Source organism: Mixophyes fleayi, chromosome 9, assembly GCF_038048845.1.
Source record: "Mixophyes fleayi isolate aMixFle1 chromosome 9, aMixFle1.hap1, whole genome shotgun sequence".
NCBI lineage: Eukaryota > Metazoa > Chordata > Amphibia > Anura > Limnodynastidae > Mixophyes > Mixophyes fleayi.
In genome coordinates, this window is record NC_134410.1 from 103143926 (window position 1) to 103414738 (window position 270813).

General features: G+C 41.1%; 4 protein-coding genes and 1 long non-coding RNA gene across 12 annotated transcripts; 1 reads left to right on the forward strand and 4 right to left on the reverse strand.

Moving 5' to 3' along the window:
* Nucleotides 1-64511: 64511 nt before the first annotated feature.
* RABGAP1 (RAB GTPase activating protein 1) lies at nt 64512-177947 on the reverse strand. Of its 5 annotated transcripts, XM_075184739.1 has the most exons (27): nt 177863-177882; nt 177046-177173; nt 168580-168764; nt 166424-166655; nt 164810-165017; nt 164537-164711; nt 161797-161954; nt 160833-160943; nt 158332-158398; nt 157572-157674; nt 157192-157361; nt 153620-153794; nt 138444-138537; nt 134600-134750; nt 111952-112065; nt 105942-106016; nt 105545-105670; nt 100473-100616; nt 98722-98763; nt 97865-97993; nt 91528-91620; nt 89936-90046; nt 87606-87710; nt 84377-84460; nt 68979-69050; nt 68216-68416; nt 64512-66692 (listed from the first exon to the last, which is right to left on the reverse strand). In XM_075184739.1, exons 3-27 carry the CDS (start codon nt 168727-168729, stop codon nt 66570-66572), a joined length of 3213 nt encoding a protein of 1070 aa, XP_075040840.1. In that variant the 5' UTR covers nt 168730-168764; nt 177046-177173; nt 177863-177882; the 3' UTR covers nt 64512-66569. The 5 variants fall into 5 exon arrangements, with proteins under 5 accessions (XP_075040840.1, XP_075040839.1, XP_075040841.1 ...); XM_075184738.1 differs by lacking the exon at nt 177046-177173 and having other exon boundaries at nt 177863-177947; XM_075184740.1 differs by lacking the exons at nt 177046-177173; nt 177863-177882 and adding an exon at nt 170138-170158.
* Nucleotides 122227-125359, reverse strand: GPR21 (G protein-coupled receptor 21). Its single transcript, XM_075184744.1, has 2 exons — nt 125276-125359; nt 122227-124586 (listed from the first exon to the last, which is right to left on the reverse strand). Exon 2 carries the CDS (start codon nt 124292-124294, stop codon nt 123242-123244), a length of 1053 nt encoding a protein of 350 aa, XP_075040845.1. The 5' UTR covers nt 124295-124586; nt 125276-125359; the 3' UTR covers nt 122227-123241.
* Nucleotides 177948-189456: 11509 nt separating the features above from the next.
* Nucleotides 189457-192070, forward strand: LOC142101669 (uncharacterized). Its single transcript, XR_012679118.1, has 2 exons — nt 189457-190745; nt 191344-192070. It is a non-coding gene; the product is annotated as an uncharacterized LOC142101669 (long non-coding RNA).
* Nucleotides 192071-218691: 26621 nt separating this feature from the next.
* On the reverse strand, nt 218692-226474 carry ZBTB6 (zinc finger and BTB domain containing 6). 3 transcript variants are annotated; one of them, XM_075184745.1, is made up of 2 exons: nt 226375-226474; nt 218692-222506 (listed from the first exon to the last, which is right to left on the reverse strand). In XM_075184745.1, the coding sequence occupies exons 1-2, from the start codon at nt 226452-226454 to the stop codon at nt 221240-221242; spliced, it is 1347 nt and encodes a 448-aa protein (XP_075040846.1). In that variant the 5' UTR covers nt 226455-226474; the 3' UTR covers nt 218692-221239. The 3 variants fall into 3 exon arrangements, with proteins under 3 accessions (XP_075040846.1, XP_075040847.1, XP_075040848.1); XM_075184746.1 differs by lacking the exon at nt 226375-226474 and adding an exon at nt 226251-226368; XM_075184747.1 differs by lacking the exon at nt 226375-226474 and adding an exon at nt 226230-226368.
* Nucleotides 226475-255808: 29334 nt separating this feature from the next.
* ZBTB26 (zinc finger and BTB domain containing 26) lies at nt 255809-261021 on the reverse strand. 2 transcript variants are annotated; one of them, XM_075184748.1, is made up of 2 exons: nt 260939-261021; nt 255809-260030 (listed from the first exon to the last, which is right to left on the reverse strand). In XM_075184748.1, the coding sequence occupies exon 2, from the start codon at nt 259954-259956 to the stop codon at nt 258739-258741; it is 1218 nt and encodes a 405-aa protein (XP_075040849.1). In that variant the 5' UTR covers nt 259957-260030; nt 260939-261021; the 3' UTR covers nt 255809-258738. The 2 variants fall into 2 exon arrangements, with proteins under 2 accessions (XP_075040849.1, XP_075040850.1); XM_075184749.1 differs by having other exon boundaries at nt 260886-261021.
* Nucleotides 261022-270813: the final 9792 nt, after the last annotated feature.

The following is a 270813-nucleotide window of genomic DNA, read 5'->3' on the forward strand; positions in this document are numbered from 1 at the left end:
CAATAATCCCCTCTATCCTTTGCCTCTTGTATTAATTCCACTGGGTAGCTCCGTTCTTTAAATCGATCTGAGTAAATAGCCAATTGTTCTTCAAAGTCAGCGGAATTGCTGCAATTCCTTTTGATTCTATTAAACTGGGACAGTGGGATGTTGGTCTTCCACCTTCTCATGTGGCTACTCTTAAAATGGAGGTAACTATTTGTGTCTACTGATTTTATATAGTCCAAATACTCGATTTGCGTGTTGTTGAAGTTAGTGGTGAATTTCAAATTATATTCAATATTTTCAATGTACATCAGAAACTCCTGTTGTTGTGTAGTGCTGCCATTCCAAACGATTAAGATATCATCAATATACCTCTTGTACAGGACTATATAGCTTGTAAAAGGATTTAGTTCATAAATATATTTCTGTTCCCATATGCCCATGAGTAAGTTGGCAAAACTGGGTGCAAAAATTGTGCCCATGGCAGTCCCGCAGACTTGAAGAAAGAAACAATCAAGGAACATGAAATAATTATGAGTAAAAATGAAATGCATAAGGGCACATATAAAAGTTTTGTGCTTATCCGTAATTAAAGGGTTATAATCTAGAAATTGCTTACTAATGCCCTGATCATGTTTAATAGAAGTATAGAGTGACTGGACATCTATGATAAATGGGATGTGAGGGAGTCTATTCCTGCAATTATAGGTCTACCTGGGGGGTTAATTAAACTTTTATTAATTTTAGGTATAATTGGACTTGATACCAATAAGAATTGAAATTCATCCTTAGTGATAATGCTCTCATGTAGGCCCTTAGTTAGTAATTCCCGTAATGATGAAACATAATCTTGCATGGGATCTTTTTCCAGTGGCAAATAGATGAATGTATCATTTAGTAGTCTGTTGGCCTCATGAACATATTCGGTTTTATTAAGAATGACCACTCCACCACCCTTATCAGCTTGTTAAATAATAAAGTCATGATTCTTTCTTAATTTGGTAAGGGTTAGGTTTTCATTCTTAGTCAAGTTTTTTCTAGCCATAGATTTATAATCCAAGTGGCACACATCTTGTGTCACTAAGTCCTGGAAAATGTCTAAATGACTACTTTTAGTGGATATTTAGATATTGGTTTCAGACCTGATTTGGAAGTAGATTCCTAGTTATTAAGGATAGATAGATCTTTCCTCGCAAAGTGTCTTTCAAGGTTAATTTCCTTATATATTTATTAATGTCCACGTATAGTTAACATTTATTAGGTCTATTGGTAGGTGCAAAAGAAAGTCCCTTACTGAGTACCGAAATCTCAGATTGGGATAGTGCATGTGTGGATAAATTTAAGATACCTTGCTCTTTGAGATTACCGCAAATATCTACATGAATCTTTTCTTGTAGGATCTGTGCTTTATATTTTCCTTGAATTAATGTTTCCGATGTACGAGTTTTTCCCGGAATGAGGGGCCCGGAGATAAAAAAAAATCCTCATTATCACTAGTGTCAGATCTAGATAGGGCCGAGAATCGATTCTTAAGAGTGGGTTCAAAATGTACCTGTCTGCTAGGTAAGGGGCTAGGATCCACTTTTTGATTTCTTTGGGAGACCTTTTTCCACGAATAATTACTTGTGTGCCCTTTATTGTGCATCTCGGTAGATGTATAATTTCTATTCAAATGCGTTCTAGACCACCTTTTAACATTCTCTTGTTGATAATCTTTCTTATCCTTTAGGAATTTTCGCTTTTTTATTTTCATAACCTCAGTTTCAACTTTATCAAGTTTCTTTTATATATATATATATATATATATATATATATATATATATATATATATTTATTAACAAATAGAGGGGTTTGCAACAGGCCTCTAAGGGAGGAATATGGTATTTGGCTGATAGTCTGCAAGTAAAAGGCTGCAGACCAGGTTACATACAGGTGTAGCACTTCACCAAGGTTCAGTTACTTACAGGTCTGAGACATGTGTTACTGATTTGAAGTAAGAAATGTAGTTTAACTTAAAGTGCTTTGAGTTTGTCTTTCACAGAAACAGCAGAAGGCTGACAATGTGCCTACAATCAAGAGAGATTACAGAACATCTACAGGGTACTCATTTTAAAGGAAAAGGGGGGAGTGTCTCATGTATGAAAACCTGGGTTGTGCATTTGTGCGTTGCGACCGATGCTAGCTAGTGGCCGGTGACCAGAGAGGGAATCTGGTACTTGTAAGTGTTAGGTTACCTGGTGTCGTCCTGACAAAGAAGTGTTGCTGTGTTTATTGTGATGCAACAATGAAACCACTTAATTTTAAGCAAGAAGTTGTCCTGAGGGTGCCTGTGTCACAAGAAAGGAGCTCTTGCCACTATATAAAATACAGAACTATATAATCTAATTGCTCACTGTGCACTTGCATAATGAAAGTTAGAAGATGAAGCTTGAAAAAAATAATAAACTACAACAACGTACTGGTTTGTCATGATACATAAGCATTGATTTGGAACTTAACTTTGATTAAATGTGTGGAATACAAAACTGATATCATAGCCTTCCTGGTGTCACAGTGCTATTTTAGAACTGAATCCAGAGTGTGACATATTCTGTGAATTAAGTATCCCTGAGACAGGTTTTCCAGGAAATCAATAGTCATATACATAGCTACAACCTGGAACACTCCCAACAGTACAACCTTGGTGATAATCTGTAGCTCATGATTGGTCCTAACAGCTGATGTATTACCGCTGAGTGAACTAAAAAGATGCTATGAAATTGGCTACAAACTATAATCTACAGCTGCTCAAAATATGGCACATTCTGTTAAATCTGGCAAAACCTCAGCCAGTTCAGCTCCACAGATGTGTATATAATTTGGGATTTGTAGTTCTATAGCAGCTTAAAACCACTTGTTTTCAAATATCTGTGCAAGTCACAGATTGCTATTTATTTAAGAGTATGTAGCACAGGTAGTTATACAAATGAAAAAATAAATCCATTCACAGAACATCCAAACGCAGAAAGAGCTCTACCAAAACACGGTGATAATTATAGACAAGAGCTTTGTTAAAAAGTCTTATCTTTCTACGTAGGTTCTGTTCATGGTTTGTGATATTTTTGGGCTTAGTCATCTTTATGTCCTTTGGTTCCACTGACATGTTGCTGTTTTTCTGCCTTGTAAGATGTACAGCTGTTACTAGAGAACGGCTCTTCAAATTAAGAAGGATACTTAGGAAAATTGCAACGTGCCTTGGACGGAGTTATTTTCCTTTCCAGTCATGGTTATTTATCAAATCAGCTGCTCTGTGGTACTTTATAAATGAGGTTCATGCTATAATTTTACATCTACTACTTTGTGCTTGGATATACCATATGGGGTAGATGATTATATGGAAACTCTGTTCCCAATACCATCTCTGTGCTATCAAAACAGACGTGCCACTGTTTTTAAACAGTACAGATACTTGCAAGCTGTATAGGAGGTATCCCGTAAAAAGGATATTTATTACTTAGTGTTATGAAACTGTTCCACAAACTATGTCTTGCAATAATAGCCACGGAGTCAGGCATATGATGAAAAACATTGTACAGTTTATTGCAGAGAGCATAACAATTCAGGATGTAATAAACACAGACAGGGGGGGTAAAAGTATTAAGCTGAGAGTTTTCCGGCGGGTTTGAAAAACAAATCAGATTCTAGTTATCATTTTATTTAGTACATTCTACAAAGCTAGAATCTGATTGGTTGCTATAGGCAATATCTCCACTTTTCAAACCCGCCGGAAAAACTCTCAACTTGATAGATTTACACCCGGGTCAGAATATAATCAGACTTTTAGGAATAGCAAATAGCAAAAGAAATGTCAGGTCACCTCCAGGAGCAGTGGCGGATTGGGAACTCAAAGTGGCCCTGGAAAAAATTGTGGAAGTGGCCTCAAATCAACTGTAGGCAGGGCTAACACAAAAGGAGGCGGGATTAGTACAAAGCTGGCTATACCCCTAGAGGTCTGCCTAGCGCTGTAAAGCGCTATGCTACCCATTAAATACCACCCTTCCCCCAACATTACCACCCACAGGACAAACATGTCTAAATCGGGACAGTTGGGAGGAATGATTATTGGCTCACCCACATAATGACTGCCTCCTCTGTGCAGAGGTGATGGGTACCCTTTGACTAATACATTGAAAATAGGACAAAATGAGCAACTAATTTTATCTATAGCAAACCTGTAGCAGAAAATGTGATCACAATATACATATTCGTAATAACGGTGCAGACGAACTGCCAATATAGAAAAATACAGTTGGCAGACTGTCCTGCTCTCTCCTACCTGCTCTTGTTGCTTTCCCTACCTGTGGCTGTTGGTGTCTTTTGCTCAGTTGCTGCTTGTCTGGATCCTGGGGCCCTATTCGGGGAAAAAAATGGACACATGAAATCTAGAAAACTCCAACCAGCTCTGGCATTAAATCAATAGCACCCACATTTAATAAATAGGCCTCCCTCCAGCCCCAACATTAAAATAATAGTATTCACATTTGATAAATAGATCTATTAGCCTCCAACCAACATTAAATTAATAGTATTCCCATTTAATAAATAAACCTATTTCCCTACATCCAAACAAGCCCAGAAATAAATAACATTTAAGTTTAATGATTCATATTCACATTTAATTAATAGACTTCATTCTCCCCAAACTCAGAACCACTTTCAATTAATAGCCCTCAAACCACCCCATCTGAAATTAATATCCCCCCACTATTTAAATAAATTCCCCACCATCAACACACAAATAAAATGGCAACCAATTAGCCCCTACCTCACACCCACATTATATTACCATAAGCCCCCATGCCCTCACACCCATTACATTGACATAAAACCCCCTGCCCTCACACCCATTGCATTGACATGAAACCCCCTGCCCTCACACCCATTACATGGACATAAAATTCCCTGCCCTCCCACCCATTACATTGACATAAAAACCCCTGCCCTCACACACACACATACATACATACATACATACATACATAACAATGATATCAGCCTCCTGCCCTCACACACACACATACACACATACATACATAACAATGATATCAGCCTCCTGCCCTCACACACACACATACACACATACATACATACATACATACATACATACATACCAATGATAAAAGCCTCCTGCCCTCACACACACACACACACACACACACACACACATAACAATATTAGCCTCCTGCCCTCACACACACACATACATACATACATAACAATGATATCAGCCTCCTGCCCTCACACACACACATACATACATACATACATAACAATGATATAAGCCTCCTGCCCTCACACACACATACATAATATTGATAAAAGCCACCTGCCCTCACACACACATACATAACAATGATATAAGCCTCCTGCCCTCACATACACATACATACATACATACATACATAACAATGATATAAGCCTCCTGCCCTCACACACACACACACACACACACACATACATAACAATGATATCAGCCTCCTGCCCTCACACACACACATACATAACAATGATATCAGCCTCCAGCACTCACACACACACACACATACATACATAACAATGATATCAGCCTCCAGCCCTCACACACACACATACATACATAACAATGATATCAGCCTCCTGCCCTCACACACACACATACATACATACATACATACATACATACCAATGATAAAAGCCTCCTGCCCTCACACACACACACACATAACAATATCAGCCTCCTGCCCTCACACACACACATACATACATACATACATACATACATACATACATAACAATGATATCAGCCTCCTGCCCTCACACACACACATACATACATACATACATACATACATACATAACAATGATATAAGCCTCCTGCCCTCACACACACATACATAATATTGATAAAAGCCACCTGCCCTCACACACACATACATAACAATGATATAAGCCTCCTGCCCTCACATACACATACATACATACATACATACATACATAACAATGATATAAGCCTCCTGCCCTCACACACACACACACACACACACATACATAACAATGATATCAGCCTCCTGCCCTCACACACACACATACATAACAATGATATCAGCCTCCAGCACTCACACACACACACACATACATACATAACAATGATATCAGCCTCCAGCCCTCACACACACACATACATACATAACAATGATATCAGCCTCCTGCCCTCACACACACACACATACATAACAATGATAAAAGCCACCTGCCCTCACACACACATACATAACAATGATATAGGCCCCTTGCCCTCACATACACATACATACATACATTAATATAAGCCACTTGTCCTCACACTTTACACTGAATTAACCCCCTGCCTTCACACTTACCTTGTTGAAGCCGCGTTTCCTGCAGTGCACACATGGGACGGCACCTGTCACATGGTGCACGTCCCATGTGACATCTGGGATAGGACGAGGGGGAGGGAGGTAAGCAGGAAAAGATCCGCGGCCACTAGGTAGTCCGCCACCGGCACCCTGAGCATGTTTTTCCGATCACCCCTTCTCCGTCTGTGTTGGAGGGCGCTGCTGACATGCAGTTATCCCAGCAGTTCAGAGATTTAAACAAAAACAAAAAAATGTAATGCAAAAAAAAAAGATTACATCAGGAGGCAAATGAATGGCCTCATACCATCGGCCTCCGGGTAAAATTCCCTATATGGCCTATGGCCAATCTGCCCCTGTCCAGGAGAGATACAGGTGATTGAAATATGCTTACAAGGAAACAGGAACTGGCTAAGCATGGATATCCACAGACATTATCCCCCCTTACAGGAGCGGATTCCAGATGCTCCATAAAAAGTCTTTTAGGCTTTTCTCTTCTTCTGCTTTCTTTTCTTCTGGGACTTTCTGGAGACGTAATTGAGCCCTTCTCCAATGGAGTGCAGACAAAGTCCAATTCTTCGAAATGCACAAGAATTGTGAAGTTTATCCAATAAGTATCTAGAAGTATCAAGTTCAGTCTCAGAGTCTGAGTCCCAACCTAGAGTGGAACAGAACCTTTTATTTTTTGACATGATGGTGATACACCAATGAAGCCGGCAACCAAGGTTTGTATCTGTTGTGATTGATGCTGACGGGGAACTGGTTTTTCCTTATTGTTCTCTTTATTTTTAAGAGATATAGATTGAGCAATGGAAGCAAAGTGCATAGATGATTTGTGAATTAACTCAGGAACGGATACAATGGTTGCAATGGAAACAGGAGAACTCTGACCAGGAGATTTGACTGTAGATGGAGTGTATTTCTGATAAATGGCATTAATAAAGTCCATGGTATTATGAATAATGGGGTCATTGGAATTAAGTAATGAGAAGGCCCAAGTTTGTGGCTCCCCTTTGAAACACATGATTATTGATCCCACTTGATTAAATTGGTCAGGAAAGTAATCTGGAAATTCTTGGAACAGTTTGATACAAAGTTGAAGTACTGTAGTCAATTGTTTGAGGTCCCCGTCAAAGAATGAAGAAGGATCTGATTATTCAGAAGAGGTTTCTGTGCACTCTGACTCAATAGCAGACTCTGGGCGCACTGGCTCAAAAGCAGTCTCTGGAGAGTCCCTGATTTGTGCAGCAGTCTCTGGAGAGTCACTAGCTGGTACGGCAGAGCAGGAGTCTCTGGCTGGGATGGCAAGCTGAGCACACCTGACGGGAAGCCCGGACTGTGCACACCACTTAGACTGGACAGCACTGTGAGAAGCCTCAGAGCAGACAGCACTGTGAGAAGCCGCAGAGCAGACAGCACCAAGTGGTAACTCGGGCTGAACCGCATAGAGTGGCAACTCGGGCTGAACCGCATAGAGTGGCAATGTCCCTGGAACAGACTGGAGGGGCAGCACCCCCTCTGGAGCAAGCTGTAAGGGCAGCGCCGCCTCTGGAGCAGAGGCAGAGGCTGGCAGCATGAAACTGGAGGCAGAGGATGACACCTCAGAAATGGAGGCAGAGTATGGCACCACAGGACAAGGCAGCAACTGGAGCTGGTGCCACAGGACAAGGCAGCAACTGGAGCTGGCGCCACAGGACAAGGCAGCAACTGGAGCTGGCGCCACAGGACAAGGCAGCAACTGGAGCTGGTGGATTGGGCCCCATGCCTGGGAGCAGAACAGTTTGAAATGTAGAAAGGGAAGTGAAGTGCAAACAAATCCAGAATGAGGAGTAGAGTAAATAGAAGACAGTTCTGTAGGCTGTTGTGTTTTGTGGAATGGACACTCTTGTACATTCCGCAGAACACATACAAATGTACAAAACTTGCACAGTAAAGACATAATTTGTTAATCCTTCTACGTCGTCGATCCTCTTCAGTCAGATGGGGTTGTGGACTAACATGGAGTTTGTTACACAGTAGTTCTTAGTTAAATGCAAATTTGTAATGGCATTATGAAGAGGTGCTGTTTGCACGGATTCTTCAGCAGAAAAAGTTGGTTGAGGCAAATCAACAGTATTGAAATTGGAAAAAACAATCTGATATCTCCTGAGTGGGTCCAAAAGTAAAGCAAAAAATTGAGCCAGCTGAGAGCGTAACATAATTATGTCTGTTTGTAGACACTGTAGCAGATGCAGTTCAGTCATTTGTAAGGCAGACATGTTTGCTGGAAAAAATAAATTAGAACAATTGCAATGAGAGTTCCAGGAGAAAATCTGAAGTAGGATCTTTCACATGAGTCCAAGGCTTTTTTTTAGACTGGACATTCTGTTATGAAACTGTTCCACAAACTATGTCTTGCAATTATAGCCACAGATCCAGACATATGATGAAAAACATTGTACAGTTTATTGCAGATAAAATAACAATCCAGGATGCAATGAACACAGACCGGGTCAGAATATAATCACATTTTTTGGAAAAGCAGATAGCAGGAGAAATGCAACTGTCAGGTTACCTCCAGGAGAGATAGAGGTGATTGAAATATGCTTTACAAGGAAACAGGAACAGGCTAAGCATGGATATCCACAGACACAGAGAAAGCAGGCAGTGATTCAGAGTACAAACATAAACAGGCTCAGGAACATCAATGACCAGCAAAGGATACTGGAATAGGCGGGCATATATAAGACACAGTCAGGTGTGGATCATTAACTAGCTGTGCCAGTTAACCCTGGTAGTGAGAAAGGCAGAACAGCAGCACGTTTGGAGGATCATAGGTACTGCAGGGTAATATACACACAGAGACACAAGGCAGATCATGACATTTAGCTATAGTATTTCTTTGTGACTCCTTCCCACTTGGAGCTGTTTCCCAGAAGAAAAAAAGAGTATATGCAGGACCTTCAGAGACACAGGGGTAAATGTATCAAAGTGCGAGTTTGCCAGTGTGTTTAAATCGCAGAAAACCGCGAGTTTTGAAAAAAAACCTGAAATGTATCAAGCTGCGATTTTGACACTTGTGTTCAAAATCGCTGGTCATCTCTGGCGATTTTGTGCGATGTAAACACTCCCGAGTTTAGCTAACTCTCCTGTGTTTGGCAAACTCTCCTGTGTTGTAACAGTGAGTTGTAAACACATCACTGTTACACTGCCCCTGTCATGGCAGCTGTAAAAACTGTAAAGAATAGGTCAAAGTGAAAAAAAAAAAAGTGTGGGGTCCCCCCTCTATTCCAGCTTAACCCTAGTGCTGCCTGACTAGTGCTGGTCTCGTGAAAATCGGGGAAAAATTTTGCATGGGGTCCCCCCGATTTTCACTTTACCAGCACTAGGCAAACCAGCCAGGGTTGGCGGCACTATAGCAGTGGGACACACGGCAGGGGTCTCCCTGCCATAATGACTAACCAACCCTAGACTGTTCAGCGCTGGGCTGGATTCCCTAGGGAGTGGGGTCTGCCGAAAAAAATGAGCAGGCCCCCCCTAGAAAGAACCAGCCCAGTGCTGATAGCACTAGGGCTCTTCCTACTACCCCTGGGCTGTGGGTAGTACATACTTGTCAACTCTCCCGGAATGTCCGGGAGACTCCCGCATTAAGCTGTATTTACTGTATTACAGCTTATGCAAGTAGCGTAGCGCATGCGCAATGAGCTACGTTACTTGCGTAAGCTCTATTTACAGTATTAGGTGATTCCCCCACTAGCGTCGGAAAATCACATAATACAGTAGTTAGAGCTTGCGCAATGAACGTAATACCTAGTAGGAGGTGTTAGCGCTGGCTCCACAGTTTTTTTATTTTTCTTCAATCAAGATGAAAGTGTAATGGATCTTACAAATATGGGGCCCTCCTGGCCGAAGCAAAGAAGACTTTAATCAACAAGGGGCCCCTTCTGGGCGAAGAACAGAAGATATTGGACAAGCCATCACTTTTGGAAGTATAATTTTGCTGGGACTGGGGCAAGCATGGACTATTGGAAGATATAATTAATATGGGACTGGGGCAAGCAGACTTTGGAGAAGAAAGAAGACATCTTCAGTGAGTATTTGGGGTGTTTTTATTTTTATTAAATAGATGTGGTGAAAATGAGGGTGGTTAGTGTGTTTATTGTGGGTTTTTTATTTTGAATAAATATGTGTGGTGTTTACAAGGGTGGTGTTATTTATTTAACATTTTTTTTTGTGGAACTACAGGTCCCAGCAAGCCAGGGATGTCAGGGCATGTTGGCACTTGTGGTTCTCCAAGTGCCAACATGCCCTGGCTGCCGTGGGTATGCTGGCTTGTAGTTATACAAGCACCAGCATGGCCACACTGTTTTTGGCAACCTGTCTGGCTGGGACTTGTAGTTCCACCAAACAAAATGGCGTCTGTTTATTATTTTTACTCACTTTCGCCATTATTACCCTACTACCCACAGCCCAGGGGTAGTAGGAAGAGCCCTAGTGCTATCAGCACTGGGCTGGTTCTTTCTAGGGGGGGCCTGCTCATTTTTTTCGGCAGACCCCACTCCCTAGGGAATCCAGCCCAGCGCTGAACAGTCTAGGGTTGGTTAGTCATTATGGCAGGGAGACCCCTGCCGTGTGTCCCACTGCTATAGTGCCGCCAACCCTGGCTGGTTTGCCTAGTGCTGGTAAAGTGAAAATCGGGGGGACCCCATGCAAAATTTTTCCCCGATTTTCACGAGACCAGCACTAGTCAGGCAGCACTAGGGTTAAGCTGGAATAGCGGGGGGGACCTCACGCTTTTTTTTTTTTTTCAACTTTTATCTATTCTTTAACATTTTAACACTGTGTAACAGTGATGTGTTTGTATAACACGCTGCTATCAAGCAGCGTGTTGTATCTGGCGTGTTTTGAAGGAAACTCTCCTGAGTTTGCTTACTCGCAGCTTCATACATTGGAGACTTGGATAACTGCAGTGGCAAACAGTCGGGAGTTTGATCTCTGGCGATTTTGCAAATAGCGATTTTGACAGAGGCACAACTCTGGCGATTTTGCATGAAATCTCAGCTTCATACATCGGCGAGTTTCAACTCTCCCGAGAAAATCGCTGGAGTTGCAAAATCGCACTTTGATACATTTACCCCACAGACTCTGCTTTTTAGGGTTCAGAAGGTAAAGTCTAGAGACTAAGCTGAGTAACTGGCTGAGCTACTGATGAAAGTTTTTTTTAGAAATACTATTAAAGATTTGCTGAATAAATGCTGTTCTCTGCACTGAGTCTGCCCTTTCTGTTTTAGTCATCTCCCATAGCAGTGACTGAGTGCTTCCTGAGAAGGGATAAGCAGACTATATATAGATTTCGCAATCTTTTTGTTATAGCTAAGGCTGCAAACATATTAATAGAGACTCAATGTAATTTAATTTGAAGTTAGTTGAAGCAAATAACTACATGATGAAGCAACAAAGACTTTCAGCTGTAAGAAAGCAATCTCCAATAAGATAAGCACACGTCCACTATCAGTGTCAAACTGGGGTATGAATGGCCCACCAGGGGAATGCAATTGTAGGGGCCCATAAAATATTGTTTGTGCAGGATGGACATGGCCAGACAGAGTGGCGAGGCCCCTTCTTCCACTTCAACTGCTTTTTTCAAATCCCCCACAGCTGGCCTGAAGTCGATAAATAGTCATCACATCAGCCAGGCAGCAGAAGATTTGAAAACAGCGTCTCAAGTGGAATAAGCAGCACCGGCAAGATACAGTGGTGTCCACATTATTAACTAGTACCAAAAAAAACAAAAATCCTTTATTCATTTAAGTAAGTTAAAAAAAATATATACATGATACTTTATGTATTATCTATATTTTAAATATTTTGCACCAGAATCCTAAAGAATAAAAATAATATTTGTAATAATAGCAATAAATAAAAAGAATATACATGCACTGTAATGTTTGTGTTGTGGCTATGTGGCTACAAATAAATATTGTCTGATTGTCTGATTAATGTGGTTCCAAAGCACAAAGAGATTTGATAGCAAAAGATAGCAGGATAACAGGAAACCATGATGATGCATAAAAAGGTATAGCATTTTACAGGAAAGTATATATCCGAATACATTACACAAGCACTCTCTGGGTCCAGGTCCAGATTCAGTCTTGTAGTCTGCAGTCAAGGAAGAGAGAGATTTAATACTGGCCCAGGGACTTGCTTATATAGAGTTTGAGTTAACAAAAAATGGTAATGATGTCACAATGTACACAAAGATAAGGACTTTCTTCATTGGTCCAGGGGTCAAGTCAGTCCATTACAATGCAGATCATAGGTCAGTTCAAAGGATTCCTCTGATAAGATGGGGGCCAGCTCACTCCAACTACTGAACACATGATGTGCCTGAGGGAATTGATCTAATCCAGTTTAAAAAAACCTATAAGCATGTGCTGCCTACAGCATTATATCAATCTCATTTTATTCATAACTAGCGATCTCTAGGTGCGATTGCTACTCTGTTAACTCCGTATTCCTACTGGTGAAATGAGGAATGATATAATACCAAACAGCACACATTTCTTAGAACGTGAACCATAAATACCTGTAATGTAAATTTATCTTTGAATAAATGACCCTTAAGTTTTACTAATAAACTGATGTGAGTTGGAACTTTATTAAAGGTGTACTATTTACAAATGTAAGTGTAAATGTAAGTGTGTGTGTTGTTTTCCCGTGCGATTGCATTATTATCCCTGTCATGACGTAGCGTACTAATCGCAATCGCATGGAAAACTATTACAATTAATATTTGTTAATTTAGAATGACTTCATCCAATTATTTGACTTCCACAGCACCTACCCACGTCAAATTTAATGCAATCTCTTCTTTTTTTCCTTTTGCTCTCTCTTCTGTCTTCTCCCTTCTCATGTCTCCAGTGCAGCTATGAAAGTTGTGCAGGGAGAGCAGTGCAGTGTCTAATAGGGGAGAATGGTGGCAGGTGAGGTACAATAGCAGGGATGTATGGCAGGAAGGAGGAGCAATGTGTTGGTGGGGCCAGTGGCAACATGGGGTGAAAGGTAACAGGAAGATGGGAAGGGGATTTAGCAGATGGGAGACTAGTAGCAAGGAGGGGTGAGTGTGGCAGTTGGGGTGTTTGTGTTTGTTCAATTCAAGGTCCTTCAGATGCCCTTGCGGGAAGGGGGATTGAGGTCCCTGAATTCCGCCGCTATTACCTCTCCGCAAATTGCTCAATGTGTCCAGTGGTGCAGCTCTATTAACTCCAGATTCTGATCTAGTATTGAGGCAGGGGGTCTGGGAATGCTCTCGCAGTTTACTCTCCGGTGGCTCCCAAGGGCTCGTCGCCCAAAACGCTTCCTACTTCATCCGGTTAGCTCACACTCTTTGACCATTTGGACGCCTCTTCTCAAAATTACAGCCTTTCTCCTCACCCTTCACCTGTGATACCTTTATTTAACTCCTCAGATTTCTCTCCAGGCCTTAACTCTATTATAATTCAGCCATGGCACTCGAGGGGAATCAGATACCTCAACTACCTTACCTCTTTCATGATATTTCCACAATTTTCTGACATTCAAAATGTCTCTCTCATCGCTTTAAAAACAACTTTACCAATTTCTACAACTAATCCACTTCCATGACACAGTCAAAACCTGCCTTTCCTCCCGTCTGCCTACTAATTTTTAAACTCTTTGCCTACGTACCGTATTTCCCCATGTATAAGACGCACCTTTTTCCCAAAAATGTTGGGTCTAAAACCTGGGTGCGTCTTATACAGGGGTAGCGGGGATGCAGGAAGGGGGGGGGGGGGCGCAGCGTTACAATGGCAGTGGGGGGGGATCAAGGGGGAGCGGGGCAGCGTTACAGTGGGATCGAGGGGGATCGGGGCAGCGTTACAGTGGCAGCGGGGGGATCCAGGAGGAGGGGGACAGCGGTATGCATGCATCCAGGAGGAGGGGGACAGAGGCACAGTGGCAGCGGGGATCCAGGAGGAGGGGGACAGCGGTATGCATGCATCCAGGAGGAGGGGGACAGAGGTACAGTGGCAGCTGGGGGGAGGCGATTGCAGGGAGCGTGTGCTGCCCGGCTGCTCTGATCCCAATCAGAGCAGCCGGCCATTATACTTCCCCAGCCTTTTTTGACAGCTACCGTAATATATTTTTTTTCAGATTTCGGGGCCAACATTAAGGTGCGTCTTATACATGGGAGCGCCTTATACATGGGGAAATACGGTAAGTTATCTGCGAAGGGCCTCGTCTCTGCACTTTATCATGAACTTGCTCCATCTAACTCAGCCCACAGGGACCCCCATAAACTAGCCTTGGAATGTGACCTCGGCGAAACACTCTTGGATGATGAATGGTCTGAGATTCATGAGAATGCTGCCTCCAGTTCCTATCTGCTTTAGAATAAAAGAGAATGTATATAAAGTGCTGTTTCTCCAGCTGGATGTGCCCTGGAGCCTAAATTTTTTTTCCTTCCTCTGGGAGTCCCCTTGGCGACTCGTCATCAGAATAAGTTGGCTACACATATTCTCTCATCAATCACGGTGGACTGGTGGCAGCAGACTTCCCCTTCCCTCCAGGCCATAATCAATAGAGTCTGGCAGACTCAACGAATGGAATACGTGGCTAGCATTATCCATAACTCATTGAGATATTTTGCCAAGGTCTGGGAATTGTGGCTCTCTCTTTTTCAAGCTTGCTCTCCATTCACATGACTCAGATTGACTATCTGTCCCTTCCCCACCTCCCCCCCCCCCCCCCCTTTTAGCTTTTCTCTACTAATTTTTCGCTTATCCCCTCACGGAACTAGCCATCCCTTTTCTCTATTACTTCCTTTTCTTTCTTTCTCTTCCTATCTCCTCTTTCTTTCCTCTCAGTTTCCAGAGAAATTCTTGATCATTCCTTATTGCCATTTATATTTTTCTCCTGAAATGATCTATACTGAGGCTACGCTGGTCGTAGAAATTGTTCATTCAATATTTATGCTTGTTTCTATTTATTCTCAATGTCAGTTGTATTTGTTCACTTGTATAAATTTAACATTTATTTGGTCTCTCAAAAATTAGCCTGCCACAGCAATACATCTCAATGGTTCATTTTCTATTTTTACTTATTTTTGATTTTCTGATCTTTTTATTTTTGTTATTATCATTGTTTTATTCAATATTTTTGTACAAGATCTTGGCTGTTTATAATGATCAGTACTGTGCTCTTTCTTTAAATTATTGATGATCTGTACATTATTAAGAACAGCATTATAAACATATTGAGAGCACTCTACTTTTTCATTTACAAACCAACACCTGTCTCAGACACACATGTCTCATACAGCCTAATACCTGAGTCATACACACTAATACACATCTCATACACACATTTCTCATATACACTGACACACAATCTCTCTCATACACACTGACACATACATGTCTCATGCACACATTTCTCATACACACGGACACAATCTTTCTCACATACACTGACACACAATATCTCTAATACACACTGGCACACAATCTCTCTCATACACATTCATACCTGCAGTGCTTCCTCCATGGCAGGGGTCATGTCTGTACTGTGGCTGAGTGACTGAGCCAATCAGAGTACAGCAGACACAGTGAGGAGTTCCTGCATGAGCAGAAATCTCCTCTGCATTACAGAGCAACACAGGCTGCTCCTACACGTCTGCCTCTGTGGGGGCCCTGATGATTCTATCCAGCCCCACCCCTTAGGAAAAGGGAACAGGGCATTGGGTAGTGGGGTCCATCAGGATCTCCCAGGTGGGCCAGTCAGACACTGTCTACTATAATGCCCTCTGTGGCAGTATTTATGGATCATCCATTCTCTCCAGCCAGATGCCAGGCTATTTGGCCGCAGCAACTGACAGACAGAGTCCCTGGAGTAAACCATAAAAATTAGCTACGTTTCAGCCTCACCCGCCACCAGTACCATGGACGTGGTAAAGTATTTTCACATCAAGGCAAATATCTAAATAAAGAATGCATACATTTTTTAATACCTTCACCAACAGCGCTATAGTATAGGGAAACAATACAATACAAGTACAAATATCCACAAGACTTGTAGGGAAGGAGGGTGAAGGTAGAAGACCTATGGTCCTTTATCTCTTGCGGGCTGAACAAGGACCGAGGAGCTGCCTATCTCACTCTAGGACCCCCTACTAGCATGATCTCCAAAAAGTCTAGAAAAAGGCTCGCACAATGGTCTTCAACAGAGGTGCCTAGTCACTGCTGAGAAATTAGAATATAGAAGTCATTTAATATTGTGTGTTGCACCTGTAAGAATGCCTCAAATATAATGTATAAGTCTTAAGAAAAAAAAATGCAATGTTCCAGAAAATGTGTAGAACATGTTAAAAAGCAGATAAGAGAAGCGCTTATAAGAAATAGTTTATTTTAGATAACATTGTTTTGTAATTTACTTTGCAAGGCTAAAATCATAATGGTAGATTTACAGATCCAATTATTTTAGACATATGATGCCAGATGTTATATCTTTTTGCATGCTAGAAAATAGTTTCAGTGTGCTATAAGAATGTGTAATCTTGATTTCAATAAACAGAATAGTTACTTGAAACACCAAGGGAGGTTGTGTGTTTCCTTTTGTTCTCTGGACGATATTTGCATATATGTAGAAGGTATTCCTCTGTTTATGTAAGGGACTCACTTTCAATTCACTGGTAGCATACGTTGGATTTGACATTGCTTTGGAGGTTCCAACAAGATGGTCAGCATCCAGCGACCCACAGAACGACCGCCAGATCAGAAAACGACACATGTATAAATCCACCTGGTGAGTAGTTTTCTGCTCTGCCTCTGTGTCTTTCTGCAACCCTGTATGTCGCTGTGGCTCTACCAGAAAAGCCAATCAGAGGAAAACTTTAATATTCGTTTTGTTTAAGGTATGTTTTGCATATTATCTGTTGTTCTTTGAAAATTTGATGGTCAAAATTTAATGTCATTGCATTGGAATCCATAAGATACACAATTTGATAAGGAATTTGATTTTTGCATTTATTGTCATTTCAAGTCATAAGGTATTTTGACTAGATCATAAGGTATTTTGACAAGATCATAAGGTATTTTGACCAGCGGAGATAACAATAGTTCATAATTGGTATCACTAAAGTCATAAGATATTTTGACTAGGTCATGAGGTATTTTGACAAGAGTAAGGATTCTGATGTTCCAGGAACGCCTATGGACATAATGGAACATATCCATGGCAAGGAATATTGTGTAGGAATGGATGAATTGTTTAAGAAGTTTGGTTTGACCAAAGATGGTAGTTTTGATCCAATTAAGATACAACACAGGCCAAAGAGCATGTCAAAATATATTAATAAACATAACTTAAGAGAAAAATGTGAAACGTTGATGGTAAAATGTGTAATGCTGCCGGGGAAAGTGTGTCAAGAGCCATAGAAAAATTAAGGACCCAGACAGAAAGTTCAAATATTGTGCCTAGCATTTGTGTTGTGAATCGGTCATTAAAATGAGCTAAAAACAAGTTTTACTGAAGGGTTAGTCCTTAGTCACATGTATAAGAATAGTTTAATTGCTATAATTAATTATTGCTATAGTTTAATTGCTAAAGTATCTTGAGCGTTTGCATAAGGCAGACTTCTAACAAACTAACCTTCCCTGTAACAGGTATTTCTGGTGTTGAAATTTGAATTCACATAATCTGTGAAATGTAAGAGTGGGCAGGTGGGTTGTGTACTGCGGATGCATGTATACAGGAGAAAAATTACACATTGTGCTTATGTTTTTCTGTTTCTGCCTTACTATGTGTGAGTGAGATGTAAACATGAGTGAGGTGACATTAAATGTGTCACTTTTGTGTATATGAAGCTTTTTGTTAAATTGCTTAGAAATGCACTTCTTTGTCTAACATGGAGGCATGAAATTGGTCTCATAGGGCAGCATGGTGGCTAAGTGGTTAGCACTTCTGCCTTACAGCACTGGGGTCATGAGTTCAATTCCCGACCATGGCCTTATCTGTGTGGAGCTTGTATGTTCTCCCCGTGTTTGCGTGGGTTTCCTCCGGGTGCTCTGGTTTCCTCCCACACTCCAAAAACATACTGGTAGGTTAATTGGCTGCTAACAAATTGACCCTAGTCTGTGTGTCTGTCTCTATCTGTGTGTGTGTGTTAGGGAATTTAGACTGTAAGCTCTAATGGGGCAGGGACTGATGTGACTGAGTTCTCTGTACAGCGCTGTAGAATTAGTGGCGCTATATAAATAAATGGTAAATAAAAAAAATAAAAAAATGTATTATGTGTAAAGACCACCAGCTCCGAGTTAAAAATTTTAATTAATTTGCAGTTTTTAAATGTCCTCTGCCCTCTGCACCATACTGGCTAATTGTAAAGGCTGAATTTACCAATAGAGAAGCATTCAAGTGTTTTGAGACTCCTGAAAGAAGAACAAATGCAAATTGTGCTCATTCAGGACACTAATTGTAATAAAGTTACCCAGCAGTTTGAAACCTGAAATTTCCACTGTAGTTCTGTTCATGCAATCCAAATCAAAGATCTAAGAGTGTATCTATAGGTTATGCACAAGTATTTAATTTGATACTAACGAATGATCTTTTGGTCTCCATGCTACAAAAGTTGAATTTGAATGCTAGCTAACCAAATATATTTGTACACGCCACTCACATATTTGGCAAATGCTGCAGCCCAATATGAAATACTTCATATTTTTTCCGCTACTCAATTCATATAACTGGCAAGAATATATTTTTGTATCCCTTCATGTGGTCCAAAAATAGTAAATCAGCCTATATAGAACAAATAACTGTATCTGACCATGCCCCAGTACACATTACTTTATAACTGGAAGGAGATTCCCCAAACCTGGACACGGTGCTTGAAAAAAAACTTACTGTTTGAAATTTGAAGGCAAAGCTCATTTTGTCAAAAGTTTTGAGAAATACTCAAATATTATTTTTCACAACATCTTCTGCCTCAATTTTTATGATTGCAGTTTGCATATACTCCAGAATATCATGAAGAGTGATCAGATGATTTGCAATTCCTTTCAAAGTCCCTCTTTGCCATGATAATGAACTTTATACCCAAAACAACATTTCCACTTGATTTCAACCCTGTTGGGCCATAGTTACCTGCCTGTACTCACTTTTCCCCTCCCTCCCTCTCTTTCATGCTGTGCCTGAGCCCCCAGAGTTATAGTGCTTACTGTTACTTGTACTGTGCTGTTTCACCTTGTACTGTGCCATTGTTTGTCCTTGTACGGCGCTACGGATACTTTGTGGCGCCCTATAAATAAAAAATAATAATAATAATAATAATAATAACCCTGCCACAAAAGGACCAGCTGACATCAGGTCAGTAATTCTCTCTCGTTAACACAGGTGAGAGTGTTGATGAGGACAAGGCTGGAGATCACTCTATCATGCTGACTGAGAATAGCGGACTGGAAGCTTAAAAGAAGAATGGATATTTTTTTTATCATAGATAGAAAAATCAAATAAAGTAATCTGCAGGGAATAAGAAATAAATGCTAAACTGGTAATTTGATCAACTACAAGATCTCGGTATTCACAACTATATTTACATGACACAAGTGATAGGAGGGCAGGCTTTCCTCTTATGCACCAGAATTTCCTCTCCAGAGATGTACAATTCTGCCTTAATTTTGGTTGAGAGGGGTGCATAAGTGGATGAAGGATTGGGTGATTTAAGCGGAACCTATCACAAAGTATGTGCACTAAGCATATCAGACCTCCGTATGATTTGTCCTATTCTTATGGCATTCAAATAATGTACAATATGATATGCCTGCATCCTATCTGATACCATTCATTAGTGTATCATAGGTTCTAATTGTGATCTCGCTACCTTTTCTTTTGATGACAACAACAGCTGTGCAGATACGTCAGCCAATGATATCTGAGACCCGCAGATACCTTAATATTTGATCCTGGATATAGGAGTAATTGTATGAGCCAGGTATCAACCAGTGGGTACTCACTTTTATTATTTAATAGCACTCACGGACGGGTACACTTTCTTTAATTCACACTTGTTTTTGTGTAAATGTGGTTTTTCACTCTATGGGGGGTATTCAATTGTCGCCGGAAACGCCGAAAATCTCGCATTATTACGGTAATAGTGCGCGGAAAAAACGTTATTACGGTAATTTTCTCGCTGGATTTCAGCTAACTTCCAGCTAACTACTACCGTAATAACGGTAGTAGTTTTTACACGGCGGGATTTCCGAACAATTGAATACCCCCCTATATGTGGGTTAATGTTTTTTAATATTTCACCACCAATCATCCTGGCAGGATACAGAATATTTTAATTTATGTCAATAATAAAAGTTACGTTTTATTATTTAATGGATGAACCGGAGTGCACTTTGTCCCTTTGCTTTTGAACCTGTGTTTTCTTTTAGTTCCATTTGTTGGACTGAGCACCCCCTCTATAGAAAACAATAAATGAAAGATAATACCTATGATGATAAATTTTGAGGACAGACCAGTAACCCTAGTGCGGAATGACTCCTGCACTTCAAATCTACTTATATAGTAGCCAAATAAATTAGCTGGCAGTTCTCACATTCTATAAACTGTATACAGGCACTATTCCCCTTATTACACTCCAATAGCTGTGATAACGGCTGGGCCTCTTATTAATCTACAGTCCTTGTTATCTGAATAACTTAAATGGCTATTATCTCTCTAAGTTTAAGATTGTAATCTAGCTCCTGAAGTGAATGATGCTGGACCAGAAGCTCTACAATTGAAACAATCATAATTTCCATTTCTCTCTGCAAATATTAAGCATTGAGTCAACACTATTATTAAACATTGCTCTGTTTCTGATAAGTCAGTTATATACTGATATCTGCTGAACACAGCATGTATTTGACATTCAGACCCTGTATGTTCAGTGAATTGTTATCTTTTGTGTTACTGCTCCACTAATTTTGGGGGCTAAAATAGAGCATGTTGGCCTGAATATGACCATTGATGTCTAGCGGTTAGAATGGCAAGCTGAACATTAGTTACTATACAATTTAAATATAAGACCCCCGCTTTTTCAAGGCCTTGAAAAATCGGGTATCAGTGAAATGCAAGTCGGCGTTTCGTGGTATGCACCTAGCTCAATTTTAAATATCTACATTAATTCTTATATTTAAATTGTATATTAACTAATATTCAGCTTGCAATTCTATCCGCTAGACACCAGTGGTCATATGCAGGTAAGCATACATTCCTCTCCTTCACGCTTTCCTCATCTCCTGCACCTCTTTCTGTGCCAAGCAAAATATTAGACCCTACCCCTACTGAATTTACATCCTCTAAACTAATGAGGGCTCCTCCCACTGGACAGCCTACCAGCTGCCTGTCAATCATTTGTTGAAGATGAGATCTCATCACAGGGTGCTCTGCCCACTGGAGAGCCCACCAGCACTTCCTCAACTATTGCTTTAAGCTGTCTGTCTCTCCCTCTCCATCCTCTCTGTGTGTGAGAGGCTTTTCTTCTGTCTCCACCTCATTGTATGACAGTTTCACTGTCACAATCCGAAGGTCTTGGGAAGCCCGAAGTGTTTGCCCGGATTGACACTATCCCTGTTAAGGTGCGGAGTCTAACAAGAGGGAGGTTTTCACCAGAGCAAGGGAGCATGGACTTGGCGGCTCCCTTACCACAGGTGACGGTCCTCTCAGAGGGTAACAGGCAAAACCTGAGGGAGAGCCTGGAGAACGGAGAAACTTGGGAGCAGGAGGAGAAGTCCAGAAGCAAAGACTACTGATGAAATACTGAGGGCTTGGTAGCGCCCAGAATGCGGAGTACAGATAGATAAGAGTCTCTGCAACAGTGGCTGCTGGTGGAATCCTGTGGAGCTGGGTTAGCACCGATGAATCAGGAACACAAGTAGATATGATAGTCTACAGCAGTTGTTGCTGGTGGAATCCTGTGGAGCTCGGATAGCGCCATTGAATCAAGAATACAAATAGATAAGATGGTCTACGGCAGCTGTTGCTGGTGGAATCCTGTGGAGCTGGGTTAGCGCCACTGAATCAAGAACACAAATAGATAAGATGGTCTACAGCAGCTGTTACTGGTGGAATCCTGTGGAGCTGGGTTGGTGCCATTGAATCAGGAACACAAATAGATAAGATGGTCTACGGCAGCTGTTGCTGGTGGAATCCTGTGCAGCTGGATTGCGCCGTTGAATCAGGAACACAAGTAGATAAGCAGGGATACAGGAGCCAGTACTGGGACACGTCTAACCACGAGAAGAGACCTGAAGATCTCGTAGAGAAGCAGGTGCTTTAAATAAACAGAGCTGACAGGCAATTAACAAATCAAGAGAATGCAGGAAGTATTGAGCAGACCAGGTGTGTGCATGCTCAGTTCAACCCAGCAAGTGAATGCAGAACGAGGGAAACAGGTGAAAACAGGCCATAATGCAGGTTTAGCTGGTGCAATGTGTGACACTCACCCTCTATCTCCCCCTCAGTTTATGACAACCTCTCCCTCTGCACCCCTTCCGTCTGCATGTGACAGCCTCTCCCTCTGTCTACCCTGCAGTATGTGATCATCTCTCCCTCTGTCTCCCGATCTCTGCCCTCTGCATGTGGCAGCCTCTCCATCTGTCTCCCCCTCAGTGTGTGACAGTCTTTTCCTCTGTCTCCCACTCCCAGGGCAGGCAAGAGGAATTTTGGGCCCCAGTACAGCAACTTTTTGGGCCCCCTCCTCCATAGAGGAGTAGGGAAAGGTGTGCAGCGGCGGTGCTGGAGGGGGCGTGGCCACACTTTGGGGCGTGGTCAACATGGGGCGTGGCTGTGATGCTTTAAACATGATATATTATGCATTAAAACGGTCTTGCTCTTACCTACCTGTATTGCAGCTTTCACAATCTGGTAGTGGATTCTTGTATGGATCCTGGAATGTTGGGACCTGATTGGAAAATGTATACATGAAATATTGAAAAACAAGCAATAAGTGAACACAGTACATAACACAGATCATATAGTATATAATACATACATAATAAAACATTACAATATTTACACCACCCCCCAGCGCATTGCACCATCCCCCCTCAGACACATCACACCACCCCCCAAGACCAGCATAACTTCCTAATCTGTGCTCTTAATTAGTCACCTTCTTGTATGCATAGATAGATTACACTGACAGTAGTAAGCTATGCTACTGCTGCCTTTTTTTCTATCATTTATTTCTAAAATTAAATCTGCAGAGTATTTTAAAATCTTATATGGACTACCCACCTACATTTACAGTTTGCTAGAAAGTTATTCCAGAAATGCCTCGTTTTTAATTTAGTCTGTGCAAAGGGGTGAGTGGAGACCGTGTCAGCAGTAGTTCTATCACACTGCAAAATGGCTGCTTCCACTCTATGGGGGGAAATTAAATTGGCCGCGTTACTGCCGAAAGTAATGTGGCCTGCGCATTATTACCGTTACTATGGTAACAGTGTGCTCTATTGCTGTTAGTATGGTAATTGTTAACGCTGAATTTTTGCTCGCGGGTCAGGGAGGCACGACCAGAAATCCGGGTTACAATTACCGTATTAACCGTTATAGAGCACAGGCCGCGATACTTTCGGCAGTAATGCGGCCAATTGAATTCCCCCTATGTTTAGCATGAGGAATGGAAAGATGATTACCTTAGGTGCAATAATAAACATAATATTCTGTTGACATAATGTGTAGATGAAGGGGTCTTAAAAAAGTTGTACTTACATTTTGGAGCAATCTTCTTCATCTTTTCAGCTGCCTCCATTGGTCCTGATATCCATGCTCTCAGAACTCCTATGCAGCAAAAACATGAATGACAACCCAAAACAAGCTGAAGGGAAGTTCTCTCAGTGGAACTGCCTCAGCAGAGAAGCTCTAAATCTTGTCAGATTACCAAATCTCACGAGACTTAGAGCTCCTCAGACAGTGTGTGACATCACACTGAGGAGCACTTAGTCTCTAAAATTGGGAGCTGCTGACCGCTGTCAGCTTGCTCACTCCCTCCCCCCCCCCATTTGCGGTTGTGCGCACGTGTCACCCGCTGAGCAAAAACATTTTTTAAAGAAAAAAAAAAATTATTTAAAAAATAAATAAATCTGACTGCCAGTGGAGCTGGGGCTCCCCAGCAAGCCCGGGCCCCAGTAATTTGTACTCCCCCCCCCTCTAGGTGCCCCTGCCCACTCCCAACCCCTCTGCGTATGACAATCTTTCTATATTTCTCTCCCTCACTGTACGACAGCTTCTCCCTTAGTCTCCCCCTTCCCCCCATGTGACAACTGCCCCTTCATATCCCCCTCTGACTGTCCCCCACTCTGTTTCTTCCTCCTCTCTACAGGTGACAGCTTCCCTCCATTACTACTCTCACTACACTCACCTTGTAACGACTTTCCCCTCCATCTCAGCAAGTTACACGTGAGGCTGTGTTTCTACATGTGTGCACCATCCCGCATGTCAGCAGGAAGAGTCAGGGGTCCAGATGGAAGAAGGTAATTGTTGCAGGAATCTTACTATAATATGGAGGGGCTACTAATGTAATGATGTAAGGGTAGAGGATATTAATTCAATAAGGGGTAGGGTCCAATAATTTATTGGTGGGGCTATTCATTTAATGGTTGAATGATTGTGGTGGTGGGAGTTATTTAATGGTGGTGTCAGGGTGGTGCCTATTAATTTAATATAGGGTAATATGATTATTAATTTAATGCTGGGGTGGTTTGTGTGCTTCTAATTATATGTGGGGTCGATTTGGGGGTAGAAGCAGGTCTTCTTATGAAATGTGAATGTTAGTAATTTAATGTTGGGGCTGATTAGGCCTATTTCTAGTCAGTCCTTATTTTGGCTACGACTTTTGCTGGAGTGCCCACACTGTTCATCCTCCCACATTGGTGTTAACCAGCCCAGGATATAAGTTCAAAGTTTACTACAGTGACTACAATTTTATTGATTTATTTTCTTTTTTTAATATACATTAAAAAGCCAATTATCATCAAGTTGATGATGACTGGCGTACTTAATATGCATCCATATCATACTACGCTTAAAGTGTATATAGATGTACTTTAAATGTATTTGATGCTGCTGTTTTATAATGCACTATGCTGAACTGCACATATCTCAAGATACATGCAAATCAACATAACCACATAATAGCTCAATTTTTGCGGCACATTTATCTATAGGATTGGGGCCGCAAATTGCTCTCAACTCTACATTAGCCCCATGGTGTCTGTCATGGGGGAGTACTGGCACTGGAGTGGATTTGAAGGGAATGTCCCACCATTTGCCATAAAAGGCATTTTGTCCCAGTTTGTGGATATGACTGACTGCTTTTTCATGTAGCACACAAATATTTGATAGCTTATTTGTACACTGAAATTTAAAGTTGATATTTGTGTGCTACATGAAAAAACAGTCAGTATTTAACTTATGTGCAAAACAGAATACTAATTTGTGCCCCTCGCATTGTAACATGGTTTTGTCCAGGAGACTTAAATTAGAAGTTTCTCAAGTTAAGATCTTTAATGAATCAGGCTCGTTGTCTTTATCTAATATAATGAGCCCCCTCCCTAATCATAGTTGAAAGATTGTAAGGGCTTATTTTTTATGCAAGTTAAGATTATTTTTTACATTAAAGTCAAAATCTAATTCATATGGTTCTTTCTTCACTTTCTCATATAAAATATCAGTAAAGCTACTTTTAGACTACAGTAGAAAACATTTTGTAAGTGTAAGTTTCCTAATATATTTATTCAAATCTATAGATTCTGGGATGTATTCACTTTTTTGTTCTGTAGCAAAGGATACTCCTATCACTCACTAGACCAGACCACTCAGTCGTAGGTCTAGTACACTAACCTATTCAGGGGCGCTCTCCCCATTCGCCTCCTCGGCATTGAGCGACGCGCCCCCTCCATGGTGGCCGCCAGCTTGCGGACTCGCTTTTTAATACTTCTGCCTCCCAGCCACTGGCTTACCAATTATTACTCCCAAACTACTTAAGGCACCTCTGTCTCTTCAATGGTGCCAGATCTTCGAGTCCTTCTGCCTGTTCAGTTGTGGACCATTTTGGCTCCCAGTGCTGAAGACCATTTCAACTGCCTAGTTTCCAGCTCTCAAGCTTCCCAGCTTTATATTGACTCTGGACAACCTGTGCTACAGGCTCTCTCACTTGCCTAGTATCCAATTAATTTGCTTCCCATCTTTACCTGGACATCCGGACAGCCCGTGCCTGCAGTCCATCTCACCTACCCAGTATCCAGCCTTGCCAGCTGTCCTGACACTTCCAGTCTATCCTAACACTAGTACAACTAGTCTAACCTGGTGACCACTCAGAGAACTGCTAACTGTGGGGCATAAGCAGCAAAGTTCAAACCTAATTGCGGGGATCCCTGGTGAACACCTTCCTCTTGTTCTGTAACATTTATAATTACATATTAAAAATTTGAAAAACTCTGTGTGTCAATATGAGTATTTTCTACTAGAAATGTCTTCTTTTTGGAAACCTGGATCCCAGCCCATTCACTTCTCATTTGGAATTGATGCCTTTCAATGTATGCTGTATAATGCTGGGGGAAAAAATCTTTCAGACAACTTGCTTGATCTTCATATTGGGTACAAGACTGTTACCACTTAAATATATAATTGTCCACTATTAATATCTACATACTATACCATATGACATCTCTTTCTTGAGGTAACACAAGTGTATACTCGGTATCGGATGACCTCAATGAATTCAGAAATGCTCCCATTTTATCCCTATTTGGTACAATACTACTCACTGTTATTGTTTATTCGTAAATTAAGTGTACTTATCCACTACACCATTGGGCATCCATTATTATTTTATTAGGAATAACATTTGTACAATAGGAGTAAAACACTTGAAAAGCAATATAGTGCTAATTGTAAAAAAAAACAACACAATTTAAAATCATTTTCCACATATATGGGTGGACATGGTAAGAAGGAACTTTGTGATAGAAATCAGTAAATCACTCTGATAATTTAACTGATAATATCTCACTCCAACTCCTAGCATTAGGTGATATACTATTATACTATTAAAAGGGTATTTAACATTACTTCAAGCAGGTGATCATTTTCCAATTAATGTGCTTCCTGACACTCCAACTTCATTGTTTACTGGTTCAAGTTTTTGTTCTTTCATTCAGCGCAACCTTGCTATATCCCGCCTCTGAACTCTTGGATGCAGTCTGCTTCTTGCCATTTGTATCCACTCCAATGGTCGAAGTGAGGGTGTATACGGTGGTACACCATACCGCCACTTCTCCTCCTGCCTCCATTGTAAAACTATCAAATGCCATTCACTTACATTCCCATTACATTTTTCATACCGCTACTTCTAAATTTCCACTTCGACCACTGATCCACTCTATATATAATTAAAACCATAAACTTTGTTTGAAGAAAATACTGAAAAAGCTTTAAATTATAGACTTTTCAGGCCAACATTATGGGGACAAATATTTAAAAAGAGCTATAGAAAAGGATTGGCATCCCATTCTTATTATGAAGGCTGCAAAATTATTAGGGATTAATCCTTCTCAATAAAAATAATAATAAATTAATAAAATAAAACTGTGAACAGAGTTCATTGTATTACTACACTCAATAGCTAAATCTATGTTAAAATATTTGAAACAAATATTGGCCAATCCTGCTGAAAGATGGGGAGTAAGATACATAATGTGCAAAAAAAAAATGAGTCCCTAGTTTTATTAAAAGAAAGAAACTTAAGAATTTTTTTGTTAGGGATGTTACAAATATTGCATCCTGACCACTACCCCTAAACGCAGAGGTCAAGACTCAGGTACTGGAAAAGTAAAGGGAAGTACATTATATCTTTTCTATACACACAGCACTCTATCTACCTGGTGCAAAAACCACCGGCCATGTTTATTTAAATTTATGGTTCTGAGTGGCTGTCAATTTTTATAATAAAATATACTTTGTGCCAGACAAGTTATTTTGGGAAACAATGCACTATATACAGTACTTTATACATTAATAGGTCAACTACTGCGAATACAGAAATACATTAAATATTTCAAATAGTTAATAAATTAAATATTGTGATTAATAAATATATTGTGCAATAGATTCCAGTAACAAAGGTGTGATATCAAAACGAAAAGGCATTTGCTGGAAATAATAATAGGTTCTGCTCTCCCTGACCAAAGTACTTTGTATACAAAATTGTGCCTCTGAAGAAATACTGACTAACAGCAATACAATTATAGTAGCAGAATAGTACAGACTGTACACTATGTACAGTTATGGGCTAAATCCCCTACAAATTTCAGCTACTATTAGAAAGTCAAATGACCCCAATTTGTTTACTTTTTGACACCTAGTTCTTCACATTGTTCACCATACGATGCTTAGACAACGAAAAATGCAGTACCGTGTTTTACCCAAACCTTGCAAATAAACTACAGTTAATGGGAATACAATCTATTTTAACTGTGGATAAACAATGATACTTTACTGTGTGGATGACAATTATCAAAATAAGTAGAAACACTTCAAATAGGATATGTGATCAGTAAAAAACCCCTTTATAATGGGTGAGTTCAATATAATTGGATAACCGTGGTCACTGGCTAATATCCTACTTTTCCCATACTATACTTTCTATGTTAAAGTTTAAGAGGTACCTCTTACTAACACATGTGGGGTGTCCCCAAATCTCCCTCATCCTTTTCAACCCCCAACTTTAACTGGTTTAAATATAATATCCTCTGCTCCCACACATACACTGAAAAAATGATAACAGTTTCTATCTAATGGCCATGAAGTAACTTGCGAAGGTGCTCTTGTATCTTTAGGTAGTTTTGAGGTAGCATTGCTTAAGAATGAATTTTCCTTTGACACAAAATGGAGGAGCTGTATTTCCTGTACTCTTGATCTCTGATCTACTATCAACTGTGCTCTGAGATGAAGCTGTCTTAAATCTCACACTTTCTAGTGTTTTCCATTCAAACAAGAATTAAGGGTTGAACATACCTCTGCTCTGAATATAGTCTCACTGCTTGCCTTGCTAATATTGCATGTATTGTTATTCATAGGCCTTATAGTTTTTCCTTGTTCCTGTCACTTATGTACTTCAAAACAGGCAATTCAGGTTGTCTGTAGTATATCATGAACACTGGTGATGTAAATTGCCTCTATACAGTATGTCATGTACCTGCCAAAATAGCTATCTTCTACCTTCACCTCACTGATTCACTGCTGGGTGTATGAAAGTTGTTTATCTCTGACACTGTTGTGGCACCTGCAGGAAATGACGCACACATTGTTCTTACCGGATCACGGTCCATCCACCTACCATTCATACAGACTCCTCAGCATAGCTCTGCACACGCTGCTTCAGTCTAGGGGGGAAACCACAATGATTATTTGAGTGAAATTATACAGAGTGGAAGGAATGGGGTGTCCTAGGTGACGGCCAGAAGTAGAGACCCTGTATTCTACCCCTATTGCTCTATTGCCGACAACTCGGTTTGGCCTGGGCCTGAGCGCGGGACTACAGATAGTCTAGACAGGGAAGTATCCCGCCTAAATATCCTTCTCATCGATTCACTGATGAGGGCCCCACCAAAAGAAAAATGAAACCGAACGACACTCATCTGGTAGTCACTGTCTCCTCTTGATGGTCATCTGCAGCTCCCAGGATTGACGTCTAGGAAAAGGGTGACACACAACAGCCCACCCACAGAGCTATCTACTGGGCTAGTATGTACCACCCACTCTAGTGCTAGCTATAACAACAATACAACAGCAGCTTTCTGTTCATAACCATGTTCTACGTGACCAGTATGCTGCACAGCATTAACTCCTAGCACTAGGTGTAGAGTACTACCCTTTCAACAATCCCCATAGTTGTAATACACCAATACATAAAATAACAGACAAAAGGCTACAATATCAGGACACCATTAAAGGTAGGGTTTTGGTATCTGACTCCTGGATTCTGTAACGGGGAAGCACCTGAAAGGCCTACCTTTAATGGGGGCCTGACAATTGAGGGCAAGGGCACAATGGAGTAGTTCTTACTAGTCTAAAGACCCCCACAAAATGGCTGCCTGGGAATTAAATGGGCAAATGGGTTGAGACCGCGCATGTTCTCATAATCACCAGGCTACCACCCATTGATGTCCAGCCTATTGCCAAAGTTAACTGTGCCCACAGGCTAATCCTACATGCTGGTGCCACAGCCTTCTAACACTGAAACTAAGCTGCGCCCAAAAATAATGACTAAAGAGCCCTAGAAAAATACACTTAAGCACCCTGGGCCTTGTGCCCACTAATGCTGCATGGGTCTAGTGCCCGAATTTATGCCACAGGCCTTGTGTTTGACAAAGATGACAGTGGAGCAGTACATGGGAAGGAGGTGGCTGCCATGGGAAGGAGGTACGGCCATACTTACCTGCTCCGCACAGAAAACAGATTTTCTACTCTCCGTTTATGTTTTCTTCAGTCTCTCCAGCAGGCAGCAACTCTTTTCCTGTTTGGTGCTGTGCTTGCTTGGAGAGACCCTATTATCTTCAAGTTCCAGTATCTGTTCTCTTCTTTCTTTGTGCTCCTGCACCTTTTTCTTTTTTTCTTGATCATGCCGATCCTCGTATCCTCTTCTCTTGGCAGCGTGTACTGGTTTGACTCTTACTGTGATACCAAAGTAATACCAATATATATATACTTATCTTTCTAAGCTATAAAAGGAAATGGTCTCCGCTGCATCTTTTTCTCAAATCACTACTTTCAGCTATTCAGTCCATGGTATGTTTGTTTGTGGAGGATTCTCTGCTGTCCTCAGCTCGTCCTCACGCTTTTCCATAATTTCTTTTCTCACACACTGCCAATATGACCTCCTTCCACCAAGCCCCACTTTTTCATTTCTTCTTCTCAATGTCTCATCCTGAGCCTTCTACAGCTGCTGCACCCACACCTAATAGCAGCATTCCATATTTAGGGAACCAGACTGACAGCTGTCTAACTCTTCAGGGCTCTCCCTCCATGGTTCATGCGCAGTTGCACGGACAGCGTTGCTTTATACATAAATGTGTAGAGACAGTAATAAGACATTTTTTAATATGATCTGTTTCTATTCAAACCAAAACAGGTAAACATACCCTCAATACTTTTAAATAATGTACTATTAAAGGGGCAGTATATCTTAGAATGCAATTGCAGTCTTCAATATATTAGTCGGACAAAAAGACCACTCCACTAAACATTAGAGGAACATTTATGAAAATATAAGATTCAGCTTGTTTTTCATTGGGATTACACATATTTAGATTGAAATTACTGGATGTGGGGGTTACTGTAAAGAAATTATACCAAAAGGAGAGGAGGAAAGATGGATCTATAGATTAAAACTGCATACACCAAATGGGTTGAATATTCATCTCTTCTTTGAGATGCTTCTAATACATTTTGCAATTTTAGTTATTTTTCATAATATTTTTCTATTAAAAGAATATGCAGATATACACTGAATATACCATGGCTATGAAAAGTATTCAGATAATTTGTCATTTTTCATATTTAACTTTCTTAGACCATGGTATAATATCCTTTAGTTTCAATTACAACTGTGACTGTACATGGGTAAGTGTGCATACTGCAATGTGTACCCATTCTTCCATGTAATATTGATCAATTTTCATCAGGTCAGATGACAACCATTGGCAAACAGCAATTTTCAAATAATTACAGATTCTAGATGGGATTGAGGTCTGGGATTTCACAGGGTCTCTCAAGGACATTAGTGTTTCCTAAGTAACGCCAATGTGGATTTTGCTACATGCTTTGGCCCATTGACCTACTGGAATATAACTTTTGTCCCATGGCCTAGGTCCCTTGCATCAGCAGGTCTATTTAACTATCTTCCTTTGTTCATTTTGCCCTCTATTTTAACAAGTTTGTTAGAACTTGCTGCATGATCTTCACAATAGGCTTACAATTCGTAAGATAATGCACCGTGTTAGGTTTACACCAAACATATCACCAAGCATTGAGGTCAAAAAGTTTAATCTTGTTCGGCACATTTTAGATAAATTTACCATAGTGCCATATTCTCTTAATTTCTTTAAGATTGACTTGACAGCGCTCTGGGGAGATATTGAAAAATCTTTGAAATGTTCTTAAAATCTTCCACTGATTAGGGCTTTCAAATAATCTTCTCTTTGCGATGAATGTTCTTAGATCATCATGATGATGCTCTTGTTTGGAATTGCTCTACAGATATATTTCTTTTTAAATAAATTGAAAGATTCAAATTTTACATGTGGGTTTCAAGGTGTAACTTAGCAAAAATAGGTGGAATACGTTTTTATTTCATATGACATACAGAATATTTTGTATTCATTAGTATTTGGGAGCAGCAGTAGTTATTAAGTTTAAAATTATCCTTTTCATTAGAACAATGTTAACGTTATGTTTTGAAATGTTGTTTTGCAAAGTAGTCCCTCTTAAACATTTACTACTCTAAGGCTGGGTACACACTACAGGGTCTTCTGCTGATTACTGGGCCAATCAAACGATAGACGACCGATATCTCATTATTGTGTCCGCTCCAACAATGAACGATTATTGCTCCAAAGCACATTATAATGTTTGATTTGATTTTTAAACTGAACTGAAAATCTCATTCAACAATGGAACAATGTACCGGTAGTTTCAATTTTGCAATGTGTATGCACTCGCGATCTGAAGTGTCCATAGATCTCAATGGAGTGTGCAGAATCACGATATTTTCAGCAGATGGTTATGACAGATGAAGAGCACAGATCTGATGGTAAATCTTGTAAAACTTGTTTAGTGTGTACACATGAATCGACATGCCAATAGGGACATTTTTTTTTTCAGTCGTTGGCAACATTGTTAACAAAATCGCATTGGGAGAAATTTTCTCAAGTGTGTACCCAGGGGAGGGCTGGGAAATTTTAGACTGGATGGCAAGACTCAATTCAGCAGCCTATTAGGTACATTTTAAAGGAACAAAAATGCAGGTGACCCAGTCCAAGGTAGCCCACTATGGAACTAGCCCCCCTGCCCACTCGCCCGGGCCTGCCCCTGTGTATACCCAGCCCGATACTGCATATTTCCTTTTCTCTACTGTTTGTTGGTTTTGCATGCTCTTTTCTTTTAAACTGAATAAATCAGAAAGAAACTTTTAATGATGTTTACACCAAAGATCAAAAGATGTGATCTAACAGCTGTTACACAGGGTTATTACCAGCCCACTTTAAATATACAGATAATAGCAATAAATCACTCCTGTTCATGGGAGCATGGCATATATAATCTATAATCATAATCTATATTTTAATTTGAAACATTTTTTAAGCAATATCTTAACTTAATCTGAATTAAAATGTCAATTATTATTACAAAAGTAATATTCCAAATGTATATATAGAATAAATAGAAATGGGACAATGATAGCAAAACTGACCGAGCAGCCAGTAAAACCGTGCCCGAAAGTCCCTACACAGAACACAGCAAATAGGACAAAAAAATATGCTTCAAATAAAAAAAATACAAATGTAGCATAGGTAATATTTAGATGAGGAATCTTCAATAACTAAAATCTTAAGAATTAATGTTGTAAGTGGCTGACGAAATTAATTTGCAAAGAAAATTGCTTAGGTATTAAAAGTAACGTTACAAATGTAAAAAAAAAAAAAAAAATCGTAAACTAGCTACTTTTAAATGGACTGTATCCAAAACTGACCATGAATCACAGGTGTTGAAGGTTAAATTGACTTTTGCTATATAAACTCGGCTGTGCTATTATTCCATTAGAAGCTGTTCCATGCTCGTTGGTTATTTTTACAGCACAAGACACATTATCAATAGGACGTTCATAACCTCCATTCATAAAGTGGTAGCACAGAAGCAAATTATATCCGCTTGGTAATATATGAAGATATTTTGCGGCTATCCAGTGCTATGACCTTAGTAATGCACACTGTAATATTGGGATTTATAATCAAATGCCTGACGTGTTTCCTCACAAATGAGCGATTTCCACAGAAGCATAGGATTTCCAACTCACTGAGTTATTTAAAGTCCATTGTCCAATCTCTTTGCAGTCCATATAATTATCAATTAGTGCCTTCTGTGTGAAGCTTAAAAAAGTGACTCAATCTACAGTTTATTCGTTTAAAACAATACATATAAATCATTGAAGTGTTTATCATCATCACCATTATTTATATAGCGCCACTGATTCCGCAGCGCTGTACAGAGAACTCATATCAGTCCCTGCCCCATTGGGGCAAACAGTCTAAATTCCCTAACTAACGCAAACAAACTCCACACAGATAAGGCCATGGTCGGGAATTGAACTCAAGACCCCAGTGCTGTGAGGCAGAAGTGCTAACCACTTAGCCACTATGCTGCCTTATGTGTGTTTTATGTAAAAAAAAAAAAAAAATATTTGTTCACACTTATATTAAATCTGACTGCTGAATAGATATATTAGCAAATATATAGTTCAAGAAGGAATCGATAGCGCTATTATCCTACTGCTGCTATACACACCTAGAGAAATCACACAACTTCCCCAATATATAGCATAAGTAAATCAAAATAGGAGTGTTATAGCGCTGTGGTAGTGATCACATAGGAAAAAACAACAATCCCTCCGATAATACAAATGGTACAAATATTCATAAATGAAAAAGTATACTTAAATTTGGAGATGTGAAGATCTTTTCATTCAAAATTTTCCTCCAATATATGATGGTGTAACATAGAAATACAAAAAACACAACATAGTGTAATACAGTCACAAAAGTTGAAGTTGTGTGGTGAGTGTATAGCAGAAACTTCAATCCTTTCTTCTTATGTGGATCCACTCACCAGATAGAAGATGTAAATATACTTTAACTTAGAAGTGATAAATAGATATCATATAGTGTCTTCACCCAATCTCTTATGTGAGTGCACTTACAAGATGGAAGGAAACAACAGGCCTGGGTTCAAATTTCTTTAAGGACCTCCCATATGGAAACTCAGGATTCTCTCTCAGATAGGCATATCCCATGGGGTAAGAGATTGGGTGAAGACACTATATGATATCTATTTATCACTTCTAAGTTAAAGTATATTTACATCTTCTATCTGGTGAGTGGATCCACATAAGAAGAAAGGATTGAAGTTTCTGCTATACACTCACCACACAACTTCAACTTTTGTGACTGTATTACACTATGTTGTGTTTTTTGTATTTCTATGTTACACCATCATATATTGGAGGAAAATTTTGAATAAAAAGATCTTCACATCTTCAAATTTAAGTATACTTTTTCATTTATGAATATTTGTACCATTTGTATTATCGGAGGGATTGTTGTTTTTTCCTATGTGATCACTACCACAGCGCTATAACACTCCTATTTTGATTTACTGACTGCTGAATAGTTGATAAAGCAGCCAGTTCTTTCATCAGATAGTTGTGAATGTTTCTCATAGTGGTTCTGTTATTACTATTATTTTTAATACTGTTGCTGCTATTGTGAATTTGTAAGGCACCACAGTGTTCTGCCGCGCTGGGCAGAGTGGAAAACAAGAACATAGAAGGTAGACAAAGTAATTGCAGACATGAAAATAAAGGATAGGGAGGGACCTGCTCATGAAAGAACTTAAATTCTAATTCTATTATGATGACATATATCTTTAATTATCTTTAATTATTTTTTCATCATCTAAATGGATATTCAGCCATAAGCAAAACGCTGTTGACGCTGTTCAACTTCATTCAGAGTAAAGAGACTTCTATTAGATCTATATATCAACTCTCTAATTAAACAAATCTGTAATAAATTCGGGAGAATATATATAAATAAATGTAATTGAAGCGCTATAGATATTCTAAGGACGCACCTATGTGCAAATTAAAAATAATGTGCATAATAGGTAAAGGGACTTATAGAGAAGTCTGATAATATAAGATCACAAACATCCGTTCATCATATAAATATTACATGTAAACCAAAGAGCATATACTGTATATCCCTTAATAAAATACTCTGAAAACACATCTAAATAACTATAGCATGCAAAAATGTGCATCTGTATTAAACTATAAGTATAGAGAACCTATTTAATGGGCAGAAAGGCAATTTATAGTAATAAGTAATTTCTGAACCATCTGATGGTACAAGAGAAAGAAAAATAATTAAGTCAAAGAAAAACAATCTGTAGCTTATTTTAAAGATATTTTTATTTGTTCATTTTGTGCCTTGGATGTGCTTATTGGATTTGTATGTTGTTTTTACTGCATCTTTGCCTCTTAACCGGATTATTTTTACTTCTTAAATCTGTACCTAAATCTGCAATTTGAACAATTATCAATCATTATATTTAACTATGTTAAATCTTGTCATTTTCAAGCCTAACGACTGTAAAATGTTGCAATAAACTTAACTTGTGAAATTTCCATTTTTTTGGATTATTGTCTTGGTGATATAATTAGGTATTTAAATAGGTCGGAAATCTACCTGGGAAAAGGGTGGGGGTCGGTTAGATTTTTATAGACTATGCCTTTATGCCAGAAATGTGGAACATGGTAATGTATTGTAATATATTGTGTATCCAAAACATATTCTGATAAATCCAGCAATTGCTACTGCACTGCTTCACTGATTTATTCCTGAGTCACATATCCATACTTCATATGCCATTTCTCATAATAATCATTGCTAAATTATAATGTTGTTCATTATATGTGTTCTTTTGACTAATCCATGTGCAAAGGTTCATAACAACACTTTAGATGCATGATCTATGTTTCATTGAGAGGTGTGTTTTATTATACCTAGATCATGCATCTTACCATAATCTTCCTGTTTGTCACTAAAGTGTCTTGATGTCCTCTAGATGGAATAATGAGGTGATGCAGAGCTGAAGCTGAAGTCTGTACGTTTGCTGTAGGAGGGAGCTAGAATTAAAATGAATCACGAGAAGGGAGAGAACTAGGAAGGATGCAGAAAAATACATCAGTGTTAAGTGCAGTGCAAATATGTTTTATATGGGATAGATAAAATACAAAGATAAAGAATTGAAGAGGTAAGGATAGTGGCAATTAATTAGGGACAGTCAAGGTAGAGGTAGAGTACAGAGTTAGGTACAAAACAAAAAACTGAAAAGAGAAGGCGTGAGTGGTAGGGGAAATTAAAGATGTACTAGAATATAGTGTGGATACATTAAAGTGAAATGGAATAGAAAGGAAGAACAGGGTTGCTATAAATAAAACAGCAGAGGCATGTAAATAGAAATAAAAAAATAAAGCTCAAGAAAGGAATAGTAATAGTAGTATAAATAGTGAGAAGAACAAGTACATGTAGAAAGAATGGATATAAGTATTCAGTTAGGTGAAATAGGTAAGCTCAGTACACATCTGAAATGTTCTGTGCTAATGTGAACATTCTGATTATCTGATTGGCATCAGGTTGTTTAATCTCCAATCAATTCAAAACTGAAGACATAAGAGAGATTAAGACCGAATCCAATAAGGTGTTCTGACCCTTAAAATAACTATCAAACAGGACTTGAAAAACACAGTCTTAGTCAAAGAAACAGTCATAGTCATAGCACCAGAAACCCTGCAAATTTCATGTTCATTTCCTCACTTCCCTTTCTCCCTTGCCCTATGAAATGCCCATTTCCCTCTCTCTCATTCCCTATGGAATCTGTAATCAATTGCCCTCTATCAATGACCTGTTCATCTCCAACTCTCTTAACCTCCTCCTCTGACACTGCTTCCCCCGCTGTTTTCTCTTATGGAGGCTCTCCTTCACCTCCATTCATCAGATCTGGTGACTGTCCAGGTCGTGGTGTGGGCCTCCTCCTTTCCCCCCTATTGTACTCTCCATCTCCATGTTTCAGTCCTCTAAGTTCCACCTCCCAATGCTCTGATAACTATGCGGCTTGGCTCCCCCACTACCCCTCCTCCGATCTCCCCTGCATCATTCTGTGCAGCTTTAACATCCCCATTGATAACTCCTTTGACTGGACATCCATCACTTCTTGCCCTTTCTTCCTCCTTCAATCTTTCACGATGGACCTCCTACCCCACCCACTCTTTGTCAGCAATTTGAGCTCTCTCTCCCAACTCGGTGCTCTTTCTGACTTCTATACTCTGGCACTTTCTGACTTCCATCTTCTCATCTTCAACCTCTCCTCTTCTCCAGCACCCTGCCCTCAGCCAAACACTCCCTCACTAGATGTAATTTTAATACTCTAGATCCTGTTGTCTTCTACTCCTCACCTAACCAAACAATCCTTCTGCAAGTCTCTCATCTCCTCCCAGTCTTCCAACTCTTGCTAGCTCTTTGCCACCTTCAACTTTCTGCTCTGTCCTACCCCATCTCCCCTCCTCCCTCACTGCCACCCACTATGCCTCCTTTTTAACTCCAAAATTAAATCCATTAGACATGAAATCTACTCTTGCTGTCTCTCCTGCCCCCCCTACCACACCCCCTCCAGATCCAACATGAAATCCTATCATTGTACTGCTTAAACACTCCCCTGCCTTATTTAGTCTCTTTGTGTTCCTTTTCATGAACACGAAGTGTAGCTCACCCTCATTCTTCCTCCATACTTTGTGTCACACACTCACTCATTGTTTCATCCCTTTTAATCTGATTTCTAGTTGTCACCCCATTTGTCTACCCCTTCCCCTTTAGACTGTAAACTCCCACGAGCAGGGCCCTTTTCTTTCCTGTCCTCCCCCTGTTACCTTATTTTCTGCATGTCATCTATATTTTGCACCTCCTCCCTGTACTTATTTTGCAGTCTCTGTATCTGATACTGAGCGCAGGTTCAGCTTGCTTTGATTCATTCTCCCACCTCTCCTTCCTTTTCTAGTTATTGTGTTTTATGATACCCCTTGTACCTATTGCCTTGTATGGCTATTCATAGCTTGTGTTGTGAATTGTACTGTACTGCAGTGTGTTTATTATATTGTTCTGTAATGCTATGTATTGTTTTGATATATGCTCTCTCTATGGTGCTGTGGACCCTTTGTGGCTCCCTATAAATAAAGTATAATAATAATAATAATAATAATAATAAAGAACAGACTAATGCGAATTGTAAAAGAATTGAAAAAAAGAACCGCAGCAACAACAAAAAGTGAATGATATACACTGTTACTATGGTAACAGCATGTGTCATGTCCATAAGGCAGCTTCCAGTGTATCATATAATAATGCATCCAGAACAGGACTATAGTGGTGTAATTGCATTCTTTCAATTGGATTGACTGTCTATGCCTGCTATGACTGGGTCCCCCCTTAAATGAAACCATATTTTGCGGGACACTATTTATTGAATGCAGTCCAGCACCTGGATGGAATCAAAAGCTGGTGGACTAGTAGGGTCTGTGAGGGCTCAGAGGTGTTGGGCTGCTGCATTTCTAGTTACCAGTCTGTGGAAGGTAAAGTAACAGCCACAGATGCCCTCTTAGCAGCTCTAGAAGGGTTCTAATAGACCTGAATGCACACTGGGAGCAACCCAGCAGTTCTTATCCACAAAAAGCAATCAGAAAAGACTAAGCAAAGAGGTGCTGCAGAAAGTTACATATAGCCCAAGAAGCGTGAGTGCTTATAGTTTCTGGTGAAGGAGCCTTGTGAAGGTAGTTTACCCTCCAAACGGGGAGACCACATTGGGTTCAATTGACACTCATAGTCGGTAAGTGGTTGACTTGGCCAAGTGGTGCCAATAGGTGTGATGGAAAGTTGCTGAAAAGCAGGGAAATCCTAAAATATGTGGCGGAGTGGGGTGGCATAATAAGTCAATTCCAGGGTCATAACTAGGGCTGTGCAAGAGGGACAACCACCCAAGGTGCAAGGCTGAAAGGGACTCAATGAAAAATAATATTTTAGATTCATTTAATTATGGTTGATTACAGTTTAATTACAGGGCTATGGAGCATTACTTTTTCTTCTTGCCCGTGGCATTAAAATTTCTGTTTACGGCTCTTGTCCATCCGGTTTCACTTGCCCGATGCCTTCATTGATCTTCTCAACCGACAGGTGGCTTCTCCAGCAAACAATAGGCATTACTGCTGACTATCATGTCGTCTTTCGGTTCCACCTCAGTGACCCCAGGACTGCTATTGTCTGGACAGACTGGCAACAGTGAAATTAACTTAATGACTTTTTAGGTTAATATTTTAGCATAATAGCTTTATGACCAACATGTACAGCTTTATACCAGCATAAAATGGTTTCACAATGATCACAAAGCTCCATGGCCACACCATTCAGTCCATGCTCATTATATCTAGTCTGATACCCAGAAATCTTGTCTCCTACTCACTCCATATTGTCACACGGTGCTTATTCGGCTTTCATAAACAAAGACTAAGACACTCACCTGTGCCTCATTAGCAGACCAAAAACCCTTAGTCTTGATCTGCACATGTGCAGATTGAGTACCTGTCTGTTGTTGGCAAGATTCCTATTGGTTCCTGGTTCTGGCTCTAAACGGGTTACACTTCTCAAGCTGTACCTGCCTCTGTTGTATTGCTGTTCCACGGGCTGGATCACTTAAGCTACACTTATCTTCGTTGTGCCGCTACTACACGGGCCGTGCTGCTCAAGTTACATCTAACTCTACTGTGTTACCCCTTCACGGACTGCACCACTCAAGATCATCTACTCCGCATTTGCCTCGGTGGCTCAGTGGCATTACAGGTCGTATCATCTAAGCTGCTTGTTCTTATCTACTCCTGCTGGCTGAACTGTTCCTATCTCATCTACGCATATAATGGAATAACTGGGTATTCTACTCTGGCTGCATCTACTGTGATTACCTTGCTGGCTGGACTGTTACTTGTACCTCCTGTATCCTGCTGCCTTATTGTGGTCTCATATACCTGCTGCATTACCATCTCCACTTTGTTGCTGGACTGCTCATGCTATTGCTATATTTGAATACACTGATTATACCGCTATATTGTATTCACTCATACTACATTGCCGGTGGTACTGCTCACCCTGTTCCTATATTCCTTGTGCCAATTTACCAAGACTGTTCTGTGATCATCCAATCATCATTAAATCACTGATTGTACTTTTATCCTGCATCTGTTGTCTATTCGCTGTCTGGGTATAGAACTGACATTACCAGTGTGCCTACCTCACACCAGTTACTATCACTCCCCCAGGACTCTGCCCAACACCTCTGGTAGGGACAGCGACCTGTGGACAAACGCCGCTAAACCCAAGTCACCTTGCGGTGACCGCTGGTGAAAACCATTCGCCCGTTAGACTCCGTGCCCTGCTAGGGGAAACATCTGTTGGGTGGATCCAAGAGTCCAGAATACCAAACCGTGACACATATATTCCCATGCTCACTAAATATAAAACTTGAGCCCATCACATATGTGAAGATACCGGGTGTATCTGGCCCAATGCTACCCACTTCACGCTGGCTGGCCACCCACGGGTGCCTTCCTATGCCAGGGAAGTCTACCCAGCACCTTCTAGGATTCGTATGGTCACTCAGGCAAAATGCAGTTATAAACATACAACAGTATATTTATTGTCATACAAACAACACTAGAATCTTATGTACACACAGTAAATAAATGCCAGGCAGGTTTACCACATTATCTGTCCCTTACCCCAATAACTTAAGGAGATATAGTCACCTGCTGTCCAGACTTCACGACCCATGGATCCCTCTCAGCTGCATATATAGAGACTAGTTAGAAAACGATAATTCAAAACTAGATGCACCTTCATGAATGAAATCCCAGCATGAACACCCCCTTCCCCCTCTGGAGTTGTTCCTTATATCACAGGTCTAATTTCCACAGTCTTTCCCCTCCCTGGGCAAACCCCTGGGTCTATTCTTCTTAACCATTGGCCAGTGCAGGACTAGGGGGTTTGGACAGGGCAGTGAAGATGAGATGTCCTTTCACAGAAGCCCCCTGCTGGGATGCAGACAGAACGTCTGCACTAGTCCTAAGGAGAACAATTGATGCTTAATTGGCTTCCCCTACTTCCAAGGATAAATTAGCAGTGAGCCCCTCCTAAAATTAACCCCTTACACTACTTTGTGATGACACAGGGTCCCCAGCTGTTCCATGCTTCCTGTATTGGACGGAGGGGGGGGGGGAATTAATGCAGCTCCAGCCCTCTCACCTGTATCCTGGACACCACCTGATCTTTACCCATAACCCTCCTGGCTTCAGTTTAAGGACAATGAATAACATTACTTCAAGTCATCAATATATAATATACAATATACATATTTACATTGAATTACAATGTCCCCTTAATCACATGTAATTGGACAATGCAGTTGTAGTCTGGTGAGCTGGGGAAACAAAAGAAGGGCTATAAAAAGTATTTGCTATAATTCACATATCACACTCGTTTTGTCACAACATACAACAATGTGAGCATGGGGGGTGTTTTGTAGCTGTCAATGTAGCAGTTGCATGTCAGAAGTCTTTTAAATAATAAACCTCTGGAAGATCAACTAAAGCCAATTCCATAGTTTAGGACGGTCCCTGGAAGTTAGGGATAGAGAATGTACAAATGTTACATACAGCTATAACACTGATATTTGAATGTAGAATCAGGGCACAAGGAACTGATCTTTTATATTAAGCCATCAGTAACACAAATATTTCAGGAATAACTAGTCAATGCAACGTTTAAATAAAAGTGTAATATTACCATTAAAACACAGCTGTAAAAATTATTACCTTGCAGACTATCTATGAAAGGAATATTAATAATAACTATGGTTTGTATGCTATAATACACCCATTTCAATTAATGTCTCTTTATTGTATATTACTATACATTTTATAGTACAAAGCAAATCTTTTTAATGTACAGTAGCCACACATTTTTGTTTTATTCTAGCACTGATCTTTACTTTACCAGATTTTACAAAAGAAAAATCCTTGTCATGTCAGAATACCGCAGCTCTTTAATAATAGCACATCGAGGAGCATGTGAAATCAATGGGCTTCCTAATGCATCAATGTATTTTTAGACATACATTTAGAATGGGTTAGGGAAAACGTCAAATACAGCCAAGTTTAGAATTTGATGACTTGTTGAGCTTGCACCGATTTATAAAACTGGCTATTGAAAAGTCTCACAAAAATACTGTTTTCTGCTAGATGAAAGATTGCTTGTTTTTTTTTTTTTAACTCTATTTAGATATAATAATAAAAAAGAAAAGAGCAGAAGTGAAGCTTTGGGAGGTTCTAAGCGTGTGACTTTGAGACTGAAAGTAGCCGAACATAAATTATGGAGATATATAAATGGTTTTCGGGGTCTGTAACATGTTGAGCGACTAGTTTAATGAAATATATGGAGCTTATCATACTAAGTTATGTCGCTGAGACTAGTAAACCCTACCTATTGCAATATTGAAAAAAATAAAAGACAGAATTAGCCACAGCCTCAAAGTGCCCAAACTACGCTCCATCCAGTGCTCCTCTTGGGGTCCAAAATTTAGGACTGTCCTACTGAAAACATGACTACCTATAGTATGCGCATAGAATGATAAATTGTTGCTAGAGAAAAGTGCTAGCAAACTCGTATTGACAAGTGATCCTAAAAGAATAGACTTTTGTAATATCATTTGAATCAATCTAATCTGCCGGAGAACAGAGACAGTATGTGGTGGCCAGAGCCATTTTGCCTGGATTGAAGTGAGTATACCGTAGTAGAAAAAGGCAGCCAGGAAAGAACAGGGTAGTTATAGGATAGAGGAATAGTTTTATTGCGCATGGAAAGTTGAGTTGAGAGCATTTAGGTGTTGTTGTGTGCATGACGATTTGGGTGCAAGGGGGAGCATGAAGTAAAGTGAGGCTGAAGGAAAGGAGGTAGTGGTCTAAGAGCAGGAAGGCCAAGTTGGAGGAACTAGGGGTGGGACGTCTTCACACATGACCTTTGAAAATTACAAATGGAAACTTAATTACATGGAGGAAAAGTGCATCATGCATATGACTAACAACTAAATATCATTACCCAGCAGTCTATTTTTCTTCTGGAGTGGATTATTTGCATATTGTCCTTAAGAAGCATAGCTTATAAGTCTCCCTAATGTCTTTCATTGGTAAACAGGTGTGGGTTGTCATTGTCTGCCTACATGTATTTTATATGGATTCATGGCTTGAATTTGAGGGGCCAGAGGGTTAGAGCAACATTTTCTTTGCCCTTGGCTAAGATCAAGTGGAGATGTGCATGTACACCAGAGGCTTAAATGTACCATCCATAGGGATGAATTAGTACTTTGTCCTCTGTCGAAGAGGCTGATTGCTGTACGCTCAAGATGCTATACTCCCCCAGTGTATTCCTAGTTGGGAGTACCCTAATATGCATGTTAGTGAGGTTGTCACTGAGCACCGTGAATGGCACTAATGCACTCCGATTTTCAAACAACTTATTTTTTCTTCCTCGAGGAAAAGAGACCCGCCATAGGTTTGCTAGATCCATGCTCCCTCGGCACTTTACAATTTTATTGCAATTGCTCTGGTTGAAAATGCACACACTTTAAGTTTAAAAAACAAGATAAACCAGTGACAGAATGGACTTCCTATGCCACCCTGTCATTTGCTGGGCCTGCTTTGTTACCGTCCGCTTTCTTTATCCCATTTTAAATAGTTAACGGTACTAGCAATCATCCAGAAATATAGCTGGTATAAATATTTTACATAGACTGTAGAGCTCTTTTTATACAGTTTACATCTTTAAATCTCCCACCTAAAAATACTTCCATGGACCTGCCCCAAGATCTGCCAGAGCTGGGGCAACTTTTCCCAGGCTGCCCTGTCACCACCAGGCTCCTTCCCCAGCACATGGAATTGCTTTCTTCTGGGTTAACGATTGCTGCCAAATCACCCTTTGCTGGGCACCTGGGTTAGTACCCCTGACCTCTTACTTCAAATGAGGGTTGCTGTGGATGGCTCCCTCTTGCCTCTCACAGTGGACTAGTGCTGCAGGGTAGTGGGCCGAGTGCTGTCGCTAGATGCTGGATCCCAACCTCAGAACAGGCCTCATTAGAGTGGTCTAATCTCTAGGTCACAGGAATTACAGCAAGTAAATAGGTGTCAAAGCAGGATCTTTAAGCAGTGATGTTTATTGCTCAGAGAGGGTCCTTATAAGGACTGTTACACACTAGTTAAATAGTTAAAGGTACTAGTAATCATCCAAGATATAGCTGGTATAAATATTTTACATGGACTGTAGAGCTCTTTTTATACAGTTTAAATCTTTAAATCTCCCACCTAAAAATACTTCCAGGGACCTGCCCCAAGGTCTGCCAGAGCTGGGGCAACAGTCCCCAGGCTGCCGCTCCTGCAGTTCTTTGAGCTCCAGATTGGCACTTTGCATGCTGGGTACATGGAAATTAATCCAGGAGGTGTCAATTCAAGTCCCCTACAGCAGCCACGGAGCTGCTGCTGCCAGTGGGGTTCACAAACAGGGATCCTCTGGCTTCTGCTTCATCCAGGGGCTGCTCTTGGCTGCAGCACAGTTAAAACTATGCACTGGAGCACATTCCAAGATCACTGGACCCGACCACACTCGGGTATCCCTGAATCTGCAGGGGTCCAAAATGGAGATTGGATGCCCTCTCCAAATCCCCTAGCTCTTCAAATTTTGCTTTAGTGTAGGGGACTAAGCGCAGCATGCTCGGTGATGCCATGAGGCATACATGATAGCGTTACCATCCCCTCCCCATCACTTCAGAAACACATACTCAGTACAGGAATGGTCATATTAAAACCATTAGGTTGATCATGCTGCAGTCTGGAGTGCTGGGTCCCGGCAGGCACAGCGCTGCCAGTATTTAATTTTTATTTTTTAAATGGAGCGTTCCGTGGCTGTCTGGCATCGGGCCGTCCCTGCTCCAAAGGGGTCCACAGGACCCCAACTTTCCAGAAGCCAATGAGAGGACAACAAAGCTGCAAAAATAAGAAGAAAGAAGAGCAAGAACAGGTAAGAGACAATGGCACAATCTGCCTAAATTTGATTGTTGAAGAATACTCGTGAACATTCATATTCAGGACAATTCCTATACCACTATACACTGGGGTGGGGGTCGCTGCAGGTGTATTAGCCTAGGGCGGATAGAACTCTAAATCAGGCCCTGGGAACGGTGAATGTTATGAACTGAAGGGGTTAAATACCTCAGTTTATAGTTGTCAGTCTAACCTTTTATTTACTTGAAGATATAAATCACTAACTTTTTAGCCCTGGGTTCCACCTGTTTTGTCCTTGGTGAGATGATCTCTATATATTTCACCATCATCATTTATTTATATAGCGCTACCAATTCTGCAGCGCTGTACAGAGACTATTTATCATTTATATCAGTCCCTGCCCCATTGGCGCTTGGTCTAAACACACACACGCATGTTATTTCTGTCAGCAATTAACTAGCATATTTGTTGATTTACTAGTAAGTTAAATGTTTCATCTAACCATGATGTGTAGATCAATGCCTTATTTGGTGGCATATGTTAGAAGTGGATGTTTAATTTATAGGTACCACTGATCAATGTTCCTCAAACTGGAATGATATACTCCTTGTTATTAAGATGCAGTGTCTTCGTGGTGGGTGGCTTGCTCCTTGTAGGATATCTCAATGTAGCCTCTCTGGTTCTGATGTTTTTTTCCTTCCACAGTATTGTTAACCAGTGGTAAAAGTTCCCAAATAAAACCATTTTGATTCCATGATTTAAGGGGAAAAAAGTGAAAAATTCCAAAGGAAGTGAATAGTTTTTACATCCACTGTATAAATAGTCATTATTGGTACCGAGTATCATCTTCGGCCTCACAACTGGGCATTACTGCTACTTCCAGACAGATTGCTGTACATGATTACTGACAAATAAGGTTTTGCTATGCATTGGCCCCATTTTGTCTAAAACTGGTCCTGCATAAATGATCCCCCCTATCTGTTAGACATGTCTATATGGTATCTGCCCTCTCCATGTTGTCTTTTCCTGTGTGCCTTATACACGCATATGTCCCTTGTATGCTCCACCGTCTGCTAGCAAGTTCTCTTTAATGCAGCTCCATGTTTGCTCCCCATGTTTCTTGAGTGTTACCCCATTTCTGCCACCTATAAGCTTCTCTCCATCTGCTCCACATACCTTAGCGCCTCTGCACATTTGCTCCTACATTTTAATAGATTGTCTACCATGTTGCTTCCCATATTTGCACCAGCATCTTTTTCCTCCGCATGTCACTGTGCTTTAGTTTGCCAAATGTTATGCTTCTACACTCTTTCATGCTCCTTCATCACTACGTGCCTGCCCTATTCCATGTATTTTGCAGGAGCGTTAACTGCACTGACGTTTTTATCCTTCTTTTAAAGCAGCATTGAACGATTACTGAATATAAAAGTTGTTCAAGTGTCAACTCTCATGGGAGCACTGATATCATTGTCCAAACTGATAGTCGTGACTAAAAATAGTGGCAGACTTGCCATTCTTTTTAACAATGTACCATTTCATCCTTAAATGGGACAGACAAAAATGTTTGACACCTTTTAGAAGTAGTTAGAAATAATATGTGAACCAAGTGATTTTACTTCACTTTGGAACTGAACTCACCTGTGATGAGTGTCAGGTGCCTGCAATATAAAAAATCACTAATTAAATAAGCTTGAGAATTGTTTCAGGAGGTCAGACAGAAGACTGTAGCCAGGTACCGACAATCTCAAGGCTACATATGAATCCCCAGATATCTTGATGTTCTATTTCTACAGTTTGATCAAAGGCTTTAGATGAAGCGAGGGTCCCAAATAAAATATTAAATGTCAGGACCCCAGGTATATATTTAACTGATTAATAGAAAGGTACATGCCTTCCCCTCAGATAAAAACATTTGGTCAATTAGCCTAATGGGAGGTAATAAGGTTCAACAGACATCCTGTCATAAAGCTAACATAACACATACAGATCACAGCCATGCATTGCCCTGTTCCTGCATGCCATTGCCTACTTAGAGTAGATTTACTTTCAAAAGGTATTGTAAAAGCAAAGTACAGCCCTAGGGCAGAACCTTGTAGGAAAATGCAGAACATCAATGCGATCTATACAGGTATATAGAAAAATCAGCTTTAAAGAACATGCCTTCATATTTCATATTTTGGAAAATCAAGGTGCCACTCTGTACTCTATACTTCATAACCCTTGTGCGGTTTTTGCCAGAGACCAACTTTCCAGAGAAACCGTAGTGGTCACGTCTTTTGGATTGATATTGGATATTGTTGTAATTCCATCATATTTGGAATGTAAGTGTGCAGGAGATTATGACTGATATATTGCAGGGAGATTTATGCCTCTGGGATATGTCTGAGAAAAGGTCAAAACTTTTGGAATATTTTTGCGCAAACCATAGTTGACTCAGGGGATATTTCCTCCCCCACATTTGCATATACATTGCCCCTCTGAATGCCGTCCCATTTCAGTTTGCTTAAAAGCCTGTGTGTAAAGGGGCAGATTGTCCGCTCTTGGGGTTTCAATCTAACTGAAGTACTGTCCATCTCATTTGCCTGCCCCAGGCATACAAATTATCATACGCAAGTTTATTCTCTGTACTTTCATCCTATTTGTTTTCATAACTTATGTACTTACTCTTTGCTTGACAATTGTTATGTTTTTTTTATATCCACATGCCCTGTACTTTGTATATTAAATCTAAAATATAATAAGTTTTGTCCTTGATACTCTAATGAATCCATTAGCCATTTATGAAGGGTAGTTCTTGATCATGTAAACCCATTGAATGCTGGTGTGTGAATTGTTAATGCATTTGACTAACAAGCCTTGTGTGGACCAGTGTGGACATTTGTGAAAAAGAGTCTTGGGGGTATATTTACTAAGCTGCAGGTTTGAAAAAGTGGAGATCTTGCCAATAGCAACCAAACAGATCCTAGCTGTCATTTATTTAGTACATTCTACACAATGACAGCTAGAATCTCATTGATTGCTATAGGCAACTTCTATGCTTTTTCACACCCACAGTTTAGTAAATATATCCCTTGAGGGTTTAAGTGTTAACCCTTTGATTGCTTGTATGTGCATTGCTAACCTGTGTGCAACAAGGAGCATTGTGTCCATGAGGGACAGTAGATTGGGGTCATATTGCACTTATTCAATAGGTCAACAAAACTATCCACACAAAAGTAGATATCCCTGGGCGCTGATTTAAATAAAAAGAAAATGATCCTTATGATAATATCGCGAATCATATAAAATATGTAGCCACCACTCTATTGGCGGGGAGAAGAACTTATGCAGCTTCCTATAAAGATTGTTGTGTGATCAAGCTTATTGCAGAATAGATAACTAAAAAGTGGAAGCGCAAACAAAACCTCTCCCCGACAAATGTATATCACCAACAAAATATCCTAGCAAAACATTCATAATATAACCATAAATCATATTATGGGTAATTCTCAAAATAATGGAGAAACAAGTCGTTGTTGAATTAAGAGCTCAAATCCGAAAAGAGAGAAAACAGGTTTCTTATGACAGTCTCTGATTGTAGAACTCGATGGTGCACATTTAGATAAAATAATAATGAATATTTATTACCACGGTAATCAGTAGAATGTATATAAACTACTTTGATAACAATCCGATACAGATTAATTCTTTTTCTGAGCCATATAAAATTTCTTATCCCATGGACAAGCGGTAAATTACGATAATAATGGAACGAAGAGTCCCTCTTGAAGTATTTGTATAAACTGGCCGCCTGGAGTTAGCAGTCCACAAACCACCTTTTATTTTAGATTGTACTCACTGAAACAGCCGTCCAATTTCCCAACTTTGTTGGTGACGTATCATCCGATCTCACAGCAGTAGAAGACAGCGGCTTGTTATACTCCCCTCCCGGGAATAAAAGGCATATACTAAGACCCTTGATCAAATATCCGTAACGGTTGATTGTTCTTTATGAGACACAGCAATCAAGTCAAAACAAATAAGCAAGGAAGGCTTGTAACGCCAAATAAACAAACCCTGACGCGTTTCTCCAGTCACTTGTGGTTTCCTCTGAGATTTTTTTCCATTATTTTGAGAATTACCCATAATATGATTTATGATTATGTTATGTATAATTGTTCTTAATAAAAAATTTTAATAGGATATTTTGGTGGTATATAATAGTCGAGGAGAGGTTTTATTCAATAGGTGGTGGCAGAACTTGTGTGATAGGTGAAAGATTAAGCACTGGAATCGTGTGTAACTCCATACAGTAAACACCCAAATTCACAGATGCTAGGAACGCATTTCTGACACTTTGTTAAAAAATATTCTACTTTAGGTTGTCAATCACATTTCTTTTCATTTTGTGATTTAAAAGGATATACAGTATTAAATTTAGAATAAAAAACAAAACAAAGCATCTGTAATACAAACAGAGAAACAATGGTGGAGACTAAATAGTTTTAATTTTCATGAAATTCTGAGTTACTTGGAAAAAAGTTCAAAGCTGACAATAATTTTGGCCACAATCTGAAAAGCTGGCTATGAAGAGCTATTAAATTGACAGTCATCCTTGGTAAACATTTTTTACTATTGTATAAAAAGTGGCATTTTATTTTAATATGATATTATGTTATACTAAAATTGCTTTAAAAGTAAAAGCGGTGATGGCATCAAGACATCAGCAGGAATGTTAAAGTAATGTGCTTCACAAGCAGATAGTGGCTCAAAATCAGCAGTTGGTGTCCTGTATTTGCAGTTTAGTTAATATTCCCCCCCCCCCCCCCCTCTAGATAGATTACCGAGAAATCAATCTTTATTCTACTTAAAACCTTATTCAATAAACGTATAATGATGCTGATACACATACTCTGTCACATGAAAGCAAATATGAATAGCCTTATTTGTATCAATGCATTTTTGCTATCAAACAATGACAGCCAAAGCTAACGAGAGATTGTCTTATTTTAAAAGAGAAAAAGGCTCAAGATGTTTAAGCATAATTTTTACAGTTTATAAATACTTAGCAGTATGGCAGACTTTGAAGATGCAGTTTTGGAAACCAGATTGCAAAATTCATTTAATCATTTCTTCAAAAATGTTCCAAGTCGTTTTAGTTTGTAAACTGGTTTTACTTATATTGGAAAAGAGGTTTATGGGGCCATTTATCCACGGACATTACATTTTTTACTTTAACTAGCATTTTTACCACTAGTAAAAAGTATGTTAACCGGTATGGGGATGGTACCTATTGTTTACAATGACCCCATACCCAAATCTGCTTACATCTGCAAAAAACAACTTCTTTATGTATGTACTATCCAGTATTGTTTTATTACTGTTTGTTCCCACTTGTAAAGCGCTATGGAATTTAATGGCACTATATAAATAAAGACAATGATAATGAAGGCCAGGCCTGAATTATCTGTTCCTCAGTTTCCAGACTCCCAGGATCACTGCAACAGAGTTCCATGACTGTGACTGTGTTAAGATGACATAATAGGCAGTCTGCCACAACAGGCAAAGGCCAACATGGCCACTCCACAAATCTGACTAAAGAAAATGCAGGGGTTGGATAAGGTACGATGAACTGTAATCGTGTTTTATACTTTAAAGGAAGATTTTACAATGGCCTGTATGTGTGAAAATAGATCCGGAGTGAAAGGTTAAACTTGATGAGTTAATCTACCACTGCTACATCTCCTCTGCGCATTTACCCTGCTTTACCTGAACTAAATGCTATATTTGAAGCTGTCGGTCTAGACACCTAGCATGGAAGTGTCAAACCTCTGATAACTAGAGTTTGTTATTTTCCAGCTCAGATATGATGGGCAGATATATAGCTTTATAACCAAAGTACCAAAATGCTCACAGGCTAGTCGTGATGAGACATCTGTAGCCTGCATACCATACCAAAGAAAACACACCAAAAGAATACCATTCATAAGTTCTATGTGACTGGAGATAGTCTAATCCATGAAGTGAGGCCTTGGACATATATAAAGCTCAACATCCATTCTGTTAGAGGAGCCTAGGAATGAAGTATGACCCAGAATATTAAATTCATGTATGGTATGTATTTATACATAAACTCTTGACCTGTTCAGCACACGTAAACTTATGTCTCTTGGATGTTCTGGAGAAAATATATTACCATATTATAAAAAGTAATGGGTAGGGGGCGTGGCCTGTCAGCCATACTATGCAGACGTGGTATCTTTCAGCTCTCCTCTGATACACCGAAAATCAGCGATTACCAGTCTTACTTCCAAGGGGGTGATGTCCCCTCAAGAAATCTGGGGGGGGTCAAAGCATCTCCCTAGAGCTTCTTGGGCCTAGCGGAAAGGAGATCCCCGGCCTCGAGTGATTCACCGTTTGAGCCCACATTGCCGATTCCTGATTTACCCACAGCCCTCCCTATTTTGGCACCCATTGTCTTCACTTGATCACTGGCTACCTGATGCGCTGAAAATCAGTGGGTGTTATCTGGAGGACAGGTCTGTGCTGCCAAGCTGTGTGCACCTGCGCCCGCCTGAGACTCGCACTCACCATACCCGGCCTGCGGTCCTACTGTGGGTCCGGCTGCTGAGCCCTTCGAGTCTGCTCATCTGCATCCCATCGGCGGCACGGAAAACCGGAAGTTCCAGTCCGACGCTGCGGCCGCGCTTCCGGTTCGTGAGGTGTCTCCGGGACTGGGCTGAAAGTGTGCCTGCTGTAAACGCTGACCAGCGCCTATAATTGTTGCCTCCAAGTTGCAGCCCTACAGTGTGCCCAGGCAGTCTATACCACGCAGGCTGACTTCAAAGCAGAGCTCCTAGAGGTACAGATGCCAGCAGGGAGTGCACTAAAAAATAAGGTTTGCCAGCTCTCCTCTCTACACCCAGGGTATAAGCTGCCAAATAGTCTAAGCCACCTTATAGGATACCCTTCAGCCCCAGCTAGCTCACCTCTGCTACAACATCAAAGAAGAAGGGAGGCTCTTCTCTGTGGCCCCTGAGGGGTGTGGCCCGATGCAGGCCTATTATCACCTATCACTTTGCTGAGGGCTGGTCCCCTCTTGTGTGGAGAGTGTAGATTCAGACCAGCCCGGCCATCAGACCTACATTGCTAACCAAGTCTTGTATACAAGTTTCAAGCCTACAGGCAAGTTATATGTGAAGATGCAACAAATGTGACCGTGAAATGGATGACTCGCCCAGGATACTTTAAGCTCTCTATCATTTCTAAATATGACACTCCCTGATTAACCTCTTACTACGTTAACTACCGAAGATCTCGGCTCCATCTTTTAATCTATCTAAAGTATCTAGTCCCATCTATACGATATTTGGGACTTGACCTCGCTATGGCTCCTAAAAGGCATAAGTCCTCGAAGACACCTTCTGCCGTACAGTTCTTCAAACCTCAATCCTCACCTTCTGCAGGGGCGGTCCCTAAACACAAAATTCCAGAGGACCCGGGGTCCAGAGCAACTTTGCCAGATCCGATTCAGTCTACATCTTCCTCGGTTCTGTCCCAAATGGACCAAGATGCCCCAGTCACCATTAAATCTATGCAATTAATGTTTGACTAGTGTAAAACCGATGTACTATCTGAAATGCGCTCCTCGATTCGGAAAGTCAAGACGCAAGGGACGGAAGTGGATGGGAGAACTTCCCATATCAAAGACAAGATGGAGGAGTTTGCGGCGTCTCATAATGCACTCAATATGTCCCATGATCAATTGAAAAAGTATGTCTTTGGGATGGCTGATAAGTTGGCTGATGTGGAAGATCGCTCCCGGAGAAATAACCTAAAGCTGCGGGGTGTCCCGGAGTCTATCTCCATTTCAGAGCTTCCGGACTTTGCTAAAAGCTTGTTCAAGAAACTTCTTCCTGAAGCCTCTGATCAAGATTTACTACTGGATCGTATCCACAGGTTGCCGAAACCGAGAGTGGGACTGGAGTCGGCGCTGCGCGACACGCTTATGTGGGTCCACTTCTTTCATATCAAAGAAAGGATCCTACAACCAGCCAGACCACAGGCAGCAGAAGAGGTCTTGCAAAATCTGCAATTGTTCCTGGACTTCTCCCCAGCCACTGTAGCTAAATGCCGCTCGTTCCAACCGATTACTAAAGCGCTTTGTGAGCATCAAATCCAGTACCGCTGGGGTTTTCCAGTTAAACTTATTTTCCAGCGCGATAATTCTACTCATGTGATAGCCACAGTAGAAGATGGTATCCAACTCTTGCAATCCTGGGACATTCAAGCTTCAATGACAGCTTCTGCATCATCGTCTTGATCTTGGAAGGACTAGCCGAGTCTAGCTGGAGAAGGCCAGTTAATCTCTTGACTATTGCTACTACTTTTGCTTGAAGATCTACCTCATTCTGGAGTGATTCAGCTTTACATTGCGCCCTCTGGACTTTGCGGGGCCACCACCACCGCGAAGTTCGATCCTAACCTATATGACGATGTGAGACTCCTGCGGGAAGATGGATTGTAACCTCCGGTCGGTGAGCAGTCTCAGAGCTGACCGGGACTCTTTGAGTGTCTATATATAGAATTTCTTGCCAATATATTTTTTTCTCCCTTTATATTTAGATATCGTTATATAATAGGTTTGTTTAGACTGTATATCTTCTTGTAAAATATAAAGATTTTCTTTGTTTCTAGTAATGTTAACCTTAGAGGTGAGAACCTTTTGTTTTATGTGATTTTCTTTTTTTTTGTTCTTGTTCTTTGCCATACAATTGTGCCACTATTTTGGGTGGGTACACTTTCTAGGTCCATGTCCCCATAGTTACTGATTTTGCCGGATGTTTTCTCCCTCTGGCAACTACTTTAATCCCAGCATTGGGGTTATTTATGTTAGTTTTTGTGTCCTGTTCTCCTTCCATCCTCCCTATACCTTTCCTTTCCCCCTTAGTCCCCTACCCGCCACAGGCAAGTACTTTTTTCTAATCTCCAAGCTTAATGCCTTCACGAGATTCTCGAAGATCCATATTAAGTCAAAATGGTCAAGTTTTTATCACCAAATGTAAGGGGATTGAACTCTCCTGCTACAAGACGGTTAGCACTATCTTTTTTTCTATAAGCAAAAAGCCGATATTGTAGCAGTGCAAGAAATACATTTCTTGGCTAGAGCCCTCCCTACCTTTAAAGACCATAGATTTCTGATCTGTTACACCGCAAATGCTCCTTTTAAACGTTATGATGTGGTCCTTCTGTTAAGCTCCAAATACAACTTTATTCTTAATTCTAGTTTCGAGGATAAAAATGGGAGATATCTTATTGTGGTGGGATTGCTAGATGGTAAATTGGTCACGATCGTTTCACTATACACGCCCAACTCAAGACAAATTCCTTTCCTAAGAACCACGCTAAGAGATATTGAGAAACATAAACAGGGCATGTTCATTCTTATGGGAGATTTTAATATTGCATCTGACCCTAAATTAGATAGATGATCACAGCCATCTACCCGTAAAACAGGTAATACTACTGGCCCCTCGACTACCTTTGCTAGATTGCTCGCAGAGTTTGGACTTTACGATGTCTGGAGTACCCACACCCTGTTGGAGCGAGATTATACGTACTACTCTGCGGTGCATAACGGATTCTAGAATTTACCTGATTCGGTCGGATAAATGGTCTCTACAGAATACCAGGTCAATTAAGATCCTGCCAATATCGTGGTCTGATCATGCCCCGGTAGTCTGGACTTGGCGATACCCTCAACAAGTAATTCCCCCTGGTTCTTGGCGAATGGCTCCTTACCTTCTGACATCACTCGAGGCAAAGCCCGTCCTTAAAGAAACGCTTGATATGTTCATTGCCACCAACTCACCGGGCGACACCTCCGTCTTTAATTTCTGGTGCACGCTAAAAGCTGTACTGCGCGGCACACCCATTCAGACTGGAGCCAGGCTTAAGTGGGCAACCAGATGAAGCTGGAGGCGGAGTTTTCCTCCCTTGTGTCTTTAAATAAAACTAATCCCTCAGAAGATCTTAAAGCCCGTCTATCTCAAATAAAGGATCAATTACAAAAAATATTAGTTCTCCGTACTCAACAAGCTTTGAGTAGACTTCGCCGGAAATACTACGTATCAGGGAATAGAGCAGGAAGGTTGCTTGCTAGAAAGTTGAGAGGCTAGAGCAGGGGTAGGGAACCTGTGGCTCTCCAGGTGTTGTGAAACTACAAATCCCAGCATGCCTTGCCACCTCTCTGCTGGTTATCTACTGGCAAAGCATGCTGGGACTTGTAGTTTCACAACACCTGGAGAGCCGTAGGTTCCCTACCCCTGGGCTAGAGGGTCCAAAATCGTATTAAATTTCTAGTGGATGAATCAGGTGTCTAACCCACGGGAAATGGCCAATAAATTACTACTCTAAACTATATAATCTCTGCGACTGTGATTTCTCTCCCCAACCACGATTGAGAAGTTTTTAAGTGAATTAGAAATTACCATCTCTGGACTCTGACTCTTTAACCTCCCTGAATGTCCCATTGTCACAGTCTGCGATTGCGCATGTTATCAAATCCCTACCTAAAGTCAAAGCTCCGGGACCTGATGGGTACATTAATAATTTTTATGCTACATTTCAGACTGAACTTACCCCACTCCTAGAACAGTTATTTAATGCAGGCACTTGCCAGGGGAATTTCCCTTCGGAGATGCTAGAATCCCGTATTGTCACGATACCCAAGCCGGGCAAGGACCCAACCAAATGCCAGAACTATAGACCAATTGCCCTTCCTAATACAGATATAAAAATATACGCCAAATTGATTGCTAATAGGTTTAGACCCCTTATAACCCGTCCTTGATACATCAGAATCAGGTAGGCTTCGTCCTCAGACGACAAGCATCTGACAATACACGTAGAACGATCAGTATTTTAGAGCAGGCCAACAAATACCACCATCATAATCATTTATTTATATAGCGCCACTAATTCCGCAGCGCTGTACAGAGAACTCACTCACATCAGTCCCTGCCCCATTGGGGCTTACAGTCTAAATTCCCTAACATACAGACACCATGAACTGTTAATTATGTCATTAGACGCGGAAAAAGCCTTCGATAGGCTTCATTAGGGCTATATGGCGGGAGTCCTTGCCCGGTTTGGTTTTAGCTGTGAAATCCTTAAATCTAGATTAACTTTGTATAAAGGCCCCTCCGCAACAGTATATAGTAATGGCTTCACATCAGCTAAATTTACACTCTCCAATGGTACCAGACAGGGCGGCCCCCTTTCGCCCCTCATTTTTCTCTTGGCTATCGAACCCTTGGTCGAGCAAATTAGGCAACATCCTTAAATTCCAGGTATCACTTTGGCTGCTACCACCCACAAATTATGTCTTTTTGCGGATGACATCTTACTGTACGTGACTAGTCCGGAGACCTCACTACCACCCTTACATGATTTGCTACAAAAATTTGGAAGGGTTTCATACTACAAATTGAACACAACTAAAACTGACGCTCTCCCTATTAATATAGCAGAACCCCTGCTGGTGCGTCTCAAGACGGCCTTTCCATACTCTTGGAGGTCCCTATCCATGTCCTATCTAGGAATTATGATCACTCCTCATCTAGACTCCTTGCTGGAGGATAACTATACACCACTATTGATACAATTAAATGCTTTAGAAAAATCGTGGCAACACCATGAGGACTCCTGGCTAGGCAGGCTAGCCACGTTTAAAATGTCCCTCCTACCCAAAATGATGTATTTATTTAGGACTCTGCCCTTTAAGTTGCCCAGATTCTATATGGATAAACTACATAGCCTACTTACCTCCTATGTATGGAATGGGAAACCTCCTAAACTCGCTCATACAATTATGACACGTCTAAAAAAGGCTGGGGGCTTGGTCTTGTCAGATTTGATTAAATACCAAGAAGCAGCCATCTTAACTCAGCTTTGAGACTGGTCTCTTCTAGGTTCCCATATATCTTGAGTTGACCTGGAGAGGTCTTAATTATCCATTCCCATTGGCTGATCTTCTCTGGATTACCAAGCCCTGGAGGCCCCCTCAGGCTACCATTCCACATCTTACGAGTGATGCTCTTACAATTTGGGACAAATTCCTAAAGACTTCTAATTTTTTCATCCTCCCTACATCTAACCTCTCCCTCCTTGCTTTATCAAAACTTATAATCTAAATCTGTCCCTGTGGTATTCAAGGGGCATCACTAACCTCAAAATGCTCTATTCTGACTCAGCATTAGTGCCCTTCTCCGATTTGAGGGAAAAATTCCACATTCCTAACTAAGATTTCTACAAGTACTTCCAGGTTAGGCATTGGTTACATTCCTTACACGCACGGGGCTCCTCCTTACAACACCCTCCAGGTCTCTTTTTTCTCAACTGGAGTTAACAGAGTGGCTATCACCTTCTGGTACACCCACCTCAACACAAGTCATCAATCGGTAAAGACCTCCTCTCAGCTAGCCTGGGAGAGGGATCTTGGCTGGGAATTTGAGCCGGATCAGTGGGATAGTATCTACCAAAATGCCCATCGGATATTGAGGTGTTTGAACCACTCGGAGATGCTCTATAAGCTGCTTTACAGACTCTATATGACCCCTGATAGGTTGCACAAGATATGGCCAGCCCAGTTTAGGAGAAATAGGGGACACCTTCCATGTTTTTTGGAGTTGCCCCGTGGTCAGAGTTCTTTGGGCAGAGGTGTATGCCTTAATATCTAAGGTCATTCGAACTCCGATTCCTAATACTCCGGAAGTAGCACTCCTACATTTGTTTCCTCCACAAGCTTTACTAGAAGATCGGTATGTTATAGGTCACATCTTTATAGCTACCCGTGCGGTGATAGCCCAAGCGTGGAAATCGACTACGTTACCCTCCATAGCCAAGATAATTTCTAAGGTTTAGTTAAGTTGTGACATGGAAACAATGGGAGTACCTTACTCCTCTTCTGACTCTTCCCCTCACATCAAATGGTTTGAATGGAACCAATGTCTCCAAGACTTTGGTCCCGTCAGTCTCTGTGAGGCCCCCACTGAACCAGTCACAGTAATATCCAGAGGTTGCTCTCTATGATGTAACACAAATGATATGTAATTCTTTAAGAGGTTGGGATTTGTATTGTTTGATGCTTTTGATACGTACTGCCTCCCTTTCTTCCCCTCCATTTTATAATGTATGTTTTTCTGTACACTGTAACCAAAAGGAAAAACTTTAATAAAACTATTATTGCAAAAAAAACCATGGGTAATAAATGTACTTTGAATAAGAGTCATACTTCCTACCCCTGGCATATACAGACCACTTTTTCCATCAGGTCACAAGGATGGAGGGTGAGGGAAAATAATTACATTAAAATGATATGTAATACTTTAATACATTGTCATTTGCATTGGGAGTCGAAGTGGAATCGAAGATGTGTCCATTCTCACAGACAAACAGAATTAAATGGAAGAGTATGGAGAATTTTCAGTTATGGTTTTGCATAATATTGCTGTATGTCACTTTGCATAAATTAAGCAATGTGACCAATTTGCTATAATAAGTTTCATTTAATAACGTTCTGTCTCTGTGTTCTAACAAATGCATGTTTTAGGTAGCATAGCTATTCAAACGCTACATAACCGAAAGGCCAGTGATTGTTTGGGTAAATAAAATTCTGGCTGATTTAAGTTTTGAGATAAGGCTGGGCTTCTTATAAGAGTGTCTGTGCTTGAAACAAACCTTGGTGGTGGCAGTTTGGAATGAATAGTGATCGTGTGATATAAAAACAGAGGTGGGTATTTCATAATTTTTTGACAAACCAGGTGGTTGTGTTGTGATGAACCCTATGTTAGACACGTCACACAGGCTCAGGTGAGCGCTGTTTGTGACATCTACTACACTGTAAACTGGCGTAGCATTTCAATTGTGGTTTTGTGCTCATCATAAGATGAGTAAGAGGATATGGCATACAAATCTATGTTAATGATCGTGTATAAACAGCAATTGAACGCCTCACTTTTCAAGCTACAAAAGTGCACGGTGTTCATAATAGTTGAATCTCTTAGGTTGTGGAAAATCTGTTACACAAGAACACTAATGTTGCATGTCTTACATAACACATCAATTCTGGTTTGAGACCATATAAACCAAATGAATGTGATTTCCCACTGGGCAGTAGATGATCTTGTTTACTTATTTAAGACCCTACCATTACCCCTTGACAGTTATGTTGAACTTTGTCTTGTATGTTATACAAATTAACATTTCTCACTATGGTATTTAAGGGATATACAGCAATTTCAAGGAAACATCTCTGCTATCTTAAGGATGATAACTTGGTTGCACACAAAGATAAATCCAGATGGACATTATTTTCAAAAACACTTTGATAACTTATGGCCAAGGTTTGTTTTGTGTAGAATCCCATTTAAGTGGGTGGTGAGGTGTTTTAGGAGCATATAATAAAGCCTAAAGTGAAGTGCTCTAGAAATTATAGTTCTGTGTCAATATATACAAGCCTGACCGCCAACTGACCTAAATTTACATAGATAGTTTTCAAAAATCTATTCATGACTGCTTTTGTCACAATGCTTCACTTTTTTTTTTCATCATTATTATTATTGGCCACTTGTTTTGTTGTGTATGTTGTATGCAATTACAAGGTCTGCAGTATAGAGACCCGTTGTGTTTATCACGTATTCACTATATTATAATCAAGGAAATTATGCTGCCCTGTCATGTGAATAACAGAGCAGAACCAAACATTATTGGCTCAACCACTATTAACTAATTAAATAATTAACTAAACTAATTAAGCTACAGCTAAAAATCTTGCAGCATGTATTGAACATACAACAACATTTGTTGTATGATACTAAACTATTTTTTTTTAAAAAACTACTACAAAATTAAATAAGGTTTTATTTTTACACATCCTTTTTGCACACTGGTTAGGAGTCGCACCTGCCTCTTCCTCATTGCAAATTTTCTCAGTTTATTTAGACAATGCTTATGGATGGACATTTTCAAATCACAAGTTTTCAGTGGCGCTGTGGTCAGAACATTAACTGGGTCACTCAAGGACATTTAGCTCTTTATGTGGAGTGTCACATTGCTTTGGCTCTGTGCTCGGGATCCCTGTTGAAAGACGATTTTTCTCCCAAGCCTTCTTTCCTGCATTTAATTTCACTTACTATTTCTGCCCTTCCTTTATAATACAATTTCTAGTGACCACTGATGAAAAACATTCAAACAAATTAGAGCCACATCTGCCACCATACTGGCTACAAGGATACATTATTTTGGGATATGACCGATACTAGGTTGTGCTTTGAATTTTGGGCAAATCATTAGTTTATCTGTCTTATTGGACTACAACTGTTACCAAATCTTAGCTGGATCAATGTTTGTGCTGGCTGGCAGACATTGCTCTTTTTAAACAATGGCTTCTTCCTTGCCCCCCTCCTAGCCACGGAATGCTAAAGGGTTGCTTACTGTGTATTGACCTCTCAGTGGTTTCTCTCACAAGTCATCTTGTTTGTATATGGGGATTTCTGGTACGACCTCTCATTGGCAGTCTAGGTGGTGTGCTGCAACTTCCATTTCTTAGCCATTGAGCCAAATGTGCTCACTGGAAGATACTTATGATATTTAATCTCCATGAATCATTTTAGCAAAACACTACAGATCATGAGGAGGTGTGGGGGGAGGGTAGATTCCTATTTTTGCAATGCCATGTAAGTGTCCCTATAGATCAGGGGTAGGCAACCTGCGGCTCTCCAGGTGTTGTGAAACTACAAGTCCCAGCATGCTTTGCCAGTAGATAACCAGCAGATAGGTGGCAAGGCCTGCTGGGATTTGTAGTTTCACAACACCTGGAGAGCCGCAGGTTGCCTATCCCTGCTATAGATGATACACAACTGTTGGTGATTTGATGTGGCAGAACAAAGCTTGGTTATATGGCGTGTCCCAAATTCAGTAAAATATCACATGTGTATAATTATTCACCCTAGTTCAAGATAGTATGGACACCCATAACACGCCCTCAGTAATGCAACACTATTAGGTCCTACAAAACATAATCCTAATAAACAGTTGCATTGCAAAGGGGTGTGTTATCAATATAAATTAACGTGTTTATATAACATGCATGTATAAAAAAAAAAAAGTTGCACACTTCACTGACTGCTTCTGGAGATAAAAGCGGCAGGGGGGGGGGGGGGGGTCATCACTGCAATTTTTTCGTGGACACGTTTAGGCCTTGTACATACAGATGCTTTTCTGACACCCATGGTACATTATGCAGATATGGACTCTATTCTGGATACAAGGTAACACCAAGCAGCACTGCTTTATGTCCAGTGTTCACGCTGGATTCCTCAGTTCTTAGAATGTATTTGAAGTTTACGTAAAAAACCTCTGTGTGAGTCAGTGTTATAGAAACACTAAAAGCACATATTCCTCATTGAGATACGTCATCATCAGAACAGCAACTACTCATCACAGGCTGATACAATAAAAAAAACATAACAAGGTACCCACTTATGTATCAAAATATATGAACAGGTCTTTTTACAAGGAGTTTTAAAACTTAAAATTTTTTTTGCATTTCATTGATACTTCTGAACAAAATCCTGCCTTTCCCAATAATTAAAACCATAGTGTGGCCTAGTGGTTAGCACTTCTGCCTCACAGCACTGGGGTCATGAGTTCGATTCCCGACCATGGCCTTATCTGTGAGGAGTTTGTATGTTCTCCCTGTGTTTGCGTGGATTTCCTCCGGGTACTCCGGTTTCTTCCCACAGTCCAAAAACATACTGGTAGGTTAATTGGCTGCTATCTAAATTGACCCTAGTCTCTCCCTCTCTGTCTGTCCCCCTCTCTGTCTGTCTGTCCCCCTCTCTGTCTGTCTGTCCCCCTCTCTGTCTGTCTGTGTGTGAGTGTGTGTCTATATTAGGGAATTTAGACTGTAAGCTCCAATGGGGCAGGGACTGATGTGAATGAGTTCTATGTACAGCGCTGCGGAATTAGTGGCGCTATATAAATAAATGATGATGATGATGATGATAGTGTAACATCTAGTGCACCCTCAATTGATCTATTCTCCAGGCCTCGGAATTACAGTGAATTTATGTTGAATGTTGTGACGCGGTTGACTAGGCAATCCTTGGAATTGTAGACAGTGTTCAGTCAGGTGTGTTACAACAATTGACATAATGACCTTGTTAATTTGCAAAATTCTAGAGGCGCTGCAACATCGATTACGTATCAATCCAGGGTGCATAGGGATGAGGAGAGGATGCTTATAACTCCTGAACTACTTTGGTCCCACAGAACGACTCTCTGCTTTTACTAGATAGATGGAGGGAGTCCAAATCTAGCAAAGAAATTGGCGTTCTCCTTTATTTATAAACCAAGGCGCGTGTGTGGCTGTAATCCCCCAAGCTAGAATAGCACATGCAGAGAAATGACTGCCATTGTAGTGGGCTACAGAGCCAATCTTATAGTAAGCTGAACTCAAATGCTGCAATTTGGCAAACTGGCCTGATATTACAGTATGTAAACTCCCAAACACAGCATGATGACTTATAAAGATCAGGCATGTTGGTACGTGCACTTAGATCAGGCCTGTCCAACCTGCTGCCCTCCAGGTGTTGTGAAACTACAAGCCCCAGCATGCTTTGCCGGTAGACAACCAGTTGATAGCTGGAAGGGCATGATGGGACTTGTAGTTTCACAACACCTGGAGGGCCACAGGTTGGACAGGCCTGACTTAGATGTTAACCACTATTAGTGCTGTTTGATACATGACTACACATGCAGACTAACGCGCACCAGTGGTCTCTGAAGCAGTCCAGCTACTCGGCCTGACAGCAGAATCTCATTATTTGGCTATCCACGTGTATGGCCTGTACGCATGATCCTGTCACTCTGCTTTCTGCCCGAGCAGCAGGATGGCTGCGATATGAGATTCATTAGTAAATATATACACCACCAAGATTCACTGCAAGTTTCCTTCTAACAGTCATTTGTGTGGGTAACTTTTTCTGTGCCAGACTTTTCCACATAGCAATACAATGTAATCACGTCTTTAATGCCCTGAAACAATGAGGCAGAGCATTCAGTTGTCCAATTTAATAGTACTTTATATAGTTTAGTTCATCGGGTATACACACTGCACCTACACCAGCACTATTCGCACACTTCTGAATTAAGTACAGTCATTTTTCTTATGTTTAAAATAAGACAATTGTAGCAGGTATGGGGTGGAAATCTTTAGCAGTTCATGTTATGTTTTAGATATATAACTTTTACAGTAGCTAGCGTTGGTACAGAAACTAAGAAAAAAGTAGATATACAAAATAAACCAAACTTTTTATATACTGTATATGTACACAAACCAGTGCCTTAGTGTAACCTGCTTTTATCTCAAACAACTTTATCACTGATGCAACAAACGGCAGCAAAACGCAAACAAGTATAAATTAAAATAAACAAAGGAAAAAAAAAAAAAGAGAAAAGTACAGGATGCAAAACCTGCCATTCTACATCTGACTTCTACACAATATTTTAAACTCCAAAGGAATGACACGTGCTTTGTGTTTAGCACCTACAGTGCAGATCCCATACTGCTGTTGACTAGCCCTAGTAGTGGCAGCAATTTAATAATGCCTTTCTATAAGCAGGAGAAACATTAGATCAGTATTCCCAAAACTGCTGGAGATGGAACAAAGCCGTCCGTTCAGGATGTTGCATTTCTCTGCAGAGGATGACATCCAAGGTCCTCTATATTTAGAGGCCCCTGACTTTGGAAGTCATTTGAGGCATCCAATAAATTGCTGTCCAATGCACCACAGGCAGCCAAGGAGTTAATAAGATTAACCAGTTTTATGCAAATTCTATATCAGCAGTTGCGAGGCGTGAAATGGACAAACTTACACCTCCAGATAGACAGACAAGTACTTTAAAAAAAGGGTAGTCAGAGAGAAGAGGACAAAGCTTCATTCAGAACTGTAACATACAGGCAATCTCAGGACATTTCTACTGCTTCTCAATGACCGCTTCAGAATCTGTAGGATATCAAAGACGGAGGGTGAGGAACACAGATAAACTCCAAGCTAAACAGTGTAGACAAGTGCATTGTGCCTGCAAATTGGCATCTGTCGCTATAGAAAGGACAACATACCAAGATGGTGTATGATGTAGAGTATATAGATAACAGTCGCCTGCTCCAGACATGAGGTTGGCATGATAGGCCCCTTTTTTCTTGTGAATATAGATCTGGAACCTCAACATTACATCTTTCTTTTGTAAAAATAAAAAACAATCCTACTTGGTATGCATGTGAAGGATGAAGTTATAAGTTCGTACCTTCATTTTGTTCTCTTTTAAAGTTGCATGTACCAGCAAACAATTGGGATGCCACTGGGTCTCATGTTATGGCAATATAATGCTGTATCTCTCTAGCAGAAAGGTCCAACTTGCATATGCTATGCTACCCTTCTATTAACCCATTCATAATTAAAGGAGATGTAATACAATGTTTGTAAATGCATTTCAGGTCCCTTAGGCAATAACTGTTAAAACATAACCTCAAGATGTAAAAAGCATGTGCAGCAATATTCTGAAACCTAACAAACGTTGATATTAACGGTTAAGTAGCTGATGAACTAGCAGTCAAGTAAAGACACATCGAGAATGATTGCTGACCACGAGTCATCATCCTAATGATTCCACGGCTTATCGTTCCTTGCGTAAGCTCATTCACTTAATGAAATCTAAAATTATCTTGCATATACAGAAGCCTAATAATTGCCCCTGATTTTGTTGATATTTTAAAAATGATTTGCTGTCATTGATCATTTAAAAAGGGCAAAATGGAACCCATAGTGTGTTGGGTGAATCATGGAAGGCTGCAGTACTACCACTTAGCCAACAGCCTCTCTTCACCCTCCTCATTTCAGTTAGTGTCAGGATCCATAATACATGGGCTGCAGAAGTGTTAGTAGGCGCCAGAGCTGACTAATCTTACATGTGATTGACAAGCACTGACCTACTACCATTCTGTCTTGCTGCACTCCTGATCCTCTTACATACAGGCAAACCAAAATATCTGGCCAAGGAAAGGCAACAGAAGGTATCATGTTTTCAGAAAGACTTAATTTTAAGAGGAGATGGGGGTGTTAAGAGGTCTCTTTCCCTTGCACTCCAGTGGCTGTTTTTATTGAGCTGATGGTCCTGTTGAACCAGGTCTTCTTTGCTGCTTGCACTTCATTTAGGGCAAGACCAAGATGGTGCTCCAGATCCTGCAATAGAACCACATGAAAAAGCACAATTAGAACTCACAAGAATGACCCCCTCGCATAATAAGGGATGCATATAAAACAAGGTTAAGTTTGCCTGTAAATATCACAGCCAATTTCAGAACAAACACTGACAGCACAAAAAAAGTTGAAAAACACTGTTTAAGTCGTACTGTGTATTTCCATCGCAACTCTTGAAAAAGAAAAAAAAAAAAATAAAATGGCACTGAAATGTTGCCCTTCCTTGTAATGTCAACAGCTAAAGCCAAATCTCACATTTTTAGGATACATTCTGAGAGAGGACAAAACACTTGTAACACACAGTAAGTCCGTACTGCAACAGGATTTGTGAATTCATACACAGGAGCTTGGCTAATCGGAGACCTGTACAGAACATTTGTTATTATGGAAACTAGTCCGCTGCCTCTCAGACAAGCTCAGGTTTACTCCATCTCCAGGATAATGTAAGAGAGAAGATAACATATCCCCCCCCCCCCCCACCAAACAATGGTTGATTTGTTGGCTGGCTTATATTAAATCTACTAAAAGAAAAACTGCATGTTTTATTGGTAAATATGTATATCCGTAAGATGTGGCTTACAAGATCCCACAATGACAGGACTCCTGTGGAGTAATGAAGTGTGGTTTTGGTAGCTCTATGTAACATACATTGTTATGCAGCCTTGGGACTGTTTGGCTCACACCCCCCAATTATGATTATTTATTTTATTTTTTTTAAAGATGTTATATGTGGTATAAAACATGGAATCCCTGCAACATTGCAATGGTCTTCATATAAATTTGTGAAATTTATGACCTGTGATGTTGACACCATTTTACTTTTCCACACAATTTAGGGCTCGTTTTAATCTAACTGCTGTGAACATACCTTTCTGTCGCCACTGCTCAAAAAGTACATTAAAAAAGATAGGGTGAATGGTTTCTAATGGGCTCGTTCCACCATTGAATTCGAAAAGTTTTTAGAACCCAGCAAGACCTATTTTTCATGCGTTCGCAATAGATTGTGTTGATAAGTGTGTACTGTATAAAAAGTGCACGAAAAATGCTTCAAACACATCTCTAAAATGCATCTGAAGTGCATAGATCTGAATATATTTCTCATAGTAAACACGATGAAACCACAATGTTATCAAGTTACTAATGTTGCATTATCCTTGCCAGAGGGTCAGCGTTTGGGGAAATGGAAAATAAAGTGGCCACAAGATTATTTCAAACTCAGAGAACACACACACATTATACATTCCATGTGCTGCATAGTAAACACAACATACTTAACTCACATAATAGGGATAATACTGGTGATTTGTTAGAGTAGAAAAACACAGGGGTCCAAGTGAAACTCAGTAGTACAATAATAATAATAAAAAGTTGTCTCAGTTTCAAACACCTGTTTCTATGTCTGATAAGCAGAAAATTACCAGCTTAAAAATAGGAATCATCTCTTAGATGAGATGCACTAATGTGTACAAACTCTTACTGTTCATCTCCCTTCATTGGTCGTTTACCTGTATTTTACACTCCGCCTCTACAAGCTGAAGTTTGGTCTGAGCCAATTCTAGCTCCATTTCCCTTAGCTGGTTCTTCAGACTCTCCTTCTCCTCATCGGTGTCCTCCTCAGCGGAGTTCTCCTTGATGGCACTGACCAACCTCACTCTTCCCTCTGTGTTGAAGAACTCTCTGCAGCGCTCACACCCATCAACCTTTTGCTACGTAATGAAATATACAGAGATCTATGAGAATCCTAACCATAACTTGCCCTGTATATGTTTTTCTAGCATTCATACCTCTACAAAATAGAATCTAGAGATAGAATGCACATATTTAACTAGTGAGCCACGGCATTTATGTTGTAAGCATGTATTATCTAAAAAAGGAGTGAGACACGAAATACAATAGGTAGATCAATCAGTCTGGGTTGGACTTCAGTGTTCCACAAGCACACAGGGCGACATTTTAAATATTTCTGTGCGGAGATGAGAGTTAAACTGTATATTTTTTGGGGGGTGGCATGTTCAAACAGGAAAAAGTCATTTGAAGTAGCACTATCTTCCCATTTCTTTCAAACAACAACATGTTATTCCTATCTGAAAACACTAGATCTCCAAGAACTAAAGGACTGGACACAGCTGAACGAGATCTTCTTAAAAGACCAGCTTTGACAAGTGTTCTCAGGATCCCACTTTGATGTGTCGACAATATTCAGACCTCAGCTGTCAACATGTGAAGGTCACATTGAATTCCTGTGGCTCAATAAGGCTGTGAACTTACCCGGATTTTCTCAATTTCTGCTTTGTTTGAAGACTGCTGTTTTTCTAGTCGATCACTCAGCTGGGAACATATCTACAAATGAACACAGGCTTGGTGTGTAATGCAGATCAAAGTCATGTACATTTATGCTCAATATACAGTTGCAGCTTGGGAAATTGACAAATTCAGTTAATAAATAAAGAATTATAATGAAAGCAAGATTAAGTGCTAGGTCAGTTGCGGATCCAGGGGGGGGGGGGCGATAGGGGCGATCGCCCCCCCCTAGCAGACACTTGCTGCCGACGGCTGCACAGTATGTGCAGGTCCATCCAGCCGTGACAGGCAGGGACAGTGTGCTGCCCGGCTGCTCTGATTACACAATCAGAGCAGCCAGGCAGCACACTGTCCCTGCCTGTCACGACTGGACGGACCTGCACATAGTGTGCAGCCGTCGGCAGCCTAAGATTTTAGAAAGGGGCGGGGCCTAAATCGCCCTCCCCCCCCCTAAATCGCCCCGGGTACAGTACTTTTCTAGAACCGCCCCTGTGCTAGGTGCTGTAAAGTTGCTCTCTCACCTACACTGTGGAGGCATCTATTTTCTGGGCAGAAAAAACAAGTATCAATTTGCTAGGAATCTGTGACATCACTAAAGGAACTTCCAGACTATCATCATCACCATTTATTTATATAGCGCCACTGATTGCGCAGCCTAATATTACAGACTAATATTCAAAGCCTGACTTGTACTCATTTTTATTATCGTAGATTTGTAAGGCACCACAGTGCTCCGCAGCGCCGTACAGTAGGAAAAACAGGACATACATAAAACAGGGACATACAAGGCAGACAAAATAAATACAGACATGAAAACAAAGGGTATGAATGACCCTGCTCATCAGAAAGATTACGTTCTAAGTGGAAGAGGGCACAGCTGAAAACAAGAGGAGCAAATGTGGTTCAGAGTGGAGACTGGGACAGTTGTGCGGGTGCATTAGTGTGAATAGTGTTAGAGCAGGCCTGTCCAACCTGCGGCCCTCCAGATGTTGTGAAACTACAAGTCCCAGCATGCCCTTCCACCTATCAACAAGATGTCTACTGGCAAAGCATGCTGGGGCTTGTAGTTTCACAACACCTGGAGGGCCGCAGGTTGGACAGGCCTGTGTTAGAGGATAAAGTCACCTCTAAAAAAAAGAGCATCTAAAGATTTGAAGGCTGTGGAAAAGTCTGACTGAGTGTGGTAGGGAATTCCATAATTGGGGAGCAGCACGGGAGAAGTCTTGTAGGCAGGAGTGAGAGGTGGTTACCAGAGACGAGACAAGGCAAAGGCCATAGGCAGATCTAAGTGGGCGGGAGGAAAAGTATTTTGATATGTGATTTGAGATATAAACAGGGGTAGTGTTGTTGATGGCTTTGTAGGTAAGGATGAGTAATTTGAATTTGATTCTGGAGGACACAGGGAGCCAGTGTACGAATTTGCAAAGTGGTGTAGCAGATGTGGAGCAGTAAGAGAGGAAGACGAGTCTTGCAGCAGCATTTTGGATGTATTGAATTGTTGATATACGAGTGTCAGGAATGCCATATAGCAGGAGGTTGCAATAATCAAGACGGGAGATAATGAGAAAATGGATAAGAGTTTTAGTAGCATATGGAGTAAGAAAAGGGCGCATTCTGGCAATGTTTTTAAGGTGGAGTCGACAAGACTGGGAGAGAGTCTGGATGTGAGGAATAAAGCAGAGAACGAAGTCAAGTGTGACACCAAGGCAGCGGGCTTAGGAGACTGAGAAAATTATGGTGTTATTGATAGTGAGGGAGATTTGAGGTCAGGTGGTGATTTTGGCAGAAGGGAAGATAATAAGCTCTGTTTTGGACAAGTCGAGCTTTAGGTAGCGTTGGCACACCCATGTGGAGATAGCAGAAAGACAGTTGGTTACACGAGATAGTACAGAAGTCGAGAGGTCAGGGGAAGATATATAGATTTGGGCGTCATCAGCATAGGTGTGGTATTGGAGGGCAAATGAGCGCCCCAAGAGAAGAGGTGTACAATGAAAAAAGTAAAGGGCCAAGTGTTGAGGGACCCCAACAGATAGTGGGAGTGGAGGAGAAGATTTACCAGAGGTTGAATAACTAAAGGAGCAGTTCGATAGGTAGAAAGGGAAGCAGGAAAGAACGGTGTAGCAGAGAGAATGAGTATGGAGAAATTACCCTTAGATTTTGAAGTAAGCAAATCATTGGTCACTTTTGTGAGAGCCGTTTCAGTGGAATGTTGGGGGTGGAAGCCTGATTGCAGAGAGAGTCAAGAATCAAATGAGACGAGAGAAAGTGAGACAAGCGTTTGAACACTAATCGCTCAAGAAGTATGGAGGCAAAGGGAAGGAGAGAAACGGTGGTAGTTGGGAGAGAAAGAGGCTGGATCGAGAGATGGTTTCTTTAGAATATGTGAGATAAGTGCACGTTTAAAGGAGGATGGAAATGTGCCAGTGGAGAGAGACAGGTTGAAGTGGTGAATTAGAGGTGGGCATGCAGTGGAGGAGAAGGAGCAGAGTAGTTGGAAGGTAATAGGGTCGAGTGCACAGGTTGTAGGGTGAGATGATAAGATGATTGCAGAGGACTTCGTCTTCAGTTACTGGAGAGAATGTATTAAGGGTGGATTGGGGAGTGTAGATGCAGTGGGTGGCGTGAGTGAAATTTGGCATGAGGAAATATCTCATCCAATGGTGTAAATTTTGGCTTTGAAATAGGTGGCAAAATCATGGGCAGTGAGGGAGGAGAAGGAGGTCCAGGTGGGCCGAGAAGTGAGTTAAAGGTGGCAAAAAAGCAAAATGGGTTAGAAGACTGGGTGGATATTAGAGATTTGAAGAATGTTTGTTATACAATTGAAAGGGCAGCGCTGTAAGATGATAGGATGAATTTATAGTGGAGGAAATCGGGATATGAACGAGATTTCCTCCAGTGACGCTCTGCAGTGTGGGAGCACGTTTGCAGGTAGCGGGTCTGTTTGTTGTGCCATGGCTGGGGTTTGGATCGTGGGAGACTATATGTAGCAGCTGGAGCTGCAATTGTCTAAGGCTGAAGTGAGTGTTTTGTTATAGAAAGAGGCAGCCTGTTTAGGACAGGACAATGCAGTTATTGGAGAATATAGTTGTTTTAGTTAAAAGGAAATGTAGATTGGGTTAAGACAGTGGTTCCCAAACTTTTGCAGTTCGCGGCTCCCTTAGAGTCTCCATAATTGTTTTTTAAGACACCCCTCCAAAATAATTACCGAGCAGTCCTGTTTTATAAGTAGTTGGGTCAAAAAAACGCAATAAGTATTTAGGTCAGGACAGAAATACTTATTTAGTTGCATGCAAAAATAATATACATAAATCCAAGAGAAAACAATGTTTATATATTTTTTTCAATAAAATAAATAAGTTTATTTAACACAATGGTAGCACCAAACAGAAATAAACATATTTAAATAATAACTTGCAACAAATAACGCCACAGTCTGGCACAGACAACATACAGGGTATAAAACACCTCACCAGTATCCTAATCACTCTCAGGGACTGCTGTCTATCCATCCAAGCTTCTCCCCCTCACTCCTTTGAGGTTACCAACAAGACAGTGGTCCTGAGTCACTGTCACTCCGCTTATGGCGGAGACACAGCTCTTCAAGACCTGTCATTTTATACAGAACAAGATGGAATCTATCAACTGTCTACAAGAGGTGAGTCGCATACACTGGCTGATGTGGCGTAATATGATTTGGTACACTTTTGTCTGGTATTCTATTAATTGGAGACACTTGTGTGGCATAATATGAACTGGGGGCAGTACTGCGTGGCATAATATGAACTGGGGGCAGTACTACGTGGCATAATATGAACTGGGGGCAGTACTACGTGGCATAATATGAACTGGGGGCAGTACTACGTGGCATAATATGAACTGGGGGCAGTACTACGTGGCATAATATGAACTGGGGGCAGTACTACGTGGCATAATATGAACTGGGGGCAGTACTACGTGGCATAATATGAACTGGGGGCAGTACTACGTGGCATAATATGAACTGGGGGCAGTACTACGTGGCATAATATGAACTGGGGGCAATACTACGTGGCATAATATGAACTGGGGCAATACTACGTGGCATAATTATTATTATCGTTTATTTGCAAGGCGCCACAAGGTTTCCGCAGCGCCGTACACCGTACGAACAGTAGACTATACAGGGTAAAACAGTACAGAACAATAAACGCAAAGTACCAGTTCTCCAGAAACTCCAGGCAGGCAAATACAGTAGAGATGGAGCGGAAGAACAGGTATGGAGACAGAAAGGAAGGGGGGGTCCTGCTCATACAAGCTTACATCCTAAGGGAGGGTAAACAAATCAGGCACAGAAGGGAGCCAGTGAAGCAAAGGGGGGAGAAAAAAGGGGCCAGGGGAGAAACAGAGGAGATGAGAGGCTAAGTGGATGGTTGGTAGGCCTTGAGGAACAGGTGAGTTTTAAGTGCCCGCTTGAAGGAGCACAGATTGGGTGAGAGACGGATGGAGCGAGGGAGGTCGTTCCAGTGAAGGGGGGCAGCGCGGGAGAAGTCTTGGATTCTGGAGTGGGAAGAGGTGATCAGAGTGGAGGAGAGGCGGCGATCATTGGCCGAGCGCAGGGAGCGGGCGGGAGTGTGAATGGAGAGGAGGTTAGAGATGTAAGGGGCAGTAGACTGGGAGAGAGCCTTGTAGGTGGTGGTAAGGAGTTTGAAGGGGAAGGGGAAGGGGAGCCAGTGTAAGGCAAGACAGAGAGGGGAGGCAGAGGAGGAGCGGCGTGAGAGGAAGATGAGTCTCGCAGCTGCTTTGAGTATAGAGCGTAGGGGGGAGAGGTGGGAGCAGGGGAGGCCAGTAAGGAGGAGGTTGCAGTAGTCGAGGCGGGAGATGATGAGAGCATGGATGATAGTTTTGGTGGCATCTTGAGAGAGGAAGGGACGGATGCGGGCAATGTTACGGAGTTGGAAGCGACAGGCTTGGGCAAGGGATTGAATGTGGGGGGCAAAGAGAGAGGAGTCGAGAGTGACTCCCAGGCAGCGGAGTTGGGTGACAGAGGAGATAGTGGAGTTGTTAACAACGATAGAGAGGTTATGGTGGGAAGAGTGTCTGGGTGGGGGAAAGACAATGAGTTCAGTTTTGGAGATGTTAATTTTAAGAAAGCGTGAGGACATCCAGGAGGAGATGGCTGAGAGGCAGTCAGTTACACGAGAGAGGAGGGAGGAGGAAAGGTCAGAAGAGATGTAGAGTTGAATATCATCAGCATAAAGGTGATACTGAAGACCGAACGAGGAGATGAGAGCTCCAAGGGAGGAAGTATAGAGCGAAAAGAGTAGAGGGCCAAGAACAGAGCCCTGAGGGACTCCAACAGGGAGAGGGGAGGGGGTGGAGGAAGAACCAGACGTGGATACAGAGAAGTAGCGGTTGGCAAGGTATGAGGTGAACCAGGCATGGACAGAGCCAGAGAGGCCAAGAGAGAGAAGAGTTTGCAGCAGGAGGGGGTGGTCGACGGTGTCGAAGGCCGCGGAGAGGTCAAGGAGGATTAGAATGGAGTAGTGACCCTTGGATTTGGCTAATAATATGAACTGGGGCAATACTACGTGGCATAATATGAACTGGGGCAATACTACGTGGCATAATATGAACTGGGGCAATACTACGTGGCATAATATGAACTGGGGCAATACTACGTGGCATAATATGAACTGGGACAATACTACGTGGCATAATATGAACTGGGACAATACTACGTGGCATAATATGAACTGGGGCAATACTACGTGGCATAATATGAACTGGGGCAATACTATGGCATAATAATATAACTGGGGGCACTATTGTGTGGCTTAATATAAACTGGCGGCACTATTGCGTGGCTTAACATTAACGTTTATTTGTTCCCATTACTGTTAATATCATATTAGCGTGATAAAATAAGATATAAATATATCAATATATATCTATATCTCATCATCAGTTATTTATATAATATATAAGTATAATATATCTATATCTACACACACACACACACATATATACATACACAACTGGTACACCTGGGCTTGAAAAGATTTAAAGATTTTTGCCGGCGCACTGATAACGGTTGCCTACCCCTATTCTAGACTATTCATTTCGTTCTATTAAATTGGATGTGTACAAAGGCCTGTGTAGACAACAAGTCAAGTACATTCAATTTCACTCCCTCTACAACTATTTGGTATAAAAAAAATGGCTTTCCTGGAGTATTGAGCTAAATTTAACAACATACATCCAAGTGTAAACTATTGCTAACACATGCTTTAACAATGGATCTTGCACACTAAAGTCTTACAACCATTTCAAATCAGCAGGTAAAAAGTACTTGTTTAACATTGTGTAGAAGCATTGTAATTCATACGAATAATGCAGATTTTCAACACCTGCTAAGATCACAATTGCATGCAGTATAAACATCCACAGCACAAATTCAATTTTGACAGGTCTAACAAAAACACCCACTGTTCAGCCTATTTTCTATAATGTGTGTGCCACCCCAACTTTTCAGCAGTTACCAGCTTTATGTGCAAAAAGGTCAAAACAGTTGGCTGCAATTATTTAAAAATACATAAAGTGTCAATTACTTGAAGTAGCTAGAGTTTCTGTTTGCAAATATGGTTCTTTCTATTCATTCAAAATACAGGGAACTATGAATCCCAGTGAAATAGAACTCATATCTATGTTTCACTGATAAACTGTCTTAAATGTCATTTAATTATCAGTGGACAATCTATACAGGACTTGAAGTAGTTAGGTGCTGAATGTGGGACTCTGAAATCAATCTTAAAATGTATGCTGTGATATGGCCACCACATTCTGAGCATTCCACAGATAAGTATGTAAATCACTGTGGGACATGTTAGTGTTTATGTAGACACAGACCAGCTCCGGTTTATGCCACTTTAAATTCATGTGCTCAGTGGAACTCAACAGTATGAGCTGTACTTTAATAAGCATCAAGCAGAATGCTCTGCTCACATATTGATAGATGGAGCAAACTTTTTTCATTTTCTAATATACAAAACCTGGTCTTTTTCTCTCCTGATCAGTCACTAACTTAATTTGACTGAACTGTAATTGTGTTTATTTCCAGGTGGCCTAGTTCAAAGTAACTGTTGACATGTTACAAAGTAAAGAGGTAAAATAATAACGGCTTTGACTGACCACTATTGATGTACAGTTGACTAAATGTACAGCAATTTACACAGAATGTGATCCAGCTATACAGGTTTCACCTGAGCATTTATTTCTAGCTTAGTGGATTCAGGAGCACATAAAAATAACTGCTCCCTAGGTGCATTATTATTAGTCAACAACTTACACTGGCAGAACTGAATTTCTTTACATGAGATGCTTCCTTTGTGTACATACTAACAGATTGCACTTTCACGAGAGGATACAAAATCATTGATGGCTCTCTATTTCTACAGACAATTCATCTGTAATTGAAGAAACTTTTATCCAGATAGAGCAGAAACATGTATGATTTAGTAGGCTATATGAACTATATTTTGTTAATTCATAGCTCAAATAATAGTAAATCTAGGCTTATTTCCACCGCTAGATTTTGTAGTATGATCAAACACCTATCAAAGGCTATCTGTATTGTTCAATTTGTAGCTTTACAAAATAGACAGGATTATCATTATTTCCCTGGTTTGCCATATAATAGAATGAGACATGGCTGCACAGTTAGTAAAGTGCTCATTTCATAGGAAAGGAGAGCTTGCCTGTTATGTACAAACTCACCAAATGAAAAAGCAGAGTAAAATGCAAAGCAACTGTGTGACATTAGCCTTAGTATTAAAGGGACTGTCCACAATTTCCCTAATCTCAGACTAATTTAATGGCTGGAATCGCTGCAATGGGATTCTGTCATTTTAGAGGTGCAGCAGTGACCACTCTTTATATGTACTGAGGACCTCTGCTGGTGACTTGGTATAATGCTGCAACAATAGATTCTATGCAGTGTGTAATGAAAGAGGCTCCTCATTAGACAAGGTCCTGGAAATCAGGAGCTAGTTAATGTTTTCCCCATACATCGATTACCATCTCACCACCGGCACTGTCACAATATTACTCCCAGAAGTCAGTACAAATGTGTTTTTGATAAGACTGAAAAATGATAAGTCCTTCATCTTCAACATTTTCTAAATTCTAGATGCATTGATTCAGAGCAAAGCAAACATCATCATCTATTTATAAAGCACTATTAATTCCACAGCACTGTACAGAGAACTCACTCACATCAGTCCCTGCCCCACAAGGAGATTAGTCTAAATTCCCTAACATACACATAGACAGACTGCATGAGGCAATTTAATAGCAGCCAATTAACCTACTAGTATGGTTTTATTTATTTTTTTTGAGTGTGGGAGGAAACCGGAGCACCCAGAGGAAACCCACACAAACTGCTGTGAGGCATTAGTGCTAACCAGTAAGTCACCATGCTGCACACTGAGGTGGTTCACAATTAAGCTACACAGGGAACAAAAACATGGCACCATAATAACAAATGGATTAATTCCCTAGATGAATAGCCCCTTCATATTTATGAAGTAAATTTACAAAACATAGCTACACCAATAGAATTCCTTAAGGAAGGTATATAAACCACTTAAAAATGCATTAAATGAATCTGTAACTGTCCCTCCCCTTGATTACTCTAAAGTGAAAATAGTATTTTTGTACTTACTGTAAAATCTCTCTCGGAACACAAGCTGGAAAACACTGCTCACCTTGGGATATAGAGGGCACTAAAAAAACAAAAACTTGTCTTACCTGCTCCCCTCCCTTCTATGAAGGCTTAGTTCTAAGCACCGCACGATCGTCATGGAAAATCAGAAGAGGAGCCCGAGATGACAAGGGTGCCAACTCCGAAACCAGTCTGGCTGAAGGAATGGGCAGCAAAAAGGTCACTTTTCCTGAGTGAAGTTTAGAAGAAACAGACTCCAAAAGGTTGAAAGGGCAACATTTGAAGTGCAGAAAGGACCAAGTTTATGTCCCACGGAGCCACTGCTGGAACAAAAGGCGGTTGTACATGAAGTACACCCTGTAGAAACGTCTGCACCTCCTGTAACCGAGTGATATGTTTCTGAAAATACATAGACAACGCAGCTACCTGGACCTTAAGGGACGACAACCTCAATCCCTTGTCTAGACCATCTTGCAGAAAAGCCAACACCCTGGCTAAACGAAAGGATTTAGTAGGCACTTTGATCTTCTCACACCAACATATAAATGGTTTCCGAATGCGGGATAAATGCTGGATGATGACCATTTTCTCGCCTGGATAATTGTTTTAGCCACACTCTCCGAAACCCTTCCTTTCATAGAATCAAGGATTCAACCTCCAAGCCGTCAAAGCCAATCGATCTAGGTCCTGATGAAAGAAAGGACCTTGAACGAGAAGATCCTTACTGAGGGTCAGACGCCAAGGACGATCCACTGACATGACTTGAAGATCTGAGTACCATGCTTTGCTCGGCCAATCTGGTGCCAGTAGAATCACTGGAACCCTTTCGCTTCTCACTTTCTGCAAGATCCACAGCAGCATCGGAGGTGAAGGGTAAAGGTACACCAACTTGAAGTTCCAGTGTACCGTAACAGAGTCCACTAAGAATGCCTGAGGGTCTCTTTACCTGGCACAATACCTTTCTACCTTGTGGTTGTGCCGCAAGCCTATTGTCTATTTCTGGCCATCCCCGTCGGAGGACTATTTGAGAAAACACCTCCGGATGGAGCGACCATTCGCCTGGGTGAAGGACATGCCGACTTAAGTAGTTGGCCTTCCAATTCTCCACCCCGGAATGAACACCGCTGAAATTGCAGGAACCTTTTGTTCCGCCCATTTCATGATCTTTGACACTTCCTTTTTGGGAAGAGGACTCCTTGTTCCTCTTTGATGATTTATGTAAGCTACCACCATAGCATTGTCTGACTTTATTCGGATCGGCCGACGCGCCAGGAAGGACTGTGCCTGAACTAGAGAACTGAATACTGCCCATAGTTCCAGAACATTTATGGGCAACCGTGCTTCCTCTGGCGTCCAAGTCCCTTGCAATCTGAGGTGAAGAGTGACTGTACCCCACCCCAACAAGCTGGCATTCGTCATTACCACGGTCCAGTCCCACACCGAGAAAGGATGCCCCTGGGTTAGAATGTCCCTCTTCAGCCATCAGAGAAGAGACAGGTGTGTTGTCTGTGACAACCGAAAGACCTGCCTTTCTAAGCGGGGATCAGACCTTGATCACTTTGCCAGAATCTCCTGTCGGAACTTGCGCGAATGGAAACGAGCAAACTGCAGAGGAAACCATGCAACCCAGTAGCTTCATACACTGAAGTACTGAGACGCGATTTGGAGATAAAAGATCTTTCACCTGATGCCAGATCTTCCGCAATTTGTCTGAAGGGAGAAAAACCCTCTAACAATTTGTGTCGAACAATAATCCCAGGAACACCATACGTTGGGTTGGAATCCAACTTGATTTTTTGTAGTTGATCACCCATCCATGTTTCTGCAGAATGTCCCTGGTCAGCTGCAGATGTGACTAAATCTGAGGTCCGCCTTGATCAGCAGGTCGTCTAGGTAAGGTAAAATAGTAACCCCCTGTAAACGCAGCTGAGCTGCCATTATAGCCATCACCTTTGTGAACATTCGCGGTGCAGTGCCAAACAGATTGGGAGAGCCCTGAACTGAAAATGCTCCAGACCCACTGCAAACCGCAAGAGACTTTGATGACCTGTCCATATCGAACTGTGTAGGTAAGCATCCTTGATATCCAAGGATGCTAAGTACTCGCCTTTCTTCATGGAATTTATCACAGATCTGTCTGATGGACTCGAAAGCTGGGTGTGTCTGTAAGCAGGTGTTGAGGTCCCTCAGGTTTCAAATTGTCCTAAAGGACTGATCCGGTTTTTGCACCAGAAAAAGGTGAAAGTAAAAGCCTTGACCTCTCAGCCCCAACGGAACTGGAAAAATCACCCCGGCATCCCAAAGTGACTGTACTGGCCCCTGCATAGCCCGTCTTTTCTCTGACTCCTTGGGAAAAGGTGTAGTCATGAAACTTTGTGGAGATGCCCCCACTAGGTCCAAGGTCCATGTATTCCCTGGACACTATAACTTTCACCCAGGCGTCTTTGGTGGACCTGAGCCACCGCTCCTAAAAGAACAGTAAGCACGCTCCCACCAATGGAGCCACCGGTGGAAGATGCAGGATGTTATGCAGCTTGCTTTTCTGCTGGCCTAGGGGCAGGGCGACGTCCTGTCTGCCTCCTTGCCCCCTCCCCTTGTAACCGGGGCTTGGCTTCTGAAAGAACCACATCTAGAGCAACCAACAAACCGAAAGGAGCGAAAACACCTCCCTTTTCTTTTGGCGTAGCTACCAGAAGAGGAGCACTTTCTCTTCCATGGCCTAAATGATGAATTTGTCCAAAGGAGAACCAAAGAAGTCCGCTCCGTCATATAGGACAGATTCCAAAGCTCTCTTGGAATCAGTATCTGCCTCCCAAGACCTTAACGACAATGTGCGCCTAGCTGCCACTGCTAAAGAAGAGATTTTTGATAACCCCTGATCCGCATCACCTAAAAACTCCGCAGCATCTTTAATATGCTTTGCCAAAGGAGCCAACTCAGTTCTAACCATGCCAGACTGAATTCCTGCATGAAGGGTATTGGTATTTTTCAACAGCTTTAAAGACCCAAGCAGCCAACACCCGGAGCAGGGACACCCCAGACACTAAATAAATCGATTTCAAAATCGCTTCACACTTTTTGTCAGTACTGTCTAAGTGACTCTGCATTTGGCAACGGAAAAACATCAGTCTTCGCCAAGTGTGCAATAGGAGCATCGATACTGGGATGAGTCTCCCATGATCCTACCTCCGAATTTGGAAAGGGGTAGAAAAGTTTGTATCGTCTGGCAATCTGAAATTTATTATCAGGCTTAAATCTGGCTGTGTCTGGTCTTGTTCTTTTCTTTGCCCTTTTAAACATGGAGGTATGTGATACAGATTGTTCCAAATACGATATGTTAATAACCTGTCGCACTGCCAGGATAAGGTCCTCAATGCCCTGTCTATTGGACATATTCTCCTCACCTGTGGGCAGGTCCTCAGTCAGAATCCTATAGAACATCACCATCTACCAATTCGGATGGATCCGTGTCAGACTCTAATAACTCCTGGGCAATAGGCAGACCCAAGCGTTTACGCCGTCCACCTGCCATACTCGAATGTAACAATTTTTCAAGAGAATTAGAGACACTGTTCAACCTCTGCACAGACCATTTCAAAAAACCCATCCAAATAGGCTGCTGGGAGACCCCTGGACCACCCTGCAGCAACTGAGACGCCTGTCAAGAAGGAATGGCATCTGAGGACTGCGTACCCAGAGAAGAGAAAAAGGTATCAGTACCTACTGTCCCCAGGCGTGGGTCGTCTCTCCTTAATTCGGCAACAGACCGTGCCAGCTCCTTGGCCCAGGCTGGTACCACGATGCCCGCCGCACCAGCAGACGAGTGCTCGACCAGGTCTTCGGCCTCGCATTCCGTGCACAGGACCCCCCCTGGTCTGACCAGTCACCAGGCAACTTGGACTCACACCTAGTACAGGTGTAGTACATTACAGAGACAGCCTTAGATTTGGCCCTGGTCCCTCTCTCTGACATTTTGTAAAACAGGAAGGTAAATGAGAGACACACTGTAGAACTATCTTATAACAAATAAGAACGATACAGCAAACTGTAACACTATAGAAATACCCAATAATACAGTGCTTCAGCTAAGACTAGAACCAGAAGTGTTCTTTAATGTACCCCCACAGGATGCACAGCAGATAGAAAACACTGAAAAAGATATAAGAAACAGCAAAGCCACTCTATATCTACTGGTTCTCAATCCCCAGAAATGTGTCTGCTCTGAGTGTCCTGCAGACAGGTTGAGAAATGGCTGATAAGCTGTCCAGAGCCCTGGAAACAAACAGGTGAGTTAATTATTAACTAACCACACCCACATAACGCTTTGCTGGCCTGCACAAAATCAGCAAAAAACACATTTGTAATTGCAGAAAAAAAAAAATCACACATCAGACCCTGGTGGGGACTGAGCTCCAACAACAGCACCCCACCAGCATAATATGCCTCACTACCTATCTGCACCACAACTTATCCTCCAAATGCCAGCTGACAGGCTGGGCAACTGGACTGCAAGCAGTTCCACCTTCACAGCAGTCACAGGCGACCGGAGAATGCTGCCGCGGCTCCCGGGGCAGCCTACATCACCTCCCTGGAAGCGGCTGGGTCCTGGACACTTCCTGGGAGCTCTATATAAATCAGGGGTGCAGCACCAAAGCACCTCAGGCACTCTCCCTGAAGTAGCCGCGGCATTCACCCGGTGATCACCCCAGAGAAATCCTAGCTATCTTTAAAAAAAACACAAAAAACTCTAAAGACTAGACTAAAAGTGCCCTACTCTGTAGACACTAAGACAAAAACTGAGCTCTTCCTGTGAAATGGGCATAGAGGGGAGTGGAGCAGGCTAGAAAAGTTTTTTTAGTGCCATTACTCCCACAGCGCCCTCTATACCCCAGGGTGATCAGTGTCCCCCAACTGGTATCAAAGAGAAAACCTAGTTTTTGCAAGACTGGTGAAACCCTATTTCTTCCAATCACAATGGATATCCCTTTGCTGTCTGAACAAACTTAGAAAGCTCTTTAATATGCATAAATATATTGAAAATTAAGAGAAGTTTAATTAGACAACCTGTAAAAGGTGGCCACACAACCAATCCGGCTGCTCAAAAGTGAGAGTCAAAACAGAATCATCGTTGAATTTGGCTAGGCATATGGTTGGCTAAATTAGACGAGATCTGGCTGTCTGTTTATTGAAATGAGTGGCCTTATGACTTCTGGCTTTATGGCGGCCTGTCAGCAGAGGGATTCGCGTACAGGATTTTAGCAGTTATATTCCACCATATCATTATCTGGAACTGCATTCGTTTTGAGGAAAGAAGCTGTATTGGCAGTTTAAAAATCATGTCTTATGTATTTCTAACAAAATGTGGACTTTGTGTATTTAACTTTTCGTATTTCATGTATAGCTTACATTTAATACATCTGTGCTTTCAAAATAAAGACCAGAAGGGACCTATGGATTTTTCTTGTTCAAAAACCTAGCATCTGTGTGCTATTTCCATTAATGGAACCCAGTAAGATATATAGCTAAGGGGTTAGCACTTCTGCCTCACAACGCTGGGGTCATGAGTTCAATTCGCGACCATGGCCTTATCTGTGTGGAGTTTGTAAGTTCTCCCTGTGTTTGCGTGGGTTTCCTCCGGGTGCACCGGTTTCAGCCCACACTAAAAAAATATACTGGTAGGTTAATTGGCTGCTATCAATATTGACGTGTGTGTGTGTGTGTGTGTGTGTGTGTGTGTGTGTGTGTGTGTGTGTGTGTGTGTGTGTGTGTGTGTGTTAGGGAATTTAGACTAAGCTCCAATGGGGCAGGGACTGATGTGAATGAGTTCTCTGTACAGCGCTGCAGAATCAGTGGCGCTATTTAAATAAATGGTGATGATGATGATGTATATAAAATATATGTTTTGCTTCCCTACTCTTAGACATTAAAAGGGAATTATTTAGCTAAAAGCCTGAAAATGAACAGTGGATGAACCCAGGGAACCTCAGGAATAACACTGATATCGCTCTTATTTTATTTGTTTCAAACTATACTCCATCTGCCGTTTCTTTTCTACTCCTGCCTGTACAGTTTAATATTTCTATAAGTTGGTCAAAAATATTTGTTCTTAAACAAATCATATTCGCTCTCGCAAAACATTTTATTATCTGAAAGCCTGTATTTTACAAATCATGAATAAAAAAAAATAATCCTACTTAGGGGTAAAATCTTATGACCTGGGCTTGAGAATACATCATACCATAAAATACACTAATTCATAATTTCATAAGCTAATGCACAAACCTCAGACATTTGAATTTAAAGTGCTTAACATGGTTAAAGACACTGCAAAGCGCCGAAACACAAACTAACATATCATCATCACCATTTATTTATAACATATAACACTTTTGTGATACCAATGGGAGAAACCTATTGATGTAGGTATAAATAGGAGACCCAATGAGGAAGAATTTAGAAGGAAAGGTGAACAGGGTTTTATTTTTTTTTTAAGCCAAATGTTAAAAAAACGAAGAAAAGCAAGGGAGATGTACAGGACAGTAGTAAGCAAATATATTCTCCATTCTAAAAGCTTGATTTACATACATGTTAGTCCATCCAAATGCATTGCAAGTTGCAAATAACTGATAAAACAGAAGCAAGCAGAGAGCATGAGAGACAGGTGTACCTGTTTGTAATCTCCAATGATAGAGTTGTTTTTCTTTATTTCAGACTCCGCTTTATCAAGTTCTCTGCGGCACATTTCCTTCAGCTGCAGAAAGATACAATAGAGAAACATAACGAAAGTTGTTTTTCTAAAATCGATCTGACCCCAATAATTCTGGCCACACATGCTACAATTATCACAGCGTGTGTGGCCACACAAATACTGTGATAAAGGTCTTCTTTAAATGGATAGGATCATTGTGTGTCATGCTGGTAAAAAAAACACACTCCATCAACCTGTGTGGAGGGGGTAAATGCACTAAAAGGCCGAGTGACATCTGAACAGATCCTGTGGTGGACAAATTAAACGTTGAACCCATCACATAGTTCTTGGGCACTATCGCTGCTTGTGTGGCCAACGTAAGCCGGAACAATATTATATGTCTTCAGCCATTCAATTTACATAATCTATAGGACTGTACAGTGGATTATAGAAATTGCCTTTTCCCTTAATTTCGGAGGGTTATGAATGTAAATATACTAGCAACAATATTTTTGCTTTGTTTCTAGGGACTAGAAATGAGTCCCCAGTTTATTACTTTTAATTTGAGTACTTGATTATTAGGATGTTTCACAAGATGTCAGAAAAGTCCTAATTTTTTTTTTATTTTTTTTTTACAGCAATTCTTTCAACTAACTGGAACAAACTTACCAGGCTCCAGTTAGAGCTAATACAAACTTCTCTTTTTGAGCTAATAATCTGGGTGTTCTCAGACCTGGCAACTCCTCTTCAATCATGTGATTACCAGTGGGGTTTAAGTTTCCGAAGCACCATATCCTGTATACACAGAAGAGTGACCTACTGAACGCTGTGCAAAAATTAATCAAGCAATTAGTTGACTGGATTCCAACCTGGCTCCAGGTGCGCAGATGCGCTATAAAAACACAGCACACAGGTTTAAAGCCCGGTAAAGTGCTGTGACGTTTGCAGATGCCACCCAATTTGTTTTCAATGAATAATGGCTATGTTGTTTGTAAACGGACGTTGGTCAAGTGTTAATGGGTTAAACAAAGAATTCTGGAGGGCATTAATCTGATGCAAAAAAAAATGCTATATTTATAGTAATAATATTACTGGTTTTTTATTAAAGTCATAAATGTCTCAACAGGGTAGAGCTGCAGCAATGTCTAGCTTTCCTTCCTCATCCGTAGATTGCACTATAGGGAGCCGTTTTACCACTAATTAGCTTCCAGCGTTGTAAATAGCACAGATAGTTTGTAGCAGACCACTTGAGTGAAATGCAGCCAAGTGATACTGATTGCTGCGCATAGCTCTTGTAGGTGCAGAGTGGACCTGCACAAAGACAAATTAGAGCGGAAAAGCATGTACTTACCTTTTGGAACACTAACCAATATGAAAAAAAACCTGAAAGTTATTCTAACCCTATGTATTTTATGTTCCTTTATCTCGTGAAAATAATAAGTGATGGCTGTATAAATTATTTTTGTTGAAGGAATTTTTAGAATCCAACTGTAACGGAAGAAATGTATTATTATTTCTGTCTAAGACATACCCAAATATTACCCAATCCTTCTAATAACTTTCTACAATATCATTAGATTTAATCTGTTGGGCGAGCTATTGCTGATAACCTATGTTTAATAAGTAGCCATAAGAAGAGAGAGAGGTTATTCCTTTGCTGTGCACTCTGAAAATTCATTATTAAAACATACCTTAGCGAGGCTTCCGAACTGTGCCAATAAATTTACAAAAAGAACTGCTAATATAACAACTACTGAGTAAACATCTAGCCCTATATAAATGTAATGAATAACCAAGGGTTTCTCAAACCCAGTCCGCAGTTAGCCCTAACAGTGCAGGCTTCCAGGTCACAAGTGAAATAATTAGCATCACCTATGGATCTTTTAAAACCTGTCGGTCAGTAATGAATATAAAAGAGTAAAAATATGAAGGTGCACAGAAACCACTACAGTTTATCCTTCAAATGTATTTTAAATGATTTTATATTATCTATACACTCCCTGCTTCCCAATGAGTGGAACTGCCTGGGGGAAAAAAAAAAGAAAAAAGTGCATATTAAATGTTTAAATATAAAAGTTTGAGTGTCACCCAAAAAAAAAAAAAACCACTCATATATAAATAACTCCCTAATACATTCTCATGGTTGTTTATAACAAAATCGTTTATTTATACAAGAGGGGGTCAAATTAATTCAGCCGCGTTAATTTAGAAACGCGGCCTGCGCACTATTACCGTTAGTACGGTAATTTTAATGCTGATTTTTGCTTGCAGCCCCTCGGGGGCCGCGAGCAAAAATCCGGGTTAAAATGACTGTATTAAAGTTAAAAGCATTAGCGCTGCGTTATTCCTAGAATAATGTGGCCAACTTGAATCAGCCGGTTAATATGTTGGTGGTTTTTTTTTTGGTTTTTTTTTAAATCAGATACTTTTTATTGAGTTTTTAGTCACACAACAAAAAAGTGACCATACAAAAAAACATTTAAACATACACCACAGTTAACTTAGCTGATGTATCTGAGAAGCACTTCTATTTCCATACATAGCTATACTAGAAACAAGTTAAATACAATAGTTGCATCGTTCTATATTTGAGCATTAATCTCATCCCAGTCATTAGGAACAGGACATTAGTGAAGCACAATTTATAGCCTATACCATTTAAGACATTATCTCTACCTAAATATACAATTCACGGAGTGATAATATGTTAGTGTTTTAATAAGACGGTTATAAACAACCATGAGAGTTCTTGACAGATGGGTATTTTTTGGGTGCAACTCGTACTTTATATTAAATCTTAATTATTTTTTAGATATACACCCTGCGCTTTCCAATAAATACACCTGTGCTCCAGCGAGGAGATATGGAAAACATGCACCGTTAGGTCTCCCCAAAGATTGGATTTGGGAAACCCTGGTGTAACTAAAAGCTTGAAGGTGTGTTCTAATAACAAGGGACATGTGTTACATTATTGGGGGCGTGGAAAGGTCCAGAAAGATGGCAGGTGAAGAGGTGCAGACGCAACACTGTTTGCGCGTAGCATAACTAAAACTATGTCTAACCTATTCTCCTATGAAAGACTTAAGCACAGATGGTTTAAGTTCACATGTTTTGAGTCCCTTTAACGAAAATGTGCCCTTTATTTGTATGCTGTGTATTGGCTCGAGTGAGTGTCATTAAAAAAATAAAACAGAAAAAAAAAACCTACCTGTCCAGATTCTTCTGCCAGACGTCTCTTCTCCTCCTCTGCGTCGATCAGTTTTTGTTTAGTCATCAGTAACTCCTTGTTCAGAGCATCAGCCTTCTCTTCTGCCTGAAAAAACAGGGCCCAGTCTCACCCAGGATCTGTATCTGTGGTTTAAATCACTGACTGGAAGCATACAGTTGTGACTATAGCATTCTCCAATAAGGCCACTTCTTACTTATTAGTGTATAATTTATATCCAGTATATAAATAGCCTCTACTAAATGCTGAATATTCATACCCTACAGGCAACAAATGCTATGTCTCAAATCAAAGTTATCACTCAAGTTGACTTAAAGCTCACTGGGTAAGACATGCAAGTACAAACAATTAAAAACTTTCATGTTAAACCCATCTGAGCATGCACCCAACAGTACTGAATAGCCGATTGGGTCAAATCTGACAAAGCTCTGAAAACAGTGGAGCTCTGATCTCTTCCTCTTACTGAAGTTCTCTCAGTAAACGGTCACCATCAACTTCTAACTGAAGTCCAAGTCATTGGGCAAAGCTACAGAAGCTATGAAATAGTTGCTGGAGGATTTCTGAGGCTACATGCACACAATGTTGTTGGGTAGCTGGTACAATACTGTGGTAATAAGTATCAACAAGTATCTAGGGATCCATATGGCTTGTTCAGTGTACAAACGAATGTATCCAGTTTTGAGAGTTTTGGTGAATAAGCTAAGTAACTGGATCTCCACACGTGTGGTTAGCTTGTGTGTGTATGTATAGGTGTATAATATATACTTTGACAAAGCTGGATTTTGTTAAAGAGTAAAGGAAAAATGTTAATGTATGCTTTGCTTTCAAAAGGTACATATTATACACCCAGCACTGCCCGACATGTTTTTGAAAAACATCCTCACGGACTAGTAAAGTTAATTAGCAGACAGACCAATATCCAGCATCGCTTCTTCAGTTTCTTTGTGTGACAGTCCATTGTATTCACTTTCAGTTGCTATAGAAACTTAGGTCGTTGGTACTTGTTAACAACAGGTATCAGCAGCAGTGGAATCTGCTTTCAGTCATATATAAAAAGCAACGGTGTTTAATCTAGCAATTGTATAATGAAAAGCGACAACTTTGTACTCAGATACATACTAAAATGTTCAAAGTAGAAATTCTAGATCAGATGCGGCCGCCTTAACTACAATTGTGCCTGCTCTAGGGGCAAGTTCCGAGTGTCTGATAGACACAGGCAATAAATCATGGATCTTATGAATATATCATGGGCATTTCTTATGTCAAAGTGGTAAACAAGGGTTTGAGGAGTCTTTTACTCAGTTAAAGTTCATTTTAAAATCACTAAACCTCACTATTTTGCTATAATAGGGAACCTGGTCCATTTGTACTGGGAGCACTCCAGACCCTGAGGGGTCTGAAAAAAAAATGATTCCTATGGAGATTAATGTATAATGGATTGAGATATTTTAAAATTGCCATGTGAATCACCAAAAATAGCTACATAAATAACTGTTAAACGTTGTTAGATTGCCTCCAAAGTGTTTCTATTCTCTAACTTTACCCCTAATAACAGAGTATTTGGGTCCTATTCCTTGCTTTAGGCAAATCGCATTTAGGGAGTGGATTCATTTGTCTACTTTTACTGATAAAAATAAACTAGATTTTTTAAAATAATGACAGTGACTTATTTACTGTGACATTAGGCTATAGACCAGCAAGTCTGCCATCACTTTTCAATTACAACAAAAATTTCAATAATGCATTAACATTCAATTTCAACAAGGGTGCTATGGGCCTAAATGTGCATGCCTGCCCTGTGTCCGCATGGTTTGCTCTCATAAGCCAACAACATATTGGCAGGATAATAATGGGATTTTGATTAAATTAGATTGTAAACTAGACTGGAAGAGGACAGGGACTTGTGTGTGTAAGTAAAGGCCTCAGATTGTACAGATATGCAGAATATGTTGACCCATATAAAGAATATTAATAAATCAAATTCATAAGAATGAAGACCTGAAGGTTCAGCTTTACTAAATTAACATAAAATTAAAGGGTAAAATGAAAACCCCTCCTCTCCAGCTTTAATCTTCATGCTCATAATATTGTTCTATTATCTCAAGAACAAATAGGTTAAAGGACAAAAGGTTAATGGATTATACAGCTATTAACAATATTAAGTAATGCTAATACCAAAAGAGACTGATCTCACATCACACAATGTACATAACTGTCAGCCAGACATTCGGATTTGCAAGAGCATTGTCTATGTTGCTTGTAAACAATACATATGTTATATAGCTGCTGTGATGGCAGATATATCCCCTTACATTATCCAGGTCCTTGCGCAGGGCAATCTTGCTGGTAACTAATTCATGAGCCAGATCATCATTTTCTTGCTCCAGCCTCATGTTTGCTTCCTGTAGCCTCTTGTTTTCTCGCTAAAAAAAGAACAGATTTTACATTTGACAGCTGACCAGGGAATCCAGTGGATGTAACCGTTCATTTTTTATGGCTTGAATAATTCCATCAGGGCATGTTTGAGGATTTCTCAAACATGGGATAATTACTGACCCAACCAAATAGATCAACTCCTGTCTATGTTTAAAAAAATCCTCAACACATGTTGAGGGTACTTGATTACCGTAGTTTAAAAAATCCTGCTTTAGGACAACTAATCTAGGTTCTATCAAACTTTCTGACACAGAGTCCATCTGAATTTCCACACTACTGGAAACCTGACTGATAAGGATACACATACTTACAGTAAGATCAGTACTTTAAATTGAATTTAAAGCATAACTTTCTAGACAAAAATGAGAAAATCAGCTAACCCACTTATCACAATCTAATTATGGGGCACATTCAATTGTCGCGGGTTTCCGCAGCGTTAAAACTACTACCAGCTGGATTTCAGCTCACTGCTCAGGGAGCTGCAAGCTGAAATCCAGCGAGAAAATTACCGTAATAACGTTTTTTCCACGCACTATTACCGTAATAAGATAAGATTTTCTGCGTTTCCGCCGCCAATTGAATATGCCCCTATATGTGAGTTTAAAAAAAATAAATAAAAAATCTAATGTTGCTTGAAGGAAACATATTGTAACACATGAAAAGCCTTTTCCACTTGCCAATTTTGAAATGTCCTGCAATATATTCCTCTGCCACCAGATGGCGCATTGACAGAATCACACTAAGCACGTAAGATGACAAAATATCTGAAAAGTGTGCAGTGCGTGTGTACTGGGCTGTGTGACTAAAATGACTATGTTAGTTCCCTGGCTTAGATAATTAAAATCAGCAGCATCTGGTAGCTATTCAGAGATAATCGGCATCCCCTTCCAGAGAATACATATGTGAAGGAAAAGTGGAGAACTGCAAGTGATAGAGAGTTACATCCCCTAACACCACAGAAACTGTACAATTTGAAAATAAAATACTGGCAGCATGCTCCTGTCCACAATTCCTCAAACAGCCTGGGATGTTTTTCACTATAACCGCACAGACCACTGTGTGATAAATGTATAGCAGGGGTCTTCCTCCTGCTATATAGAAACCCAGCTAGAAACTAGCTGATCACAACAGTGTGCCCCCAGCTCCCAGAAGCTACCAGTCTCCCTGGGCTGCGAGAGCCGTGGTATTTATCAAGATTGGGACCCATAGAGTGGTAAATCTGCTACTCCAGTGGTCCCAATATAGTGGACAGGGGCCCCTAGAACCTCTGGCCATTATTCCAAGAGTCTAGACGCCAAACCAGGCTGCTTGTGATTGGCTGGCGTTGAAGGGGAATCACAGATTTAAATCTTTTGGGCAGCGTTCACTGTATGCAGGGCTATAACACATATCCTTTATATAAAGTACAACTACATGGTATCACAGAATCCGCCAGGACACTTCTCTATGGTCTTACAATATCACTCACCTCAAATCTTTCCAGAGGGTCTTCCTGCTGCGCCTGCTGCTCCCTCATCATGTGATATTCTCGCTCGTATTTCTTTAGTTTTTTCTGGCTTATCTGAAATGTAAAATATTCTCAAGGATAAGGAATAGCAACCAAGCAGCTGGAACACAATCATCATCATCATCTATTTATATAGCGCCACTAATTCCGCAACACAATATTATAGGTTGCTTTTATTACAAACATGAAAAGGTCCACAAAAAAAAAAAGTTTATTACAATAATAAAGATCATTAAAAGAGAAAAGTAACTTGTGTTTGCCTTTTGTGGTTGCATCCTAGCCACATAACGCCGATTCTTTTGGCTGCTATAATGAATACACTACACCTTACATGGCCTACTTGGACATAGGGGCTGTGCTCCCTGAGTACCTTCACGTCATCTAGAGGAAAAGCCTGTGTTTGCTGCAATACGGCCTGTATGCTTTGCTCCCCTTTTGGTCTCTGATAATCCTGCTCCAGGCTAACCTCAAAGTCTATGCGTGGCTGTTGTGGGACATTCCCTATGGGCTTCCAAGGGCTCTAGGCATTGGGTGTTATTTGACTTTACATGGAGACCTAACCTTTCACCAACTGAATTTCAGGTTTCAGCACCTTAACACTAAGTTTCTCTGCTACCTGAAGATTTGCCATGCCATTAATTCTCCATCGCTGGTTTTGAAGTGACTTATCACAATTATGTAGTGTAAAATAAAGAAAATAATCAGACTCGTTAGCCTCAATTTGCCTTGAAACTTTAATAGCTTTGTGCGACATTTGTCCATATGCAAGTATGAAGCCTTGTACATTCTCATAATACCATGCACAAGAATCAGAAGCTACAGGGAATCTACATACCCAATTATTAATACTCCCTCTTTACAGTAACCCCCTTGTAGAGGACCACTGTTGCTTACCATTTAGATAAGAGTAAATGTATTACATCCAAATATAACCTTTATAATGCACCCCTGCAATAACACCTTTTTGTGTTTTATGATGGCAATATAAAGATATAGAACTGTAGTCAAAAACAAAAAGATAAATAAATAAGAAGTACTTTTGTGATTGACACTGCAGCTTCGTAGGCTGTACAGTGGATCATTCTTCAATTGTGCAGACCATTACAAAACAAAGAATAGGAAATGTCAAAGAAAACATGTTTCTAAAATAAAATCACTAAATTATACATTGTTAATAAAGGACAATGGATTCTCTATTTTTTTAATGTTTAGAAATGTAACATGAAGGTACAAAGCATTAACTAGCCTTCACCTGGCTTTTACTACAGCTTAAACTGAAACTAACTGCCCTCACTAAAGTAACAAAGGACTTGTTTTCGGCTAAGTCCACTGGTCACTTCTCCATTCTCGTACTCGTCGACCTCTCTGCTGCTTTTGACACCGTCGATCATTCTCTTCTCACCACCCTTCACTCCCTAGGTCTTCGCAAAACAGCTCTCTCCTGCTTTGCCTCCTACCTCTCTGGCTGCTCTTTGAATATGTCTGCTTCCGGCTCTCCTTCCCCGCCCCTTCCCTTTTCTATTGTAGTCCCTCAAGGCTCTGTCCTTGGCCCTCTGCTCTTCTCTCTCTACACCACCTCTCTTGGTGAACTCATGCAATCATTTGGCCTCCAAATCAGCAGCTCTATGCTGAAGACACGCAAATCTATCTTTCCTCCCCTGCTCTCTCGCGCTGTCCTAATCCAGGTATTTAACTGTCTCTCTGCTCTAACTACCTGGATGTGACAGTGCTTCCTGAAACTCAACATATCAAAATCCGAGCTCATCATCTTTTCTCCTGCCAATGTTGGTATCCCTCCCAATATCTCCCTCTTGAATGAAAACATAACTCTCTCTCCTGATACCCAAGCCCTCTGCCTTAGAGTCACCCTTGACTAAACCCTCAGCTTTACCCCTCATATCCAGTCCCTCACCAAATCCTGCCACTCATCATTTCTCGTCTCCACTATTGCAACCTCCTTCTCAATGGTCTCCCTTGCTCTCACACTTCTGATCTTCAAACCATACATAATTGTGCAGCTACGCTCACCTTCTTCTCCCACCGCACCTCTTCCGCATAAATCCCTTCATTGTCTTCCTGTCCTTTTCGGAATTCGGTTCAAGCTCCTTACCCTCACTTATAAAGCCCTTACCAACACTTCTCCCCCTTACATCTCTGACCCTGTCTTGAGGTACATACCTACCCGACCAATCCACCCCGCCTCTGACCTCCACCTCAATTCACCTCCTCCCATGCTTGCCTGCAAGACTTCTGACGTGCTGCCCCTAATCTTTGGAACTCCCTACCCTGTCTCGCTCGACCCAACCTTCAGTCCTTCAAACGCTCACTCAAAACTCACCAAGCTCACCTATCCTACCACCTCCTAACCATTCTCTTCATCACCTCCTCTTCCTTGTCTGCAATCTAAATTTTTCTCCCAGTTGGTCCTACTGTCTCTCACCACCACTCCCTTTAGAATGTAAGCCCTCACGGGCAGGGTCCTCTCTACCTTATGTCCCATATCTATCTACTGTCCCTTGTATATCCTGTCACGTCTTTTGCTATGGGGACTGTGCGAGTCCCCATAGCACTACTCTCACTCACCTGAGCTACTGACATGTATTACCTCATCTATTTGTTACTTGCTCTGTATGCAACGCTACGGAATGTGTGGCGCCTTATAAATAAATAATAATAATGTAAAGCATGATGGCGCATTTCCTTGTTCCTCAAATAGTAAACACATATTCAACATTTTTTAGAAAGATTACAGCCTACAACCTTGTTACAGAGCATGTCTGTTAACAAGCAGAGAGGCAAGATAGAGAACCTCTGCTTTTCTAACCTGAGGAGGGGGGACCAAACAATGGACGAAAATGATAGCAGGTTTTTGACAGAGCAACGTGCCAGAATAACCTTCCCCTTTTTTTCTGACTGGATACCACCACGACCAGCCAATAAGGAGTTGGCTGTAATTTTAGCCATAGCTATCTTAACCCTCCTCTGCTTTGGCTTAGTTAAAATATTACACTAAGGTACAAATGGAGTACTGAGGATAGCTGCACCTCTCAAATGGCAAGGGTCCTAGTAAATATACTAATCTGGGGCAAAGAATAGAATGTATGAAAAACCCTTTATTGTCCAACAATGGCTTTAATGGTGTTTAAGTGGGAACGGCCATGGGTCTCTCACGGTGAGGGTTTCTGAAGTCCCTTCCTTAATAAACAAGACAATGAGCCCGATTCATAAAGGCAGGCATCTGCCAAGTTTGAGAGTATCATGCCTAGAATAGTCAGAAACGTTTGTGAAAGCAGCTCTGTTTCGTGCGCCTGCGAGCGCAAAGGACACTTGCTACAGCGTATAATTTAGGGGAGTGGACCAAGCGGGGAAGCAGCGTTTGCCGTAGTCAATGTACAATGGGGGCGTGTCAAACTCGAGCATGCAGCCACGTCCGAATCAAGCCCTACTCACGTCACAGTTACTTTTATGTTGTATCTTTTACACCAGCTGTAGAGCTAGTCCAAGTCCTAATCAGTAGTGATGACAGTCTTGTATTCATGCTAGAACATATATTTGCAATCACGGGCAATAGTATGTATTTTATGTTCTGTAGACCTTAACAGCAATCTAATAAAGGTATTTCAACAGCGCACTTATCTTGACATCTGTGCCTTGCTGAATTCGTGAGTACGCAAAGCCTAAGTACGTGCGTATAACACTGAACGCGGGTTGCGCTCAGAATACGTGCCTTGATGAATCAGGCCCAATATGTACAAATAAACAACATTAGAGGAAGGCAATGTGTATGTAGTCATTTGCAAAACTACTCAAAATAAATGACAGAATTGTTTTGTTGCTTATTGCATGGAAAGATAAGTATGAACTGAGAACTGCTAGCAGTATATTCTGACAAAGTAACAGCCATGTATGGTATTGGACCAGAGCATGAACCAGAGATCACATATAACCCACAATCATGTCTTTTCTGGGATTACAAACAAGCTCCTTTCTACAAAGTACACTGCAAATAAATGAGAAAAATTAATTATAACAAAATAATATTAAGTGCCAAGTTAAAAACTCTTCCTCCTACAACAAAAGGTCAGTGCAGTAAAATGCTGCCAACATGTCTACAACACAAAACTTCTTCAAATGTGTGTCCCTGTTCACAGTTAGAGCATAATCTGTGTTAGCAACTGATCAGTGCAGTATTTCCTTAAAGAGCTACAGAGGAATTAAGTAAAAGAACGTGCTACAAGATATGGCCTAGTGTGGTGAAGGAATCCTGGATTGCTTACATGGAACAAGACGGTGCTGCTATACATTTCCAAGCTAACCCAAGAATCAGTGAAACATTCTGATAACTGATCAAGGCACCAAAATAAAACAGATAGGAGACATTATGCAGCCATCTGCAGTATACTTACAAACGTGAATCAGCAAAGAGGAGCAGCCACTGAATGCAGCTTTCCTCAGGCATACGGAGAGAACAGACAGGATATCCTTGGTTGAAAACAAAACCTCTTGCATTATTAACCACTTTCCAGAATAGCATGGCTCACTAACAGCCAGCATGGATCACAGAGCTAAGCAAAGAAATTACGGATAGGCAGCATGGAGCAGAGAGCTGGCGTATTACTGTGCCTGATGTACACCGCTCTCTATACAGTCTCTGATAGTGTGCCCACATATAGGACAGTCCAACATGGATTGCTTTCTGTAATACAATTGTAATAAACGTTGCACATAAATCAGCCTGACCAAAACTATGATGGGGTACTATGTATTCATCCCTTCTTTAAAAAATACAACACTATTATGGAAACTACGTTAAATTTTTAGTGTTCAAAGTTTACTTCATGTAGCTACAGGTCAATTCATTATACTATATCCAGAAACCACCTTTAGAATTCTCTTACTACAGACGGACAGGCAATAATTTCACTTTGTGGAGAAGTCCGGAGTTACAATGGGTCTGATTCATCTTCGGACATAACCTGAATGCAACTTGCATTTAAAAAGACTGCACATAACTTGTACGGACGCACGCCTATATTCAAATACAAGCAGATCTCAAGATACGCTTCCATTTGAATCTGGATATAATTACACTCTGGCTATAAGTCACTTACTGTATGTAGAGAGACAGAACACAGTGCATCAGAACGCATTCAAAAGAATATTCTATAAAATAAGTTAACAACTCAATAATATAATTATATTAAAAAAAATTGTGTTAAAAAAAAAACAAAAACACAAAAAAACCACATTACACTAAATACATAAATCAGAAAGTTCTTAATGTGTACATACAATGTATTTTTTTTAGATTTTCTTACTTGCAAACACCATTTTCTGTGCTATCTAGTGACATGCATACGTGTAGTCATCACTTACAATCTGTAGCTGGTGCAAATGATACGGCTAAAAATGACGTACTTAAGAGATGCCCTGAACTTGAAACTGCCACATCTGCGTTAGCACACCCTCGGTACGTCCTTACTGTACACTGCCTATGTTAGTACGCCTCTCTTCCCTTCTCCAGAGATTTCGCCACTAGGGATACCTGAACTAGACGATGAGTAATGTTGCAGCAACAAAAACACAAGAATGTTTTAGCCACATTTGTTATTACTCAACTACAGCAATACAATGTATCCCATGGGAGGTTAAATAAAGCACTAAGCTTGCCGAGTTTATTCTAAAATTATAACAGGTTTACTTTTATAGTAAGAAATGAAAGTAAGAAGAAATATAAAGAAATGGGGGCTGTGAATACAGATTAAGACCGAACCACCAGGGTTGCTCTTTACTGTAAAAGACATTATAATACTCCAGGTTTCGAGCCGTGTATTCACACTGTGCTATGATTCTTACAAAGAACCACCCCTGATGTAATAATGAGAACATGCATTGATCTGGAACACTAGAACTGGCCAAGAAAATGTATTATTGAGAATAACAGATGGACTTGAAGTCTGTGGTTGTGCACAACAAGGGGCTTCTAACATGAACAGATTTGTGCAGTCAGAAAAGTCTGAATACCTCCTACAGGTACTCAGGAGATTACACTAAGTAGACACTTGTGGTGCACACTAAGCAGACAGAACCAGAACAGAGATGGATTGAAGTAAATGCACTAATTTGAATAACGGGCACAGAATCAGATGCAAGAACTCCAAGCTGAGAGCGTAGTCAGTCATGTTAGCAATTATTCTCCCATGTGGAATTCATGATCCAAAGTGTGCTTCCTAATCCATTAATCAGATTGTGAAAGAAGAGGAGTCAAATAAAAAGAACTATTGATCATGATCGTTACCTTTAGGCTGCAAGCCAGTTCCATCAACTTCTTAGCATTGTCCTCGGAACGATAGCGCTTTGGAAGCTGAACGCGGAAGAACTTTAGAGCGCCCTCAAAGTCTGTAAGAAGGAGGTCATCCTTTGAGGTCTGGGGGAAAAATAGTACCGATTTAGTGTTATAGCTGTGTGTGCGTGCACATCAGGGACTGTGCATAATGCTACAGTAAAGAACATTACAATGAGTCACATGGTTCTGCAACAATGATTCGTAGTAACAAATGTGAAATGCAGAATTTAAAACAAAAGACATTTGTAAAAATGTCTGGTATAGTAATAAAATATCAAAGAATAGCATTGAAAGGGTGAGGGCTGTTCTTTATACTGCATCCCAGTGGCCCCACTCCATACAACCTTCTCACTAGTTCAGATACCAGAAAGGGTAATGTGCATAGCATAGTGTGAGCTAGGTGAGCAGACGCTCAGATGGTTGACCAGCCAAGCATGTTGAAGCCCTGAACAATGGAAGGTGAGGCAGGGTTAAGTGTTTTATTGCGTTCTTTCAATTGACAAGTCTGCAAATTTTCCCCAACCACCGTACAAAGACTTGGATATATGACCGGGTCATGGTATACCTGTGCTTTAAGAACACAGAGAGGTCCGAGATTCAATCAGGATACAACTAAACAGACATTTCAAGGCATATTTAAGAACACAGTACAAATAGTCCAAAATGTGCTATATTCCATAACAGCCAACAAATTGCTGTGTTAAGTGTAAATTATACTATACCAAACAAAGCTAGTAATTAACTGCAACCAATCCGACAACAGATAACGAATCTGGCATTTATAATAAAAACAGAGAAACAGCACTTACTTTTAATAATCCCAGTGCAACATTAAAAATGACACTTATTCCCTGTAAAAAAAAAACCAGAATATAATTTAAATGAAATATACAAACATAGCAGAGAATGTACATTGAAACATAAGATTGTGCTTAACTGTAACAATGTATGTTGACGTTCGAGGAAATCAATGTTTACATTATAGCAAGACATTGTAATCATGATGCTTTTTGTTACATTATATACGCATATATTCACTTGAGAGCAGTGGTGACCATGATCTGGATAGCTATGAAATAAAATATACCATTAAACTCTGCTAAATGTAATCCTGCCTATAAAAGGAGAGTATTTCAAGTGTTTACAAGTTTCTTACTTAGACAAACAAGTACAGGAATAATGAAGGGCTCTGCATAGGAATCACTGAAGGTGTCTGCGGTCCTCAAACTATGTTTACCTGTCTGCACTGTAATAAATATGAGGAATGGACCCCCCATAAGTACCTAATCGTGTTTGACTATGCTGGATTTATCGATGGTAGTGGAACTATTTGGGTGTTAAAGCAAAACAGGACCCTCTTTAATGAATCATGTCCATATGTAGCCTTATAATATTTTTCCAAAAAAAATACATGTATCAAAACATCTGCAATTCCTAGAGAAAACAAAAATAGATTTAGTAAAAAAAAAAAAGAAATAAATAGCAGTTCTTGTGAAAGTAAGGAACTTACAATATATATAAGGGCAATAAAATCTTTTGATACAGAACTATTGTTTCTGTGAAGGGTTATTACAGGTTTCCCCAGAAGAGGGCGATGCAGGACCACAAGTTACCAGTACAGATTCAGCCTTGCTCACTGCACTTCCCGTTTATGATTTTGTCTTTGAACTCTGCATTCGTAATTACAATATGCACTTGTTACCAGACTGAAGTGTTCTATATACCAGATCAGTGTTTTTCAGGGACATGTTTTCCAGCTGTCCTCACTGAATCAAAAGTGAAATAATTAGTACTACCTGTGGATCTTTTAAAATGTGTTGGCCAGGAGTGAATACATGGAAAGCATATCCTACTAGCAGTCCTGAGGATTGGATTTGAGAAACACTTATCTAGTATATAGGACACTTCCAGTCTGGAGATGATTATTACAGTTCTCAGAGGTTTATCCTATCATTAAGCAAATGGCAGAGTGATTGCCATAGGAAGAAATCTGCTATTAATATCTTATTTACAAAGCACATACAGTGAACACAAGGCAAAGAAGAAACCACCCGAACAAGCTAACAGTCTAATAGTTGTGGGAAACACTTGATACATAAGGTAGCAGAACTGCTGTTGATGGGGCTACATATTCATGGACCCACACATTGCACTATTTTGCACCACGCTAAAGGCCTACTATGCATTAGCCACCACATTGGAGGTCTGCGATATAATTGCCACCACAATGGACTACACTTTTAATACTAATCAGCAAGAATGGACTCTGGTTGGTATGTTAGCTAACATAATTGTTTCATAATGGACTTTGCTTTGTAACTAGTCAATAAAGTTGGCTCAGGTTTGTATAATTGCCACCAGATAAAATCTTACTTTGTAAGCTAGTCACAAGAGGGCTCTGTGCTGCAGTTACTGGACTGCTGGCCAGGGTCCTGTTTACCAGATCACTGTTAGTAGCCAAGTTCAAGTATGGGATTGTTGCGATTATTTTTCTTAACTCCACCACTTGTCAGTTCCAGTAGCAGTTTGTCTGAAAGGTTTTATTGTGCAATGTACCTACCTCACACAGGAGCAAGTCGATGATGTGGAAGACCATGTACAGGGGGAACTTGGCAGTGAAGAGTGTCAGAAACCATTGGGAAGCATACATGTGAGCTTCAAGACTGATCTCCAGAAAGTGAGTGTACAGGTCAGCGATATACTCCTGACAGAAAGAAAAACAGATAAAGGGTTTCCTTGAACAATGGTTCGCTCAGCAAGTTAGCGTCTCGTACACTAAGCACACTAAATACCAACTCTCAAAGTATATAGTCTTCCTCTTCTACTAACATTCATAACGTATTTGACCTGTAGGTTGTTTAAATGTCCATAGGCTGAGGCATTTGGTTTGTCTAAATTGTCAATTTCTTAAACTGGTCACATATGGGCAGAGCCAGATTGGACGAGATCTAGGTGCTCAGAGCTCAGAATGAGTGACAGGATGAATTCCAGTTTCATTGGGTCCTGTCAGTAGTCAGACGTGGACCACACACACAGGCCGAATGTGAAATTCCAAATGTATTTTCCAGAATGCCTGAAAACAATCCATCAATTTTGATCAGATTATTGTGCTTGTTTCGTGGCCAAACACATATCTACGTATTTCAGCTTTCCTGAAAACAGCTGCTAACACTACACGGTAAATACAGTGGGATACACTCATTTTAACAACATTATGACATTAATGTTTTACTTGACTAATTGCTCAGAAGATTCCATTATAACCAGTGTTACAAGAATGTAAGATTTTTGAAGGGCGTACTCAACATTTGCACGTTTTCATTTGGGAGGCTTTATACAATGAGATGAAAACAAATGTTTTCATATTATTGGGAGAAAGTTGCCTCTAAAAATAGCCAAGCAAACAGGAATGTCTGCGGGTGAATGAACAAACTGATAAGCAGACAAGGAAACACCCAATCCTGCAATGCACCAGCTGTGCCTGATATGGGCATATTATTGGAAGCACAAGCTGCCAAGCAAATTATAGGTGATTATTGCAGCAGAGTAAATGGAGATTAGAAACTGTAGCAAGTATGTAAGGAGTAACAGAGATAGCAGACATTCAATGCATTCATTCACCTGCAGGGAGGACAGATGATAACCAAAATATGGAGGAATACTTTATTTTTTATTTGTTTATTCTCCTTCTGATTTTAAGAAAACACATAATGGATATTTTAATCATGCATTACAAAAGGTGCATAAAATCTAAGGGAGTATGGAAATTATGGTTATAAAACATACATCCCAAACCATTAGTGTGGTGCATGTAGTGCCATGTTGTAGTGTTAATATATGTTCTACTCACTGTATTTTATTTCCAAATGGATGAAATTATGACTCTCCTTTTTTGTACAAAGCCAATAAATTCACAGGCAGCCGTGACAGACAAAGAATGACTCGCACCTCAGTATTATTATTAATATTAGTAACACAGTGACTTCTTGCAGAATGGAAGTTACTCAAAATTCTAAAAATATATCTTGCAACATCTACAGAAGTATATGTAAAAATTTACATATAATGAAACCTTTTAGTACAAGCTATTTATTGATCCCCTCGATCAATCTTTTCTGACTCCGTAAAGTGTCCTTTTGCCCTTTCTACAAGCTTTCAGACATGAAGTCTGGTAAACCGATAACAAAAATGCTCCCTGCAGAATCGCAGTCAAATGTATTTTCAGATCTTATAAGCCTCTAAAACCAATATATAGGGCTGGAAACAGGCAGAGGCAGGACAGACGCCTACCTTCAGCACAAGGGAGTCCAGCTGAGAGGGCCATAGTTGCCCAGTCTTCAACACTCATTCTTTCAATGTATCTTCCGACTTTATTTGTCTTCTTATTTATTACCCAGCAATTATATGACAGCTGAACTCAGTTCTACCTCAGTATCCTGCTTAAATTGTTTCTTTATTTACCCAATGTTCAGCACATAATGCACATCTATGTGTTCAACACAAGCTGCAAAGATCTATATCTACTGAAATCTTGGTGATAGTACTAGTGTGCCCTTTATGCTAACAGAGAATAAGCAGAAGACTTCAACACCTTTAGAGATCCATCTCAGCTTCATTATCTTCATGAGATGCATCATGTGTAAGGACACAAGTGGGTAGTGCTGGAAACATTAGGGGCTAACCTATCCAATGTTCTATGGTGGTCAATGAATAAAAATGTACCTAATATATTGGTTGGTGTTAATGTGGATGTAAATGGTGCCCAAGGGTTGGGGAGTGCGGGATTTGAGTGGTGAGGCATAGCTTGGCATCTTGACTTCTGGTGCCCCGGGAACTTGTTCCCCCCACCTGTTAAACATACAGATGTTCTTACCAGGGGGTGTCTAACCACACCTTATTCAAAGAGGATTACATGAGTGGCACACTACAGTACACGGTTATAATTTAGATGAGCATCAGTGTGGACCAGAGAAAGGCACCCATCTGTATAGAATGTTAGTAATAACTTTTTTGCAATACAAGGCAATTTGTATTTTAGATTTAGTGTACTAACATGTCAAACATTTCATTTTCATCTAGCAGTTTTCGTGTGATACGTTTTAGCTTAGGGCTACATTTATCAAGGCAAGTATGGAGGAAAGAGCAGTGCATTCGCACGCTTACCTTGCCTCCGTACTGCGCAAAGCGCTGCGGGTGTGGAGAAGTAGTTGGGGCAGAGTGCAGGCAGGCTCGCTTGCTTATGATATTAATGCGTTGAAATCTTTGTCACCCCTGCTCCATTTTTAAGCTGAGTAGATATGTTATATGTAAAACAAAATATTACAGATCGCGCCACTGCGCCAACAATTAGTACATAGAACCCATAGACTAAGCAATCTTAGCATGTATATCAGTGATGGGCAATATGGTACACTTTAACGTGCTGTCCTCTAAGTTTCAAAAGCACTGCACATTACCACTAATCTCATATATTCCGCTCACCCATGCCCACATATGCCCTCTCGTACATCCCACTGCCTTCCTGTTTCACATGACGCTGGAATTATATGAAAATGCTCAGTACTGCACCTTTAATCGATAGTTTCTCAGGATTGCAATATTTTAATTCGAACGTCTTTTTATTGAAATTTTTCACTTTGGACGGATTTATATTAAATATGTTACTTAATTACATTACAATTTGATATAAGCTATAATAAATGTGCTAAACTGTACATATCAATTTGAAATTTTATTATTTCACAAGAAGACTGAATGAATAGAATACATTAATCGTGAGAGCCAATGTAGTATATTAACTGTCCACTATACCTCTCCAAAATTTCACTGAATAACTTTTAAGATTAAATGGGACCTCATTTTTTTTATTTGCTTAATTGTGAATAGCACAAGGCTGAATACGCAATATATACAATCATGTTATCTCTATATGCAGGAAATTAAATAATTCAAGAGTTGTATCTGCCACCTCGTTTTGTTTGTTGTCATATTTTCAGTCTCTGTATGGCCATGACCCCAATGACTACATATCTGGCCCAAATGATTTCACACATAATCCTTGCCCATAAGACCATGGGGTATATTTACTAATCTGCGGGTTTGAAAAAGTGGTGATGTTGCCTATAGCAACCAATCAGATTCTAGTTTTCAGTTATTTAGTACATTCTACAAAATGACAGCTAGAATCTAACTGGTTGCTATAGGCAACATCTCCACTTTTTCAAACCCGCCGTTTAGTACATTTACCCCCATATCTCCAAATTAATGTATTTTGAGATGTTCACCACACCTAAATGAGATTGACATCAGAGCTCTGGAACAATGAAGAGATTATGTGTAAGAAAACACAATTAATGGCACCTCTGCTTATATAAATTCTGCAAGCAGCTGAACGCCATAATAGAAACCTTATTGATTCCTATAACAATATTTTTAGACATTTATCGCCTAATGTTAACATTAGACAAATACATAATAAAAATATAGTGAGAGTCTTTTTAAATGCTGCCAGGAAGAATCAGCTTCCCAAAACTAGCGACATCAATTCTTCCCTCAAGCTGGGGATGCATCTGGTCAGTGATTAGGATAAATTAACTCTACTGGCAGCGTGGGCTTCTATGAAGTCACACTGTATCCAACACAAAGCTGCTTCCCTGTTACCAAGCGTTATGCAAATTGAAGATCTAGTGAATTACAGAATGAAACAATTTGGACCAGTTATATAATCCAAGTCCGGTGTGCACCAAAAAACAAGTAATCACCAGAATATAGTTGTATTGCAAATATTTTCATTGCCATCGCGTTCCTGAAACTTTAATCTCAGGATCTGAGTGCTGTTAATTACATAGGCCTTCCAGTCTTATGTTTCAGCACTTTACCATCTAGGAAAGTAGTTATGTTTCTGTATAGAGTAAACAAATTGTGAGGTCTTGTTACTCTTCATTGCCTTTGATTTTAAACACATAGAGGAATCTCATCTTGACCTTATGCTGTCTCTGTTGTCCTCAATGTTAATAAAAAAAAGTTTGTTGTATGCAGATTAATTACAAGGAACAAGCTGATCAGTTTTACAAGCAAATGGACAATCATACAAACACAAACATAAACACAAGCCCCTAAATATAAATAAAATATATTAGAACAGTGATCGGCAATAGACTTTCATCTGCGCCCCCCAGGCCTGTTTGTTATAGCTTGTAACAGTTTTTTTTTAAATCCATGCTATGTTATTAGACAGATGTCTCTTTTAATGATTGTCATATTCTAGTGTAAAAACCAGAGTGTTTGCATATACATTAATCTAATATTTGTCACAAAGTACAAAACAGACATTTGTTCAAGTGTTTTTTCTTTAAACAGTCTACCCACGATACCTGTCACATACATTACAGTATAGGAAAAATGCATTCAGATGGTGAGAATACTACCAGAGGAACCAATCGGATTGCTTTTGAGTAGATGTAAAGACCTGTTTACATGTGTCATAACATTTTGCTACCAGTAGCACTTGTTTTGTACATTATAGTTTGTGACTTTTACTGTATGCTTTAAACTAAATGTAAAAGTTTGGGGGGCTTCTCTCCCGTCAAATTATGACGCTTCGCCTAGTTACCCGTGTACTTCTTTTCTAACCTGCATTAGGCGCTCCAGCTGATAAAACTTGCAGTGCAGATCTTCAAAGTTCTGTTTGAAAAGTTCTCTGAGTCCATAATCGAACATGATTTTGACCAGGACGCTGAAAGCTTGTTCTTCAGGCATCTGTGGGAGCAGGCAAAAGTCAAGCTTCCTGTATAAAACGTAGCGGATCTCTTCTATGTAAACATTACTGCTATTCCCCAGACATGTTTTTACGAAACATCCCAGACAGAGAAGATCCCAAAAGGTCATGCCAGGTCAACTATCAGTATAATACACAATACCACCATAACTGCATATTCACACACCATCGTATTAATCTATCACACCCAGCATACGGCATGATTTACAGAGACATACAGGAAAATTCAGCATAGATGAGAAATAAACTTACATGTAACAAGAGAACAGCAGCAAGAAAGGACTGTCCTTGGCAATACCCAATCTCTTCATCATATACAGAATAGGCCTAAGAAAAGATGACAGAAGACAGATGGTCATAACTTCCTAAAAGTTTTAAACTTCACAGCCTGCAGTGGTATTCCTTCAAAAACACTACTTATACTTGGCAGATTTCCTATTACTTGTCATATAAACTTCTGATTTACACTGTGTATCAGACGATAAAAATAAAATGTACATAAAAAAAGTGTAATCCACACAGTGAAAACATTTCTAGATTTGGTAAATGCAGAAACACCATACTGTGTATTCCAATAATGTTCAATTCTTTGCAGGTGTGTTTTGTCAAAGGGACACAGTTACATGATTTACCTTCAGATCTGTGCTCTTCAGCTGTCATAACCATCTGCTAAAAGATGGTGACTCTGTAAACTCTATAGATATCTGCCTACACTGCTGGTTGTGAGTGCATACACACTGCTGAATTTGCGCAACATCATTCCATGGTCTATAGATATTTTTAGTCCGGTCATACTTTGGTACGATAAAACATGATCGTGTGAGTATACACACTAATGCAAATATTGGACCCAACAGTCGATTAGCACTGCTGCCTCACCTCGTTTGGGTCATGGGTTCGATTCCAACCATGCCCTATCTGTGTGGCGTTTGTATGTTCTTACTGTGGTTGTGTGGGTTTCCTCCCACACTCCAAAAACACACAGGTAGGTTAATTGGCTTTTGACAAAATTGGAGCCTAGTGCACCTATGTGTGTGTGTGTTTCTATGCTTGTAGGGACATGTTTACACAACAATACTGTGAGGACCTTAGTTGTAGTGGGGACAAAAAAAAAAAAAATATGAGGTCCCCCACAAAGCTTCCCAAGGCTAATGAATGCAGGGGACGTTGCAGATTTGCTTGGCAAAAAAATCTGCCACGTCCTCATGATTCACTTTTGTCTGATCAAAAGTGTGGGTGTGTCCGATGTGAAGGAGAGTGTGTGTGTGTGTGTGTGTGTGTGTGTGTGTGTGTGCACAGCACCGCTAGAGGCATGTAAGCAGGTACGTGCAGCGTTCCCACGCTTTTTACACTCAACGGAGTGTAAAGACAGTGGCATCCGTCTGCTGCTGCAAGTGGATTGGGGAAACTGGAGCGTGACAGAGTCCACTGGAGACTCTGATTATAGCCTGGAGAGCAGTGGAGATGAGGATGCCCCATTGCCCACTAGTGGAGCAAAGAGCAGGTACCCAGAGATGTGTTCTAAGCATGACTATTCTCAACCTGCTGGCAGCTGTGTTTTAAGCACAGAGAGTCTGAAAAACCGCACAGTGTCTGTCCAAGTGCTCTCCAGAAACAGTGATGGCTCCAGGGCGCAAAACAAAAAGCAATACTGCTTGTACTGTGAGAAGTCCCTCTTAGAAATAGCCCGGCATATGGAGCATGTTCACTGCAATGAGACTGAAGTAGCCTGCCCCATGAAATTCCCCAAGCACTCGAAAGAAAGATGCAAGCAATTGGCACATCTTCGCAATAGGGACAACATTGCACACAACGCGGCATTCTGGTCCCATGCAAACTTCCAGACAAAGAGATAGATGCCGAAGGCTTCACGCACTGTGCAGCCTGCCAAGGCTTGTTTGCAAGAAAATTACTGTGGCGACACATGAAGAGATATAAGCGAAACCGAAGAAGCAACAAGCCCACACCTGACAAAAACAGAGTCCAGTGACTGTGTGCCTTTGCTCAGCCCGTTCCATCTGACATCAGTGGTGGCTTTTGGAAGCTATTGAACAACATGACCCTGGATAAAAAAATTACTCGCAGTAAAAAGTGATCATCAATCATGCAGATGGGGAAGAATCTATTTAGCAGGGTTGGGTCAGATGTTGGCAAACACGAGTACATGCATCAGAAGGTTAGATAAATGGGCAGGCTACTACTACAGGCCAGAAGAGCCACCCATTTGGAGAGAATGGAAGACTAACATCCCATCAAACTTTCTGTACGTAGTAGATGCTGTGAAGAGAGTAGCTGACTATGACAAGGAAACCAGTACCCTTAAGACGCCCTCACTGGCATTGAAGCAAGGCTTGCAAAAGATGTGGAGTGCTGAGCCATGATGGAGAGCTTCATTGCTGCGGTTGAAAATGCATGCAACTTCAGGAAAATCTATGAGGCAAGATGGAAAAAGTTTATCTCATCAGCTGCTTTGAAAACTCTTAAGGAGTAGAAGTGGGACATGTCTCAGCTCTTACCATTCACGGAAGATGTGAAAAAGACGTACTTGCACCTCGATGAGAAACAGCAAGTCTACCGCAGTGGTCTATCCACCGAACCTATGCTTAACAGCTGAGCACTGCTTGCATAAGTCACCTTGACACAGGTGATCTTGTGCAATCGAAGAAAAGGGGAAGTTTCCAAGATGCTGACGACTACCTTCTCCTCAAGAGATACCTCGGATCTCCACGAATGTGTGGTCCTAGCGCTTTCAGAGTTTGAGAGGAAGCACTTGTCACACTTCAGATGCTCCGATTGCATTCACCCGATTACCTAAGAGAGTGGGAACAAACATCCTACACTGCCTTTCACGAAGCTTCGAAAGCATGTTGCCACTCTCTCAAAAGGTCCTCAACCTAAATGACACAGAACTGGATCAGGGGGTGGACCTGGGTATGACATCAGGATGCATGTCAGTATTACTGCCTCCCAGAAGGTACCCTCCAACTCGCCAAGATCGGCAAATTGCAAATGGCTCTCGGGATTGGCAGACTGGCTGAATTTAAAGGTAAGAATTTGGACAAGATGCACATTGAGCTGGACAGCAAGTTGGAAATCTTGTGTCTAATGTATGGCTTTTGACTTGTCTATTTCTTTTCAGAACCTGTCCAGCTACAGAACGACAGGTCGGATGATGAACAAGTCCCTGTGACAGAGGGACAAGTGGTCAGGCGTTCAGTCGATACTTAAATGTCAGAAGAGAGGCAACGTAGGGACCCGGCAACAGTGGACACCAGTGCCCGGCCAAGGGTTCCACAGATCGGTTAGACAAAACTACTTTGCCTTCTCTGTATTCCGATGAGTCATAATGGACCGCTCTCCTTTCTTTCAAGTTGTAAGGAAGAAAAACCTGGGACAGAGAGGAGATCCAAGATATGAAGAAGCACATCATCATGTTTATCCAAACATGCCGGGTGCCCGGAAAGAGTGACTGCGTCACATGCCTCAGGGCTGAACAATCAGCACTGAAAGATCAGAACTGGTCAGGGATAAAAATTCTACATAAAAAAACGCATAACAGCTTTAAAAGGAGATCAAAGTTATTGAAACAATACGCAGTGGTTGACCAGAAATGTAACCTCCAGGACTATGTGTCTGTGTATGTCCTCAGATGATCAAACTAAATGAAACTGTCCCCACCATGCAGTCCACGTCAGTACTTTGAGGAAAGTCAAACTGTAAATCTCAAGTGGTAACAAACAGGTCCTCACAATGCAATAAAAAAAAAAAAAAGTTTGTGCGTTTGTACGTATGTGTGTGTGTGGAGGGGGGGGGGGGGGGGGTTAGGAAATTTAGAATGTAAGCTAGAATAGGACAGGGTCCGATATGTGAATTATATAGTAAACTAATTCACATATATTTTTGATCATTTACACAGTTTCATAAATAGAATGGTGGATTAAAAGAAGTGCAAACACTTGTTTTTGTACTCTCTTTGCAAAGCACTGTAAAAGTTTTGTCTCATCAGCAGCAGCTATTTATTGGGTAAAAGGACCAATAGAAAAAAAAAAAAGGCCTGTGTTCAGCTATTTCGCTCCAAAGTAAGATCCCAAGGTGAAGCTAGCGTGTTTTGTCCTATTTGCAGCTTTAACAAACCACCTAAACAATGGGTTTCCCAATAAAGGAATATCCCAGAAAATGCCCCAAGGCTGTGAGGTGGACCTGCAAACCCGAGGTTCTGTGCTTTCTTGTGAGAGTGAGAACCCTTACAGGAGAACCTAGGACGGAACGTAAAGAAACTTTGATTTGATTGGTGACTTTATTTCTGCTAAAGAAAAGGGTGTCCGAGTAGAAAAATTCCTAGAGATTAACAGGTCTCTTTTGGTCTCCAAACTGTGAGCTTGAGGAAAGTCCTGATTGGAACGCAGAATATGACGTTGTCTGAGAAGATATTTGGGAGACGGAATGGTGGCTTGAATTGACAGCAGACAGGGATCTGCACAAGAGTGTGCTAAATGGGAGCTATCAGAATCATGGTGATCTGCTAAAGTCTACATTTTTATGAGCAGAAGGGAACACATATGCTAGGCAGATATTCTATGTTTGTGCCAGTTTCGATTGCAATTGCTTTCCATTTACGCACTCCTTTTTGCATTTTCTGCTTTTGCCATTAAATTGATTTGTGGCACTCCCATCTTTGGTATATTTGATTAAATGTTTTTTGATTGAGCTCTCAATTGTTACAGACGATATCTTCATGGTTTACAATGTCTGCCAGGGTAATTCTGCAACTTGGAATATATTTTGCTAAAAGGTTTCTTTGACCCATTTGAAAATGTCTAAAGAGCGTTTAGAAGATGTCCACTTCTGATAGCTTGGCTGCTTAGGTACAACCAGTGACCACACTGATGCACTGCATCATGTATGTTACTTGGTTTTACTGTTAAAGGGACCTAGTTTTCGAAAATGACTGGGTGCTGCTGGATGCATGCTAGCTGCCCCTTCCCTCGGTCTGATCCCGCCTCCGGGGCACTCAGTTGTGCTGTCTGGGAGCAGTTGTCAGGAACTGGCTGCTGGAAAAAGGGACTGGGTTCTGTATCTCTAACAGGACAGGGACGGCGAGATGGAATCCAGTGGGAACTGTAGTGGTGGGGCCAGGTACTAGTGAAGTGAGACATGAAGCTCTCTGTTCCTGCACAGACACCCCTTCTCCAATACACAGACACCCCCTTCTCCAATACAGACACCTCTCCTCCCTCTTCCTACCCCGCTCGAAGACACCCCTGCTCCCTCTTCCTCCCCCTGCTCTAATACAGACACCCCCTTCACCCTTCCCCTGCTTCAATACAAGGACACCCCTTTTCCCTCCATCTGCTCTAATACACAGATACCCCATCTTCCTGTTCCAAAGCAGACATCCAGGTGCATATTTTAGCCTATATTAATAGCTAATATATATTATAATATAGTAATATTAAGGAATAAAATAAAAAAATATTATATAAAAGGACCCCGAAATAGTGAAGTAGGACCCCAAATATTTTAAATGATAGGTCCCTGGGAAACACAAAATTATGAAGTCCGTGTAATCACTAACAGCAAAGCTGTAGAATTATCCGAGTACACCTCAACTATTTTTTTGCCATTACTGAAGAAAATGCAATTAGGGTTGCTGGTTAAGGACATATCACTTCAGACCAACACCCTTGATGATATGAAATATTGATATGAAATGAGGTGTGCGCCCCACCCTCTTCAGCTCACATCTGTGTTAAGGATTACCTGCTCTGGAAGATCCAGTAGTCGTTCTACCTCCAATTTTTTTCTCTATTCACCAACAGAGAGAGGGGTTGACTGATTTTGGGCTACAAAATATTGCAGAAATGCGCTATGACACTTGGGTCACGATAATGTTACTGTATATGAAGCTTCCCAGCAGCAGGCCAGAGTGAGAGATGTGGTTTATCTACCAGATACCCTGTGCCGAGTGACTGGACAATGCTACAGACTTACATTTACAGAGGGGAATGAGGCAGGGAAGAAATAACTGCTACTACTGTCCCTAATGCTATCTATAGTGAGTATATAATGCTAGGACTTTGGATCCAGGACATACGGTAAGCCCAAGAGTTCCCCATCATGAATCTCTAAACAGTATGTAGGGCATTGTGACGGGTTACTGTGTTTTGATTAGGTTTATGGTGTGTACTACCATGGACGAAGGGTAAATACAAGTCAATCAAAGCTCAAATTACATTTCAGTGGTGAATAATGACTGAAGTACCTTGCAGATTTTGTAAAGGGAGTCCTGTCCGTCTCCACCAGTGTCTTTAAAGTAGTCATGAGCCGGAAACGTTCTGTTGATGTCACGCGTGATGGCGCTGTCCTGCGGAGATTCCTGGAGAAACAAGAGCACATCACTTTGAGACTTCAACTGGGTTGTAAGGCCAAAGTTTATTGGTCAGGTTTGTGACGGCTGCAGAGGGAGGCAAACATTTTATATTTGGATTCACAACATGTAGCCATGGTTAGCCTCTCAGTTTTCCAAAGCGTAGTACTTTTTAAGGCATGTCTTTAGCAACCTATTTGAACTAGACGAATCCATATGTAGTAAAGTATTCAAAACATAATAAAAGTGTTCCATAACCTTAAGGTATAGATAAACTGCTCTGCGTACAATCTCAAGGGGAAGGAGGGTAGAAACCTGCAAAGAAAGATGATGTTTTATATTATCTTTAGCTGTTAATGCGTAAATGTAATTTTACTTGAAAGTTGTAGAGGTGATACTGTCTGTTACAAGATGCATATTTTACTGATTCAGCACTAAACTTGTGTCATGAGACAGTAGTAATCATCAGCACCACCGTTATTACCATGGTGACAGCTAGCAATGTTTTCCACATACACAACTCTTGCTGTTACGCTGCCTCTAGAAGGATCAAAAAAAGAAAATGTAGTTGGAAAGCACAGATGTGTCTTCTCCCTAGAAAGTCATAATGAAATGGTTCGTTTTCATTATTTTATCCACTTTAAAATCAACAATATATAAAAAAAAACACCTCTAAAATAGGGAGAAACAGGTAGTAAATACATATGGGGGACACTTAATAGGATGTCATTTGTATTTATCATTCTATTACCAAACCTGTAGATAAGTGGTTTAAAATGTAAACCGTAAAATATTATTTTAACTGCAAAGTATTTATACACATCTAAAAGCACAATTGCTATTTGGTCTAACTTGGGAAGCCATTTTTAGTCGTGTATGCTAAGCTTTATGATTTAGCTGGTTAGGCAATGGGATAATATCCTGCTTTTTTTGTAAAGCAACACTATTATATTATTGCCAGTTACAGGTAAGAAATTACCAAATTATTTTGATAAAAGATATGACTCATGTTATGATATCTTCCGTTTAGAAATCAAATAAAGCAAGTCAGTGTTAATACACTTAAGGGTTAAGCGTTGTGCAGCTCTATAGACAGAGCTTAGTTAGAGATCCTATATGCTGGCTGCTCATTGTAGAAGTATTCTTTATAGTAACCAAAGAATATTTAACACAATATCTTCAGTGAGTGCTATAATGATGGCAACAGCAATTGATCTTCACTGGTAGAATTTGGATGTCAGCAACAGTCTGGAGGTCCAATCATTTGGTTTTGTCTAGTAATTTGGTTTAGTTCAGTTTGTGCCCACCTGACCACTGTATCCAACATCCAGACTAAACAATTTGCTCTTGAGAGCAGTCTGTGTTTGCATTCAATTTAGGAAATAATGTGCAATTTCACAGAAGAGTCACCAGGGCTTACCCTGTCTAAAGAGTGACCCTGATGGGTGCATGTAAGACCTAGATCAAAGGATCATGCTGACCTCTCCTGTCTGCAGCAGTGGATCCGGTGTTAGATTGGTGGCACATGACATGTCAGTTACAAGCGGTTCCGGTTTGCGCTGAATCTATTTGTGCTGGAAATAAGGGACGCATGTTTAAGCCTACCGTGGAAAAATACAATCTAACTTTTGTTCCATGACTAACAAGCGCAGCACATGAGAAGTGCTTATTAACCACTAACAGTTGACGGTAAACGTATGGCATCGCACCAAGGGCAAGACAGTAACGGTGGGCAGGATCTCAAAGTTTATTTTTTTCCCCTCTTTCCCCAAGTATACTTAAAATAAGAATTGTAAAAATATTTGTTCCCATGTGCAAAAACAAAAAAAATACATAATATATTTTTTTTTTAAATAAAAAAAATATTAAGTTTGCCTGCTCAGCTGAAAGGAAATTAAAAAAATAAAATAAATCATCATACCAGGGTATATCAAGCACCAAACTGGCCCAGTGATAAATGACTGAAATAAAAAGTTTTGTTTTTTTTGTATGACCATCTGATTACATTTTGTTACTTTATGTTGCTATATGTGCTCATTCTTTAGCCTCAGGCTTGTTGTATTGCAAAAAATAAGGATTCCTGCAGCCTGTAAATGGCAATATGCTGAAAAGTGAGAAGGATCAAATAACACCACTTCTAATTAAATCAATATTAAAGTTTAATTATACTGTAAAACTATTTTAAATAATCAAAATTACATTTTAAAGTCAAAAACTGTTCGTTTTGCACACACTTTGAGGCCATGTCAGTGTATTACTCTGAAAACTAAGATCTACAATATAACTACAGTATATAAAAATAAAAGCATTAGATACACAAGTGTCTTATTGTTTCATTAAAGAGTATGAACACTGAAAACAGAAAAATTAAATGTATCTTGTGTTTGAAACCCACATAAATTGTGTGAATTTCTGCAGTATTAAAAAGTTGTTAGATATTAAATTGACAAGACTGTGTAATTTGTTACGGAATAAAGATTAATCTGCACAGAATGCTCTTTATACATATATATGAAGTAATGATTGTTCCATCGCCTCATACGCACCATACAGTGTTACAAATCCAAGGCACAATCACTGCCAAAAGTCTCACATGAGGTTCTTTCAATTGGATTCTATCTTGAGGAAGCGATAACAACACAGAAATGATTTAAACAAAGACCATGTTTTTATAAGCTTGGCCCACAGTTTGACTGTGCCATGGGCATCAGCTAACCTCCTCCTATTTTTATACCTTTCTGTGAGAACTGGCTCCCTGGGCAATTTCTCAAGCTTAAAGGGTAGTGGGAACTGTAGGAAACCCTTCAGAGCACACACCCTGTGTAAACGCAGACTCAGAATGACAGGAAGATAGGGAGAGCAACAAACAGATCTTAAAGGAACCATGAGAAATAGTCTCCTCAATAACACACTGTGTTTCCCATAGCAAAAAACAAAACGTACGCTGAACGGAGTTTGAAAATAAATATCACAAAAGGTCCTAGTACCAAGACCCCCCCATAAACAAAAGGCACAGAAATTAAATATTCTGTTTCACAAGTACATATTAACCCTCTCATGCATAGCGCTAACCGGCACTTTGTGGGAGCTGGCTTATTATTAATGTTTTTCCTCCCATAAACAAAGACCCTGCAGAAATATACTGAATTCCAGTTCACCAATAGCAATATCTCATCACTACTGCTTAGTGGGACATTACTGGAAAAAGTATTACTACAACTATACATGCTTTGAATGCACTGAAAGCAACGATAATCGTATATCCAAGATATGCTTCATTAAAAACAGCCAACTTACATTTCAAGGTTTGACAAGCCACTATTTGCTCTGTAAACTCTTGCTTGACACTGAATGAATGCATACAGTGGTCTTAGAGATCAGAAACTTGTGATAATGGGAGACTAGCCCATAAATCAAAATGGAGCATAGTACCTAGTCACCTTTTTTAGCTATACACTCATGCATGGTCAAAGCATGTAAAGCCAAGCAAGGTTACAATAATTTCATAACACACCTAGGGCTAGATTTACTAAACTGCGGGTTTGCAAAAGTGGAATAGCAACCAATCAGATTCTAGCTGTCATTTTATAGAATGCCCTAAATAAATGACAGCTAGAGTCTGATTGGTTGCTACAGGCAACATCTCCACTTCTCCAAACACGCAGTTTAGTAAATATACCCCCTATTACTAGTTATTTCCAAGGATCATCCCACAGCTGCAAGCTTGGTGCACTCCAGAACAGTCCCCCGAGTTTCTCCAGATAGTCACATAGTAAGTCTCCTGTGCCACATTGTACAGGGTGAGTTCAGACCAGAGTGACTAGCAGCTGAACTGCATGAGTGATAAAGTGTAGATTTAGAAGGAATAATAATAATAATGTACAATATTGTTGCCTTTGCAACATATAGTATGCTTTTCTACAGGTTTCTATATCATGGACTGCAATCACACGAATGAATGGAAAATGTGCGTTAACAGATGGAAATAATCTGTACCCTCCTATGTATGGGAATGTTGACATATATTTGTTATTATACCGGCCACACAAGCTAAGAGTTTTTTGATAGTTTGGTCATTCTGGTCTGAGATTGTAGGGTGTGACACTGTACAATAAAAAAAAACAAAAAAACACACAACTGATCTGGCCAAGCAGGCTGGAAAAAACTAATCAGCTGATGAATCTCATCAGCATATGTTTGAGGTGAACTAGCCCCACTGCAGGACAGCACTGCAATCCAAATAGGCATTTATTTTAGGCTCATTTGCCCTTTTATTGAGATACACATTATACACTACAAAAGTGATCTTAATCTGTAGCATATCCTGTAAACTCTACAATGGTGTGTGCTATGTCATCTCTTCTGTATTCGAGTTTTCTATGAGAAATAACATGTTTCCTACTATAAATTATTAAGGGTATTAGAGATCCATGACCTATATAAAAGCATTGGTACCTTCAAACGGTTTCAGAACTCTACTATGTATTCTTAAAATCTATAGTAGAGTGTATTATTCCATATATTTTCATACAAATATATGCATAACCAAGATTAATACCCAGAAAGTGTGCTGTATGTTGTGGCCCTAGATAGCATTAAAGGTTTGTTTTAGCAGAATTCTACTACTGATCAAATCAACTCAATTGCTTTACAACAACATGACGTATCATGATGTTAGCATTATAATCCGCCAAAAGAATTCTAGACCGTTACTAATATAAGTAACTGTTCATATATTATTCCCTAAAGGAGAACAATACAAAACACTTGGACATCCTTAATGCTAATACAATGTGTAAGTCTGGTAAACACCACCCAAATTAATGCTGTCACTCCATTCAGTAGCCCTACCCCTTCGGTCTGGCACAAAACAAAAATAAAACTGCCTAGTGCATTAGAGCTTTGTCCAAAATAGTTACACTTCCAGGTTTTGTCCTCAATTCAGACAATTCTATTTATCGTCTCATCTCCATATGTAACAAACGGACAATTAACTTACACACCGATTGTTATGAATTCCTATAGAATTCTATTTTTTTTTTTAAGCACAAGTCTCGTTGGAAGTGGTCAGTGTCTCCAGTCAGAAGCAACGTGCTGGTATACAGAACAGATGTGTTTATCCATACAGTGTTATAGTTTATTTCTAAAAATAAAAGTCCCCTGTGAAACTGGCTTCCTCAGACATTTCTTCCCTTTTAAGGCTGATGTTGCCCCACAGGCAAGTTTCTGGAGTGTTCTTTGGCAATAGTATAAAAATCACGTATAAAAAAAGCAGATAAAAACAGTGTGGTCAACATTTTCACTGCATTATGGAATGTTAATTAGATATGAAAATAGTTAGCATTCTGGGGAAAGACATTGCTCCTGACCTATCATTTCTACAAAGGACATATAACCCAGAAGGTTACCAGTTTTGTCTTCATGATGAGCACATTTTGACTTCAGTCTAATTTATTAAGGACGCGGAATGATGTACGAACATTTTTTGAAGCGTGTTATCGGTTAAGAAAATAAATCTCATTTCTAATGACTCACTCAGTATAATAAAAGCTAAACTTTCATTGGGTGATATAGTCTTTTGCAACACAGAAATATATCCTAACCCTAAACATTTATGTGCACACCTAACACTGGCAACGCCTCTGACGACATCACGACACCCTTCAATGACAGCAGATCCATTAGATTAATACACTGGGTACACTCTACAATCCACACCATAAACTATTCCTTTTCGCTTTACATGCAAATTAGTCTAAACCTTAACTAACCTATATGTATATAAAGTTTTAAACAATCATAAAAAAATTTCAAGCTAGCATCTCTTTCAATTAAGCTTTGTGTACAGTGACTTCAGCTTTTCACAACTTCTACAACTTATTTTTGTTACTTAGCATTAGGAAGCTTTAACAAGTTAACAACAACTAAAAAACTAAAAAGGTAAACCGACCATTACTGATACTACCTTCAGCACCATCTATAACCCCCTACAGCGCATCTGTTCAGCACAAAAACAACACATACAAATTTGCTTAGGCAACACAACAATCATCAGGCAAAAATGTGTGAAACCACAGACAGGTTAAAGTATTTACATGCCTAGTATGTATAGTACTCTCCATAAGACAGGCTATCTATTATAGTTAAAATAGATCACAAGCCTTTTGTACTGTTCTAGAGGATGGCACGGTATGCTGGGATTTGTAGTTTAACAAAAGCACAAAACGGCTCTCTTGATACAAATGCAATCAAAGCAGAAAGCAAAGCTGTATCAAAATCCAGTGCAAGAAAAATAAAAAATGATGATATGGCTACAGCCTAGCGTGCAAACTTCTCAAGCTCATGGCTTCCGGACAGACCAGAATAGTTTTTTCCTCTCCCGACAGCGGTCATCATACTCTGGACTTAAAAGTTTTGAGTTGAGTAACAATCAATGTTAAACATTTTCTTCATTGTAAATTAAAAACAAATTTCATGTATGAGCTTATATCGTATAAAGACATGTTTAAAGGAACGACTTTATTCTGACTCTTGAATGAAGCCCTTAGCAGAACATATGGAAAGTGCATATGCGCTTTGATTTGGTGTTCAGGCGTTTAACAGAACTGTTCAATTCCAAGAAGATCGGCTGAATGCATGAAAAGAACTTGTGTCCAGATCAGTTACCAGAGATCAGACAGCACTTGTCACACTATGATCCATGGAAGGAGTCATTTTCATGTAAACACATGCTGTTGCAAAGCACGCATCTGCATGTAAAATAAGACCCATCCTATTCTGTGTCTCCATACTCATTTGAGCTCATATTTGCGTCTCTGAGTTTGAGTTGCTGCTTTTTTTTTTTTTTTTGGACACTGCTGCTACATGTCAGTGCATTAAAAGTACATCACTACACTTGAATTTATTCATTTCTATGGGACCGCATTGTGTACATACCCACTAGAATTCAACAAGAGCATTTACGCTAGTTTTTTTTTTTTTGCTCTTTTTTCCACCCCACATTAAGGTCAATTGCACATTCATTTCAATGGTTCATTGATATGAATGGGCCACTGACACAAATGGACCTCTACAGCCAATTACTAATGTCCCCCCTCACACACCAATATAGATTCAACTAACCTCTAATAATGTGTGATCAAAGAAAGGAGTCCCTTGGACTCACCTCACATCACATCACCAACCAGGCTAGAGTGGGAAATAGTTATGATTGGCTGAGCAGCTGAAACTCCTGGGCAATTTCAGTGCAAAGTCATTATATGGTAGGACTCCAAGAGAGCAGATTGCGGAATCTCTAATCATTTTTTTCTTTACTTTTTTTTTGCTTGAGGGGGTTCACATGGATTGCAACCAAATAAGACTTCCGTGTGCACTACAATTTAAGTAATCAATTCCACCATTCTTCTTTCTTTAAATAACAATTACCTTTATAAAGCATGCATCCGATAATGATTTGTAAGAGGATAGCTAAGAAAAATTATTAGCTTTAAAATCTCTCTGGAGGGTGAGAGAGGGACCATTATGGCTGCCAGACACAGACAGACTTAAAATCTCTCTGTATGTCATGGGATGGCAGGGGAGAGAATGAGGATGTCACAGTGGAGACAGAGCCCAGATGGGCGTTCCAAACTCTCACTGCATCATGTGTCACGTGACTGTGGTTGGCATGGTAGAATTATCATTAATAGCAGTCGGGAAAAGGGAAATTGTAAATGTCAAAAAAAAATCATGAGTAGCTTTAAGAGGACTTACTGTATATCACAATTTTCTGAGTGTTATTCTGCTACGTTTTCTATACATACATAATTACTAACTTGTTCTGTGTTACTTGTCAGTGCACTTGTGCAATTCACACTTCTATTTGTACCACGACTTATTATGCTTAATTGGTACTCAAGTATTTGCTTAGGATAGGTAATGCTCAAAGAGATTTTAAAATATCTGATACCAAACCAATATCTGGTAGTGATGTACATAAGATTATAAATGAAGTGACACATTCCTGACATGGTATGGGGATATTTACAAAATAATCTTCTGAAAGGTACAATGTATATTTTCAAATTTGATCAAAAGGTACTTTAAGATCAAGGTACCATTGGAAAAAAAAAAAAACCATCGTTTTCTTTGGTTGTGCAGCCTGGGTTGGACAATAGTGAAGACCATGCAGAGTCTGCTCTGACTAACATTTCTCTGGTTAAAAAAAAACAATAAACAAAGAAAGTGAAAAAAGGAGGTAAAACATGCTGAAATAAACAAAAACTGAACCCATAAATAGCTTCAGGACCAATAACGGTGACTAACTCCATATAAAGTCCAAAGAAGTTGTTGTACAGCATGAAAAAAAACCAAAACAAAACAGTACTTGATTGACTTTATGTATAGCACCCATATATCAATATGCTATTTAAGGAAACCTTATTCACCAAAAAAACAAAAAGAATATAAAATTAGAATGAGTAGCACAGGGAATTAAAAAGCTATTCCCAGTATAACAATGCTTCATAAAATAACTGAACTGGTTACTGATATATAAATCATCTCTGGTCATTAAAGAGTTAAAGTGAAGTACAACTAATTTTGGACACAACCTTATTGCGCTGTTTTCATGAGAAAAACGGAGGGTCTCCATTCCTAGGTAGTGAACCGTGCCAAAGTTATTACATACTTTATTCCACTTATGCATTGCGTTATTGATGTGCATGCAAGAGAGTCTCATGGGCAAAATAAATATCATCATGTCTGTATAAAATACAGTTCTCAGACAACCACCGCAATAAATTGAGGAGAAACAGAAAGTTTGACAGGGTGTTTCCCATTCACAGAGTGTCAAACCTTTTACCAACCGTTCATTTACACATCTATTCAAAACGTATAAACTGTAGTTATTGTACACATGCCTACGGTAACACTGCTTGGGGGCAAAATAAAAATTGGTTTCTGTTAATTCTTATTTTTTTTTGTTTTAAACCAGTGTGCAATGACTGCCCTACAGCGAAAACTGGAGGACGGAATGTTTTTCAGGATTGCAACAGTATTAAGGGTGCACAATTATAATTTAGAGTGTACTCATTCACAGTGGACAATGGGTAGGTACGAACTGGTGTTTTAAATTCACCAGCAGTGAACGATGCTGCGTTCAGCTTAGGTTAAAATGTCTTGAATGCTCGTGAAAACAGTGTGCACTTACATTACTCATGAAACGCTGAACAAATGCTGGACAGACCAGAATTTGGTGCATACAGGATTCATCAAGCATTTGTTCAAACTAAAGTGAGCACTGTTATAAGACGGAATTCAATTCCCTGCATTGTTCTTTACACAATTACCGTTCGTACGGTAATTTCACCGCAGATTTCTGCTCGCAACTCATGGAACTGCGAGCAAAAATCAGCGTTGAAATTGGCGTACTTACCGCAGTAATGGTAATAAGGCGCAGCAACTACCATACTAACAGTAATAGTATGCACCTCGCCTTGTTCTTTAGAACAATGCGGGGAATTGAATTCACCCCTTAGAGTCTATAAAAGTGAACAAATGTGCATTATTCTTCCATGCACTCAAAATTATGCTCATGACTACTTACCTTAAAGCAGTACACATGCTAAACAAAGCCATGACTGTATTATGAATATGGCCTTTAAAGAGACTGAACCCCTATGTGTCTGTTTGTTTTTTAAATTAACATACAAAACCCTCCCTTACCTCTGGCTAACAGACTGACAAATGTCCATTGCCCCAACAGATCCGCAACACCTAAATGGATGGCCATAAAAGCAGGTGCCCCACTAGTGCCCGGAGGACACAAACTTACTAGTACTGATCCACCATCATTCCACTACTCAGGCAATCGAGAGTATGACCAAAAAATATATAGTGCAGAACAAATGTTTTAATTTTGGCATTTCTTACATATAAACTCCTTTTTAAAAGTGATATTCTGAGGAGATGGATAGATGTCAAACATCTTTATGCACTTTTAGGATTACATGGGAAAAAGAAGCAAGTTTGTAACAGTAGATCTTTCCACAATAACCTAAAGACTTTTAGGACACTGGCTTTCGATAAGAAACATTGCAAACTCTGGTCCTAACAATGAGGGCTGGACGTACAGCTGACATTTTGCTCTGGATTGTTGCAAAAACAAAAAAATGCAATGAAAGCTTCAGAGAATATTTCTATGTTTTCATTTGAATAATGTACAGATTTCAATCCAAACAGAACATTCACTTAGCATGGGACATCACAACTTTAACAGGTTGTCTGCCAGAAGAGCTTGCAAGGCAAATATTTCATATGAAGCTTAATTGTAGGCTTAGGCAGCTTGTGATCACCCAGCATTTGCTGTACTGCAACTCCCACCATGCTGTGTAAGGCAATAGTCTGGGAAGGGAGGGCAACGGCTGAGGAGTCACAGGTTGTGTCAGCCTCTTTTAGAAAACATTACATTTCACTGCCCTAATATACAACTATTACAAAGACTAAGCAAAATATCCTTAAATAACAAAAATTCCAGTGGTCAACAGTTTTTTTTAAATATTTTCAATAATATATATTTCTTCCACTTAGAAAAATATTGCATTAAATTCAGTTGGAACTATACATGTAACAAAATAAACGGACAGGATAGGTCTCACAGATGAACTTCTAAAGACGATAGGGATAGTTGTTTGTGTAAAGAGCATCCATGGCTCTAACAAGTTTAATTTCATGTTACAGAAAGCATAATCCATTATGCGAACAGATATTTCCAGCTTGAGTGGAAATCCAAATATTTGGCTCCTTAAGTGACATTGTTTAGAGACATTAGAAAAAGAGTACACAGACCACACGCAGGTAACGTTTTAGCTCGCAGGAGACATATCCAAAAGCAGCAATATATCTCAGTTGCAGTTTCTGGGGCACTAAACCAGATTATTATTAGATCCCTCGAGTACGATGTTATGGGATACTCTGATACAGTGGAAGCATGTCCGATAACCACAAACTACAACAGCCACAAGCTCCAGTAACATAATTATACAACATTTTGCAGCTACACGTTAGGTCCACAATGGAACTGAAGCATTAGATATATTCTTGTATCACAGATGCTGCTCCAATGCTCCTTTAATAGAGCAATCCCAAATTTGTAGCAAAGTTGTTCATTTTATCCAGTCTCTTTGGATCACATGGATTTCAATATTTAGGGGTTGCAGTCATCTGTGGGTCTCTTATGGGCTGTGCCTGGTACATCATGACTTTCCCTTTGTCTGGAACAAGAAGCACAAACGGCACCGGAAAGGCGCTTTAAACCCTTCTGAAAAACACTGTTGGACATGCTGTAGATGACACAGTTGCAGAAACTGTTGCTGATGGCTAACCAGGTTGTGAGAAACGAAGCAGTCTGGTTTGAGTAGACTTTGGAACTCTCCAGGAGGAAGTAGATAATATAGGGCAACCAAAGAATGTAGAACACACTGGTAATGCGAAAGAGAACAGTTGCATAGCGCTTCTCTGGACTAGGTTGTCCCTGGGCAGGCTCACTGTCCGTGGAGCTGAATCGCACGCGCCTTTCATTGATCTCCTTGGTGTGCTGCTGGCAGATGCGGAAAATGTTGAAGTATGTGAAACAAACAGTGGTAGCCGCTGGGGCATAGAGCATTACTACAATAAAAGAAGTGAAGTAGGGACTGGTATGCCATGAATCTGCACATGACCGAAAGACATCTCCATGGTATCCTGGCTTTCCCCAGCCTAAAAACGAAGGTAAGAATATAGCACATGAATATATCCAGAGCAACAGGATGCAGAAGCGTAGACGGCATGCCGTGACTAAAGTATTATATGTGAGCGGTTTGGTTATTGCTATGTATCGGTCGATGCTGATACAGGCCAATGACGTCATGGAAACGCTCTTCAGAACAGACACTACATAGCCAAACATCTTGCACACAATGTGCTCTGGAAGTAGGACAGTGTGGTGCAACAAAGAGAAAGAAGGTACCAAGCAGCTAACTCCAACTAGAAGGTCAGCATAGGCCATTGTCTGAATAAAGTAACTAGTGGTATGGTGGTTGAGCAGGGGAGCACAATGGAAGACAAAAATAACTATCAAATTTCCCGAGATGATTAAAACAGTCAGAAAGATGATGATTCCCACTTCTAGGAGGCAAACTGATATGGCATCATGAGATCCCATGCCCAAAAGACAGAATAGACTGCTGCTGCTGTTAATTCCGTCAAAGGAAGAGTTCATTTTAGATCTGCAAAGATACCAGAATCATGCCTGCATCTCTAGCGTCCTCCTTCAAACCCAGGGTTTCTCTTGCTATAACTCCAGCTGTGCTGTGTCTGCAATGTGGACTTCAGTAAACAACAACGTGGTGCCAATCTCCTGCCATGTTCGAAAAAGAGGAGAAAAGGCTCTGGAAAGGAGCTTAGGACAAAAAGGTGCTGTCATCAGGAAGCTGGGGTCATGTGGGTTCTCTGTCCTCTATCCGAGGCAATCCCACTCCATCATTACACTTCCGTACTAGACATCAGAGCAGCTGAGAGGAGAGAATGTGACAACGTTTGTACAGTATCCATCCGATAACTGCATCCTTACACTTTTACAGTTGCTGCATCCCTGTGCTTCCACAGTTAAACCTCAAACTCCGTAACTAATAGCCCTACCAAATAGCTCATAAATACAAAATCGGTGACCTTTCATGTTACAATTTAGACAATGCAGCCACACACAATCTACCAAAAGCATTAGCAGCCCAAATTCACATTTAGTGCAGTTCTGCAGTGTCTTTGTTGCTAACAGAAGCTCTGCTACAAATAGCTTTGTGTAAGGCGAACAGACAGTCAGTTAACTGAAAACATGCAGTCTGCGTTCTCCCGGTGACATCTAACAGCCCTGCACACTCCATCTGCAGCTCTGCGCTGTTATCTACTGCAGTCCTGTTCTAGGACACAGAAGAAAGGGCACCTGATCCTATATGCACATGCCACCAGTAATAACAATGCATTATAACTCAGAACATCGCACAGACAGCAATCCCATCTAATATCCATCTATGCTGCATTCATTTGCATTCATTGCGATCGTAATTAGCTTACACCACCTGCAAACCAGTCTGTTAAATTTAAATTAGTCAATTGTAATACTACCACCTTCTAATCACTTTTATACTGCAATAAAATAAAAATAAAATAAAGAGACTTCAAATGGTCTCTAAGATTAATTTACCCGAGTATATACTTGAGTCACAGGGTCTGTAGGAGTCCCGCAGAAGGACTGCAGCTCACTTTGCTGCAGAATGGAGAAAATGCCTTTGTGAGTATGGTCCTCTGCAAACCCTCCTCTCCTCCTCCCTCTCCTGCACTGCCAAGATCAGCAAGGATCCCAGACTGCACTACAGCACCCAGACACAGGGACTGTAGGCTCAGAGTAAAGCACATTCAGTGTGTTTTCAGTGCACATCTTCAATATTGCAACCAAAGATGAAGAAAGAAATCAGAGCACCGTAATCTAACAAGACATGTTCTACTTCAAGCCTAACATCAGCTTTAAAGGGTCAGAACACACAAATAATGGCTGCAGGAGCCCAAGTAAATATGATATCTATAACAATCTGGGATGCTTTTAACTGTGGCCACAATGTTTTCAAACTTAAAAACAAGACATACAATTTGAACACATAAGACGGACAAGTGATTTGTAAGAAGCTACATAAATTATTTTATATATTAATTGCAGTGAAGCAATATAATTTAATTTCCTAATATGATTTACAACAAACATTAAAATGCTATTAATATTTTTACCAGGCCAAAAATACTCAGATTGCTGCTATTTTTGTAACTAATTTCCATACATCAAACCAGAAGTTCTTATGCTAGGCTCGAAGCCACAACACTCCATGAACCTGCACCACACTGTTCCTAAAGATTTAAATTAATAATGACATGTCTAGTATAGAGAGCAGAACATTATTACAAGTAAAAGCAACAGACTGCCTTTTAGGAGACAGATGTAGCATGAAGTCGCAATGTTTTTTCTAAACGACTTTTGAAGTGACCAAGTGCTACAGAGTCTATAAAACTCTGCTGTTCTCATTGTTCTCTTTAATATTTGCTGAAGACTGTATAGGTCATGTTTTAATGTATACCTGTAATGCGGCAGTGAAAACCTGCACATTACTAACAACCAGCACACATAAATTGGTATTGTATTACAAAACATCAGTGGTAATTTACGCTTACCTCTGTCCATTTCTGCACTTCCCTCTATCTCAGGCTGGATCAGTTTTATGTAGAATGCAAAAGGGCTATTAGCGGCTAGAGACAAATAATGCAAACTGATAGCCGGGAGGTCTATTCATGTCATTCAATTACACTACACACTTGGTGCTAACAGGCGATCCAACAGCAGCCTGATAACAGATTGGTGTGACGTGCCTTGTACTAACACTGCTTCACATGCTTTAGCAGCGGAAACAACTTGCAGAATCTCCCCATATACTGACTATACAATAAGAATGGAAATGCAGAGGTAGCAAACCATGATGACCCAGCAGTTATGTCTCCCATAAAGTTAATAATAGTTATACAATTTCCTTCCTGAAGTGTTGTGGGAAAATCTATGCGATCTGCCAGCGAGACTGTACATAAAGCCTTATGTTGTATTTACAGTGATGGTTCATGGTCTCTGTGTGTGCATGTTAGGGGATTTAGACTGTAAGCTCCAATGGGGCAGGGACTGATGTGAGCGAGTTCTCTGTACAGCTCTGCGGAATTAGTGGCACTAAATAGATGATGATGACTTAAGTGGATGATGGACCACTTCAAATGTTTGCCAAAAACCAGCAATACTGAAAATGTACAGTAAAGAAGAAAAACAAAACAAATGAAGTTTATGAAATATCTTTTCTGGTCACTTTAAATTTGACCCATCATTCTCACATGAAGTCCTTTTGTTTATTCAGCACAGCATACATGTATTTTTCCCCAATATGGACAGTGCTTAAGAACAGAATGGGAAGAAAAGTGTAATTACATCTGCATTCCTCTCCCAAAATCATAGCATCAAGATCTAGCATTGTTTTTAAGCTGCCAAAGTGCTTAGTCAATTTCTCTTCTAGCTCATGTATCGGACCACACAGAATGATCTTTTAATGATTTAAATATGTCACCCACTTGATTCAGTTTCAGAAACCAAGTTTGTTTCATTGTTTTTATGCTTCTCTCCTGAAATTTAATAAATCACTCAGATGTTTGCTTCTGTGGGAATACAGATATGGGTCTGCACTGTATAGTATCCAAAAGAATAGACACACACAAAATGGCACAATACATTGAAACATCAATGTTTAAAATTATTAATCACTTCATCATGGCCCCCAATGGATTTTAATGTTGATCTAAATGTGAAATCTGAACAAATGTTATAATAAAAAGGGAAAAGGGGAGTCAAAAGAAAGTTACAATAATAAAAAGAACATATACTTAAGAGAAGAGTGAAATGAAAAGAAAAATAATTAAATGGAGTAAAGAAGACAATTTATAGCTATATAATTTGTACTATGCGATACTTTAAAATAATTGACAAGTGAAATCTTAAAACCATTGTACTTTACTGAAAGACATGTCATTTAAACAGATAAAAAAAACGGTTCACACACTATGTCAAACTATTAAAATATATTAAATTGTATATTCTCTTGTTAACAATCCAAGGTCTAGCAATTGTTTTTGGTTTTTAATTTAGGTCCAAATTACAGTATCTCCAATGGTCTGCATAAAACAAATGCACAATAGTTTCACTGTCAAATACATGGAATGGGAAAGGCACGGCTTAAAAAATTGGTTTGCAAGAGGGAAAGTAAAATGTTCCCACAGACTTTGCAGTCAACTACTGCAATTATATTAGGAGTTTTCTCCTCGTTTTTATCTTTCACTGCAGATATAGGACATGGTTTCCCTATACATTTGTAACAGGTTTGTGCTGATCTTTAACACTATAAAAACAGTTTATCTATATATAAAAATTGTCAATTATCTGTGTGGAGTTTGTATGTTCTCCCCGTATTTGCGTGGGTTTCCTCCGGGTGCTCCGGTTTCCTCTCACACTCCAAAAACATACTAGTAGGTTAAATGGCTGCTATTAAATTGCCCATAGTGTGTGTGTGTGTGTGTGTCATAATCATCATCTATTTATATAGCGCCACTGATTAGGCAGCGCTGTACAGAGAACTCATTCATATCAGTCCCTGCCCTATTGGAGCTTACAGTCTAAATTTCCTAATATAGCCACACACACACACACACACACAGACAGAGAGGCAGACAGACAGAGAGGCAGACAGACAGACAGGGAGAGACTAGGGTCAATTTTTTGATAGCAGCCAATTAACATACCAGTATATTTTTGGAGTGTGGGAGGAAACCGGAGCACCCGGAGGAAACGCACGCAAACACGGGGAGAACATACAAACTCCACACAGATAAGGCCATGGTTGGGAATTGAACTCATGACCCCAGTGCTGTGAGGCAGAAGTGCTAACCACTAGGCCACTGCGCTGTGTGTGTGTGTGTGTGTGTGTGTGTGTGTGTGTGTGTGTGTGTGTGTGTGTGTGTGTGTGTGTGTGTGTGTGTTAGGGAATTTAGATTGTAAGCTCCAATGGGGCAGGGACTGATGTGAATGAGTTCTCTGTACAGCGCTGCAGAATTAGTAGTGCTATATAGATGATGATGATCCAATGATAAAAATGGATAGAGAAAAAAGAGTAAGAGAAAAGTGTGACATTGTACAAGAACACAGTGAAGGAATAACGGCTTCACCAAAACCCAGCCCAGGTCAACTGACAAAACGTCATTACTTTATAGTATTATATAGATGGTACAGGCAGGGGACACTTGTTGTAGGACTGGCTGTAGCATGGAACGCACAGTGCTGGGGATCTGGGGAAGTCTAGACAAGCACATTTTCATGAGAATCCTGGCATTAATCATCCAGGACCTTATGTCTAATGTTCTTCCACAGCAGGTGGCATGCTCTTTACTGTTGGCCTCTGAACTTCATCCACTCTGGAAGCTCAGGCACATCTAGTCCCCAATGCCTTAGCCGACTCAAGTGGGCTATGTGGAGCCAACTACACATGCTCAGATGCCAAGAAATTAGAAATCTAAACACATGAAAACGGAAATATGGAAGGCTTTAACAGGCCACACCATGCCCCAAGCTGGTAGACCAAGTATCATAGCCCGAATAGAACATATACTGGATGAAAAGAAAATAGCCTGCTTACGGGAAAGGGTAATAGGTTTTTAAACATGGATAATTAATGAAATACCAAAACTGTTCATATATAGAACAATGTACCCTGTCTTTCTACTGTAGCTGTATTACAAAGTAAAGTTTAAGTATTTAAAAGTGTATTTATTCCCTCCCACCAAATAATATAGAACTTTTTTTTATATTTTATAAATCTAGGACATAAAGAACAAGTATATACGATACATATTGGTTCAAATAATGCAAACAAATATGGAGTGTTTTTTGGTGTATTTGGTTATGGAGTAATGAGTGTCCAAAGAAACAAACAGTGGTGTTTGAAGATAAATGAGTAGGGATGAGGAATGAGGCATGGCTGGTGAGGGGAGGGTGTGTACTGTAGGCCTTCACAGACAACTCTTTGAAATCTTGCTATGTAGGCCTGATTTTGAGGTGTTGGAACAGTGGTGATTTTCTGGCCTGAAAAGGATCAACCAATTTACTGCCAGGGATGACTGTGTTAAATTGCCCCACTCCTTGTCTGAGCTTGTATCTTGATGGGCTCCAACTCTCTTTTGTTTGCACTCAGCAAGAAATTTGTACAAGTCACTGCATTTCACAAATAATAATATAGGTGTGCACCACATAATCATACTTGTATAATCATGTGGGCCCCTGCGAGCTGGTATATAATCATGTGGGCCCCTGCGAGCTGGTATATAATCATGTGGGCACCCATGTTGGCTGCTGTACATTTGTGTGTACACCTCTGATAAATGGAAAGGTCACACTTTTCCTCTGGAGATTTGGGGAGGTGGGTTCCACACGGCTGCCTTATCTGAGGCTCAACTAAGTTACTATGGCTCTCTATGTGGTGGATTGTAATAACCATTATGATCAGATTACGTATGAATGACAAGCAAACAGAAATGTCAAACTGGCTTTATCAGCAGAGATCATATTAATATGATGTAGGAAATAAACATTTCTATCACCACATCTTTTAGTAGTTTTTGTAATCGATGTTGCAACTCTAGAAAGGCCTAAAAAGTATATCACTAGAATAAATATCTTAACCATTAACCTTACTTTCGATAATTAAAAAAACAGCCCCAAAACCACCTCGACATCCCCATCGCTCAGCACAAAATGTCCCTCACTTGCTCTAAAATTCCACCAAGTTCCATAAAATGAGCCCACAAGCACTCAAACCCCCACTTGCCCTCAGATCTCACCTGCACTTTCTTATAAAACAGAGGGCGAGAATGAACGCGAGCCGTACGTCTAACTTTCAAAACTTGGTGGAAAAAGTGGACATCTAGAAGCCACATTAAATTGTCAAAGCACTTCTCTTACATTAAAATATCTATTAGTATGTAATTATTACAGACTGATGTCTATTTCTTTTATTAAATGTATTTTTATTACTGAGATTAAGGGCAATAAGCTGTAGGTTCAAGGGCTACACATGTGACCCTTGAAGTATATTAGGTTGCCCATTAGTGGCGTACACTGATAACATATGTTTCTGTATTTTCCTGTGAAGCTTTGCTGTGCAGACACAGAGCTATACAATTCCAACCCAGTTTTCTTTTACATATTTCTTATTAAGCATGTACGTGAGGATAGAAATGACTGCTCATTAACCCTGCTAGTAACCCATGTTAGAAGATGAGCTGCATTAAAGGGTATCATCACATAAAAGTATTCCCAATACCTGCATCATAAGAGTTTGAAGGTATCATAGAAACAGCAGTTGGGTAGCCCAGCAGTGTACAGCTGATTCAATGCAAGGATACCCCTCAGTGGCCTCTGAACAGTCCAGAGTCAGGATAAAAGGATAAATAAGTCTGAAATCACAAATAAGCGTGTATCCAACACGTTTTGCCCAAAGGGACTTCCTCAGAGATGTGGGATTAGAATGAGAGGTATAAGTCATTAAGTAGGATCTCTGGGCATGATGGTGAAGTGTCAATGGATGCTGCACAGCTGTATCATCATCATTAGTTATTTATATAGAGCCACTATTTCCGCAGCGCTGTACAGAGAACTCATTCACATCAGTCCCTGCCCCATTGGAGCTTACAGTCTAAATTCCCTAACACAGACAGTCACACACACGTCAATTTTGATAGCAGCCAATTAACCTACCAGTATGTTTTTGGAGTGTGGGAGGAAACCGGAGCACCCGGAGGAAACCCACGCAAACACAGGGAGAACATACAAGCTCCACACAGATAAGGCCATGGTCGGGAATTGAACGGATCACCCCAGCGCCGTGAGGCAGAAGTGCTAAGCACTGAGCCACCGTGCTGCCAAGCACACATACACAAAAAAATTCAACATTATAGCCGGGTTGAAATTAAATAACCATGTGATCAGACACTACAAGCGGAGACAAACAGAGAGGGACAATACACAGCCCCAAAACAATTGAGACAGATTAAAAAAAGTAATCAAAGTAACCATGTTTATTGTTCTTAAGTATTAGCTTGCTGATGAGAAAATCCTTGTCCCCTAAGTGATCACTTACAAAAGGAAAGTGGCACATGCTTATGTCTATAGAGAAGGTGCGAAATATCATTTAGGACACATTTTCATGCAAGTCATCCAATATCATGTACCTACTTGTATGTATAATGCCCCATTGCAAGACCTTCTATGGAAGAAACTGGTCAAATATTGCACCAGATTTACTGTAAATAATCGCAAAACATGTTCCCATGGCTGCCCATTTCTGCAGTAGGACAACAGAGTACTTTAGGGTCACTGTATAAATGGGAATGTCAAAAACGGGTCAAGAGCAAGGAGTGGTAATCTAAAATGTATGTAGAAAGTCAATACCCTTCACTGAAGTCCAAATAGAGGTTTTATGTGAAATTGTGGTGTAATCTTTATATACAGTAGTCTGGCAATGTGTTCCACCACTAAACATCAGATCAAAGGACATTAACTTTTTAAGAGAAACAAGCATCATCAATTTCTCTTCATGGCACACTACTAAGACGGTCAGTCATTTTCTTTATCAATTTTAATATGTGTTAAATAGATACCATTCAACAAACAGGTATTGTGGACAATTATGTACATACATGTCAAATTAAGCAGGGTCATATAGTATAGAAATAAATGTTGATGATGTCTTGGCTGCTATAACAGGAAGATGCTTGTGCGGATATTGGAGCCTCCTCTAATGTTTGCATAGCCTTTTGTTTGCTTTAAACCCATCACTAATTGCATGTTTGAATGAGTAAACGCATAAAACTGGTTGTGTATATTCTCAGTAAAGGAAGAACGGCAAACTCTTGCCTGGTAATTACAAACACGATAGCATTTAATCATATCTCTACAGTTTATAGACAAAGCTATAAATAAATACATTGGTGTGATAATAAACATGCCATCGAGAGGAAACTCTCTTGGAACTTAAAGACCACAATCATTGACTACAATTTAATTTAAAGAAAAACATAATGAAATATATTTATGGTACTGGTCTAAAGTGTTTTTCTCCAATCCATAGGGATAAATGGCATTGAACGGTATACAACTGCTATAGACTTCAGGTGAAAGTCGTGCTATGAAGCTGAAACCAAGTCATTTTCTTCCAGATTTGTTTTCGATCATATATTAAACATATTCCACATAACTTTTTTTTGCAAATATAATAAGATAAAATAGACCAACACAGAATTCAGTATTGGTAATTTCATATACAATATAATTAAATAAATATATACAAACCCAAATTATAGTTTAAAAAACAAAAACAAACAAACAGTAAAACAAAACCACTGCAAGTGTCGCAAACAAAATATTAGTTCAAAATCATACTGGTACGTTAATTGGTTTCTCACAAAATATAGCCTAGTGTGTGTGAATGCGCATGTGGGGTAGGGATTGGTGTGCATGTTTATATATTCTCTGTACAGCTCTGCTTAATATGATTGGTGCTATATAAACGATAAGAATTAGGCCAGTTTTCTACAGCAACTGCCTCCCTCTTTAGTACAATGAAAACAAAAGCATTGAAAAACAGAAACAGCATAGCTGAGGAGGAGGAGGCACTGACTTGTAAGTTTTCCTCATAATTGTACACAGCATTAAACATTATTCTATGGTACAGAAATCTTGTATTCACGTGTTAAAGTATGATTGTGATATGTATAATTTTCAGATTTTTACTCCTGTTCCCAAAGGCTTCCCAAAATGAAACTTATACCAAAGAGATTGTATTTAACTGCATAATATAATTTATGACAAAAAAAATTAAAACACTTTATTTTTTTTAGATATTCAAGGCCAAAAAGTCAGATCATGTGACGCTGAAATGTAGAACTCAATATTTAAATATAAAACAAATTTTTATGAAAACGAAGGACCCTTAGCTTCAAAACAAGATCAACATGAAAGTTCTACCTCAATTAGAAGCAAAGTTATGATTTGTTTTAGTAAACTTGGCAAGCATAAATTTTACATTTTTTTTAAATATTTGCAAGTTTATGTCATCTACCATGCAACTAAATTTCACGAAAATCTGAGATGGTCGGGTTGGAGGCTTTGATGATTTGGCATGGAATGACCCCATATCTTTATTAAAAGGTATCAGTGGCGCTATATAAATAAATGGTGATGATGATGATGAAAACTTACACCAACAAAAGATAAAAGGGTTACCAATATATTTTAAAATGCAATGCTCAAAATTCTACTATTACATTCAGAACTCCATTTACTTCAATATAATCAATTTGCTTATCAAAATTAATGAATTACATTCCAAATTTGCTTAAACACATTTAAGCTACTAAAAAATACAATATAATTGGTATACTCATACCTTTAATAATAATTAAAAAAAAAAAAATCAGTGTTCTACTTCAAGGTGAGAGTTCAGTTACAAATAACAAATCTAAATTATTATTTACTGTATGCAAAGTCTTTAATTGCTTTTTGATTCACAAAAATAAAAAAAACACAAACCTCTTCCGGAAACCTTGCAGGACACAATAGCTTTCAGCTACAATAACTAACAGACTTAGGAGTAAATTTATCAAGCTGCAGGTTTGAAAAAGTGGAGATGCTGCCTATAGCAACCAATCACATTCTAACTGTCAATTTGTAGAATGTACTAAATAAATGACAGCATCTGATTGGTTGCTATAGGCAACATCTCCACCTTTTCAAACCCGTAGCTTGATAAATTTACCCTGTAGGGTGCATTTAGGGAAGGACTAAACAGAGAGTTAAATATTTTGAGCACAGCTATTCGTATTTAATATAAAAGATTTGACTTACTTTCGTGATGAGCAGTCTGTATTTCTCCACCAGCTGGTCACTGTTGTCCCATCCTGCAAGCAGCTGCCACACCTCTCCCCTTAGTGCCTCTGGAACACCACTCCTCACCAGTGTGGAGAGCTGCTTCGGACGCACTTTCAGATTCAAGTGCCTGAGAATAGTAACATTATATCAGAAAAAGTAAAAAACAGCCTTATTTTATTTTTGAAAAACATATCACTACCCCTATAAAACCATGATTGGAAGATAAAAGGGTATGCCTTCTTTGTTTTACTTGTCATTATAAAGTCCTTTTACTATCAGATTGGGGAGATTCAATGCATTGTAAACCATGCGTTTCACAGGGCCCAACTTACCCTGAATCGTACTAAACTGATTTAACAGGTAACTATGCAATAAGCTTGTATAGGAGATCTCATCCAGATTGGTACAGTGCATTAGGAAATCATTACAGTCCTCCAATCAAGTCAAGGCTGTCAAATACACTTTCCCAATACTATGGGTGGGGCTCTACGTGAGCTCCGGGTGAATGCGGCCTATGCAGATTGTTCAATGGGATGGATCCACAGTGTTCTGACAGTGAAGGAGAATGAGGACGGTAGTAGTTAAAAGGGTAGAGGGGTAAAAACTTCAAAAACACACTGTCATGAAAATGAACCTGTATAATTTGATTTTTTTTTCCTTAACTGCAGTTTGTGGGAATTTATGGTAGCAAATTAAGGAAACCATCAAAAATCACTAACAAAAGTGGGCAATTGCAAGCTTTACATTGAACTAAATGTATCAGTGGCTGATAACCTCAGACTGGACCTCCCCTGCACTCCCTAGTGATGTCACTGGGTTTCTCAGGTCTGTACATTTTCTATGTTCAGAAAACAGTGCTCTACCTGAATGCTGTGCCTACTGAAGGACAGGAACCAAATCAATTACAGTCATTTCACTCGAACCATTGGCCGTAACTGAAAGGTCAGATATAAGGATAGCACATGCACATGGGGCCCAGAGATATGTGCCCGTTGTAAATATTATCGTACAGTAGTTACATTTAGTGTAAGTAATATCTGTACCCCAAATGTCTGGATCTGTGAACAATTTTGATATACAGAAAAGATGGAGGAAACTGCACAGATTCCCACCATACTGCAATTAGCTACATATTGGGTAACATCAGAATTGCCTACACATGTATATACAGGAGTTGGCTGAGTGGATATCTTCATCTACGTTCATCTATGTCCCTAGCTTCCAAGAATGAATTCAATGGGTTCTCTGAGCATAGTCAGAAGTCTCAATTAGGAAACATGCCGGCCCTTATAATACAAGATCTAAATTATACATGTTCTTGATGACTATGTCCTTTCAAGTTCCTTTTCTTTTCTTTTTTTTTTAAATCTATCTGTAAAAGTTTGAGAGAAATTATAACACATATATACACACACACACACACACACACACACACACACACACATTCTAGTAGAGTTTATAGCATTTATAGCATTTACAGGTCCTGGAATCTTCAGTGGGCCAGCCATATAGAGTCATCACTGTCTGCCATGTCACAAATCAGACGTCATGGGGTTTGAACGGAGGAACACAAATTGCTTTTCACTCTACTTTGTTCAAAGCAGACGACGTTGGCAAATTGACTCGCTTAGCCTGTGAGAGGGCGTGAAAATATTTTTTTTTTCTTAAAAGCATTTGATTTAATTAATTGTGCATTAATTAAAAATGTCTTAATCTATTCTTCAATCAGTTAATAAATGTATGCCTCAGCTTATTAGTAAAGATAAAACCTGTAGTGATTAAAATGTTTTCTGGGTGAAACAATTATTAGCAGATGTAGTTAATAGATGTAGTCTCATGCATATTTGACTATTAGTGGAAATTTAAAATAAGAACGTGTAATTTTACGAAGAGTCAAAATCCAGAAGCACAACAGCATACTAAATTACTTGTAATGTTAGAAAAGGCATAAACTAGCGAGCAAATTCTTCGCTCCATCAATCCTTAATCTCATTTCCTCCAATGTTGCAAACTTATTATTTTTTGCTCCAACTCTCTCCTTTATCACATCCATGCCATAATGGTATACGTACTTTTATCTTGTTTCCTTAGCAGAATTGTTTGGCTTAATTATGCTTAGGATATTTTATGCACACTTGACCCTTCCTTTCCATTGTCCCACAATCTTGAGTTGAGCAATGAGCTTTAGCTTTCTTTGGTGGGGAAGAGTGGGGGGTTACAGAGAAAATGATAATCAAATTCACAGTAATCTCCCCAGAAAATTCTGCTAGCCGGGTGGCATTAAGAAGAAGCCGGGTGGGGGCAGTCGTAATCCTTTGCAATAATATTGAAACATTTTTGAGGTTATTGCTCACACCTGCCAGGACCGGTCAGACTGGTGATCAGTGGTCTAATACACACTGATGGCTGTAGTATTCACATAGTGCCTGTTCTAATAGGAGAAACAATGGTTTATTCTATTATAATAGGAGTCTGCTAGGATCCAAGAGCCAGGTCGCAAGTAAAGTCGGCTGGGTGGAGCACCTTGGAAATAGAGGCTGAGGAGAAAATTCTGAAATTCAGCAGAACCATGGTGTGCCTTTGGGGAGGGGGTAACAGCCCTAAAACAGTCACCAATGAACAAAGTTGGTGGTACATTACAATGTTTTTAGAACAGATCATTAAACTATTTTTTTGTGTGGGAACAAACAAGTGAGAACAACCAAAGCATAAGAAAATGGATTACTTAAGTTGAGAATTTTAGTTGGCTGTTGTCAGAAAATGGTTTGTAATTGATTCAATGTGATCATTTAAAATATGCCTGTTCCAAATTGTGTAGGGTGATCAATCATTCACCCGGAAATGATCAGACTATTCAAAACGGTGTGCTTAAATTGGCCACTGGCCATATTGTTTGGTGATCAAATTGTTGAGCCAGAAAACAAAAACACACAGTGGCGAGTTGTTCGCTTTGGAAAATGTGGAGTAAGGTTTCCAAGTCAAAACTTTATAATAACTCAGATCTTTCTCATTTGAAAAATAGAATGTGAAAAAAAAAAAGTTTCAGGGTTAGGGTGCTTCCTAAATCCAAAATAAATAATACAAGATCATTCCCTCAAATAAAGCACTTATGGAAAACCCTAATAGTAAGTAACATTATTTTCAAGAATAAAGAAATGTTCAGGACAACTGCACACAGTATTAAAAACATTCTTTTTTTTGGGACAGCATATGTTCAGAAATTGTGATGAACTATATTATATGCAGGCCACAGGACTGAGTTTCCCATGCATAAATCTGACAACCACATATTTGGATCTGCTGACATATTTAGGACAAGCTTTATCTCTACATCTAATTTTAACATATACTTACTTAATTCGGTATGAACAGTGTGTCATTTTGTACACAGACAAATTGTAGACATTTAGATTTTTTATTTATCGGCATCTGTGATCTGTATCTATTGGTATATACCCTTTAGTCTCTGTACATTGTATTAGAATATAAGAAATTGCTAAGAATCCATGCTATGTGCAGTGACTGTAGTTAAGATTCTTATTACAACTATTTGTATATACCATTGTCTGTGAGCTTAGAGTGCTATTGTTTTTTCTGTTTTGGTGAGAAATGCTCATGACGGGAAGTACTACCTACAGCCGTTTAACTCACACTATATCCAGCGCCATTACAGGGCTAATGTTGTGCTTATTTTGTCTCAACATCCACAGGTGTCTGGACACTGTAATTATGCAGTTTGTGAACAAAATACATTTTGCTAAAAGATACGGATATCGGTCATGCCCTATTGATCCTATAAGAGAATGGTTTCTTCTTTTACCATTTTGATAAGAGATCTCCCCAAGTTTCCAGGATTTTCTCTGCGCATTCTTTGGATACATCCCCAGATCCGCTCAAAAGAGGTTCGTCGTTATCTAGAAAACACAAACAATTTCTCATAAATGATCTAATGATAACACCCAAGATAACAAAAATATCCAAAATCCAGTATAAACATAAATCGGAGAGGTATTTAAAATAAATAATAATATGTTTGTATAGCATACTGTATAGAAATGAAAATATCTGCTCACATTTGGCTAATAAAAGATGTAGGAGGTCAATAATTAGTTAAGCATATTGCTTTGCCTTGCTTACTTCCTTTTGTACTTTTCAGCTATGTCTATTTATCATCATGCAAACCCATCTTTTTCCATTGGCCATGGATTTGACACAAAGCGGATACAAATGTATATAATGCCAAACACAGTAATCCGTGTACTCGCATTCAGTTGGTAGTGCAAGGATGCCGCCCAAAGAATAAACAGAGGAGGGGGGCTATAAACGGTGTTTTCACTACTCTGTGATAAAGATAGGCTGCAACTCATCAAAATGTATGATTGTGTGTATGAGCACTACTATTACTATACACACACTAAGATAGATAAATATTTGTACACACATCCTCAAAATAAATACATCTTCTGTGGTGCAGCCCAATGACCCCGTTTGTATACATTAGTACATAATAAAGATAGACCATGGATTAACCTGTTTAATTGAAATAAAGGATTACTTGGGTATGGGAAGCCCCCTCTCTCTCTGTATTATACACAATAATTACATATTATATATATATATATATATATATATATATATATATATATATATATATATATATATATATATATCTCTTTCATATCTATATACACACACACACACACACACACACACACACACATTGTGCCCATGTTTATCATTGCAAATTTACTGATGCCAATCTAAAGGAAGGAAATCCCATGCTAATTAAGCCTTTTCGTCTGTGAGTGACCAATACTTTTTGTAGCCTGACAACACAAGCAGGTGGTCGCTGCCTTTTATCCTGTCTTGTTAAATAGATAGACAAACTACATGAATGATGCAACCATTAAGTCATTTCTTGGATTTAATAAAATTCACATCAACTACTACTGCTTGCTGTTTCCCCGAGACCAACAGATAAGAGCTTACACTCTAATCCGTTGCCCGGCTGTCCTGTGTTGAACCCAGCGTCTCTCTGTGAACACTCTGCCCGCTACCCAGCAGTCCCGATCCAGGTTGGGTATTAAATTTCAGCTTACTAAAAAACGACAGCACTCACCACGACTCGAGAATCCTGATGCTGACATGCAGACATTGTCGACTGTTTGAAAAACTGAAGTGCAACCATTTAGACGCATGAAGATCCCGGCTCCCAGAGTGACATCATTTTCCACGGCGACCGTGTGATTGCGGCTGTTAAAGGGGCAATGCAAGGACGCACGTGCTGTGCAATGTCCATGACTTAGTAAAAAGCATTGCACAACACGCGCGTCCTTACATTGCCCCTTTAACAGCCGCAATCACACTGTCACCGTGGAAACAGGGAGCCGGGATCTTCATGCGTTGAAATGGTTGCACTTCAGTTTTTCAAACAGTTGTCATGTCTGCCATCAGAGTTTCGGGATCCTCGAGCCGTGGTAAGTACTGTCGTTTTTTTAGTAAGCCCCGATTATGTGTACAACCGCCTAATCCAAAGTAAGTGGTCACGAGGTACCAGCCAACCCACAGCAAAGAGGCGCTGCATCCGCTATACCAGCTACCCACAAGTAAGCAGTTCTAGGCACCGTTGAAGGAGACTAGTGAAGGCAGTCGAATTATCCTATAACTATTGCGCAATTCGCATTCACAAGTCGGCGAGTGTCTGGTGGCAGGCGACACCAGTAGGAGTGGTCAGTAATGGTCTGTTACTGATGGTGAGAAAGCAATCCAGATAAACTGTGAAACATCCTTTCATTCATCCTTCCCCAACAGACCGGGTGGCAAAGTAGGCCAAACCAGTGACACACATATATTATAATCTTTTGAATTTCTGAAATGGGGTAGGGCAGGCAATGAATGAATAACGGACTTGTAGTACACAAGGTAATGGGAACTCTCTAGCCTAGTGATGAGCAATATAATTTGTTTCAATGGTCTAACAAGGAGTCTGCACATTACTTTTGTGGAGAAGCCTTAGATCCCATTATGAAATCAAAGAGCCATCATGTAGTTCTCACACTGCCAGTAATACTATGGCTAAATAAAAAAAAAAAAGACCTGCTACACACACCTGTGTTAATGCACTGTGTTCACTTGATGACATCTGAATCAATAGGAATGGACCAACAAGGGAAAATTACACTGGTCACTAGGGCTGCGCGTGACAATTAAGCTGATCGTTATACACCACCGTGGTAGATTTGTGCATCTGAACAAGAGGTGTGCAACCTTAGAGCTCACAGATCCATTTCTTTAAAAATATACAAGTTCACTGAGATCTCTCCGCATAGTGAGAACAAGGCGCACAACCATAAATTATATTGATATTTACTGAGAGTGTCTTACAATTCTCTGCTAGAACTCAATAAGGGATGAAAAACAAATTAAACTTAGCAGGAGAGGTCATCTGAGGAAGGGACTTTTTTCAATAACAAAGCCAACATGTGATATAGCCTGAGAACACAAGACAGAATCTAGCATGTCAACTAGAGAATGGGCTTCCGGTAAAGGGAATTCGTTAACAATCAGTATGCAATTGTGCCCCAAAGATACAACATCCACATTGGACAAGATCCCAGTTTATCTCAGTGTATCAGTTCGCAAGATGTAAAAACTTTCCCCTGAGAAATCTAAATGCCCCCAGTACAGAATGTGTGGTGGCGAAACCCATTTCACTATTGTCTTATGCTTATTTTTTATGGGTTTTATTTTTATCCTCTATGATTAACTTTAATGTATCTAAAAAACCAGGAGGTACACATACATGCAATGTTCAATTTTTCTTTTCCCTTCAAGCAAATCTAAACTAATCAAAATTATGCATTAACATGCATAAAACAGTTGTAGATTCCGTAAGTATTTACAGTTTGATATGGTTTTCTACATGTTTTGGTTTTTTTTTTAATCTATTTCAAATATTTCACACCACATAATATACATCTACATAGCGTTTACTCAGATGTCCAGAGAAAGTTAGAAAGGTGAGATGAAAAGGGTGAGAGGTGCCACAATAAAGTGGGGTAAAGAATAAAAAAAATTGCATGGCACAAGGTTTAAAAGAAACATATAAAAAGTCTAACTCCCTAGTCACAGACGGTCACACATCAATTTAACAACTCTCTTTGGTGAGCCAAGATGTCCAAAATGAGTGGGAGGTCTTCATGTGAATGTTGAATTGTACAACTTATCTTTTCCATGGATACAGTCCAGTAAATTTTCCCTTTAATTTCCACCATTGTAAGTATTCTGATTTTTCAAAATACAACAGCAAGTTGCAAAGAAAAATATGAGACCAATTTGAATTCCATGGTGGACATTTCAGGCTTCCTATGCAATAAAGCTGTTTGTGAATACAGCCGTCTACTCCAGAAAAAAACGATAGCATCCAAAACACATTTGCATCAATTATGTTAAAACCACCACATAGGTTAAGTGTTGCCTACATTTTAGCATCCATTAAAAACACACTGGGAAAGTGTGTCTGGTCAGACCATTTTGGAGTGATAACCAATCTAACAATATCTTATAGCAGTTGTCATTGTCTGTAATGCAAACTGAATATGAGGCTTAGAAATATTTAAAAAAAAAAAAATGTTATCCCAACCTGCCGTGGTCAGTTCAGGACTCTTCATCAACAATTAGTTATATAGTGCTAGCAAATTCCAACTGTGCATAGGGCTGACTTATTTTTTTTGAAGGTAGATGTGGGCAGTAACAAATAGCTTTATCTCCCAATGTATCTTAGAAGAACAAAAACAGTAAGTGTGGGGGGGAGGGGGAATAGAGGGTATTCCTTGGTGGCAATTAAAGAGCATCCTGATGTCCCAAAACCACTTAAAAGTGAGTGAAAAATGCATACTAATAACCTACCGCCCACAGGACTCAGTTGCCTGCATACAAGATATATGCAGTGCAAAAGGCATGCGTTTACAGGTCTCAAAATAAGAATTATGAAGGATTGTCTTACACCTTTGGAAATGAACTTGAGGAAGCGGCTTGACTCCTCCTAAATAGGTTTTTCACCTCCTGCTAGGAGACACTCCCCCTAGAGTAATATATGTGCAGTTATCTCCACTGGGATTCCTACTTCATTAACAGTACTGATGGATGGAAAGTAGGAGTAAGTATGACCTTTTGGTGCTGAAGACTAAATGGGAAGTCAAAACTGTCAGGATTGGAGACGGTGTACATAACATGACACCTGATTGGACATAAGAGGTGCCATATTCAATACTCATCTCTCATCTCCTATGAGCTTGAATGCCTCGGTGTCCAAGCATAGACTTATCATGTTAGGATGAAACTGTATAAGCATTTATAATGGCCCCTGAATGCATATAGGAAAAACTGAAATCTTCCTGTGTCCAAGAATAAGCTGATTTTTGCACTTACTGTAAAATCCCTCTTAAAAGCTGTAGGGGGACACAAAAGTTAATTAGGTTTTACCACTAGGAGGCAGAACACTGGAAACATTCTGTCGATTCCTCCTCCTCCCTGTAACCAGTGTTGCTCTGCTTCTCCTTACTTTACAATGAAATCATCAAGACAAGAAAGGCAGAGCAGAACACAGTATTCTTGGATGGTGTTGTCTGTGTCCCCACTACAGCCTTTAATATCAAATACAAAAGTCCCCTTTTCTCTTTCAGCAACCTGGGAAAACAGACTGTGGGATGTCTCAGGGCCACACTCAACGAAGGGAGAGAAACATTTAAGAATAAAAAACGGTTGGAAGACTTTCATGCCAAAGGCAGCAATGTCCACTTTGGAAAAATTATGCATCAAGAGTGCTTTATGAGGTACAATAGGGAAGACCACTCTGTACCCACCACAGGACAGGCCAGCTGGATTGTGTCCTGACACAGTGGGAGGAGGACACATTCCTTCCTCCTAAAAGGTCAGTGTCTGAACGACAGAACTCCATGACATCCGCAGTCAACGCACCATATCAAAGAAAGTGCAGAGCTGCTTCCTTTGAGTTGAGACTCCCACAACATCATCATCATCCTTTATTTATATAGCGCCAACATATTCCGTAGCGCTTTACAATTGGGGACAAACATAGTAAACTAATAAACAAACTGGGTAAAACAGACAAAAAGGTGAGAAGGCCCTGCTCGCAAGCTTACAATCTATGGGACAATGGGAGTTTGACACATGAGGTTAAGTCTACATTTGCAGTTACTTTCTTTTTTGCCTGGATTTGTAATCTTGTTTCTGAGCTTTTTTTGTATTTTTACTTTTCCTTTTTATTTTTAATATGACTATCACATGATAATTTTTACATATAGTCATTATACATATTCATGTTGTATTCCTCAGTGATTCAACATCAGCGCCTATAGGAAGTACCAATTTATATACCTATTTCTATGTGTGATGTAATGGTGACATCCCTGTTTCACTTCTGAGGCTGCTTTTGCAGGAGCGCTCTACCTTAGTTTTGTTGTATATTGAATACTATAAGCTTGTCTGAAGAGGTGAGTTTTCAGGGAACGCTTTAAAGCTTGTAGACCACAGGAGAGTCTTATTGTGCGAGGGAGAGAGTTCCATAGAGTGGGTGCAGCCCGGAAAAAGTCCTGTAATCGGGAATGGGAGGATGTAATGAGGGTGGATGAGAGACGTAGATCTTGTGCAGAGCGGAGTTGCCGAGTTGGGAGATATTTTGTGACAAGAGAGGAGATGTATTTTGGTGCATCTTTGTTGATGGCCTTGTAGGTTAGTAAGAGTATTTTATATTGAATTCGGTAGAAAACAGGCAACCAGTGTAGAGACATACAGAGTGATTCAACAGAGGAATAACGATTTGCAAGGAAAATCAATCTAGCCGCTGCGTGCAAAATAGATTGTTGGGGTTTGACTCTGTTTTTGGGAAGGCCAGTAAGGAGGGAATTGCAATAGTCAATGCGGGAGATAAGTGCATGAATTAAGGTTTTTGCAGTGTCTTGTGTGAGATATGTGCGAATTCTGGAAATGTTTTTTTAGATGTATGTAACATGATTTAGATATAGAGTCAATGTGGGGAACAAAGGATAGGTGTGAGTCAAGGATTACACCTAGGCAGCGAGCTTGTGGGGTGGGATTTATGGTCATGTTATCAACAGAGATAGAAAGGTCAGGTATGCTCTTGTTGGTGGGTGGGATTATTATTAACTCTGTTTTAGAAAGATTTAAGTTTGAGTGGGCGAGAGCACATCTAGGATGATATGGCAGAAAGACAGTCAGCTACATGGGACAACACAGATGTCGAGATATCAAGAGAGGATAGAAAAATTTGGGTATCATCCGCATAGAGATGATCCTAAAATCCAAAGGAACTTATTAGATTTCCAAGAGAAGCGGTATAGATAGAGAACAGCAGAGGACCTAGCACTGAGCCTTGTGGTACTGATAAAGGAAGCGGAGCAGAGGTGGCCCCAGAGAAATGAACAGTGAAAGAGCGATTAGAAAGGTAGGATGAGAACCAGAATAGAACAGTGTCTTGAAGCCCTAGGGATTGCAGCGTTTCTATGAAAAGAGAGTGGTCAACAGTGTCAAATGCAGCCGACAGAAGAATTAGGAGAGAGTAATGGTGTGTAGTTTTAGCAGTGATCAGATCATTGACAACCTTAGTCAACGCAGTCTCTGTGGAGTGTTGAGAACGAAAGCCTGACTGAAGAGGATCCAACAGGTTGTTTGCAGAAAGAAAGCGTGTGAGGCGAGTGTAGGCAAGTCTCTCTAGAAGCTTGGAGGGGCACGGCAGCTGAGAGATGGGACGGTAATTTGAGAAAAAATTTGGGTCGGAATCTTGTTTTTTTTAGATTAGGAGTAATCACTGCATGCATGTATAGTGACGGGAAGATGTCAGTAGAGAGCGAGAGATTACAGATTTTAGTTAGATGTGAGATGAGCACAGGAGACAGGGTTCTACCAATTTGCGAGGGAATAGGATCAAGAGGACAAGAGGTAGAGTAGAAGTATAAGAAGAGAGTAGAAATTTCCTCTTCATTTGTGGGGTCAAACGAAGAGAGGGTGTCAGAGGTTGGTGGGAAGGAATTGAGCCAATTGCTTGTCGAGGAAGAGGATACCAATTCTAGTCTGATCTTATCAATCTTAATCTTGTCCTTGAAATAGGAAGCAAGATCCTGAGGGTTTGGGGTTGGAGGATTGAGAAGAGCTTTAAATGTCTTAAAAAGGCGTTTGGGGTTAGAAGCCTGAGCATAGATAAGAGATTGGAAGTATGTTTGTTTTGCAGTGTCCAGGGCATTTCGATAGGAGCGGTAGATAAAAGTATATGTGAAGAAGTCATTAGAGGTGCGAGTTTTACGCCAGTGACATTCTGCTTTACAGGAAAGTATTTGAAGATTTCGCGTTGCTGTAGTGTGCCACGGCTGACATCGAAGTAACAAAAAAATAGTTGTAAGGACCAAACGTTTGCCTTCTTTTGTTGAAAAACTAGGTAAAGAATTTATGAGAATGAGCTGTCAGCTGAGAGACCTGTCTAGCCGAGACAGTGACAGCCTGTCGGGTGAGAAAGCACAAAACACAAGGGGATCAAATGGAGTGCAGTGCAAGACCTGCAAAACCAGGTTCAGGGAAATGAAGAAAAAAAAAAGGAAGGCAGCCAAATGTTGGGGTTTTTTGTTTTTTTTTTTTGCACAAAGAAAGGTAGCACTGTACCAATTTAGGAGATTAAAAGCTATAGAGACCAATAAAGAGGGATATAGTGTTCATTAATAACATAACCCCACACATTTGTTAATTTAGCAAAAGCTGCTGCAGAATAGGCCAGTGTATCCCAGTGATAGCAGCACAAAGGACATCATTTAGAGCGCTCCTGTCACCATATGTGGACTGACATTTTAGCTATTTATTGAGTAGTACATTGTGCAAAATCCATGCATGAAAAGTTATCTTTATATTGCACTATGCTCTTTTCAGAGTCTGCTTCCTCCATATAGACAGCACATTATGCAGCTTAGTGTAGAAGCAAAGCATATGGAGCATTGTATTAAAAGCAATTTCAAGGGTGATGAGGACAAGTATGGACACCTTTAATATTGCTTTGTTGGAAAGCATAGGATTTTCACTCAAATGCAAGCAAGGAAAAGCGGATATTCATCTGTGCCACTGCCACCTGGGAGAGAGTAAAATATTACACTCATTATGCCAACAGTCAGACTCAGTTTCCGAGATGAAGCAGCACAGGGTACTATGCTCTCTCCCAGGCTGCTTCCTCCTTAGGGAGCCCAGCACACTATGCTGCTTGAGAAGGGAAACCGAGTTAAATATATGAGCATAGTAAGATCACGGTCCTACAAGCCGGCTGTCAAAATAAAAAAAAAAATATTTCTAAAACATACATACTCACTATACATTAATTACTACGCCAACAGGTTCTTTTTCAAGTTTGAACACAGAGAGGTCAGTCATAATGTAGCGATGAACTATATATTAGAGATGAGCGCACTCGGATTTCCTGAATCCGAGCCCACCCGAACGTTTCCGATCCGAGTCGGATCCGAGACAGATCTGGGTATTAGCGCCAAATGAAAACCTGAAACCGAGGCTCGGAGCCATAATCCCGCTGTCGGATCTCGCGATACTCGGATCCTATAAATTCCGCGCTAGTCGCCGCCATCTTCACTCGGGCATTGATCAGGGTAGAGGGAGGGTGTGTTAGGTGGTCCCCTGTTCTGGTAGATCTCGTGCTGTGCTGTTTAGTTCTGTGCTGTGTTCTGCAGTATCAGTCCAGTGGTGCTGTGCTCTGTCAATTTTGAGTTCAGTGGTGCTGCTGGGTCCTGTGCTGTGTCCTGTGTTCTGTGCTTCTAAGGGCATAGTTCTTTATTTCCCCATTATTCCCAAGTGTTTAAAAAATGAAAAAAAACTTCTAAAAAAAAATAATTACAAAAAAAATGAATTACAACAAAATTAGCAAAACCAATCCTGCAGCATAAGCCCATTGGTACTGCAATATTACCAAGTTCACACATTCTGCAGTATCTTGTGCTACATATAATGGAGACCAAAAATTTGGAGGATAAAGTAGGGAAAGATAAAGACCCAATTCCTCCTAATGCTGAAGCTGCTGCCACTAGTCATGACAGACGATGAAATCCCATCGTCGTCGTCTTCCAAGCCCGATGCCCAATCTCCTAGTACAGGGCATGTAAAATCCAAAAAGCCCAAGTTAAGTAAAAGTAGCAAAAAGAGAAACTTAAAATAATCTGCGGAGAAACGTAAAGTTGCCAATATGCCATTTACGACACGGAGTGGCAAGAAACGGCTTAGGCCCTGGCCCGTGTTCATGACTAGTGGTTCAGCTTCACCCAAGGATCTTAGCCCTCCTCCTCCCCCCCCCCCTACAAAAAATTGAAGAGAGTTATGCTGTCAGCAACAAAACAGCAAACAATTCTGCCTTCTAAAGAGAAATTATCACAAATCCCCAAGGCGAGTCCAAGGGTGTTGGTGGTTGTCAAGCCTGACCTTCCCCATCACTGTATGGGAAGAGGTGGCTCGGGAGGAGGCTATTGATGATGTAGCTGGCGCTGTGGAGGAACTTGATGATAAGGATGGTGATGTGGTTATTGAAAATGAGGCACCAGGGGGGGAAACAGCTGATGTCCATGGGATAAAAAAGCCCATCGTCATGCCTGGTCAGAAGACCAAAAAATGCACCTCTTCGGTCTGGAGTTATTTTTATCCAAATCCAGACAACCAATGTATGGCCATATGTAGCTTATGTAAAGCTCAAATAAGCAGGGGTAAGGATCTTGCCCACCTAGGGACATCCTCCCTTATACGTCACCTGAATAACCTTCATAGTTCAGTGGTTAGTTCAGGAACTGGGGCTAGGACCGTCATCGGTACAGGGACACCTAAATCCCGTGGTCCAGTTGAATACACACCAGCAACACCCTCCTCGTCAACTTCCTCCACGATCTCCATCAGATTCAGTCCTGCAGCCCAAGTCAGCAGCCAGACTGAGTCCTCTCCAATACGGGATTCATCCGAGGAATCCTGCAGCGGTACGCCTACTACTGCCACTGCTGCTGTTGCTGCTGTTAGTCGGTCATCTTCCCAGAGGGGAAGTCGTAAGACCGCTAAGTCTTTCACAAAACAATTGACCGTCCAACAGTCGTTTGCCATGACCACAAAATACGATAGTAGTCACCCTATTGCAAAGCGTATAACTGCGGCTGTAACTGCTATGTTGGTGTTAGACGTGCGCCCGGTGTCCGCCATCAGTGGAGTGGGATTTAGAGGGTTGATGGAGGTATTGTGTCCCCGGTACCAAATCCCGTCGAGATTCCACTTCACTAGGCAGGCGATACCAAAGATGTACAGAGAAGTACGATCAAGTGTCCTCAGTGCTCTAAAAAATGCGGTTGTACCCACTGTCCACTTAACCACGGACATGTGGACAAGTGGTTCTGGGCAAACGAAGGAGTATATGACTGTGACAGCCCACTGGGTAGATGCATCCCCTTCCGCAGCAACAGCAACAGCTACATCAGTAGTAGCATCTACAAAATGGCTGTTCGTGCAAAGGCAGGTAACATTGTGTATTACAAGCTTTAATAAGAGGCACAACGCTGACAACATATTAGAGAAACTAAGGGAAATTATCTCCCAGTGGCTTACCCCACTTAGACTCTCATGGGGATTTCTGGTGTCAGACAATGCCAGTAACATTGTGCGGGCATTAAATATGGGCAATTTCCAGCACGTCCCATGTTTTGCCCACACCATTAATTTGGTGGTGCAGCATTACCTCAAGAGTGACAGGGGTGTGCAGGAGATGCTTGCGGTGGCGCGCAAAATTGCTGGACACTTTCGACATTCAGCCAGTGCCTACCGCAGACTAGAGGCACATCAAAAAAACCATGAACCTGCCCTGCCATCACCTCAAACAAGAGGTTGTGACGCGCTGGAACTCCACCCTCTATATGCTGCAAAGGATGGAGGAGCAGCAAAAGGCCATTCAGGCCTACACAGCCACCTACGACATAGGCAAAGGAGTGGGGATGCGCCCGAGTCAAGCGCAGTGGAGACTGATTTCCGTGTTGTGCAAGGTTCTCCAGCCGTTTGAACTTGCCACATGAGAAGTCAGTTCCGACACTGCCAGCTTGAGTCAGGTCATTCCCCTAATCAGGCTGTTGCAGAAGCAGCTGGAGAAAGTGAGGGAGGAGCTGGTAAACCATTGCGATTACACCAAGCATGTAGCTCTTGTGGATGTAGCCCTTCGTACGCTTTGCCAGGATCCAAGGGTGGTCACTCTTTTAAAGTCAGAGGAATACATTCTGGCCACGTGCTCGATCCTCGGTTTAAAGCGTATGTTGTGTCTCTGTTTCCGGCGGACACAAGTCTACAGCGGTGCAAAGACCTGCCGGTCAGGAGATTGTCCTCTGAAGAGAACCGTGACATGCCAACAGCTCCACCCTCATTTTCTTCCACATCTATGGCTGCGAGGAAAAAGCTCAGCTTTCCTAAGAGAGCCGCTGGCGGGGATGCTGATAACATCTGGTCCGGACTGAAGGACCTGCCAACCATTGCAGACATGTCTACTGTCGCTGCATTGGATGCTGTCACAATTGAAAAAATGGTGGAGGATTATTTTGCTGACACCATCCAAATAGACATGTCAGACAGTCCATATTGTTACTGGCAGGAAAAAAAGGCAGTTTGGAAGCCCCTGTACAAACTGGCTCTATTTTACCTGAGTTGTCCCCCCTCCAGTGTGTACTCGGAAAGAGTTTTTAGTGCAGCGGGGAACCTGGTCAGTGAGCGGCGAAGGAGGTTGCTTCCTCACAATGTTGAAAAAATGATGTTTATAAAAATGAATAATCAATTCCTCAATGAAGTACAGCACTGCCCTCCAGATAGTACAGAGGGACCTGTGGTTGTGGAGTCCAGCGGGGACGAATTGATAATGTGTGAGGAGGAGGAAGTACACACTGTAGGGGAAGAGGAATCAGAGGTTGAGGATGAGGACGACATCTTTCCTCAGTAGAGCCTGTTTAGTTTGTACAGGGAGAGATGAATTGTTTTATTGGTGTGGGGGCCCAAACAAACCAATCATTTCAGCCACAGTTGTTTGGTAGGCCCTGTCGCTGAAATGATTGGTTTGTTAAAGTGTGCATGTCCTATTTCAACAACATAAGGGTGGGTGGGAGGGCCCAAGGACAATTCCATCTTGCAACTCTTTTTTTGGCATTATGTGACCATTCAACAGTCGTTTGCCATGTTCAAAAAGTAAAACAAAATGTCAACAAATTCCAAAAATTAAACCAAAAGTAAAATGCCCTGTCATTATTTAAAACAAGAGGTATTGACGTGCTATAATTACTGTAGTGTTATATGTTATAAACACTACACTTGGAAGTTGGAGGAGGTATTGTGGCCCCGGTACCAAATTTAGTACCTGGGCCACTACACTATGCAGTCCATAAACTTTTTTGGTGGAATTCAGACCAGTTCAGGGTTTTTAAATTATATTGTGGTGACCATTCCTCTACGCAGTCCAGATACATTTTTTGGTGCGATTAAGACCAGTTCAGGGTTTTTTAATTATATTGTAGGGACCATTCCTCTACGCAGTCCAGATACATTTTTTGGTGCGATTAAGACCAGCTCAGGGTTTTTAAATTATATTGTGGTGACCATTCCTCTACGCAGTCCAGATACATTTTTTGGTGCGATTAAGACCAGTTCAGGGTTTTTTAATTATATTGTAGGGACCACTCCTCTACGCAGTCCAGATACATTTTTTGGTGCGATTAAGACCAGTTCAGGGTTTTTAAATTATATTGTGGTGACCACTCCTCTACGCAGTCCAGATACATTTTTTGGTGCGGTTAAGACCAGTTCAGGGTTTTTAAATTATATTGTGGTGACCACTCCTTTACGCAGTCCAGGTACATTTTTTGGTGCGATTCAGACCAGTTGATGGTTTTCTTATTATATTGTGGTGACCACTCCTCTACGCAGTCCAGATACATTTTTTGGTGCCATTAAGACCAGTTCAGGGTTTTTAAATTATATTGTGGTGACCACTCCTCTACGCAGTCCAGGTACATTTTTTGGTGCGATTCAGACCAGTTGATGGTTTTCTTATTATATTGTGTGGACCACTCCTCTACGCAGTCCAGAAAGATACCTCGTTGCAACGTTTTGGACTAATAATATTGTGAGGTGTTCAGAATACACTGTAAATTAGTGGAAATGATTGTTATTGAATGCTATTGAGATTAATAATAGCGTAGGAGTGAAAATAAGCCCAAAAACTTGATTTTTGAACTTTTTATGCTTTTTTCAAAAAAAATCCGAATCCAAAACCTTAAATCCGAACCAAAACCTTTTGGAAGGTGTTTTGCGAAACAAATCCGAATCCAAAACACGAGACACCAAAAGTCGCCGGTGCACATCCCTATATATATATATTGAATTCAAGGGACCAGGGAAGATGTGCAGACATAAAACTGATTTACCAAAAAAAAAAAGACAGCAGCCAGTACTCAGTTTTTAGGCAAATTAGTCAACTGATTATTTATCCAGCCCTGGATTGCTTCATTTGTGCTGCAACAATTGACTAGCTGTTTATGTCAACTTGAATAGTCTTGGACAGCTGATTTAGGAACAAAGAAACTGCACACAGCCCAAAAAATATTTCTAAAGCTTCAAAACCCAGGTTGTAAACTCTCTAATATCACAATGTTAATGTTGGTGGCCAGATTTGATGAGGTATGGAAGCTTGGCACACAGGATGAGCTGCTGGATCTTTCCCAGATTCACTGGGGTTCGTTAGTGCAGTTAAAAGATGACCACACACCAGGGCGAGATTTACCGCTAGGCAACCTAGGCACCTGCCTAGGGCCTAGCGGCTCTCGGGGGGCACAGCTGGGGGGGGGGGGGGGGGGGGGGGGGGGACAGGAGCAATTTTTAAAATTTCGGCCCCTCCCCCGTCGTGAGGGGGGGTGGAGGTGCCGCGAGTCGTCGGAGGGGGTCGGGTGCCGCAAATCGGGGGAGGGGGGGGGCGGGTGCCGCGAATCGGGTCCCGGCACCCTCTTCTCCTCTCAGTGTCTCAGTGATTGAGAGAGAGGAGAAGAGGCTGCCGGGACCCGACGAGCGATCACGTGACTCTTATTTATTTATTTTTTTAAATCTGTTTGAACTGACCGAGGAGGAGCAGCGCGCCGGAGAAGAAAGGCAATAGAAAGGTAAGTAAAACAACGGAGGGACAGAGGTGGTGATGGTGAAGGGGCACAGAGGTGGTGATGGTGAAGGGGCACAGAGGTGGTTATGGTGAAGGGCACAGAGGTGGTTATGGTGCTGGGCACAGAGGGGGTGCTGGTGATGGGCACAGAGGTGATGGTGAAAGGGCACATGTGATATTGTGAAGGGGCAAAAGTGACAATGAAGGGGCACAGTGTGATGATAGAGGGACAAAAGTGACAAGAGCACATACTTGGATTTATGCGTATTATTTTTGCAAACAATTTAAGTAAGTATTTCTGCCCTGACTTCAATATTTATTAAGTTGTTTTGACCCAACTACTTAAAAAAACGGGACTGCTTGGTAATTATTTAGGGGTGCCTTTATCTGCAGCAGGGTGGCCTTGCTCCTTTCACATGTTAGGTACGCCCCTAAAGATGCAAGCCACGCCCTCACCTCCTTTGGCGGCGCGGCGGCACATGCTTTCATATCTACGTAACTATAGGGGTATATGGTAGGCTGCAAAAATATAGTGCTATAGATTGTTTCAGGGAGGGGGCCCAAAAACAGTATCCTGCCTAGGGCCCTATGAGGTCTAAATCTGGCTCTGCCACACACAGACCCATACTGGCATGATTTGGGGTCACACATTCTGTTATATTGGCCCTATTACCAGTAAGTGGATTGCTTTACAAATATTTTCTCCTTTCACCCATACACATAACAATCAAATGAATACACAATGTGTTTGGAAGTCACTATCATACCTTCTTCTTCATCATCCTCTGGAGGTGAGGGCATGTTGGATCCATGTGGACCACACTGCGAAAGACGGAGTGATGGACTGGCTGTAGTTTTCCTCCTCTCTCTCTCAGATTCACTTTCTAAGCAGATGACCTCATAAAACGTGTCACAGCTGCTCTTCCGCTCTTTCTTTTCACTCTGCAAGAGACCATTAAAGTGGTTTGTTTTTATTACAGCAAAAATCATTCCACATTTCATATGTAATTGTGTGGGAATTTATTGAATGGGAAATTATGTCTCTGATGTGCTGGAGAAAAGATATGGCAGTTATAAGGATTTCTGGCTATTTCTGAATATTTTATGACTCACACCCAGGTGCCACGTTCCCCCTTAGTATATACACTGCCCTTCTGAGTGACTTCAAAAGGAAGGAGGAGAACTGATTGCTTAAAGCCCCCAATGAGGGCAGAGCATCTTTGCCATATTCCTATAGGCCGATCTGAGTTGAGGAATAGGTCCATGTTTCTGTATTCTTCCACCGCAGATAGGAAGTTGTGTACATTTTTTGGGGGGTTATTTGCACTCTTTTGCATAATTTTAGATTAGTGTGTGTGATTTTGTATTTAATTTTTATACATTAAGCATTGTATTTTTTTATATTAAACCTCATTTAATGAGATTATGTGTTCTTAACAAATTAATTTGCTAATTAAGCTTGCTACGAAACTGAAATACAGGGTATTGTTAGGTTCATGATCACTCTGGTTGCTTATAAGTTTTTATTGTAGTTTGAGTTAGGGCATGGAGGGACCAAGGCTTCAGCTCTTGAAACAAACCTGGTTGAAGAATATTGGAATTAATAATAAGAATGTGCTATTAAGAAGGTATTTTAATCATTTCTAGAGAGTACTAGGTGGGTTTGCTGTGATTTGCAAAAACATCACAGGTTCAGTGGTTGCTGTTTTGATACAATCTATGAGAGCAAATAAAGCTAGAAGCCACTTTATACAAGCTAGATAAACGGCTCTACATGCTGTATTTCGTTTTAACCGTGAAGCAATATTTTATAGCAGAGATACAAATAGCCCATCCATTTGAAGTAGGCTTTATGTAGAAATGTTTACGGTGGATGGTATTTTGTTTATTTCACCTTTATGTCTAACTTAATGATCATCTTAGAAATATTGTGCAGAAGGAGTACAGTAGAATCTTTGCATACATATGGCAGAAAGCTCTCTTATATTCCTCAAAAAAGCAATTACTGCTTAAATTACTTAGTGAATAAGTTTTGGTATAGTTTCTTACCTTTTGCCAGAATTAAATATCCTCTTTTCCCAATTTTATGCTCCACGGATTTCAAAGGAAATGAGCAACACCACCAAATATTACTGTGTACAAATGCCAAGATATATTTATATATCTTGGTGTTCACATATCAATCATGTCCTGCACATCAAATGAATCTCACCATGACAAAGCAATCTGATTATTTATGGTAAATGGCATTTTTATTAGATTAACTGGAAAATGACTATAGGACCTATTTATTAATAGATCCCCATTGAAGTGTATAAGCCGATATTTGTATTGCAGAGGAACTAAAAGCCCAAAAATACATATACCTAATAGTTTTATTCTAATAAAATATTTTGTTAATGATTTTCATCTGTTATTGACATCCAGAGTACATTATTGCTGTGATTTTAAAAAACACTAGACAAGACTAAGGGGTACATCTACTAAACTGCAGGTTTGAAAAAAGTGGAGATGTTGCCCATAGCAACAAATCAGAATCTAGCCGTCGTTTGTAGAATATATTAAATAAATGATAACTAGAATCTAATTGGTTCCTATAGGCAACATCTCCACTTTTTCAAACCCGTAGTTTGGTAAATATACCCCCTAGAGTATGTTCTGTCATTTCTATATGGCTGAGAGCAAAATATTGTTCTCTTATAAGCCATACTTTGGCTAAAACAGTCTGGCTGCAGTGTTATTCTAAGTGATTTTAAAGGACATCTGTTGTGCATAGGAAATAACTTCACCCACAATCTCAATTTTATCAGAAATGTTAAATTCTTATAAGCTCCTGAAACTTTTAAATATTACTGAATTAATATACAAATTTACCTTATATAAATAAGCTGTCAAAAACATTAAGCATTATGCATAGTGTCCTTTAACATATGAAATTTGGAGACGAGAAAAAAACCAATAAGGAACAGTAAGGGTATTAATACAAAAAAAAACAGGAAAGCCTCCTATTTAAAAGTAAGTATTGTTAATGCAAGGGAAGAGGCTGCAGCATAGTGTAAGAAACCATTGCAGAATAGTCTCACACAGTTAAAGACTAAAATCCAAGATGAAAATTTGCAGATGTAATTGGGTGTATCCACCAGGCACTTTGTAGCATTTGGCCAATCAATGCCTGGGGAATATTCTTCTTTTTTTATTGTGCAATGGTTTTCCTTCACCCTCCTGAGCACTGGGCTATAAGCGAATTGGAGCAGCTTACCCTTTTGTTCTTTGAGTACAGGTTTTTGGGTGTGCTTTCCTGGAGTCTGCATTGTGTGATCCTAGTGAGTTTTGCTCTCCATTGTTTAAAGTATGTATGCAAATATGTATGCAAACCAATGTGACTGCTCTCACAGGGAGTCTGTTGCTATAAATATTATCCTGCACGTTTGTTTTTATTTGTATGGAGAGTAAAGGTTTGGTTGTTTTTTAATTGGATTGCACTAATTGTGGCACTGACTTTAACCCTGTTCTTCTCTCTCTCACTATCTTCAATAAGCTGACCCATATGACAAAATTAATCTAACTATGCAGCTACTAATGTGAGGATTGAAGATAACAGAGAAGGCAAATTCTTATACTGCATTGGATGTGCATTATATATAGAGTGCCTGAATCTAAGAGAATCTACTACTACTGCGCTATATGGACACCGCCTTTGTTTTTCCTGGTTTTCATAGCCTATGTATATTTAGAAACATTCTAAGTTCTCTGTTTTGGACCAGTGTGGCCCTGCAGATCTAATTCTAGTTAGCTGTACAATGATTTGACTCAATACAGTGAACAATGGGCTATAAGTGAATTTTATGGGCCACACGGTGGCTTAGTGGTTACCAATTCTGCCTCACGGCACTGGGGTCACGAGTTTGATTCCAGTGCATGGCCTTATCTGTGTGGAGTTTGTATGTTCTCCCAATGTTTGTGTGGGTTTCCTCTGGGTGCTCCGGTTTCCTCCAACACTCCAAAAACATGCTAGTAGGTTAATTGGCTGCTATCAAAAATTGATGTGTGTGTGTGTATGAATTTAGACTGTAAGCTCCTATGGGGCAAGGACTGAAGTGAGCGAGTTCTCTGTACAGCGCTGTGGAATTAGTGGTGCTATATAAATAGCTGATGATGAACCACAATTTTTTCAAACTAACTGCATGATCAACAACCAGCCAAGAGGCATGCCAAGCAACTTTATATATACACACAAATATTTGACTACATATATTTTTCTAATTAGAAAAATAACTTGAAAAATAAACAAACAAACAAACCGACCAAGGTTTTCCACAATTACTGAGGGTTATAATACCTGTTTTAGTTTGAGGAAGAAGTTTTCTGTAGAACTTCTCTTGCTAAAAGGCCAGTAGAGACGTTCACTTGCAGAGCAGACTCGCACCTTGGTTTCTAAGAGGAATCGCACAGGCTCCTGCACCTCTGTAATTACCAGATCTACCGCTGTGGTCATAAAAAGAACCTTGTCTGTGGGGAGGGACAAATAGAAAGCTAGTAAAATGACCAAATTATATAATAAAACAAAAACAAAACACTTGATAAAATGAAAAAAAAAAAAAAAAAACAGGAAGAAAGAGGAAGCAAGCAGAGATGTCAGCTACAGAAGAGATGAGCTATTCAGTTTTATTTAGGATTATGTTTTACTGCTTACATTTTTATTTATTAGTAATTATTTACCTTTTGGAGTTTCTTCATTCACAGCCTGAAAATGTGGAGATTTTGTGTTCCAGCTTCCAGTAATGATATAAGATTTACCATCTGAGCTTTTACCCATGGACTCCTGAAGAAAACATATGTTAGGACAATGGACAGCAAGTTATCTGGGAATAAACAGCTACATCTAGAAAATACATATCCCCTATTACAGCAACACCACGTGGGTTGCACATATAAAAGGAAATGATCACGAATGCAGCTGCCACTTGTAACACAGCTTGCAAATGTGCAGAAACATTAATAGCAAATACCAACCCTGCCAATGTATTAATATGACAGGGGCCTATCACAAGCTCCAAGTCATGACTTTGCCCATTGAGGAGACAAGGGATACACAAGCAGGAATGCCCTGAGGACTGAGCGTTTCCATCTGATTTCCAGAATAAAATGACAGTAATAGCCACATGTGCAAATGAAGTAGTAATGATGACACTATTCTCTAAAAGGCTTATCCTGTAAAGGAAGATTTACACCTGTGAACTACATTTTTTTAAAAAATCACTTACACAAAGCAAAGAGATATTTCTTCTACCCATAGAAAAGATAATAAGTGCAGACAACAACTATCTTTTTGTTTTATATAAATATAGGGCATTTTAATTGTTGTGCAGCTGGTACCATGTATCATATGAGATTAACCGAGCACTGGCTTACTTCTTTTCGAATATGAAACAAATTTGGCTTTTTTTTTTTTTTTACTGAAAAGGTTAGTGATCCTTACCAGTTCCAACAGATGCATGTCACTGTTCTGTACATCTCTACCCGGACTGAGGAGAAGCCCAAAACACCTGCAACAAGCAGATATAAAGATCAGGGAACAAGCAGTGAAACAGCATGCAGCAAATTCACCATTTTTGTTAGATTCGTTAACTAAAGCTACATATATTTAATCTCGAAACAATACCATTTACCAAGTGACTGGAGATATTAATAAAATGCCTAGTGGCGTGTGTGGGGGAAAAAAAAAACCAAGCTGCAGCGCCACCTGCTGGGCAGAGTTATACACTGACCTATATATTTCTTGAAGGAGAAGTGACAGTTGGGAGTGGTTGGTGGTTGCCAGGGATGACAGTGGGGAGTTTTTAACACCTTAAATAGCTTGATGAAGGATGTGGCGATGAAGATGAAGGATCAGGTGATGGAGAAAAATGATGAGGTGGTGACATGTGGACAAAACCACGTTAAAAAAGGGGCGCTTGCGTCGCAAAGTAACGCTCTTCCCCTGAGGAGGCCTGGGCTAGGCCCAAATGCATGACAAGAACCTTTTTAACACCTTAAGTAGCTTGATTTGACTAGAATGCATGAGTATCATGCACGGGTTAACTTGTATTAATATAAGTAAGCTGCACACTATCATTAGCTCATAATAATCAAAGCTGATAATCATACTTTGCTGGTTCTAACAGTAAAGAAAACCCCTCTCAATCAAGCCATCACATATTATAAATTAAGCCTGTTTTGATATGCTTAAGATATAGCTAAATAATAAAAGGTAAGTTATTGGCAATAATTATCGTTTACTTATTCTGCAGCTCTGTACAATTTGGGAGTCCTGTAGAAGATACCATGAACACAATACAGAAACATAAATACACAAGAGGAGAGGACAACATGGTCACCATGCTGGAAAAAAATATAAGGATCAATATTAAACATTTTTTCTTGTAAATAATATAAGAATCTGCATAAGTGAAAGTTTTCGCCAAATGTTTTTTTCTCTTTCTCTTTATTTAATAACCATCTGCAAATGACATTAGCATAACCATATACGTTGAATGTGTATCAATGTGCAGTGCAAAAGTGGTTGTATAATCGAACATGTTAAAAAGAGTTGAAAACTGTGACAAAGGTTATGGAGCTAAAAAAAAATAAACAAATAAGTTGAAAGCATTAAAGGACACTACAGGAAATTATTATGCTTATTTTGCTACTATTAAATCTAATGCAAACAAACAAACTGATCTAACAGTAAACTATGACAAGAGTTACTAATGCAATCTATGTCAGCATGGTCACATAGTAATGCCTTGCCTGGTATAATCTAGCTATCCTAGCTACCAGGAGTAAACCCATAGTGACATCACTGGGATTTCCTTTGACATAACGGAAGCTCTAGTGCTTTCTTAATGTACAAGAGTATTTTGTTTTAAACACTGTTTGTACACACCTTAGGATCAGGAACTGAACTAAACTGTTCCCTGGCACTGACCACAAGAGGAAATGGGGGAACTTAGACAGGAACTTGATGATATTTAATGACATCTGTTATATGGTACTACCAAATATGACATTTTAAGCTAATTTTGAGGACAACAAAACGTTGTGATAATTGTGTTAAAGGACAACAAAATCCCAGAAAGCAATTTTCTTATATGAAGCATAAAAGGTAAAATGCATTGTTCAGCCTTATTCTGAAATTCCACAGCAACTTTGATAAACATATAAAAAAAAAAAAGTTAAGGACAATAGAGCAATTCCTTCCACTTCAATACAGGCGGTTGAAACAACCTCGAAGACTCGATTCTGACACAGGACACAAAAATGAAAATGCACATTTTTGGCCACTCCAAGGTGCCTGCAATTTACACAGAGCAGGTTTAGAGTATAAGGCAACAAGCCCGTCAATCCCACACTGTGGCTTCAGAGTGACGCAACATAAAAAAGCACCTCCTTCGTAACAGCTATTTCAGGTAGAATAATTAGCTCAGTAAAACAGAGTCTTTGACATCTTTTAAATGTTAAGTACAGAGTGTAGGTATTGCTGTTTAAATAAATAGAAATATATTCTTACTACTTTTATTAGCCAAGTGTCATTATTGGTTATCAGTCATAATAAATGCTAACACTAATCAAATATTGGTTGGTACACGCTTTATATGGCACTTTATATTACAAAATAAATCGTGTGCTACACTAATTCACCAAGAAATTGGGTGTCTACATACTGCCTTCCATCTCCCTGTCATATCTTAAGTCTTGAAGGATAAGAAATGGTGGAGATGTTTTTGCAGATAGAGACGGGTATATTTACACACGTTCCAAACTCCAATTTTCAAATAAACCAAACAGGGTATGTTTCCTAGCCATGGTCACAGGTGTATACATATGACTCACTGTATGGTAAAGAGGATAGAGTCTGAGCGTTAAAAAAAACAAGAACACATTTTTCTATGTAAATAAAATGGTGCTTGAAGCATGCTTCTTATGGTAATAAAAAAATACCTCTCAATAGTAAGTTCTTTGTTCGACGTCTGCTGAACATAAATAACAATCTTCTTGTCCACGCCTTGGCGTAACCTAAAACACTGCTTGTCCTTATCTTTAGAAACGGCACTGAAGGGAGATATTAAAATGAATAAAAGCAATTAAGACTGTAGAGTAAAAGAAAGGAGCAAAAAAAACAGAGGCTATTTGGATTTATTTTAATGTACATAGAATATACAAACAAAAGTTGCTGGAGTGGACAAAACAGAAGGATTATACGTAAGAAGCATCACACAGATAAAAAGTTAAAGCACTCCGTAGACAAGCTACATGAACTGTGGAGTAATTTTAAATGAGCCAAAAAGCAGCAACGTTTACCAGAAAGTGGTTAAAAGAACCATGAGCTGGTTTTCAATCAGAAGTAGTATATCTTCTTAAACTCTAATAATTATCAAGTGCTGTTATTGTGGTCAAATAGAACCAAAGGCACAACTGTAACTCTAACATGGGCTCTGAACAGTAAATTTTTAAAAGCAGCCATGATCAATATGATTGTCATTTCACAGAGTCCTGCCCCGTGCATGAGAAGTACAACAAAAGTCTGTTTATTTCTGACACGTTTTATGTACATACATGCGAGTGTAGCCTTAGGGGTATATTTGCTAAACTGCAGGTTTGAAAAACTGGAGATGTTGCCTATAGCAACCAGATTCCAGTTAACATTTATTTTGTACGTTCTACAAAATGACAGGTAGAATCTGATTGGTCGCTATAGGCAACAACTCCACTTTTTCAAACCTGCAGTTTGTAAATTTACCCTTTTGAGTAATAAAGTGTGGCAACCTTTAGTTTGTTGTAGTGCTGTTTGAGTATGTGTTTTCTCTATTAGGGACCTTTGTGGAACTACATGTTCTTGAGGGCCCTGGCTGCCACACAATTACATCACTTTGCTTAAATAGCTAAATGCTTATCAAGCACCAACCTGAAATAGCCCTTCCCATCATCCTCCTTTATTTCCAGTGACACCGAAAAAGTAAAAATGTCACTATCAGGGGTTTGTGGTGGGATGGAAGCAGTGAGAGGTGTCTGTTTGAATGACCGTCGAAAAGCTGTTGCAAAACTGTACAATATCCGACTCACCTAATGAACAGGAAGGATACAAGGATAATTGTCAGCTCATAACATACTGTTTATACAAAAAGTATATGTATGCAGAGACCAAACAGATCATAAGTAAAACAAGAGTGAGAAAGAAATAAATATAGATAGTTTGGAAAAGACACGCATCTAATAAATACAGAGCTGTGAAAGATGCCCATTCACACCAAAATTAGCATCAGAGAATAGCGTAGGATGTTTAGAGACTTTGGGCTAGATTTACTAAGCAGCGGGTTTGAAAAAGTGGGGATGTTGCCTATAGCAACCAATCAGATTCTAGCTTTCATTTATTTATTACCTTCTACAAAATGACAGCTAGAATCTGATTAGTTGCCATAGGCAACATCCCCACTTTTTCAAACCCGCAGCTTAGTAAATCTAGCCTTTTATGAAAAGTTTCAAAACTTCCTGGACTTCAATAGATGCATAAACAATCTTTTAAATCAATATTTTTATTGTTTTTGCCTTTAAACGTTTTCTGTTTGAGGTATAATCGGTGATTTCTGAGTGGATATCTCAGCCAAAACTGAAATATGAGGGGCACATGTATGCAGACCCATCAGCATCATTTACATATGAGACACTACAAATTTCACAGTACAATGCAAATGCAGGACATAATACAAAATAACAATAAAAAAAAAAAATTGTAGTTTGGGGGAAGAGTCTGATTAAACGGGCAAGGAGCACCAAAGCTGGGGGAGCAGTGTGGGCGAAGGTCAGTGGTAGAACGGAGTGGGCATGTAGTAGAGTATGCAGCGAGGCACAGCGGGAGAGGACAATTAGTCACAATTTTGCATTTAGGACAGCATTGGGGGACAGAACAGCAGGGTGGACAAACGTTTGACAGGCAGACCAGCGGGGAGGAGATTGCAATAATCAAGGCAGGAGATAACAAGAGCATGGAAGATGGTCCGAGACAGAATTGCGCGAGGGACTGGATGAAGGGAGTGAAGTTGAGGGCAGTGTCAATGATGAAGGAAGCGTGCATGGGTAAATTAGGAGTGGGTCACATTATCATCTTTGGGAGAAACAGGAGAAGGACATGTAACAATGGGCATTCACACAATGACAAACTCAGTTTTGGATAAGTTGAGCCTGAGATAGAGTTCAACTATCCACGCAGAGATGGCAGAGAGGCAGTGTAACATGCGGGAGAGGAGAGAAAGAGAGAGGTCAAACAATGGCCCAAGAACAGACCCCGATATAGGAAGAGGAGGGGAGCAAGCGCCCGAGGAAAAGACACAGAAGGAGCGATCAGCAAGGTAGGAGGCAAACTAGGAAAGGACAGTACCCTGAAAGCCAAGGGTATTAAGGGTGTCCAGGAAGAAGAGGGGGCCAACTGTGTTGAAAACATGTGAACCATGTGATCTGGTAGCTTCTAGTTTACACATGTAGAAGAAAAAAATAGCATAATGAGGAAAATTTGGAGTTACATTTGCCTCAACACCACTGAAGTGACAAGAGAGTCATATTTGCTGGATGAAAACTTCATTATGTTTAAGATCATTGATAAGGCAGTGAATCTGAATGAAAGTCCAAAAATGAGTACTATGGAAGTCAGGGTCAAAATTAGGGAAGATGTTTGGTTATCCCAGTAAGCACTTATAGATCAGTAATCAAGACAAATTCAACCATACAAATTACACCTTAAAAAAAAGGGGGGGGGGGGCTACTCTACAGGGTTTAGTGACTAAGAGTGTAGTAAAGGAGCGTCAGTCATCTATATCAAGAACTCTGCATAACACTGAACAAATCAGTATATTTCATTTATTGTTTTATTTACACTGTCAAATAACACATTGTGTTTTTGAGTTTGCTATAAGAAATGCTAAATGGAAAAAGATTAAGTGTCATTAGTAATTCAGCATCAAAACACTAAAAGGTCTGAATAATTCAGTAAGATGCTGCACATAACAGGGTACTGACACCTCCGTACAAAGATATATAGTCACTACGAACAATGGGTTATATACATTAAATTAGAACACCACATGGTAGAGGGATATGAAAATATAACACCAGGACTAAAAACAATATTATTTGTATTGCCAATTTGAGTAGTTGTTTTTTTTATTTCCTACATATGTCACTGTTTTCAGCCATCAGCTCTGATTAAGTCAAACTATACATCAGATATACAACTTTGTCAAACTCCAGGCAGACAGTGGCCAAGAACATAGAAAAAAAAAACAGAAAAGGAAAAGCATTATTGTTGCAGCTACAAATCTGACAACAAATCTTCTATGTTTAGCTAGCTACATAATATAGCATTGACGTCTACTGAAGAGATGTTGACTTACATCAGAAAGGTTTAAGACAAAGCAACAAAAACATGTTTTGCAAATTATTACATAATATTGCATGTGTTCCTGTGCATCTTGCCACAAGCAGTTGCCCATGTACCCATATCCTCAAAGGAACACACACATGGAAAAATGGAAGGCAGAAAACAAGACACAATGCTAGTATTGTTGCAGATGGACAAAAATTAACAGCCCATGTTTTTCTCACAGATGTAAAAAGCATACAAACAAAGAACTACTACATTATACACATCTTACCGCCTCCTGGATCTCACAGCGGAAGACGTGTATCCTGAAGATCTCAGCATTATAATGACTCTCCGTAAATGCAAAGCAGTCGCTTTCTGTAGTCCCATCGTGTCCTCTGACACAGAACAGAATCTTGTATATTGGATATTTAGCTATCTCAGAGTTTGTTTGTGGATCGAGAAGTCTGTTGAAATTCAAATACAGAAATATAAACAAAATCCTGCACACCGTCTTATTTCAACCTAGGTTTATTCCAAGTACAAAGAAAAACATAAGCCCTACCTGACAGTTCCTTCAGATACATTTGGTACAGAAAGTGTCACATCTAACGAATTCTGACACTGTCCCCGCAGAATAGAGATCATTCTGAGAGCTTCTACTTCACTACGAGGAGCATTTACAGAGGCACAGCCCAGGTAAGTGAGCTTACTGAACACAACACTGTCTTCATCAGGAACAGGTGAGTAGAGGTCAGACCCATCTCCACACTCTAAGAATGAAAGACATACAATAGGTCAGTTATACTCTATAAAATGAACCCACCACATTTATAATTGGGGGTTGCTTATATTTTATTGTTCAACAAATGACAAGTAACACATATAACCCACAAGTATATAGAAAATGGCAAAATGCTTTCTTGGCTTCACCATATATATTAACTTTGAACAAATAGTTTCACTGGGGCAGAACTTTATAAACATATTCTGTTTTCAAAATAACCAATCTTTCCTTAGAACATCCCTTTAAATGATGCAACATATAGTACAGCCAAGTGAATACATACTGGGGCATATTCTCTTGTAAGACGTTATTAAGAGGACAGAGATGGTAAAAAGATAGGAGAGTCAGGATTTTTTATTTTTCCCAGGAAAAGGGATCAACCAAAATTTTGAGATAACAACACTTCTAGATAAAGATATAGCATCTTCCAGCTCCTTCTGAAGTTGCTGTTCACTTAATGTCCAACAATCTACAGATAAACAATTGCTAATTAACACATAGAGCATAAGCTCTCACGAGCAGGGCCCTCGCTCCTTGTGTTCTCCCTCTAATATTCCATCACCCTCTGTACCTATTGGCCTGCTTCCCTAACACTGTTTTCTTAAACTCAGGCTTACTTCGCGCTGACTACCATCACTCACTGTCCTGCAAATAATTTGATCTGCATTAACGGTTTATCTGTACATTTATTTATTCAGTATGTCTGGTCTTTGTACTTTGCTCTTCATGTATCATGTAACGTGTAATGGATCGCTGCTTTCTATATATGTCATTTACGGCACTGCGGACCGTTTGTAGCACCTTATAAAGAAAAGATAATTTTAGATACAGCTATAACAAACTTTGAACCAAGGATGCACCAGGAAGTGTATGGGCCAATATGAGAAATTAAAGAAAATTCTCCTCAAACATCCTTTTCCCTGTACAAAAAAGCCTACAATTACCAGGAAGAGAGGGGGCATACTGCCCTAATAAATACCTCACAATGACCCTAGAGCTGCTATATCCATTCCTTAGCAGGCGAGGCATTGTCCAAGGGGTGTGTGTGATTAGATGCTGCCACCATTACGGAGTACATAATAAAGTTTAAGGAAGGGGAAAAGGAGTATTGGGAAAGCATACAAGAGTGCAGGTGAGGCAGCATTCAGTATCCAAGATAAATTATTGGAAGTAGCTCTTTAAGGCTTTATTCAGACCATAAAATGCAAGACACTTCAGGCCTATTTCTTAGGGGGGTGGGAGAGTCTTCAATTTCAAAAAAATATATTACATAAATAAACAACAGCATAAAAATTAAATAAATTTGCTATAAAGCATTTTTGCATACTTATGTTAACTAATTATTTACGCAAGTTAGTTTGTGTCAAAGAGCACTAAATGCACCCTTATTACCGTGCAGCACTGGTTTCACTGGCAGACTCATTTCTTGCTTCTGCATCCCTACAGATGATGGGTTGATGCTTGAAGATGCAGAGGAGGTTTCATTGGAGGACTCGTCCAGATCATCCTCAAGATGGATTTTTTCCACCTCCTCTGCAGGTTGGTCCCGATCTTCAGCTGGTGTGTCCATTAAAACATCTTCCAGCTCCTTCTGAAGTTGCTGCTCACTCCCATTTCCAACAATCTACAGATAAACAATTGTATATTATTACAACAGTACACTCAGGAGGGAACTAGATGTCATTACAACAGATGATTCCTGTGTCACAAGACACCACTGAACTAAAAATACCAAGTTAAGCATAGGGTGGTGAAAAACAGGCAGAATTCAGGGGTCAGTCGGTCAACTGTAGGTGGAAACGGGATAATTTAAGGAGCCAGAGAAACTGTGCATCTATTGATCTCTATTGAAAGGCTTGGCAACCTGGCTCTATTTATCCAGAATTACAGTGTCAGCCTGTGCCCCCATCACACAGGGACAGTCAGTGCCCCCATCATCTATAGTGCCAGCAATGCTGATGGCGGCACAGGGTATGTGACTACACCGCCTTTCTGGTACATCTTCCATTCCCAGTGATTGCAACTCACATGCACAACATTATAACACTATGTTGTTATTGTGTCCAGAACAGCACCAAGCCCTGCTTATCTTGGTTTCCAATGTATGGATCTAAAAAGCACACTGCATCTGAGTTGTAATCGCCATGAACCTGGAGAGACGACTCAATCAGCTTCCAATGCAGAGGAGAGAAAGGGTTCCGATCACCAGGACACATTTCAGCTGCCATGTATATGCCGATTTCGGTCTTTATTCCCCCTGCTATATAAGGAGGGATTCCTGTAAAGTAAATTTAGCATTATTTGCCGCAAATGCAAGCAAATGGTGCAAGCAGCATCAGAAAAACGTTGCCACAACACAAACTCCCCCAACCAAAGAACAAATGCTAGTGTGTATGTGGTCATTGAAACAAATGCGCTCCATTCCAATACCTGCTATTAAACAATCTATATTACCAGTGGGTATGGGTACATGCAAGGGATATTCTCTAGTACACTTATAACTGGCTGATAGGTTGAATGCGGTGTCTTAAGGAGGTTTAAAATATGACCATGCAGAATATGAAATATGGCATGCATACCAAAGCCATTTCTCCATAGAACAGAAATTAATTTTACACAAATTAATCAAACAATTACATACATATTTGTGAATGTCATAACATCTCCCACATAAAGCAACTTTTCCGTTAGTCATACATCTGAAAAAATTACATGTACACATAGATGTCATCAGTAAAAATTAGATTGCCTAACGTGCTGTTAAGCAGCAAAGCAGTTGCCAGACACGACATGCGGTATAACCAGCTCATACTAGTAGAATACTGACACACGGTAACCTTACAGCAAGATAAACAAGGCAGATCTGCTGCTTGACCCCAAACAATATCTAAGGACTGATATTTCTCTACAATACTGTATATCTCCCAATCCAAACCATATTCTGATGATTATGTAGTGTCACAGATCAATGTGGTTGGCTAGGAAAGGCCTGTCTGGCATTCCCCAATTTAATCCTTTTAATGATTTTGGTTGTTTTTTTAATTACATGGTCTGCCAGATTTAATATAGAGTAAGCAACCACAAAATAATCAAAATTTCTCCTTATACTAACCTAACAAACATAGGCAAAAAAGCACAACTATTAACGAATGTCTCACAGCCTACTCATCATCTCTGGTATTAATCAGATCTACTGCCCAAGCTTTTTCTTGTCTGAAGTCTATACCTGCAACTAATCACAGCTCAAAAGCAAGAAAACATGTCTAACGTTAGAACAAGGCATAAGCAAGTGCAGACTTGAAGCAGAAAATCCAGGAACAGGCTCAGCAAGAGCAAACACACAAACAGAACAAGTGCAAGCAACATCAACTTTGTTCAAGTTACACAATACACGAACACGAAACAGAGGAGCTTTTCTTTGCCTTGTGGAATAGACACTGCACACTCAATATGGCCAGAAAATTGCTAAAGAAAACATATATGACACCACAACACAAAAAAACAATATAAATTTACCATAGGACACAGATTGTGTCTTATTTTTATACCTTAAGCCCGGTCTTCTCATCATCACTGCCATTATTCGCAGAATGCATTTCATCGCCTTGCTTGTAAACCAGCACAAAGTCCTCGCTGTTCAGAGTGGACACTGAATCAGAGGACACGCTGATCTTCCCCACAGAAGCCTTGTCATCCATGTTTCATGAAGGAAGATCCACTCATGAACGACTCTCTGGAAAGATACACATCTTATGTGTGATATGCATGCCAATACATACGTGGTGGCAAAAGATAGCAGGCAGCTACTTGGAAATACATTGAATTCTGTCTAAACCACATATAACAAACACAAAATAAAGTGTCACATTAAGATTCATTAGGGTGTGTTTGTAACCGACAGTGTAGGGAAACAAGAATACATGTCTTAACAAAGATAAGTCTGGTAATGACAGAACCCTTTCCAGAAACAGAACAGAGAAAACAGCAAAGTGTTTAATGACAAGACATTGATCTTGTTAAAAAATTCTGGCACATATAAATAAAGAATATAGCACAAAACATTAGCTAATAAACTGACCCAAATGAATGATAAATCCTATCACACTGACCAATGCAATATTAACCAATAAAGCTAAAAACATACCAACAATATTCAGAAACAATGCTTTACATACATAAAAAGGTACAATTTACATATAAAACAGACAAGAAGCTCCCTTTTTTTAATCCAATTGTTTCATGTGCAACAATCGCTTTTAGACAACCATAAAATTTGTAAAACCTCAGAGCAGTCAAAAAATACAATTTGCTCAGAAAAATAAAACTTTGTTTAAAACACACACAAAAAAGAATAATATATGCCCGAGACACTATGGAGGCACCAATTAGTGACAGCGGTACAATCACAGCCAACATTATCTGCTATTTGCACCTGCCCCTGGCCACACCCAAATATTATGGCTCTCTCAGACATATAGGTGATATAGGTGTTTGCAGTTGCGCAGGCACTCCCTTACAGACTACATTAGAACGCCACCGTCTGCCTCTCCAGGTACAGGCTTGTGCAGAATTACGAAAATCTGCATAAGCGTATATAACAGTCTTATCCATAAGGCAGGTTACCCACTGGAATTGAATTTGCATTAAAAAAAAAAAAAAATGGCACAGTACAGTATGGGTTCCTATTGGTGCCGTATGCCCTCCTTTGCCTTCACATAATGTGCTGTGGAGTGTGTGTGTGTGTGTGTGTCACATAGCCATACTGATCTTCCCTCCAAAGAGATTTTATAAAGGAGATGGTCATTTTTCTTAGCAGCACTTATAGAAATCATTATCAGAAGCATGTTTAAAAATTTTTAGAGGTGACGTTAAATAGAGAGAGACACTTCTTAAATTGGCTTGTAAAGTAGGATGAAATGCGATCACTATAAAATGTTTTTCTCTGGATGTCTCCCTTGACACACAAAAAATATTTGCACAATTTCAGGAGATGAACAAGCTCCTTGGAATAAAGTCTGTCAAATATGCTGGGATATTTACAGATCAATTGAAAATAAGCTACTAGCACAATGCCTATTACTTTGATTATCTGCAAACTGTCATTACCTGGTTAGAAACACTACCAGCTAATGCCCAGGGGACTTCCCGACTGATCCAGTGTCTACCAAGAACAACAGAAACCGTAAGCAGAGCACTTATCTACAAGCCAGCAAACCATTTATACTAGCCCTACATTGTAGTCCTTCTACCTCAACTTTGTTGGGTTTGTTATAGGAATACTTAAAACTTTTTCTGTCTTCTGATATTTGTTTATGGTTGTAGGATGAAAGTAGGATGGACAAGGTGCTTTGGGGACAGTTTGTTTATTGCCATCGGCTACATTCTCATATGGTTGATCAGATTGCTGGTAAGACAAGGAGATGTTCCCCTAAAGTTATTGCCTTGTCAACAGGGCCGCCATCAGAAATCGTGGGGCCCAGTACAATGAAGCAAGCAGGCAGACAGGCATATATATATATTAGGGGAGAGGGAGGGAAAGAAACACTTCAGACCTTAAATCCCGCAGTGGAACGCATATGCGTTTCACCAACAGGAAGTTCAGCATTTGGAACTTCCTGTTGGTGGATGCGTTCCACTGCGGAAGTTAAGGCTGGCGTCTTCGCTGCTGTCTTCATTCTGGCTGTCACTGTGACAGCCAGGCTGAAAATAGCGGGGCCCTTGGTAAGAGTGTGCCGCTGGGCCCCCTGGTGAGCCCGGGCTCGGTACTGGCGGCCCTGCTTGTCAAACCGGTATTCCCTTTGACATCAATCACAAATATGGCAGAAAGTGAAATAAGTTTTAGAGCCTATAGTCCTACTTTAACAATACTCTTGTGGAACGTAAAAGGTCTAATTGATGGTCAGAACTCGCTTGATTTCAATGCCTTAAAATCCACTCTCCTGACACAGTGGGCCTGATTCAGTAAGGAAAGGATAGCAAAAAAAAAAAAAGTAACTTTTTACCTTGGCAAAACCATGTTGCATTGATAAACCAGGGATATTAGCAGGGTGGCAGTGTGAAAGTGGTATAATTGGCACACTTTGCATTGTAACATGGTTTGTTCAGGAGAAAACCTACTCCTTTTTTGCCTTACTTTCCTTAATGAATCAGGGCCAGTATGTCTACAAGAAACACACATGGCAGGGGCATAACTTAAAACAATCGAGTCCTGGGTGGCAAATGCATTTTATTCTTTTTTCTCAAATGATCTGATGCAACCAAATGCTCTGATTCTGTTGGAATATCTATGGTGGTTCAGGGGAGATTCGGTTTTGTGAAAACCTTTATTAAGTCTGTAAAAATGTTATATATAAATCAGCTTAAAGCTACAGGTTTTTTTGGCCAGTAGAAATTCCTCCTTCCCTTGTCCCGTTAGCCATTGCTCTTGTACACTTTGTCTCTATTATAACTAAAGATTACATAATGATTCCCTCCCTGAAAATACTGCATTACATGCTGACGATACCCTCCTTTTCTTGAATGATCACTACACCTATCCTATAAAAATATTGAACGTAATTGATAAATTTGGGATTGTGGTTTAAGTATCAACTGGAATAAGTCCTAAACTCTCCAAAACGAGCCACAGGGCTGTATTAACCTCATAATAATTAATGCCATTTCTCCCACAAATACTTTATATTATGTATATTCACCAGTTTATGTACCCAGTCTAATTATTAAAAACATCTATTTTATATGGAAGCAAAAAGGGTCAAGCTTGGCTCTCTCCACTCCTCAGCGTCCATTTGGGGAGGGCGGTATGGTTATCCCGGACTTATTTAAGTATTATATAGTGGCATACCTGCAATACTTTGCTTTCCTGGTGGAAAGTAGACATGTCAAATTCAGCATTCATGTTAGATAATGCCTGTTGTAACATTTACAGGGATATTAAACAAACCATATTTAAAGCCTTGACCTTTTATATGCACACAATACCAAGGACTGGCTCCATGTTCCCAGATTTACCCCCTATGAAACAAATACTTTTTATCCATGTAGGGAGTAGAACAGTTAATTAAAATTAAATTTTCACTCTTGGGAGATATTTAAGAGGATAAAATACTCCTCTCTTTTCATGGTCTTCAACAGCACAGATATACCCCATAACTGGTTTTATAAAAATTTACATTAGTGACACGTAGTATGTGCCCAATGATATAGCTATGCTTCCTGCTGGAATCATTACTATGTATGAAGTCTCAACTAGAAATTGCTAGAATACATCTTATGTTATACACATATAAGAGATGTAGCCTCATACTTTAGTAGCCGCCTGGGAAGAGCACACGAGTGACACATCAGAGGGGAGTGCTGAAGTTACCACGGGTGCTCTTGATCATTGCCCGAGACAGATTTACACAAACTCTTCTTTTACACGGGGCATTATTTTTGTCATCACAATATGAATGAAAGACTTCCCGGTATGTCCTAAATGTAAAAATCATAAGTAAATCATCTCATGTTGTCTTGTTGCATAATTATCAGCTGGAATAAAGCGATTGCTTAGTTGGACGATTTGCTATAAATAACCCTTTTTTTTTTTTTTAACCATGTCTATGTATATTGGGAATACCGACTCCTTTTACTAAGTCAGAAAACATTTTGTGTATTGCTTGTCTATAGATGGCTCCCAAATCACGTAGTTTATCAGGATGGTGGTACATGATAAACATGTGTTGCCAGTCAAAACTTTGCACAAAAAGTATCACTTTGGACACAAAATTGAGAGCGATTTTCATGGCAAACTAAATAGGCAACTGTTGGTCGGAAGATTAGCGCACACGCAGGCCAGCAGCACTCATCTTCCAACTGCATTTACCAATGTACTTAAATAAAGATCCTATCAAATTCAAACACTGTGCAGGCCATGAAAAATAAATATGTACAGTATTTTATTGTATTATAAACAAAAAAAAATGTATGAGAGGTGCAAAATAATCTGAACATGCACAAGGATTAGACATATTCTACATATCAAGAGCTTGCCAAAGAACTGGAGATCACCAAGGTTTTCACACACAATTTAAACCTCCACGTGACCAGCATAAATGAATCATCATAAGGATTTCTGATCCAAACTCTGGTAAACTCATGGTTACCAAACTACAGTGTAGATATCCAAGGTACATGAGTACACCAAATCTGTTTAACCATAACTACTTATCACTGTATATCCATGGCTGGTATTGATATTTGCCAATTGGCCAGGCATCAAAGCAGGTCTGGTCACAAACAACCCCTCTACCTGATACTAGTCAGTACAAAAGTGAGAGGATGATAATTAGACAAGTTGGTAAATGTGGGCAGAAGATAACCAATACTGGCCTGTGTGTGAGATCCTGGAAGAGATCTAGTAGCCCCAATAAAAAACAGTCAAATTAGACTCTGATATGGTTACTCGGGACAAGCTGCAGGACCATACTGTAAGTGGCTAGCTTTAAATCAGACAGAAGGACAAATGGAGAAGGTGTATGCGATATCAAGATGTTTTTTTTTTAATCGTAATATTATGTGCATTTTTCCTCCTATTACAGACAAAAATAAACAGATCTCAAAAAATGTGCTGCCGCCTTGAACATGAATAGAGTATAACTTTATTACAATATGGGTGTGTCTGACAGAAACTGGATTAGATAACAAGGCTACATACAATGTCACTCATTCTTGTCAAGACTTAATGTTAATATTTGTTCAACTTTTTCCTTAGGTTGAACTTTAAAAGCGTAAGTATTCTTATATTTTATAAGGTAACGCTGCTATGTGGTGACCTTTCAATAGTTAATAAAGCACCAATAGAAAATGCAAAAATGCTAGATGAGCAGCAGCGCACGGAGGATTGTCGGGGGAGAGGTTTCCCCCCCGCCGACCCAAAAAAAGTAAATAAAAAAAAAAACCGAGAGAGAGCTGCTGCAGCAGCTCCGTTTCGCCAGCGCTGTCCTATACAGCAGCCGCGGCGCTGTCTAAGAAGCGTCTGCGGCGGTGCTGTATACAATACAGCACCGCCGCGGACGCTTCTTTGACAGCGCCGCGGCTGCTGTATAGGACAGTGCAGCTATAGTGGCCACTTAGTTAGCGCAGGGGGGGGTTTCTAGAGACTCAGAAACCCCCCCTGCGTGCGCCACTGATGAGTGGGAGTGGGTTGTAGGTGTAACTACATGCATTAATTGCAGGTGATGTATGCAATATCTATCTGATGTTAGCCTACTGGATCTATTGTACGACAATTAGAGAAAAACAATTCAATTCTCATATGTATCTAATATTAGAAGAGCTGGAACAACATTATGTGCCAAAGTTGTATACCAGGAGCCATAACTATTCTTAATAGTCTACATTACATACCTCTGGCACTTTGCAGACATTCATTTATGAAACACTAAATAGTACTGTAGGTAAGGATTTTGAAAGACTTCAACAAACATGAGGAATCAGTCAAATACAACGTCAACTGAAAATGGAGCATTATGCTAAAGTAATGTTTGCCTCATTTGTGAATTAAAACAAAAATCCCATTAAAAAAAAAATAGTGTGTTTTCTTTAACATAAATCACTGTGGCAGGCTATAAGAAGTGTTTCAATATTTTAATACCATTTTCCATGTTGTATTTTTCTTCAGGCTGCTATTAATGATTTAGGATTAAGGACTACCATGGCAACCACAGGCAGGCGACACATGATATACCAAGCAGAGGCTTTTGAACGTCCATCTGAGCACTGTCTACACTGACATCCTCTGTCTTCCCCCTCTCCCCTCCTTTACCATCATATGACATGCTGAAACCTGCGAGGCTGCGTCTGTGCCTGGCAGACTGGCTCCATCTGTGCCTGGCAGACATTTTTTGTTTGCCAACAGGAGTGCTTTTGAAGATTAGATAATGATTAGTAGGAGGAAAGCTAACAAAAAATGTTATACATTCTTAAAATATACTTAACTTGCTATTTAAAAAAAAAAATGAATCCTCTATGTGGGAAATTACAACAGTTTTTCTATAATATAACCACCACAGAAAGGGGTGTCTAACACCCAATATACAATGAATGGAACCAGGGCCGTCTTTCCCATTGGGCACAATGGGCAGATGCCCGGGGGCCCTGCAGCCCAGGGGGGCCCGTTGGAGGCAGCACAAAAAAAAAAAAAAAAAGACAATACTAACCTTGCGGTCAGCTGGCGATCCGGCTCCCTCCCTGGTCTCCTCCTCCGTGCGGCGCTCGCAGTGCATGTCGGGCACATCACGCCCGCCCGACATCCACTGCGGAGCGCGATGGAGGAGGAGACCAGGGAGGGAGCCGGATCACCAGCTGACCGCAAGGTAAGTATTGTCTTTTTTTTTTTTTGTGCTGCAGGGCCTATATATAGATATATATATATATATATATATATATATATATATATATATATATATATATATATATATATATATAGGCCCCGGTGTACTGCTTTGCCCAGGGGCCCCAAATGTTGCTAAGAGGGCCCTGAATGGAACACTATTCAATACAAACCGTATACAAGCAATCTTAAATCCCTGAGGAAGCCTGCAAACTATGAAACGTGTTGGAAAAGATGGAACAACAAAACAAGTGGGAGACCTGCACTTCCTATTGTAAGTGGATTGGCATTCAAAGGGGAGGGTGGGTTGGAGAAAGGTACCAATATCCTAAAGGTCTATAAAAATGGATACCCCGGCCCACTTAAAAGTAATAAAAGCTCTCTGGTAAAGCTAAAGCAGAAACCAGGTGTGTGTGTAATGAAAAGAAAGGTGTACTGAAAACGAAACAAAAAATCTAAGTATAACAATAAAAGAGTGATCACCCAAATTAAAATAAAAACAAAGCCACAAACTGATTTCAATAATATCTAGACGTTGGATGAGCACAAATAACAACAATGCTGGAGCTATATGGTCCATGCACTCTTTGCTTTACCAGAGAGCTTTTATTACTTTAAGTGCGCCGGGGAATCCATTTTTTGTTGGATAAAAGATGTTCACTACCTAACCATCTCACAACATATCAGATTTGTACAATGCAAACATCGTGCCTGCACGGAAGCCCGGTAATATGACCATTACAGAGCCTTAGCACACAGCAACCACTTCGGGAAACCATGAAGTGATCTCTCCTAAACCATGCATAAAGAAAACTCTGCACTACAGAAATACATCTGCTTGTTAAGGATTTTGGTAATTTATACAAGGACAAAGAGTAGAACCACATCGAGAAGCATAAGTACTTACACTATGGCAACATTATAGAGCATTGAGACATAACAAATTTTATTGGGCATATTCAATCATCTTTGCGGTCCACAATTACACGCGGCTGTGCGTGTAAAGTGACAATACTGTACAGCAACATCGCAAATTTCCTTTCACAGCCCTATGATGTGCGCATGGAAATCTGCGGTGTTGCAGTTACAGGACTTGTGCAGCCACGTGTAATCAAGGACCGCAAAGCTAACTGAAAAAGTCCCTATGTGTGCTGTTCAAATTAAATGTGGACACAATACAAACCACTGACAAGTGGATGAAAAAAAGACTGCAAACTGTTTATAATTATCATTTAAAAGACCTGTTATTGACTCTTTTTTGTTGGATGTTGTTATTATACATGCATATTTCTTTAAGAAAATTTAAGTTTTTACATGAACACTATATCCAGTTGCATATAATAGGTAATTTAAGCGGCACTGAAGGTATTGTCCAACAGAAGAACCACTGATTCTCTGTGCTTTGACGTAATTTTTTTAAAACACAAAATTTATTCGAGACCAAACTCAATGGGTTAAAAATTGCCATTTAAAAAAATAAATAACGGCAAAGCGTCAAGAATCGGCGGTGAAGAACCACCGGTTAGTAAACATAGCCCTAAATATTTAATCTAAACTGCTTAATACAGAAAAGTAATTTTAAGCATATAAAGTTTACATTTAGAAATGCATTTTGAAAGCATTACGACAAGTGGAGATTTACCTCTGCTCGGCTTGCACAATATAGTAAGATCTCTGCTACTTGTTTACTTTGTCAAACTAGGAAGTATTTCGGCAGAGGAGATTCACATTTTGTGAAACTAAGCAGAAACCAGGTTCATATCTACAATTCTAAACAAAGAAGTGTTCTGTTATGTTAATGTTGCTAGTTTATTAAACAAGTTACCTGTATTTTATAAACAAAATAATAAGTATGGAATACTTTATAATACAAGCATTTGAAATACATATATTTTTATATAAAACAAGGTGCAAATAGACACAGTGCAAACAATTTGACATTCGTTTTCATTATTCCAACTTACAATATACAGTGCTGAATGCTCACTAAAACCTCTGTATATAGATTTGAATAAAGCATATGCTCTACTTGCACAAAGAGATCCATTGCCTCTTAGTACATGCCAATAATCTAGTAATAAATACTTGAAATCAGCAGGAATCACCAGCCTGACAACCTCATACTTATGGGACATAAACAGACTGTGCTCTCTCTAGAACCCATGTCTATGTAATGAGGCACTGGCTGTGTGTGGGCTGGATGTGACATCTGCATGAATAGCACACACTTCATGTGACGTAATGACCGGACAGCAGGACAGAGAAGCGGCCGTCTATCAGAGGACCGACGCTCTGCTCGCTGACAACCCTGCAGCAACTATGAGAGACCGGGCCGTGTTCTTCATCAGCCCACAATCAACAGATCCCGCGACACTGCACAACAAACCCTCGCTCTTCCTTCCGTTCCCTCGGTACCGGTCTACCCCTCCCTCCTCTCCGGTGTTACCCAGGTTCCTCACCTCCCGGATCCAGGCCATGAACGGATCCGCGCCGGATGTGACGACAGGCGTTACAGTCACGTGACGGGACCGTGCCATGGTCTGTAAACATCCGCTGCAGATGGGAGAAACTTTATTGAAAACAACGAAAAATAACAAATTGCTATTATTATTAGCATTTATGACAGCACTCTCTGGATAGTGCGCAGAGAGGTGTCTGTTGGTTGTCTGTTAGTGAATTACCTCGGCCGTGTAGCGGTTGACTAAGGATCTTGGGAGATGTAGTTCTGTAGTTACAGCCTCAGGTGCTATTACTATACTGGACAATATTTGAATAAGATTTCCATGGATCACTTGCTGCTCAGCAGCTGTAACTCTAAGTGAATTGCAACGTGCTGAATCCAGATAGAAGAGCTCTTCATCCTCTAGATGACACTGCAGCATAATGTGATGAGAGAATACATCTATAAATCGTTTATTTCAATATATAATAAGTTCTACAACAAATTGGATTTATTTTTTACTCAAGTTACCATCTGTCTTTCTTCCTAGTAGTGTGGTGGTGGTGGTGGGTCCTCTGCCTTGGACCCTCTGCTGTTTGCACAGTACAGTTTCTCCCCTAAAATGGTTGTTGCAGCCGTCCATTAAAGGAGCATAGTCAAGACTTGCATACTAATATTGGATAAAAATTTGTCACAGAGTAATTTATGTAGGAAAAGCGATGCACAAGGTTATCATGTTTACCACATCAATAAACGGGGTCATGTTGTGCCTACCATGTACGCACAACAACCATGTCCTTGGCACACACATCCCCTGAACTTGTCTTTGGAACACTACCCATAGAGGCCCAATAATTAAAGCTGGAGCTAAGCATGCGACTGTCTTAAGGGTAATTAAGTCCCTGTGGAAATTGGTAAAAACCAAACCAGTATTATTAAATACCAAACAAGTGAAAATGCATAAACCATAACTCCAATGCAAATCACAGTTAAAACAAAGCACAACCCTTTATGTTGCTTGAATTTTTTTTACTCATATATATGTATATTTCTTTTATTAGTTGGAAAGAATGAGTTCACAAATCCTTTTAGTGGGTTGTAAGTGGTAATAGGACCAGGGAAGACAAAAATTACAGTGAGGAAGCATTTTTTGTAAGTTTGAGGTTAAATGTATTCTGTGTTTCACACATGCAGTTTTGTCATGGTTTGGTGGGCTGGGAAAGAGGCTCGAGGGAAATAAAGATCATTTTAAGTATTTTCTTATATTTTCCTATTTTTAAAAAATCTTTTTACTGGATCATTATAATAATCTAAACAAGAATATACAGAAACAATGGAATCAGTAATAATCAATACAAGAAAAGACAATAGCAAACGCAACTACATTAGAAAACACAACTAGAACAAATAAAACCTTACAGAGACGATGAGGAGCTAGGAAGAAGTGAGAACCAAGCTTGTGAGAGTTGATATTCAATAGGGGTAGAGAAGTAAAAGGAGATGATAGAGGTGAAGCAAAGCGAGAGGAAGAGGTAGGGGGACTGAGAGTAGGGAGTTGCTTAGAATGGGGCAGGGTAGCAAATGGAGGTAATAGGGGTGGAAGTAAAGGAGTGGAAAGGGTAGGTGGAGCAAGAGAAGGGAATTTTATTAGGATGGGGCTGGGTATGCAAGGATGGGTTTTAACAAGCAGTTGAAAAATTCAAGTTTGGGGACGAGATTGGTCAGGTGGAACAGGGATTTCCAAAGGTGGGGAGCAGAGTGCTGAAGGCGGGAGTGTGACATGATAGGAGAGGGGGTGAAGTGAAGATCATTGACAGAAAGTTGTGGGCGAGTAGGGGACAAGGTCGGAGTTGTAGAAGGGGAGGGTTTAAAGAGGACATTATAGGTAAGAGTAAGCAACTTGGAATTGTATTCTAATGGAAATCGGGAGCCAATGAAGGACTTTCCAGAGAGGCACAGCAGGATAGGAATGTCGGGAGAGGAAGATTAGTCACAATGCTGCATTCAGGGCAGATTGCAGGGGGACAGATGTGTGACAGGCAAACCAGAGAGGAAGTTGCAATAATCAAGGCAGGAGATGACAAGCATGGATGATGGTCTTAGTGGCATCAAGGAAATTAAAAGGGCAAATCTTGGCAATGCTGCAAATATGGAGCCGTCAGGATTGCACAAGGCCCTGGATATGGGGAGTAAAACTGAGGGTAGAGTCAATCATGATCTCTAGACAGCGCACATTGAGAATAGGGCAGAGGGCAGCACCATCAACCTTAATGGAGATAGGAGGAGAGGATGTGGCACTGGGTGTTGGAAAGACAACAAGCTCAGTTTTGGATATGCTGAGCTTGATGAAGCATCCACCCATCCAAATGGAGATGGTAGACTGGCAGTCGGACACATGGTAGAGAGATCAAGGAAGAAACGTTAGATTAAAGTGCTGTCATCATAGAGATGATGTTGGAGTCTGAATGTGTGGATGAATTGACCAAGAGCGGAGGTGGAAAGAGAGCAACGTAATGGGCCAAGGGACCCCAATATATAGAGGGAGAGGAGGTGAGCAAGCACCAGAGGAAAAGACACTGAAGGAACTATCACAGATGTAAATGAGGAAAGTACACTACCGTAAAGGCCAAGGGAGTGAAGAATGTCAAGGAGAAGAGGATAGTCAACTGTGTGGAAAGTGGCAAAGACGTCAAGGACCACGAGCAGGGAGAAGTTGCCCAAGAGTAGATCAGTAGATCATTAGTCTCCTTGCTGAGGGCAGTCGTGGTGGAGTGGAGAGGGAAGAAGACTGTAAGGGTTCAAGGAGAGAGTGAACGATGAGAAAGTGTGTTATAACAGTTGTAGACTTGTATAAGGAAATGCACCTGTCCTTGAACATTTTTAGAATCAAGGACCTTTTGAATCACGAATTTTTGTGGCCCACTGGAACCTCTCCCAGGCACACTTGAAGACTGGGCTTGACCAGGATGAAGCACTGGCTTCAATAGAGAACAATGAAAGGTGTTTGGAATTCTTAACGAGCCTGGAATTTTTAACCTAAATGCGACGGAGTTCACCTGCTTGATGATAAGAAACGGCCCGATGAACTTAGGGCCCAATTTCTTGCAAGGTTGTCTGAGCCTGATATTTTTTGTAGACAGCCAGACTTTCTGGCCAACCTTAAGGGAGCAGGGGGTACGGTGTCGGTCCGATTTTTTTTTTGCAATAAGTGAGGCTTGTTTTAAAGATGAATGTACTTTCTTCCAGACAACTCTGAGATCCCTGGCAGTGGAACGGATCTCCTGGATACCAACGGACTGGAGTGAATACAAAGAGTTAGATCTGGGGTGGAAACCATAATTGCAAAAGAACGGAGAGGTTTTCGTGGATGAGTGACAGGAGTTGTTACAGGCAAATTCTGCCCAGGGCAACAAGGAGGACCAGTTGTCATGGAACTCTGATATGTAGCATCGCAAGAACTTCTCCAAGGACTGGTTAACCCTTTCAGTCTGCCCATTTGACTGAGGGTGGTATGCAGATGATAAACTGACCTTGATTCCCAGGAGGGTACAGAATGATCTCCAGAACTGCGCTATGAACTGGGAACCCCGATCGGAGACGATGTCTGTAGGGAGTCCATGGAGGCGGAAAATGTGTTGAATGAACAAAACTGCCAAATCTCGAGCAGTAGGCAGCCTAGTGAGTGGAATGAAATGTGCCATCTTGCTGAACCGGTCTACCACGACCCAAATGGTATTGTGTCCCGCAGAGGGTGGCAGATCGACTATAAAGTCCATGGACAGATGGGTCCAGGGTTTACCAGGGGCGGCCAACGGAACTAACTGACCTACCGGGCGAGTCCTGGGAACTTTGTTCCTGGCACAAACTTCACAGGACCGGACGTGACTCTTGACGTCAGCAGACAGAGACGGCCACCATACAGTACGGGAAAGGATTTCCAGTGTTTTGTAGACTCCAGGATGCCCAGCAGTCCGACTGTTGTGTGCCTCAGCAAGGACTGTCTTCCTTAGATGAACTGGGACAAACAAACATCCTGCCGGAGTGTTATCAGGAGCCAACCTCTGGAACCTTTGTAAGGTACAGCTCAAATCTTGAGTTAATCCGGCATGAATCATAGACACAGGAACAATAGGCTCTGAGCAGGTGACCGGAGCATGATGTGCCAGGAAACTTCTAGACAGGGCGTCCGCTTGAATATTTTTGGAACCAGGACGATAGGTGATAATAAAGTTGAAGCGAGTGAAGAACAGCGACCACCGAGCCTGTCGGGGGTTCAGACGTTTGGCTATATACTGTAAGTTCTTATGATCCGTTATAACGGAGATCTGGTGTGCAGCGCCTTCCAACCAGTGTCGCCATTCCTCAAAGGCCCATTTAATTGCCAGCAATTCTCGGTTTCCCACGTCATAGTTGGTTTCCGCTGATGAGAACTGACGGGAAAAAAAGGCACATGGATGTAAGCGGTGGGTCTGGGGGTCCTTTTGTGACAAGACAGCCCCAGCACCGACGTCAGAAGCATCTACCTCAAGAACAAACGGTACCCTAGGATCCGGATGTCTGAGAACCTGAGCAGACACAAAAGCTTTCTTCAGGGTTTTGAATGCATTTATTGCCTGTTGTGACCAAACAGTTGGATCACCTCCTTTGCGGGTCAAGGTGACAATAGGAGCCACGATATCAGCAAAGCCGCCAATAAACCTCCTGTAGTAATTGGCGAATCCCAGGAATCTCTGGACCGCCTTGAGGTTATTCGGTTGAATCCAATCCAGAATTGCTTGGACCTTGGTTGGGTCCATGGAGAAACCTTCTGAGGAGATTAGATAACCGAGGAAGGATACCTTCTGGACCTCGAACTCGCATTTCTCGAGTTTCGCGTAGAGGTGATGTTCCCGTAATTTCTGTAGGATTTGTCTGACATGACCCTGGTGCGCAGACAACGATTTTGAATATATGAGGATGTCATCAAGGTAAACAACAACAAAGTGTCCCAGGAACTCACGTAACACCTCATTAATCAAATCCTGAAATATGGCAGGAGCATTACTCAGGCCAAACGGCATGACCAGGTATTCGTAATGGCCCGAGAGCGTGTTGAACGCCGTCTTCCACTCATCACCTGCTCTAATACGTATGAGATTATAGGCTCCACGAAGATCAATTTTTGTGAAGACAGTGGCTCCTCTTAATTGATCAAAAAGAACGGAGATGAGGGGAAGGGGGTAGGTGTTCTTAACCGTAATAAGGTTCAGCCCTCGATAGTCGATACAGGGTCTGAGTCCACCGTCCTTCTTGGGTACAAAGAAACACCCTGCTCCTACTGGGGACTTGGATGGCCTGATGAAGCCCTTCTCCAAGTTTTCGTCAATATACTCCTGCATGGATTTGGTCTCTGGACCGGAGAGAGGATACAAGCGTCCCTTGGGTAATTTAGAGCCCGGAATGAGCTCAATGGCACAGTCGAAATTGCGGTGCGGTGGTAGTGTGTCAGCAGCCTTTTTGGAGAAAACATCCCAGTAGTCATGATACTGAGAAGGGAGCTGCTCCGGAATAGACTGAATAATACGTAGAGGTAGTGTCAAGCAAGACTGTGTACAATGGGGGCTCCACTGGACAATTTCTCCTTTTGCCCAATCCATGACGGGGTTATGGCAGGATAGCCAAGGGTGGCCCAGAATTAAAGGAACCGATGGACATTCGATAAGACATAAGACTATGGATTCCGAATGGAGAGCGCCAACGTTCAACTGTAGTGGTGGGGTCTCCCAAGTAATCTTGCCTCCTGGCAACGGACTACCATCTAAGCCACATACCGTAATGGCAGATTGGAGTTTAATCCGCGGAATCCCAGCAGAGCGGGCAAACTCGATGTCAAGGAAGTTGCCAGCAGCTCCACTGTCAATGAAGTCTGATAGTTTCGTAGAACGAGCACTGAACGTGAGCTGTGCAGGGACCAATAGTGCATTTTTCTGGGAGACAATTTGTAGACCTAAGTGAACTCTCCCCTCGTTCCTTAGGCATGCTCGTTTCCCGACTTGTTTGGGCAAGAACGGGAGAAGTGGCCTCTTGCGCCACAATATAAACATAAGCCTTGTGACCGTCTCCTGTCTCTCTCCTCAGAGGAAAGACGGTATGCTCCCAATTGCATTGGTTCCTCACCATCCTGGGAGATAGGAACGAAGGCGGATGGAGGTGATGACGTTTCCTTTTCAGTTTTCCGCTCTTTATATCTCCTGTCAATTTTAATGGAGAGGTGCATCAGATCCTCCAGAGAGCTAGGAGACGGGTATTGCACTAGCGAATCTTTAATCTGTTCAGATAGGCCGACACGGAACTGACTACGTAAGGCAGGGTCGTTCCATCCACTGTCAGGTGACCATCTACGGAATTCCGCGCAGTATTCTTCTGCCGACCGTCTGCCTTGTTTCAAGGACCGTAGGTGAGCTTCCGCGGAGGCCACTCGATCCGGGTCATCGTACAGTAAACCCAATGCCTCAAAGAAGGAGTCTACGGACTGCATGGCCGGACTGGTCTGTGGCAAAGAAAACGCCCAAGACTGGGGGTCAACCTGTAGAAGGGAAATAATAATCCCAACTCGTTGCTGCTCTGAACCGGAGGAGCGGGGTCTCATCCGAAAATAGAGCTTGCAGCTCTCCCTGAAGTTCCGAAACAAGGTTCTATTTCCGGAGAACCGATCCGGTAAATTCATTTTGGGCTCACAGATGGGATCTGGAGGAGATTGTGAAGCTTTTGTGGCTTCTTCTTGAACAGACATACGCTCAGCCAATCCCTGCATCATCTGATACAAAGACTCAACATGGCCTGCTAGGGTTTGTGCCGGAGACGGTGTGGATCCACTTGCATCCATCCTAATCTTGTCTCCGTGAGTGGGCCGGTTATAATGTTAGGAACCCCTCCAGCCGGCACAACACAACCCGGAGTCTACTCTGCCAGTCAGGTGTTCACTGGAGCCCCTGATGGTGGGGACAGACTGGGCTGCAGACTGACAGAGGGTCGTGAAGTGTGTACCGGCTGGGGAGAACCCAGGCAAGAAGAGTCAGGTCCACGCAGAGGTCAAAGGCCGGCAGCAGGTAACAGTAATGATGAACAAGCTGAGGTCAGAGGTCACAGGCAAAGTAGCAGAACGGGTAAACAAGCCAAGGATCAGGGTCACAGGAAACACAAGCGAAGTCCAATACGAAGCCAAGGGTCATACACGGGAAGTCAAACGTAGATACAGGATACAGGAACTGGAACAAGCAGGTCAGCAGACTGGAGCACAGACGCTATAACCGGCAATGAGGCAGCAGACCTCATTGCCTTAAATACCCAGCTGAACCAATCACAGGTTGAACACACTCCTGCAGGTTAATAGAGCAGTCACTAATAGAGCCAATCAGGGCTTGCCCCTGGCCTGCACAGTTGCAGGCTAATGCCTGTAATTGCCTCCTATGATCTGCCCCTATTAATTAGCCCACAGGCTGTAGAATCGCTGCGCCCGGCTTCCTCCTATTGCCGGGACGCAGCTCTGAAGCGTCTGCTGGTTGCCCCGGCAACGGCCGGGTTATGGCCGGAAATGACGTCCCGGTCGCCATGGCGACGGCCGGGACGCGGGTGAGTGAGTTGCGGCGGCTGGGCACTGCCGCGGCTCGTAACACAAGGTGACAGAAATTGGAGGGGTCAAGATCACGCAGGTTGCATAGTGTCAGCAGGGTTTTGGTGCGAAAGTCGGAGGAGGAGGTAGGGTGAGGTGGAAGGAGAACATTTGGAGCCTCCCCTCTAGATACCCTGCATCAGCTTCTGGGAAGCAGTGAAGCCTGGGCAGCATTCTACATCAGACATCAGTACATCTGGACTGCAGCCTTACCAGCCAGCCAGGAAGAGGTAAGAGTTACTATTTTTCTTTTACAAATGTCAAGTATGTGAGGGGCTAAGCAGTGGGAATTGGGGAAGGAGGGGAGACTGAAGCTTTGCCTAGGGCGTTGAGACACCTTGCACCAGCCCTGCTCATGGTTAGTGAACAAGAACATACGTCCAGTATGTCTATACTGTCCATACAAGTCCAGTCAACATTTGCTAAACTATGATAGCTGATCCAGAGAAAGGTAAGCAAAGCCCTCTGCAAAGGAGCTGTCAATTTGGTATATATATTTGCCCATTTTCCTGGAATGTCCGGGAGAGTCTTGAAATCTGGGTAGGTCTCCCGGACTCCCGGGAGAGCAGGCCATTCTCCCACATCTTGCCCACTTACTAGTGAAGTGAGCTAGATGGAAGCTTTCATGATAATTTGCAGTGAATCATGTAATTTTAGCTTTGACATCATTGCAATGCAGGGCCAAAATGACGCAACTGCCTTGCCCCCCGTCCCTGCTGTCCTTACACTTCGCCCCCCCTCCGAAATCTCCCGGAGAGAGGGAAGAAAAAGTTGGTAAGTATGATATAGATTGTGACAGAAGCACTGGGAAAGTGGTAAATGGAAGATACATATGCCCAGATTTCTGTCACCTGTATTTTAAAACCCCAGGGAGAGTATGTATGTTTGGAAAGCAAGTTTCAAAAAAGCAGTCCAACTTCAGTGAGAGCCAGTGTAAGGGTCCTTGGGTTTTTTGTTTTGCCAAGCTAGGATCGTTTGGCTCTATTACAGATGAAGACTCCAGGCTGTGGGTGAGCAATAAATAGGGTGAATAAGGGATGTTTTGGGGTGTTTTTAATTTACTTAAAAGTGTTTTAACTTGTGTGTTTGTGTTTTATTTGCATTGTTTTCTTTGGTGCACTACAGGTCCCAGCGGGCCCAGGGTGCCAGGGCATGCAGGCACTTGTGGTTCTCCAAGTGCCAGCATGCCCTGGCAGCAATGGATATGCTGGTGCTTGTGGTGCACCAAAGAAACATGTAAATAAAACACATACATATTTTATATTTACATCCGTTTTTTTTGTTTCTTTTTTGGTGCTGGCGGTTTAAATCTAACCCTTTGTGTCGACATTGTGACTGTCCACTTTACAACCTGTCGACATTCACAGTGTCAATATTTTAACCCTGTCGACCTAATGAACATGTTGACATTCTAAATGTCAACCTTTTAACTGCGTCGACATTAACATTATGGTGTCAACATTCTAAATGTCAACATGTTCACTGTCAACATTCCGACTGCATCCCCTCCCACACTCTCTATGCATACACCTAAACATACTCAGCGACTAATAGATCACATTCTTAATGCTGTAAGATGCCAGATCGCCACATACACAGACCCTCCTAAGCTAACCAGGGTCGCACGCAGGATTTTTAAGGCCCCCCCCCACCCAAAAAAAAAAAGCGAGAGAGCTGCTGCTGCATTTCAGCAGCACTGTACTATACAGCAGCTGCGGCGCTGTCAAAGCAGCGTCCGCTGAGGTGCTGTATACAATACAGCACCGCTGCGACTGCTATATAGTACAGTGCCGCTATGTAGGGGCACTTCTTTAGCGGAGGGGTGGAGTTTCTGGAGACCCAGAAACCCCCCCTGCGTGCGCCCCTGCTAACTGCCATTATAGAAAGAATTTGATTTGTCTATAAAATGGAATATATATCCTGTGTTATTTCCAACATCACAGTTAAATTCTCCTCTGCTGTGCCCCCATTGCTTGACTATCATGAGGCTTCTCCTGACCTGTTCTGTGGGCTTTAACTCTCACATCCATCCATGCATCTCCAGCTACTGAAATAGTTGTTTTCTGCCTTCACACAGATTGATTTGTACCTATGTTAATTATGTTACAGCTCTGTAAATATGTTACAGCTCTATAACTCATTTAGTTGTGCATTGTTGATTGCACAGCACCCCTCCATGGGCAATATCACATGATCTGATGGGAGGTGAAGACCCGGACACTCCCTTATGGTTCAATACTGGTTTCAGGAAACTGGTTGGGTTGGAGGGTTCAGCGCTGTGGAAGGATGCAGAAATTCACACCATTGGTCAAATATATATATAGACAATCAATTAGCTACATATGAACAATTGAGAGTGATCTTCCCATTACCCCACAATCAGTTCTTCCGGTATCTGCAGCTGAGAAATGCACTGAATACCCCGGTTCCTGAGGGTTTGTGTCACACAGCACTCTCATAACTAGGTGCTGCTGTGTGACTTGCCCTTTAAGGAACTATGTTGGTGCTTGTCTCCTGTTTCAGAGTCTCTACCTTTTTATAGCTGTTTTCTGTTATCCTAATTGGAAACCTCCTTCTGAAGCTTATTGGTTACTGAAGACTATATCAACCTCTTGTGATCAGGGATTCATTGCCTGATCTTCATGTTACTCACACTACTGTGGGTTCTGGCTGCATACCTACTTCCTGAATGTCTCCTGGATGTTATTCAGTTGCCGAGATTGCCTGTCATCGCTGATCTCTATTTGGCCCTGCTGAATACCATTTCACAGTTCATCTCTAAGCTGCAACTATTCATTAAACTTTCATCTGCACATTGAACTGTCGTGAGTTGCTTGTTATAAACTGTGCTCATATTGATTGGATTCATTACCGCCCTGCTCGGCTGTTCATTATTCTGTTGAACTACAATCAAGTTCCGGTCAACTGTGGTTCTAGGTCTGGCACGGCTATTTTTATCATTCTGCTGTTTGTGAATTGCTGGACTATTTCTAAGAATCATTGCCAAGCTAGGAGCCAGTTCCTTTAAATAAGTTCTGTGCGATATCAACTGCTTTCTGTCAAAGGGATGAACTTACGTTTCATTGTGTGTTGGACTTCTATTGGCACACTGTACTTCTAGCAACATTCTATTGCATGTCTCTAGTTCACCAAGACTATATTTACATCTGTTGTTCCGCTAACAAGAACCGTTATATTACCTATTACTATCCGCTAAAGTGAATCACATTCCATCTGGATCAGCCAAGTCTATTTACTATCCTCATCGGACTTTCAAGCTGTGTCAGTGATTCTCCTTTATTGCTGTCTGTGTTACAAGGTTACAAGTGTTCCTGATCATCATCTCAGCGTTGAACTGTATTGCTTGTTTTTCATGCTGTTGCTCATGGTTACCACTTGAAGTACTGATGTGATTATTTTATTTCTCAACCACCGTGTGCTCAGCACAGCTGAGTTGTACATGCCTTTTATTACTGCTATTGCACCATTGAACAATATACTAAAGTTGCAACACTACTTTATCGTCCGTGTATTTCTTCATTGTGATTCTCCATCTGAACTTATCCCAGCGTGTTCTGTCTCCACCACCCTCTGCTTTACCATCTGAGTAGAGGTTGGGGATCCACAAATATTTCTAGCCGTGACAGTTTGCTTCATATGTCAGATGCTCCGATTTAAAATGTATTACGATCTGTAGGGTCATACAAGACTATTTATGTTCTCTGTGCCTTATTATTGCCTCAGGTATCCCCGAGAGGATTAGATCTGCTCAGAATAAAATAGGAAGACGATCTAGGCGTTCTTTCTGATGAGTAGTTGTAGTAGTTATGATATAAGAAACAAGATGTAGTCCATCATTGATTTCTATACGTCTCTTTATGAACAGATACTAAGGGCTAGATTTTACTAACAGGGGGGATGCGTGGCGGCTTGAAGCCGCCATGCATCGCCGCGGGTTTGCATGGCAAACAGCCGGATTTACTAATGGGCGCATTTCATCTTCAATTTATCTTCAATTCGGCTTAGATTTGACCACGGCGCTTTTGCTTTAAATGACGGCTCTTTCGTGTGAATTTTTTTTTTTTTTTTTTGAAAATTACACCTGTCTCATGGGCTGTTACTATTGCCTATTTTCAAAGTCAGGAGATTTGACATCACAAGCCCTATGTAAACCACTGGCCTGCCACTTTTTCTTTGATAGGTTTTTGAGGAGTTTTGTAAGAGGAGTTTGGAGGATTGTGGTTTGCTGAGTGTTGGATTGAGTTGGAGTTTGGTGTTGTGAATTCTGCTTGAAGTGTGAGTAGTCCTGTGGTATTTTTCTGTTTTGTACATTTATTTTTTTATTTCTTTTCTTTTTTTTTTTTTTTTTTGTATTTGACTTGTTACTTGTGTGTGACTGTGAGAGTGTGTCTGTAGTTAGTCCTTTGTGTTTGTACGTCTTTCTGTGTTATGTGTGTTTCACATTTATTTGTGAATATGTCCAGAGAGGGGAGCAGAGGCTGAGGAGAGGGAGATGGAGGTTGAGGGGGCAGAGGAGGAAGAGGTTGAGGAGACAGGACAGGAAGACAAAATCAGGGAGAAATGTCAGATTCTCCCATGATGAAAATTGTGTGCTAGTGCACAATATCATTCCCTACTATGAGGTGATCTTTGGGAACCTTGCAGCCCGGACTCCGCTAAGGTGGCGCCACCAATTGTGGGCTAGAGTGTGTGATGCAGTGAATGCCGTGGGACCACTAAAGCGGACAGTAGCTCACTGCCGCAAAAGATTCTCTGACATCAAGAGGAGACTCAAGGAAAAAATGGCCGGGGAAAGGAGGTCAACCAGAACGGGTGGTGGCCCCCCTCTTCCTATGGAATATACAAGTTACGAGGAGCAGCTGCGCCAGATCATGCTGGCCGAGATTGTTGAGGGCATAAATGTGCAAGACACAGATTCGCCCTCGTTTGGCCAAGTAGTTGGTAAATTATTTGCCCTTTTTACGCTAACACTATTCAAAATGTGTATTTATTTTAAAAGTGCCTTTTTTACTCAATCAGTATTTAAAGGACAAATTTTTAGTTTAGAACTGTTTTATTATTTGCAAACACATTTTTCAAAAAAACTGTATATTTGTAAATTGTTTTTTGCTGCAAATACATTGTATGCTTTTTCTAATACATCCAGATTCGCCAGGACCGCAGTTCAGTCCCAGTCCGAGACCTACACCTCCACCTTCACTGAGAGATTCGGGCACAAAAGAGCAAGCAGGTGCGTGATTTCTGTTTAGGAGAGAAATAATGGAGTTAGTAGATTTTCTGTGCAAATGTTGCTGTCAATGTTATATTTCGTTTCTTTTAGATGGTTTGCAATGAGAACATAGGGCTACATTTACTAAACTGAGATGTTGCCTATAGCAACCAATCAGATTATAACTTTACTTTATTTCTTGCTTTCTACAAAATGCCAGATAAAATCTGATTGGTTGCTATAGGCAACATCTCCACTTTTTCAACCACGCAGTTTAGTCAAAATACCCAAGCATGGACTACACAGAAGGAGTACTAAAATAGTATTAGTTTACCCCAAAGCACGGTCTAGCAGCATTTGGCTGATTACATCTCATATTTGTAGGTAAAAAAAACTTTGCATTTTTAGCCCCCTCAGCCATACATAGTCCAAATGATAATGTGTATTCAAAAGATAAAAAGTGCATCCTTAAGCAGGTAGCATAGGACAAGAAATCAGGAATGCAAACATTGTGAAACAATCTGTAGTTGCAAAAGATTATTCTTTCCTATCCAGTGTTCAGAATGCTATATCCAAACATATTATATCCTATATACTTACCGTGATTTTTCATACACAGGGCCGTCTTCATATCAGGCACCTCAGCCGGAGTCCCTGCAAATGTCCCCTGAGCCAGAGGATCAAACCATCATCACCCTGGAAACAGTGGATGCCCCTGTGTCTGACCTCTACGACCTTTCACCTGGGCCTGCAGAACCACCATCATACCAGCAACCTGCACCTCCAAGTATGGACCCAGCCAGAGAAATGGCGCTGTCTATTGGCCTTTTCCAGCAGCAGCAAACCACCTTTATGCAGAGTCAAACTAGGCATATGTCACAAATTGCGGCCCAGTTGAGGCGGATACACGGCACCAATAGCCAGATCACTGCTGCAATAAACCGTCTCGCAAATGCATGGGAACAATCCAATGTGCAGATGGCCCAAATGACTGGGGCTGTGGAGGCCTTACATTCCACAGTTCGTGAGGGGAATGCTATTGTGACCCGGCTGGCAGGGCAAATACCGCAGGAACTTATTGCCCGTTTGCCGGCACCTTTTTCTTCTGCCACCACCAGTACCGCTAGTACGCCTAGCAGATCAGCCCAAAGTACTCCTCCAAGGAGAGGTGCTCGCACCAGGGGTGGGCGAGGGAGAGGAGAGAGTGGCTCCAAACATTGTGATATGCCAGCGAAAAGGCGTCGCTAGCGCAAAACAATATTATTGGTTAATGTTTTGTTAAGTATGTGTAAGCATTATACTTTATTATTTATTGTGTTCTACTGCAATAAATGCAGTTACATTTCTATGGTGTCACTCTTTCTTTTCTGCAAATTAAACAAGAGTATACTGATGTTTTAAAAACTAAGCACTAATTTCACTTACACATTGACCTCTGACTGTCACTTTCCAGGGATGTTCATATTTACCACATGAGGAGTACACACTAACCTCTTTTTAAAGGTTCCAATTTACAAAACAATTTAAATAAAAAAAAACATTGCACTCACATCAAACACATTTTAGAGCAATAAATGTTTATCCTACTATGCACTTACATGTAAAGTAGTTTGTAATGAGACAGTCTCTAATCTGCCTTCCGCCCTCTGTGCTCTGCACATCCCCAGATGTGACACGGACCCCTTCTTCTTTACTGTCTACTGCAATAATCGGTGGGGTAAGTTGATGTAAAGCCAGGTTATGCAGCAGACAGCAAGCCAGGACAATCTCAGATACCTTTTCAGGTGCATACATAAGCACCCCACCAGATTTATCAAGGCACCTGAACCTGGTTTTCAGGAGTCCAAACGTACGTTCTATGACACCTCTAGTGCTTATGTGTGCCTCATTGTATTTGTGCTGTGCAGGAGTCTGAGGATGCAGCAGAGGAGTCATGAGCCAGGAGCGACACCCATATCCTGAATCTCCTGCAATAAAAGTAAAATGTTCGCTACCATTTCATTTGAGCATGTTGTACAGCAGTTAGCATATGTGAGGCAATTTGAGTAATAATAAGGGATATATAAAACATGATAAGTACATACCCAAAAGCCATCCCTCCGGCATTTCACCATTTTCATATTTGGCATAAAGGGTAGACTGTCTAAGGATAAAGGCATCATGACATGACCCAGGATAGCCTGCAACAACACTCATTATACGCTGGTTAGCATCGCACACAACCTGCACATTCAGGGAGTGGTAATGATAGCGATTAACAAAAACCTCTGCCCTGTGGTGAGGTGGTCTCAGGGCAAAATGAGTGCAATCTATTGCACCCATTACATTAGGGATACCTGCGACCCTATAGAAAGCTCCCTTGAGCTCATGCCACTGTGACTCCTGGCTGGGGAAGCTGATATATCTAGGGCACACTCTTTTAAGGGCACCTAAGACCTGTCCAAAATGCCTGGAAAATGTAGGCTGCGTTATGCCAATCACTCTGGAGGACACAGATTGAAAGGAACCTGTTGCCAAAAAGTGAACTGCACACAGTAGTTTGTGTAGTCCTGACACTGCATTAGAGCGGCTGGTTGTAGGCTCCAAATCATCCTTCACTTGCTCATACAGTGCCATGAGGTTAGCACGATTGAGCCGAAACATTTGTACTACCTCCACATCAGCCAAAGACTCCAGATTCAAACGCACTGGAAATGCACGTGGAGTGCGGGGTCTTTGCAGGCTCTGCGGAACAGATGCCAACTGCTGTTCATCCTCCTCCTCCTGGCGCCTTTCTGTCTCCATCAGGTAAAAAGCTGCAAACATACACTGGCAAGAATGCACCACATTACCTGCAAAAGCCATTCTCCAACAAACCCACACCTGACAAATAATGAGGGGCCCTTTTTGTAAGCATCATGAATAACTGCTGCCCAATAGACTGTGATTTCTTCAGCCAGAAAAAAACATTTTTCACATTTGGATTGAATTAGCATTAAATTAAGGGTTAACTATGTAATGAAACATTGTGCATCCTAATTTCTTTGAGGCAACAGTATTATAGTGGATTTGTTCTAAGGAAAAAACAACTAGAATCGGAATGCTGAAATGAGATTTTACAATGCAATCATACTGGGTGAAAAATAAATTCCAAAAACACATAACAGTACCCTGAAATTTCATGACACTTTGGCCATTTTCTATACACAGTCCTAATGGATCATTGGACATGAAATAGGCCTTTCTCTTATAGTCTGATTGGCAGAATACCTCAAACAGCACACTGTTTCAACAATCTCGCCGCTCACAAGCAGCGCTTTCATTTTGGTCTTTTGAATGGCGGTTTTCCGGCAACTTTATAAACCCCCTAATAGTAAATCCGGCTGTTTGTATGTTGAACATTGTTGAAACCGTCATGGCGCTTTATACAGAGGCGGGTTTGAAAACATAATTTCTGGTCGTTTGGACGGCGGGTTTAGCGCTAGTAAATCCGGCGATGGCTAAACCGCCGCCAAACCCGCGAAAGTCGGCGGGTTTACAAACACGCCTGATAGTAAATCTAGCCCTAAGTCTGTGATGTTTCTTTACATTATTTACTTGTCTTTTATGACCAGGCTTTCTCTAAAACCGTTGCAATGAACTATGTCCAGCAAACTCGGCTCTTTAAGCAATTTAGAACTCAGAGAGATAATGGTTACTTATCAACTTAGGTAATGTGGATTTTACAACAGACAGATATATAAGTATTTGTGTATTCTTAAGTATACTTTTGTAATGTTTGTTTATAAGCAATATACGAATGTTTGCAAAATTAGCTGTTTTTTACTCTGAATGATACGGTCATCAATTTCATGTATTACATTAATATTCACTTTAACCATCTAGCTTTTAATGATTCAGTTGGTCTTGTAACATATGATCTTATGACATGCACACATAGGGCAGTGGCTGGGATCATTTTCTGCTCACTATATAAACTTAAGACAGGGAGGGGAGGGGGGAGTCAGTAGCCTTTTCCCTGGAAAAACACAGACTGCAGAAGCGCCAGGGAGCCTGAAACCTCTTCTAGCCTCACTGATTAACTGAGGAGGGCTCCTAGAATTGCTGTTGCGATGGCTGTACTGGACATATATACCTATGAATTGATGAACACTTGTAGCTAAGTATATTTTAAATAAATCTATTTCTTGTGCTAACTGAAGTTGTGTCTCTTACTTGGGATTATACATTCGAGGTCTCATTGAATATTTAACCATCTCCAACAGGTTACAGGAGTGGAATATAATGGTGGGAAATACTAGACATGCCACATCTTGTCTTAAGTTTCAGCAGATCCATTTTTACACTGGTATGAATCAAGTTATGTTATCCACCCTAATCAGGATGATATGATGGATTTGGGGAATCACCAGGTGGATGGTTAGCTCTCAGCCCTATGCAGCTTCAATAAATTTAACCTGGAGTGCAATAAATATACTATGATGGTATCATCGGCCTAAAAGCTCACAAAATATCACTGTATAATGTTTATAACATAGGCAGGGATAGATGTTTATTTTAATTGGATGTTAGATATGTTCTAACTAAAAAATCTCAATACAAAAATACTTTATTTAAAAAGAAAAAATTCTCTTGAATATTTTATACATACCCAGAAGATGGCTCCTGCTACTGAATTTCAGGCATACATGTTAAATATGAACTTAGAGGAAACCATTAGCCTGTAACATTCTTTACATTTCTTTTGATAACGTGTGTTTAGAGCCTAAGGCAGCGGGTCCCAAAGTGTGCGCCGCGTCTCCCAGGGGTGTCGCGGAGCTGTCACAGGGGTGCCGTGACCAGGAAGAAAACAAAACAAAGGCTTACCAATCTGGCGACACCTGGGACACAGCATCCTCCTCCCTCCTCGCTTCTCACTGAATGTCGGGCGTGACGTCATCACGTCCGACATATTCAGTGAAAAGCGGCGGGAGAGAGGAGGATGCTGGGTCCCGGGCGCCGCTGGATTGGTAAGAAGACAGAAGAGAAGACAGAAGAAATAGAAGAAAGAAGGCCAAGTATGGTAAGTAAAGAAAGGGGAGGGGAAATAGTGATAGGAAACAGCAATGGAGAGGCAAAATAATGAAGGAGGGGGCAGAGTGATGATGAAGAGGGCCAGAGTGTGTTTCGATTCCTAGTAAACTCAGCAAGCAGCCACGGAAGTATAATACAAATGTCTTTATTCCAGCAAAATATATAAGCAAGGATTCAGTTCCAGGAACATGCAGGTTTTCACAAACAGGTATAATGAACAGGTATGGCAGGAAGGTACACAGAAATAACTGGTTCCACAGAATACTAATATAGTTTGAATGCAGGGATAATAAGGGTGAGTTACCCAATTCCAGGATGCAAAAGTTTAGTCCAGGAAGCAAACAGAGTCCAGGCAAAGTAAATGTCACAAGCAAACTTGCATAGTCCGGTAATCAGGCCAAGGTCTAAGTTAACGAGAGGTCCAGCAGTATCCAGTATCCAGGCAAGGTTTGGGGTCACGAGCAGACAAGCATAAACGGTAAACAGGCCAAGGTCACAACGGGAGATCAAATATCAGCAGAATCAAACAGGAACAAACAGGAACACAAGCAGCAGCCAGGTATACAAGGATGAACTGCTCAGAGCACAGCTTGAGGCAGGTACTTAAAGCAGTGCAACAGGTGCAGTTCCAATCAGGCATAATGCAAGGTGATTAACTCCTTCAGGCATGTAGAAAAGTTCAGGAACAGAACAGCAGCACCTCTGGTGGTATAAGGTACTGCTGCTAGATACAAATAACAGGCAGAGTTGTAACATAGCCCCCCCTTTAAGGAGCAGATTCCAGACGCTTTATACAAGCTCCCTTCAGGTTTTCCTCCTGTTCTTTTTCTTTTTATGGGATCTTCCTGAAGACACAAATGGGCTCTTCTCCAAAGGAGTACAGAGAAGACCCAATTCCTCAAAAGCAAAAGAAGAATTGGCAAGTTCGTCCACTAAGTCTCTAGCATCTTCAATGAACTCACTTTCAGAGTCTGAGTCCCAGCCAAGGGTCGGGATAGGACCTTTTATTCTATTAGAAGATGGCGATATGCCCAAAAAGCCAGTCACCAAGGTTGATGCTTGTGGAGACTGATGTGGCATAGAGAGACCCCGATCAGGTGACTTGACTGGAGATGAAAGATATTTCTGACAGACTGCATTTACAAAGTCCATGGTGTTGTGAGCAATGGGATCATCAGATTTAAGAAGGGAAAAAGCCCAAGTCTGCGCCTCCCCTCTGAAATTCATGATAATTGTACCAACTTGGTTAAATTGGTCAGAGAAATATCCTGGAAATTCTTCAAATTGCTTCATACAAACTTGAAGGACTAAAGCAAATTGTTTCAGGTCTCCGTCAAAGAAGGCTGGAGGAGGGTTTGAAGATTCCGAAGAAGCTTTTGGGTGTTCAGGCTCAATAGCAGACTCTGAAGAGTTCCCAGCTTGTGCAGCAGTCTCTGGAGAGTCCCTGGCTGGGACGGCAAGTTGGGCACACTTGACAGGAAGCCTGGACTGGGCACAGCACACCGACTGGATAGCATTGTGAGATGCCTCAGAGCAGACAGCACTGTGAGATGCCTCAGAGCAGACAGCACTGTGAGATGCCTCAGAGCAGACAGCACTGTGAGATGCCTCAGAGCAGACAGCACTGTGAGATGCCTCCTAGCAGACAGCACTGTGAGATGCCTCAGAGCAGACAGCACTGTGAGATGCCTCAGAGCAGACAGCACTGTGAGATGCCTCAGAGCAGACAGCACTGTGAGATGCCTCAGAGCAGACAGCACTGTGAGATGCCTCAGAGCAGACAGCACTGTGAGATGCCTCAGAGCAGACAGCACTGTGAGATGCCTCAGAGCAGACAGCACTGTGAGATGCCTCAGAGCAGACAGCACTGTGAGATGCCTCAGAGCAGACAGCACTGTGAGATGCCTCAGAGCAGACAGCACTGTGAGAGACCACAGAGCAGACAGCACCAAGTGGTAACTCGGGCTGAACCGCATAGAGTGGCAACTCGGGCTGAACCGCATGGACAGGCAACTCGGGCTGAACCGCATGGACAGGTAACTCGGGCTGAACCGCATGGACAGGCAACTCGGGCTGAACCGCATGGACAGGCAACTCGGGCTGAACCGCATGGACAGGCAACTCGGGCTGAACCGCATGGACAGGCAACTCGGGCTGAACCGCATGGACAGGCAACTCGGGCTGAACCGCATGGACAGGCAACTCGGGCTGAACCGCATGGACAGGCAACTCGGGCTGAACCGCATGGACAGGCAACTCGGGCTGAACCGCATGGACAGGCAACTCGGGCTGAACCGCATGGACAGGCAACTCGGGCTGAACCGCATGGACAGGCAACTCTGGAGCGGACGGTAAGGGCAGCGCCTCCTCTTGAGCAGACGGTAAGGGCAGCGCCCCCTCTGGAGCGGACTGTAAGGACAGCGCCCCCTCTGCAGTGGACTGTAAGGGCAGCGGCCCCTCTGCAGCGGACTGTAAGGGCAGCGGCCCCTCTGCAGCGGACTGTAAGGGCAGCGGCCCCTCTGCAGCGGACTGTAAGGGCAGCGCCCCCTCTGGAGCAGACTGTAAGGGAGGCGCCCCCTCTGGAGCAGACTGTAAGGGAGGCGCCCCCTCTGGAGCAGACTGTAAGGGCAGCGCCCCCCTCTGGAGCAGACTGTAAGGGCAGCACCCCCTCTGGTGCTGAAGACTCGAGAGTAGAGGCAGCGGCTGAAGACTCGGGAGTAGAGGCAGCGGCTGAAGACTCGGGAGTAGAGGCAGCGGCTGAAGACTCGGGAGTAGAGGCAGCGGCTGAAGACTCGGGAGTAGAGGCAGCGGCTGAAGACTCGGGAGTAGAGGCAGCGGCTGAAGACTCGGGAGTAGAGGCAGCGGCTGAAGACTCGGGAGTAGAGGCAGCGGCTGAAGACTCGGGAGTAGAGGCAGCGGCTGAAGACTCGGGAGTAGAGGCGGTGGACTCAGGACCGGACACAGCGGACTCAGGACCGGACACAGCGGACTCAGGACCGGACACAGCGGACTCAGGACCGGACACAGCGGACTCAGGACCGGACACAGCGGACTCAGGACCGGACACAGCGGACTCAGGACCGGACACAGCGGACTCAGGACCGGACACAGCGGACTCAATGCTGGCGGTTGCTGGAACTGGCACCACAGGACAGGCAGCAGCTGGAACTGGCACCGCAGGACAGGCGGCAACTGGAACTGGCACCGCAGGACAGGCGGCAACTGGAACTGGCACCGCAGGACAGGCTACAACTGGAACTGGCAGATTAGGCTGAAGTAAAACAACAGGAGATGACGTGCAGAACAATCCAGGGTCTGGAGAGGAGCACACTGAAGGCTGCTCCATAGGATGTTGTGGTCTGCGGAGCGGACAGCCTTGTAAGAAATGTTCGCCACTGGCGCAGTAGAGGCATAGTTTACCAATCCTTCTGCGCCATCGTTCCTCCTCAGTGAGATGGGGACGCAGGTAGCTTGGTTGTTTAGAATCCCTAATGGTAGGGACCGCAGGCAGTACCATAGATGCAGCACCACTGTCAGAAAAAGTTCTAGGAAGATCCTCTGCGGTCTGCATGCTTTCACCAGAGGAGTTTGTTGCTTTAAAATCAGAATTAGGGCTAGATTTACTAAGCTGCGGGTTTGAAAAAGTGGGGATGTTGCCTATAGCAACCAATCAGAGTCTAGCTGTCATTTTGTAGAAGGTACTAAATAAATGAAAGCTAGAATCTGATTGGTTGCTATTGGCAACATCCCCACTTTTTCAAACCCGCAGCTTAGTAAATCTAGCCCTTAGTGTTGAAACTACTTAACACAGCAGCAGGAAGGGTTTTAAGCAGTTCTTGGAGTAGAGTGGATAACTGTATGATTTCATAGCGGAGCTGAATAATGTCCATCTGCAGTATTTGTAGTTGTGGATTAAGTGACATGGTCTCAATAACCAAACACAGAGTTCAATACAAAAATACTAGAAATCCCAAGACTAAGCAGAGGGCGTGCAATCAGCAGGCGTAGATTGTAAGGCAGTTCATCATGTTCATGTTATGATTCCTAGTAAACTCAGCAAGCAGCCACGGAAGTATAATACAAATGTCTTTATTCCAGCAAAATATATAAGCAAGGATTCAGTTCCAGGAACATGCAGGTTTTCATAAACAGGTATAATGAACAGGTATGGCAGGAAGGTACACAGAAATAACTGGTTCCACAGAATACTAATATAGTTTGAATGCAGGGATAATAAGGGTGGGTTACCCAATTCCAGGATGCAAAAGTTTAGTCCAGGAAGCAAACAGAGTCCAGGCAAAGTAAATGTCACAAGCAAACTTGCATAGTCCGGTAATCAGGCCAAGGTCTAAGGTAACAAGAGGTCCAGCAGTATCCAGTATCCAGGCAAGGTTTGGGGTCACGAGCAGACAAGCATAAACGGTAAACAGGCCAAGGTCACAACGGGAGATCAAATATCAGCAGAATCAAACAGGAACAAACAGGAACACATGCAGCAGCCAGGTATACAAGGATGAACTGCTCAGAGTACAGCTTGAGGCAGGTACTTAAAGCAGTGCAGCAGGTGCAGTTCCAATCAGGCATAATGCAAGGTGATTAACTCCTTCAGGCATGTAGAAAAGTTCAGGAACAGAACAGCAGCACCTCTGGTGGTATAAGGTACTGCTGCTAGATACAAATAACAGGCAGAGTTGTAACAGAGTGAGGATGAAGAGGGCCAGAGTGAGGATGAAGAGGGCCAGAGAGAGGATGAAGAGGGCCAGAGTGAGGATGAAGAGGGCCAGAGTGAGGATGAAGAGGGCCAGAGTGTGCCATAGATTGTAAGCTTGCGAGCAGGGCCTTCTCACCTCTTTATTTTACCCAGTTTGTTTATTAGTTTACTGTGTTTGTCCCCAATTGTATAGCGCTATGAATATGTTGGCGCTATATAAATGATGTGGATGAAGGGGCACAGTGTGATGATTTTTGTACGTTGTTGTTTTATTTTGTTAGATCTTATTCCTCTTAGTATTAGCTGTAAATTATTCTTTGACAGAAATATAATTGAAAAAAATATCTAAAAATATTATTTTCCCTTGGATTTACGTGTATTATTTTTGCAAACAACTTACTAAGTATTTCTGTCCTGACCTAAATACTTATTACGTTATTTTGAGTCAACTACTTATAAAACGGTAATTATTTTGGAGGGGTGCCTTGAAAAAATTATGGAGACTCTAAGGGTGACGCAAACTGAAAAAGTTTGGGAACCACTGGCCTAAGGCTAGCTACACACTGCAGAATTTTCAGACCAATGTGTTATCTACAACAATTGTACCTACACCTGAAGGTCCGATTCATGTGGATTCGGTGGATTCATGTGTACTATACACGTTTTAAATGATTTTTGTAAGACCAACTGTCCTGCCAGCGATTTTTGAAAGGCATAGCATTATATTTGCCTACTTTTGAGATCTCCCGTCCGGGAGGGGAGGTCTCAGTGGTGGTCTGGGGGCGTGGTCACCAGAATCGCATCATTAGGCCCTTCCCCATCTGCAAAATAACACCATTTTCGGCCTATTGGAGCAGGGTCATGATGACGCGATTCACAGAAAATCGCGCACTAAGGCCTGCCTCCCGCTCAAGTCACTAAGGAAGTGACAGGATTTGGGAGGTTACCCTGTTCTCCTGGGAGTACGGGACAACTCCTAGATATTCAGGAGTCTCCCGGACATTCTGGTAGGGTAGGCAACTATGCATAACGTCAGCTCAAAAGATTGTGATTCTGTACAAAATGAAACTATATATGGCCTCCCTGCAGCGTTATGCCAAATAAATTTAAATAAAGGGCTGGACAACACCGGCATACACATCTATACAATACATATCTATATACTTTATATATACAGATATATACTTTAATACAGTTCTATACACAAAGAGCTTTTACTGCCTATAATATGTAAAATCAATATACATAAATATAAGAATATTATGTTGTATTTTAAAAAGAATTACATTTAATAATAAGAAATCAAATATAAGGTCATACAGGGTAAAACAGTACAGAACAAAGACGAGTAATACCTAGACTCAAATAGCTCCAAGCATAGCAAGTACAGTGAAGTTGGAGAAGAAATGGTATAGAGACAGGAGTGAAGAGGACCCTGCTTATAAGAGCTTACATACTAAAGGGAGGGCAAACAAACAGTAGGCACAAGAGGTGTAAAGGGAGGAGATAAAGCACTAGAGGAGCGCAAGCAGGGAAGAGGGAGGTGAGGAGAGCAAGCAAGGAGAAGATTAGGTGGATGGCTGGTAGGCTTTCATGAACAGATGAGTTTTAAGTGCTTTGAAGGTGCACAGATTAGGGGACAGACGGAGGGAGTGAGGGAGGTCGTTCCAGTGGAGGGGGACAGCCCAGGAGAAATCCTGGATTCTTACGCAGGTTGAGGTGATCAGTGTGGAGGAGAGGCAACGGTCATTGGCTGACCGCAGGGAACGGGTGGGAGTGTGAATGGAGAGATGAGTGATATAAGGGACAGTAAATAAGTGCTGGGACTACATTCAATTTTCAAGAATAACTTAGACCCTGTAAACATGGCGCCCTGGGCACTCGCACCAATCACACCGCCCTGTTTCTAGTTAATCTATAATGTCATTGATGAGTTGATTAAAAAGGACGCAACCCAGTAATGATCCCTGTGTTAACCCCCATTAATGTCATTAGTTCAATTAGAATATGTTCCATTTCTAACAACCCTCTGCTTCTAGCCCTGTTTTTGACTCATTCCACTAGTCTCTGTACTTTAATCTTTTATAATCAATCTGTTATGAGGAACAGTATCAAACGGTTTTGCAAAGTCCAAATATGTCACATGAACTACATTTTCAAATCCAGTTTAAAATTACCATCTCATAAAAACTAATTAGATTAGTTTAGCACGACTATTATCTTTTATGCCTTTTCCTTTTTTTTTTGTTATCAATTTAAGTACTTTCTTCTTTTCCTGTATCATTTCATATTTTTTTCTCTTATTTATCCACACTGATATCTCGAACCTTTGTTGCTACAGTACACTTTGAATTTTCTCCATTGTCATATATTATCATAACCATTTTCTGAATGCCCCCCATGAAATGGGGATTATGAAAATAAACTTATAGATAATACCAAGCCCAATAAATCGAGTTTGTTCCTCTACCAATTGAGAAAGATTTATTTAAAAAAAAGCCTATGATTTCTATTTTTTCTGCATTGCTTTGATCCAAGGGTCATAGAGAGTACTCATTTTCCTTTGTACTGTAGAAACCATAACAGATTGTTGTTTTTATCATGCCTAATTGCCTCTCTATTGAATTTTTCAGAGATTTTGTAGTCTGACCATACCATTTTCAATGGTATATTCTGCAATATATGGTATCTAAGATACCTGCAAGTCTGCATAGTGTCAAATTGTGTACATTTCCATCCTTCCCAAAAATGGTGAAATATGAAAGGTCCAATTTTGTAGAATAACTTTTTTAGCTATAGGAAGAATGACTGTCTATACTGGGAAGATGTCCTTCCCCCACAAGTCTGTATACCAATTAGCAAAGTTAGAGCACAGCATAGGAATAGGATCTTTTCGCAAGAGCAAATGTAACATTGATGAAACTCAGGACCTTAACTCACAATTTGTGTATTTTACCCCAATCCCATATATTATGTAAAAGGGTGGCATTTCAGCACATTTGACACTGACCAGATTTATCGAAAATCATCTGCTTTCTTTGACCCTGCGATATATAAGCTCTGTTAGTAATCTTTACGTGAACTTCTTCGAATGTCACAAAGCCAAGGAATCGCATTGTACGGTCATATTACTTAATCAATTGTACTGGTTTTTCAATACTCGGAATATTCTTCTGTCAGCTCATACAAGTTTGGTTCCAGAGTTTATCTATATTAGGTTGTAGAAGGTCCAAGTATAAATACATTATCCTGTATTTGTTATTGTATAGGAAGCCAAGTAGATTTGCCAACCCATCAAGTTCATCATTGCCTGCAGTTAAATCCTTGGGATGTGGTAAGGACTGTATATAATGTCTGACTTGTATAAACATGAAGAACGCGAGTTGGTAACCTGGATTTCTCTTTAAATTGTTGAAAAGACAACATGACTCCCCTGGTCAAATACATCTTTATTTGGCTGCATGCTCTTTTCTCTCCACAACTGAACAGAGCGATTTTCCAGACTAGGGTGGAAACCTATATTTTCATATATTGTGATATATTTTTTGTTCGTAGCTTTCAATCAAACGTTTTATTCACATCAATCCATGAGTGAGATGTTTCTGAGAACATAAGATTAGATAACATATGTTTGGGAATAAGAGTCCGGTGGAGACAGAGCATTGCAGCCGGTGAATAGTGAAGGACTCTTATCAAATAATCAGTAAGGTGGTTATGTCAGGGACCTCAATACCCCTTGGTACTTTGTCAGTTGCAACCACACTCTTGCTATTCTAGTTTTTGTTTTTTTTTAAATCTAGAACATTTCTTCATACATTTCATAGCAATGGTTTTGGTAATACTTTAATGATTGCCAAAGTAATCACGTACCATCTGCCCTTGTATTTTATAGTATGGCAGATCCTGTTGGATCTGTTTAGTAAAGCTGGGTACACACTACTGAATTTTCCACCAACTTTTCATGCCGATCGATGGTCTGATCGCTCAGTCCATGGACTGCATACACACTAGCCTTGTTTAGGACGATAAAGGGAAGAGCGGACGTCCCTTTAGCGACTTTTTACAGCCATGTTGTCGTGAGCAATGATTGCAATTTTGTACACACTGAAGCATGTAATGTTATACCAAAGACATTAGCATAAAGGGGCAGAGCTTTCACTATAGTTAACACCCAAAGCCGCATAAAAAGAGAAGGCAACACTGTCTCTTCATTCATTCCTATTTGTAAACCTACAATGGATACAGTAGAAGAAAAAGCAACTGCACTTTTCCTGCTTGCTGTGGCAAGAAGACTGCAGGTACGGAACCAAAGAGAAAAAAGGAGAAAGAGTAGATCTTGTTGGAGCAAAGATTGGTTCAAGAGGAGAGACACATTTTCTCATATGCCCCTGTTACAGGAGATACGGGACAACAACCCAGGTGACTTTAAGAATTTTCTTTGTATGAATGATGCCACTTTTCAGGAACTGCTCCACCTAGTAACCCCTCTCATCCAGAGGGTGAACACCCATTTAAGGAGCTCCATACCGCCAGAGCAAAGACTGGTGGCAACGCTAAGATTTTTGGAAACAGGGAGGACACTGGCAGATCTGAAATAAAGCACGGCTATTTCACCTCAAGCTCTTGGCATGATAATACCTGACACCTGTGATGCTATTATTGAAGTTCTCTGTGATCAGTATATGAAGGTTGGTCAAAAGCAATAGTATTCATTATAAAAATAGCGGTTTATAACCATACATAAAATTTAAAAAATACATTTAACTTGTAACGTGCCATGCAATAATTATTTGGTCCAGAGCAATAGTTTATAATTGTTGGTAGTGCAAAATTTCGCTTGTGTCCTTTCCAGATGTGTCCCCTGCGTAAGAGCGTGATGCTCTTGGTGTGGATGTCATACGCGGTTGAGACATTACGCTTTGTCCGCCCATGGTACCATGCTGCTACTATGCTGTGTGAAATGTGTATGATTGTTTGTGTCTGCAGTTAGATGGGGAAATAACTGTGTCCGGCCACAAATCTTCAGCGTTTGCCCTACACATGAGGTCGCACAGCAGCCGCTCCATTTCATCTTGTATGCGCTTGCTGCTACTTGTCATTTTGCTAGCAATTGCTGCTTCCAGGAAATCAAATGTGTCCTGTTCCTTTCTTTTTGTCATCAAAGTGTTAGCGCAATCAAGCATCTTTTCTGCTATTGCATCACTTTCTTGTATTTCCCTTATTCTACGTCTCTTTCGCTTCTGAATGTTTTTTGCTAGTGTACCAGCTACGGTCACGTCCTGGCTATCAGCAGTTAGCTGGCTTTCACGTGCGGTGCTATTACTTGTAGTAGCTTCCTGGCCTGCAGCATCCAGCAAGAGGCCGTCAGACAGGAGTGCAGGCTAAAAAATAGCAAAATAAAAATAATGAGGTAATGCAATTGCATGTTCAAATGTAAACTATTTACACGTCTTTATGTTTCAGTTTCCATCGACAGAGGAAGACTGGAAAATGATAGCGGAAGACTTTGAGAGACTATGGAATTTTCCAAATTGCGATGGTGCCATTGATGGCAAACATGTCAGAATTATGCCACCATCAAACAGTGGATCTTTCTACCATAATTATAGAGGATTTTTTAGCATTATTCTAATGGCCATAGTGGATGCGAACTATGAATTCTTATTTGTGGACATTGGAAAAAAATGGAAGAGCCTCAGATGGAGGTGCATTGGAGCATACTACCTTCCATAACAAACTGCAATTCAATCCCCTTAACCTTCCATCTCAGAGTAGCACAAAATATGGACTAAACTTTGTGTTTGTGGCAGATGACGCCTTTGCATTGCACAACAATGTATTAAAACCGTACCCACAAAGAAATCTGAGCATTGAAAGGTGTATCTTTAATTACAGACTGTCACGTGCACGGCGTGTAGTTGAAAATTCCTTTGAGATTCTAAGTAACAGGTTCCGAGTTTTTCATTCTGCAATAAACCTGCGTTTGGACAAAGTAGTGATGGCCTGTTGTGTTCTGCATAACTTTCTATGGCGTAAAAGCAACAGTGGACGTATCACTCAGGCGTATGTGGAAAGTAATGCCGAGGACATGGAGGTAGTGGGCTTGACAGCATTAGAGGGTGGACACTCTAAAAATAGTAGTACATTGGCAAAATTAAATCGGGAAGCGTACCTTATGTATTTCAACAGAGATGGTGTCGTGCCATGGCAGAATGATTGCTTATGACAACTGTTTATATACATGTTATTAGAGATGAGCGCACTCGGATTTCTGAAATCCGAGCCCACCCGAACGTTGCGGATCTGAGCCGGATCCGAGACAGATCCGGGTATTCCCGCCAATTGCAAAACTGAAACCGAGGCTCTGAGTCATAATCCTGCTGTCGGATCTCGCGATACTCGGATCCTATAAATTCCCCGCTAGTCGCCGCCATCTTCACTCGGGCATTGATCAGGGTAGAGGGAGGGTGTGTTAGGTGGTCCTCTGTCCTGCTATATCTCATGCTGTTCAGTTCTGTGCTGTGCTCTGCTCAGTCCAGTGGTGCTGTGTCCTGTGCTCGGTCCTTCTGAGTTCAGTGGTGCTGCTGGGTCCTGTGCTGTGTCCTGTTCAGTCCAGTGGTGCTGTGTCCTGTGCTCTGTCCTTCTGAGTTCAGTGGTGCTGCTGGGTCCTGTGCTGTGTCCTGTTCAGTCCAGTGGTGCTGTGTCCTGTGCTCGGTCCTTCTGAGTTCAGTGGTGCTGCTGGGTCCTGTGCTGTGTCCTGTTCAGTCCAGTGGTGCTGTGTCCTGTGCTCTGTCCTTCTGAGTTCAGTGGTGCTGCTGGGTCCTGTGCTGTGTCCTGTTCAGTCCAGTGGTGCTGTGTCCTGTGCTCTGTCCTTCTGAGTTCAGTGGTGCTGCTGGGTCCTGTGCTGTGTCCTGTTCAGTCCAGTGGTGCTGTGTCCTGTGCTCTGTCCTTCTAAGGGCATTGTTATTTCCCCATTATTCCCAAATTATAAAAAAAATTCAAGAAGTTATAAAAAAAACCCCAAAAAAAGTAATTATAAAAAAAAAAAAATATCCCAAAACAATCCTGCAGTATAAGTCAGTTGGTACTGCTATATTACAAAGTTCACTCATTCTGCAGTATAAGTCCATTGGTACTGCAATATTACAAAGTTCACTCATTCTGCAGTATAAGTCCAGTGGTACTGCTATATTACAAAGTTCACTCATTCTGCAGTATAAGTCCATTGGTACTGCAATATTACAAAGTTCACTCATTCTGCAGTATAAGTCCAGTGGTACTGCAATATTACAAAGTTCACTCATTCTGCAGTATAAGTCCAGTGGTACTGCAATATTACAAAGTTCACTCATTCTGCAGTATAAGTCCAGTGGTACTGCAATATTACAAAGTTCACTCATTCTGCAGTATAAGTCCATTGGTACTGCAATATTACAAAGTTCACTCATTCTGCAGTATAAGTCCAGTGGTACTGCAATATTACAAAGTTCACTCATTCTGCAGTATAAGTCCAGTGGTACTCTCCTGTGCCGCATATAATTTTTAAAGGCTTTGCCGAGTGTGTGTGGCTTCGGGGTACACTCTCTTGTGCTACATATAATGCAGAACAAAAATTTGGAGGATAAAGTAGGGAAAGATCAAGACCCACTTCCTCCTAATGCTGAAGCTGCTGCCACTAGTCATGACATAGACGATGAAATGCCATCAACGTCGTCTGGCAAGCCCGATGCCCAATCTCCTAGTACAGGGCATGTAAAATCCAAAAAACCCAAGTTCAGTAAAAGTAGCAAAAAGAGAAACTTAAAATCATCTGAGGAGAAACGTAAAGTTGCCAATATGTCATTTACGACACGCAGTGGCAAGGAACGGATTAGGCCCTGGCCCGTGTTCATGACTAGTGGTTCAGCTTCACCCAATGAACTAAGCCCTTCTCCCCCCCCCCCCCTACAAAAAATTTAAGAGAGTTATGCTGTCAGCAACAACACAGCAAACAACTCTGCCTTCTAAAGAGAAATTATCACAAATCCCCAAGGCGAGTCCAAGGGTGTTGGTGGTTGCGAAGCCTGACCTTCCCATCACTGTACGGGAAGAGGTGGCTCCTTCCACCATTTGCAGCACACCCTCTGCATATGCTGGAAGGATCACCTACAGTCCAGTTACAGATTTGGCTAATGAAGGTGTGAATGTTGTACACCGGGAGGAGGATATTGATGTAGCTGGCGCTGAGGAGGATGTTGATGATTATGATGCAGACAGATACCAAATTGCCTTTCTCAATTTCTATTTATATTCTAGATTATATAACGGCTGAATAGTTTTCTATTTTACTCCTAGTGGAGAGGGGATCTGATGCAGACAGATACCAAACTGCCTTTGTCCATTTCTTTGTACATTTGAATTTCTAGTTCTACAGTCTATGCAGGCTGCTTTTTTTATATTCAACTACAAGTGTAGGGGGGGGGGACATTGATAGCCACCAAAGTAACGTGGTCCATTTAATTTCACTTTCTAGCTCCACAGTCTGTGCAGCCTGCTTTTTTTTATCTTCAAAGTATTTACAAGCCTTGCAATCTAAATTAACAAGAGGTAGTGACGTGCTAGAACTCCACCCTCTATATGCTGCAGAGGATGGAGGAGCATCAAAAGGCCATTCAAGCCTACACAGCCACCTACGACATAGGAAAAGGAGTGGGGATGCGCCTGAGTCAAGCGCACTGGAGAATGATTTCCGTGTTGTGCAAGGTTCTGCAGCCATTTGAACTTGCCACACGAGAAGTCAGTTCCGACACTGCCAGCTTGAGTCAGGTGATTCCCCTGATTAGGCTTTTGCAGAAGCAGCTTGAGAAAGTGAGGGAGGAGCTGGTACACCATTGCGATTCCACCAAGCATGTAGCTCTTGTAGATGAAGCCCTTCGTACGCTTTGCCAGGATCCGAGGGTGGTCAGTCTTATAAAGTCAGAGGAATACATTCTGGCCACCGTTCTCGATCCTCGGTTTAAAGCGTATGTTGTGTTTATGTTTCCGGCGGACACAAGTCTACAGCGGTGCAAAGACCTGCTGGTCAGGAGATTGTCCTCTGAAGAGGACCGTGACATGCCACCAGCTCCACCTTCATTTTCATCAGTTTGTGTTGTTCCATAAAAGAGGAACTGCCATTTCTATTGCTACCTTCTTTCTTTCTGTATTTCCTGTGTCCTGTGGTCTGTTCTGCTTAGGGCATTGTTATTTCCAAGTTATCCAAAAGTTAAAAAAAAACAAATTTATTTTTCTAAAAAAAATTATTAAAAATTAATTAAAAAAAATAAAAAATAAATAAATAAAAAATTTTCCAAAAATAATTGGAAAAAAATATTACAAAATTTTAAAAAATCTAGCTTGTACTGCTATTTAAAAGTCTAACTACGATCATTCACTGTTGCTGTACCCAAAAATAATAGGTACTGCTATTAAAGTCTAGTCCAGTGGTACTCTCCTGTGCCGCAGATAATTTGTAAAAGCTTTGCCGAGTGTGTGTAGTTATGTATCACAGGTTTTAAGAAGAGGCACAACACTGACAACCTGTTAGAGAAACTGAGGGAAATAATCTCTCTGTGGCTCACCCCACTTAGACTCTCCTGGGGATTCGAATAACTGCCATTTCTATTACTACCTTCTTTTTTTCTATATTTAAAACAAAAAAAAACCTGTCATTTCTATTACTACATTAATTGTTTGTGCAGTCACAAAAAAGAGGAACTGCGCCCTTAACTGCTATGTTGGTTTTAGACGTCCATCCGGTGTCCGCCATCTGTTCCCTGGAATTCAGACCAGTTGAGGGTTTTATTATTATATTGTGGCCCCGGTATCAAATTGGGTACCGGGGCCACTCCACTACGCAGTCCAGATACTTGTTTGGTGGAATTCAGACCAGTTGAGGGTTTTTTTATTATATTGTGGGGACCACTCCACTACGCAGTCCAGATACTTGTTTGGTGGAATTGAGACCAGTTGAGGTTTTTTTTATTATATTGTGGGGACCACTCCACTACGCAGTCCAGATACTTTTTTGGTGGAATTGAGACCAGTTGAGGGTGATATATTGTGGCCCCGGTACCAAATTGGGTACCGGGACCACTCCACTATGCAGTCCAGTAAGCTACCTCGGTGAAACGTTTTGAACTAAAAACAATATTGTGAGGTGTGAGGGTGTTCAGAATAGACTGGAAATTAGTGGAAATGATTGTTATTGAATGTTATTGAGGTTAATAATAGCGTAGGAGTGAAAATAAGCCCAAAAACTTGATTTTAGAACTTTTTATGCTTTTTTGAAAATTAAACCGAATCCAAAACCTTAAATCCGAACCAAAACCTTTCGACAGGTGTTTTGCGAAACAAATCCGAACCCAAAACACAAAACACGAGACACCAAAAGTGGCCGGTGCACATCCCTACATGTTATATATTTTTATTGTTTTGTTGATTCTTTTAACATGAATAAATCTGTTACATGGCAACATCATAATGTACTGTACTTACGTGCCGCTTGCAGGTATATCATGTGCTTGCTCTACCTCTGTGGATGAACTGCTGTCTGTGGGCATGCTGCTAGTGGACGTACGTGGTGTTTTTTTGTTCCCTCACACAGTATAACAGATCAAAGTACCATAGCTTTGGGACATACACATCTTCAGCTGCAGCTCCTGATTTTTTGCCTGCATCAACTTTATTTAATTATTTTTTATACACGGTCCTAAGGTTCTGGATCTTGATTTTTGCCCATTCCACAGTTGCTCCAGGGTGATATGGCAGACATGCTTTTACAAGCTCTTGCATCACCATGTTCCGCATCATTCTGTTTGAAAAATCTTTGGATTTGGCTTTCCACAAACATGGGTGAGCCATGTAGGTCTCTATAAAATCCTTCATTAGGTCAGCATTTCTTTCGTTAGGCATTGTGTTCCTTTTGGCTATAATAAAAATAAACATATTTCACATCTGTGCTGTACAATAAACCAATGCAAGTACACATGTATGCACCAATTAGAAAGAACTTACCGTATATGTGTACGAATGTATAGCTAAGAACTATCGTAAAATCCCTTCGTATGTAATGGTCATGTACGGGTTAAAGTTCTAGCAAAAAAAAATCCATACACGAGGTTATTATACACGAATAGGCATCACCTACAATGCTCCATTCTCTGCGGGCATCATCGCTGATTGGTACACAGCAGAATGCCCATGTCTGAGTGTATAAAATTACAGAGGAGCCTGTCTGGCGCCGAGGAACGTGAGAAGATGGCGGGTGAGGAGATGGTGTCAGTGGGGGTTGCAGTTATGGAGACGGAGACACACTCAGAGATGGTGCAGGAAGGGCCAAAAAATGTTGGAAAAGTTAAGGTGATGGATGGAGATGTTCAAGAAGATAAAGAAATAAAATTTACTGCAGTTAGAGGAGCAAAGTCAATTAGCCCAAGAGAGGTGGAGATGATGGTAAAAGTACTGGACCAGTACGACTACGACTGCCAAAAGCGAAAGTACAGAAAAGTGAATAATATATAGAAAAAGATAATGCAAAAACTACTACGATTACTGAAGGAAAAACTTGGAAAGAAAATAAATAAATTCCAAGTCCAGAAGAGGTGGTCGGACCTTAAAAATAAAGAGGAAAGGAGACTGGAGCGTATTCGTGGAAACATTAAAAAAAGTGAGTAGCCAGTGTAGTCGTGTAGTGTACCTGTTTGAAGGACTTTATGTATTTCACTCTAGTTTCGCATGAAGCAATGCAAACGCATGATTATTTTTTTGTCAGAAGGAAGATTTAATGGTGAAAAGGCCTGTTTAGATACCACTGATGTAACACCTGTTATCAAACAATAAAAAATAAATGTTGAATACCAAGATATAAAAGAAGTTATACACAAAGGTATTTCAATGAACATGTGTAGACAACTAAATGTTTTAGGCACATACCTGTAGCGTTATAATAAACAAAATGGCGCCTGTTTTCCAGAATCTACGGAGGTGAAGCCCGCTATTGTAGCGTTTGTGCCAGAGGGACAACAACAAAAACTGATCTGGAGCAGTGTGCAAGGTGAGCACATTTCTGGTGTTGGATTAAGACTTTTATTAACTTTATTACAGATATAGAAGTGTAATGGTAAACAATTTTTATTTTCTTGTTTCATAGATACCATCGTCATATCTGATGAAAGTTCTGAGGGAGAAAAAAATGTTGTAAAGCTCCACGAATAGTTTAAAGAAATGAAAGAAAATATAGCCAACGTCAAGAAAAAAATTAAAAACCTTGATAATACTTTTGTTGACATGTATATGCTGTTTGGAACTGTTGTTCCACAAACCAGTAGCACCCTTTAAGTGTAATACTAATTTTTTTCACTTGTCATATTCTACAATACAAATTTTTGTACTTTTTTTTACATGCAATAAAACTGTTGCATCAACACTGTGTGATTTATTCTGGGCATTTTACAAATATGAGTTTTTAAAGGTTAATATGACTTTATAAGTTGAATAGTTTATAAAGGCAAAAGTTTATAGAGGGTAAATATGAATAGATTCCCAACATAGATGCAAAGGATAATAACACACGTGCTTTATACAAGTGTATACAAGTGTAATGGTCTGAAGCCAGACAGGTGCAATACATATCTATACAAAACACAAGTCTGTGATGTGCGGATACCTCACCACATGGGACTGGTACAGGCATCACAAATTTACATACACACGCCTCTCAGGTCAAGGAAGTTTTAGAGGATTGTCGTGAATCGGTCGGAAGTTTATACACACTACACAACGGAAAGGAGATTGTAACGAAAATATTGAACGGTACGACCAACCAAATGAGGCGACAATCGTCCATTTGGGCAGACTTTCGACCATCGTGTCACTACACACACTGCAAAACTTTCGAACGAGTGGTTGCATGTCAGCTGGTTGAGACGATTATTGGACAAAAACCCTGTACCCAGCTTTAGTTGCAATAATCTGGTGCTTTCTTGGAAATTCTTTTTTCCCCTCTGCTCATCAATGGTATCCTGCTTATAGAGTGTATAATAAGTATTTTAGCATCTATGTCTTCTATGGTTAAGATGGCTTTGTCATCTTTTAGGGTTTTAATGGTGTTAGAGGTCTATTCTCCACTCAACAAGTTGAAGAGGAACTTACCCGGTTTATTTCCTAATTTGTGAAACTGAAATCCCTTGTTTGCTATAAATCTTTCTCCTAATTGTGTAAGGGTGTTTTCACATTGGACTTTAGTCTGCTGGCAAGTTACTTTTTTTCCTGGAGAAGGAAAATGTTTATATTGTTGATAAGCCTCAGTTATTTTGATTGTTTTAAAGTATACTGCAGAGTTGCTTTTATTTCTGTTTAACATATGAAATAATGTTACCGCATATTACAACTTTCACTGCTTGTCAGTGGATTAACTGAGTGTTCCTGATTATCCGTAATATATGTTCGCTATACTGCATCTATCATTTTTGAAATTTAAGTGAACTAGTCAAATATGTTGGAAATATCCAATGCCTATTTGTGCCTCTGTTGCTTGAAGTTTCTATCTTTAGCCATATGAGTGCGTGGTCTGAAATTCCTATCGATCCTATAAGTCTTTATTATTTTCGATAGCAGCCTAGCTGTTGTCAATAAGTAGACGATGCAAAATAAGGTGCCGTGTGCAGCTGATAAACCAGAATAATCCTTTTCCAGAAGGGTTCTGTCCCTCCAAAGGTCTTGCATTTTTAATGGCCGTCTTTCCATCCATATTTTGGGAGGCTATCAAGTTAAAATAGTGAGTACATTTTAGTAATATACATTTAAAGTGCATCTTGGGATAGGACAAGATTAAAATAAATAAATGGGAAAAAGTGAGTGGTGCCCCTACCATGAAAACAACTAAAGTGATGGCAACCTGGGCTGGTATTAGAAAAATAGTTCCGGAGGACCACACATGTCAGGACCCGAAGACTAATCAGACCTATGCTGAAAGCAAAAGTGCTATTTTCACATCCCTGGTGCAATGATGTGGGTTAATTAGTATAAAGTGCCTTCACCTCATTTCTACAAGGTGCCTACTGATCCCAGCATGTCACGGCTGTCTTTAAGTGTTTGAGCAACTACAAGTGCCAGTATGCCCTGCCATATATACTGCACATTGTAAATAAAATAAAAACATTTGTTCAGAAAAAAAACAAAAAAAAACAAAACACCCCACACTGCCCTCTTTAACCAGTTTATTTCCAAACCTAATTCCATGGATGATGCCAGAATTTTCGAACGCAATACCAATCTTGGAGAAAGAAAAAAAAGAAAGAAAAACTCCTTCTGCAATCCTAGTAAACTTCTGCACATCTAGGCTGTCTGTGCAGCTTGTCCCATTCAATTATGTTGACAGCCTGCATCTGCAGTTAAAGGCCAGGCTTTGGCCTATGGAACTGCAGGCAGCAGTGTGTTTCTCCCTGCACAAAGAATGAAATCATACACTAGTAGATACCCCTTCTAATTAGTATGTTTCATCATTTGAGCCACACCTATTGCGCACATGTGCATAAAATCAAGCATACAGCCATGCACTCTCCATAGCCAAACATTAGCAGTAGAATGGATTGCATTGAGCTTTCATAGGATGTCTAAATAGTCTGTCCTCGATTGCAACACTTGCTACCAAGCTGCCTCTGGAAGCAACATCAGCACATCTGTTCATCAGGGGCTTTATGGATTGGGTTTCCATGACCAAACTGTCTCACACAAGTCTCAGATCACCATGTGCTATGCCAAACTCTGATTAGAGTGGTGTAAAGCACAACACCACTGGACTCTGGAAACACATTTCGTGGAGTGGCGAATCACGCTTTACCATGTGGCAGTTTGACAGACGAATCTGGGTTTTGCAGATGCCAGGAGAATGCTTCCTACCCAAATGCGTACTGTAAAGTTTTGTGAGGCAGGAATAAAGGTCTCCACTTTTTCCATGGTTTAGCCAGTGCCCATTGGATCCAGTGAAGAGAAATCTTAATGCTACAGCATACAATGACAGATTCTACAGAGTTGTGTGCTTCAAACTTTGCGGAAGGCCTTTTCCTGTATCACCATGACAATGACCCCATGCAAAAAATGAGCTTCATTAAAAAACAAAAAAAAGTTTCCAGAGCTTGCTGTGGAAAAACTTGACTGGCCTGCACAGAGCCTGACCTCAACCCCATCAAACACCTCTAGGATGAGGGAGAAAACGGACTGCGAGCCAGGCTTCATCACCCAACATCAGTATCCGACCTCACTAATGCTCTTGTGGCTGAATGGATGCAAATTTGTGAAGTCATGTTCCAAGATCAAGTGGGATACCTTCGCAGAAGAGTGTAGGCCAGTGTTGGCTAACCTGTGACACTACAGGTGTTGTTAAACTACAAGTCCCAGCATACCCTTCCAGCAATAAGTTGCTGTATATTGGCAAAGCATGCTGGGACTTGTAGTTTCACAAACACCTGGAGTGTCACAGGTTAGCCAACACTGGTGTAGGCAGTTATAACAGCAAAGAAGGACCAACTCCATCTTAATGCCCAAGGTTTTAGAATAAGATGAACAAGAAGCACATATGGATGTGAAGTTCAGGTATCCACCTACTTTTGGCCACGTAGTGTATATGTTATGGACAAACATATAATTTCTATTGTAACCAACTTTTGTGCTTTTATCTAGCTCCTTAGGGGACTGAATTTTATTTATGCTGACATGGCCATTTTGGATTTGTCTGACCACTTAAAAAAAGATAAAATGTTGAATCCCTGTCACAACCTAAATAAATTATATTTTTGAAAAAATACAACTGTTATTCCACATAGCACAAGGACTGGAGAAAATCACACAGAATATGGCTAATTATGATACTTATTTTAAAAGGAAGTATTTATTATGGTTCTCTAGTGCAAAAACATAATCAATATAGCTTACAACACTCACTCATTCCACAAACAAACAGCATATTCATATCATATACATATACTTTATTCACGGCACATAGTATAATATAATATAACTGTATGCACACAAAAATTATACAATAAACAAAAAAAAAGTAAAAAAAAAAAGTGTCACATCCGATTTACCAATCGCAATCCTGCATTATATCACCAACAATGGAAGTATTCATTTTACATAGGAAAGGAGTTAAACTTGTACACAGCACCTAACAGTTCCATTTTCATAGAAAATCATGGTTTCTAGTGGGCAAAAGGGGTGTGATTGGAGAACTGGGAGGTGTCCCGAGAAAGAGGCATTGCCTACTTTATCCTGATTTTTGGAAGTTTGGTATGCTGGTTTCTAGATGATAAAATAAAAAGGCAAAAGACAAATAAAGTGCTTCTGTGGTAAAGCTGTATTCCTTTTTTAGTGTCCCACCAATGGCCAAGCTACAAGATAGAAACATTTATCTAAAATTAAGATGTATTTATCTAAAATTAAGATTTATTTTAAACAAAGTATCATACAACTGGCGGATGTGGAACTAGGTATGTTACTGCTGACTTTCTGGTTAACATGCTAGAGACAGGCTCTTGCAATAATAAAAAAATGTAAAAAATCATAGAATAATTAGTGGGCGGCCACCTGCACTGCTCTGCTGAGAAACCACAAAGGTAATCCACAAACTGGAGGCACAGTGAAGTCACACAAGTACTAACGCATATATATATATATATATATATATATATATATATATATATATATATATATACACACATGTTTTAAATGGGTGATACTAACAACTAGACATTACTCAATGCTATGGATTGGGTGCAAACATGCACCTAACAATGTGCGAAATCTGCAACAACAATATTTTGTTATTCAGTATATGGTCCTGAAGGCGGTAGAAATTACGCATATACAAAAAGGTGTTCTCGATTTTTGCAGCACGCTGTTGGGACTTTTTAGCTATGCAAACTAACACCAACCAGGTGATGGGAGAAATTTCTACTTTTCTTAATATTTCAGGCCTTTTCTCCAAGTATGGTACAATGTACCAATATATGCGTATCTAAGCCAATATACAAACATTTGATTCAAATGTTTAGTCACCTGAAATAAAATCAGCCCTCATGTCTACCTAGTATTAGGATTTCTATAAATAAAGTGACACGAGCAGTATATTGGAGAAAAACAGAAAAAGGTAATAATGAAGGCAGAGAAAAGCGATAGTAACGAGTCCTTATTGGTGAGGTTTTCAGTTGTGCTTGAGCGATGCAAGCATGCAGTGTTTGTTGAGGAGCACAATTGCCCATATACTGATGCACTCTGTCATGTTGGTCTTCCTTTTGGTAAAAGTCCTTTACTGTGGGTCAGAGCCTTTAAGGCTGTGGATACTCAATACCCAGCCACAAACAGATACATGTTATGGTTAACGCCCCACAGTTTAACAAATGGCTCAGTAAAGTAAGGAGTAAGATCTAATAGAATTTTCAGCAAAAAAATTGGTCTGCAATATTTTAAGCACTCTGTACAGTTATAAACTAAAACACTACGGGGTATATTTACTAAACTGTGGGTTTGAAAAATTGGAGATTTTGCCTAACGAAACCAATCAGATTCTAGCTGTCATTTTGTAGAATGTACTAAATAAATAACTAGAATCTGATTGGTTGCTATATGCAACATCTCCAGTTTAGTAAATATACCCCTTGCTCTTTTAAATACACAACATACTAAGTAGAATTAAACTCTGTTAGGGAAATACTTAACATAGATGAATGTGTCACTGTAAAGACACTTTGTTAGGGTGAAGGAAATGCTCCAACAAACAGCAAAAGAGGATACAATAGAAATTAAATTAAAAAAAAACGGCAAAAAAATTAATAGGGGTTTTTAAACAGTATATCAACTCAGTTTGTTCGCAGGTAGTCCATGATAATTGACCACATGTATTTATAATATAAGGGTCACACAATAGCTTCCAAAGAATTTTCAGCAAGACTGGCAAAGCATGAAAAAAGCTCAGGGTCATATCAAGCCCACAGTCTGTGAATGTATAGCTTTGCTGTACCTATAGCAGAGAGAGGATTCCATGTTACTACAGTATTGGGCATGTACAGGTTAATATTTTTAAATTAAATTTTTTTTGCATCAATATAGATTGGTCATTAAACATGTGTGTCAAATTCAGCGAGTAAAATCCTGGCTTGCTTAGGTATGTTCACAATACAGACAAGGTTATAGTTACAGAAGCAGTTTATTATAAATTCTGGGTTGACAGACACTAGGCATGTGTACTTACATCAGGAAAATATGACCTGGGCACATCTATCCAAACATTACTAGATCATTGCACACTATAGTAATACATGGTATGTAGTGTCAAATGCACACTTCAAAAACAGCATGGGAAAGCATATGAAGCATTAATTCAAAGTGCAGGGCAAAACAGGACAATAGTATATCAAATAAGTAAACAATACCAACTTAAAGGGAACCACCAAGGGACTGTAAAATTTTCACTACTCAATATTCAGTCCCCATGTCCCTTCCCCTGCTTGCCGACCCTGCTTTTTTCAAAATTCTCCATGCTCGGGTGCTTGGCTAACGCATTAAGAGAGAGAGTAAAGTGCCATTATCTCGTGTAAGACAAGAGTCCTGCAGGAGGAACTACCACAGCTATTATCTGAGCAATAAAGGTTTACCCAAAACTTTTCTGGAGACTGGAGAAGTATAGAATTTGACGGCAGATAAGGACCACTTGGCCCATCTAGTCTGTCCATTGTTTTAACCTATGGTGGCCTTCAACCCTGTTTGATCCTTAGTTCTTTGTAATGATATTCTCATGTTTATCCCAAGTTCATCAAGTTATAAACTGTACGAAAACCCTTTTCGTTATATGTAATTTCACATTTGCGCTTGTGTACATTGCCTGCTTGATTGAACAACGACCTGTTCAAAAAGACAATGTTCTATGGTGCTGGAACTTAAGAAATCTAAGATTTCCATTGTGCCCTAGTATACCGAGATAACGGTCCACACTAAAGGTTTAGACATATTCATCTCTGCTAATTGCAATTGCCATTTTGCACCTTTACTCACCTGGGTACTAATGCAATTACCAATACTGTCAATTAACATATAAAACCACAACAAGAAATAAAGACTGTAGATTGAAGGTTCTTCTGCAATCAAATGTTCACCATGTGGTGCAAAATACAGCTGTTCACACATTCAATTAATTTATAGTTTATCATGAAAATATTTAGTTTCTTTAGAATAACCTTAAAGTGGGCTAGAGATTCATGCTGGGAATTTGAAAACTTATGGTGTCAGTAAAATGAGGAGGTGGGTTGTAAAGTGCACAGGATAAGAATTTGGCATTCAGGTAACTGTTATATACTGTGCTGTAGATAATCATATTATCTAGAGCAGTTAAACACAAGGCTTTCATGACATTCTTTACACGTAAAGAAAATAACCCTTAAAATGACAACTCATTCCAAGTGCCACCCAACCAGAACCTACACTCAAATACCAGTTGCCAATGGCTCCTTTAAACACCTTACCCAGTAACAGCTACAATTGTTATTCCACTACATTATGCATCAATTGCTCCTCACATCTCTTCGATTGTAAGCTCATTTTGGGCAGGGAAACTTTACCTTGTTTCTCGCAGTTTATAATTATGTCAGCTCTCTGTAAATAAAGCACAATAGTAAACAAAAAATAAATACTGAAAATGATATATGTGGTGCCAAAGGATGACAAGAACATCCTGGTATCTAGGAAGTTAATGGCTGAGGCATGCTGGCACTTGAGTCAATGCGAGTCATTCACAAACAAAATGAAATGCGCAGTTAATTTATAGCAACCAATCAGAAATTAGCATGATCAATCAAGTGCAAGTTAAGCAAATGACTGGTTGTGTGCAATTTCCATGCCCTATACCGATACATTTTAAATGAAAAATAAAGTGAAAGTATACAGACAAGCAGTATTTTACCATAATGTTTGAAAACGTTTGTATTGAGCAAAAAACATTTTGGATAGTGTACATTTAAATGATTGAGTATCATAAAAAGGGGAATATTATTATTTTAGACTAAATAGAGCTGATAGTGAGATCTGTTGCTCATAGTATGGAATATGTCACTTTTTATGTTAAAAAATATATTATCCCCCCACCCCCACAATGGATATAAATTAAGTGTTGTATCATAGTGGTTCTACACTAAAATAAATACTATATTAAAGTAGAAAAATGGGGAAAGGAGAAGGAGAATGCCAAAAACGAGAAGTCATGTTAAAACAACATGTAACAAGCCTCTAAGTATGCCTTTGAAAGTAATCATAAGCATATGTATACAAACCTCTAAAAGTGAGTATTTTAAAAAATATGACAAAAACCTAAAACACTAATGTAGGTCAACAAGTCTGCTTCGGTGAACATACCTATTTATTTACTATTGGGCAGAATTTTGCAGTGAAAAATGTTTAAGGGGGTACAGTACACCCCATGCTCTTAAAACATGAACTAGTAAAACCTCACATTGAACATTTTTACTTTTAAGAAAAAATATCAGAAAAAAATTGGATTATAGATCCAAGCAAATGGATTGTGACAAATTGGATTTACTGCAGGATGATAAATCCTGCTTAGTTTACATCTATAAATGTAATGGGTCTCTGACAATGGTATGTAAAAAAAAACTATATTATGCCTCTGAAGAACTAAGCCAGGTATGAAATCTCACAGCAATAAATATAGCTTCCACGGTGTACCCTAATCATAATCTATGGTTATTTTAGTAATGTCCAAGTTTGGCTTATCTCCCCCACCTCTCCCATGAACCGAATTGAGATGTTTTTTTAGGGCCGATTTGTGCTTAAAATCCATGTCACAGCAATGACACTTGTATGGGCGGTCCCCACTGTGAATATTAAGATGGTCTTGTAGGGTGCTTTTTGCAGTGAACGTTTTCAAGCATACAGAACACTGGAATGGTCTGATACCCATGTGACCACGGATGTGTCTGTTCAAATTCTTTTTCTGGGTGAAAGTTTTTCCACACTGCAAGCACAAGAACAGTTTGTGCATCTTTAAGTGGCGTAAGTAGTTCTCCAAGTGCAGAAATCCACGAGGGCACTTAGGACACTGATGTCTCCATGAGCAGGCCCCTTCTGTGGGACTTTGAAGGCCATGCATCACACCAGAAGATGGAGTGCCACCATCCTGGAAGCTCTGAAACTGACTGCCTGGCAGATCATTCATGCGGTTTTCAACCGTTGAGTTAATCATGGAGTGCTGAGTGTCTGAAAAGTACATGTTTGATTTAGAAGAAGTGCAAGGCTGGGGGAACTGTTCATTGTCCACATGGTTTGCATTGTCGGACATAGAGCCCATCCTGAAAATGCATATATCACTGTCTTTGTAATCAATTTCCACTGCAGAAAGATCGTTCTTTTCAGACTCCGGACTCTGCAACTCACTCTGATCATTTCCCTCCTTCTTAATCTGGTAATCCATGTTTAAATGGATATCATCTGACAGTTCAATGATGTCACAATCTTTATCCTGACTGTTAGCAGTGCCTATTTCTGCATTGCAAGGGGGATCTTTATCAGGCTGCAATGTTTCATTATTGTCACAAGTCTCACTTTGTAAGTATCGTGAAAGAGCTTCTGTGCATTTTTCCACAATGTGAACCATTTGCAGGTAACTGGCTGCTGTCAGATACTTCAGAAGTTCTTTTTTTCTAACCTCCAGGAAGCCGGTGTAACAGGAAAGAAGCAATTTCTGTCCCACTTCCGCATTCTGCAATATAGTGATACGAACCTGTCTTGACTGATTCAACAGAAACTGATCCCTCATGAATGTGGAGCAGGCGGCGAAGACAACCTTATGTCCATGGAACTCAGCATCATTGATATATATTGAAACATCACAAAACAGATTTTGCTCTCGGAGAATATTCATCTTGTGCAAGACACCATCTCCTTGTTGCTCAAAGCGGAAATGAAGGATGTCAGAGTCAGACATTGTGACAGCCCTGAAGAAAACAATACATAAATTGATAAAGAAGAATGCATGATATTCTACTTAAAGCAATATTTTCCTATGCCACTACACCCGGGCCATGATACCTAACCTGCCTGTTTCTTTACCAACTACAGCCTTCTTCATGTGAATCCTCCTGCTCCAAATCCTCCAACTAACATCAGTGCACAGGATCTTGCTTCCTATTTCAAGGACAATATTGATAAGATCAGGCTTGAAATGGTATCATCTCCCTTGACAAGCAATCGGCTCAATTCCTTTGTAGCACCCTCTGACACTCTCTCTTCATTTGATCCCACAAATGAAGAGGAAGTTTCTACTCTCTTCTCATCTTCCTACTCTACCTCCTGTCCTCTGGATCCCATTCCCTCACAAATTTGTATGTCCCTGTCTCCTGTTCTCATTCCCCCTCTAACTAAAATCTGTAATCTATCTCTTTCTACTGGTATTTTTCCATCACTATTCAAGCATACAGTGATTACTCCCATTTTAAAAAAACAGAATTCTGACCCTAACTCTCTCGTAAATTACCGCCCCATCTCCCAGCTCCCATGCCCCTCCAAGCTTCTAGAGAGAATTGCCTACACTCGCCTCACACACTTTCTTACAGCAAACAACCTATTGGATCCTCTTCAGTCAGGCTTTCGCTCTCAACACTCCACAGAGACTGCGCTGACCAAAGTTGTCAATGATTTGATCACAGCAAAAAATAATAACCAATACTCTCTTCTAATTCTCCTGGATCTCTCTGCTGCATTTGACACTGTTGACCACTCTATCCTCATACAAACGCTACAATCCCTAGGTCTTGAAGGCACTGTCCTATCCTGGTTCTCATCCTACCTATCTAATCGCTCTTTCAGTGTTAATTTCTCTGGATCCACCTCTGCCCCGATTCCTTTATCAGTTGGAGTACCACAAGGCTCAGTCCTAGGTCCTCTGCTATTTTCTATCTACACCACTTCTCTTGTTAAACTAATAAGCTCCTTTGAATTTCAGTATCATCTCTATGCGGATGATACACAAATTTATCTATCCTCTCCTGATCTTTCACCATCTGTGTTGTCTCGCGTTACTGACTGTCTTTCTGCCATTTCATCTTGGATGTCTTCTCGCCAACTCAAACTCAATTTCTCAAAAACTGAATTAATAATATTCCCACCCAAAAACGGAAGCTTCCTGCCTGACATTTCTATTTCTGTTGATAACATGACCATAAATCCCACCCCGCAAGCTCGTTGCCTAGGTGTAATCCTTGATTCACAACTGTCGTTTATTCCCCACATCAACTCTATATCTAAATCATGTTACATACACCTAAAGAACATTTCCAGAATACGCACATATCTGACACAAGACACCGCAAAAACATTAATTCATGCACTCATCATCTCCCGCATCGACTATTGCAATTCCCTCCTTACTGGTCTTCCCAAAGTCAGACTTGAACCCCTACAATCTATTTTGCACGCAGCGGCTAGATTGATTTTCCTTACAAACCGTTATTCCTCTGCTGAGCCACTCTGTCAGTCTCTACATTGGCTGCCTGTATTTCAACGAATCCAATATAAAATCCTTCTACTAACATACAAGGCCATCAACAAAATTGCACCGACATACATTTCCTCACTTATCTCGAAATATCTCCCTACTCGACACCTCCGTTCTGCACAAGATCTACGTCTCTCCTCCACGCTCATCACATCCTCCCATTCTCGGTTACAGGATTTTTTCCGGGCTGCACCCACTTTGTGGAATTCCCTCCCACGCACAGTAAGACTTTCCTCTAGTCTTCAAACCTTCAAGCGTTCACTGAAAACCCACCTCTTCAGACAAGGTTATGATATTCCTCAACCATCATCTTAATTTCTCTAGATTACCCTATTACCATCCTCTACACTGCTAACGCAAGACAACAACCCTCTGACCAACATTGCCACACACACAGCACACTCAATACTTTTACCTTTTTATTATTATTAATTTTTATTTATAAGGCGCCACTAGGTAGCCGTAGCGCCGTACAGGGACAGACAGAAACACGCTACAGTGTGAGACAGCACGGAACAGTTAACAAAAAACACAATAACTCGGAAGCTCAATGTACAGCTAGAGGAGAGGTGAGAGCCCCCAGCAGGGGCAGGGGGGGTAGAAGGACAGGAGGGGTAGAAGGGCAGGAGGACCTCACGGAGGAGACAAAGAGCTGGAGAGCAGAGTTAAGGTGGTGGAGAAGAGGAGGAGAGAAGGCCCTGCTCGAAGGAGCGTACAATCTAAGGGGAGGGTAGGACGGACAGAGACGCAAGGGTAGGAGGAGGAAAGGGGGAGAGCGGAGGCAGAGACGGAGAGGGGGGGAGAGGAGGGAGGTCAGGGGAGGGCAGGATAGGGAGGGCGGTAGGTGGGAGGTTGGAAGGAGGTCGGTTAGGTGGGGGACTGGAAGGCTTTAAGGAAGAGGTGGGCTTTTAAGGCCCGTTTGAAGCTGGAAAAGTTGGGGGATGTTCTGATGGAGCGAGGAAGCTGGTTCCAGGGGAGGGGGGCAGCGCGGGAGAAGTCTTGGATGCGAGCATGGGAGGAGGGGACCTTTGCAGTCTAGCTGGTCCATTGTGCAATATGATGTAGCACATGCCCTTGTGTTTCTAACTCCCATTGTCCCATAGATTGTAAGCTTTCGAGCAGGGTTCTCTTACCACTCTGTCTAGATGTATTACCGAGTATTGTCTTATCAATGTTTGTTCCCAATTGTAAAGCGCTACGGAATTTGCTGGCGCTATATAAATAAATGTTGATGATGATGTGTCAATATTTTGTGCCACTTTCCCTTTTTCAGAACACCCAAATCTTCTTCAACAGTTCAGCTACTCTTCTCTCTCATTTATTGGTTTAGGTGTCTTTCCTATGAGCCCAATACAAGAAAGGGGTTATCGCCGGCAATAACTTGCCATTTAACAAGTATCGTTGCTGTACTTGAACTGTGGCGATACCTGTTCTGATATCCCTATCTCAGGATGGCTATAACACAACAAAATCATTAAGAACAAAGGGTTTTTAATGCATTATTAGAGCTTAATCTACTCCAACTGTCCCAATCTACAGTCTGAGATACACTTGCTCCTCTTCTTTCCATGCAGTCCTTTTCCCACTAGATTGTAAGGTCCCTCATGAGCAGGGCCACTGTACTTTTTTTCAACTTGGAAATGAAACTCCATATCTTACGCCCTACCATAACCACATAACCTGCAAAAGACAAGCAGTAAGTTAACGCTACCTGTTCCAGGAAAGCTAGTATTGCCAAGCTGCTGAGCATCACTCACTTGCCTTGGCAATATTTTTTTGATACATGCCAGCAATAACAGAGTTATCACAGTGATAAATAAAATAATACTTAACACCATGATCAGGGCCATTCTGATATATAAAAGCCTTTGTTTGGACAGGCTCTCATTTTTCCCTCATTTAGACACATTTTATTTTATTTTAAATCATGGTCTCCCCTCAAGCCCTTCCATTCAGTCTGAGAAATTGACCAATTTTACATCCACATATTGTGTTTACTGGACACAATAAGGTGATCATTAAGTTTAAAGTCAAATGATTCCATCATGGGCAGCGTTGGACAATGATAAAAAAAATATAAAACAATCTTAGTTCCATGCTGTCCATGTTCTTTGAAGCATGCATGACTAAACTACATTATTACTCAAAATAAAGCAGGTCAGACCTAGTGCACTGTCTTCCTGACCTGTCGTGTTATGACCTCCCCAACCCTAGCTTGTCGGTTCCCTTTCTCCGATCTGGATCCTCAGGATGCCTTTGTTTTGGATGTCACTGACTGCTGTAAACTGTGACTCTTTCCTAACTCTCACCTGCAACAACCCTGTCCATGAAGATCTCTGGCTTTCCGTACAGCTCTGATAGGGTCACTGAGTGAAGGCGCTCGGCACATGACGTACCAGGTTAGCTTACAAGCACTAGAGAGAATCATTTTTTAGTCTTAGAAAGCTTCGTCTGCTGTAACGGGTCACGGCCATGTTTTTGAAGACCAATAAGTACTGCTCCGGCACTCAACCAACTCATACAAAATGGCTCATCTTGTGAGACAAATATTTTACAGCAGCCCCTCTAGTGTCCTCAGCACAGACTACGGATTGGCACTAGTGAGTGACGTATGACACTGAATTTAGTTTTATACAAAGCTCCAAACACTAAATAGCTTCATGTTTTATAGTACAATATGCCAATTAATCTGGACTGTGGGAAAATGGTCGCGACGGCAAGTGTAGAATTGTGGCTGCTTGTACTAATAATAAGACTCATTGTATACTTGCTCCTATTCAAAAGTGTTTGCTTCAAGCAAGATATACATTGTAAATAAAAAAATGGTTACGGATTTTACACTCATGTATGACCTGAATTAACCAGAGCTTAAAGGCTTTCTCCATATTTAAATAATATCTGCAGTAAATATAATATTTTTTCATAAGTCTTGTGTTTTATTATTCTGAATCCAGAAATAACTTTTTGAGGGAGCCCATGTGAGTCCCAGATCTGGGAGGGGGGTTGTCTGCAAAGTAATCGGCTATGTAGGCAATGATTATGGCTAGGAATCTCACCAGATATTACATATACACATCCAGTAACAGCACTCATCACAGTCTGTCTCTCCCTTGTGAGATCATCACCAATCTGCCTGCAGTATGGTAGGAGCAACTATGAATCTTGCACAGAGCTAAGATCTGCAGAGAATGTAACACTAAATGGAGTTTTGGGACAAAGCAGAACAAACAGTCCCGAGACGCCATATAAGTATCTGTTACATAGAGCAACCAAACTAAAAAATATTACAAAACAGGAGCCCGAGAATTGCTGAATCTTCTAAATTAAGGCTCACAGATACAGTAACATGTTATATTGTACAGCATATTTGGTTGGACCTAATTAATGGAAGTTATCCTTAATGGGTAACATTGAACTATATAACTTTCAGTCCACTTTGCTGCCAGCCATGAGAGGAACATTAGACCCCGATTCCAGAGAAACTATTTTCAGGTTCTTTCAGATTGCAAGGAGTTAAAGAGTCGTTACCACAAAGTTCGAATATTAGTCGAAGGAGTCAGTAGTCTTTCAAAGGGCGATATGTCTCCTCCTATTGACCTCTTATTCAACAGACACACTGCATCCTGAAGGACCTTATCCCACCGCTTCAAATTATGCATGGGTGTTCAGTTCTTAATCTGGTCCTTCAGCAGCCCTTTCATTCGTTCAATTAAACCTAGTGCTTAAGGGTAATAAGGAATGTAGTACAACCAGTGCACTCCCCGATCAGCTGCTCATTGCTTGACTTGTCTGCTATTGAAATGAGTTCCATTGTCAGATAATCTGCAGAGCGTTTCCACAGGGTAATGGAGTAGTCACAAAGGCTGTGATGATCTCTGGCGCTGCGATTATGCGTGTATAAAAATACTCATATGATCGCGGCACCGGCGTCCCTCTTTCCTCCTCCGTTTGCACTGAATGTCGGGCATGACGTCATCACGTCACGCCAGACATTCAGTGAGGAGCAGCGCACAGAAGAGAGAAAAGAGAAGAAAAGAAAATAAAGATGAAAGAAGGCAATACAGAGGTAAGTAAGAGTGGAGGAACGCAGAGAGGCACAGGGTGATGAAGAAGTGTGTGGGGAGGGAAAGATAAAAGGCACAGGGGGATGAAGAAGTGGGGGGCAGAAATAAAAGACACAAGGGGATGAAGAAGTGGGGGGGGAGAGATAAAAGGCACGGTGATGAAGAAGGGGGGAGATAAAAGGCACAGGGTGATGAAGAAAGGGGGGGTAGATAAAAGGTACAGGGTGATGAAGAAAGGGGGGGCATATAAAAGACAGGGTGATGAAGAAAGGGGGGAAGATAACAGGCACAGGGAGATGTAGAAAAGGGGGGAGAGATAAAAGGCACATGGGGATGAAGAAGTGGGGGGGGGGAAGCATGGCACATGTTGATAAAGAGGGGAAAGCAGCATGGCAGAGTGTGACGAGGGACAAAAGCAGCATGGCACAGTGTGATGAAGGGGGGAAAACAGCATGGAGGGCGCAGTGCAATCATAAGGGGGCATAGTGTGGTTGTGATGAAGAGGCGGAGTGTGATCATAAGGGGGCATAGTGTGGTTGTGATGAAGAGGCACAGTGTGATCCTAAGGAGGCACAACGTGGTGATAATGAAGGGGTACAATAATGTGTGTGTGATGGCACGGAACTTTTGGTAATGTAGTATGTGTGAGGTAGATGGTGGCTAATTAATGGGTGCTATTTTGTTTGCGAGGTAATAGTGGGGCAATGTAATAGTGGGTACTATTAATTCAAGATGGGTGGTTTGGGGGCTATTGAATGTGGGGGTGAGTTTGGGTCTCTTTATTAAATGTGACTATGATTTATTTAATGCCAGTGATGGTTGCCGTAAATAGGTATATTTCTGACATGTAAATACTATTTATTGCTGGGGCTGTATGTAGGGAGGGAAATAGGTTTATTTATTAAGTGGGAATACTATTATTTTAATGTTGGGGCTGGAGGAAGGCCTAATTATTAATCGTGGGTTCTATTGATTTAACTCTGGGGCTGGTTGTAATTTTCTAGATGTACCCATTTTTCTTCCAAATAGGGCCCCCCAACATTCCAGAACCCAGACAAGCCGCAACTAAAGAAACCTGCAGCCACATGTGGTGAAAGTGAGAAGAACAGGTAGGAGAGAGCAGGAGAGTGTGTAAAATGTTATAATTCTAGTGGGACAATGCCAATTTTTGGTGAGTGTTCTGCCCAATGTAAGGGTACAGGCCAAGACTGTGAACTCTTTCTGTACACACTGCATTCTTTCTATACTACACTGTGGTGCTAGATGTTTTAAAAGTCAGGAGTGCTTGGACATATGTCACGCTCCGGTGAATTCAGGGCCTAGCGCTTTTCACCGCCAGCCACGCCCCAATGATACATACGCCCCCAATTGTATGACCACAATTACTCCCAGAATTGTTTCACATGCTCACCTGTAAGGGGGGCCCCATGAAGTTGTTGTACCCAGGCCCTAAATTCCTTTGACAGCCCTGCATATGAAAGGTGTTGGAAATAAGTAAACCAGCGGGCAACTTCAATTTCACCGAAGCAGGGTTGATGACCTGGAGTATCTTGAGTGGACCGATAAATCATGGAGCAAACTTCATGCATGGCACCCTAAGTCGGATATTCTTAGTGGACAGCCACACCTTATTGACAATTTTTAAAGGAGGGATGGCCCGACGTTTCTTTTCGGCTAAATGTTTGTACCGAGCGGAAGATTTCTTGAGACATTTAAGGGTTTGGGCTCAGATGGAGACAAAACTCTGATGACTTTTATCAACTGCAGTCATCCAGGTGGGAGGGAAAAAAGCAAACCTAGGGAGGTTCGGATGTTGCCCATGAGTAATAAAAAATGGAGTAGATGAGGTAGATTCGTGGTAAAGATTATTGTGTGCAAAGAGAAATTGAGTTGGATGTTAAGAAGTTTGCACAAGGATCTCCAGAATCTGGACGTAAATTAAACTCCTCGATCCGATACAATCTCCATGGGACATCCATGTAGATGGAAAATCTCTTTCACAAATATGCGGGCCAGCTGGGCAGCCAAGGGTAGGCCAACAAGAGGTATAAAGTGAGCGATTTTTGAATAGCGGTCTATGAACACCCAGACAGTGTTGAATCCTTTACTTGTAGGGAGATCTGTAATAAAATCCATGTAGATGTATACCTAAGGCCTGGAAGGTAGAGGCAAGGAACTGGAGGTCCCACCGGACTTACAGGAGGGATCTTATGCTGTGCACAGAGATTACAGGCAGTTACGAACTGTTTTGTATCAGAACGAAGGGTAGGCCACCAGTAATTTCTGGAAATAAGGTCAGTTGTTCTCCGGATTCCAGCATGACCAGCGAAACATGAGGCGTGATACCATTGGAGTAATTTCTTCCAGAGAGTCTGAGGAACAAAAAGTTTTCCCAGACGGCATAGGCGAAGAGGATACTGATGTGGCCAACAGACAGGATCTAGAATAGGTCGCAACAAGAATTCTGCTGGTTCGGGTTCATGGGAAAAGGATCGAGAGAGGGCATCAGCCTTCTTATTTTGAGAGCCCGGTATAAAAGTGATGTGCAGGTTGAAGCAAGAAAAAAGAGGGACCAGCATGCCTGGCCAGGGTTTAAGCCAGTGGTTCCCAAACTTTTGCAGTTCGCGGCACCCTTAGAGTCTCCAAATTTTTTCAAGGCACCCCTCCAAAATAATTATTGAGCAGTCCTGTTTTAGAAGTAGTTGTGTCAAAAAATTGTAATAAGTATTTAGGTCAGGACAGAAATACTTATTTAGTTGTATGCAAAAATGCCCCATCTGCATCCAGACACTCTGCCCCTTCTGCATCCAGACACACTGCCCTCTCTCAAACTGCCCCCTCTGTCACTCTGTCCCCCCTCCTCTGCTCTGTCACGCTGTCCCCCCTCCTCTGCCCTCTATCACAATGTCCCCTCCTCTGCCCTTTCACACGCTCTCCCCTCCTCTGCCCTCTCACACGCTGTGTCCCCTCCACTGCCCTCTCTCATGCTGTGTCCCCCTCCACTGCCCTCTCACATGCTGTGTCCCCCTCCACTGCCCCTCTCACGCTGTTTCCCCCTCCACTGCCCCTCTCACGCTGTGTCCCCCTCCACTGCCCCTCTCACGCTGTGTCCCCCTCCACTGCTCCTCTCACGCTGTATCCCCCTCCACTGCCCCTGCTCCGCTGTCACCATCCTCTGCTCCGCTGTCACCATCCTCTGCTCCGTTGTCACCATCCTCTGTTTTCTGTCCCCCTCCTCTGCTCTCTGTCCCCCTCCTCTGCCCCGCTGTCACCATCCTCTGCTCTCTGTCCCCCTTCTCTGCCCCGCTGTCACCATCCTCTGCTCTCTGTCCCCCTCCTCTGCCCCGCTGTCACCATCCTCTGCTCTCTGTCCCCCTCCTCTGCCCCGCTGTCACCATCCTCTGCTCTCTGTCCCCCTCCTCTGCCCCGCTGTCACCATCCTCTGCTCTCTGTCCCCCTCCTCTGCCCCGCTGTCACCATCCTCTGCTCTCTGTCCCCCTCCTCTGCCCCGCTGTCCCCATCCTCTGCTCTCTGTCCTCCTCCTCTCTCCCGCTGTCCCCATCCTCTGCTCTCTGTCCCCCTCCTCTGCCCCGCTGTCCCCATCCTCTGCTCTCTGTCCCCCTTCTCTGCCCCGCTGTCACCATCCTCTGCTCTCTGTCCTCCTCCTCTGCTCTCTGTCCCCCTCCTCTGCCCTGCTGTCCCCCTTCTCTGCCCCGCTGTCACCATCCTCTGCTCTCTGTCCCCATCCTCTGCCCCGCTGTCCCCCTTCTCTGCCCCGCTGTCACCATCCTCTGCCCCGCTGTCCCCCTCCTCTGCCCTGCTGTCACCATCGTCTGTTCTCTGTCCCCCTCCTCTGCTCTCTGTCCCCCTTCTCTGCCCCGCTGTCACCCTCCTCTGCTCTCTGTCCCCCTTCTCTGCCCCGCTGTCACCATCCTCTGCTCTCTGACCCAGCAGCCTCCTCTCTCCCGCAGCTTGTTACTGACATTGATATTCAGTGACAGCTGCGGGAGAGAGGAGGCTGCTGGGTCCCTGCGCCCGATGGATTGGTAAGTCTCTATGTTCTTTTTTTTTTTTTATGGCTGGCCCGGCCCGCGGCACCCCAGTGACAGCACCGCGGCGCACAGTTTGGGAACCGCCGGTTTAAGCACTGGGCTGTTTGGAGGTAGAGCAGATTCTTGTGATCAGTAATAATATTGACTGGAAACTGTGATCCTTCCAGGAGGTATCTCCATTCAGATAGAGCTAGTTTCATAGCTAGGAGGTATTTATCTCTAATAGCGTAGTTCTTCTCTGCTGGTAAAAATTTCAGAGAAAAGAAGACACAGGGATGGGACTTTTTTTTCTGATGGGAAATACTGTGGGAGCATAGCACCAACTCCGACCATAGAGGCATCAAACTCAACAAAGAAAGGTAGAGAGAGGTTAGGCTGTCTGAGAATTGGAGCTGTAGAGAAAGCTTTCTTAAGGATGTTGAATGCTTCAATAGCTTCTGGAGGCCAAGTTTTCATTTCAGCACCATTCCCGGTGAGTGCTTTGATTGGGGCTACAATAGTGGAATATCCTCGTATGAATTGATGATAATAGTTCGCGAATCCTAAAAAATGCTGAGTAGCTTTAAGCCCAACTGGAAGGGGCCAATCCTGAACAGCCCAGAGTTTGTCTGGGTCCATCTATAAGCCATAGCCCAATACGATGTATCCCAAGTATGTTGTATGGGAAGTCTCAAAAGTGCATTTCTTGAGCCTGCAGAATAGGTGATTTCTTCGCAGACAGGTAAGTACCTCAGCTACTTGGAGACGATGAGTAGATAGATCACTGGAGAAGATCAAAATATCGTCTAATTATACTACTACACAAGAGTAACGTAAATCCCTAAACATCTCGTTCATGAAGCTCTGAAATACTGCTGGGACATTACACAGCCCAAAGGGCATTACTAGATATTCATAATGGCCATCCCTCGTATTAAAAGCAGTCTTCTATTCGTTCCCCTTACGAATACAGATTCAATTATAGGCCCCTCGGAGGTCTAGCTTGTTGAAAATTCGTGCTCCTTTTATACGATCGAACAGTTCAGTCACAAGTGGAATAGGGTACCGGTTCTTAACTGTGATACCATTTAAACACCTATAATCAATGCAAGGTCGTAAAGTCCCGTCTTTTTTATGAAGAAAAAGCCTGTGCCTGCTGGAGAGGTAGAGGGTTGAATGAAACCGCGTTGAAGATCTTCCTTCACATATTCGGCCGTGGCTTGGGTCTCGGGTAAGTATAATGGGTACACCCGACCTCTGGGCGGTGTTTTACACGGTTGGAGGTCAAACAGAGAATCCCAAGTACAATGAAGAGGCGGGACCTCTGAACTGACTTTATAAAGGAAATCGTAAAAGGGCTTGAGGTGAGGAGGCAGGAGCGTCGCAGGATTGGCAGACTGAGTTGACAAAGCCAGTAAGGGTTTGACCTGGACCAGGCAGAAGGAATGGCAGGAAGGGCCTTAAGCTATGATCTGAGAGGAAAACCAGTCAATGTGAGGAGAATGCCGTTGAAGCCAGGGAAGGCCCAAAATAATTGGACTAGTGACCTGGGAAAGAATAAGGAAGGAGATGGTCTTAAAATGTAAGGCACCAACTTGAAGAGTGATTGGCTTGGTTTGTCGGCGAATGATTCCATTAGCAATACGATTGCCATAAGTAGCGTAATGGGCTGAGACAAACGTTCAATAGGTAACGATAGGTTTTTTATTATAGTAGAAGAAATGAAATTCCCTGCGGCCCCAGAATCCAAAAGGACACAGGAGTTGAATGATACCAAGGGTCTACAAATGGTGACAGGCTTGAAACATACAGAAGTTTTTTGAAAATCTGGAGAGGATTTTGATGTCTCCAGCCTGACATCTCCAGAGCAGGTTAGGGCCTGGCTTGTCCCAGACGTTCTGGACTATGAGACTATGAGATGGCCGGACTCGCCACAATAAATGCAGAGATTGTTGGTAATTCTTCTCTGCCTTTCCTGAGGACAAAGTCTGAAGCGGCCTAATTGCATAGGTTCCCCGAGAGGGCTGGGCAGCCAGAACCGGGGAGCCAGTTTGTTCGCAGACCATCAGGCAGTGTCTTTTTCTGAGGATCTTTCACGGAAGCGGGTTTCCACTCAATGGCAGAGAGAAATCAGAGTATCAAGAGAGGTCGGTAATTCCTGGAAGGCGAGGACATACTTTATATGGTCGGAGAGTCCCTGCCAGAAAGCTGCAACCAGGGCTTCGCTGTTCCATTGGAGTTCAGATGAAAGAATACGGAATTGTATTACGTACTAAGAAACAGACTGAGAACCCTGGCGAAGTCGGAGGATACTTGAAGCTGCATATGAAACCCTACCTGGCTCATCAAAGATTTTCCGGAAGACCAAAATAAAAGTTTTGTTGTCCCGGAGAATGGGATCAGCTTTTTTCCAAAGAGGAGACGCCCACGCCAGGGCCTGTCCAGACAGGGAAATGACATCAGCTACTTTAGTGCGATCTGAGGGAAAGTTCATTGAAAGTAACTCAAAGTGAATTGAGCACTGGTTGAGGAACCCTCAACAACATTTCAGATTGCCATCAAACTTTTGAGGAGCTGGCAGTCTCAGAGAAGAAGCGGGTGCAGCTGGCGGTTGGGCCTCAGGATTGGGAGCCACAGCTTGCGGAGGAGCGACTTGAAAGTTTTCCACATGGGCAATTAACACTTGAAGTCATTGAAGTAGTTGAACCTGAGTGGCATCTTGCTGGTCAACTCTTCCCACCAAGTGCTGCAGCATGTTCTTTGTGGCCAGATTTTACTGTCACAACCAGTAGATTCAGAGGAGTACCCGTACAGACTGCTCACATTGGCACTACCTCCTAGACGGCGCAGAGTCTAACAGAGAGGGAGGTGGTCGCCAGAGGCTCCCGCAAGGGCGCTTGGTCTTCGCAGCTCCCTGACCGCAGTTTGCGGTTCTAGGAGGTGATGAGCGAAACTGTAAAGAGAACCAGGACAATAACTGAAGATGCTGTGAATGAGAAGTACCAGGATGGCTGTGTCACTAATCACAGTAAAGACCAGGGTCCCTAGGGCTTGTCAGGCTGATATCGCTCAGCGAGTAGGTATCCGGAAAGGAGCTGCAGTGATAAAACTATACAGGAACAGATGGCAAACCTGAGCTGAAGTCCTGAGAGGAGTAGCGCTGAGTAGCGGTGAAGTAATGCAGGAACAAATGGTTAAACTCTATGAGCTGAATTCCTGAGAGGAGTAGCTCTGAGTAGCGGTGAGGCAATGTTGGAACAGGTGGTTAAACTCTGTGAGCTGAAGTCCTGTGAGGAGTAGTGCTGAGGCAATACAGGAACAGGTGGTTAAACTCTATGAGCTGAAGTCCTGAGAGGAGTAGCGCTGAATAATGGTGAGGCAATACAGGAACAGGTAGCCAGGAGCAAAGAGCCACGTCCACATGCATTCAGGATGGACAAACGAAGAACAGGCAAATTGAGTATCAGCACATATGCCTTAAATATGTTATGACAACCAGTGCAGCATAAACTTATAGAACAGGTAGCTGAGGTCTTCACCTTTAGCAGCCGCCTTTCCCGTAGAGACTGGTTATGCTCACAGGTACTCAGATGCCCCCAGGTCTTGAACTCAAAGTAGTATAAGTTTATACTCACACGGCTGCGCACAGCTACAGGAGGTAACACACGGAACAGGCAGGCCAGCGATCTGCAGATTGGACGGAGCACCGGAGATGTCAGGTACCAGCAGGGTCCGGGTCACAGGCAACGGTTCATAATCCGGGGACAGGCAATGGATCAGGATCACAGGCAATGGTACAGAGTCCAGGTACAAGCAATAAATCATGGTCACAGGCAATGGTTCAGAATCTGGGGACAGGCAAGGTCATACACAGGTAATCAATCCAAAGGTTTAAACAGCAACAATAACTAGGGAGCAGGCAGCAGTACTGGAAACAGGATGCTATAACCGGCAGGGAGGCTAAGCCCTCCCTGCCTTTTACACTGGAGCCAACCAATCAGGCATTGGCCTGCAACAACACACAGGCAAGGTTAATTACATATAAGAGCCCTAATAAGTCCGCAGGCTATAGTGCACGCGCCCGGCTGTACTGGGTGGTCGGGGCGCGAAATCGGTGATTTCGGCATCCGGCCGTTGCCCTGGCAATGGTCGGGGCCGTGAAACAGGAAGTGATGTCTAGTCATTATAGCGACATCCGGGACGCTAGAAGGAGCAGGAAGTGAGTTGTGGCGGTGTCTGCGGCCGCGGCGGCTCGTGACAAGATAGTGAGCAGATTTAAGGACTGGCAAATGGAAGCAGAGAAGAGGTGTCAAATAGCAGGATGAGTCTAAACCAGGATGGCCACCGGAGAGAAGCGACGTTATGATAGGCTGAGAGATTGTCAGGTTTGCGCTGGAAGAATGAGTGAGATCCTGCTGTCTCAACTGGCATTGGCTAGACTTCCCTAGAGGCGCAGAGTCTAACAGGATGGAAGGTATTCACCAGGGATTCCGGCAAGGGAATTTGGGCTTCAACGGATTCCACCCTGCAGGTCGCGGCCCTCCAGGGAAGTTCCCAGTGAGACAGATTAGAGAATAGTTTAAGCAGCATTCAGAGAGATGCAGTTCTAATAGCAGATGATAATCATAGCAATTACCACTAAAGAGTGGAACATAAATGCAAAGTTCAATGGAGTACAGAGTATACTGCAGATGATGGACCACGGCTGTTATACTGGAGAGTAGAAACAGTCAGCAGAGTTCAGCGGTGCAGGCAGAATACATAGTAAGCGATGATCATAGCAAATACCTGAGTGGAACATCTTATGCAGCTTTCAATGAAGCATATAGCAGACGATGGGTCACAACTATCACCACATGGCTGTGGTAGGAATTAGCGGAGGTCAGTGATGCAGGCAGAGTAGATAGTGAGAGATGATCACAGCAATTACCAGTAACGAGTGGACCAGATGAACAGAGATCAGTGGTATCCAGGTATGCAGCAGATGACGAGCCACAACTTACCACAGGGATGTGGAATGAATCAGCAGTAGTAAGCAGTGCGTGCAGAGTAAGTAGTGGACGTTGATCACAGCGATTACCACAAATAAGTGGAACAGATGAGCAGAGATCAGCGGTATCCAGGTATGCAGCAAACGATGAGCCACAGCTTTACCACAGGAGTGTGGAACGAATCAGCAGTAGTCAGCGGTGCATGCAGAGTAAGTAGCGGGCATTGATCACAGTGATTACCACAAATGATTGGAACAGATGAGCAGAGATCAGCGGTGTCCAGGTATGCAGCAAACGATGAACCACGGCTTACCACAGGGATGTGGAACAGATCAGAAGTAGTCAGCGGTGCATGCAGCGTAGGTAGCGGCATAGATCAAAACTGAGAGAGGAGGCTGAAACAGACCAAGTATTGACTTGAACCAGCAATGAAAAGGTGAAAGGAGGAGCCTTATAAAGGAGGACTGACCAATGGCTGCACAGGCCAAACACAGGTGAAGTAAGCACAGGTGCAAACCATAGCTGACAGCCTGCACAATGAAGGGAATTAAAGTGAAAGTCAGTGTATTGAGGGTCGGGTGGAGATACCCGGAGAGCGGTGTGGAGACAGTAGAGGAGTGTGTTGATTAGCACAGGTGACTGGTATCAATAACCGGCAGAGCGTTTACCACGAGGATAGTGGAGTAGACACAGAGACTGTGATGATCTGCTGATTGATGTGCTGGAGACTCGGAGAACAGGTAGCAATAATCTGCAGAGCGTTACCACAGGATAATGGAGTAGTTACAGAGGCTGTGATGATCTGTGGATAGATGTGCTGGAGACTTCAGAGAACAGGTAGCAATAATCTGTAGAGCGTTACCACAAGGTAATAAACAGGAGCCAGGGAACAGGACATCTGAACAGGAGAGTAGACCTGAAGATCTGGCAACTTGGTAGAGAAGCAGGTGCTTTAAATAGACAGAGCTGACAGGCAATTAGCCAATCAAGAGAATGCAGGAAGTATTGAGCAGACCAGGTGTGTGCCTGCTCAGTTCAGCCCAGCAAGTGAATGCAGAAAGAGGGAAACAGGTGAGAACAATGACCATAATGCAGATTTAGCTGGTGCAATGTGTGACACTGGGTAATTGGAATGCCTTTTCTTTGTGTTTAGGCATGCGTTCCTTCTGCTCCTCTATGGCCAAATTGAGCATGAGCCTATTCTCTGTGGTTGTACAGCTGTCTTCTCTTGAGATGACCATTCTACTGTCTTGACTTAATAATGCATCAGCAACTTCATTTCCTTCAAGTCCAGTGTGAGCACACTGACACTTGTCTCTGATTATACTGATTCCATATAATTGGGATGAACATCCTAAGGGGTTAATCCATAGATACCCCCAGTGGACATTTTATGTTGGGTCTGCAGCTCCTGTCTGCTGGACTATATTTTACGCTGCTTTTAGTGTATCAGCTTTGCAGTACTTCTAGCTCACCGGAGGTGCTGCTATTGTACTTTTGCTTTTTCCCCTCACTAACAGGAGTTAACCTTCTGCTTTTGTTAATTGCTGCACCTATCCAGTGCACAGGTAGCCGCATGGCCGCCTGTACGCTGGATAGTATTCTGTATATGCAGACAGTACCGCATATACAGTCACAAAATCGATCCTGGACAGTTCTACAGGGCTCCTCCCATAGCCTAAGGGAGCCCTGTAGCAGCAAATCACTGAGGGCCAGGGTGTCATATTGACACCCTGTGCCCTGCCTCTTCTCCTCCCAGTTACCAGCCCCCTCTGAATATGATTGGGGCAGCCCCAATCAATCATATACATGGGAGCCTCAATCTCACTAGGAGACTCCCATGAAGTAAGTAAAAATGAATTAATAAATATATAAATAAATATGTAGAAATAAATATGTAGAAATAAATATATATATAAATAAAATCAATAAATCATTAATATAAATGAAAAAATAATAAATACAAATATATATATATTTTTTTCATTTTTCTTTATATACTGGTGGCTTGCCCACCAATACAATGGGAACTTCCAATACAGTAGGAGGCTCCCATTTAGGCAGGACAGAACAAGCACCCACCCCTGCAGCCATTATTGAAGACAAGAGCAAGAAAAAGCACAGTAAGAAGAAAGAAAAACAGAAAGAAAGAAAGAAATTACAATCACTTTAATTCAGGTAAGTGTATGTTCAGTTTTTTAATATTATTTTTAAAATTTTTATTGTTAAAAAAATAGCATTTTTTTGTATTTGTGCAAATAGATAATCACACAAATAGTGTAGTGCTATTTGTATGATGATCTATTAATAGTGCTTGATAAAAAGGTTCCCCCAACAGTATTTTGTGGAGCAAAACCAAGCCATTTTGCTGGCAAAATCATCAGTTTTTTAAAGCAAAATGGCTTTTTGCACTTTGATCAGTCCCTGGGTTCAGTACTGTAATAGAACATTATTATATAATCTATTGCTAAATCCCCCTCCCACCTTCACGGACGAACGGGCAAAAGCATGTAAACATGCTAAACCCGTTGTACAGCACCGCGTGACAGCTGTATAGACTGTTACTGGCGAAATGGAGCTGCTGCTGTATTCTGTTTTATTTTCAATCTCACAGTAGGGAAATTGTGATTCAAGGGCCACCTCTGAAGCTACAACTTTATATGGAAAACTGTGCGAGTTCAAGACCATTTTTAACAGCAAATGTATTTCTTGCCATTTTTTATGTGATTGGACCCATAGCCGGATTAAGGGGGAGGGGCACAGGGGGCACATGCCCCACGCCCCCCTCTCTCCGAGGGCCCCCCGCCGCCCGCATGACCTCACCTGTTGTCAGTTGCTGTCTAACAGAAACTGACGGCAACCACTCCGGGTCCCCCTCTCTCTGCGGCATCTTTATCTTTTCTTTTTTTTTTCCAGCTTTTTTTATAATTTATTTTTTGTTGCGGCACGTGGGGGGGGAGGGGTTTGGCGGGCAGATTCGGGTGGGGGGGGAGCAGGGTAGTAAAAAAAAAATAATAGATATACTCACCTGAGTATATGCCGGCGCCGGCGTCCCTCCTCTTTCCTCTCTGTTCTGTTTACACTGACTGCTGGGTGTGACGTCATCAAGTCACGCCTGACATTCAGTGAGGAGCAGCGCAGAGAGGACCAAGAAAGAAGAGAGAAGAGAAGAAAAAAAAGAAGCTAATAGAAAGGTAAGTAGCAAAAGGAAATAAAGCAGAAAAGCACACTATGAGGAAAAAGGAAAAAAGGACAGGGGAGAGAGGCACAGCATGAGAAAAAGGGGGGAGACAGGCACAGTATGAGGAAAAAGGGGGGAGAGAGGCACAGCATGAGAAAAAAGAGGGGAGAGAGGCACAGCATGAGAAAAAGGGGGGGAGACAGGCACAGTATGAGGAAAAAGGGGGGAGACAGGCACAGTATGAGGAAAAAGGGGGAGAGAGGCACAGTATAAGGAAAAAGGGGGGAAGAAAGACACAGTATCAGGAAAAAGGGGGGGAAAGAGACACAGTATGAGAAAAAAGGGGGGAGAGAGGCACAATATGAGGGGGAAAAGGGGGGAGAGAGGCACAGTATGAGAAAAAGGGGGGGGACAGGCACAGTATGAGGAAAAGGGGGGGAGAGGCACAGTATGAGGAAAAGGGGGGGAGAGGCACAGTATGAGGAAAAGGGGGGGAGAGAGGCACAGTATGAGAAAAAAAGGGGAAGAGAGGCACAGTATAAGGAAAAAGGGGGGAAGAAAGACACAGTATCAGGAAAAAGGGGGGGAGAGAGACACAGTATGAGGAAAAAGGGGGGAGAGAGGCACAATATGAGGGGAAAAAGGGGGGAGAGAGGCACAGTATGAGAAAAGGGGGGCAGGCACAGTATGAGGAAAAGGGGGGAGAGGCACAGTATGAGGAAAAGGGGGGGAGAGGCACAGTATGAGGAAAAAGGGGGGGCACAGTATGAAGAAAAAGGGGTGGGGAGAGGCACAGTATGAGTAAAAAGGGGGGGGAGAGGCACAGTATGAGGAAAAAGGGGGGGAGAGGCACAGTATGAGAAAAAGGGGGGAGGCAGGCACAGTATGAGGAAAAGGGGGGGGAGAGGCACAGTATGAAGAAAAGGGGGGGAGAGGCACAGTATGAGGAAAAGGGGGGGGAGGCACAGTATGAGGAAAAGGGGGAAACAGGCACAGTATGAGGAAAAAGGGGGGAGGCACAGTATGAGGAAAAAGGGGTGGGGAGAAAAAGGGGTGGGGAGAGGCACAGTATGAGGAAAAGGGGGGGGAGAGGCACAGTATGAGGAAAAGGGGGAACCAGGCACAGTATGAGGAAAAAGGGGGGGAGGCACAGTATGAAGAAAAAGGGGTGGGGAGAGGCACAGTATGAGTAAAAAGGGGGGGGAGGCACAGTATGAGGAAAAAGGGGGGGAGAGGCACAGTATGAGAAAAAGGGGGGAGACAGGCACAGTATGAGGAAAAAGGGGGAAGAGAGGCACAGTATGAGAAAAAAGGGGAAGAGAGGCACAGTATAAGGAAAAAGGGGGGGAGAAAGACACAGTATGAGGAAAAAGGGGGGGAGAGAGACACAGTATGAGGAAAAAGGGGGGGAGAGAGGCACAATATGAGGGGGAAAAGGGGGGAGAGAGGCACAGTATGAGAAAAAGGGGGAGGCAGGCACAGTATGAGGAAAAGGGGGGGAGAGGCACAGTATGAGGAAAAGGGGGGAGAGGCACAGTATGAGGAAAAGGGGGAAACAGGCACAGTAAGAGGAAAAAGGGGGGGGGAGTCACAGTATGAAGAAAAAGGGGTGGGGAGAAAAAGGGATGGGGAGAGGCACAGTATGAGTAAAAAGGGGGGAAAAGAGGCACAGTATGAGGAAAAAGGGGGGGGGAGAGGCACAGTATGAGGAAAAAGGGGGGAGAGGCACAGTATGAGGAAAAGGGGGGAGAGGCACAGTATGAGGAAAAGGGGGGGAGAGAGGTACAGTATGAGGAAAAGAGGAAAACAGGCACAGTATGAGGAAAAAAGGGGGGAGGCACAGTATGAAGAAAAAGGGGTGGGGAGAAAAAGGGGTGGGGAGAGGCACAGTATGAGTAAAAAGGGGGGAGAGAGGCACAGTATGAGGAAAAAGGGGGGGAGAGGCACAGTATGAGGAAAAAGGGGGGAGAGGCACAGTATGAGGAAAAAGGGGGGGAGAGGCACAGTATGAGGAAAAGGGGGGAGAGAGGTACAGTATGAGGAAAAAGAGGGGGAGAGAAGCACAGTATGAGGAAAAGGGGGGAGACAGGCACAGTATGAGGAAAAAGGGGTGGGGAGAGGCATAGTATGAGGAAAAAGGGGGATAGAGGCACAGTATGAGGAAAAAGGGGGGAGAGAGGCACAGTATGAGGAAAAAGGGGGGAGAGAGGCACAGTATGAGGAAAATGGGGGGGGGAGAGGCACAGTATGAGGAAAAGGGGGGGGGAGAGGCACAATAGTGGGGACTATTAATTTAAGATGGGGTGGTTTGGGCACTACTAAATGTGGCGGTGAGTTTGGGGAGAATGAGGTATTTTCATTAAATGTGCCTATGAATTATTTAATGGCAGTGACGGGTTCGGAAAAAAGGTATATTTCTGAAATGTAAATACTATTAATTTATTGCTGGGGCTGTTTGTAGGGAGGGAAATAGGTTTATTTATTCAATGTGAATACTATTATTTTAATGTTGGGGCTGGAGGGAGGCCTAATTATTAATCGTGGGTGGTATTGATTTAACGCCGGGGCTGGCTGTAATTTTCTAAATGTACCCATTTTATTTTCCAAGTAGGGCTCCCAACATTCCAGGATCCAGACAAACCGCAACTAAAGAAACCTGCAGCACAGGTGGTGAAAGTGAGAAGAACAGGTAGGAGAGAGCAGCAGAGTCTGTGAAATGTTGTTATTCTAGTGGAACAATCCCAATTTTTGGTGACCGTTCAATGGTGTACACAATAATGCAGGTTTTTTTTGTCTGTAGGAGGGTGGCCTGGCCATGGCCAATGATGCATAGCCATGCCCCCAATTGTATCAACACACCCATTAGCAATGTTGAATAAATATTGAATAAAATTGCAGAACATATATATATATATATATATATATATATATATATATATATATATATATATGACATATATAGTCAAAATTGGTGTTTTGTTATTAATGTTTATTTTTTATGTTAATTTTAATGTGCGGTATCATTGCTAGTTTTAATGTGTGGTGTCAATACCCATTTTAATGTGGTGTTTTGATGATTGTTTTAATGTACAGTATTTTAGTTTGTGGAAGCAATGATTTTTCTTATGCAGACAACCTAGGCGAGCCCTCTGAGAGAGCTGTAAGTGTCATACTGTGGGCTGTAGGTGATGTAATGCAGGATGTGTCACTATGCCCTTAATTTTAGATTTTAGGGCCCCCCCTGTCTTAAGTGCCCCGGGCCCCCCAAAGCCTTAATCCAGCTCTGATTGGACCAGTTTCAAAATACTTACAAACCAGTGGTCTTGACTTTATGGTGGCATAGAAAATGTTTGAGAATGCCATTGACCAGCTAAAGAAAATTGATTTTAAGAATATTACAGAAAAGGCTACACATTTTGCATCAACAATTAACGATTTTATAGCCAATTGTGAAATAATCTCTTCCTTGAGATTGAAACTGAGATCCCAGTCAGAAGGGTTGGCAGAAAGAAACGAATGGCAGGTGAGATCTCAGTTGATGAATGTCCAACCGATGAACTGAAATGTTTTCGTGTGGAAGTGTACAGAACAATTTGTGAATTTTAGCAAGTCTTACAGAGAAATTTTTTGAAAATAAACAGTTGGTGCTAGACACCCAGTATTTGGATCCTAGATTTTTTTTTAAATATTTAAATTGATCAACACTTTTTGAAGAGAGCACTCTAAGAAGGATTTCTGAATTGGCTAAAATTGATGAAGAGTTTCTTATTAGTGAACTTATAAGTTTTGCTAACCTCTTTCCTAAGCTGACAGGACACTTGGATGAAACAAAAAGACGAGGTAATTCCAGAAGAAGATGGAGGGGATGAAGATGAATGGGGTATATCTGCTGATATAGAGGATGACAAAACAAAGTGCTGTCACAGATTACTTCTCAAGTACAATCTTTATTCAGCTGCTTATGAGAGTCTCTCTGTGGCATATAAGTACCTGCTGTCTCTGTCTCACACAAGTGGCACGTGAAAGAGCATTCAGTCAACTGAAAATCATAAAAACAAGACTGCGAGTTACAATGGGACAAGACCAGCTTGAAGCATTTATGGTCATGTCGGTAGAGTGAGACCTTTTGGAACTAGTTCAATTTCAAAATATGCTGGAAATTGTCCGTGAAAGTTCACCACTGATGAGATCTTTGTTAACTGTGTGAGCAATCGTCATTGTTTTAAGACATTTAATTTGGCAGCAGTTTTGTCTCTTTTCTAGTGCCAATATGTTTGATTTCTGATCAATCTGACTCAAGTTTGCATATGTTGTATGTGTACATGATTTTTCATTATGTGCATTTTTGTAAAGGTTATTTATGCATATATATGTTTTTGGTTACATTATTTATTTTCATTATTTATACTTTCTAATAATAAGGTACCGCTGATTAAGTAACACTAAAATAGCCTCTTTTTATCTTATGAAATATATATTGTACACCCTTTAAGGCTGGGCCGCTACTTATGGGTCAGTGCTGTGTGCTTGCCTCCCGGGCTCAAGTCTGCCAGCCCTCCACTAATGTATATATCTATCTTATTACATAATGTGACAAAATCATTGAATAAAGCAGGGAGATCACAGCCTACCATCTCATCTTTAATCCGCCAAGAGAGTCCTTGCCAAAATGCAGCAGCTTAGGCCTCAGTATTCCAGCCAGTGTTTGTCTGGAAGCCAATGTTTTGAATTGTACAGCTTATTGGCCAAATGTCAAAGTTAGAGGCTGGCAGTACAGAGACAATATCAGTACAACTATGCATGGTCACGGGTATGCAGCACAGATTATTGGTAAACAAAGCTGTTCAGGGCCAGTAGGAAATACAAAATAAAGACAAGTTGGGTGCAACGAACAGTTGCTCTGCTCTGCAATCGGTGTGGCGGGAGGAACAGGTTTGTTACAAGCTGTTGGCTAATTTGGCACAAAATTTGCCCTTCTGTGGCTCTCTAAAGCAACTATGAAAATTAATTTAGATTTGATCTATCTGTATGAAAAAAACTATAGGCTGATATCTGTGAGGACCTGTGTCCAGGTTCTACAGCTGACAGAACATGTCATTAAAAATGTGCGATATGTCCACTGTGGCAACCATGTGAGCAGATGCTGTTGTCTGACAATCTGGCCATATGAATGGCTCAACATGTTTAGAGCGATTATTAGCATTTGCAGTTATCCTGCAGTTGCCCTGTTGTGTCACAAATGTTGTGGAATGTAACTTAAGGTACCCACAAATGAAACAATTCTATGAATTTTAATATAAAGTCTATCTTTTCACAAATTATTTTCATTAAATTATTTGTACACACACACACAAAACAATTTAAATCTGATAAACTAAATGGGCATAAAAAGAGTGCTGAATCGTGATCGTTCAGTTTGCTCTCATACACAATTTTTTTCAAGTACTAGACGATCAACATTTCCAAGTTTTCCTATTTCTGAAAAACCTTTTGTATTATAAAGTTTTGTATTTATATTATTAGCTTTTATTTATTATGCGCCAAAATAGTACTCAGTGCTGTACATTGAGTGGATCGTGATGCAAACAAATAACATGCAATGACATGAGACAGAAGGTACAGATGACCGTGTGCTAACGAGCTCTAAGAGCTGGGAAACACTTGATACTTTGTAGAGATGTGCCCCGCGCATGCTGTGCCCGTGAAGAGGGCGAAAATGGACCTGGTTGCTGTGCCCACGAAGAGGGTGAAGAAAGAAGGGAAAAGTTACTCACCGATCCAGCGTTCCAGTGGTGAGTATTTCTTCTTTTCCGCAGGTTTGGCAGTGGAGGGAGTATGAGCCAATCAGGGCTCGCCTTCCCCCAGCTGGCCAATTGGCGGGCGAATGAGTGAGCCAACCCAGGTTCACCTCTGGCCATTCAAAGGATTGGCGCTGCGGCAAGCCAATGAGCGCTCGCGGCGGCGCCCAGTGATGACGTTGCGCCGGCGGTGTCATTTTGACGGAAGTTCGGCGGAGCAGAGAGTCGCGGGACAGCCAGAGAGAACTTCAAGCAAAACGCCGGCGGAGGTGGCAGGGTGCCCTTGTCAGGGCAAGGAGCTACCCTTCCACAAGAAGAAATCACCGCCGGAGACGTCGGCGGGGATCCCTTGTATGGGCTAAGAGCGCCCCCACCCAGAAGACTGAAAGACAGCGCGGAAGACGCCGGAGACGTCGGCCGGGAGCCCTTGTAAGGGCTAAGAGCGCCCCCACCCAGAAGATCGCAGGAAACGCTGCGCCGAACAGGAGAAGAGGCGCCGCCGGCTGGAGGGTCTGGAAGACCCAGAAAAGAAGACTGCGAGTCAAGCTGAGTATCCTGCGCAGAGCAGGTAAATATAGCCTCAGCCATTAGGTCAGGCACAAGGCCCGTGGGCAGAGTCGGGCATAAGGCCCTTATAGGTAGTCAGGGGGCTTTAAGCCCATTATAGCAAAAGGACACCAGGCCCTAGTTAGTGGCCTAGAGGCCATAGTCAGGAGAGGCCACAGGGCCTAGTCATGGGGCATAGTACCCATAGTCTTCAGGGCACAAGGCCCTAGGTAGGGGCTGAAAGCCATAGTGAAGGGCATAATGCCCTAGTTAGTGGGCTCAGAGCCCAAGGCAGAGAGGGGGCGAAAGGCCCATGGTGTAGGGCCCAAGGCCCTTGATAAAGAGGGCACCATGCACCTGTATGCAGTGGTGTGAGAGCCCTGAGAGAGTAGGGTTCGGTCCTGTGTGTGGTAGTATGCTAGGTGAGAGGCCTAGGCAACAGTAGTGCAGAAGGCTCCTGTTGGTGCTATACTAACCCATTTGGTTAGATAGCAGGTGTGTGTACTACGTGACAGCCTTCCAGGTACAGAAGCAGGGTCTTATTCCGCCTGTGTGCCGAATATTGCATTGTGCTTTGTATTTTGGTGTGCTGTGTGTGTCTCTTTACAGGTGCAAGACGTCAGGCCCCCATTAAAGGTAGGCTCTTGTTCCTTGCTGTTTTCTTGCAATAACCTGTACTGTGGGGACAAGGTGTAGTTAAGAGCATACACATAGCTAGGGAAGAACACACACAGTAGTTTTCCCATCCCGTAGGTCCCTGGGATTATGCTGGTCTCCAGAGGTGGTGATTGAGTATCTCACTGGCAGTGCAGCACAGCCCATTTGAGTTCCAGGGGCGTCCCGTGGTTCTATTTGGGTGTTCCAGTCCTCAGTTCCGGCAGGTTCTCTGGCGGTTACGGACTGGGAAAGGTGTTCCGCTTGACTGAAGGCAGTCGTTTCGAGTTCCGATAGTAATGACTGGCGGTTCCGTGCAGCAGTTGGCACTCTGGTGGTGCATTGCTTGGGTGAGCCTCTTTCGTGCCACGTGCGAATAGTCCTTAGGATTCTGTGAGTGATCCCATAGTGAGAAGACAGTCTTCTCTGTACGACCTGGGTGAGGGTTTTAGGAACAGCTCTCTGGAGTAGGCCGTGAACACCGGCTGGTGTTCCCCGTAAAGTAGAGGGAGGAGGTATAGGCAATACACTACACCAAGTTTATAGTCAAGTTGCGCTCCTGACCAATAGTTGTTAGGGTCGAGTCGCCTGTTGTTAGTACAGTTCTGTCGGTGTACATACTAGCCTCACTGGTAGAGTAGAGGGAGGCTGTGTTGTGTCTGTTGTCCACAGGTGTCGGGGAGGAGCAGGAGAGCAGGGACCGGAAGTTGGAGTGCCCGGTGAGTATAACGCTCTATTCCTTCTTTCGGTTAGGCCCTCACCGAGAGGTGAGTGAGGTACTTGAGGCGGGACTGTTCCTGGTCGCAAGTGCTTGTAGTCCCGCGCCCTTGGCAAGAGTAAGAGTAAAACGAGGTGGTGGCAAGCGGTTGGAGGTGACAGAGGTTTGGTTGCTGGTCTGCTGGGATAGGACGGCAGCTGGGGTGCATCGGAAGCGGACAGGAGGTGACCATCGTTTGTAAGGTAAGTTCATCTGTGTGCGTCTGTCCTGTTCCCCGCAGGCGCTACAACTTAAGGCAGTAGAATAGTAATTGTAGCTGTTGGTGAGGCTATATGTTCATGTATACAGCCAATGTGGTGTGCTAATTATTGGCTCTAGGCAGTTAGTGAATACAGGTACTGAGCTATTATGCTGTGATCTTTTTGTGTGGCTAAGTGGTTAGCACTTCTGCCTTACAGTACTGGGGTCATGAGTTCAATTCCCGATCATGGCCTTGTCTGTAAGGAGTTTTGTATGTTCTCCCCGTGTTTGTGTGGGTTTCCTCCGGGTGCTCTGGTTTCCTCCCACACTCCAAAAACATACTAGTAGGTTAATTGGCTGCTAACAAATTGAACCTAGTCTGTATGTCTATCTGTGTGTGTTAGGGAATTTAGACTGTAAGCTCCAATGGGGCAGGGACTAATGTGAGTGAATTCTCTGTACAGAGCTGCGGAATCAGTGGCGCTATATAAATAAATGGTGATGATGATGGTGTATCATACATATAGCAATAAATGTAGAATCTCATTGAACATGAATGATCACATTGTGACACCTTTGTGTATATAGACGTTTATCTTGAAATGTTCAGGATATGTATTTGCACTACAACCAAAAGGTAAAATAAAATCAAGAAGTGTACATACGGATAAAAAATGTACCCTATATTAAATGTTAAAATGTTCAAATGTATATACAAAAATTACCTTGTATATGTTATATAAGAGAAAAGCACTATGGATAAAATACACTTCAGTCTTAAACCGCAAGATTTCAATTAAGCAATATGTCTTCTCTGGGCTTAACATATTTTGTTTTTGCTAGAGAGGACTGACTGCATTGTAATAGTTGTCTGTTATGATGTGTACGTAATATAAAGGTAGATAATCTGTGTCTTTCTAGTTGAACTACAACTGGACAGCAGATCCAACTGGGCACACTCAGTAAATCACAACTGGAGAATCGCAGGCAAAACTGATTTTCATTTCATGTTTGTTTTTTTCCCCTATTGCCAGCAGAGCGCGCCAGAGCATCTCTAGCTTCTTTTTCTTCTTATCACTTCTGCTATTTTTTATCACTACAGTATACTGGCCGTACAAACTGACTATTGTATTATTTAAAATTTGTTGTGAATATTACCAAGTCTATGAAAATCTTCCTATGGGATCCTTTTCATTCAAACTTCCATATTCTATTGTAGTATGCAGATTTATCAAAGGGCGAAAAGCCCTATTGCCGGTGAAAGGTTTCTCTTCGCTTCACGCCTATACAGGTAATTATACCACCTGACCTTTCATTTCCATTGGGCATGTATGAGCCAGCTAGCTGGATAAAGTGGAACACACTGGAAATCAGCATTTAATCATATGCTGCTTGGCACATAAATATTTGGCACTGAATCAATGTGGGAATTAACAGCAGATAATCATGAACGTTAGCATTCTAGTGTATTTGAACCCCATGGGAGGTATTCAGTTGTGGATAATATTTTATTCGTGGACAAAATTGTATTTAATTATTTTCCTCACTGTCGAAGCTTTGCTGATGCCAAATGCCTTGAAAAGGGACTTGAGCCAGATCCTGAGGACCTGTATGTCACAGCTAGACTTTGCATCTGTGTCTGATTATAAGAAAATGTTTTCTTGTTATCTTAAAGCATGGAGTTGGGACACCAGCTGTCATCTCTGGATGTTAATAGAGAGCGCTGCCAGATAGTGACATGATGGGTTAGATTTTGGTAGGTTTCTGTTTTATTATTATAAATATTGCTCAATAAATATTTTTGTTATATATTTTTATGCATCACTTATCACCAGATGAGAACATTTCTTAAGATTTGGGGCCTATTTTTTCAAACATTTTTACCAACTATTCTGAGACTTTCCTTTCTTCCAGTAAGTTATAAAAGCTAAGCTTTATAGAATAGTAATAGTTACAATACAATATGACTTTAGTAGAATTTCAAAATAATAGCAAGTTGTCCCTAGTAATACCTTAAAATGTCAATAAATTCTCTGTTCTCATGACATAACAGAAATGAAAAAATAATTTTATATAGTATATCTTTTATTTCAGAACATGGGCTTTGTCAAGACCAGAGACAATGAATAATTTAAAGGCAACAAAGTAACTTGGTGGATAGCACTTGTGTCTCACAGTGCTGAGGTCATGAGTTCAATTCCCAAACAGGGCATTGTGCTGTGTTCAGTTTGTATGTTCTCTCTGTGTTTGTGTGGTCTATTTTCCCCCCACGCTCTAAAAACATACTTGTAGGTTAATTTGCTGCCGACAAAATTTAACCCTAGTCTGTTTGTGGGTGTTAGTTAATTTAGACCAGGCCTGTCCAACCTGCGGCCCTCCAGGTGTTGTGAAACTACAAGTCCCAGCATGCTTTGCTGGTAGACAACCAGTTGATAGCTGGAAGGGCATGCTGGGACTTGTAGTTTCACAACATCTGGAGGGCCGCAGGTTGGACAGGCCTGATTTAGACTGTAAGCTCATATTTGCCTACTCTCCCGGAATTCCCGGGAGGCTCCTGAACTTCGGGGAGTCCTAACGCCCCATGTTACATGACTTCTCACCCAGTATATCGCAGGGGAGAAGTTTTGAAAGTTGGCAAGTATGTGTAAGCTTCAATGAGGCAGGGAACGATGTGAATGACAAATATTCTCTGTGCAGCGCGGCCCTATATAAATAAATAATGATGATGAATAAGAATTAAATACTACAAATCATCTGCACAAAAGGTGACCTCTCATCTTAGTCAATTGGATCAACGTCAATAATGGTCCAAATGAAGAATGCATCTGTGTTCATAGTGTGATATGTGTGGATATAGAAAAAAATACAACTACTGACACAACTATACAAAAATAAATGTTATTCATATAAATCTACCTATAGTCCTAACAGCTGAAGAGAAGCAAATGGAAGCTAGAAAAGTAGGCACCACATGTTATCATTAATAAATGTTTAAAATGTGAGAAAATAGTATTTCACACATCCTTCCTAATGAGCAGATCATAGTCATAACTACTTTGTTGCAGAGAACCTATTGATAATTAATCATTCTGGGTATGGGGATTATTATTTTGACAGTTGGAGCAAAATTCTAGTATGCAACATTCCATCATGGAGTTTATGTTAAAATGTTGGTAACTATGGTGATATATATTTTTCAAATGTATTTTCAGTATAGGGTTAGGCACAGGTGTTATAAGTGCAGTGAAAATTCACATTTTTACTTACTGTATACAGGTTCTCTTATCACCAGGGTGTGCTGCCTCTCCTGTTACTGCATCTGCTACCACCCTGTAATGTAAATATTAGTATATAGGTGTGTAGGTTTACCTATGGATTATTGCACATCTTTATACTTGGCATCTGTCTTCCACCTATCATTTTACAATTTAACCTGATCTTCTGAAAACTGACTGCATGCATACAATCATTCTAAAAATTTATTTTTTACTTAATACATTAGTGCTTGCCACGGTCTGTGTTTCAGTTAAGCAGAGAGGCACATAGCCATTTTCAAAAGTACCTGACCTATTCTTGTAATGGGACCCATTTTGCGTCTCAGTGTAGTACAAACAGTCCTGGGGGTAAATTTATCAAGATGTGGGGTTGAAAAAAGTGGAGATGTTGCCTATAGCAACCAATTAGATTATAGCTCTCATTTGGTAGAATGTACTAAATAAATAACTAGAATCTGGTTGCTATAGGCAACATCTCCACTATTTCAAACCCAGAGCTTGATACATTTACCTGATGTCCCCTCAACCTCATGATTTATTTAAGCCATAAATAAGGCTAAACCAAGCAGTATTTAATAGAAAAAGTGACAAGTTTAATTTAATGAAAGTGTGGTAGGCGGTTGGACATTTGCATGGCGTATCTCTGTAGACACACTTCTGGCTCGCGGAGGCATCTCCCGAGAGCAAAGAGTAGGTGTACAACCTGATGTGCAGTGGGTGGACAGTATGCATAGACTGCTTTTTGAAAAGAAAGCCCTCGTTGACCTTTAAAGTCAGACTATCCATTTCTAACAGTGGTACCTAGAATATTTATTTTAGAAAAGTTGGTTGAGCTCTTGCACCAGAATTTCCATCACTCCAAAGTACCACATTCCAGGGGGCCAATTCAATGCTCTGCGATGAGCCGTCAAACATCACCGGGATCGACAATGCTAATTTCTGAGTACTATAGTATCCAAACAGCCTGGATTTTCCTGACGTTACATTGCCTCGGAGTTCCGTTTACAACCATTATGAGACATTCCGTGGCACATCGAATTGGCCCTTAACCAAAATTTCTCCTTGTAGGTTTTAAAGACTTTCTAATCTTACATGCCATCGGGCGATAAAAAGAGCCTGAAATTGATTAAACTACCTAAACCTATGGAGGGATTTATTTTTCAGTGCTAGAATGACTGTTGACTCTGCCCCTTGCTCCTCTTCAGATAGAATGCTACTTGTATTAAATAAGAAGAAAAATAATTGTTATATTTGTGGATCAGTGAAGCAGTAAATTACGGATATAAGTATGCTCTGTCTATAGGACACTTGTCGTATGCACACAAACACAACAGGATACGCACAATGCATAGGTGCAATTTCAAGTCCCATCAGAACGTACAGGACATACATAAATTAAATGAAATACATTAACACATGTTAATAATTTAAACATTAATAAAAATACATTGGGGGAAAAACTTTCAAATTTTAATAAAAAAACAAAAACACATTTATCGGGATGTTATTAATGCCTAATAAACAAGAAAATGCATTTTACCATTGCTTTTAATTGCAAACACATGTTCTGGCATGTGTACACAACACAATATCAACCGGCACTTACACTTGCCCTGCAGCTGGTGCAAGTGATACGGCTAAAAACCATGTACCAGAAAAATGCCCAGAGCTTGAAACGAATGAATGCTGTATGCTCGACATTGGCACATCCTTACTGTATATTGCCAATGTGCATAAGCCCCTTCCCTCCTTCGTTCCGCCGCTTAAATTGTAGGTAGTAGAAAATGTCATTTGCATTGAAGATGAATTGAATACACTGGCGTATAGTCCGTTTCTGAGAATGTGCAGAGCAATTTTACGCAAAATATGGCATGCAACGGTACTTACATTCCTCAATGAGCAGGGCCCCTGATCTGCGCCGTGCACCTTTATTTGCACAAGAGTGTATGGGTTTGTTGGATGTTAGGGATCTTTGGGTTTTGCACTATACTTTTAATGCGCCTCCATGTTGCACTTTGGCAGAGCACTTCTAGGCGTTCTCTGAGGAATGTAATAAACAACGCTACACACACACACACACACACACACACACAGCAGTGACATATGTAATAGGAACTGTCCTGATGTCCCATCAATCTCATGATTGACTTAATTTATGACTTAAGTTAAATTGGGTAGATATGTTAGAAAAAAATGAAGTTTATTTTAATGAGAGGGGTGGTACTGAAGTAGGAGGGGGGCGGACTTTCATGGGACCTTTACACTTTTGAGCCGTGGGAATTTTCAGATTTTTCTGCCTAAATACACTTCTAATTGGCCAGGTAACTTATTTATTTTTTCTTAATGGGAGAAGAAATATTAAAAGATGTGTTGGGGTGGACATCTTTTTTTAATTTGCTTGTTTTCATTGACCTGCAGTATCTATTTGATTATGCCGACTTTAGATAGCAGGAAAACACTAGGCACTTAATGTGAAAAATGCCTCTACAAGAAAAAGGAACTTTTGGAAGGTGTGTATAAAAAGCAAATATTTTAAAAATTATAATAAAAATATAATTATTTAAAAAATATTTTTAAAAAGAAAGAAATTCCTACTAAATATATTATAAATTAAAAAGAAATTATAGCTATATAAAGGCTATGTCTCTAGCAAACCATAAATTGTGAAATGCAAGGTCATAAAAATGTATTTATCTAACTAGAGGTGCAAGATGAAAAGTAATGTTTCCTTCTTTCAAAAGAACAACCTTATTACAAGCTTAGCACACATGTATTTGTGGGACAAGTACACACGAACAGGCCACTAAACCAAAATACAAGTTTATCCAAAACATTCAAAAAATATATATGAAACCAACCTGGTCAATTTACTACAAAAGTTATGAGCAAATTTGTAACAATTTCTGAGTCCCGTAAACATATTTTTAGAAGTGTGGTATTGTATGCTGGTGGCATGGAACTATCCCAAAATATTACACAAAAGCCTATTCATACTTGCTAACTCTCCCGGAATGTCCAGGAGACTCTCGAAATCCGGGTCGGTCTCACGGACTATCACGGAGAGCAGGCAAGTCCCTCGCATCTGTCTTCCCAAAATGCCGCGATTCGCAGTGAATCGCGTCATTATGGCCATGCCCCCGCGACAAAACGGCATTTACGTCACAGGGGGCGGGTCCAAAATGCTGCGCATGGCCACGCCCCTCTCCCAGACAGAACTTGCCGAAAGTAGGCAAGTATGGCCTATGTCCCCCTCATGTTGCTGCCTCTGGAATGATTCTTCTGGAAACCACTACAATGATTGTAGCCCCCAGACACATCGCTATGACACAGAGACAAGAGCTACTCTAAAGTTAAACCAAAGCAAATACAGGAGTGTGGTCAACAGTATAGTGTCTTAATGCTGTGTCTGTGACGTCTATAATCACAGGGAACCAGTTGTAATGGCCCTTGAACTGGAGAGCAGACCGTCAGTGACATGTAGCTTCCAGTGCAGAGGGGAAGGGAATGGGTACACAGACTGACCCAAACTTTTCCAGTCCTGATGTAAAGAATCCCATAACCTCACAGGAAATATTCTACATTACATGGGGCAGCACGGTGGCAAAGTGTTTAGCACTTCTGCCTCACAGTGCTGGGGTCATGAGTTCAATTCCCGACCATGGCCTGATCTGTGTGGAGTTTGTATGTCCTCCCTGTGTTTGCGTGGGTTTCCTCTGGGTGCTCCAGTTTCCTCCCACACTCCAAAAACATACTGGCTGCTATCAAAAATTGACCCTAGTCTCTCTCTCTGTCTGTCTGTGTGTGTGTGTGTGCATGTTAGGGGATTTAGACTGTAAGCTCCAATGGGGCAGGGACTGATGTGAATGAGTTCTCTGTACAGCGCTGCGGAATCAGTGGTGCTATATAAATAAATGGTGATGATGATTATTACCTTCCTCACTGCAAGTTATTGTCTGCTACAGTGTTTCTCACTGTTCTTGCTGATAGTAAGTTTGTGTGAGAACATAGAAAAAAATCTTAAATATGGTGTGTATGTTTTTGTTACTAGTGGGTCCTTTATACCAAGTAACTGGTATTTAATTTTAAAATCTGGCTGGCAAATTTGGTATTTCTTTACCAAATAAACCTGGCATTTTTGTTGCCCGAAAAAACCGTCTTGTCAAATCAAAATCCATTACTTATCTATTGGATTTTTATATAGTCTCCAAAACGAGGTTACAGTAGCTAATTAGCACACCGGACATGTTTTCTTTATCATCACTTTTTAATTAAGTTTGGGTTACCGCAACAATACACAAAGACAGAACATATCAAAAGGTATTTGTGTCAACAGCAGATAATGGAATACAAATCAAGTGAAATCAAACATCCCTAAATGCTGAACTGCACTGTACTTTGTATACATAACAACGATACAGAAAGTGTTTGGTATGAATTTTATTCACCCTCCAACATCTACACTACTTTGAAGAGCACCAATCCTACAGTTTTAAAGAAAACTATACAGATTTGATAGAAAGTTATTAAAATTGTAAAGCTATATTTGACGTAAAGTAGACATCATGGTGTTGTTCAGAGGATTAAGTGTGCAACAGGCAAGTAACAGATTGATCAGAAGGGGTCAATTACGAATAAGGCTAGGTACTCACTGGAGAATTTTCCAACCAATCTGTTATCTACAACGATTGCACCTACGACTGAAGGTCTGACCGGTCGGGCAATTCATGCATACACACTACATATGATTTACCTTCAGATCTGTGCTCTTCCTCTTGTCCTATAGTCGAGAATGACAGCACAATATGCATTCATTCAAACATGTCGCACTGATTAATAGCCTTGCTATAGGTATCCACATGTCATAACGAATTTCGTTAGCTTCTGTGACTCTGAAACAAAATATTCAGTCTCAGAACAAACTATTCCATGTACAGCGCTCTCTACATTTAGTCACTGGAACATGTTCATTGCCGGCATCGGCTAAAAAGACCATAACTTTGAGAACTCTATGGAGATCGTGAACATGAGTGCATACATACTCCAGGATCAGAAGGCTATTGGAACGAGATCATCAAACATGACGACCAACCAAATGAAACCACAATCGGTACTTTGGGACGACTGACGTTCATTGTGTATACACTCTAACACGATATCTGACCAAACGGTCGTATATCGGCTGATTGTCTGAAAAACCTCCAGTGTGTACCTATACCTGTTAGGAGGACTGTTGCACCAGTTTTGTGCATGGATTAGCAAGAGAGGTTCATAAAGCAAGATTCTAGTGCTCTGCAAATTGAAAGTTTCATGTAGACCTAGAAAAAAAAAAATATACAATTCTGCTATAAATTAATAAAGCATGTGCAAGTGTTAAATAAATATTAGGAAAACACACACCGCTACTTTTAAAGCTAATGTTCTATATACCTCACCTTTATGCTAGCCAGGGAGTGGCAGTATTTTTGCCTGTACTTTCCCCAAATTTTATCCATATACATCAGGTGTGCCTGGATTTTAGTGATGTGCGATCTATTATCTGTTCACTCACTGCATAGTGTTGTACCTCCTTCTTATTTAAATGCAACATAAGTACACCGACACAATCAATCCCAAAAAAACAGGTTATCAGTATTAGATATTGAAGAAAGATTTACTTTTTATTTAATAGAGTGGTAAAAAGGGGTTTTCGAGAATCGTTTGATTTAAGTTTATTTTAAAATCATTGTTATTTTTACTTTTTTGGTTTAAAACGCAGGAGTCTTAAGGACACTTGTCTAGTAAACTGGGACCACCGATGTGGCAAAGCTGCCAGGCCAGGGATCCCAATCTTGTTTATTACCCATGGGGGGGAAGGGGGTGGACAGGAAGAATCCCAGAGCTATTGATCATGGGTCTGGTAGCCTCTGGGAGGTGGGCACACTTGTTTTCTCTGCCTCCCCACACCTTGCTAGTTTTTACTATAGCAGGAGTACCCCATGCTCATGGTCACATCTTGCCTGATATATTGGAAATCAGCCTAGGCTGGGGCTGGTGGAGGATTTGGGGACATTTTCTTTATTAAACAGTGTATTTTGTGAAATAAAAGGCAGTTTTGATTTCACCTTACCCTGATAAGCTTTCTAAAACACGAATCACAATGAAGTGAGCAATACCTTTCCAGGTCAGAAATGCCCCCATAGTGCAGCAAAAACTGGACTTGGTGTGATATATGTAATGGTATTCACTCATTTATCACCATTATAAAATACACACACAAATAAAGGATCTATTATCCAGAGTTTTTACTATGTAATGTTTTAGATATTTGCTTTCCTTTCATTTAGAGTAACGTCTAAAATATACCAAAATTTTATATATAAATATAAGAAATCCGCTCCCACACACACTGCCGCAGGAATTCCATTCCTCATTATATTGTTTAGCAGAGATCCTGTTGTAAGAAACACTTAGTGATCATATATGAACAAGAGCAACAATTTACTTGTTTTTCTCCTATCTGGATGAGCAAATACATAGGTGGATAATTATCTCATGTTTTAATTAGCCTCAATATGTTTTTCCCACATTAAAATATACTAAAATTACTTTTAAAAATAGTGTCACTGTGCTACCCTCAGCATCCCCGCTGCTTAGTAGCTAAAGCTTGGGGATCATGTCTGTGTGAATTTTTTGGTCTAACATTTGTTTGTGTGCGTGAGAACATTTGTATTGTCATCGAGTAGATGGAACAACATTTCTGGTAATCGAATCATAGGAGCATTTATCGGTATACAATAGGGAAGATGCTACTAAAGAAGGAAAGTTCAGGTTCCATAGGCTAAGAACATGAATGACTTAACGCAACTAGGGTGCAGAGCCATCCGCTACAAGCTGCCCATCTGTTTGCTTGTTTATGCCTATACCATAATATGCACCAACTTCACACTTATTTCATTGCAAGTTGAAAGAATGTTATATTTGACCAATACCTTTCACTTCAATAAATGATAGTGAAATCGGACTGTGCAGTCTCCTAAAATGCTGGTGGTTCATAATATCATGTTACCATGTTTATATAGCACGAATACTTTATCCAGACTTTAGTGGTCCAGAAAATGTTTTACCATTTAAAACTGGTATGTGTTTGCTAAAACATTTCTACACATTTAAAAACAATGTAGACTCTGAGTAACCATTTAATTTCCATCATGAGTACTGGCAAAAGCATCAAAGTCCAGACTGACATCTTGCGTGTTCCTCTCATGGGCATTGTCAAAACTGTTTTTGCCATGAAGTTGTTTGAGGTGTTTCCTCAGTACAGGTTTGTGTGCAAAGACCATATCACAGTAGTTGCACCTGTGAGGTTTATCCCCACTATGCAGGTTCAAATGGTCCTGTAGAGAACATTTTTGAGAAAAAGTTTTACCACATATTTTGCATTGAAAAGGTTTGATGCCTGCATGTACACGCATGTGCCTGTGTAGGTTGCCTTTCTGGGTAAATGTTTTTCCACATAATAAACACATAAATAGCTTGTGCATTTTTAAATGGTTAGCATAGTTTTCCAAATGTCGAAATACTCTAGTGCATTTAGGACACTGGTGATGCCACTGCAGAGTTTTGTCCAAAATCCTATTGCTGGGACCAAAAAGTTCTTTAGCAGATGGCCCCATGTTGTCACTGCTGTTATCAGAAACTGTATAATTGTGTGTAGGATTGCTGTCTGTCTCTCCAGCTCGGTTCTCCACAGTGGAATTGATAAGTGAATGTTGAGGCTCCAAGGAATGCAAAGTAGTTGGTTCAGAGGACATAAACTGGCTTTGGCTTACCTTGGCTTTATCACTGGATACTTCACCAATAGACTCAACCTTGACAATCTGGATGTCATCATTGTCTAGGCTGTCATCAGAGTTGGTGGCAACTGGAGAATCTGGTTGCAGAGAACGCTCAATTTCCTCTTCTGTTTCTATAACCCCCGCTGGTCCTATAGTTTCTCCTTCATCATTCTTCCTCTCTGGAGCTTGCCTAGGTTTAATGAACTTCCACAAGGCCTGTGTGCACCGCTCTACTACATGACTCATCTGCAGAAAGCTGGCGGCTGTTAGGTAGTTGACAAGTTCCATCTCGGGGAACTCAAGGACACCAGTGTAACAGGACAGAAGCAGCTGTTTGCCAGCTTGAGAGTTCTGTAGTATGGAAATATGAACTTCCTGGGCATTACTGAGCAGGAATTGGTCCCTTAAATAAGGCGAACCAGCTGCAAACACCACCCTGTGTCCTGGTACCTCAACATCATCTATATGCACAGTGACGTCGCAGAATTTGCTCTGCTCTCTCAGAGCATTCATTCTACCCAACATGGAGTCTCCATGATTGTCAAGTTTGAAGTGGAGCATTTCAGTTCTCTCACACATTTTGGTTCTGTAGCGATATGATGACCTATCCCACAAAATTATCACCTACTCAGCATAGTAGATTTCAACAACATCTGAAAAAGAGGTGAAAAAGCGATACTTACAAATACAAAAAGTTTATTAATCTTTAATTTCCAAACTATTACCACTTATAAGGAAGCAAACCAGTGATGAAAACATTTTTTTTAACATTTCAAAACAAATAATCAGTGTGACTAACCACTAGTTACTATAATCCATATTCCACAAAACCCAAAGCCTAGACAGTCATCTCACACATTAACCTAGAATGTATGAAAATGACACATTATCAGCAAACCTATTTAGCTACATAATCTCAGGCACTTTATTCAAACCCACTATAAAACATTAAAATAAAATAAAGTAATATAACTAAATTAACTGAAGTGTTTATGTTTTACAAAGTATATCCAGAATGTTACTTAATCATATCAGACAAAATGGAACCTCAGAGTAAAGCTGATCCATGCTCTCTACCTTCTTGCCTTATATGTGAAAGTTTAAATGTTTGTGTTCAGTTATTTTTTAATGAAAAGCCAGAGCTCAAACACCAAACATCAGATGCATACACTTTACAAATGCTTACTGGACATTCATGATCATTCAATGTAACTTAAGATGCAAACCACTACATGTATTCTACAAATACTCAGAAACACATATACCTGTCAAGTGGAATCCCTTTTTACGTTGTTTTCTGTTTTTCCCACTTATTTTCTGGTCTGACGTTTACGTAGCTAATGAAAACTACCATTATCTCCACATAATTATTTCAGCCTAGACGAATACAGCTAGTAAACATGTGCAAGAAAAGGTAACTGTGACAAGGAGTCGGCTAAGCAAGTATACCCCCTGGCTACACGTATACCTGAGTGCAACAATCTTCACTATCCTTTACTGACACTTACATCGCTGTAATTACACAGCTCGCTCTGCTAAATATCATGTCCGGCTTCTTTACCTTCTTCTCCTTTCTCATTAGGCAGATCCATTATATATAGACCCATCCTTCCTCACTGCACAGCTACAGGCTTCATCGCACAGTCGCGCCGGAAGTGACGTATTGACACCCCCTTCGACTCTCTGACTGTTATCTGTTTGTTTACAGAAAGCTGTCATGTGATCAGCATCCAGAGTTGTGTAGTGATGTAGTACGTGCCTGGCTGGCCTCATGTTCCTCGTTTCCTTGTAATAGATGGAGGGCATATCAGTTCCTCTGTGCAGGCTACACGAAGCAGACAGGACACTATACTTCAAAGGAAGGAGGGAACTGTCATTTTTTTTTTATATAGGTTTAGCAGGTCATCCATGTGAATTCAGATACATGTAATATAAACAGTTTGCACTGCAATAAAGTAATTTTTGGGCTACATAATATGTTTAGGTGTCTGCTCTCTGGGGCAAATTCAGTTTAGCGCGAGGTGCTGCTGAAGTTCGCCACGAGACGTGCAAATTGGCAGCTATTACTGCAGAAATTGCGCTCATTTTTCTGCGCACCTCCATGTGACGCAAGGAAAAAGCGGTTATTCCTGTAAAAAATCTGAAACGATGTGTCTCTGCAGACTGTTCCAGAGACACGTTGCATCACCTCGCCGCAAATTGAATCTGCCCATCTGAGTCCATAAAGGAGACATGTGGGTCCAGAGGCATTTAGCCTCAATTAAAAAGAAGTAAAATGAAGATGGCCAAGTCCTTCATCCAGTGATCGAAGGTATGCCACTCATACTGCCTTCATTGTAAAACTCAAATTCCATTCACTTACAGTTTCCATACCACTACTTCTAAATTTCCTCTTCTAACATAGGCTTCTACCGTAACCTGAGAAATGAAATATTGGCAATTTAAATTGTATAATACTCTTCTGGGGTAACGTAGCATACATTGTAAATAATAGCAAAAAATGGAGTTGATGTATCAGACAGACGTAGGAATGAGCTAGGTATTGAGTATACGTAGGTTTTGCAGGGTTTTGTGGCTTCATCCATTGTATGATTTGTTGTTTTATGGAATCTGTGTGCTGTTCTGTCTGCACTGCTTGTCTGGTTTCCCAACTTAGTGTACAGTATGTGTATTTCATATGCACCTGGATTTACATAGCTGATTTGGTTACCCTAGTACAGAGGTGACCAACCAGTAAGAGCTAAACTATATCTATAGATATTGCAAAGTGCCATGCCGTTCATTTCTTTCCACATGTCCTTCAGACATGACATTAGACCTCTCCACGTGCCCCTTCATGCCCATTAAACCTAACCTGCTTGCCCATTAGAACTTCCCACATGCCATCAGCCCTCACTAAATGCCCCTTGCATGCCCTCCATATCTCTCAACATGCCATTCAGACCTCCTTATATGCCCCTTTCATGACCATCAGATCTCCCCAAATGCCTCTTACATGCCCATCAGTCCATCCCACATGCCATCAGACCTCCCCTCATGCCTCTAACATTACCATCAGACTTCCCAACATGCCCTTCATACCCTATCCCCACATGCCCATCAGTCCATCCCACATGCCATCAGACCTCCCCTCATGCCTCTAACATTCCCATCAGACTTCCCAACATGCCCTTCATACCCTATTCCCACATGCCCATCAGTCCCTTCCCCCCCACATGCCACTCACACTTCCCCCATATGCATTCTCACACCACACCCACATGAACTCTGAGGAGCAGAGGAAAAAGGGAGAGCACATTGCACAATATGGTACAACCAGTATTCATAGCTAGTTTAGGAATTGTTTTTTTTTTCAAATGTCTTTGTAGAATTAAAATATTTCCCAACTGTCTCAGTTTAGGTAGGACAAGCATGATTTGAGGGCTTTGTCCCATCCCGATCAGGACAGCTTTGTCCCAATTGGGTCAAAATAGTTTTGTGTGTTTAGATTCATTAACTGCTGCTCTGTATACGTGTTCCCAGGGTTAGAAAAATTTTGGATGTATGTTTCACTGCTACTTTTCATGGCAGAGAAGTGGTGATCGGGTTAATGGAAGTCTTCTGAGGGGAGGGGAAGACAGCATGGCGACCTCCCAGTTCCTGGCCCTTCATTAGTTAAGTTGCAGGGGGCGGGGCTTAGGATGCAATCCGCGCGTCATTGTGGACTCGCTAACCGCTGTAGAAGGCTATAAAGTGTGATGTCAGTGTAGGTTGAGGGGCCTAATGACGTGATTTCCCCCCCGATCTCCCGGAGCAATCTTGCCAAAGTTGGCAAGTGTGATCTATTCATCTGCAAATAAGACAGAGCATTGCTGAGATCTTTTATTACGATTGCTATACAAAATGCAATCTTTAAACCTGCTTATACACATAATGAAATAATGAGAATTTGTGAACACTCCCCAGGGGTGTTTCACAAGCATGCTTTCAGCATGGGGCTGATTTTTTTTCTAGGTTCTATGCTAGATGGGAGGCATGCATTTTTTCTTCGGGCCTGGTTCCCCATGGCCAGTAAATCCCTTGCTAAACAGGCTAGGACTATTTGACATTATAACAGGAAGACCCGAAGCGGGTTGCCCTGTTTATAGTTTTATCAGTCCATCCTGTCATAGCCTAGTGACTGTAGTCAGGGCTGCCTTCAGCCAATTGTGGGGCCCAGTACAAATGAAGCAGGCAGGGCCCCCTCCCTGCTCAACTCCTGTCTCCCCAGTGGACATACTACATTGCTCCCCTGTTGGTGGACTGTGTTGTTCTTTCCTATCTATTATTGCATCATTCGCAACCTATGGTGGTTTCTTGTCTCTAACCTGGAATAGTGGGGCCTGTTTGAAAACTGTATAGATACTAGAGATGTTCACTGACTCCTGTTTTTTAGTTTTGGTTTTGGATCTGGATTAACTTCGTGTTTTGGTTTTGGTTTTGGCAAAACCGCCCTCGCATGTTTTGGTTCTAGATTTTTTTCTAAAATCCCTATTTTTTTTTGCTAAAATCACATTATTATTAACCTCAATAACATTAATTTCCAATCATTTCAATCAGTCAATTTTTGTCAAGTGACAAGAACACTGCTACCCCTGTTTCTGTGTGAACAATGGCTCTGGAGACTGGAGAGTGACAAGAACACTGCTACCCCTGTTTCTGTATGAGCAATGGCACTGGAGAGTGACAAGAACACTGCTACCCCTGTTTCTGTGTGAACAATGGCACTGGAGACTGGAGAGTGACAATAACACTGCTAGCCCTGTTTCTGTATGAGCAATGGCACTGAGCAATGGCGTACAAAGGGAGAGAGCAAAAGCTGTGTGGGTGGGGCACTCCAATCAGAAGATTAAAAAGATAAATTTTATTGGTATGCATTAAAAAGGTAGAACTAAGAGCAAAATAATAAAACAAAACATATAACACAGTGATACAAAATATAAAATGCAAACAATGTTGCAGGGGCTCCGAAACTAACCAATAGCACTCATATAGACAGCGGTAAGCTTCAAATAAGTCTTGGCTGTCAAAGAAACAGGCTATAGTGAGCCCAATAAATTAATATGGTGCAACTCCTAAATAACGGATAGTGAGTGCCTCTATAGTGGGTCATAAAGCGCCAATCAAGGGTTACTTGACATGCTCTTGGAGCCATCTGACCTCCTCCCTGGGTATTGAGGGAGTGTTTGAGCTGCCTTGCAGCCTTTTACAAGTACCACACAGGTGCAGTGATTACCTGCAGATTGTCTTGGTAACTTGGAAGACCCGGAATGGGCATTATGAATGGAGCCAACAGTTCTCTGTCCTTTCATACCTGAGGATACCAGCTTTTCCTAAAGCTGCAACAAACTGAGAAACTTTTCCCATACAAATCAATCTTCCTGGGGTTTTATAACACAAATGACAGAAATTTAGGATTTATATACTTGCCATTTACTACTTTCTCAGTGCTTCTGTCAAAATATATATATATATATATATATATATATATATATATATATATATATACACAAGTTAACCCGTGCATGATACTCATGCATTCTAGTCAAATCAAGCTACTTAAGGTGTTAAAAAGGTTCTTGTCATGCATTTGGGCCTAGCCCAGGCCTCCTCAGGGGAAGAGCGTTACTTCCCGGCGCAAGCGCCCCTTTTTTAACGTGGTTTTGTCCACATGTCACCACGTCATCATTTTTCTCCATCACCTCATCCTTCATCTTCATCGCCACATCCTTCATCAAGCTACTTAAGGTGTTAAAAACTCCCCACTGTCACCCCCGGCAACCACCAACCACTCCCAACTGTCACTTCTCCTTCAAGAAATATATAGGTCAATGTATAACTCTGCCCAGCAGGTGGCGCTGCAGCTTGGTTTGTTTTTTTTCCACACACGCCACTAGGCATTTTAATAGTAGATATTGGGGCTTAAGGGGACATTTAAGCTAGTTGTTGTCAGCAGGGTGTAGATAAAAGGAGTATGCTTTCCTATGCTGTCAATAAGTGTTCGGCACCTAGTACACTTAATATTTCTGTAAAAATATCAACCACAAAATATTTCCGGCATGGTCTGTGAGACACTTCGCGGCTAATTGAATTCCTCCCTTTGTATCTAATTGTTAGTGGTTAAAAAACAAACAAACCCAAATTCAAGAGCATATTTTTACTGATGATTTATATTACATCAAATGTATGTCTCTACAGTAGATATTAATATTTTGATATTTGCATGTTATCGTTTGTCAGGTTTGCATTATTCCCTTCCCTGTATATTCCACGTGTTAGGACATAAATTTGCATTGTAAAAAATGTACTGTAATGCAATGTGATGGTAGATTGTTCTTTTCACATGTAAATTATCTCACACTTTCATTTGTTCTTCAATGTCACATTTCATTGTTAGAGTTTGTTTACAGCATGCTCCTAATTCTTAATTAATATGATTAATACCAAAATGAGAACACACTTGAAAAGAAGCAATAAATAACCACATTTATTTATACTTAGTAGTAGCACTTACAATTACTAGTTGTTACTGCTCGTACTATTTGCTACAAATAGCTCCAAGACCCATTTACAAAATAGGGTAACAAAATACAAAAGATCTTTACTTTTTTAAGTGTGCTTGTGTAGATAGCAATGTACTTCACTATCAGTCCCCTTGTTTACAATACTATAGTTTTTTTTATTTCTTTATAGCTTAACAGTATTACTTTTAGGCAAATTTAGGCGGTTGTCTAGGGACACCTAAAAGGTCCCTGCGGTGTTCCCACAATAAGCTCCTGCTCCTCCACATCTGTTATGCGCGTACTTGAGAACTTTTCCTCATTGGCTTCAGGGAGATCCCGGGGGAGGTGGGTGTGCTGGGGCGACGCTTGACGAATCGCATCATTTTGGCGAAGATAATGCAATATTTGCGTCATTAAGCCCTGCCGGCCGCCACTTATCAATTGCAGGGACGAGAACCGGGAGGTTGTCCTGCTTTCCCGGGAGGTCTCCCAGAAATTCGGGAGTCTCCTGTACATTCCGGGAGAGTAGGCAACTATGTGTTAAAGAAAAGCAGCTAATGAATCTCTAGCGTCTGAAGTGTTTTTTACATTTCTGTCTCCATTACTGAATTCATGTTGTCTTACCTGTCAGTCTTTGATTAAATCTTGGTCTCCATGATAATGGCCACCTCCTTAGGCATCAATACATGGACATAGGACACAATTTCTGAACTGTGTCATCATGCCACAAATGGCGAAGCCAACCATGTCTTGTACTGGCTCAGCATCAGGGAGAATGCCAGACTCTTCAGGGAGTGAGGGAGATCACCCCTATTTCAGGGAGTCTCCCTGACATTCAGGGAGAGTTGGCAAGTATGGTTATGCGCTGGCAGTGTGGTGCTGGGGTATAATGTAACACTCCCAATCTGAGGAGCCGAAGATGCGGTCTCGCACTTCCTACCTGCTAAGGTAAGAAGTGAGGGTCTGCAAAGTACAGCACCTGAGAGGGAGGGGGGGCGGCAGTATGGCGGCCACTGATCCTCCGTATACCCTGTAGATATTGCTGTCATTAATTTTTTCCAGACACTGAAAGTGGTTTGCCTCTGTTTCATGACCTATTGTAGTCTTTGCATGTTACATTCGCAGCCTTCTAGCATCTTTAGAGCAAGCAAGATCTTACCAAAAAGATGTAAAGGAATATTTAATTAACTATTACTTAGATAATCAAAATTTGCCTCTTAACGATACTTATACAGCAGTTTCAGTCTTGTTTTCCTCTGCATAGCATCACTGAAGGTTGTACACATGCTGTTTGTACTTCCCATGTATGGGCTTTCCTCATACACTGTGCTAACAGTATAGTGTAATGTTGCTCCTAGCCTTACCATATATACAGCAATACAAATAGTATTCGTTTTTTGTACTGTTTACTTGTCATAAATATTACAATAGATGAAGCTATATCATAGTGTCACCTGGTCCTAATGTGGTAAATGTGTGACGAGGGAAAAAAACCAAACTTGGGTGTCGTGATGGCATGGGTCGTGATGGCTGTAATAGCCTCTCCCAAATACATACTTCATGTGGAAAAAGGCATCAACAGCCATATTATTTCAAATCGGCAGAGCGGTAAGAAGAGTGGCAGCATTACAACCGTGACAACTTTGGTGGATCTTGCAACTGGCACATCTTTGTAAGTACAATTACAATTGTCTTTTTTGAATTAACATTAAACCCCACACAAAGTACATTTTTAATTTTTTTGTACAGTTATCCTTTACACAAATGACATCTGTAATACATTGCTCCAACTGATTGTTTAATATATTGTAAGAGAATGTAATTTTGATATTGGAGAATTCCTTGGTTCTTATAATCTTAGCTTATAAGAAGCTTAGCTCACAGCTCTTGTGGTAGTTGAGATGTCTCATATTTTACATGAAGAAAATGTATCTCTAAAATGTAAAACTCGTGGAGGAAGACTGTGGAGACAGCTTGCTAGATATGGATGCAATCATAAAAAGAATTGTTGAGTCAAACGAAATACAAGATCCAAGCATTGATTTGTTCCCGGGAGATCATGTCAAACATTTCCTAGTGGGTTTTTTTTTTACTCAGTAACTAAAGTGATAGAAATAGCTTAGGAAACATAGATTCACAGTCCAGAAAAAGACCACTTGAACAAATGTCAGCTGAAAAAATTCATTACCATGTGTGGGATGTGTTGAAATAATAATTTTACTTGGACTCCAGAGGAGTCCAAGTATCCAACAGACAAGAGCGTTAAACACACCATAAGTTAACTGCACACTCCCCAGTGTCACGGGCACTAGGAGTTTTACCCAGAATTCACCAGGTGTAGCTACACTTACCAGAGGTGCGGACCTCTGGGTAGTGTGGTGAATCAGTGGAACCATACAATAGAATACAGGAAAGGAATGTCAATAGTATAAATGCTGAGTCTTGGCACCGTGGAACTGTGATGGTACTTTCACAGGCACTAGGAGTTTTACCCAGAATTCACCAGGTGTAGCTACACTTACCAGAGGTGCGGACCTCTGGGTAGTGTGCTGAATCAGTGGAACCATACAATAGAATAGGAGAAAGGAATGTCAATAGTATAAATGCTGAGTCTTGGCACTGTGGAACTGTGATGGTACAGCAGATTAGTAAGCAGGATACAATGAGGAAAGAGTCCAAGTGCCTTAGCACGCAGGTAGCATATAGCAGGCCAGTACTTGATAACTGGATAACGTTAGGCAAAGACCAATCAACAATGCAGTAGAAGAGTCAGCGACTTGCAGCTATAATACAGAGGCACTTGTAGACTTTAGTCCAGCTCATAGGTACCATACTGAGTAGTAGCTATATCACAAGGAGACATGAGTGGTCTACAGCTGGTAGATTTCACCACAGATGTGTAGAGAAGACTTGTCCAGGTGCAGGCATATAACGGGATAGCGTGAGTGGTCTGCGATTGGCAAGTTTTACCACTGATGTGTAGAGAAGCCTTGTCCTAGCGCAGGCATGTAACCAGATAACGTGAGTGGTCTGCAATTGGCAAAATGTACCACTGATGTGAAGAGAGGACTTGTCCAGATGCAGGCATGTAACGGAGTAACGTGAGTGGTCTGCAATTGGCAAGTTTTACCACTGATGTATAGAGGAGACTTGTCCAGGTGCAGGCATGTAACGGTGTAGCGTGAGTGGTCTGCAATTGGCAAGTTTTACCACTGAAGTATAGAGGAGACTTGTCCAGGTGCAGGCATATAACGGAATAGCGAGAGTAGTCTGCAGCGGGTAAGTTCTACTACTGATGTGAAGAGGAGACTTGTCCAAGTGCAGGCATGTAATGGAGGTAGCGAGAGTAGTCTGCAGCGGGTGAGTTCTACTACTGATGTGAAGAGGAGACTTGTCCACAGCAAACGGATAACACGAGCAGAAACAGGAAACACCTCAGAGTCTCAAGGGAATGAGAACCAAGAACAGGCAAAGGTTATAGGGTAACAGGTGCCTTAAGTACTGAGAGGTGATTAATTAACCAATGAGACTAGAGGCGAGGTTTTAACAGTTCAGGGTTTCTGCACATGCGCAATCTTAGTCAAGATGGCGGACGGCCGCGGCTCAGGAGAGGCGCCGGCAGGAGCGAGAGAGACCCATGTCCCAAACTAGAGGCACTAACAGTCCGGTGAGTGACACAGACTAGCAGGAGTCATAAGAGGCATCACGCATTACCCATTGTAAGACTACACTAGACGTCTGCACTAGCCTCACAGACTTCTAGTCGGGACTCTATATTAGCATTGCTACTATTGTTTTTCATCGCTGTTCTTTCAATATTGTTGTTTTCCTTTCTGCTGTTTTTTCATTATAAAAGCACTAATGTTTATGGACATGAAAGTATCGCTCCCTTTCCTTTCTTGCCCTCCCACCCCCCCCCCCCCCCCGCCACCCTCTTCCCCACTATGGACATCTATATGGAGGAGCATATTACAGACTATATGGATAATAAAGGAACAGTGGGATAAGATGATATGGCACAGTGTGTGAATAAGTTGTATTGGGAATAGGATGTATTGGGGACAAGGATTAAGGAATCTATGAAAGGACTATAACAATCTGTGCTAGATTGCTGTATTGTTATACTAGAATATCATTGTGTTATATTGTAATGCTAAGGTATTGTTGAACTATGTTGTTATATTAGAATATTCCTGAGTTATATATGAATATTGAGCTAATGCTGCTAACATGGGAATTGTAATGGAATCTGAGATATAGACACACACACGTACCTTCTATGACAAAGGAATATGAGGAACCATTATTACCTATCCTTTACTTAAAAGGAATATGTATCACCCATACACAGGATTTCTTCTGTGCCTTCCCATCACCCTAACTAATGTACCACTTAGACCAGATAGGATGGTGAATCCCCTGCAATCAACAATGGCCATTCTAAGCAGCACACAATCACCCCAAGTACTGATCACTATTTCTACATGGAGAAACTAGAAGCCCCGGAGGTGAATTTCTAAAATCTATGTACAACTGAGAACTGCACGCTGACCAACCACCCTGTAGCTACTCCCACAAGGAGAAGCAGAATTTAGGTGATTTTCTATGAGTACTGATACATTCTTCAATGAACAGCAAATATGAAATCCAAGCAGGTAAAACAATACCCACACTCCTGCAGAAAATAAGCTTGTCTGTTACTCTGCTTATTTTCCACAGATTTGAGAAAACACATAGAACTACAGCCTACTTGGAACTGCCAGGATTCCCAACCATGGGAACAAGGATTCTCTCCACACCTACACACCTAAACACACAAAAAGGTAAGCATTCACTAACATTATATCCTGTTCAACAGCAGCCATTAACCATATTCAGTGCAGGCTATTCTTAAAAGATCCATTCCATAAAGTCA

Bases quoted from the DNA above. Each gene is read 5' to 3' on its own strand.
- ZBTB6 (XM_075184745.1), bottom strand. From the start codon at position 226,454: ATGTGCCGAGCGCCTTCACTCAGTGACCCTATCAGAGCTGTACGGAAA. The intron at 222,507-226,374 runs GTGAGAGTTAGG...TGTTTTCTTCAG, and splicing joins CATGGACAGGGTTGTTGCAG to GGCTGTCACAATGTCTGACT.
- GPR21 (XM_075184744.1), bottom strand. From the start codon at position 124,294: ATGAACTCTTCCTTTGACGGAATTAACAGCAGCAGCAGTCTATTCTGT.
- ZBTB26 (XM_075184748.1), bottom strand. From the start codon at position 259,956: ATGTGTGAGAGAACTGAAATGCTCCACTTCAAACTTGACAATCATGGA.
- RABGAP1 (XM_075184738.1), bottom strand. From the start codon at position 168,729: ATGGATGACAAGGCTTCTGTGGGGAAGATCAGCGTGTCCTCTGATTCA. The intron at 105,671-105,941 runs GTAAGTTTATTT...CTGCTCCCACAG, and splicing joins CTGCTGTTCTCTTGTTACAT to ATGCCTGAAGAACAAGCTTT. The intron at 84,461-87,605 runs GTAGGTTTTTTT...ATCTTTCTGCAG, and splicing joins TGGCAGAAGAATCTGGACAG to CTGAAGGAAATGTGCCGCAG.